The sequence below is a fragment of the Martes martes genome, assembly GCF_963455335.1.
Source record: "Martes martes genome assembly, chromosome: 3".
Classification (NCBI taxonomy): domain Eukaryota; kingdom Metazoa; phylum Chordata; class Mammalia; order Carnivora; family Mustelidae; genus Martes; species Martes martes.
The window spans coordinates 149053362-149341719 of record NC_137890.1 but is presented as its reverse complement, the minus strand read 5'-3'; the positions used below and the strand labels follow the sequence as shown (position 1 = coordinate 149341719).

The following is a 288358-nucleotide window of genomic DNA, read 5'->3' as shown; positions in this document are numbered from 1 at the left end:
TGCCGCTGCTGAAGACTGAGCCACACTCCCTATGTCTGAAGTATTTTGTGTCCAAGATCATTGCCAAGGACTGAGCCTTGTTCCCTGGTGTCCAAGGTCATTGCCATGTACTGAATCTCTCTCATGTTAAGGTCATTGCTGCAGACTGAACCTTGCTCCCAATGTCCAAGGTATTCTTGAGGCCTGAGCCTCACTTCCTGTGTCCAAGGTCATTGTTGAGGACTGAGCCATGTTCCCTGGTATGCAAGGTCGTTGCTGCAGACTGAGCCTCACTCTCTCGTGTTCAAGGTCATTGCTACACATGGAGCCTTGCTCCCTGGTGTTCAGGGTCATTCCTGAGGACCTGATCCTTACTCTCTTGGGTTCAAAGTCATCCCCGGTAACTGTGGAGGTACATGGGCTGGGGTAAGTTGCCAAGGGTTGAGTAGGGAAAACATGGTCAGGACCAGGAAGGAAGGTGGTGCAGGGATGCAGGTGGAGGTCAGAGGGCATCTCTTCAGGATGAGGAGAGAGAAGCTGGAGCCACGGTGAAGCAGGTGAGCTGTCTTAGCAGGAAGCATATCAGGCCCTGGAGACGTTGGGCAGGACCCTGTAGAAGATGAGCCAGGGAGGGCTGGTGGGGATCTGAGTCAGGGGTGAGAAGACACAGATCACTGTGGGCAAGCTTCTCATTGGGGAGAAATGTGCATCCAGGGCAGTTTTCCAAATGAAAGGCAGCCTCTGGGAACATAAGGGCAGCCTCCCCCTTGCCTACAGAGCCAAGGTGCCCTCCATGGCTGGCTTCTTCTTCTGCCCTTCACAGAGGAGTCTCTGCCTGTGTGCTTATCCCCTCTAGCTGGGGCCCAAATACCTTTGAGATGCATCCCGGCCAGCCTCATGGCTCCATTGCAGGTCACTGCATGATCTAATGACTGTGTGGACCCTATACCACCAATAGCAGCAGGGGTCCCATGGGCTTTAGAGCAACGAGCCCAAGAACTTCCTGGAGCCTGACTTCTATAGGATGTCAGTTGGCATTGTGCTGGTCCACAGCCAGGAGCATGTTCCCAGTCCAGTGTCCACCTCGGCAAGCCCAGGAGGCAGCAGGCATCCCCTGACCCACAGGCATTCAGCTGAGAGGATGATGGGGACACCTCCTGCTCCAGTCCAGCTGCTCCCTTGGTCCCCGCTCTGTGGGCAGACCCCACAGTGAGATGCAGGTGTTGCAACCCTTTATTTCAGGTGACCCTGCATTCCTTACAGAGGCCCGATAGAGGGTTGCAATGAGCACTTGGCCCTGGGTCAGCTCTGAGGTTGAGGCTGGAGGGCAGGCCACACGTAGAGACCCACCTGTCCAGTGGACATTCTTTCAGCAAAGCTCTCCTCTTTCAGCAAGGCGCCTCCCAGGGGTGATTTGGTTATGGTGTCCGTGGTATAGACACTGGGGCATTTGGGGACAGCTACTGTGAAGAACACCTGGAGACGCTTGGCACTGACTCATGCTTTGCGAAGGGTCTGGAACATCACTGCACAAAGGTGCCCACTTACTGCCCTCCTGAGCGCCCTTCACCTCCGCCTCTGGGAGACTTTGGTTCTGCGCCGGAGCCCTCTCAGACCTCTCCTTTGGAGGCAGCCCTAGCTCCGTGCAGCATAAAGTCAAGCCGTGGGACCTCCCCGTGGTCGCTGCCGGGGCAGTGACTTGGAGAGATGACTCTGGTGCACAGTGGGGCTGTATGTGGGTGAGACCTTCCAGCACCCCTGCCCGGGACGAGTGGTGGGGGAGTCCAGGAGTGCGGCCACCATGCAGACCACTGCTGGGCTCTCCTTTGGGCCCACCCGTCTGGAAAACTCAACCTGAAAACCGACTTATTCCCCACAACATTCTACCAATAACCACCCACAGCGTTTGACACCTGAGGTCAGAATAAGGAACACGCTCTGGTGTTTTGAACAAAAGCACTCACTTATCTCTCTCGCACACGAACGCACACTTCACATATTTACAGCTGTGCCCGGAAAACGTGCCTGACGTTGCCAGGAAAGGAAGCACTGCTCTGGCTCTCTGCCTACCAATGACCTTGAAGCCTCGCAGCAGACACACCCCTCTGCAGTTCCCAATGTCTGTGGCTGAGACCCAAAAGCATCAGTAGCAATTTTCCCCACAGTCCTGAAAGTTTTCCTGGTTTATTAACTTGCTTGTGGAAAGGAGCATGAAATTGTTCATGACTGCACAAACAGCACTTGCTTCCCAGGCAGGCAGATAGAAAGCCTTTTAAAACGACATTTAGTGAAGTCACAACTCTTGAGCCAGAGTAAGGGTCGTGTTAAATAAGACCCCATGGGGGTGACTGGGTAACTCAGTGGGTTAAGCCTCTGCCTTCAGCTCAGGTCATGGTCTCAGGGTCCTGGGATCAAGCCCCGCATCGGGCTCTCTGCTCGTCAGGGAGCCTGCTTCCCCCCGCATCCCCACCCCCGCCTGCCTCTCTGCCTACTTGTGATCTCTCTCTCTCTCAAATAAATAAATAAAATCTTTTAAAAAAATTAAAAAAAAATAAGACCCCATGGCCGGTTCTGCCAAAGGGGCCTGCGTGAGAGGAGGGGCAGCCTGGGGCTTGCATGCCAGCGTTTCTGGGTAAGAGTGGAATTTGATGTAAGGAAGGAAAGCTGATGACTCCACTGGCCATTGTGGTTTGCTCTGGTCCAGCCCCTGAGTGGGCAGGAGCAGGGAGGGACCACCCACCCCATCTGCCCTCTGTCTTGGGCACAGTGTGGCTGTGTGATGTTCATAGCTGCGATCCTCACGGAGGGCAAGAGATGCAGGAAAACCCTGTCCCTCTCAGGGGCCCCTGAGGGTGGTGACCATGAACATGCACTCTCAAAGGAACACCACTTTGATCTGTTTCCAGCTGTACTTTTTAACATGTTTCGAAATAACACATGAAAATAAGGGTGTGTCAGAAAGAAAGAGAGCTTAAACATGAGTAACACTGGATTTTGTGAATAACTTGTAAATTAACACACTTTTATTCATTATGTCTCCATTTTACATACAAATTTGGGGTTTTGGCTGTCTTATCCCACATGTTGCCCTAATTCTTCCGTGTGATATGCTTGCAAGGAGGCTGAGCTTACTACCTGGGATCCTTGTGATGAATAATGTTTTCAGATCATGGAGGATAGAAGTGACAGTGGAAAATAGCCCTGAAGGTGTCCAGTGCACGTTCCAAGTGTACCTTGGGCGCATGGACAGAAATTCACCCCTGGGCACAGGCACCACCCACATCCTACCCATACCCGCCCATGGCCTCGCGCAGAGCCTCCAGACCCACCCACAGGCCCGCCCCAGTACCACCATGGCTATGCCCACAGGCTCGCCCAAGTACCTAGCTGGGGGGCCCACATCCACCCACACCCACACCCCAGCCACACCACGCCCATGGCCCCGCCCACGACCAGCCCCGGCTCCGTTGAGAGCCCCGGCCCCGCCCACAGGCCCGCCCACCTCAGTCCCAGGAGTTTTTCAAGGTGCACCCCAGACTTGGGAGAACTGCCCCAAATGGTGTGTTCTTTCCTCCTTGCGAGAATCAGACCTTTGCGTGGGAGCGGTTAAAAAGTCTTCAAGACTCCACCTCCAAACTACTAGAACTCATACAGCAATTCAGTAATGTAGCAGGATACAAAGTCAATGTCCAGAAATCAGTGGCTTTCTTATACACTAACAATGAAAATACAGAAAGGCAAATTAGAGAATCGATTCCATTTACTATAGCACCAAAAACCATAAGATACCTCGGAATAAACCTAACCAAAAAGGTTAAAGATCTGTACTCGAGGAACTACAGAACACTCCTAAAAGAAATTGAAGAAGACACAAAAAGATGGAAGACCATTCCATGCTCTTGGATGGGAAGAATAAACATCGTTAAAATGTCTATACTGCCCAGAGCAATCTATACTTTTAATGCCATTCCAATCAAAATTCCACCAGTATTTTTCAAAGAGCTGGAGCAAATAATACTAAAATTTGTATGGAATCAGAAGAGACCCCGAATTGCTAAGGAAATGTTGAAAAACAAAAATAAAACTGGTGGCATCACGTTACCTGATTTCAAGCTTTACTGCAAAGCTGTGATCACCAAGACAGCATGGTACTGGCATAAAAACAGACACATGGACCAGTGGAACAGAGTAGAGAGCCCAGATATGGACCCTCAACTCTATGGTCAAATAATCTTTGACAAAACAGGAAAAAATATCCAGTGGAAAAAAGACAGTCTCTTCAATAAATGGTGCTGGGAAAACTGGACAGCTATATGTAGAAGAATGAAACTTGACCATTCTCTTACACCGTACACAAAGATAAACTCGAAATGGATAAAAGACCTCAACGTGAGACAGGAATCCATCAGAATCCTCGAGGAGAACATAGGGAGTAACCTCTTTGATATCAGCCACAGCAACTTCTTTCAAGATATGTCTCCAAAGGCGAAGGAAACAAAGGCAAAGATGAACTTCTGGGACTTCATCAAGATAAAAAGCTTCTGCACAGCAAAAGAAACAGTCATCAAAACAAAGAGGCAACCCACGGAATGGGAGAAGATATTTGCAAATGACAGTACAGATAAAAGGTTGATATCCAGGATCTATAAAGAACTCCTCAAACTCAACACACACAAAACAGATAATCATATTAAAAAATGGGCAGAAGATATGAACAGACACTTCTCCAATGAAGACATACAAATGGCTACCAGACACATGAAAAAATGTTCATCACCACTAGCCATCAGGGAGATTCAAATCAAAACCACATTGAGATACCACCTTACACCAGTTAGAATGGCCAAAATTAGCAAGACAGGAAACAACGTGTGTTGGAGAGGATGTGGAGAAAGGGGAACCCTCTTACACTGTTGGTGGGAATGCAAACTGGTGCAGCCACTTTGGAGAACAGTGTGGAGATTCCTCAGGAAATTAAAAATAGAGCTTCCCTATGACCCTGCAATTGCACTGCTGGGTATTTACCCCAAAGATACAGATGTAGTGAAAAGAAGGGCCATCTGTACCCCAATGTTTATAGCAGCAATGGCCACGGTCGCCAAACTGTGGAAAGAACCAAGATGCCCTTCAACGGATGAATGGATAAGGAAGATGTGGTCCATATACACTATGGAGTATTATGCCTCCATCAGAAAGGACGAATACCCAACTTTTGTAGCAACATGGACAGGACTGGAAGAGATTATGCTGAGTGAAATAAGTCAAACAGAGAAAGTCAAGTATCATATGGTTTCACTTATTGGTGGAGCATAACAAATAATATAGAGGACAAGGGTAGATGGAGAGGAGAAGGGAGTTGAGGGAAATTGGAAGGGGAGGTGAACCATGAGAGACTATGGACTCTGAAAAACAACCTGAGGGTTTTGAAGGGGCGGGGTGGGAGGGTGGGGGAACCAGGTGGTGGGTATTAGGGAGGGCACAGATTGCATGGAGCACTGGGTGTGGTGAAAAAACAATGAATACTGTTACGCTGAAAATAAATAAAAAATTAAAAAAAAAAAAAAAAGTCTTCGAGTTCCAGCTGGGAAAGGCTGGTCAAGTGCAGGGCAGCCTCTCTGTTTGGCTCGTGATTCATTTAGGAACAAGCCTATTTTGGCAACACAGTGAAACCGTGAGGCTGTGAAGGTCGCCGGGTGGTGGGAGACAGCGGTGGCATGAATGTGATATTGTTGGTCACCGATGGCATCTTTCCTGAAGACCAGCCTCTGCGTGCTGTGTCCTAACGCATTCATGGACCATCACCTGCTTGCTCTTCCCGCGATTACTTTCCCACCTGTCGGCATCTGCACCGACAGACTGCAGAATAGTTGAAGATCCGGAGTAATGTTTGTGCTTATCTCTAGTTCAAGGAGACTTCTTCTCTGGGGTCTGTAGTCTGTTGGGTAGATGGTTTCAGCCTGTCGGTTGCGAAAGGGCTCGCCATGCATGGGGACAGTCTCCACATGGCAGTGTGATCACTAGATAAATGACCTAAATATATTATCAGACTCTCCACTGAGAAGCCGAGGTCAGATGCACGGAGTTCACACCAGGGTTGACCGGAGTGCACCTGGGAACCCAGAGCTGGGAACCGGCTGCTCTCAAAGCCACGCTGACCAGCTCATCCGCTTTACTTAGGGGTCACTTCTGGGTGGCAGGAAGGAGTGCATGGGACGAGCCGTCTCCCCAGACCAGCCAAGGAGTGATGGAAACAATATGGAAAATACTCCATGGGCTTTCAGTTTTTATGGTCATCGGAGAGAATTAGGTCAGAAGAACAATTCTTGGGAGAAGCAGACAGCTGCAGCAAGACATTTCAGAACTGGACAGTATGTTTTGTTCTGTTTGCCTCTTTTTTCTCAAGTCCTCAGAACATGTAAGCACAAAATCTGAAAAATCTGTCAGTAGAATTTAGCAGTTTCCTGTTTCTTCACTGGTCCAGTCCTTTGGCCCAATTTATTTGCTTCTTTGGATGACAAACGTGTATGACCCACATTTGGCTGATGCACAGACACCACACAATCAGCAATAGTCAGTCAAAGGGCTCTTTGCAATGCGTCTTGCTGGGGCTGCCCAGAGTCTCAGTGAAAAGCCCCGCATCATGGCCTGAACTGGCTCAAGAGAAACACCATGGTGTTCTGAGAAAGCATGGGGAGGTCCCAGCACCCCCAGCTGAGGGGTCAGGGTGCATATTTGTGGGGACCACCCAGTGTGGGTCCTGGCCCGCACCTGTGCCTTTGTGCCACCTGGACAGTGGGGAGCCAGGCGGGCTCAGAGCCTGCATTTGGCCCTCAGGTCGAAAGCATGGCAAAGAGCCAAGGGAAGGCTTCCCACACGTTCAGGGATGCCACCCAGGACACCTTGCTATGTAGCATCGGGGAGACCTCAAAAGTCCCTGGGAGCCTGACCTCTAGGGCTGGCTATGACGAGGAGAGCTCAGGTGAATGATTATAGCCTGTGGGCTCACCTGGATGTGAGAGCAGCATGGATTCTGATAAAGATGCTGACCCAGCAGAGCCTGGCCCATCTCTCCTGAAGGAGCATGAACTAGGGGGTTCTGGGGAGTCCTGGGGACAGAAGGACATTTCCTGTGTGAAACATGATGAGCAGAGGGCCGCAGGCAGGAACAGGAGAGGGCCATGTTCCTGATCAGGGGTCAGGGAGGTGGCTTCCGGGGCTGGGGCAGCCAGGCATCGCGGTCGAGCTGTCAGATTAGGAAGGGTCTGCAGGGCGCTGTGATGGAGGCAGTGAGGTCCCGGCTCCAGCCAGGACGGTGCTGAGATGCCAAGAAGAGCACCGTGCAGCCAGGAGGTGGTGGTCTGTCCAGGAACGGGAAAGCTGGGCTTCCCAGGTCAGGGTGGAGGTTGTACCGATGGCCTCCAGTCCAGTCGCCCGAGAAGGCCATCCTGCGTCGGGAGGCCACCGTCAATAGCTGTGTAAGTTCTTCTGACATGCCTTCCCCGCACCCAATCTTCTTGCTCTTTTTGGATTTCTCTTGCTTTTTCATCCTCATTTTGTGTTTGCTTTGCTTTCACCTGTTTGATGTTGTGCTTGTTTCTGTGAGTAGTTTGAAATCCATGCTGAAATGGTTTTAAAGATGTGACATGTATTTTAATTTACAGAGTAAGAAGTGGAGAGTTTGTATTTTCTCCACTTGGGTGTGGTGAGAGAAACACGGGGACCCTGGAAATGCTGTGCATGTGCAGACAAGCTGGAGCGCTGGGCAGAGAGGTGGGCGTCCAGTCCTGGCCCTGGGCGTATACGTATGGTGGGGATTGAGGCGGCCCTGTTAATCTCCCAGAGATGCACCTGCAGGGCGGTGGGCGTCTTGAACCTGCCTGCAGCCCCACAGCAGGGGAAAGATGAGGCTTATGGTCAGGGAGGCTCTTTGCATAGTGGGAACCCAAACAGGGCTCTGGGCATTAAGACACTTTGTGCTTGGCCTATGCCCACCTGTGAAGTCCTCAGGGCCCCAATCTGCGCCATTGTTTACTTGCTCCCACTGGCGTGGGTTTGGGTGGAGATGCCCACAGGGAAAAGACTGGCCACCCACCTCGGACCTTAGGCCAGTGGCCATCCCAGCCCCTCCGAGGGGCCAGCAGCATGCAGAGCTCCCGCTCACAGTGCGGTCCCACAGCAAACACACTCCTCCCACCTGGAATGGGTGATGACCTCCAGGAAGGGTCATCGCGTCGTGAGGAATGGGCATCAATGCCCTGAGTGGCCCTTTCAGGCTGCAGAAGTGTGGCCTCACCTCTTCAAGTGAATAGGGGTAAGACTTGCAGACCTCGAGACCAGGGGGCGGGGTGGGGGGCATTGGTGGCAAGAGGAACAGCCCAGCAGGATCACTTCACCTCAGGCGGGGAAGCCGGCAGGAACTCAAAGAACCGGCTGGTCTGGAAGGACAACACATGGTGGGAAGTGAAAAACACCTGTGGTGCAAACCTCCTTTGCAAGGGTGGGACAAGGATCTGGTGTAAAGGGGGAGGACCAAAGGTGGAAGCACAGGGAGTGTTCAGGCTCAGCGAAGCAGAGGGACGACACCAACTGGGTGAAACAGGGAAAGCATAACTGCAGGACCCGAGGGGAAAATAGAAATTTTGGGATGGTGGACACCCTTAGAATTAGAACAGAAGTAAAGAGTAAAATAACTGAAACTGTGGATCTTTGATAATTGATTTTTCAATTAATATGCTTCAGTTACTTTTAGAACATTTAAAAAAATGAAGCCAAAAACCAGGCAGGCACCAATTGCATTAAGAACATCTGTGAATTTTTTCTCTGAGTGTCTTGGGGGCAGGAGTGGGGCCGGGCTGTGACGTGTGTGACGTTGGAGGAATCACTAGGCTTTGTGGTCTCAATGGCTTCATCTTCAAAGTTAGAATATTTATTGAGTTTCTTTTAATCTCTCACTGTAAACAGACTTCTGCTTTCAAGCCTAGAGATACAGCAGGTGGAGGGGAAAAAGTTTGCTGTCGATGGGGCCTCTTGGTTGGTAAGGAGAAGACCGCTAGTCTTCCTGCCTAGACCCAAATAGGTCTTCAGCAAGGTGGCACTGGTCATCAAAAATTCGGGACAGGATTGGGGGGAAGACAGAGTTCTCTGAGAGGCCGCTGTTGACCAGTTCCTACCAACTTGGCCTCCATCATGTTCATGGTGCAGAGAGGTGCGGTTTGGTATAGAGATCCTTCCAGCAGTCAGAGACGGCAGGTGGGTGAGAAGGCAGGGAGTCCTGGAAAATCACCAGTGCCTACGTCATGGTGCATGGGAATCACCTAAGTGATGCAGCCCAGTAAGGAATCAACTGAGGAAATCCAGCTTCCATCCCGGTATCCTGACAGATGGAGTCATGCTCCCTTTAACCAGTAAATATTATTGATCTCTGTCTTAATTTTCTTCCCCAAATTATGTCCTCTGGTAAAGATTATGATAGGCACAAATCCAAAACCATGACCCATCCATGATCAATAGAAAATGTAACTAATAAACATGTGCCCACACTTAACTCAGTTTTTGGAACTGCAAGAAGGACTTTAAAGTAGGAGCTATAAATTTGTAAATGATTGCCAGAATGTACATGAAGAAAAGAAACAAAATGAAAATAGAAATTCTGAAATTGAATATTATAATATTCAAAATGAAAAATTCACTTAATGTGTTTGACATAGATTGTATGCAGAGAAGAAAGGGCTACTGAACTTGAAGATAGGCCGATATAAATTACCCACACCAAATTACAAAGAGAAAAAAGGAAATGATTTAAAAAAAACCTGAATATCTTCTGCCCATTTTTTAATATGATTGTCTGTTTTGTGTGTGTTGAGTTTGAGGAGTTCTTTATAGATCCTGGATATCAACCTTTTGTCTGTACTGTCATTTGCAAATATCTTCTCCCATTCCGTGGGTTGCCTCTTTGTTTTGTTGACTGTTTCTTTTGCTGTGCAGAAGCTTTTGATCTTACACCAGTTAGAATGGCCAAAATTAGCAAGACAGGAAACAACGTGTCTTGGAGAGGATGTGGAGAAAGGGGAACCCTCTTACACTATTGGTGGGAATGCAAGTTGGTGCAGCCACTTTGGAGAACCGTGTGGAGATTCCTCAGGAAATTAAAAATAGAGCTTCCCTATGACCCTGCAATTGCACTACTGGGTATTTACCCCAAAGATACAGATGTAGTGAAAAGAAGGGCCATCTGTACCCCAATGTTTATAGCAGCAATGGCCACGGTCGCCAAACTGTGGAAAGAACCAAGATACCCTTCAACGGACGAATGGATAAAGAAGATGTGGTCCATATACACTATGGAGTATTATGCCTCCATCAGAAAGGACGAATACCCAACTTTTGTAGCAACATGGACAGGACTGGAAGAGATTATGCTGAGTGAAATAAGTCAAACAGAGAGAGTCAAGTATCATATGGTTTCACTTATTTGTGGAGCATAACAAATAATATAGAGGACAAGGGTAGATGGAGAGGAGAAGGGAGTTGAGGGAAATTGGAAGGGGAGGTGAACCATGAGAGACTATGGACTCTGAAAAACAACCTGAGGGTTTTGAAGGGGTGGGGGATGGGAGGTTGGGGGAACCAGGTGGTGGGTATTAGGGAGGGCACAGATTGCATGGAGCACTGGGTGTGGTGAAAAAACAATGAATACTGTTATGCTGAAAAAAAAAATAAAAAATAAAAATATTTATTAAAAAAAAAAACCCAAAAACCCTGAATAAAGTTTCAGGAAACTTTGGGATTATATAAAATATGTCACAGTGTAGTAAATGGTATAGCATCTTACCCTCCCTGGCATTTTTCAAAGAGAAGTTCAAGTAGCATGGAGACACCAGGACGCAGGGTGTGGGCATCTGAGTGTGGCTGGGGAGGTGGACAGCAGCAGGATGCAGGTTGTGGGTGTGCGTGTGGCTGGGCAGGTGCACGCCAGGATGATGGGTGTGTCTATGGCTGTGGATGCCTCTTCAGGTTACAACTGGTCCTCCAGATCCAGTTCTGAGGGAACATCTCAAACCTGTACATCTTCAGTGGATGACGGAGAGTACAGTGAACACAAGAGGGACACAGCCTGTCCACAGGCAAAGCCTGCATTTCATTTCCACCTGATGGCATGTCTTCATGATGCAGGCACTCCCAAGTCCTAAGGACACCTGTACCCAAGAGTCTGGGACAACAAGGAGCCTACACTCCTGCTGCTTCAGACTCCCCTAAAATTTATTGTCACTTGGCTATGTGTCAATATTCTGTTAATCTACCTCCTGTTACCTTACATGCTTGAATGCAGTGTGGTTTCATTTCTTTAGAGAAAGACAAGGTCTAGATTTTATTATTGTTAAACTAGGCCTTTTGACAGATAATTTGAATACATTACTGTAATTAGACTTTCAAATTAGTAATAACTGTTTCTGGGAAGTGTGAGTTTTCTACAGTGTAAAAAGTCCAGGTGTTAATGTGAGAAACAATCTTTAAGGCATTGGTTTCAAAACTGATTGAAATGGCTTCTATGACATTGAAAGTCTGGTAACCAGGGGTCTGGGTATTTTGTGTGGCTACACTTTCCATTTCTCGGAGTGTGTTATTTAGAGATGGTAAACATTTTTGCTGCTAGTCTCCCCAGAAATCCAATAAGAAAGTTATCATGATGAAGATTGTTGGTTCATCCCTCTGGGATGCCAGCGTGATATGGTGAGTTATATGTATGTGAGGACATACTTCCAATTTATAGCTGACAGCAAATTCATAGGAAGCCCAGAAACCAGCTATAGTAATTCAAACAGCAGGTAAACAAATATGAGTGAAAGACAAATAAGGAACATGAAGTAAAAATATGAGAAAGACTAAAACATATTTCATGTGAGTCTTCATCATGCACAGATGTCTCCCTTCAAATGTGACAAAAGGAAGGAGACCTTGACGTTGATGAACTTCGGTGAGCCTGCTGCTCATGGAGGGAATTACTTAATTATGCCAGAACTATAATATGTTTAAACTAGAAAATGAATACAATATCTGAAATTTGCCACAATTTGGTGAGGGACTGGCATCCTGAGAAGCCTCAGTGGGTAAGGAGTGAACTGTTAGAGGGCTCCTCACTAAATGATGGTATTGAAGTAAATTTTCTCCAGGGTGGGCTGATTCCATCCTGCAGCCCGCTGAGGGTCCCCACTATTGTTATTACCATCATTTTCCAGATGTTTAAAGTGAGGGGGCATGAATCCAAGTGTCTCACCTGGAATCACACAGCTGGCAGATCTAGGACTTGTGTGCGACCTCTACTCAGTGATTTATGTCTGTGAGAACCATCATATTTTGTATATCAAATTTCTGCCTTGACTGCAAGGAAGACCACAGTCTATGCCTCCAACTAGCAGTGGGCACACCATTTGCTTCTTTTCTGGTTACTTTTCTGGGAGGTCTGGGAGTATAAGTGTCCCTGATGAGTTGAGATGTGACAGTCTTAAGGGGCAGAGTATGGGCTGCACCAATAAGCCTGTCTTAAATAGAAAATGATTGAAAATTTCAAAAATGATAACATTTTAATTGGCTGAATGTGCTGAGGACATAGGCCACAGATGGACACAATAGAGCTGAGTAGATAGATTTGGTAAAATACCCCATCTTTGACCAGGAGCCATGGCTGTTGGCCATGCTTTCTTGCTATTAGTCTGTCTGGGCTGGCATCCCAATGAGAGATGGCTTTGGTTCTTTTTAAACCACAAAATCTCAGCACTTTTGAAAATCCCGTCTTGGTGATCCCATGTTCACTCTACAAAATGAAACTCTCTTGACCCCTTCAATCAAAACATTTGGTGTTTAACTTGTGTGCTAATGTTTTCGTAGAAAGTGTTTTCATCTTGAATGTGTATTGTAGCATGAATCTATGAATTAAAGGGAAGCTCTTAGACCAGGAATGAATTTGGGTTCAGAAACTCTTCTACTCCAACAGAGGTATAACCACATGAGAGCGAGGCTCAGGTTATCAGCAGTGGTGTACCTGCTTTGGGCACAGACATGAAACCTTATTTACATGTGGGTGATCTATAATCTCACATCAGCAGAACCAAAATTCATAAATGTGAACAAATTATAATTTTTTTAGCAAAAGCTAAAACTTTTCTATGAATATATAGCTATTCACACAACTTTGTTCCCACAAAAAAGAAGAATGATATTTTCAAAATTTGCTATTTGCTTCTCAAAGAAAGTTACATTGGGTATAAAAAATACAAATTTATGTTCTTCCTTGGGTTCTTAACATGTAACATTTTCATACCCAAATAGGTGTTTCAGCAAGATAAATTGGTAATTTTCTATGTAAGTTAGTACTTAAAAGTGTGATTGCCCTTTTCATGAATGCACTGCAAATTTGTTTGCAGATGCAATGCACATACAGTTTTTGAATTTAACCATGGTGTGTGCACTAAGTCAAACAGTGATGGCATTTGCGATGTTTTGAATGTGAATCTGAAACACATGCCTACATTATTCTACTGAGGATTCAGAGAGCAATCTGTGGAAGATGACAGACATCTAAAATCTCAACTGTGAAGCACATTTGCTGATGAATCTTTGTATGGAAGGAGTGTGATTTGCAAATACTAACTACTCTGGGTTCTAAGGAATACATGGATAGAGTTTTGTCTAGTTGAAGACATAGCACAGCAAGTCATCTAAGTGTTGTTATCTTCACATTAAATGCCTGCCTATGTGTGTGCAAGTGTCACTGTGTGAGCAGAATTACAGCTTCGTGTGAAGAATAGAAACCTATGGGATGAATACAGTGATTGGCCTAAATCAAGAAAACGAAATCAATAAAGATGGGAGAAAAACCAAACTTAGTGCTACTAGAAAAAGTGGATTCGACTGTGTTTCAAAGAAGTCATGGAAGCACACTGAAGGGAAAAAGGACAAATCCCAGCAACTCGAGGACTTAGTTTTTGACTGTATAGCCTCAGCCAGAAGATAAATGCCAGCAGACCTTGAAGGCTTGCTGGTCGGGCTGATTTTCATAGACACATGGATATACCACTCCTAAGATGATTGTGTGAGATGTGTATACTAAGCCAGAAAGGAACTGTATCAGCTGTGGGAGCCAGTGCCCCTCGTATGATGAGAGGGATGGCATGGAATTGAGGAAGACAAGGAGGAGCCTCCTGGAGCGGGATCATGAAGAGAGAAGTCAGTTCAAATTTGTGATTTCATTCCACCAATGTGACTAAAGCAGTGACATCCAGTAGCTGGACACACATAGAACACCAGCTCAGATCTCTGAATACCATTCTCCACCAAAAGAAATAAAAGTTCTTTGGAGAAATTACTGATTTCAGAGCTAGAGCAGGGAAAGTCAAGGTATGCCTCAACATCTCATGCCAGAAAACCAGGGAGTGCTCAAAGAAGGATAGGACAGTTAACTGGGCTTCACCAGCCAAATCAGGGGCAACCAGCACATCACACTGAACAATATTAACACTACTAACTATTGAATAAAATAACAATTCCTAAGTTGAAACTATAAATAAATAGGTGAGTAAATAAAGGATAAAGGGAAGCTTGTCCTTATAGTAGAATTATGATTTAAAAATATGAAATTATGGATACAGAATACTGTTACTTGCAGAGAAAGATGGATGCAAAATTTGGGGAAGAAAATTTTGATGAGGAGTGAGATAATTCCATGCTGTGAAAGTATCTCCCCATAAATCAATTACTAATGTGAAAAAGAAATTGGTTGCTACTATAGAGAAATCTGACTGACACCACCCCAATCAAGTCAACAAAGTTGACAACAATAGTGGCTCCATTCAGTGCCAGTACCTCTTGATATTCTGTCCTGAGAAGTTCATGATATTAACTCTGTTGTGTTCATCAAAAGTGCAGGTATTAGCTTTCTTTTGCTGTATAACAAAGTGCCACAAACTTTCTGATTTGTGGGGTCATTAGCTCATAGTTCTGTGGCTGAGAATTCAAGGCACACTGTGGCTGGGTCCTCTGTTCATCATCTAATGAGGCTGAAATTGAGAACTTTGCCAGGCTCTGGTCCTTTCTGGAGCATCCAGGAGGAATCTGCCTCAAGACTTACTCAAGTGGTTAGTGGGACCCCATTGTCTGTGGCTGCAGGGCTGAGGTGTCCATTTCTTGCTGGCTCTGGGCTAAGAGCCAGCTACTACCAACTCCTGGAACCCTTCCACACTTATCCGAGTCCCACGTGAAAAAAATAAAAATCTAAAACAAATGATCTAAATACCAAATTAAGATTTAGAAAAAGAACATTTAGCAGTATGTAGAAGAAATAAAGTAATAAGTATAAAATCAGAAATCAGTGTAAAAAAACCAAAACACAGTCAATGAAACCAAAAGATGTTTCCTCCAAGAAATCAATAATATTGATAAATGCCTAATCTGAACAATGAAAAATGAAGGGGAAAAGACACCGATTACTAACATCAGAAATGAATAATGGATATTGCTATGGAAACAACTGATATTAAAAAGACAAAAAGGAATGTTATCAAAAACCATATGAGATAAATTTGACAACCTAAATGAAATGGAAAAGTTGTTTGAAACACCTAAATTATCAGAACTGACTCAGGAAGAAGTAGAAAGCCTGAATAGACTCTTTCAGCCAACCAGGAACAGAAGGAACAGCCTCACCCTGATTTGGGCATCTATGGAACACGTGCACAACATCACTCTCCAATGAAAAGTTCAGTGTCCATCACTGGAGCTCAAGGGTAAGGTGAGGACACCAGTTCTTACCTCCTTTCCCTGATGTTTATCAGAGGTCCTTGCTGATGTATTAAGGCAGAAAAGAGAAGGAAACACATTAAGATTGGAGTAATTGGCGCTGTTCTAGAGTTTTATTTTCAGACTAAATGCCTATATGCAAAAAAATCTTAAGGAATTGAAAAAACTGCTACTAGAATCAAGAAGTGAATTTGGTGTGGCCGAAGGCTACAAGGCCAAAGTCCAAAAACCATTTCTATTTCTGCATACTTGCCAGAAACAATAGAAAATGAAACCAAAATGAAAGCCCTCCATTTAGAATACCATCAAAAATTTACAAAAGAAGACCTTAGGGTACCTGCACCCCCACATTCATGGCAGCGTTATTCACAACAGCCAAGATGTGGGAGTAGCCCAAGTAGCCCAAGGTCTCTCTCTCTATACAAGCACAGAAAGAAAAATGATCCAGCCATAAAAAGAAGGAAATCTTGCTTTTTTGACAATATGGCTGGACCTTGAGGGTATTACATTAGTGAAATAAGTCAGAGAGGGGCACCTGGGTGGCTCAGTGGGTTAAGCCTCTGCCTTCAGCTCAGGTCATGATCTCAGGGTCCTGGGATCAAGCCCTGCTTCGGGTTCTCTGCTCGGCAGAGAGCTTGCTTCCCCCCCTCTCTCTGTCTACTTGTGATCTCTGTCTGTTTAATAAATAAATAAAATCTTAAAAAAAAAAGAAATAAGTCAGAGAGAGTACTACTGTGTGATCTCTTGTATATGGAATCCAATAGAGCCACAATATGTCTGTATACATAAGTATACACATGCATATATATGCAAACCTCACTGACACAGAGAAGAGATGGGTGGTCCCCAGAGGTGGGGAGTAGGGCGTGAGCTCAATGGGTGAAGGGGGTTAAAAGGTACAGAAAAAGAGCTTAGAAATAAATTGAAAGAAAAGTATGTAAGATCTGTATGCTAAAAACTAATACACTGTAAGAAAATAATGAAAATGTTTTAAAAAATAAGGAGAGATAAGCCATGTTTCTACATCAGAATACTCCACTTCATTAAGATTTTAATTATTCTTGACATGATTATCTGTTTTATGTGTGTTGAGTTTAAGAAGTTCTTTATAGATCCTGGATATCAGCGTTTTGTCTGTACTGTCATTTGCAAATATCTTCTCCCATTCCGTGGGTTGCCTCTTTGTTTTGTTGACTGTTTCCTTTGCTGTCCAGAAGCTTTTGATCTTGATGAAGTCCCAAAAGTTCATTTTCCCTTTTGTTTCCTTTGCCTTTGGAGGCATATCTTGAAAGAAGTTGTTGTGGCTGATATTGAAGAGGTTATTGCCTATGTTCTCCTCTATGATTCTGATGGATTCCTGTCTCAGGTTGAGGTCTTTTATCCATTTCGAGTTTAGCTTTGTGTACGGTGTAAGAGAATGGTCAAGTTTAATTCTTCTACATATAACTGTCCAATTTTCCCAGCACTATTTATTGAAGAGACTGTCTTTTCCACTGTGTATTTTTTCCTGCTTTGTCAAAGATTATTTGACCATAGAGTTGAGGGTCCATATCTGGGCTCTCTACTCTGTTCCACTGGTCTATGTATCTGTTTTCATGCCAGTACTATGTTGTCTTGATGATCACAGCTTTGTAGTAAAGCTTGAAATCAGGCAATGTGATGCCACCAGTTTTGTTTTTCTTTTTCAACATTTCCTTAGCAATATGGGGGTCTCTTCTGATTCCATACTAATTTTAGGATTGTTTGCTCCAGCTCCTTGAAAAATACCAGTGGAATTTTGATCAGAATGGCATTAAAAGTATAGATTGCTCTAGGCAGTATAGACATTTTAACAATGTTTATTCTTCTGATCCATGAGCATGGAATGGTCTTCCATCTTTTTGTGTCTTCTTCGATTTCTTTCATGAGTGTTCTGTAGTTCCTCAAGTACAGATCCTTTACCTCTTTGGTTAGAAGACATGAACAGACACTTCTCCAATGAAGACATACACATGGCTATCAGACACATGAAAAAAATGTTCATCATCACTAGCCATCAGGGAGATTCAAATCAAAACCACAATGAGATACCACCTTACACCAGTTAGAATGGCCAAAATTAACAAGACAGGAAACAACGTGTCTTGGAGAGGATGTGGAGAAAGGGGACCCCTCTTAAACTGTTGGTGGGAATGCAAGTTGGTGCAGCACTTTGGAGAACAGTGTGGAGATTCCTTAAGAAATTAAAAATAGAACTTCTCTATGACCCTGCAATTGCACTACTGGGTATTTACCCCAAAGATACAGATGTAGTGAAAAGAAGGGCCATCTGTACCCCAATGTTCATAGCAGCAATGTCCACGGTCACCAAACTGTGGAAAGAACCAAGATGCCCTTCAATGGACGAATGGATAAGGAAAATGTGGTCCATATACACTACAGAGTATTATGCCTCCATCAGAAAGGATGCATACCCAACTTTTGTATCAACATGGACAGGACTGGAAGAGATTATACTGAGTGAAATAAGTCATGTGGAGAGAGTCAATTATCATATGGTTTCACTTATTTGTGGAGCATAACAAATAACACGGAGAACCTGGGGAGATGGAGAGGAGAAGGGAGTTGAGGGAAATTGGAGGGGGAGATGAACCATGAGAGACTACAGAGTCTGAAAAACAATCTGAGGGTTTTGAAGGGGCAGGGGGTGGGAAGTTGGGTGAGCCTGGTGGTGGGTATTACAGAGGGCATGTATTGCATGGAGCACTGGGTGTGGTGCATAAACAATGAATTCTGGTACAGTGAAAAGAAATTAAAAAATAAAATAATAAAAAAATCACACACACAAAAAGATTTTTTTTTATTTATTTGACAGAGAGAGATCAGAAGTAGGCAGAGCAGCAGGCAGAGAGAAGGGGTAACAGGCTCCCCGCTGAGCAGAGAGCCCGATGTAGGACTTGATCCCAGGACCCTGAGATCATGACCTGAGCCGAAGGCAGAGGCTTAACCCACTGAGCCACCCAGGTGCCCCAAAAAGATTTTAATTATTCTTAAAAATACCCATAGAGGGGGTCACCTGGGTGGTTCAGTTCAGCATCTGCCTTCAGCTCAGGTCATGATCTCAGGGTCCTGGGATCAAGCCCCACATCAAGCTCCCTATGCAGTGGGGAGCCTGCTTCTCCTTCTCGTTCTGCCTTCCTGCCTACTTGTGATCTCTTTCTCTGTGCCAAATAAACAAATAAAATCTTTAAAAAAATACCCATAGAGGGGTGCCTGGATGGCTCAGTCATTAGGCATCTACCTTCAGCTCAGGTCATGATCCTGGGGTCCTGGAATTGAGCCCCACTTGCTTGACAGGGAGGCTGCTTCTCCCTCTCCCTCTGCCTGCTTCTCCCTCTGCTTGTGCTCTCTCTCTCTGTGTCAAATAAATAAATAAAATATTTTAAAAAATACCCATAGATGGGTGCCTGGGGGGGCTCAGTCATTAGGTGTCTGCCTTTGGCTCAGGTCTTGATCCCGGGGTCCTGGGATGGAGTCCTGCATCAGGCTCTCTGTTCAGTGGGAGCCTGCTTCTCCCTCTGTCTTCTGTCCCACCTGCCTGTGTGCTTTTTTCTCTGTCAACTAAATAAATAAAATCTTAAAAAAATACCCATAGATTTGATGTAGATAGATGTATTTTCAGGTCTATAGATCAACAAAAATACTTGCATGGGTTTGAAGCTGTAGGTTCTGGTTTTGATCGACTGGAAAGGGGAATAGGGAAATTTCTGAGGTTGTGGACATAGTCTATATCTTAATTATGACTTAAGACATTGGTACATTTGTCAAAATGAATAAAGCTATGTGTCTGGGACCTGAACGTGTCACTCCTGTCATGTCTACCTTGTGATGGGCTGGTATGCATGTCCCCAGTGAATGCTGGTTTTCAAATTCATGCCCTTCTGTGGTTGTCCCACACTGAGTCTTGGCTGTCCTGTGTCTTGTTTTGACCTGAAAAATTTGTAGGCAGTAATGTTGTGTGAGCTCCTACCTGCAACGTTCTGACGCCTTGCGGCCATGGCCTTTGGTCTCCTCTGGGGCCCTGAGTCAGTAACGAGGACACTCAGCATATCCTGATGGAGAAGCCATGTGTGGAGAAAGGTGCTGGGAAGTGAGGACAGAAAGGAGAGGGACTCTGCTCAGTCACCCCAGTGCAGGGGACAACCTTGTGCATGAAGCCATCTGGGTGCTCAGATCCAAACTCCAGACACATGAGTCAGCAAGATGTAACCATGTGGAGCTGGGAAAAGCCACACCAGCTAAGCCCCACCCTCTAGTTCCACCAGATCTTGAGCAAATAAAAGGATTGGTGTTTTAAGCCACTAATATTGTGTTTATGTGTTATTCAGCGATCGATAACAGATACATATCTTAGAGAAATAGGCCAAAATTAATAACCTTTTTATAAAAAGAATTAGTAGTTAAATGAAGCAAAATAAGAAACAGTATTGGAATAACAACAACAACAACAACAACAACAACAACAAAATGTTTAGAAATAAATTTTACAAGAAATGTGCAAAATTTACTTGAGGGAAATTTGAGAACATTTCTGGATGTTAAACACCATTGGATCCCCTGGAGAGCCCAGGCACAGCTGTGGCTTATCCAACCACTGAAGTATGGAGTGTTTCTTTACTCCCTGAGTGTGGAGAGAGGCTTTGTTTCGTGTGCCTGAGCCGGGATGCAGGTGTGAAGATGAAAAATCAATGTCATGTCATTCTGTAATGCAAACCATGAAAACAAACAAAACTGATTATGTGGGAGAAGGTCTTTGCAAGATAGGTCAGATAGAAAGAAATTATTTATGAGTGCGTGAAAAATTATTCCAAACTAAGAGAGAGTTAATGGAAATAAGTATGCACAGATGCACTGACATGCGAGACATTTATCTCATGTACAATGATGCAAACTAGAGGTACTGGGCTACCACCCCTGTGTGGGAGCTGCACACCTGCCAGCTTGCCCGCACGCGTTGATGAGGGTTGCTCTGGGGCTTGGGGCCAGGATACCCGATGGAGGGGGATTGGCAACGTCCACCCAGACCACACAAACCCATGCCTAGGCATTTGACCCTGATGTTACTGTCTCCCAAAGTTGACCAAATGACATTATTTGTAACAGGGAAAGTGTAGAGATAGTTTCCCAAACACCTGCTGTTGGGATGGTGACCACGTAAGCTGGTGGCAGGAATCTGCAGGAACGATGAGGGATGTCTGTGGTTTCCATGGAAGTTATGGAGTGAGGTGCCGTAGAGTTCACTGTGTCAGCACCCGAGACGAGGGTGCTCACCAGACTCAGTGTGGAAGGAACGACCTCAACATGACAAAGGCCGTATTCGACTGTCCCACAGCTGGCATCCTTGGTGGTGGAGCACTGAACGCATTTCTGCCCAGATCAGGAACAAGGCAAGGATGTAGCTCTGATACTTCCATTCAACACAGAACCGGGGAGTCCCAGCTCAGGCGGGTAGGAAGGGATGGGAGGTGCTGAGGAAAGGGTATGAGGTACTAGGAGAGTAAATTGTAGACATGCGCTGTGCAACATGGAACCCGCAGTTCCTACAGGGCCATGCCCATAAGATCTGGTAGAGGGTAGGTCTCCTATCAATGTTCCTACTACACACACATGCATGCTCATGTGGACACACACAACATGCACGCACATATGTGCACACATGCACACAGCACATGCACACACATGTACACACAGGCATGCACACACGTGCATGGACCATACATGTACCTGCACGCACATGTGCACACACAATAAACAGCACACATTTACACACATTCCACGCACACATACATGCATGCACGTACATGCACACTACATGCACATGTGTGCATACTGGCATGCACACACGCACACAGACCATATATGTACCTGCACACACATGTACACACATGCACATTCCTCCTACATACACACATGGGCACACACACAGCAATGGGAGACAAGGACACTTTGGAGATTATGGATATTTTATTCTCTTGACAGTGGGGATGGTCTCACGTGTGCAGGTGTATGTCTAAACTCACCAGACTGTTGATTAGCTATGTGCGACTTTGCACACCAGCTACACTTCAATAACCCTGTAAAACAGAGTTCCTAATGTAGCTCTTATGTGTGGATATAAATACATTTTAAATATGAATATTACAATGAATAAACTGTCACTGCCCCAATAGAGATGGCAAAGAACAGGCAGGGGCAAAGTAAACAAGAACCAGGGGACGTGGCTGCCACCATGGGGCAGGAGGAGTCATGCCAGAGTATATCAGTCCTTCTGGGTGTCTGCCAGGCAGGTGCCAAGCCACAAGCTCAGGAAGCTTGTCAGGGAAGGTGCCTGTGGAGGGGGAGGCGGAGGGGGAGGGAACATATAGGGGATCCTGCATACTCAGCACACAGGGGAACAGCAGGGGAACAATGCTCACTCTGGAGATCACCTTTGAGGACATCTGAGGGGCCAACAAGGACAGCCACCTTGCTCCTTCTCTGCTGAGTGGCTGGTTCTGGTCCCACCATCCGTGCAGCCACTGGCTGGAGGCAGCTTTGTTGGAGCACTGCAGCAGACACAGCTGCATGTTGCTGTGGGATGTCTGCCACCACCTGCCACTGCCTGCCACCACCAGCCACCACCTTCCACTACCAGCCACCGTCTGCCACCACCAGCCACCATATGCCTCCACCTGCCACTGCCAGATACTGCCTGCCACCATCTGCCACCACAAGCCGCCATCTACCACCACCTGCCACCGCCAGACACTGCCTACCACCTCCTGCCACCACCAGTCACCATCTTTCACCATCTGCCACCACCTGCCACTATCTGCTGCCACCAGCCACCGTCTGCCACCTCCTGCCACCAGCAGCCACTGCCTGCCACCATCTACCACTGCCTGCCACCACCTTCCACCGCCAGTCACCGTCTGTCAGCACCTGCCCCTGCCTGCTCACAGGATACACGTGTGAGCTTTCCTTTGAGGAAGGTCTGCATGGCACACTCTGCACTCTGAGGCTTCACTCAGCAGAGTTGTTATTCCTGGTGGAGCTAGTGTAGAGTTGTGGAGCAATGTTTTCATTCCGGGGTCCAGAGCAAACAAGTCCATGTATGATATTTAGGGAGTGGGGGGATCTTGGTGCTGGAGAAGGAAGATGTGATGTAGAGGGAGATAGCCAGAGGAGCTGGTGTAGCAGACAGGCCACACCCAGAGATTTCAGAAGGAGCCCACGATTCCAGGCAGGAGACACACAGAGTACAAGGTGCACCCGGGACAGCCGGAGCTGGAAGGACAGGAAGGCAGACAGACCAGCCATGATAAACCAGTGTGGACATCCTGCTGGGCAGTGTGGGACAGTGGGTGCAGCAGTAGGCATGACAATAAGGTATTAAAACATTTAGAAGTCCATGAATTCATCCTGATCAAGGAGAGAAGAGCCCTAGCAGGATGGGAGAAATGCGGCAGCTATGGTGGACAGAAAAACACAAGCTAACAAAGCTAGACGGAATGACAGTTGTCACCACTTAGTGCCACTGCCTCAGTTTTACCTTGCTGAGGGACAGAATACCACAAACATGGCATCTCATCGTCATGAAGATCGGACCCCTGTGCGGGCTTGGCCAGCTTCTCTTGGGACATCTTGGGCTGAAATCGGGACTGGAGGCTCTGGGGGAACGGCTGCTTCCACAGCCCTCAATAAAATAATTAAGGGAAGCTTCATTAAGGGATGCTAAAACCTGTGCATGAATGCTTTTTTGGGAATGGTTTATTCATAGGGTCTTCCTATGTCATGTTAGGAAGGTTGCTTGGAAGGCCCACGCGGAAGGCGGAGAAGTCTAGCGGGACCTTGCCAAGCCAGGCAAGCAACCTGAACACCAGCAAACCCAAGGCAGTCTGACACCACGTTTCCTCTGATGGGTCAGCGAGAAGCTATCACTGTGAGGTTTCCACCAAAAATATCAAACCTGAGTCTAAAGGCGAGGAGACAGAGAGATTCAGACAATGAGGCATTCTGGAAACAAGTGACTGGGGCTCTGCTGGGGCCACCAGGACACACCAGGCAGAGATGCTGTGCCACAGGCAGTAAAGACACAGAAGAACCCTGGGAGTGAAATGTAATCCTATGAGGTCCCAGGTCAGGCAAACAAGGGTCTCTGAAGAACACCAGTGAGATGGCTTGGAAAGTCAGTATCAGCGACCATTGGCTGATGGTGTCCTATGGGCTAATTCCTTGAGCACAATGGTGGGAGTGAAGGGGTGTGTTCTCGCTCAGGAGACACACGCTGAAGTTTGGAGGATGATGTGTGGGACGTCTGCACATTACATCCAAATGCTTTCCCAAACATGACTGCGTGTGTGTGCATACACACACAGGCCAATGCGGCAAAATTTTTACCACTGGTGAGTACAGACTGGGTGTGGTACTATTCTTTCAAATTTTCTATATGATTGAAAAATTTCAAAATAAAAAGCTTGGAAGATGGACTGCATGGTTGGGCTGGAGCCCGTGTTTGAGTCTGAGACAGATGTGTCCCTGCGGAGGAGCAACCTACAATCTGAGCCCAGTAACACAGCCCAACACGTGTGTTCACAGAGATAAGGTAACCAACTAATCTCAGGGTTTCAACACCATCCACTGCTCCTGCCTGTAGACAGGGGTGCAGTCTCCTGGGGCTCCCGGAGTCCATCGTCGGGCCAACCATTGCTGGATAGGAGCCAGCTGGCTTTGTGGAGGTGGCCAGATGCCAAGTCCTGTGCATCCCCCAGCAGGATGACAGCCTAGCATCCTTATCTTCCCAGCAGGGCGCTCGTGGGTGTGAGGGTGATGTTAATAGGAAGTCTGGGGCACATATGTACCTTGGGCTTCTCCACACAAACCGGGACGTGGGGTTACCCTACTGAGTGGGGGCCCCAGATCACACAGAGGGTGAACGCAAGAGGTGAGCATGAACAATTCTATTTTCAAGGAATAAGTGACTTTTGGCAATTAGAGTAGAACACAATCAAAATGGGAAATTTAGGTTTAAGATAGAAATTATGAATCTGTGCCACTTTGATTTAGTAGAGATTTAAATTCACAGAGACCTCATGCTAAGAGTGCTTTTTACATATCAGAAGCAAACTTCAGACCTGCAGGGTTTCCTTCCTTTGAAACAAAAACAGACTCCAGCTGGGTTAATTATTTTATTTCAACCAGAATGTGAAAGCAATTCACTCAATAGTATTACTCTTTTCTGCAATGTTTCATTTTCCCCAAACAAGATCAGCTACACTGAGCTCTAGTTCCAAAAGGCAATTCACTTATAAATTTAATTCTGATTTGCAATAAAAACAGATTAATTATCTCAGTGTCTATTGCTGAAAGTAATAAGTAACCTATCCACTAATCTTGTTCAGATTTGCTATAGAAAATTAATTGAACTTCCCTCTAAAATTCCACATCAATTTTAATGTCTTCATTCCAATTTATAAGCATATTAATCATCCAAGCTTTGTTCCAAAAAGTTTTACACAGAGAGCAAGATGGATGGATGTATTCTGGAGCTTGAACAGGATCTAAAATAGCAGGTTGATGCCCCCTTAATTGATTACATTTTTCCATCATTGCTACCATCACCAGCACCAACACCACCACTAGCACCATCACCACCACCATCATAATCATCATCACCTCCATCACCACCACTGACACCACCACCACCACCACCGCCACCTCATCACCATCACCACCATCACCAGCATCATCACCATCACTACCATCACCACCACCACCATCATCACTATCATCACCATCATCACCATTACCACCACCATTGTCATCACCATCAACACCATGGTATTGTCTCCTCCACCCAGATGCATGGCTGTGAGTGGCTATGGGAGCCCTGTGTCCTTGAAAGAGGAGGTGAGGTGACCTGGGGAAGGGGGCCTGATTGAAGACCTGGAGAATGGGTTGATCATGTTGAGAGATCATTTGCAAGGAGTTTTGCTGCAAGAGGAAAGGAGAGACTGGTTGGTACCTGGGGGGCCTGAGACTGGAGAGTCACTCTTACTGAAGAGGAGGGGAGTAGAGGCATGACCCTGCCCACAGAAAGGGTCCTGTGTGGGGACAGCTGAGATGTGAGGTGTCCTAGTGGTGGTGGTGTCTCTGGCCAAGGCTGGTCTGGACTGAGCTGGGCAAGCAGATGGCCCGCCTGTGGCACAGGCAAGAAGCAGGTGCAGGGCCAGGGTGAGGGGCTGACATGCAGGGGGCACTGGACTTTGGGCATATGTGCTGCTAAGCTGGCCCTCCAGATCCCTGAGTAGAGCTAACACCTGCTCCTGGCACCCAGGCCCAACCCTTACATGGATGCCAGGCTCTGCCATGCTGTCTGCTGCCCACGGAGGCTCAGCCCCTCTCGGCTGACATTTGACATGGGACAGTCTGTCCTGGAGCCCTGGTTACCCCTGCTCCTCTTGTGCCTGGTGGGACTTCCAGAAAAGGACTCCAGTAACCTGGAGATGGCCAGTGGGCCCACACATGAGGACCTCCAGGGATGGTGTCACCATGTGCATTGATCCAGTGACAGCTGCTGGCACGAGTGGGGCATGCTGGTCCATGAGGGGTTTGTGCCATGTCCCTGTGGGATGGGGGCCATGTGTTACCAGGCGTAGGAGTCTGTTCTGGGGCTGTTGACTCACTGTTGGGAGCTCCCATGCCCACGTCCTTCCAACAACGTTTCTTCTGTGCTGCAAACATGAGAGGAGCTTCTGTTCTTTGATGGGGAGACAGGGCTTCAAGCATAATCTGCTCAGATCAGTACATGCATGTCACACCTCTGTTGGGTCCCAGGGCTGCTTGAATGAGACTGGCCCCTGTTTCATCTGAGGGCAAAGAGTTTGTGGGAATCAGAAGAGAGGACACATGTTGGGATACCCGCCTCGTGGCAGAAACAGGTCACACATGGTGACGTGTGTTCATCTGCACGTGCATGTGTAAGAGGAAGGGGCAGCGGTGTCCCTGGCCCTGTCATGGCACTCAGAGGCAATACTAACTCTGCAGGATGAGAGGGTGGGGAGAATACATGAGTGTGCACCGGGCAGAGGGGATGGTGCCTGTGAGCCGGCTGACAGGGAGATGGAGGCAGCGACATCTCAGTTCATCTGCTGCCGCTCAGAGGACCCCTGTCTGTGAGCTCCAGCTGATCCCCATGTGGCTGTGGTGATGCCATGGGAGCCAGGGACTGGAAGGGGTAGCTGTCTGCACTGCCTCCTGTTCTTATTTCATCCTCAAGGTCAGTTAGAAGGACATGACAGTTCCCTGCTAGTCCAGAATACACCGTGTGTAATGACTTTCTCTAAGATTTCATAAGTTACAGATGTGATCATAAGAGCATTGTTCTAAAGAGGAAAGAAATGTACATAATCATTACAGAGATATTGCAAAACCAAGCAAATGTCACGAATATATGCTGTCCATCAATTCTTTTTAATTTTTTTTTAATTTTTTAAAATTTTTTCTTTTTTAAAGATTTTATTTATTTATTTGACAAACAGATCACAAGTAGGCAGAGAGGCAGGCAGAGAGAGAAGGGAGGAAGCAGGCTTCCTGCTGAGCAGAGAGCCCGATGCGGGGCTCGATCCCAGGATGCTGGGATCATGACCTGAGCCGAAGGCAGCGGCCTTAACCCACTGAGCCACCCAGGTGACCCTCAATTTTTTTTTTTAAAGATTTTATTTATTTATTTGACAGACAGAGATCACAAGTAGGCAGAGAGGCAGGCAGAGAGAGAGGAGGAAGCAGGCTCCCCGCTGAGCAGAGAGCCCGATGCGGGGCTCGATCCCAGGACCTTGGGATCATGACCTGAGCCGAAGGCAGAGGCTTTAACCCACCGAGCCACCCAGGTGCCCCTGTCCATCAATTCTAAGTAATAAGGACAATTCTCAAATTTTTAGAGTCTAACTAAATATAAATAACACTGGTGGGAAATAATTGTAAGGCTGAAAAAAACCCTTGATTTGAATACCTGTTTCTACAATCTAATGAAGAGTAGAAGAAGACCTGGAACATGCCACGACCATATGATGACCTGGACACACCATGACCACATAATGACTCGGGCACACCATGACCACATGAAGACCCAGGCATGCCATGACCACGTGATGAGCTGGGCATGCCACGACCACATGATGACCCAGACATACCATGACCACATGAAGACTCAGGCATGCCATGACCACATGAAGACCCAGACATGCCAAGACCATGTGATGACCCAGGCACACCATGACCACGTGAAGACCCGGGCATACCATGACCACATGATGAGCCGGGCACGCCATGACCATATGATGACCCAAACACGCCATGACCACACGATGACCCGGACACACCAAAGTACATAATGATACCAGAACACCCCTCAGTTCACATGCTGACATCAGAACACAGCACGGAGTTGCCTCTTCATCACACTTGAGAGTGGACTTCCCACCAGCAGACCCATATCTCATGCCACCTAATTTCAAACACATGGGACCTTCCTTGTGGCTGAGCCCCTAGCATAGCAGTAAAGCTCATTCCAGTAACCCAGGATCTGTGTGGGGCTGTGTTGCGATCCTGAAACCCCTGTGGCACTCTAGCACTTGGGACACAGAGCTATGTCATGCCGTGGTTCTGGGTTTCAGGAAGAGTTTTATCTCACAAGATCTACTCCAAACTGGGCACCAGTTGTCTTGGAAGTGAGTGGTTTCAAGTACCGACAGTCTTGTTTTGTCAGGACCGTTCCTGCATCATGGTATGGCTCGTGTCTGCTAGAACACTTGTCAGATGTTACAAAGTGAAGCTTTGTAAATGTCCAGAAATACCAAATTAATACATAAATCTGTGTTTCACACAATATGTTGAAGTTATTAGAATAGACAGGGAGTATTGGCCAAAATAATTTCCTAAGATAGAGGAGAAAGTGACCTGTGGTGTAGGAGGATTTTCCTTGTGGAGAGAAGGAAGAGCTTGTGCATCACAGAGGGTGGGGCAGAGGTGGAGTGAGGGGTCCAGTCGCTGTGAGGCTTGCTTGGGGCGTAGCCATGGACAGGAGCTGTGCATTTTGGAGGCCGTGGCAGCCCCAGAATGTGGCTCCATCAGTGAGCTTTCCTAAGGCAGCCTGTTCCGGGTGTCAGTGATCCGCATGGAGAATGTGTTTGTGCTCACATATTTCCTGCCGACCCCACAGAAACGGTGCAGTTAGCTTCATGCTCACAAAGGCAGAGTCAGAGATTAAATTAATATCAAAATGTGGCCTCAGAACCTGCCGTCCCGAGAACGGCATTGTCCCAGTGTCCATCTTGCAGGGCGAGTGATGTGTGGGGACCCAGGGCCCCTCCTCCAGCTTGGAAGGGGCTCCTGTCCAGACCCACGGGTGGTTCAGCTCAGCTCTGAGACGGTTTTGCTGTGTGTGGACCACTCTTGCACTCACTCGGGTTTCCTACTGTGCCACCATGTTCCCTGGAAGCCACGCCTCAAAACGTGTGCAACTCCGTCATTGACCCACACAGATCAGAGAAAAGCAGACCGTCCTGCCACAAAGACCCTGTGACAGAGGGGGTGACCAAATGACCCGAACCTCATGACACAGTGACCTCCTCCACCTCGGCAGCAGCTGGCAAATCGCTCCTCAAAACAGGTGCTTCCGTCAAGTTCAGCAACAACAAGTGTGCAGGAATTCAGGCTGCTCAAGGGAGAGTATCCCTTCCCAGGAAAGGAAGACACATACACACACCACACATACTCACACACACGGACACATACTTGCACACATGTGCACACATGCCCACACATGGGAACACATACTTGCATATACATGCACACTGAAGCAGCACCCGTAAGGCCTGAGCTCCCTCCCACTCTGGGGTACACGGGTGTCTATAGCCCCAGTCAAGCTCACCAGCTTCCTCAAGCCCCCAGACATGACTGTGGCCTCTGAAGACTGGCGGGCCTCCTGGGACACTGTTCTATAGGGTGCCAGCTACTGAATGGCCTTTGGGAAATGCAGGAGAACAGAGGGGGCCGTGGGCCGCCATCCTGGCTCTGTGCATTTCATCTGTGGACAGGCAGGCGAGGCTTTGTTTCAGGGTGTTGGCGGACCTCAGGGTGCTTCGAGTTGAACTGTGTACCCTGAAAATATCCACTGAAATCCTGACTCCCAGCACCTGCAAATGTGACCTTTTCTACAGGGAGAATCTTCTCAGAGGTGAGCGAATGAGACCAGGTGATGAGTGGACCCTAATCCAGCGTGACATCAGGACATAGAAAGAGAGGGAGGGTGACATGCGGAGTCACAGGAGAAGATGGGGCAGAGCCTGGGGGCCATGGGCACAGCCTGGAGTCCCCTGTGGCCCCAGAAGCCAGAAGAGGCAGCAAGGACTGCCCTCGACAGGTTTTGGGGGGGAACATGAGCCTGTCCACACCTTGATTTCAGACTCCTGGCCCCCAGCAGTTTGAGGTGACACATTTCTGTTGTTGTAAGCCCTGGGTTTGTGGTTGTTGCTACGGCAGTGGCTGGAGGACTAGGCAGGGCGGGAGAAGCCCTGTGAGCCCGCTGTCCATTTATGTGGCTCCCAGCTCAGCACCTCCAAGGTCTCACAAATCGCATGAGTAAATGAAGGAACCAACATGATTCAGCGAATAAAAGGTTCCCACGACGGGTTGTGAAGGTTCCCCGGACATGACATGTCTCCGAGCGCCCCACGCTTACAGAGTGCAAGTGGCCTTGTGGTCAGGTCCTGTCCCAGGTGAGCAGGGACTCCGAGTCGTCCTGTTGGCACCACAAGGGGTGTTGCTGCTTTGAAAGGGCTGCGTCTGCTGGGGAATTCGTCCAGAGTAAAGTGACCTTGCTCACGGCACCTTGTCATTCTGACCTCCCAGCCAATGGGTGGATGGAAGGGTGGCTGGTGGGAGGGACAGCAGCCAGACAGCCACTTCCAGCAATCCAGCTGAGTTCTGGACTCTGGTGCCACTCAACAGCCAGACTCTCACCGTGGCTTGTGCATGTGTAGATGACACCTGCGTACCCCACTGCCCAAAGAGCTTCGGCCACGATGCCTCTTGGTGAAGTGGCAGGTGCTGCCCTGATTCGTGGCCCTCAGCACACTTTGATCCCCTCTTCACCTCCTGCCTCTTCTCCCCGGTCCCACGTCATTGTGTTGCTCGTCTCATGTGACCTTCATCCCATCTGTAACTCGGGCGTCACCCTGCTGTGGATCTCGGCCTCTGTGTGAAGTCACATGACAAACGTCCACGGAGCAGTCACAGGAACCACGCCAAGGGCCAGGCCGCCTGGGTTCTGCCTCACCCCAGGAAGTGGAGAGAGGAGGTGCTGCAATGCTCTGGTGTGGAGGCCTGGATGGGACCCGCCCGCTGGCCCTGGCAGAGTTGGGGGGGGGGCGCGAGGGAGATGGTGGTCCACCTTCAACTTTTCGTTGTGCTACTTCCCCTCAAACCCTTTAATAAGTCCTCATTAGAATAGAATTCTAAATTCCTTGTGTCTATCTTCACTGCTGCCTACCTCATGACCTTTTGGGTCACGTCTTCCACTGGCTCCTCCATACCCTTCATTCCAGCCAAGCCTTCCTGGTTTCCAAGAGTGGCTGTGCTACCTGTCATCTCCCAGCTCCTGGGCCACCCTGACAGTCCTGGGAAACTTCCCACAATGAGTGCACCTGTCCGAGCTTTAAAGCCAGAGTCCCCCTTCCCCTGGTAGAAGAAGCCACCTGGCCTCTCCAGTGTGGAAAATCCTTACCTGTGTCCTACTGTGTGGCCAGCATGCTCGCTTGCTTTTCTGGTCATTTACTGTGTTATGTTATAGAGCAGATCCCAGACTAGGGACCCATGCATGCTTTCTGAGTGTAGCCGAAATGAATGTGAAGTTGAGGATGGAGTCATGGGTCAGAAGGCCTCTTGTGTGGAGTACTAGTCAAGATTCTTATATCTATATCTATGGCTCTATTATCTGTCTATCCAACTATCTATCCATCCATCCATCCTCCCATCCATCCATCCATCCATCCATCCATCCATCCTCCCATCCACCCATCCATTAACCAATCCAGCCACCCATCCATCTATATTTATTTCAAGGAATCAGCTCACATGATTTGGGGGCTAGGAAGTCTGACATTTTCAGGGTAGTCTGGCTGGAGGTTGAGAGAAGAGGTGATGTTGCATCTTGAGACTAAAGGTCACATACAGAATTCCCTCTTCCCCGGGGAACATCTGTGTTTTGTTCTTCAGGTCTTACAGGTCTTCGACTTATTAGATGGGGCCCACGCACATTGTGGAGAATAATATGTTGAACTCAAAGTCGACTGAGTCAAATGTTAGCCTTATCTGAAAAAAATACCTTATGGCAACATTTAGACTTGTATTTGGCCAAATACCTGGGTACCTGACCTCGTCAAGCTGACACAGTTAATAGTCTTATGTGGGGATTGCTGAGTGGTTATACATATGGTCACATAGTTGACCAACTGACTGAGACAGGAGATACCAGAGGTTAGCCACAAGGCCCTTGTAGGATCCCGATCTGGGATGAACAGGCTGGAGACTCCACATCTCAGTTCACACAGTGGGGACAGTGGGTCTGCCTTCAGTGGGCTCCATGGGCCATAAATACTACACTCAGCCCAGCATCCTGGCACAGTGCCTGGAACGAAGCTCAGCATGTGCAGGAGCGAAGTTTAGGACACGCCGGAACCAAGCTCAGGGTGTGCCGGAGCTGAGCAGAAACTACACTCTTTGTTTGGAAGTTTGCGATAAATTTGCATTTGTGAGCAAAGACAGAATTGTTTCACATCTTCATGAAGCAGAAAACCAAATATCATATATGTCTAACATTGAACATGGTTCCTCTCTGTGATCCAGTTGAAGGATGATGGAAGAACAGTTTGACAGTAGCACCAAAAATCAAACAATTAAAATTCTAGTGCCTCAAAAGTGAATTTTTAAAAAGTTACTTAAATCCAGAGGGTCTCTGGCAGAACAATCAGGAAATTTAATGTAGTTTTGGATGCAGGGTATTCAGATGGGGCAACTGACAGGAGAAAACTAGGAAATCTAGCACAGCCCTGAGGGCTGCCAGCAGAGCTCTGCCCGCCGTCTGGTCTTTGCATTTCTGTTTGTGAACAAAATTATTCATGCCACTGTCCGCGGCTTTCCAGAATTTTAAGGTGCAAATTAGGAGGTTAGACTCCAAAGCAGATCAAACAAGTCTCTGTGGGCTCAGACTCACGTTCTGGTAATTGCCTGTGATTCACGGGTGCAGGCAGACTTGCTGTGAATGAGCCACTTTACAGCCAGTGCCTGGTGGGTGGGGAGATCGCGTCCAGAGCTGGTGCCCATGGAGACGTGTATGGCAGGGGTCTGCAGCGATCAGGTTTGGAGTGTCAGCTCCTGGGTCATTTCAAAAAGAGAGGAGAATTTTATTTTCCAAACTAGTGAGCATTTAAGGTGGAAATTAAAAACTAGATGTTAAATCTTGCATTCAAAGCACAGTTTGGTAACCACATGCACAGACGGATAGCTAGCGGTTAGGTGCATGGGCCTGGACCAGACTGTCGGGTCTGCGCCCCACCCTGGCACATGAGGGATGTTTTAACTTTTCCAGGTCTCAGTTTCTGGGCAGTGAAATGGCTTGCCGGCTCGTGCCTCATAGAGCTGTGGGCCTTATCATCATGACAACAGAGTTCTCCTTCTGGGTGACACTCCCTGGTCCCCGGGGCCTCCCTGCCAGTGTGCCAGCCTGTGCCCATGGTGGGACCAGCTGGGTCTGTACAGGGCTGAGCCCCAGGCACATGGATACCCTATGTGGGGCCCCTGAGACCTGGCTCCGAGCACCGGAAGGGAGTCAGGGATCAGCAGGCAGTGGGCCCAGGCCATCTGTGCTGAGGGATGGGCGGCCAACAGGTTGAGACGGTGATGGGGCAGGTGTTTACAATAATCACCGCAAGCACTTGGCAGGGCCCCACTCTTTCACGGTGCTTGTGTGTGAGTCCCTGGGACGCCCAGCGTGGTCACCAGGGCCGTGGGTGACCCGTCGGCTGCTGTGGACCAGGGTCTTCCCTCCAGCCATGGGGCGTGGGGCGGGTGGGGTGGGTGGGAATCACATCAGTGTTCATTTTTCCATAGATCCAGAAAGTCCAATAAATCTTTATGTTACTGAGGACCTCACCCAACATCTTCTGAATCGCTTTTTCTCCTTTTCCGGTGTGGCAGGGTTCCCGTCGGACTGTGAACCACAAAGCTGGCTCCAGGTGTTTGGAACAGAGGCTGCTATGGCTTCGGTTAAAGGAAAACTTGAGACAATTCAACAGAATCGCCTTGTCTCCACTCGCAATCCGGAGAACTCGCCCTCGAGCAAAGGCTGAAGCTGATGCATACGTGAGAGAGGACCCGAAGATGCAGTAACTCGTTCAAGGCCCTTTGCCAATATTTCCACGGTCGCATGCTGAAAAAAGCCTTTTGTGTAATTTATAGACACCCAATCTGGTGGAGTGTAATTATATCTAGATAAGCATAACATAAAACTGGTTTATAGTTCCATTAAATTGAGTCTCCAAATTGTGTCAAAGACTTGGTTTTTAATTCAATGGGACCTAATTTAATTAACTCGGAAGAATATTTAAAGCGACACACAGCAGGTCTCAAATGCCAAGTGGCTCAGCCTTCTAAAAACAGAGGGACTTGACTCTAGCCCTGCCCCCAGGACATGTTAGGGACCCTTCCACTGGCCACACGCAGTAGCCGTATCTGCAACAGCAACAGCCACATGGCCCCGGGGGGTCTTAGCTTGTGCTTCCATGGCGGAGCTAGGCCATGGGGTTCATGGAGGGGAAATAGAAGGGCTCTGCTGAGGCCTCCGGTGGGTCTCGGTGTCAGCACAGGTGAGGTCCAGGTCTATGCCCTGAGGAGGAGTTCCAGCCAGCGTCCCTGGGGCCTGTGCTCTGCCTGGAGGGTCCCCATGCAGCCTCTTGCTGGGGAGGTAGTTTCTGTTCCCAGATTGTGGCCATAAGGCCTAAGGTTCCCCCTGTCCTGCAGCTGGGGCTTCCGTGGCTAGCCGTGTAGCACATGGGGTCCCTGGGGTACCGAGGCCCCATTTCCTTGGTCCGAGGGAGCTGCTGAGGGTGGGCGCGTACAGGGAACCGCTAGGAGATCTCGGTGGGCTGCGTCCCTCTCGCTGGGCTGCGGTAATGGTGTTACCTGTGTCCTTGGCCACATAGCAGGGACAGTACACTGGCCAGAAGCTGGGCACAGGTGCTGGCAGAAAGATCCCGTCCTCCTCTTTCCTGCGCTCATCCCCATCAGCGCAGAATCTCCAGAGAAGAAAGGCACTCCTTTCATTAAAGTCTTAAATCGCTGCCCAAACATCCATGCCCTTAAGTGCCTCACATGCAGATGTGTATAGTTCAGTTTTCCTTTCCCAGGTCAAAGACTGTGCACTGAGGAAGCAGCAAGAAGGGGAGAGCTACTCGCCCAACAGTAGAATTCTGTATATATGCTCGGCTATTTGTATTTATGAATTGCACAGGCAGTCAAAATGCAGCGTTAATTAGTCTGCTCAAAGTAATGAAACATCCTCACTCATACCAAGCTTTCCCTGTCGTGTCGAATGACTATGGTGGTCAAGAAAGCGTGAGTACTGACTCTGAGCTCCCACCCAGATTTGTGAAGATCGTAGAACAGTAGCTTGCTGACCGTGGGAGGCCGTGGAATACCAGGTGAATTTACAAAAGGTCACCAATGTTTCTCTACACTAGCAATGAACAGCTGGAAAATCCAATTAAAAAAGAGTTTTAGCACCAAAAATATAAAATACTTCAGAATTTATACATCCTACAAAACATGTTGAGTCAGTGGCTTGTACTTGAAAGAGAGGTGTTCTCGGTTCACTTATGGGACAACTTAGCATTACTAGCACGTCTGTTCTTCCAAAATGGACCTACAGATTCAATACAATTCCAAGAAAAACTGTAGGGGGATTTTTTTTTTTTTTTTTTTTGGTAGAAACTAACAAGCGCTTCCCAAAAATATATATGGAAAAGCAAAGGAGTTGGAAAAACTAAAATGATATAGGAAAAAAAAAGAACAGAGAAGGAAGAGCTTGAGTCTTAGGCTTATTCTACAAGCCATAGCATCAGGATAGTGGGACATTGGAGAAAAAACAGACTTTCAGATTGGTGGTCAGAATGCAGAGTCCTGAAATCCACCCCCACGGGGAGAGTCAGTTTACTTCCAACAAGGGAGGGCAGACAATCCAGGGAAGGAAAGATGATCTCAACAGCTGGTACAGGAGAGTTGAAGGTCTGTAGGTAAAGAGATGAACGCTAATCCGTTCCTCACAAAAGCTTATGCACAAAAATTTAACTCAAAATAGACTATGGCCCTAAATGTAAAACCTGAAACTATAACTCTTCCGGAAGAAAATGCAAGAGAAGGGGCGCCTGGGTGGCTCAGTGGGTTAAAGCCTCTGCCTTCGGCTCAGGTCATGATCCCGGGGTCCTGGGATTGAGCCCCGCATCGGGCTCTCTGCTCCGCAGGCAGCCTGTTTCCTCCTCTCTCTCTGCCTGCCTCTCTGCCTACTTGTGGTCTCTGTCTGTTAAATAAATAAATAAAATCTTAAAAAAAAAAAAAGACTGTTAAAAAAAGAAAATGCAAGAGAAAATCTCTGGGGACACGGGTTAGGCAGTCTCCTTCCATACAAACACCAAGGCAATGATCCGTGGAAGAAAAATTGATGAATTGGAATTTTTCAAAGTTGAGAATTCCTGTTCCTCAGAAGACAGTATAAAGAGCATGAAAAGACAAGCCACAGATGCAGAGGAAGTACGTTCAGACCCTACACTTGGTAAAGGATTTGTGTCCAGAGATATGAATACCTCTAGTACGAGAGAACCCGAGTGCCCAGACTTCAGGGCTCAGCGGCCCGTCCTCAGTGCGCTACAGGGAAGGCAAGGAGGAGCCAAGAGAGCCAGGGGTGTTATTCCCTGGGGAGTGTGGGTTAGAGTCCCACTGTGTACACGGGAGTGGAGCACACTCGGCGACCACGGGTGTGTGAGGCTGCAGGGGACGGGCTCTCTTCCCGAGACCAGGGTCGGCCCTCACACACAGCGCCTTGGGCAGGTGCTTTTATTTCAAACCACCAAGGCCTGCAAACTACCAGAACGTTCCTCCTGGCCGTGGATATATACAGCACACTTCTCTTGGAAATAAAAGTATTGCCCTCCTGCCACACACATCATCAGGGACACTGTGTGCCCAACTGCCTGGAGAAAACCGAGTAGAACTAAGTTATCAGTGTCCTGGAATGGACTGGGCTGAATGGGGGTTCCCAGAGGTAGGCCTGGGCCTCACATGCTGACACCTGTGAGTGTGGCTTTATGTGGAAAGGGTCTTTGCCGGTGGTATTAGGTTGGGAAGCCCGAGATGAGAAGGTCCTGGGTTTAGGGTGATGCCAGGTGTCCTTAAAGGGATGCAGAGGGAGATTGAGACACACACATACACAGGGAGAGGTCATGTGGGAGTGAAGAGGTCCCTGGCCCGGGGACGCCTGCAGCCCCAGGAGCTGGAGGAGGCAGGAAGGAGACCCCAACCCAAGGCCTCTTGGTGGAGGGCAGTCCTGCCCCGCCTGGATCTCCGGCTTCTGGCCTCGAGGGCTCAGAGAGAACGGCTTGTGCTGACTAGGTTCTTTTCTACAGCGGCCCTTGGAAACAGAGGCACAGTATAGCCTACGGACGGGCTGAAGGCCCGCGGTCCCTGCAGGATGAGGCTTTGTGGACTTGGGCCCAATGCTCTGTCAGAGGAGAGGCTGGGACTGTGGTCCGCTGCTGGCCTGAGTGTGGGCTGTGGTGGTCCGGGGAGGGGGATGGGGATTTGAATGTCTGAGCCCTTAGTGTGGAAGCTCTGCCCACCTCCCCACCCTCTGCCATGTTGGCGACACCACGGTTGTTATCCGGAGGCTGTGGAGCCCTGTCCAGTGACACAAACACCACAGTCATCAGGAGCGTTCATGCGAACGGGCGTGACCCCAAGCAGCCTGCCCGGCAGACAATCAGTTTCTCTCTCCACGCTACGTTAGAAAATAAACAGCAGAATCAAAGGGAAGCCACTTCTCTTGTCCTCGATTCCTGAAAGCTGTTACAACTTACTACAAGATAGATGGAAGCCTTAAATAGCGCTTTGTAATGCTTTCTAGTCTGTGCTGCCGCCAGGACCTCAGGTCACAAAGGGGAGGGTGGTTTGCTGCACTGAGCGAAGAGGACAGGCCCCCCGGGGGCAGGATGCCCTGCCGATGCCCCATGAGGCTGAGGCCGTGAAGACCTGCTCTTGTCCCAGCGGTGGGGGCTTTAACCCTCCTCAGAGCTGTTCGGGGCCATCTGGTTATTGTTTTAATTGGAAATTTCTCACCGACGGATGACGATGGGGAGTTTTTCCTATTTCCAGGCCTTTCATGGCAAGGTTCTTGGGACAGGAGCAGCCTCTTGGGATGGACGTGCGGGGTCTGTAATGGGTAACGGGCTGTGGACAGCGGTGGGGGGGGGGCGTGGAGAACGAAGTCCATTCACACTTGGTGGCTTTGTTTTAAACTAGGACTCTTCCTTCCTCCTTCTCAGTCCCCGAGGCTGACATTTCTACTGTTTACCAAACAACAGCAGCAAACATTTCCCACACAATGCATGCTCGACCCCAGTACACGGGTGCTATTTCCTCAGGCCTTCTGTGTCTTAGGGTGCGTGGGCCCCCGACGCTTGCCCCCATGGTGGTCTGGGCCGTTGACTCCCATGCCCTCTGTGGCCCGCCAAACACAGTAAGAGAGGGGGTGTTGGGCCTCCACTGTCACTCTCCCCAAACTCCCATTCCCCTTGAAGTGCAAACACACTGTGGTGAGGAATTAAACTGACCTTCCCCCCAGGCTAATCCGAATACGCCCCCATCAAGAGAGAAACCATGGTGGTACCAGGACTGTGTCCACGGGCTGTCCTGAGGAGCTTTCTGGTGGGCGTGGCACATCCTTGCCCTGTTCCCCGACCGTGGGAGAGACAGGAGGTGACGCTCCTGGATGGGGAAGGAAACTCCTCCAATCTGAGTCAGGTTATCCGTATCTGGTGATTTAAAGTTGCTGGTGGGCATTTTCTGACACCAACGACCAATTCTCTGATTCTCTGGGCACCAGATAGTTGTTCACCATCTCGGTCCAGCTGGCACAGCAGCCACCAGGCATCGTGGGGACCCCACTGCTCAAGGGCCAAGCTCCCAAGACTGCCTCCCTCAGACACCAGCCCCGGGTCCCAGGACACCCGCTTCTGACTGGCTAGCCACAGATCAAGGATTCCTGGGAGCCTCCTCAGAGTCCGGAGTTTGCTGGAATGGGTCACAGAACCCAGAAAGCTGCCTTAAGTTGACCAGTTCGTTGTAAAGGGTAAACTGAGGAACCAAACGGAAGAGAAGCATAGGGCGAGGCCCGGGGTTGTGTTTGGCCTGCAAGCCCTTGCTGGGCACTCAGTCCTCCTGGCCCTTCCGTGTGCTTAGTGGCCAGGAGGCTCATACCAGCTCAGTGTTCGGCATTTTCGTGGAGTCTGATCTACAGCCGCCTGGCGTTTGTGGGTGGGGTCCTGAGCTCCCATCTCATGGGTTCTCTGGGTCTGGCCCAGTCCAGAGCCGCTCTAGGGGCCCTGCAGAGTCACCTCAGGGGCATGAACTCAGGTGCCATCTACGTGTCTTCCTGAGAGCGACAAAGGCCACTCGGTCATGGAGGGTTTAGTTTTGTCAGGAACCAGGAACAAGGACCTCTATGTTGTATTACAGCTGGCTTGTTGGCATGTGCCACCGGCCACAGAATGAACGGTCCTGTCTGTCACCACCGGTGGTTTTCACCAGGTCACACACGAGCACACACACATAGATGAGTAAAGCAGGTGCGAGGAGAGGGGGTCCTTGTGGGTTATTTCCTGTTCTAACACTGTGTCTGTCAGAGTCCAACGTGGGAAGTGGATCACAGGGGCTCATGGGACCAGGGACCCATCCAATGGTACTCATACAAGTGTGTGGCTAGACAAGTGCAGGGCCCAGGAGCCCTGGGCTGACCTGCTCTGTGGGGCAACCGCATGGGGTGCTGGGAGAACTTCCCGGGTGCTATTGCTTCGGGGGGCCCCAGGGAGACCCCACTGAGCCTCTGCCTGGTCTGCCGCCTTGAAGCATGAGGACTTGGCCGCTCTGGCTTCTCTCCCTACCGTGTCTGGAGCAAACTCCCCTTCAGGGCTGCTCCAGCCTGTGTCCTCACAGGCAGTCGACTCAGGGACGCAATCCTGTGGTGCAGGCTCTGGAGGGCGGCCCGGGGGTGGGCTCCACATGCCACTGAACTCAGGGCATGCCCCGTGCATTTAGCGTGCTGTCCACTCGAGCCCCGGGGAGGGATTCCGCAGGGTTTGTGCTTCCTTCCCTGCCTCTGATGACCTGAGGCAAGTGGTCCCTCCTGTGCTGACCCCAGTGTTGTTTATGGAAATTGAGATCAGAAGTCCTCCATGGAAAGGTCAGTGAGTGACAGAGGCCCAACTTGAGTTTTGCACCCAGGGAAGCTGTGTGTTGCTGTCCCGTGGCCAGCCCGGCTCTCCTGACCTTGTGTCAACCCTGCTGGTGCCCTGGGGTCTGCCTCCTGCTCCTCTGGGGTCCAGTCAGCCCGGTGGCCCTGCCTCTGTCCCACCTGCCACCCCTCCCATGGCCCTGCTCCACAGATGCTGAGTCCATGCTGCCCGTTCTCTCTCCGTCTCTGGGACACTAGTCTCGTATGGTCCCGGCTGGCGTGCTGGCTGGACCCAGATAACACCGGCTGCCCTCCTGCGGCTCTAGAGCTAAGACCTGAGGTCAGTGGACACACACTTGCTGCTGTTGGGTCCGTTATCAAAGGAACGAGACTGAGACAAAGTGAAAGTTATGCAAAGCCTTATTCTATGCCAAGCATTAGAAGTCAGACTGACCGGCCAGGCCGCCTCCAAAGAGAGCGACCACCCCTTGGTCTTACAGGCTAGTTTTATACGGCACAACTGCAGACATCTACATATGTGGCTTTGGCTGATTGGATGTCTCCTACCTGTGTGTTTTAGTAACGGTTACCCAGAACCGATACTAGTAACTGCTGAGGCGTTTATTAAAAACAAAATGGCCTTGTTTTAGGTATGTGTTTTAGTAACAGTTACCTGGAACTGATATCAGTAACTGCTGAGGCATTTATTTTTTTTTATTTTTTTTAAAAGATTTTATTTATTTATTTGACAGACAGAGATCACAAGTAGGCAGAGAGGCAGGCAGAGAGAGAAGGAAGGAAGCAGGCTCCCTGCCGAGCAGAGCCCGATGCGGGGCTCGATCCCAGGATGCTGGGATCATGACCCGAGCCAAAGGCAGCGGCTTTAACCCACTGAGCCACCCAGGCGCCCCTGCTGAGGCATTTATTAAACAACAAAATGGCTACCTAGGCAACATGGAGTCACTATGGCTAAGTAGGCCCAGGCAGGCTCTAGGGGTTTAACAGGTTTTAACGTGGAATTGGCCCCAAAATTCCCCCCTTTTCTTTGGAGATTAGTCAATTCTTTGACTCTTTCTGAACTGCAAGCAAACCAGGCTCCGGTGGGGGCCTTAAGGAAGTTAGTGAAGACAGTAGGGTCTATAATGGTCCATTGGGCTATTTTAGGCCGATGAGGTGTTTCCTGGCTGCTGCTGAGTAGGAACAGGGTTAAAAGTTATGAAACCCTTTTGAGTCTTAGCTTTAGTCCACCGTTGGTGGGGACCACCGGCAGCGGCTCCTATTTCTGGGGGGTGTTCTTGCTTTCTGCTCGTTTGGTGTGACACGTGTGAATCCGGGTCCTGAAGTCTTTCACTTTTACTGATGTGGGGGTGGTCAGGATGACAGTGAATGGTCCCTTTCAGCGAGGCTTCAAGTTTTTATTCGGTGGCAGTGTATCCAAACGACGTTTCCGGGTTGGTAAGGATGTGGTTCCATCTCTCTCTCCGTCTCAGTGTAGGCAGCTTGGATCCCCGTGTGGGCTTTTTTTAAGACAGACTCTAGTGCCTGCAGTGACTGGAGTACAGATTGATCAGTCATTTCTGCCAGGGCAACCTCTTGTAGCCATGGGCAGAGTGGAGGGGGTCTCCCCGAACCTTATTTTAAATGGGGTATTGGCCTGAGAATCACAGAATGTACTTGGAAAAGCGGAGTTGGGGGCGGTGAGTGTGTTCCCAAGGAGGAGGGAGGCCGTGTCCCCAACCAGCTGATGGCACAGGGCACATTTTCGTCCCCTAAGGCTGCCGTGACAAGTGACTGAAAGCAGGACCGAGCGTCTCCTCACATTCTGGACACCGGAGTCCTGGTGCGGGCAGGGCTGTCCCCTCCTGGAGGTCCTGGCGGCCTCCTCCTGCTTCCCCAGCCCCTTGCCTGCCTCCACCTGCACAGCCAACCCACTCGCCTTTCCCTCCGCCTCTCCCCTGCTCCTGGCCCCGTCCATGCCTCTTCCCCAATGCCACCCTCCTGCTATTTTGTGCAGACACTTTTGGGTCATCCCGGACCGTCTTATCTCACCATCCTCCTCCGTTTCTCTGCCCCGGGCACTGGCCTATGGCCCGGCCTCATCCAGGGTGGGTGCTGTTCTCTCTGCAGGAGTCTCCAACGGTTACTGCTGTCGACGACTGGCTTGAGGGACCAAGCAATGGCAGGCGGATCACGGTCAGGACCCCAAGAACAGCCGTCCCCTCAGCACACATCCCCCAGTTGGCTCTGGGAGGACGGGGCGGGTGGACACATTGTGACAGTAAATGACGTTCGACGGCAGCACTGGTCTTACTGAGAGGATCTCACTGCGGAGTGAGAACAGCCCTGAAGCTGAGGGAGGTGTTTGCAGTGAACGGAACCACAATAGCTGGTGCATCTTAACACGGGAAGAACTCAGTGGGAGAAAATGAATAGATGACATATGAGACAAGGGAATATGAAAGTCCGGGAAACAAAGGGATGGCTGCCACCCAGAGTCCATGAAGGACTAACAAGCCACAGAGATGTCTTTGAGGCCCATGTGGGCCCCAAAACTCACGCCACCAGGCAGACCTGCCGGAGGAAGACAGAGACCCCCATACGTGCCGGCCGCCAGCTCTGGACATAGGGAAACCCCTTGAGTGCCGACCCTGGGAGGCTGTGGGTGTGTGCCCATCCACGGGCCGGCCTCCTCACTGAAGGCATTCCCTGGCACATGCTGCAGGCAGCTCAGTGTCCACACGGGCCCCAGCCGGGCCTGGACTCTGCAATGTCCCCGAAGGAGGGCAGGAGGACAATGGACCGATGCGCAGGAACACTGTAGACGGTGGTGTGCTCATGCAGACCACGTCGAGACACGGTGTGGGGACTGCCTCTCCTGGACATTGGTTCTGTTCTCACTTAGGATCTTGTGGGGCCATCCCCCCAGAATGTGCGACCTCCTGACAACTAAGATTCTTTTAATAGCAAACTGGAGACCATAGAGGGTCAGGGAGCCAGAAGCCGACCCTAAGGATTGCCCAGACCTAAAGAAGGGCACACAGGTGAAAACATGACAGATAGAGTTTGTTGGACAATATCAAGCAGTATAACATATACATAACTGGAAATGCAGAAAGATAGGGACGCTGTGGCAGAAATAAATGGAAGAAATAGGATTCCAATTTCCCACAATTGGTGAAAAATATCTACAAAAGCAAGAAGCACAAAAAACCACAATATGAGAGTAAATAAAGAATTATACTCATGGGCACATTATAGACCAAGTGTTGAGAACAAAGATGGAAAAAAGCCCTTAAAAGCCGCCAAAGAAAAGACAAATTACATACGGACAGATGTTCTGGGGGCAGCTGAGACTCTCCAGACACAATGGGGAAGTTGGGAGAGTCTAAAAAGCAGCAAAAGCAGAAGAAAGTGTTAGCCCAGCATGGGACTCCAGGAGCAGATGCTGTCTGCACACGGAAGGAGCCACGAGAGCCTCCCAGCTGAGTGGTCTTGGGGAAAGCAGGACCGGCCCTGGGCTCAGGGGAACATGCAGAAGGTGCTTCCAGAAACAGGACAGGGACTTGTTACCTGTGCAGCAAGAGAAATGAAGCTTCTGCCTTTATGCAACTGGGGACACAGCAAGAGCATCTTACCTGAAGAATCTGTTATCTGAAGCCATGTTGTGTGTGTTCTCCACTGTATATGTACGGGCGAGCATGGCAGTCGCCAGGAAACCACTCACCCAGACAAGACTCTGAAAACATATTCTTTCTGAAAAGAAGGTGGAATAGAAGGAAAAATGGTAAAAATGGAGGGAAGAGTAGAAAGGGTTGGAAGATGTAAAGTCCTCTGCATCAGTGATGTCACCAAGCACGCCCAGCCTGGAGACCTTGTCATGGGCAGGGTGTCCACCTCCAGGACCTCCACACAGAGGGGCTGGAGTCCACACACACCAATCGGACGGAAGTCTGTTCTGTTGCTACAATATCAGGGAAGGCAGCCTCCAAGAGCGGGACTCTCACCCAAGTAGAGAGGCATTCTGTGTTAAATGGGTCAAATCTTCAGGGAGACCTACAATCCTGACCATGTGGGCACCTAGTGACAGCCCTAAACGGTAAGCGAAGGAAAATAGACGCAACAGAGAGAAACGACAGATGACTACTGAACCGCAGTTGGAGACGGTAACAACCTCTTTCCGTAACTGAAACTAGGAGAAAAACCAAGAAGCAAGTATATGCGGAAGATCCAAAAACCATTATCGACCTGCCTGATGGACCTGGAGTGAGACCATCCTAACCCACGCAGCAGAGCACACAGCTCTCCAGGTGCCATGGCCCGCCACATGTCCGCCATCTTCTGAAAGGCAGAGCAGGTCTCCATCAACTTCAAAAGCTTGATGACATACCGAGAATGTCCTGGTGTGATCGTGGAAATAAATTTGAAATAAGAGTAAGATACCTAGAAGATCTGGAAATATTTGGAAATTAGATATTACCCTTCTAAGTGGGTCTAGGGAGATGTCACAGAAATTAGAAAAGTTTGAACATGATGAGAACATAGCACAGCAAAATTGGTGAGTCAGAACCAAATTAGTGCTTGCAGAGGAATTTTTACGTTTCTTCTGTGCCTTTTTTTTTTTAAATATAAGAAAAGTTTAAAAATAAATTATCTAGGGGCGCCCGGGTGGCTCAGGGGATTAAAGCCTCTGCCTTTGGCTCGGGTCATGATTCCAGGGTCCTGGGATCGAGCCCTGCTTCGGGCTCTCTGCTCAGCAGGGAGCCTGCTTCCTCCTCTTTCTCTCTGCCTGCCCCTCTGCCTACTTGTGATCTGTCTGTCAAATTAATAAATAAAAAATCTTTTTAAAAAAGTTATCTAATTTCTCCCATAAGCACCTAGAAAAAGGAAGAATGTGTTAACTAGAAACAAGGAAATAATTAAAATAAGAGCAGAAACCAAAACAGCAGGAAAAGACAAAAAACAGAATTAATAAAGACAAAAGTTGCTCAGATAAAAAATACTAATAAAAGACTGTCTCCAACAGAAAACTGGTAAGAATGTGAGTAGAAAAAAACAAAAGATAGGATATCCTTGCAGATCTTGCTGGTATAACAAGGATAATAAGAAATATTAAAAATAACTCAATGTGAAGAAATCTCATTACTTACATGAAATAAATTTTTTGATAAACATCTTACCCAAACTGATAGAAATACAGAAAATCTGAATTAGTCCTCTTTTCATTAAATGTGTTGAGTTCATTATTAAAACTCTACTTCTGCATCTCTGTTTGTATCTCTACCATCTTCATCTCTTATGCACATTCCAGGCCTAGATGGAGTTTATAAATACCATGTTTTAAAAAGATCTATTTATTTATTTGAGAAAGAGAGAGAGAGTGCACATGGGAGAGGGGCAGAGGGAGAGAGAAGAATCCAGCAGAGCCCTGTGTGGGGCTCGATCTCACGGCCCTGAGATCATGACCTGACCTGAAATCAAGAGTTGGGCACGTAACTGACTGAGCCATCCAGGTCCCCCGGAACATTCTTTACAAAAATAATAGAGCTGGAGGACATACGCTACCAGATTTCAGATGTCATTATAAAGCTTCAGTATCTAGAAAGTATGGTAATGACACAGGACAGGCAAATAGATGGACAGGGCAGGCGGAGGGTCGAGAAATTTTCTGAACATACACGGTCTGTTGATTTTCTGCAGTGTCCGTCTCATAAAACTGCCCGGGATGTGATGCTGCTGGAAACAAGCAGGTGCACAGATGGAGTGTAAGCCTGATCCCTACCTCACACCTCACACAAAAAATGACTTGAGGTAAAGCATAGACTTAAAAATAAAAACTAATCCTGAAAATCTTCTGGAAGGAAACAGGAGAAAATATTCCTTCTTGGGTTTAGTCAATTTCTTACACAGGACAAAAAAGTTATACATTTGACTTCACCAGAATTGAAGATTTCTATTCTTCAGAGAATAGAATATTTTACCCCAAAATATAATTATGTAAGGCACGGGGGACCTTCTTGCTGTGCAAATGGGACTGGAAGCGTCACCACTGACTTCCCGTCTTGTCTCTGTTGAGGCTGGGCCTGAACAGGTAGCTGCCTTCTGCATTCCCTTCGTTCCCTTAAAATCCTCAAGGGCTGGGATTTTGCATTTCTTTGTAATTCTGAGCCTTTCTGGGATGTTCTGCCTGATGTCCCCAGGTCAGCAGAGCCCGTAAGACAGATCTGGAGAAAGAGCTGAGGCAGAAGGTGATTTCTCTTTCTCTTTCTGGGGACCCCCAACCCTTCCTGCTCACACCCCAACTGGGCCGTTGCCCAGCTCTGCATTTTAGGGCAGAGACAGCAGTGCGAGTGCTCTTGCCCGGAGAGGCACAGGAACACTTTCCAGAGTGAGGCCCGGGGGGGACTCTTCCAGAAGTTAGTTCCGCGCTGCTCCGTGGGTATTTTTTACTTTTCACAACATGTGCCCCTGAACTCACAGGTGAAGTGCAGACCGGGGGCTGTGTGGGCGGTTACAGGCGCCAGGGACGGTTTCAGGACCTGGGAAGGCAGAGGTCTGCAGGGATGATGAGCTTCCTCCAACCTCCTCCAGGCGGCGAGCCTGTCCATGCTCAGAGACCCCAGTTTTCCAGGGAGTAACTCGTCACTGTATGTGTAACTTAATGATGAGAAAAGTGAAGTTGGGGTCTGTGCATCTAATTTATGCCATTTTGAGTCAAAATTCTTTGAAATTTTTTGAAAATTTTTTGAGAAGTAGTCATTTTCAGACCCAGAGGATAAATCCTGGACATTTTTGAGAATGCTGTATAGTTACCTTCCCTACAACCAACTGCAGATCTTCTGTTTGATAAAACAGGGGGAAATGCCCAGTGGCCCATTTTAAATTCACAGAGAAAGGCCAGTTCCTCTCGCTGGATGAGGCCACACCCTCCGTGCCCCAGCCATGCTCCCCACTTTCCAGATCTTTTTGCCTCTTGGCTTTTGGCCTGAATTATTTCCTTCACCAGGAAATTTCTAATTTCCACTCTTGTGAAAGGGAAATCAGTCCCTGGTGCTTGCCAAGGACAGAGCCCCTGTTCAGGTGGGGTGTGAGGGCAGTGGAGGTGGGCAGGTGGGTGTCGGAGGGTGGGAAATCACTAAGGAAATGATGGGGGCCGATTCTGGCTGCATCCCCCTTACACACACACCTGCTGACAGGACTCTGATGACAGCAGCCCTGGAAATCAGAGGTCAACTGGGAATGGTGGGGATGAGGAGCCCCAGCAGGTGTGGGGTGTGAGCAGATAGAGGGAGTGCCTCTGGTCAAACGACTGAGCAGGGTTCTTGCTAAGTGCGATTTACAAGGAGGGGTACAGAGGGGCCCAAGACAAGCCTCAGGAGCTGGACTGAAGTTTGCAAGGAAAGAATCTTTGTCACTATTTCCTTCAAAGATTTCTCTCTCTCTCTTTTTTAAAGTTTTTAATTTAAATTCCAGATAGTTTACATAGTGTAATTTTAGTTTCAGTGTACAACTTAGTGAATCAGCATTTCTATACATCTCCCTGTGTTCATCACCAGTGCCCTCCTTCATCCCTGTCTGATAGTCACCCATCCCCCACCCCATCACCATCAGGTCGTTCTCTAGAGGTAACAGTCTTTTTCTTGATTTGTCTCTCTCTCTTTCTTTTTTTTTCCCCTTTGCTCATTTGTTTTGTTTCTTAAATTCCACATCTGAGTGAAATCATGTGGTATATGTCTTTCTCTGATTGACTTTTTTCACTTAGCGTAGAATCTTCCAGTTCCATCCATGTTGCAAAATTTCATCCTTTCTGATGGCTGAGTAATATTCCATTGTATATAAGGACCACATCTTCTTTATCCATTTGTCTGTTAAAGGACATCTTGTCTCCTTCCACAGTTTGGCTATTGTGGACATTGTTGCTATGAACATTGGGGTGCAGGTGGCCCTTCTTTTCACTACATCTGTATCTTTGGGGTAAATACCAAGTAGTGCAATTGCTGGGTCATAGGGTAGCTCTATTTTCAACTTTTTGAGGAACTTCCATGCTGTTTTCCAGAGTGGTTGCACCAGCTTGTATTCCCACCAATAGTGTAGGTTCCCCTTTCTCTGCATCCTTGCCAACACTTGTTGTTTCCTGACTTATTAATTTTAGCCATTCTGACTGGTGTGAGGTGGCGGTATCTCATTGTAGTTTTGATCTATATTTCCATGGTGATGATGATGTGGAGCATTTCTTCATGTGTCTGTTGGCCATTTGTACGTCTTCTTTGGAGAAGTGTGCTGCTCAAGTCTTCTACCCATGTCTTCTTTGGAGAAGTATTTGTTCATGTCTTCTGCCCATTTCTTGAGTGGATTATTTGTTTTTGGGTGTTGAGTTGTATCAGTTCTTTATGGATCTTGGATACCAGCCCTTTATCTGATATGTCATTTGTGAATATCTTCTCCCATTCCGCAGGCCGCCTCTTAGCTTTGTTGGCTGTTTCATTCACTGTGCAGAAGGTTTTATCTTGATCAGGTCCCAAGAGTTCATTTTTGCTGTTGCCCCCCGGCCTCAGGAGATGTGTCCAGGAGGAGGTTGTTCCAGCTGATGTCAGAGGACAGAAGTTCATTTAACGACTAACAGAGGATCCTGCCAGGATGGTGAGTCCCTATAATTTCCAAAATAATACTGCAGCAGCATTCCGACCGGGAGAAATCCTATGGCTGTTTTTCTCCAAGTGGAAGGAAGGGAGCCCAGACTGAAGACCAGGTCAGCTGGGAAAGGAGCAGAGGACAACATGATGTGCGAGGAGGACATGAATCACTCCTTCTAGAAGCATCGACGGCATGTGCAGATGGAGCCAATGTGGTCAGACACCCTCGGTAGATGAAGTATTTATCAGGTTAGATTCCAGAAACCCCAACAGGCTAGTGTTGGCTGCTGCAGGTGTCCGCCTGGGGCGATATGTGTTCCCGGGAAGGGGAGTCAGGAGAAGATATGCTGTGGCTCCGGGCAGCCTTGTGGCACGCAGTGATGTGGATGGAAGAGCCTGGAGCACTAAGCCTCCTGAGTAGGACGTGGACATGGGGTTAGAAGCCAAGCTCTGGCACTGGGAGGGCACCTCTGTGGCCGGACAGCATCTTCCTCTGGTCCTGGGTGGTAGTTCTGAGGGTGCTCATTTGGATGACATGCTGGGTGACACGGTGATAATCGGCAATCAAATTTGTCAGTGTCACACTCCAGCAAGAAGCAACAGGGTTTCTGGTCCGCCATGCACAGTGGTTAATGGAGAGCAAACAGAGCACGTGTGTCATGGCTGAGTGGCAGCGCTGTTCCACACCCCACACCCCGGGCCCACTGCGCTTTGCTGACGTAGCTGCTCTGGTTTCTGAACGTTGGGCCATCTGCGAGGTCCGTGTGGCCACCGCAGTCCTCTACGACTGGTTAGTCGACGTGGCCCCACATGTGTTTCCAAGAACAGCCTGTGGATCCAGCTCACAGGGAACTTCCCACTTTCCCGAGTCACTTCTTTTTGTTTCTGGAACCATCCTCAGGGCTGACCCAGAACACAGCTGTCCTTGCCCAATGCCCCCGGGTTTGCAGAGCCCCAGTGCATCTGACCAGTAAGGAAACAGGAGCAGAAGGGGAAGGAGAGAAGCCTTGAGAATGTCACCCTTCCCTGAGTCACACAGGACTGTCGTCCTCAACTGATCTGCCAATTCCAGTAGGAGTCAGGATACAAGTCACAAACATATTGGCGTTTTCGGCTTTGGATCCGAGGGCTTTCCGGGGCGTAGGTTCTTGTCGCGTACACCCTGGTCTTTCAGACAGCGCTCCCTCTAACGTGATGCCTCGTGACTCTGGATGCTGGGGACATGTGCCTGTGGATTGCGGGGGCTGGCGTGGTGGGGGTCTGGCGCCTTCCTGCCTGCAGAGGGTCTGGTTCACGACAGATGGTAGTTGTCTCCTCTGCAAACCAACAGCAGTGGGCAGGCACCGGCCGGGTTGGGGAGGTGACAGTGATGTTTGTCTCTGTAGGCAACACGCTTCTCACACATACGTGACACAGGACCACGCGCTTGGACCTTAAGTTTTGGATGCGTGTCTGATCCAGGGTCCAAATGAATGTTTGATATTAACAAATACTGTTCAGAACAGCAGGCACCGCCCAGGGACTTGGGGTTTGCCGGGTTGTGGACACACAATTGGCTCTTCCATCTCCTCCCAGCATAGGCGAGGTTTGCGGCAGGTGAGGTGTCCACACATGACCCCAGAAAGGTCCGTCAGACACATGACCACAGAACAACACCCTTCTGTCAGCCCCGGATTCCCACATCAAGAAGCAATATGCATAAATTACCCGCGTCATCTTTATCACCCATCCTTCAGATTTTAACAGAAACAGACTAAAAATCCCCCACAAACCCACGAAGTTTGACACGATGCTAATGTGTAATGTGAGCAAGCACGTGGCAGGAGCTTGCTCTCCCAGTGGGGCCGAGGACACGAGCATGCAACCTCGAGGCATACAGTGATGTTACGCGGCCACGCTTAGTTCTCTGGTGCTTGTATGATTCTGTGGGAATCACTGTGTTTCAGCTCGAAGGAGACCAGCGCACCCCCCAGGCCCGTTCCTTGCGGGAAACCCGCTGCAAGCTGATTCTGGAGGCTTCACAGGCCAGCTCAGCTCCTCCCTCAGGAGCACACTGAGCTCCACACGTGCCCACTGAACTCTTCGCGAACAAACCCCACACCAAGGGGAGCAAAGCCTGAACAGTCCCTTCTCCTGCTGTGTAGGTTTTAAAAGTATTTACTTAGAGGTTCCCTAACCGGTAACTATTGGACAATAGATACCACAGTGTGCAACATAAATTCGTGGCATCTGTTGACGTCCCTTCAGCTTCTCGGACTGCAGAGCCCACGGGAGTGACGTGACCACAACGTGACATTTCTGCCTCTGTTGGCCGAAACCTCTCATGTAGAGCGCAGGCATCTTTTCTGAATAAAATGTGTCCACAACACGTGAGTGACGTGAGCGGGGTCCGCGTCTTCCTGTAGGAGAGGATGTGGGAGTAGTGACGATAAGGACCCATTCTCGTTTGCCTGGGGGTGACCATGCACCCCACACAGCCCGTCCTCACCCGCCACTTGGGCCCCCAGCAGCTGCAGACCTGCATGGGACAGGCCTGGAGGGCCGCCCCGGGAAGCCCTGAGCCTCCGGCTCCAGGTGGCCCAGCAGCTGTGGCGTCAGGCCTCAGTTTACCTCCCCACACCTGCTGGCTCGTTAGTGCCGCCCAAGTTTCACGCCGTCAGCAACACAGATTTTGGCATCAGAGAAGAAAAGTACAAAATGGTTACAGAGGACCCAGCATTAACATATAATGACTACACCTTCCATCAATAAAACATGCATTTAGGCAAATAAATGTATGATTTTAGTCAAATTAATATTAAAGAGCAAATAACATTTTATGAGAAAAATTGAAGGTCACTTCAAATGTCAATAGAATAGAAACTTAATTTAAAATGCATTCCGTTTTTGGCATTGACAGCAGAGGGTCAGCCAACAAACCAGGGGCAGAGAATCCAAAGAATAAGAAAAGTTAAGGGAACTTGTAGCAGAAGTTAAAGGATGAAAAGTTCAAAAGGTGGTTTTTACTCCTTGGCGGCGATGACCACCGTTTCTGAGGCCGCACCGCGAGCCAGGCAGTTGGTGGAACATGAGTTGTCCACGAAGGCTGACTCATGGTTTGGAAAGGTGAGGGTGATGTCACGCACTTTGCAGAACTCAGGGAGCTCAACAGAGAAGAGGACTGGCTTCCAGAACATGACATGACCTCTGACTCCCATGTCGTCCCCGACTTCAATGGCCGCACGTGGACCCAGGTGTCGCTTGCTGCCCCTGCCCAACTGGCTATGGTGACGGGGGTGGTTTGGTGCTGCTTGCGCCATGGTTCTCCATGGAGTCTCCCCACTCAGCCCAGTGGCCACCACGGGGAATGAGCAAACACTGAGCACAGCTGGCTGTGTCCCTGCTGTCCCCTCATAGCCGACGGGGACGTGGGCCTGAGGGTCGGCCCAGCCGGGGCTCCACCTGCCTCTCACACAGAAAGTGTTCACGAGAGTGCAAGCATCTGAATTTGAAAAATGCAGTAGATGAATACCTTTTAAAGAAAATGTAAATGAGTATTAGGGAAAAACTGGGCTTATCACAGCCTCACAGTCCACCTCACTGCCATCAACATCAAAATCAAAATGGCACTGAGAACATATTTGTACAGAAACTTTCCAAAACCCGTTACTGAGCTTGTTACTCAGCCGGTTCTGGATGGCAGGACCCGTGTCACGGAGACGCTGCCCTGCACGGTGGTCATGGAGGCCCCACTGCTTACTGACTGCCCACTGCCATGTCCCACCACTGGTGCGTTCTCTGAACGGAGTGCAGTTGGTGTCAGTGGTCACTCGGTGGGTTTTGTATTGCTGGACATACGAGTACTCACTCATGTCAAGTCCTTGGGACATAGGACGGTGAGCTCTGCCTGCGACCAGTGCCCTGCAAGGGAAGCCTGTGGTGCAGCAGCCATGAGCCTCTCACTGCCTCTGACCCTGCTGTTCCGTCTGAGCTGCGTCTCCATCCTTGGCGGTGGTGCCGACCAGCGGTGCACATGTACACCACACACATGTGGTGCGCCCACAACCTGCCCTCCCCCCCAGGTCCCCGTGCCATCCCCAGATCACTCCCGCTCAGAACATGTGCAATGGGTGACAGATGCTTGTGCTTTCTGCAAAGGCTGGGGAAGGAGCCCGCAGACTTCTCTGCGTCACGAGTAGCCACGAGCAGCCACGAGCAGCCACGGGCAGCTCACCAGCTGTTTTGAGGTGAGAACTGAAGGCAGGTGTGGGAGGGAGGCAGCAGGCCGGCTCCATGTGGCCAGGCTGAGGGGACCCTGGACGTAGGGAGCCTGGGGCGGCAGACTGGGTGCTGTGCACACTCACGGGACCCTGCCCCGTGGGGACCCCACCGGGCTATGCACACACCTGCCTGCAGCGCCCCAGGCAGTAAGAGCCGGGCACACTTGAGTCCCCGAGCTCTGAACGCCCCAACCCAACACAGGCCCGGAATCTGGCCTTCAGCATGACCTCTGCCCCGCGTGGCCGCTGAACCTTTCAGGATCCCAGGCCACCTCCCCGAAGCCAGGAGGAAAATCACATGAAACCACGGGGCGTGACATCACCGGCAATATGTCAAGGGGCAGCCAGAGCCCGCCGTTGACGTCCCTCCGTTCAAACACTGAGAAGGCAAACAGCAAAATAGCTAAATACAAACAAGAAGTAATTGGAAATCAGCGGACATGAGAAATCTAAAAATCAGGGAGATGAAATCATCAACGTCTGTGTGTCTAATCCTGAGCCCCCAGTATGAGAAGCAAATAGGAAGCGTGGGGGAAAGGGTGGGAATCCTGGGGCCACATCCATTTCCACCATCAGGCTGTTTCTTTGCTGCCAATGGTTTTTAATTTCAGTTTTGTTCTGACCGTGAAGCCTTGTTTTCGAGAGTGTGGGAGGCTGTTTCCCAGGTCCTGGAGACATCTCACTTGCAAACCTGAGGGTCCCTTCCAAGGCACATTCTGGAGAAGAGAACATGCGGGCGTGGCAGGGACTTACGGAGGGAGGGGTGCAGGCAGGGACCCTAGGGGGTGCTGGGGCGGGCGGAGTGATCTTCCTGAGATCCGGATCAGGATCACCTCCCATGTCAGGAGCCCGTCTGCATCCAGCCGGGGCAGCAGAGGTCACAGGTGACAGGAAGAGGTAGAGGATGAGCAAGGGCATTTCTAAATTTCTACCTCAGTGTGGTGTGCGCCAGGCCCCGGGGACAGGGAAGCACAGCCTTGTCACAAGCCATGTACACGCTGTGGGACGATGACAGTGGGGACCCCATTTAACAGAGCGCAGAGTCTGCAGGGGGAGGCGGGGAAGAGATGGCTGGCCCCTCCCCTGCCCCTTCCCACAGAGCCCACCTTCCCTGGACCATCAAGTCACCAGCATCAGAGGCCAAGATAAGAAAACACGATTTGTTGTTGTTTTGTTTGTTTTGCTTCATCTTCTTTTTTCTCAGATGGACAATGTCATGGCTACAGTATGGTAGAAGCGAGAGGCTGTTCTATTCCCAGCTGTGTCTCATTCTAACAAGGGATGCCTGTGTCAGGACGACCTGGTCAGTACACGCTCCTCTGGCCACCTGGGGTCTGTGGGAACAAGCAGCAAACACACAGGTCCGACTGGGCACCGCACGGGGTCCCGTCGCACTGGCCACGTGTTCTCTCTCCAGTTCCCTTAATGCCAGGACACTGTGAATTCACGTCGCCATGGGTCTCAATGTGAAGTCAGTGCTTAAAAAATACCCTACTTGACATTTGACGTGCATTTAACATGAAACTTATGTCTTAAATTAACAGCAGAGTAGTTAACAAAATAAATACATAAAACCTGACCATTTTGTGGGTGAATTGAAGAGAGATCTTTCTTTTGAGGTCTTTAATTTTAGAGCATTGCCCTGAATTCACACAGTGTCTTTCAACCAGCCCAGCCCAATGGAAGGTTCTCTGCTCCGTGTTTCCAAGTCCTGAAAGGCCAGGACACCCAAACATCTGGGTGGAGGAGACAATGGGCTTTGATAGGAAACTAAAAATTTCACTAGAAAATGTAGCTTTGGAGAAATGCACAGAATTTGCCTGAGGAGACGTGATGTTCAAGCCCCAGGTGCCTAGCATTCCAGCAGCGCCAAACCCCGGCCATTGCCCCAGGGGTGTCTACACCGGGCGTCTGTCTACCGCCCACATTTGAGTCAAGTTCTACTCAAAGTGAGGAGTATGGGATGATCCACAGACCTGTTGAACAAGCCCACGTGGCCGCAGGCCTCGCCTGATTCTCCTTGCTGCTGGGTTCTCGCCCCCAAGACTGTTTCAGGTGCCTCCTAGTGAGCGTTCAGCCTGGGGGAAGAGGAGCATCTGGGACCAGTGCTATGAGCCCTGCGTTGGCGTGGTGTGGGCGCCGGCTCCATCCCGACAGTCTCTCTCATCTGTGAGGTCAGAACGTCTCCCCACTGACCTCTTCGCACCATCCACTGTTGCAGGGAAGGATGCTTTCAAAGGCCTTCCTGCTTCATTAGGGACACCCTAAAAAGAGAATTATTGAAGCCATGATTTAATTTAACCCTTTCTCTGATCTGTTGAACAAAGAGAGAATTCAAAGGCAAGCTCTTCAGCCACGTGTCCTGGGGTGGGGAGATGCAGGGGCTCATGTTCAGGGGGCCACCAGCAGCCCATGAGCTCCACCCGCCCGGCTGGCTTCACCCCTCGTCCTCCGGGCCGCGCGTGTTGCCACAACAGATGGGGGCCTCTCAGCCTTCCCAGAGCGCATCTCACCTGGGAACGTAACACTTAGATGTTGATAGGTGACTATGGGACAGATGTCATGTCTCCACCTCCTCCGCCGTGTGGCTTTGGGGACAATTCTCTTGTGGGTACAACTTTTGGGAGGTTTATATTTTCTGAATTTTTCTCATTATGTTGCATACAAGTAACTTTGTGCTCAGCTCAAAAAATCATTTCAACATTCACAAAGTATAAGAAAGTAAATACAAATGACCCACTTAATGTTATGGGAAATGAAGATATTGGTGCATTTTTGTAATTAAAAATTCACTTTAGTGGGCAAGGGAATTATATATAGCTTTGGACTACAAGGCTAAACGTTTTATGATATGCAAAAAGCAAAAGGAACTTGATATGATTTGAGGGGTAATATTTTATGTATAACTTAAAAGTTCAAAGAAATGGTTTATAGGATGAAATTAATTCAAAAATAGCTGTGTGAGCACTTGAAATTCTGGCTGAGATGGAGTAACAGGAACGGATTTCCTCTGCTGCCTAAAACAACACAATAGCAAAAACCGAAAGAACAGGTAAAATTTTTGTTAAAAAAAGGTTTTCATAGGGTAGCTCTATTTTCAACTTTTTGAGGAACCTCCGTACTGTTTTCAGGAGTGGCTGCACCTGCGACCCCAGCAATCGCACTCTTGGGTATTTACCCTAAAGATACAAATGTAGTGATCCGAAGGGGCACGTGCACCTGAAGGTTTATAGCAGCAATGTCCACAATAGCCAAACTATGGAAAGAGCCTGGATATCCATCAACAGATGAATGAATAAAGAAGATGTGGTATATATATATATATATATATATATATATATATACACACACACACACACACACACACACACACACACACAATGGAGTACTATACAGCCATCAAAAGAAATGAAATCTTGCCATTTGCAACGACATGGGTGGGACTAGAGGGTATTATGCTGAGCAAAATAAGTCAATCAGAGAAAGACAACTATCATATGATCTCCCTGATATGAGGAATTTGAGAGGCAGAGTGGGGGGTTTGTGGGGTCGGGAAGGAAAAAATGAAACAAGATGGGATTGGGAGGGAGATAAACCACAAGAGACTCTTAATCTCGGGAAACAAACTGAGGGTTGCTGGGGGTTGGGAGGGATGGGGTGGCGGGGGGGCTCCTCACGCTGGTCTCTGTGGTGGCCGCCCATATGCATCCTGAGAAGGAGGGTCTGCCCTCCTTCCTGCCCCGACACCCCTGCTTGGGCACCACGGAGCTGACAGCTCCTGGGTGTGGCAAGCTCTTGTGCTCCCATCTGTGACCTTTGGGACAGAATGTGTGACAGACAGCCATGTTCATGCAATGCTTCTTGCTTCATGTGGTGCGCTGTGGCAGTCTGGGAAGCTGAGGACCGCACCCGCCGCATGTTGTGTTCCCTGCGCTCACACTAATACTCAAAACGAGAGGAAATAGATTCTTTTAGATAAGAATGCCAGGTTATTGTCCTCAGTTCAAAACACAGGAAGCCTGAATTCCTGACGAGAAGGGGGCACCGTCAAGCGCACTTATCCTGAGCTCTCTGTGTGGGGCTGGTGTTGCGGGGAGACGTGAGACGAGTGCGAGGCGTTGTTGGTCAGCAGCCCTTGCCAGAGTGATAGTTTATGTTTCAAGGATGTAGTGATTCCATGCAAACATATACACACATACTATACATGTATAAAATTAGGTTTTCAAAGGGATTTTCTCTTTTTAATATATTAATAATTCATATATGTTTCTCCTCAGAATGTGCACAGCTGATGTTGCAAGATGGTAAGACCTAATGCCTGCGCGTGCAGACGAGGAAAGTCTTTCTGTTGAAGCAAGGTCATTGGCGAAGGTCATTTCTCCCAAGTCGCTGTTAGGACTCCACTAAATTCAGCGAGTCCCAGCACCTGGCTCACCGGTCCCCTGGGGGCTGCGGTGTAAGGGGACGGAACTACGTGGCTTGCCTGGCTGAGCGCAGGCCCACAGGACACGCACACCATTGGAATCTGAACGCCAGGGTGGAGACGACGTCAGCCAGGGCCTTCGTGAGGGTTAAACACCATGGACGAAACCCCTACACACTTATTTTTGTTTTTTGCAGGAAATGCACTAAAATGACCATAATTCAAGGGGAGCGTGGAAAGCAGAGAACCTGAGGGCCGGGAGGTGCCTTTGGTGCCTTTGGTCCCCAGGTGCGGGCAGCCCAGGTCCTGGAGGCTTGTAGGATGAGCGCGGGGGTGCCCGTTTGGATTGTCTGCGGAGCCTACCCTGGAGGGGTTTGCTCACCTGTGAACAGGATGACAGGGAGACTCCTCTGTTCGGGGTCAGGATGAGAACCAGTGCTGCCAGCTGCCTCCTGCCCTGAGAGCCGAGTTAATGCAGGATGTTTGTCAGTGTTACAAATACGTTACAAACAACGGGAGGACTGCAGGAAGTGTGTGCACTGGCTGCACAGCTCCCACAATGTGTGTGCCTGGCTGAGCTGGCCATGTAACTCTGGCCTGGTCAGAACAGCTGCTGACCACCAGCCCAGCTGTCCCTGGGGATGTGTGTGTGTGTGTGCACATGTGTGCATGTGTTGTATGCAGGCGTACAACTGCATCTGAACCCCCTCCCTGCGTCCTCCGCCCACTCTGTGGCTGCTCATGGTGACCATGGGCCAGACAGGCAAAAACCCGTGGCCGGGGCTGCCTTTCTTGACCATCCACTCCTGACCGTCCATGCCTGACCATTCATTCCTGACTGTCCATGCCTGACCATCCACGCCTGACCATCCACCCCTGACCTTCCACACCTAACCATCCACTCCTGACCGTCCACTCCTGACCGTGCACTCCTGACCATCCATGCCTGACTGTCCACGCCTGACCTTCTACTCCCGACCGTCCACTCCTGACCATCCACTGCTGACTGTCCACTCCTGACCTTCCACACCTGCATCTGTGCCACTGGAACCACAGAAACGCCCACCATCCTGGCAGTGAGCCAGCCCGAACATCTCTCGGTGGGAATCTCCTCCCACCACGTTTTCTACAACAGGAAAGACTGCCCGGCAGAGCAAGGCAACATTAAAGCCCCTGCCAACTCTGGACCTGTTTCTGCCTTCCTGTCTTCAGGTCATTTGCACAAAGGGCGATAGCAGAGTAGAATGGGGCCATTCCAAAAATTTGCAACTGAGAAAATGGGAATTGACCCAGTCTTGGCCCTGGGGACGGCAGGTCAGGGCTGCAGAGGGGAAGTGAGGTCGAGTCCAGTGGGGCCAACAGAGCCGCCCTGTTCCTGACCCTGGAGCTCTGGCAGTGGAGCAGGGCTGGTTGGCCAGGCTGCCCAGGAGAGCACAGCCTGAGCTTAATCACATCTAGCGTCTCCTTACAGGGGAATTAATGAGTTATGAGTCTATGAGATTCTGATGACAACATTAATGTGCACAGGAAATGCCATTATTTAAATCTTAAAAATCAGCCTCAAACTCCCAGATGTACTAAAACCAGAAATCGCAAATTGCCAACTAATTAAAAGTGCAAGATGGGGGCACATTCTATGGATCTGAAGAACGTGCTTAGTGATTAAATGTGAACCAGCATGGGCCCCCCAGCCGTGGGATACACAAAGCTTAAAGGCGTAATCAAGACGGACATTTTAAGTTGTGGAGAACACCAGTATTTCAGCTTGTTTTTGCTAAATCAGCAGGAAATTTCATGCTGAAATGTCAGTGACAGCACATGTAAGCCACATGCCCTCCGTTCCCTGCGTTGTTTTTCCGACGAGAAGGGAGGAGGCAGGTCCCATTATGTGGGGCACCTCCTGCCCCCATTTGGTCATTCCTCCGCACGGACGCGGCCAGCGCTCTCCACCGACATCCAGAGCCTGGGCAGGTGTCCCGTGTCACCCCTGCTCAGTCTGTAGGGGCAGCGATGCTCCAAACACACGGCCATGCGGCAACCCGTCCAGAGCAGCTTCCTCGTCCCCTCCCTGTGACCGAGTCCATGTCTGGGCCTCCGAGCAGCCTCTGCAGCGGCTTTTCTGTGGAACTGGTGGATTGGAGGGTGGTATAGACAAAGGTCTGAATTGGCTTTGGGTGGAGGCCTGCTTCACATGGTTGGTCTTGCGACCGGCCTCTGCCCTCGTGGGGGGTGCCTCCTTCAGAGACCCTGCTGCTCTGGGAGCAGGTGCCCCGGGTGTGGCGCCCCGCACAGTGGCTGTGACTCCTGCTGCCCAGGCCCCAGAATCCCCTCATCCTGCTTGCTCTCCCCCACATCCTGGGTTTCTAGGTGGTGACCGTCAGGGGCCCCCACATCCTTCCTCACAGTTTAATGAGCGAGAGTCAGTAAAATGCCTTTCCTGGTCCCAGCACAGGTGTCCAAGGAGGAGCCATGATGACGATTTCCCAAGTGTACACATTACGGGTGTTCCTGAAAGGACTCAGTGACCTGACACAGAGCCCACCGGCTGTGTGCAGCCTGTTGGCCTCTGGGGTGACCAGGGTCACATGGAGCGGGGGACATGGCTGGCTCCCCACGGCCTCTCCCACAGCAGGTACGTTTCAGCTGCATGGAGAAAGCCAATCTGTAAGCCGACCTCACTGTAAAATTATCATTTTGAACACGGCTGGGAGACATTTCCCCGCCGTCAGAGGAGCAGAGCCCAGCAGTCTGTGAGTTGTCCCTGCTCACCCTTGAGGGCGCCCTTCCTGGGCCCTGACCCCCGTACCAGCCGCAGAGACACTGCCGGCCCCGTGGCCCACGAACTGGACACCTTCCCACCGGCTACCGGCAGCTGAGAAACAAGGAAGTCCTCTTTTACCCTCAGTTACTGAAACATCGCTTCCCATGGCACAGATCGTGCCAGAAAGAAGGTGAAAGGGGACGACGGGGAGCCTGTTTGTGTGCTGCTGGAAGGGTCCGGGGAAGGGCCCCACCCCACAAGCGCCATTCCTGGTCGTGCTGAATACAAGAACACTTTCGTATTACAGATTTGCCCCAGGAACGCAGTAATCGCTGTGGTAAAGCACAGGCGGTCCAGCCGGCGTTCCCTGTGAGCCCTCGGAGCCGGGACGGCCTGGCTGCCAGTGGGCTCACTTGTGTCCCGTGCGAGCCCATCTAGCAGCTGCTCTCCGGCTCAGTTAGTCGCCACCTGATGTCCTGTTTCTGGAGGGGGCCTATTTTGCCCTTCAGGTTTCAGTTTTTTATTCTATGTAAAATGATCAAAACGTTCAAAGTAGATTTTATGAAACTATGTGAAAACCCCATGGCAAAGGATAGTGACACCAAGCGATCGTTGTACATCTTCTCCAGGGTTTTGCTCTTTGGCTTGTTTTGTTTAGGACATTTCTGAACAAATAAGCACAGCAATGTTTTGGATCGAGTTTTCAAAGTGGGACTAGCATGTGGACAGTGGAGAGAAGCATGAAAATTTAGGACTAGTCAGAAGGACGCAATTTTAAACATTTTGCTTTTTTTGTGGCTAATTTGGGATGAACGCTGACATTTACACTATTCAGGGCTCAGAGTTTGTTGTGAGAATCATGGTAACTGGGGGTTTTTATCCTTTGTGCACTGGGACCTCTTCGAGTTTGGCCCAGAAGCCCGGCTGTGGCGAGCCCCATGGGCTGGGGAGTGTGCTGGGGACAGAACGATCCCATCGTGCCCTCGGTGGCTGGCCGGGCTGATGGCCACCAGCCCCAGTGGCCCCTCCTGCATTTTCCAGGACTGTCCTTTCTTTGGAGATGATCAGGCTGTTTGGAGGGCTTCAGACCACCCTCTCTTAAACGATCTTTCTGGAAACAGGATTCCCAAACACACCATGAGGTTTCTGCTGTGCCCAGCGCTGGGGATGAGCTGCGGGAACCTGAAGATCCCATCTGATGCCAGTGCCTCCTTTCCGAGGGGGATGCGCTAGTCCATGAGCCGCGGCCGAGAGGGAGAAGCGAGCCTCATGGCATGGAGAGACGGGCAGCCGGCCCCCTGGAACTCTCTGGGGATGCATCAGTTGGAGCCGGGAGACTCAAGAGGAAGCGGAAACCAGCTGTACGGGGACCCGGCCACATCTGGGCAGCTCAGTTCTGGCCAAATGGAGGCATCTGGCCTGTGGATCAGCCCGTGGGCAGACACTGGGGCAGCACTGTGCTCAGCACACAGCTGGATGGGGAGAAGACAGGACAGCAGGAGCGACACAGGACATGCGCTGGCTGGTGCTGGACTTGAGAGCCGGTGTGGTGAACATACTGACCAGAGCACATGATGGACGGTGTCAGCAGGAGCAGAAACACAGCGAGAAGGGAATGAGGGCAAGGAGAACTGACAGGTATGGGCCGCTGACACCGTGGGGACCAGGGAACCCCAAGGAAGAGGCCCAAACAGACATAGCACAGCAGACGCGTGGGAGCGGGAGACCCGGACCACGGCTGGAACGCCTGCTGGTTAGGGGCTTGGAGGAGGGGCCGAGGGATACCCACAGCGAGAATGACCAGGGATTTCCCAAACCTGAGGAACGTCACCCACCTGCACATGGCAGATGCTTTTTGCAGGAGCCTTGAGCCTTGGGTTGCATCTTGGAGTCCCACCACCACCATGGAGAGTGTCTTTGTGCAGAACCGTTGGATTTAGGGATGGTCTTTTCACACCCAGGGTGCCGGGTGCAGGGGAGCCTAGATTTGGTCCAAAAGTAACCCTGGGACAGGCCATGGACTCTCTGTGCGGGGTCAGGTGGCAGGGTGGGGACGGGGTGGGGCCGTGGACTCTGTGTTCGGGGAGGGCCACTCCAGGATGTCCTGCAGGTTTTGTGCCGTGTTCTGTACTCAGTGTTGCATGGATTCTGAGGATGTGCAATGACGGGTTAGCTCCCCTCAAACATGCCCTCATGCATGCCCGTGGGGTCAGCACAGGACCGAGGGTTATTTATCAGAGGTTCTCGTGCTGCTTAAAGCAAAGGAGGTGACGTAAGCATGACCAGCCTGGACAATTTCATGGTTTAGAAACAGGAATTCTGGTTGTCGGCCAGCACTGCACTTGATGGCAATAATCAGAAACGGCGGATCTTGGGATCATTGCCAAATCCATATAGCGGACCCTCCTTCACACGCCTGAGATATACCGGTGTCCCCTCAAAATCCACGTCCTTCCCAGACCTCAGCATGTGACCGTCTTTGGGGATAGGGTCCTTGCCTGCACCATTCTCGGATTAGGATGAGGTAGCCCTGGAGGAAGGGGCTCCAGACCAGGACAGATGTCTCCGAAGGAAGACAGGAAAACACACACGTGCCCAGAGTGAGAGGGAGGTGGACGCGGGAGCAGGGTGTCTACACCGGGCACCATGGCTGCAAGGGCAGGATGGTCCTCGCTAGAGACTTAGGGGTGCATGGCCATGAAACCCTTTGGTTTCAGACTTCTGGCTTCCAGAACTAGGACAAGTTAAGTTTCTGTAGCTTTAAAGCCCCGGAGTGCGGTGTTGAGTGCCTGCAGCCCTGGGTCGGGAGGGTAGACTCAGCTCTGTGGGACTTATGGAGGCAGCGCCGTACCCCATGCCCCGAGCCTGGGGTCAGCCCTTCGTGCATTCAGGGGCCCATGGTCCTGACGGTTGCCACCCCTGTGGAGCAGAGGCCGGCAGGCGTCAGGGCACAGGGCTGAGAAGGAGGGGGAGATCCACCCCAGACATTCATGGCCATCATGAGTGTGCCGACCTGGGAGCCGGGATCCAGACCGAGGCACGTCCATCAGGAAGACATCCTCAGTGATGCCCCACCGTACCTTCCCTCAGCAGTCCACGTTATTTACTCAGAAATGGGAACCTGTAAGTACAAGCACTTACTTGAGAAACCCACGGGAAGTATCTGAGGCAGATACTGATGGCTGAGCTGGAAAGTGTATTCTAGATACGGTGGAGGGACCGAGCCGTCCAATTACTGGGTGAAACGTGCCCGGATTCAGCCCATCTCTGACTTCCCACTGTAGGTCACTGGCTTCCTGTCGGCAGTGAACTAAAGCCACTGACCGCCAAGTGTAGCCACAGCCTATGCTGGACCATGAGCTCACCTGGGCATCTGGGCTGACAGTCTTTGCCTTGGCCAGCTTTCTGCCACACTCCGTGACCTGGGGTGCTCTCCTCATTTCCATGGGTGTCTGTGTCACAGGCCACCCACCTCAACTGAAGCATGTATGTTCACGCACATTTGTGAGTATGCCTATGTGCCCCCCCCTCCACATACGGATGGCATGACAGCATGAACTGAAAGCATCCTGCCATATATTCTTGGGGAAAAATCCCAAGATCCACGTCAAGGAGTAACAGAAAGGTGGTTTCCGGAAGTCATCCACATTCTGCCCCCTCCCCTAAGTGCCCTCGCGGGGACATGCTGGACCTCCACAGTCTCCCTCCCATCTTAGGGCACTTGAGAGCCCCTCCCCAGGGTGGGACCAGGTGTGGAGGAGGGGTGTGGGCCTCTGAGGTTGGCCTGGTCTCTGACCTTCCAGGTGGCACATTACTGGTGTGGGTCAGGTGGGCATGCATGGTGTGCAGGGAGCACAGGTGGGTCAGGGCCATGGTCACATTGGGCTGCATCGGGGGGATGTCTCTGGACCTGGCTGCACTCCAAGCAGCCTGCGCTGGGAGGTGGGAAGGGGTGTTTGGTGGGAGCAAGGTGGTGCCGCCAGGACGCGTGGGTTACCGTCCCCTCCCCTAGGGCTGGGCGGTGGCAGCAGGACCAGAGGTCGGAACAACCTTGCTGCCCAGGGTCCCCATCACTGCACAGCATGCGTGAGGGGCGAACGTTCACTTGGAAGGGAATCTGGGGACCATCTCTCTGTCTGTGGACACTGACCATCCGCGCTGCCTGGCGAGTCATCCCCAGCACTGGGGTAAACCAGCGGTGCATCTGGCCTCTTGCTTGTATGGCCTCTTCATGCAGCATTTCAGACATGTTCTGAGAAAGTTTGTCCGTTTTCCAGGCTCTCGTGTGTCCCTGAACAAAATACACTCTAAGCTCGTTTCCGTGGACTCACATTTCAGTAAAGTGACATTCAAATACGTGTTGCAACTTTAATGTGTCACACGGCTTTATTTCTACATCTTCCAAGTAGAAAATCCTATGAAAACTTGAACACTTCAGTTAAGTTACAGGATGTGATGTTTGAACCCTCCTTTTCCCTTTTGTCTGTCACGCAATTGTTAGAGGCGTGCGGGGTACAGCTGCGTTTCCACAAACCAGTCAGAACATGACACGACTGACTAGACAGACAGAGACGGCGCACAGAATACCGCAGGAAGGCAATCCTGTCAGCCCCTGGGCATGGAGAAAGCTGGCGACTTTTCTCACTGAGCAAACTGGGAAACAAGAACTAAATTTTACCTGCTGATGATTCTGAAAGTTGGCAAAGCTGTGAGGAGAGCATCTGTGTGTGGCTGAGCAGGACCCGACAGTGCCCAGCACACGTGGGCCGAGCTTATCACAGTGGCTGAGTCCACGGCGTTCAAGGGTCAGGTTCTGTGGGGACAGCATGTGCACTGCTCATGGTCTGCAGGGGACGTAGGGTGTGGACCTTCCAGTTTGTGCGCATATGTATCTGTTATTTGGGATCTAGTAAACACCACATCACTGTGTCGTCCGTCCGCAGTATTTATCCACGCCTCTGGGTGTGACAGACAGAGATCAGAGCCATACATGAAGGGGATGGGCTGTGGCTCCATGACAAAGCACAAAATCTGTCAATTTTGAGCAGAGAAAGAATCCTGATGCCCTTACCCTGATACCTCACATTTTTAAAACGATTGCAAAACCAGGGCAAATCTGGCCAGGTCCCCTGAAGTAGTGTTTGGTATCAGCTTGTTCACAGGGAAGGCTCAGGTAAGAGACAGGTCAATTAATCAACGGAGTAGGTTTCAAAAGAAGAAAGTAAAAAAAAAAACCTGCGAGCATGAGGGGCAGTGGCCGCTGAGTGCGCTGGCTTGTGTGGGGGCCCCGTGACAACCCCTGCTGCTAATCTCTGTTTATGTGCAGGTGTCCAGGGGTCCTCCCTCCCCGAGGGGTCCTGGGACGTCAGCCGAGTGGGAACCTTTGGTCCCTCATGTCCCTGGCAGTCAGGTAAACCCTGGTCATCAAGGCAGTCACAGGCTCTGTCCATAGCAGGGAACAGAGCGTTCAAATGCACGAGCTGCAGAAGTCTGGCACAATCACACTGAGGAGCAGAGGAAACAGAAGTTGCTCCAAAGTTATTGGAAACTTTGCAAACATACCGGCTGAGTCATTGTCTTGCACCATTTCTGTGAGTCAATCACATCTCAATGAAACTGGAAAACAAAGAAGAAGGGAAAGATTAAACAGAATATGATCCACTTGAAGTGACGAGAATTGCTTCCACAGAAAGCAAGACAGTGGATTCACACATGACGTGTTTACCCCTGTGAGGCCCACCCCGGACCCCCTGCCCTGCATCCTCCACACTCCCCTGGACTCAGGAAGAGCTGCTGGTGGCCTGTCTGTCAGCGTTTCACTCAGGAGGCTGGACAGACAGCTCCGGAGCTGCCCCACACAGGACGGGAAACCGGCGGTCTCCAGATAGACCACAGACCACGGCACTGCAGCTTCTGTGAACACAGGCCAACCATGCGGAGCAGCTGTGCATACAGTCAGTGGGATCAGCAGAGTGTATACAGTTGGTGGCATCTCTGGTTTGTTGTTCCTTCCCTCAGGGTCTGGACGGAAAAGTCCGTGGCCCTGCACACCAGGCCTCTGCCTGTGGTCGCTGTTTCGGTCTGCTGGTGGATAGAGCCTGGCCCCTCAGGACGGACACCGGCCTCTCTGTTGGTTCCTGGGCGCCTTTGCTGCCCTGGTGAGTCCCGTGGTTGTAACATGCATGACGACGTGTCAGGAAGGTGTCAGTGTGTCTAAAGCTCCAGTATCATGGATTCGTACGTTCACTGCTGTACAAGAAGCCACTTCCTGTGTGATTACACCAGGTTCTCTGGCTCCAGGCCACGCGACCGACAACGCCAGCTTGTGGGACTGCATTTGAGGTGGGCAGTCTATTAGCACGGTGGTTTAGCCGCTTCTCCCCACCGTGCTCCCGCAGAAATGTCACCCAGTCAGCTGATGCTGACACGAGTGTCGTGGTCCTGCTGTCTGGAGAAGCAGGCGCCAGTGACAGGGTGCTCGAGCTCCTGAGGGACAGACACGGCCATGTGAGTGAGGCTGGGGTCTCGGACTTGCACCCTCCAGCCGCCCCTTGGGCTGTGACAGGGAAATCACATCTGACTATGTGCGAGTATCACCTGGTTTTCCATTTCTCGCAGAACACGCCAGAATCTGTTAACCCTGGAGAGAAAGTATCTGGAAAAGAAGGAAGTGATGGGAAGTATCTTTAAATTTAAATTTTTATTTATCTCCAGATTATTTACTGTTTTAGTCACTGGCATACATTAATTTATATTTTAAAATTAATTTTAAAAAACTGAATGAGAGGGCAAATTCCTTATTTTAAGATCATGTTTGGTTTTTTCTTTACGTTTTGCTGTAACCTTTTTCTGTTTTTAAAAACATACAATATGGTTCAGTAAAATGTAATCGTCGATGTCATATAGACAAATATAGTCAAACCTTTTAATTCTTCATAGTTCGACTTTGCGCAAACTTTTTTTTCAAAAATGTTATGTTATCACGTTGGTGAAGTGGTAGTAGAATGATATTTGGCTTTTAGCAATATATTTGCAGCTACAGTGTAAAATATTCATGTGTTATAGCTTAACTTCAATAATTTATTCAGGACTTCTTTGCAAAATTTAACTTGGAGCTATAATAAAAACTTAGACCAAATATTCACTTCACAGACTTCCAGGCCCTTGAGTATGGACTCCTGGGGGTGGGTGTAGACAAATGTTCTCGGAAGAGGGGAGACATTAAAACGTGTCATGCAAAATGTACACTGTTAGCTCAGAATCCGTATCAAAAAACGAAAGACATGTATGTCTGAACTGAGCGATCAGATGGTTCATGGTGTGTCTTTTCTGAGAGAATGATGTTGCCAATTTTCCCCATTTGTTGACAGTCACTGATTCCCGCTGTCAAAGCCTGAAGAGCAGGTTCACCTGGGGTCTGAGTACAGGCTGTGGGAGTTGACAGTCACACTGGCGTTTATGTTTTCTTAGGGACAAAATATCCAGTAAAGGTGAACGGTTCTTCAGCCTAATGTGCTGTTGTGAAATTAGCTATGAGCAGTGATTCAGAGAGCCGCGGTCTGGGCCAGTGACAGGAGCAATGGTCAACAGGTGCACAAACGATCATTGACTAGCGATAAGCGACCATTGACTAGCGTCTTGATGCCCTGTGCTCTGATGAGAGGTGGTGGGGTTTGGAGCCAATGGCTGGGAAAGAATTCTTGAGACATCTTTGGTGCAGAAAGGTGGTTTTATGAAAGCATGGGGACAGGACCCGTGGCAGAAAGAGCTGCAGCTCTGGGGTTTGTGAGGGCTGGTGGATCATGTACTATGGAGCTGGGGGAGGTGAGGACAGAGGAAGTTTCCAGAAGGACTTCCGTATGCTCAAGAAGAGTGCTGGGAACCTGGAGGCCAGGCTGTGTCAAGCTAAGGTGGTTTTCCCTTCAGCAAGGAGTTAACAGTAGGACCGCCTCAAGTGCCTGTCCACAGGCTGCAGGTTAGAAGGGAATGTAATTGCAACTACATTTCTTTTTTATTCATTTATTTTATTTATTTATTTGACAGACAGAGATCACAAGTAGGCAGAGAGGCAGGCAGAGAGAGAGAGGGAAGCAGGCCCCCAGCTGAGCAGAGAGCCCGACTCGGGGCCCTATCCCAGGACCCTGAGACCATGACCTGGCCAAAGGCAGAGGCCCCAACCCACCAAGCCACCCAGGCGCCCCACAACTACATTTCTTTTACTTTGTCCCCCACATCAACTTCATCAAGGAGGAAAATTCTTTTGAAAATCACAATAAAACAAAATCATGTGATAGGAAATCTCATAGACTCACCTTAATTCTGGTTGAATTTTAACTGTAGAGGTAGTCGTCTCCCATTGTCAACCTTTCTGATTGTTCTCTGTCCTCTTGGAGAACAGGTCTGCCACAGAGCCATGAACCACCTCCTAGATCCGGAAGTGTGGTCCTCCTTGAGTCTCATCCAGAGACGTGTTTGGACTTGGCTTTTGCTGTTTGCTGCAACTCTGGAGCCTCCTAGTTAGCAGGGAAACCACTGAGCAATTCTTAGTTTGGGGGAAAAACACCCCAGGACTCCCCAAACTGGGGCCAGTCTGCAGGAGGTGCAGAGGGAGGAGAAGCGAGCGACCGGAAGGCCATCTGGAATCACAGCCCTCGGACCCGGGACCTCACACCCAACAAAGCCTGACGGGAAAGCACTTGCACAACCCTCCCCCGACTCACCTGAGGCCTCTGATGGGCAGACAGCAGGCTCGGCAGTCCTGACGTTCCCTGGAACACTGTTTGCAGAAGCCGTGGTCTTTCTCTCTCTCAGGGCATTTTTCCAGTGTCTGTCCACAGGCTCAGCCTCCGTAACCATGGCGTACCAGCAGGCATCCACAGGACGTGCCCGCCGTGCTAGCCCGCATCTTCCACAAATGATCTCATCCGTCCTGTGAGGCAGGAGTGGCCACTACCCATTCCCGAGGGAGCGCAGGGGCGCGGGAAGCAGGTCGGTGCCCCTTGGAGATGCCACACTGTCAGCTCACCTCAGCAACACTAGAGCTGCTGTCCAGCTGGGGGCCGTCATGTGAACCCTTCGAAGATGGTATGGAAGAACCCCGGGATCACATAACCAGCTGTCTGTGAAAGACGGGCTTGCTGTCCTTTCTGAGGATGGGGTTCTGACTGATCCAGCAACATTCAAGCAAAACCTAAGGAAGATCGCTCATCTTCTTTGAGTGTGACTGGTAACTGGCCTTTGTCACAGGCGTGTGCCTGTGTGAACGTGGACTCTATGTGCATGTGCCTGTGTGTGAAAAAGGGAGTGTGTGTGCATATGTCTGTGTGGACGGTGAGCACACATGCGTGAACAGGGGAGCATGTGCCTGTGGCTGGGAAGGGAGTGAAGACATAGGAGCCGAGGTAGGCAGGAGGGTAAGTACTTGGTTACCAAGTGCTAATTACTCCTCCGAATACAGGGGAAAATATGGTGTGAGCTTCACTTGCCTTGTCTTTATCTTCTGCTCATCTTTCAGAACATACAATTTACCTGTCTTTGGTCAAAGGTAGCAGCTTCTGTAGCTGCAGTCCTCTCGTTGTTACCCCCACTCAGACTCTGCGCACGGACCCCGCCTGCACCTGCCCACATTGGGCAGGGTCAGAGAGAAGCAGCAGGCACTCGAGGCGAGTGTCTCCTATGTGGAGCAGAGTGCGGGAGGGACACCTGCTGTTTGCACCGAGCTCTCCGGTCCCAGACGCTGTGCCTTTCACCATCACACTTCCAACACAACCTGCGGAAATTTAAATGGGCCACATATGACACTAGTGAGTCACTTTTAAAAAATGTGAAACATGTTACCACAGGACTTCAGGTAACCTCATGCAAGTGCACATGTCTACAGTCTACGTTTCCTCATCCGAGAATGTATTTACAAAACCTTCTCGAAGTCAAGTGTAAACCAGATGCTGCCAAGAGGTCTGGTCAGCCGCAGCCTCTGCCCCAGGCCTACGAGGCCCCCTCTCCTCTCCGGCGGGTGGGAGGTGGCCTGGCCACGTTAAGTCCACAAGTACGGAAGGCTGACTTCCGTGGGAGCCGGTTGGAAGTCCTGCGCGGCTAGCATTAGATAGAAAGTGCACAACCACACTTGTGATTAAACACATAAAGGAGACCACCAAGAGAACAAAAATGTGACCTGTCGCTTTTAAATTCATTGAGTGAGGAAAAAATAGAATTATTAAAAATTCATCAGTCAAACAGATGGGAAGAAGAAGGAAGAACAAAAGAAAATATAGAAACACAAAAAAATGCATAACTAGAGATGCTATTTACCAAGGTAGCAAAAACTATACTGGAGATATAATGTTCTGTCCTCCGAAGAGAAAATTATCAAACATTGCTTGAATACATTAATGATAATAATTTTAGGAATATATCCATACGGGTCAATTGTAAAGCACAATGTGCATATTACAATATTTTATAAATAGGCACACACATATACATATCAATTTCCCCAAAATAATTCTGTAAATTCAACCAAATTTTAATAAAATCCCTAATCAGATTTTCACAGAACTTTATTAGTTCAGTCTAAGATTCAAACAGAGATCAGAACACCAAGATTGTGAAAGAAAGAAAACAGATGAGGAGAGCATGGAAAACACTCCACAGATGATCCTGATAGAGGAATCACGACCAGAACACCTAAAATCTCTAGAGTAAGCGACCACAGATGCACAAGAAAGCTCAGTATGATGAGACGTGCATTGGTCACGGAGCAAGGGAGGGCGCAGAGCCGGCCCCGCAGTCTAACTGTAGGCGAGGGTAAAATAAGAGGCCATGTCTCACTCACTCCAGAACAAAGGTCGATAGCCATGAAAACTGTAAAATGTTCAGAAAAAATATCCAGAAGAATGCCCAGGGAAGGGATTCCATGAATAAAGCACAAAAGTGCAAAGCTTAAAGGAAAATGTTTTCATTTGAACATATTAATTAAAAAAAATCTGGGACACAGACACCACAAAACTAAGGGAAACGCTGGCTTCCCAAAATGATAAAAGATAGGCAATCCACTCAGCTGAAAGAGGGTTAAGGACTCTCTCCTTCAGGAAGTCGCAAGGGCAGCGATCCTGGGAGAAGCCACTGGCGGCAGCCACAGATCCCTAGGGCAAAGCTGTGTGGCCGGGAGCCTGTGGGAAGACGGTGGGTGCACAGGTGCGAAGGAAGGGCAGTTCAAGGACAGCGAGCTCCTGGTCTGTCAGGAGCTCGTCGAGGAGATCCGGACACCACATGACAGCTAAGATCTTAACAAATGGGTTGCAGGGATTGCTGGTGTTGGGGAATGTCTACACCCTACAGGAACTCACATTCCCAGCCTCAGTGTGGGTTCTGGGACTCCCGTTCACCCGCTGTTTGTTAAGATTAACCTGAGCAACTGAACAGCTCCCTGACAGTTGTCACTGCAAACTGGGGGGATGGCAGCACCGTGGTGAAGTGGGGGAGGGGGCTCCTGCCCATGAGCTCGGGTCCAACACATAGTGATGGGTAGAAGGACACACTGCAGAGGATTCACACATCGTGGTCAATCCATGTTTACCACATAAGACCCAGAGACACAGATCATGGGAGAGCTGGAGACAGAGACAGGGGCGCTCTGGCAGCTCCCGGCACCTGCAGGGCGTCCCCAGCTCCAGCTCAGGGTGACCCAAGCGGGCAGGGGAAGGACAGGGTCTGAGCTGGCTGCCTCCTCAGATGCCTGCTTTACAGCTGAGACCTCAGACCGGAGACAGCATCAACTTGCGATAATTTGCGTGGTGGGCAAAGGGATGTTTAACAGGCAAAGATACACAATTTACTCTATATTTCAAGTTTTCTGTGATTTGAAAAATAAATTGCAAAGAAAGAAACATGGCAATTAAAAACATACCTTAATCTGCTTCAAATTTGTGGATGATATCACAAATATAAGCAGATAAACTCTAAGGTAAAAGCGATCAGGTTGATTTAAAAATCTACAACACATGAATCAGAAGGCACCACCAATAAAGGGACACCTGGGGGGCTCAGTCAGTTAAGCGTCTGCCTTTGGCTCAGGTCATGATCCCGGGGTCCTGGGATCGAGTCCTGCGGCTTCTCTTTCTGCTATTCCCCCTGCTCGTGCTCTCTCTCTCTCTCTGTCCAATAAATAAATAAAATCTTAAAAAAACCCACAAAAACCCAAAACCAAAAACAAAACACCACCAGTAAAATAGTAACATACAAAGTACATCCTTATTTTTTTTCTCCAGTACCAAACCAGTGTATTGGAACGAAATGCTTTTCTAGGACAGAAGCATCCAACATGCCACAGATTGGTTGTAGTCCGTTCCAGTGACTCTATTTACCAAAATGTCCAACCCCCCCCCCCCCGCAACCAGCCGCAAAGAGGCCAGGGTGTCGGCCCTCCAGTGTCTCCTAGAGAGAGCCCTTGTCAGAGACGTCCCACCTGCCAGTGCTAGGGACCCTCCCACTTCTCAAGGCCCTGGCAAGGACACTCAAAAAACTCAAGGACACTCAAAAACTCAAGTTTTTGAGACTTTTGGAGGGGAATAAAACTAAAAACGAGATCCCCCAATCCAGGAAACCTCCCCACAGAGGGAAAGGAGAAAGAAAACACTCATTACGGCCTCAGCTTTAAACCGGAAGCTGATTCAAGTCCCAGGCAGCCCAGCCAGAGTTACAGGGACAGAGAGAAAGCTCACCTTTCCCAAAGCTGAGGCTGCGACACCCACCGCACACAGGCTCCCAGGCCCCCAGCCGGCAACTAGTCAGCTGGGTTGGGGACCAGCACCCTGTGTCACTCCCGTGCACCCTAAATCCACTTGGTGTGTGGATGGCCACCTGTGCTACCCAACTGGCTTCATCCTGAGGAGAAACAAAGTCTCAGGTCTACATCAGGAAGTGGTTTGCAGCTGGAGAAAGGTGCCTGTGGTGAGTGCCAGACTCGGGCTCCTGCCCTCCCAGGAAACTGAGAAATGGGTGCTGCCTTCCTGGAGGCTCCCAGGTCCTGCAGAAAACATCCCTGGGACTTAGAGCAGGCAAGAGGCCATTTAGCTTTCAGAAAGAGTTAATATACATCTCAAAGAGACAGAGGAAGAACTTAAAATTGCAGCTTTAGGGCAAAAGTTCTGGGAAAGGGAGCAGGGGACAGGAGTCGGGGGGGGGGGGGGGGGGGGCTACGGGAGGGGGGATGTCTATTCTCTTGTCTTCAACTGGGAGAATTAATCTTCTTATTCTAATTTGTATTTACTCTCAGGCTTTTCAATTGCTTTTTAAAGAAATGAATTATCAAGTAAGCCAGTTTAATTAAGAAAAGCTTATTAATTAATAGCTAATGATGTGGGAAACAACTCACTACCTACAGCCCACTGACAAGTCCTTGAACCAGGCAGAGTGCCCTTCCTCTGGGAGCTCGGCTGCCTCGATGTGGACACCTTCCTAAGGGCACAGGCAATCTCAGCCTGACCCCCGATCCTGTGACTCTACTTTAACATATAAAAATTCCTTTGGAAACTTCCTTTATCACTTCCCCCAAGATACATGTTGGCCATCACCCCCAAGCATAAGACCCACCGATTACATCTGGAGGGTCTCATGACTGAGTTTTTACTAAACAGTAATAAATGACCTTTCCTAACAATAGCTAGCTCCCTCAGGATCCTGGAAACCTCATTGCCAAAATACCTGGGAGGCTTACGCTCTCCCTAATCCCCTCCTGACCTGAAAGTATATAATGGGCAGCTCCTCATGACCCCAGTGCAGCGCTTTGTACCCAGGGGTCCTGTCCCCAGCCTTTAATAAAACCCCTTTTTTGCACCAAAGATGGCTCAAGAATGCTTTTCTTGGCCTTTGGCTTCGAACCCTAATGTCTTTGCTACATCAGCTAACTTGTTGAAGTCCAGTCATGCTGGACTGCAGCTTTTCCTATAAACAGAGCCCTGCTCACTGCATCCAGTCAGCTCCCATTCGATGGACACGTATTTATTAAAAACAAGACAGCAGGTCCCAAAGCCCCTTATCACCATCCAGATAATTACAGGCTTCCCCGGAGATGGAATCTTAACCAGTCCACCAGGAGTGGCCTGACCAGCACCGTTCAGGTCGTCTGCCTGCCTGGTACCCGGTGTCCCCTAAATGAAGTGACCTTTGCCCAGCCAACCCGATTTTTGCTAGTATAATGTGTGCACTAACAATGCAGTCTGTGACTAATGTCAGCCACCATCTCAAGTGACCTCGAAGTGATTTGGAAAATCTGTGTTCTCAGGTGGCCCACCAAGCCAGCAGGGGAGTCCCAGTCCCTGCCTCAGGGCCCTTCCTGGTTCTTCTTCCTGCCCCATCCGGTGTGTGCGCCAAAAGTGCACCACGTATGCGGAAGTAGAAGTGTATAAATTACCCCCTTGCTTGTGCTCAAGGCTCAGATCTCTGGAGATCACGCTCCTCTGGGCCCAAGGGGGTCGAATACACCTCCTATCCTCCAAGATCTCTGAGTGCCGCTCGTTCTTCCGTCAGGATCCAGGCCAGGTTCCACAACAGAAGGAAACCCAAACCCAAAAGAATCAGAAAGCCAGGTGAGTGGAGACATGCAGGCCATATGTTTGAGCAATCAGGTGGGACAGAACGTAATGTGTTAAGGTGACCTACGGGTCTGTTTCCTGTCTAGGTGTAAATGGACAAGCCTTTGTTTTTATAACTGAACAAATTATATCGTGGGACACACAGTTTTACCTGGAGAACTGCTGGCCCTCTCGCGAACCCCTCCCCCTTCTGTGTAAAACCCCTCACCCTAGAGGAGCTTTTGCAGCTCTTCAGAGCTCTCTGCTCCTGTCCCCTGGCCTCTGGTCCTCAGTCACACAAGGAAGAAACTATCACTAACCTACTTTGAGGGTGACTTTCCTTCCTTGTCTCGGTTGACTTCTGCCTATTGTAGGAGCCCCCAGGGCAGGCTGCCTCAGGATGGGGCTGAAGATTATTTTGAGTTAAAGGCAATCCAATCCCAGCAGATTCTGGAAAAGCTCTTTACAGCCCCCGTAACTGTCTGCCCATACCAGGAAGAGAGCTATTAATACTCCTTTTCACCTAAGACACTTCTCTACGGGATAAGCAATCCCTGTTCCCAGACCTCTCCACCCTCCCCCCTGCTAATGGTCCTTCTCCCCTCTGTGCCCCAGCCCCAGCCCCTCTCCTGTGCTCATATAACCATCACGTTGCCTGACTGTGTTTGGAATTTCCTTATCTGTGGATTCCCTGTACGTGTACCGTTAAGTCGGATTTTCACCAGTTAATCTGTCTCACGTCAATCTGATTCTTTGTCCAGCGACAAGGACCTCCAAGGGTAAAGGAAAGTGCTGAATCTCTCAAAGTCCTTGTTGAAGAGATAAATTTCATGTTCTGTCACACCCACGGGTATATAGACACACTGGCAACAATGTTAAAACTACTGGAAACATCAGTGTGACAATAAGATACATTTCCCAACTCTCTCTCCAAGGACTGGAGGAAGCAAATTAGTTCTGAAGAAAGTAGGACCTAGAGAAGTGAGATCAGATTTGTTCCACAAAGCTGGAGAATACCACAGGGGAGAGCAGGTAGAGGAGCATAACCCTGGAGTGGAAGGGAAGGTGGACTTGTGTGTGTCACTTGGGAGAAGAGCCACAGAGTGCTGGCCACAGAAGTGCCTCCAGGGGCTCACACGTGGGAACTACCCCAAGAATGTCCTGTGAACGGCTGTGACAAGCATCAGTGTCCAAGAAGGGCACCCACCTGGAAGGACCCAGAAGCCCCTGACAGCTGGCACCTGGGCAGGTGCGGGACCCCACGGCTGAGGATCAACGGGCTCTTGGGGCCTGTGGCCTGGACAGCTGGAGATACTTGATGGCCCTGGAAGTTGTGAAAATGAACACGAGGGCAACCTCAGAAGTTAACAGATAGAAACACATATAAAAAAGAACCGTAATGTTACTGTTTTAACACGTGAAGTGTGACTGTCATGATGAGGGACGTTTGCACACTGTTGTAATTTGTAAGTTATAGCATTTAAGAAAATTTGACAAATTGGAAGCTTCGAAATTTTTAAGGCAATTTGACAAAGGTTTTAGCCTAATGGGTTAAAATTTTATTTATTAAATGAGCGACTCATTCTACAAACTGTGAAACTCGCTGACTCTCTAAGAAAATAGTGCTTGACAGAAAAATTCGTGACTGGGCACAAGCAAAGCACTAGTCTGGGGTGTCCTTCTACCAGATTTGGGGGGCCTGGGAAGTGAGCAACACACTTGTGGCCATGGGTGCCTCTCGGACAGTCAGGTGGGCTGTTGACAAGAAAGGAGCCCGGAGGAAAGGATGAGTCCATTTGCCGGAAACTCCCGGATGGGGGCTCGCAGAGCGGCCTCTGCCAACCGTGGCTCGTGGCAGTGGGAGCAACGATGCTTTTCTGTGATGTGGACGTGGTTTCCCATGTGAAAGGGTGAAGGGAAATTGGGTGCGGTCAGAAAGGCTTGATTTGGGAAATGGCCACAAATGTTTGGGCAGCAACTCAAGTGAGGTCCATGAGATTTCAAATTCCAGAAGAGGCCCGGTGTACTTGGCCCTGAGGTTGTAGGCATTTTATTGGACAAACTGAAGGCAGTGATGATGATCCAACATAACGCAGACCCGATCTGTGCCAGTGGCCTCACCCTCAGCAGCACATGACCTTGCCGTCTGTATACAGAGCAGCAAACAGCTGGAGCTGCGGCCCTCCCTTCCCTACCCCAAGATGCCAGTGAGGAGCTCCCTCCTGCCAGAGATGCAGATGCCGGGCGTCCCTTGTGGGTCCTTGTCCCACTGGTCCCCCACATCACTGAAGGGAACTTCAGGCCACCAGCTGCCATGTCTGATCACGGTCGCTGCAGTCCCATGGCCTCTGCTGGCAGGAGGACCAGTTTGATGAGCCCACAGACCAGAAGGTAGGGCTCCCTCCCTGAAAGCCATATCTGAAAGCCATCTAGACTTTGCCCAAGTTTATGATTTCCATCTAGAATAAACATGAGTTTGAGAGAATGTTTCCCTCAAAGGGGATAAGGCATCCGAGAAAAGTGCTTTTCCCTTGTTTGGCTTCCTGAAGCCCATAGGACCAGTTCTTCAATGTGCGTGTACTCCTGGTGTCCTAGTAGGAAAGCACAGACAACAGGCAGGAAAAGGACATTTAGAGATGAAAATAATACTTTCCAAAGTGAAATGTCCACATGTGGCTTGTGAGAAACACCTTAGATACATTCATAGAAAAACTGGCTGGTGACATTTTCAATATTTGCATAGTTTGTTTCTTTTTTTTTTAAAAAGATTTTATTTATTTATTTGACAGACAGAGATCACAAGTAGGCAGAGAGGCAGGGAGAGAGAGGGGGGGAAGCAGGCACCCTGCCGAGCAGAGAGACTGACGCGGGGCTCGATCTCAGAACCCTGGGATCATGACCTGAGCTGAAGGTAGAGGCTTAACCCACTGAGCCACCCAGGCTCCCCTGCATAGTTTGTTTCTTGAAATGTGTTCTGTATACTTTCAGAAAAAAGTAACTTCAGTTCTTCCCATTAAAAACAAGTGAAAAACCTGTGTTCACAGCTCCTTTTGTGCTTGGGATGTGAGCAATGCGAATGACCTCATTTATGTGTGGAGGAAAAGCCCACGACTGGAACACGACGCTCAGAGCTGGAGCTCTGGGGATGTGGGAGGCCTGCAGGACTGGAGGTGAGCAGGGATGCGGGCAGCTCTGGGGCCAAGGTGAGGCTTGGGGGAAAGTGGGTCCAGAGGAGCCCAAAGGGCTATTGGGTTGCTGATGCGGTCAGAGAGAGGGGTGGGCTGAAGGCTAGAAGGCTGCATTTGGCAAAAATGGTTTGTTGGTCCAGAGAATTCTTCCCAGCCGTGCACCCCCATGCCCACGTTGGCTGAGAAAGAACTGGGAAGACAGGAATGAGAAACAGAGGAGCTCAGAATGCTGTGCTTTCCTGAGGTTCCCTCATCAGGGACTCTACACATGAACCCAAAGGGGATGTCATACTATGACAGGTCATGGCCTAACTTAAGCTCATCAACACCTAAGGAGGGGGTGAGGGCAGGGTGGGGGCCGGGGATGATACCCCAGCACACAGCTGATCCTTCTTGAGGCCATGACGCCATTCCAGAGCTGCTGGGCAGGAGGAAAGCTGACTAGCATTAATCATTATTGCTTTCCTTAATATTCAATGCTTTCTATAGTCATAATAACCTATACAATAAAGAATACAGTACAAATTCATATGGCACCTGAAAAAGTGAGAAAATGGGACCCACAACCGAAGAAAAGAAACTAATAGCTACAAATACCCCAATGATCAAAACATTGGGACCACCAGGGGAGAACTTTTATAAAAATGACTAAACAGATTCAAGAATTTATAAGAAAAGATGAGTGTAATCAGTGATGAAGTGAAAAATCACAGTAGTCACGAGGTGAAGAAGTATTAATAGAAAAAAACTAATAAGGAGAACCAAACAGAAATTCTAGAACTAGACAATACTATATGTAGAATTAAAAACAATGTATGAGTGACCTTAGAAACAGAATGAATTCTGCAAAGGAAAAAAAAAAGAATCACAAAAGTTAAAGAAATATCAATAGAAATAATGCAAATAAGTAAAACAGTGACAGAGAGAAGACGGACAACAATCAGCTGAGCACCAGGACCTCAGGAGATATCGGACCTGACATCCGTAAAGTGGGCCACAGGGACAGAGGAGGAAAGAATGAAGAAGAACTACTTGAAGGAATAATGGCGAAAACTTTATCGGTTTAATAAAATATATCAAATTGCTAAAACATGAAGCTCAGTAAACATAAGCAAGAAAATACCAAAAACAAACGAACAAAGAAATCAAATACAGACACCCACATCTTTCTATGAAAGAGGCCATTACAAAGTGGAATGATATATTCAAAGGGAGGAAAGAAAAAAAAGTTCAACTTCTATTTCCACATCAAGTAAAAGTGTCCTTCAAAAATCAATCCTGAACAAAGAAAAAAATACAAAGTATTTGTTGCCAGCAGACCTGAACTTAGAGAAATGGAACATATATATATATATATATATATATATATATATATATATATATATAAATATGTGTGCATTTATCCAGAAGGGAGTTATCAGTCAGAAACTGAAATCTACAGGAAAGAGCAAAGAACTCAACAAATGGTAAATAAATAGACAAATATGAAAACGTGATTTTGACCATTTATTGCAAAAGCAACAACATTCTATTGTGTAAAGCCTATGACAACATAAGGTAAACAGAATTATTCTGTTTCAAACTTGGGGACGAGTAACACGCATTTGGCATAGACTGTGTTAAGGATGACAAGCCAAGCGAGGTGATAACATTTTGATGCGGTAGATGAGTTCCAACAAAGTCAGGAAAAGGGGACAAAAAGGCGAAGGGGCTGTGAAAACATTGTCCAGATCACATGAGGCCCGAGCATGTCTGCGGCACAACGGGCTGCAGGTTCCACTGGAAGGCAGACACGGTCACAACAGATGGAAACAACGGAAGGCTGGCCAGAAACTGTTAATGAGAAATGACTCTAAAATACAAAACATGGAGAGGATGAAGGCAAAACAGAAGAAGATGCATCACACACAAAGTAGACATAAAGGAGCTGGCATGTCTGTGGTAATAACTGAAAATTGGGCTTTAAGATGAGACGTATTACCAGAGATAAAAATGGATGTTTGTTAATTATAAAGGAGTTAATTCTTTCAAATGTAACAATGCTAAATATGTAAACACCTAATAATTGAGTCTCAAACCAAGTGGGCAAAACTGAACAGCACTTAAAGAGAAGGAGACAAATTCCCAGTCTGGTGGAAGGAAGTGTGCTCTGTGTGTGGAGGACACGGCGCTTCTCAAATGAGCTTTGTTAAGCCAGGCCACACGTGCATTTATTTCAAGCACAAATGGGCTGTTCACCAACATTGACCTCCTGTAGGGCCACAGAACACATCTCAGTACATCTTACATGATTGCATCCCTGCAGAGGATATTTTCCAATCATTACTGCATTAAATATGGGTCAATGACAAAAGGATGCCCAGAAAAATCTCCAGTGTTTGCAGATTAAGCAGCATCTCTCTAAAGCCCAGTTGTCCTAAGGAAGACAACATCAGTGAAATTAGAAAATATTTTGAACTGAATAAAAATGAGAAGTATAATTTATCAACATTTGTGCAATTCAGCTAAAGTAGTGCTAAGAAAGAAATTAATTGCTTTAAATCCTTTAAAAAAGGAAACAATATTATGTTTATTGGAAGCAGTTAAAAGGAAAATAAACAACAGAGAAGGAAACCAACAAAATCAAACTTTAGTTCCTTGATAAGATTAATTGAAGTTTCTTTAGAATAACCGGGCTCTAGGAGGCTCAGTCCGTTGAGCATCTGCTTTCGGCTCAGGTCTTGATCCCAGGGTCCTGGAATTGAGCCCGGTGTTGGGCTCCCTGCCCTTCGGGGAGTCTTCTTTTCCCTCTGCCTGGCACTCTTCCTGCTTGTGCTCTCTGTCTCTCTGTCTCTTTCTGTCAAATAAATAAAATCTTTAAAAGAAGAAAAAAAGAAGAATAACGAGGCTGGAGAGAGAGACAGAGAGGGAAGGCAAACACGGACAATGAAAGGCGAGGTATCAATACCATCTTACAAACTTTAGAAAAAAAAATTAAAAAGGCTCACAAAAAATTTCTGTCAACAGATTTCCAGATATGTGAATTCAAAACTAGACTCCATTCCCTGCAAAACGAAACAAAACTGGCCCGGAGGGCATTTCGAGCGGAGCCCACCTAACACTGAAGGAAACAGCACTAGCCCCATGTGGCGCCCTCTGGAGGAGAGAGGAGTCGATGCCGCCCACACACCGCAAGGCCAGAGCAGCCCTGAAACCGAGCCCAGGAAGGACATTATAGGGGAAGAGTCGATGGTCCCCCAGGAACGGGGGTGTGGAAATTCTCAGAACACTGTTCTCAAATCACAGCCAGTAGTATATACAAGAGGCTGTTTATCCCCGGAATTCAAGGTTGTGTTAATATTTGAAAATCAATCCACCATCCGATAGAATAAAATCATGTTATCCTCTCCGTAGTTCTAGACAAACATCCGACAAAATTCAAAATGTGTTTGTGGAAGAAAATCCTCACCAAGTAAGATAAGCAGAGGCCTCCTCCACCCGCCGCCGGCTTAGCCGGGCTCTCCCACCGACACTCGGGAGCTGCCTTGCTCCGGCCTCCACTTGAATTATGCTGTTGCATTTGGGTCATCAGGAGAGGCGGAGACTAGAACAAACCTTTAATTTTAATTTAAAATGCAACTGCAATTAAATCCAAAATGCAAATGCAATTAAAATCCAATTCCATGGGTGGCCTGCGTGGAAAGTCGGAGGCGTCTGCTGAAGAACCACTGAATCAAATACGTGGGTTCTGTGTGGCCATGCCATGTGGTCACCTGGACAGTCGTGTTTCCCTAGGACAGCTGTAGACATTTGGAAGATTCAGTGTAAAAATCAGCAATTAAAATAGCATCAACAACGTAGAAATGTAGAAATAAATGTGTGGTAGCCACGTGGCATTTCTGGGGGAGGTTACAGTGACCCCCACAAATAGAAGGATGCACTCTGCTTGTGGCCCCGAGGCCTCACTGGTGCGGATGGCACCATTCTCCCCTCACTGTGCCACGGGTGTGAGGCGGTTCCGCCAAAAATCTCAGCCATCCTCTTCATATAAACTAACAAGTTGCCACTAAGATATCCATGGAAATGCAAAGGACAGATAAGGACAAATAGAGACAATGATGGAGGATGTGAATTACTTTGTTTGAGGATATATGAAGCAGCAGGAATTCAGACGTCGTGACATTAGCATAGGGAGAGACACACCAATTAGTGGGACAGATCTCAGGATCCTGAGACAGACCTCCTGACTGCTGGGGTCAGCTGGTTTTTGACCCAGAAGCTCACACAATTCAAAGCGGACAGTGTTCTTCATAAGTGGTGTTTGAACAACTGAATATCCATGCGAAAGGAAAAGAAACTGCATCCCTAAGAGATGCATTCCTGGAAAGGGGGCCTAAGTGCAGATGCTAAGCCTTTGAAAGTCCCAGGAGAAAACAGAAGAGAGTATTTTTGCAAAATGTGGGTAGACACAGTCTCTTAGACTCCCTGGAAGAAGCACTTAGTGTAAAATGAAATGCCTGGTAAGCTTGGTTTCATGGAGACTAATGTCTCAAGCTCCTTATCAGGCACGTGAGGAAGGTAGGAAGGAAGGTGGACAAGGGGGAAACACTCACACATGTACGTCCCATGATGAACTCGTCTACAAAACTCAGAAAACCCCCTGCAGATTACAGAAACAATCAATGCAAAAGGGCACAGGACCAGGTGGACAGAGAGGTGGCAGGAGCAAAGACACAAAGAGCACAGTCACGAGTTCACGAAAGCCACAGGGAAACCATCACACACCACTTGGATGCACCCCAAACCCACAGGGCAGAGGGCACGGCCGCATTCCCACAGGCCGCTGGGGGCACAGGACATGGGGCCACGGATGGGGAAGACTGACCTTTTCGTAGTAAACACGCCAGCCCTGAGAGCCCGTTTCATGTTCAGGCCTTCCCAAGAAGTGAGAACACTGGTCTGCAGGAAGACGTAGGGTACACATTTACTCATCATGAAGAACTTGGAAAAGACTTAAATATCCATCAGTTAAAAGGATGTCCAGCCAAAGGAGCACCGTGGAGCTGTCAGAGGGAGGGGGCCCCAAGGCTTATCCGGGGTCACCCCATTATACGAATGCTGACGGAGCAGTGGTCAGAAGCTGGGATATGGGGTTGTGGCCGCCTTGGGCTGTGGACGTGGCACAGGCTGGGCCATGGTCCCTGGAGCTCTCCTGACTCGTCAGCACAAAGAGAAAGAAAGCCTGTCACGACCGTTCGTAATGTGATGGTTTGAAAGTTTAGACATATTCATAGGTACACTCGTTTCTTTTTCTTTTCCACAAAATAAAAACAGAACTGTGATTTCTGCTCCTATGAACCGTTTCATTCACGTCCAAGAGGGATGGGCCGTGGTCAAGCGTTGTCTCTGACTGCGTGGCACCTGACAGACCTGTGTGGAAACTAGCGTGGAGGAAGTCATTCAGTGTGTGGCAGGGCCATGAAACAAGGTGCGCGCTCCTGCTCCAATGAGCTTTCGAGGTGGGGCCGGCTCTCCCGCCGGGTCTGCCTGACATAAGGAGCAGCCACGTGGGACTGGGCCGGGGCCGGGGCAGAAATTTCCTGTTGTTGCTCGAGTCCGTTTCCACAGTGGGGTGAGCTCCCTCGGGGCTGGGGCGGGGCAGCAGGCTGGCGTCCAGGGGAGCCCTGCACGGGCCGTGGTCGCCTCCCCTCCTAGCCCAGGCACTCTGTTCTCTACGCTCTTGGAATCCCAGCACGAGGCCCTCTCCCTCGGGAGAAAACACGGCAGCTTCTGTTTAAGAGCCAGCTAATTTCGGGCCGTGTTCCTGTGCCGAAGGACCCCTGACTCCGACGGCCACTGCCTTGCCCGTTGTGCTGCAGCAGAATCATCCCGCTTCCCAGGATGTTGCCGCAGAGCCTCCCATCCTCTTGAACAGCAGTTGTGAAGGAAGGAGGACAGACAAGCTTCTAGTTTGGTTGTGCTGATCACGGATAGACCCGGCACTGGGTAACCGTGTCGTTTGTTTTGTAAGAACATGGAAAGGTGCTGAATGCCCCCAAAATTCTCCTGGAAAGGAGCTGGGTTTGGCGGAAACACAGCTGTGGTCCCGGCCTGGGTGTGGGGTGTCTGGATGCTCCTGGGCCCTCCCGGGGCTACATCTCCACCCTCGGAGGCCGGCAGGGGCAGAGGGCCAGGTTCCCCTGGGCCCCAATTGGTTGCATCCTCCCCCACAGGCAGCGGCTTGTGGACACGACACCTGACCCCACTGGGTGCTCCATGAGCGCTGGGAGTGAATGGTCGCCCTGGACAGTGGTGCAGCCTCAGTTTACAGAAGAGTCCTTCCCGAGACAGAGAGGGAGAGTCCCATCTGTGAAGCCCACACCCATCCACAAAACAACACAAAATTCACATGTTTAACCGGGGATTCTGCAAGTACCAAAGGAATCATCCAAACAGTGGCCCAAAGGCTAAAAAGTGTATGTAGCATAAATAAAATAAAATGTACTGACCAATAATAGAAATTGTACATGAATTTGCAAAACAGACTAATCTACTCACTTAAGCTTTTTGATAAAAAAATTTTTACCTCATGAGAAAAAAAAATAGAAATCAAATTCAAAACTTTTCTTTTTTTATTTTTTTTAAAGATTTTTTATTTTTATTTATTTGTCAGAGAGAGAGTACACACAAGCAGGCAGAGAGGCAGGCAGAGGCAGCGAGAGAAGCAGGCTCCCTGCTGAGCAAGGAGCCCGATGCGGGACTCGATCCCAGGACCCTGGGATCATGACCCAAGCCGAAGGCAGCAGCTTAACCAACTGAGCCACCCAGGCATCCCAAATTCAAAACTTTTCAATTGAAAACATTTTATGATCAAAGCCAGTTTTCTACCTGTCAGCATGAGTGTGTTTAGGTGAGGTCCAGTTGCAACATTGCAGACTCCCCAGGAGTGCAGGAAGGGCCCGGGAGCAGGTGCGGTAACGTTTCCATCTGTCACACGGTTCACAGGGTGAAGGGGACAGTTGCTGGCAATACTGAACTTGCCTGTGTGCTGTGTGACCACACTTCCCAAGGTAGTAACACCCCTACCCTGTGAGGGGGCCGTACAGGTGTGTGAGAGGGTGTGAAAGCTCATCCTGGGTGGTCAGATCTCAAAATGGGTTTTTCCTGTTGCATTTGGTGTCTCCCAGTCTCTGGCTGCACACTTAGTGGAGATCAGCCCATCGGGGCCCTGGGCCGTGGTCCCATGGTGAATGGCCCGGGCGGTGCGGGATTCTCTGGTCATCCTGAGTAATTTCTCAGAAAGGACCACTAAATACATTTACAAAAGTGCCCCCGAGAATGTTCATTTGTCTGAATTGCTTGTTGCTTTACTGGGAAATGCATTTATTTCCCCATCATTCAGCGATGGAGCCAACTGTTGCCGTGCAGCTTGTTGTCTGGAAAGAGAGGGGCCCTCCTGAGGGGCAGGGGTTTGCATGGGTGCAGGTGACGGGCTCGTGTCCTGCGATTCGGTTTCCCACTCATGCCACAGTAGGTGTGCACACCCATGCGTAAATGCTCCGTGATGCACCTTAACTGCGACTATATATACACGGATACGCAAGGATGTGTGATTTATTCTTAAAGAAACAGATTTTGTTGCTCACAATGCCTGTGGTGTAACAACGTGAAAATTTAGATGCACTACTCCCCATGCTTATAAATGACAACACAGATGATGAGTGTGTGTGTAGCACCTTATTGCCCCAAGAGAGCCACAGTTTCTATATTTTGCCCCAGTTTTTTTCACTCCTGGATTTGTGGTCAGTGGATGGAGAATCCCCCTGGCGAGTTTCCACGGTAATGCCCTTTATCCAATGAATACCTCGCTCCTGAGATTTCCCCCTTTTCCCAGAGAGAAACCGCACGTGACATCAAGCGCGCAGGCGCAGGAGGTGGGACCCGGCAGGCGGAGTTCCCTTCCCCCACCCGGCCCCAGGCACACGCAGGCCTTTCCTTGTAACCAGAGTTTCTTGTAGTTTCTTACAAAACTTTAACTCAGCTGGGCTCCTGCCCAACGCGACATGAACTTTGGTCGATATTGAGTGACCCTTCCATGTGGGATGATGAGTTCTGAGTGCGCGGAAGGTCCTGAAATCTCCTTCCTGCGGGCGCTCTTGCTGGTCCCACGGCTTAGAGCGCGTGGGGTCTGCGGCGGGAGCATGGCCAGTCCTCTCGCACCCGCCGGCCGGCTGATCTGTAAATACCTACGTGCGGTATCTTCAATACGATTTTTAAAAATTCCTTTCGCCTTTTTTTATAATAGTAATCAGGGAAAAGATAAAGAGGTATATTAATAATATTCAGTAACAGCTCATTACTTCTCTTAGATCTTACCTTGCTCTACTTTTTACCCCTTTCAACAGAAATGAGGTGAAAGCCCATCTATCTTTCAGAACTGTCCTGTGTCAACACAGAAGGGTCATTGCGTTTTCCCCATCGACTGCGGTGTTTGGATGGGCCACAATTTTGCGGCCACTTACTGACTGCTGGGCTTTTGGCTTTTCTCCTGGTCAGTGTAAAAAATGCTTCTGTAAATATCGTCACCTATTTATCTGAATACATTAATGTCTTGTTTCTTTTGAGTACATTTAACAAACCTGGAGTGAAATTAATGTTGGTGATGATTTCTGGATGACTTTTTTTCCAAAACACAAACTGTAATAATTCACATTCCCAGAAACTGTTAGGACTTGCTTCAGTGTTTTCCAAATGGACCCATTAAAATTGCTACCTTGTTGCTATTTCATTTTGCATTTCCTGAATACTAATGAGCTTCAGCACATTTCATAAATTTTTTCGACATCTGCATTGATTTTTCTGCAAGCAACTATTGCATATTCTTTGCCCAATTTTTAACTCTCTTAAAAAATATTTTCAGTATAGAGGCTTTTTGTTAGGGAGAGTGAAGGTTGTCTTGCATATGTGTCCTAAATATTTTTCTGGGCTTTCAATTTGATTTGATTTTGTTTCCAGGTAGGATAAATTTACAAACACTTTATGTACCTAAGTATGCCTTTCCTTTCTTTTGTGATTTTGGAGTTTTATAATTAAGTGTGCAATACATCTTTATAAACATTTATGTACCTAAATATTTTCTCCTTTTTCCTCCCTCAGAAATACCTCTTGAGATGCAACATGCCCTGCATGTTCCTCCAGAGATTATTTTTAGTTATGCTCTAGTGCCCCGATGCTATTTCTTTGCAGAAGGGTTTTCACTCATTCCAGATCTACTAAATGAGTAATTGTTTCTAAGTGAATTGGAAAGGTATATTGTCAGGTGTAAGCTTTGTATGTATGTATGGATGTGGTTCTAGATTTTATTCAGGTCTGAAAATCCTTTTTTTTTTCCCTTGGGTACTTTCCTGTGTTAATACCAAGCCATTTAAAGTACACAGCTTTACAAAAATATTTAAAGTCCTGTTCGTTTCAGCATCACCAGATATCATTTTATAACATTTTCTAGGATATGCTTCCACATGAGTTCTTTAATTTAAAATTCAAATCATTTTGTGAAGTTCCAAAACTTATTTACCATCATTCTGCTTAAAATGCATTCAATTTGTCTATTAGCTAGAAAAGTATTGAATTTTTATGACATAAAATTTTCTCATTCAGTAAAGGTCTAGATTTGTCCATTTTTTTTTCCAGGTTATTTGTATCCAGTGTTAATAGCTTTAGTAGTTTTCTTGGTATAATTTGTCCCTTTCTTGTGAAATCAGTTTCTAGGTATTATGGAGGGCTCCTGACGTCCCTGTGTGTGTGTGTGTCCCAGGGACCCCGCTCAGGGTGGACCGGGGCCTCCCTGGACCTTATCTGACCTCAGCTCTTACCAGCCCTCCACACACAGTCCTGTCTTGAGGCCCTGAGGGTTAGGGCTCCCAGATGGATTTTGGGGACAAAGTGCAGCCCGTGACAGTGTCTACAGGGTCATGGAAAGTACATGGAAATACAGTGGACTTCTGTGCTTGGGTCTTGCATTCTGCAGCCTTCCTGAACTCACATACTCGCTCTAGGCTTTTCTTGGTGGATCCTTGAGATTTTCCGTCTAGACCATGATGTCGTCTGCACAGAGTGACCATTTCATTTCTCCTGGCCGCATGCCTTCTGTTTTCTGCTCTTGCTGGAGGCTGAGACCAGGCACCGAGGGGGAACATCCTCGCCGTGTTTCCTGTAGGATAGGAAATGTTATTTCACTGTTAATGCGGTGCTGGTTGTAGGTTCTTCGTCATGCTTATCATGCCATGGAAAACTCTCCTCTACTCCTATTTTTGTAAGTTTTAATCGAGAACAGTCTCGAATTTTGTCATGTGGTTTTCTGCATCCCTCGACAGGACATGCGATCCTTGTCATACTCACTCTGTTAAAACACTGGGTTATGCTGTTTACTTTTGAAAACTGCTCCAGACTTGTGTTCCCAGAACGCAGTCCCGGCTGGTGGGGTGTGCAGCCACGTACTAGTCGCCAGCCCTTGGGTGCGGTCTTTGGAGTCTGTTCTTGGGGTATTTGCACCTGCCCTCTTGCTTTTTTGCCCTGTCTTTGGTTTTGCTCTCAGGGAAGAGCCTGCTCGGTTGAAACCCTTTCCTCTTCTGTTTTCGGGGAGAGATCGTGTAGACTTGGTGTTCAATCCTTTTCAAATGCTTGATGGGCTTTTCCAGTGAAACTGCCTGTGCTCAGATATCTCTTTTTCTTAGGAGTTTCTAAAATGGGAGTGTCCCCTGTGCAAAGGAGGGCTCGGGAGGGTGTGACTTGGGGGCTCCATTTTGCTGCGGCTCCACGTCCCCAGTCGAGGCGGTTTTAACACTCACACACTCATCTCCCACCTGCACTGCGGGCAGGGCCCCAGCTGGATGGGACCATGGCCTGGGGACGCCTGTCCACAAGTGATGTGACCAGAATCACCGCAATTCTTGGACCAAAGCTGGTGACACGATGACATCTGGGAGCATGCACCTGCGAGGAGGACAGGATCGGGACCCGCTGGGGTGGAATGGGCTCTGCGACATGGTGAGAGAGGAGGTCCAGCGATGGAGGCCACCCCCCCCCCCCCAGGCACAGAGTGGTCAGAGGTAACCAGAGGGTGGGAGGCTGGCGTTCCCCTCTGAGCAGAGCTGGCGGGACACTTGGCAGAGCAGCGGCTGGGAGCCAAGCAGGCGCACACAGGAGGGAGCCGAGGACAGCTCCCGAGTCCGGCCTTGCTTGTCTCTCAGCCCATCAGGGACAAGGCTGCAAAGGCCAAGGTCCTCCTGGGGTGGACAGACGTGCAGACCTGAGGCCCCCGTGCAGCACTGCATCCTCACCCCCACACTCAGGCTGTCCCCTCCTGCCTCACTGGGGTTCCTCAGGAGGAGACTGCGCACGCACTGAGAAGACTGGACCTGGGGGTGCACAGTGCAGACTCCACAGCCTGGGGTCCTGCAGCTTTGGACCCTCCAGTGCGGTAAGAGTGCCACACGTGCTGATGAAGGTGCCTGGTACCCAGGAAAGATTGCAGGCGCCGAAGCCACTGTGGACTCGCTCCCAGACCCTGACTACGTCCACCAGCATGTGGTATCTTTGTACCTGGTCACCTGCTTTGTCCCCTCACCCTCCATGTACTGTCCATTCACTCAAAATCAAGTGAACAAACGAGCCACACGCGACCAGCCTCCTCCCCACCTGGCTGCCTGCTGTCTCTGCGGGCAGCGATTTCTCTGCTCCTTCTGGTGTTTAATCCGCCTGCGGGAGACCCATCCCTGGGCGGACATGTCCCCAGGTCACCGTGGCCACGCCCCAGCCTGGGCTGCTCCCCTTCCCCAACCCCCCCCAGGTTCCTCCTTGTCCCCTGACTTTTGTCCGTTGACCCTTGAGCGGGTGGGGGTCCTCTGGACTATACCCCAGGGTTGTGAGTTGGAACTGACACTTTTCCTTCTTAGAGCCGCACCTTCTGCAGGTGAAGAGGGCCCATCGGGAAGCCGCGTGTGCCCAGGGCTCGACCACGTGGTTCTGGCCTGAACAGGAGGCCTTAGCCTCATGGAGGGCACCTGTTTCCTGAGGTACTATTAGCTCAGACCCCAAAATAAACAGACCTCGAGCTAGCGTCCTCCTTGAATGACGGAGGTCTATGCAGACCGTCCACATTGATGGGACTCATTTCATGGAACAGTGATTATTGACATACCTCTTAACCCCCCAATGCTGCAGGACAGGGCTGGGGTTCAGGGCCAACCCCAAAGGCGGCACATGCACAATAATGAAGGGGTATTTCTCCTCAGCGCTCCCCACCCCACACCCCAAGCAAATTTTGAGGACTGTGTTTCCCTTGAGGGGACTTCAGGATCCGGCCAGAAGAACGTGTTTACTGTCAGGATTTAAGAAGCCTTTCGACTGAGGAGTGAGTGAAACAGCTTCAACTCCTTGGTCCGGTGACAGTATGGGAGGCAGCGTCCATGCCTGGCCACCTCTGCTGCTCCCCACGTGGCCATGTCCAGCAGGTTCAGTCTCCTCCAGCCTATGATTTCTCCTGGGTACAGGCTCTGGGGGTCCCATGGAAAGCCTGGGTCAGGGGCCGGCCAGGGTGCTCCCTGAGGTGCCCTCAGCTGTCCCCGACCCACAGAGTGGCCGCACCTATCAGCCCCAGCTCCCAGGGCCACCTGCCCACACCTGATCCCAGTGTCTTCACCACCAGGCTGGCATCTGTCTGTCAAGTGGGCACTGCAGGACACCTCCCTGCTCTGTCCAGGTGTCCCCACAGGAGGCTGGTGCAGCCCATCTCTGCACACTCCACTGCTCTGAGTCATGTGGATACAGAAACCGTCTTTCAGATTTTCTCTTTGTCGCTAAGACTTGTAAATTTTACTATCAGGTGACGAGGTGTGGACCTATTTTATTGATTTTGAGGGGCGTTCTTAGCATCTCCTGGATTTTGATGTTTATTCCCTTTGCCATATTAGGGAAATTCTCTCCAATAATTGTCTCCAATATACCTTCTGCTCCCCTCTCTCTTTCTTCTTCTTCTGGAATCCCAATTATTCTAATGTTGTGTCATCTTATGGTGTCACTTATCTCTCGAATTCTCTCCTCATGGTCCAGTATTTGTTTGTCTCTCTTTTGCTCAGCTTCTTTATTCTCTGTCATTTGGTCTTCTATGTCACTAATTCTTTCTTCTGCCTCATTTATCCTAGCAGTGAGAGCTTCCATTTTTGATTGCACCTCATGAATAGCTTTTTTGATTTCAACTTGGTTAGATTTTAGTTCTTTTATTTCTCTAGAAAGGGCTTTTATCTCTCCGGAGAGGGTTTCTCTAATATCTTCTATGCCTTTTTTGAGCCCGGCTAGAACCTTGAGAATTGTCATTCTGAACTCTAGATCTGTCATGTTACCAATGTCCGTATTGATTAGGTCTCCAGCCTTCGGTACGGCCTCTTGTTCTTTTTTTTGAGGTGAGTTTTTCCGCCTTGTCATTTTGTCCAGGTAGGATTTGCTTTCTCCTGCTGTGGAATTCCGCTATTCTTGGTGACTGAAGTTGGTTTTGGATGGGTTTCTTGTTGATCTTCTAGGGGAGGGGCCTGTTGTAGTGATTCTCAAGTGTCTTTGCCGCAGGCGGAATTGCACCGCCCTTGCCAGGGGCCGGGCTAAGTAATCCGCTCGGGTTTGCTTTCAGGAGCTTTTGTTCCCTGAGTGCTTTCCGTAGAGTTCCGGAGGACGGGAATGAAGATGGCGGCCTCCCAATTTCTCGGCCCGGAGGAGACGAGAGCTTGGGGTTCCGCTCCTCAGTGCGCTCTCAGAGCAAAGCGCCCAACCGCCCCGCCTCTCTGGCCTGTGGTCGCACCTTGAGGAAAGCAGTCAATTGCTGGAGCTGGAGAAAAGCGCCGGGTCGCTTCCGTCTCCGCAGCCTCCAGCCGCGCTCCGAGCCCACCCAGCCTGCGACCAGCACAAGGTAACCCCGGGCTTAGAGCTCACTCCTCGGCTTTGTCGCTGTAGCCGGCTTCCCCGCTCTAATACCTGCGAGCTCTGTGGCACTCAGACACCCCCAGTCCTTCCGTGACCCCGCGGGACCTGGGGTTATGCTGACCCCGCCTGGGTTTCCCCCCGGTTTAGCCTCTGGAGCGATGCCTCCCAGTGGAGCCGACTTTTAAAAGTCCCGATTTTGTGCTCCGTTGCTCCGCCGCTTGCTAGGAGCTGGCCCCTCCCCCTGGGGTCTATCTTCCCGTCGCTTTGGATTCACTTCTCCGCAGGTCCTACCTTTCAGAAAGTGATTGATTTTCTGTTTCTAGAATTGTTGTTCTTCTTCTCTTCGATTTCCCGTTGGATTTGTAGGTGTTCACAATGGTTAGATAAGCTGTCTAGCTGATCTTCTGCTACCCGATGTCGTCTCAGCCTGCTACTTCTCCGCCATCTTGACCCCCAGTTTCCAGAAACCGTCTGAAATGAACCACTCCCTTCGAGCGCTGGAGGTGTGGCTGCCATGGATGGGACTAGAACAGGCCCTGCTGGGAAGGAAGAGCTGCCCTGATCTGGGTCTGGGGAGGCGCCTCGTGTCCACGGTTGGGAATCACGTCTCCCTATGCATTTCACACACATGTCCTGTGGATAAATAGACTGTCCTTTCTCATCCCCCCATACGACACATGCCACATGCCACATGCATGCACACTGTACATGTGCAAACATGCACATGCACATGGACCCACAACACATGCACACATGGACTCCCCCCACATATCATGTACACACACATGGGCCCACACAGACACACACACACACATGCAGACACATATATATACATGAACCCACACCACACGCACACACAGGTACACACCACACACACATACATAGACCCACACCACATGCACAGACACCACACACGCATGCAGGTGCACACACTCATGCACACACATTCTGAGATTCAAACACACGGAAGACAACACGAGGGCCTCTGGTTGCTTGGTTGAGTCCGTAAGTCTCTCATGGAGTGAATGTTCCCGTGTGTCTCAGTTTAACTAGCGCTGAGTGCCCACATGCAGGGGCAAGTAGCAGACACAGAGTTGCTAAGGGCTTCGTTTCTCCATTTCTTCACTGCATCTTCTGCTCACCCCACCAGCCAAAATAAAACCCTGAACTTTGCTATAGAACTTTGTGTGTTTTTCTTCCAAATAAAAATTTAATGATCCAAAGGCTGTTTTAGAATAGTCCAGTATTTATTGTAATGAGTGCAGTGAGCTCCAGCAGACAGGAGCGACCGGGTGCAGGCGTGCTTGTTGTAGGAAGGACCCCAGGTTCGGTGCCACTGGGCTGGGTGGACACGCTCAGTGCAACCATCACGTGGTTCCCAGGACAGACTTACTGCAAGTCAGTGTCCTCCTAGATCTGGGGAGACTTAAGCACAGGGAAACACACACTTTATTTGCAGGGAACTGTAATCATCCCGGGTGCCCCTGTCACACATGGAGGGCATGGCTGGGGTGTGTTTTTCTTACAGTGATGCTGTTGATGGCAGTGGCTCCTGCAGGGGTGAAGCAGGGCTGTTGCTCATGTGCAGGACAGTCTCGTGCTCCATATAGTATGATAGCCGTCTTCTGGGGTCTGAGGGACACCAGTCATGCCACCTGTACCTCGGGGTTCAAGAGACCCCAGGAACAGAGCAAACTCATTATGCCAGTTTCTCAATAACAGGATTGCGTGCATACATCAACACATGTCTGTACTGTGAGGCAGCTGCCTTCCACAGCTGTCCCCCCTGCAGCCCACCTAGGGCCCTTGGGGGGGGCAAAGGCGTGGACACCTGCCAGCGACTGTCAGCTTACTGCACCAGTGCTGTGTGTCCCGACCTTAGGGCAGCCCCGTTCAGGGATCACCACCCAACAATGGTGCCCAAGGGAGGAGCTGGCCAGGCATCACTGAGGGGGAGGTCTGTGCTGATTCATGAGGACAGGGGAGAGCACGGCTCTGGTGGGAGAGGACCCAGCTGTACAAAGCTGGCCAGGTGGTGGTGGGGGTTGATGCTGGATGCTGGGCCCCATGTGGGAGCAGTGGGCACAGGGCTGAAAAGGGTGGGTGCCCATCAGGTTTGGTGCTGTGAGGATGCACATGCCCCTGCCAGCGTGCCCTCACTACAGCATGGCCTTTGTCCCGGGGAACCCCCGGCAAGAAGTTTGAAGGAATAGGTTGTGAGCGAGCAGAAGGGCTGCTGGTCACTGTGACCACACCACCCAGTCCCACAGCAGAGCTGGGACAGGGCCTGCAGGGGGAGGAGCTGCAGGGGGAGGGGTTGTAGAGGCAGGGGCTGCAGGGACAGGGCTACAGGGAGAGAGGCTGCAGGGAGAGGGGCTACAGTGGGAGGGGCTGCAGAAGGAGGAGCTGTAAGGGGAGGGGTTCCATGGATTGGGGCAGGCAGGCTGGCTGTTTTCCATATGTTAGCTGTTTCTCTTGTGACCATATTCTGGTAACAAAGTGTCTGGATGCTTGCCTGTCCCATTTCTCCTGGGTCTCAGTGGCCTGGGATAGAAATCTTAGTGCCCGTGGAGTTTGCTTTGCGTCAGGATGGCCTGGGGCTCAGAGCCCATCCCTAGGGTGGGTCAGCAGTGGGCTTGAAGACCCTCTGGTTGCCTAGGACTTCCTGAGCCCAGATGCCCATCAGTGTCTTGCTGACGGTGGGTCCTGCAAGGATTTCCTGTGTTAGGTGCTCTTCCTTGCTCTCCGCATGGGCGTGCCACCTGCTCAAGCCCATGAGCTGTGCTACCCTCAAGGCTCCTCCAACCTTGACGTCCAGGTGCTCACCTCTCCGTCTAGCCCCGGCTCTGGGCTCACGGCACCCACAGGCAGTCCCCGATGTCCCCATGCATCTCCCGTTCCTCTTCGGAATGTTCCCATAACCTGTCAGAAGGGCTGCTCCATCAGAGTCCAGCATTTCTTCTGATTTATCCTCAGGAGCATGCAACCTGCTTCAACCCAGTAGTGACACAAGAAAAAGCAATTCTTAGTTCTAACAATGGTGAATATGCCAGCAAAAATAAAGAAGTAAAAATGTCCATTATGCATGAAATCAAAACACTGTTGGATGATCAACGGGGAAGGTGTTTGCTGGCCTGAGCCTTGCCGCTGGGCCAGGGGAGACGCAGGAAGCCAGGGCCCCCATCATTGGTAGAAATGTGAGCTGGAACAACCCAGCCAAAGGACAGTTTGGTTACATTTGGCAAAATTTAAATGCCCATATTTCAGATTGAGTCTAGAAGCTCCTGCTGGCACTCAAGGCGAATGGCTCTGCTCCTGATACCCAGCAGTGCGGAAGGGGGGGCATTGTGGTGCGTGAGTCTTACTCACGTGGGGCCCTTGGGCACAGTGTGGCCACAGGACTGCAGCATGAACACGACATGGACAGGTGTGCATCCTCACCGGGCTGGTCTTACCATCCTGTCCATAGGACACTTGCTCTTCTCTCTGCCCGGACCTGACATGGTGTGTCCCCAGGCTTAGCCCTCTGGCCTCTTCTTATCTCTGCACACTGCCTGCCAGAGCAGCGCTCCAGGCTCCAGCCAGGGACGCTTGACCTGCCTGAGCCCCACGCAGGGCTGCCCCTGCCACCTTCACCCTCCCGTGGCAAGTGATGGCCTCTCAGGCTGCAGGCGTGCAGCTCCTTCATCTCTCTCCTGCCCAAACCCGCTCCAGCGGGGCCCTTGACCCCGTTCACAGATGCACCCCGACTGGCCCATCCCAGTCCACAGCCAGCCTCGTCCCCGCACTCCTGGGCAGATGAAGCTCTGGGACACAGCGCCCACCATGGCCAGCTCCCTGCCAGGGCCCAGGGCCCTGAGCTCCGAACTCCTCCCTGGGGTGTGTGCAGTGGCCCCTCCGGGCCCGACCCCCGGGTGTGCAAGCACCCTGACCACCTCTCCCTTCCCAGGCCTCCTGCAGGTCCGGCAGGACTGGTGCTCTAGGCACAGCTGGATCGAGCTTCCCGCCTCAGTGGTGAACTTGGAGTCACAGAATCTCAGGCCACAGATGAGCTAAAGCTGACACTTCAGGAAACACAGCCTGCCTACCGGAGCCGCCGCCTCTGCTTAGGGAACTGGGAGGCTGGCTGAACCAGCATGGGGGGCTCTGGGTGGACCCCAGACACAGGGGCATCTCCAGAAGAACTTGGAAACAGTGACTTTGGCTGTGATTGTCACTAGGTTTGTGTGAACATAGATTTTTCTGCAAGCCTCTGGGCGCGGTGTGATCTGTTGGAGCTCCAGGGAAAAGTGATGTTTGGGGAGTGGAGTCGCGAAGTTCCCATCTGCCAGTATCCAGAGTTCAGACAACTCAGAGCGGGGGGTCCCCTCAGAGGTGGCCCATGGGGGCACCTAGAGCTTGGACCTCACACCATGTGGCCTGAAACAGGTGAGTCCCCTGAGGGGCACCCGCTTGGGCTGGGGGGGGGTCTCGCAAGACCGGAGCCCACCCCACCCACCTGCCAGGGAACACCCCCCACTGTGACCTAAAATCAAATCGTAGATGAAATCCACCCAGTCACATATATGACAAAATTAGCATAAATAGTCCAACGTGAAATAAACAGGAGAAATACAATGAAAGTCATTCCGAAAAATACTATGCATTCCAGTGTGTAAAGCCTCGGGCATGGCGACCCTGGGCCCACGCCAGAAGCTTCCACAGCCTCTCTGACAGTCTTCTCCCCTGTGCTCCATAAGCACAGATGTCCACTGAAATAATCTTACATGTTTTTTAAAAATAAAAATATAGGTTACAATGAGCAACAGAAATGTATTCCATTAGGTAAGATTTATATTGCATACTATAAATCTTTGTAATTACAAAATTATAATCTTTATTTAACTTTTAGAGTTAAAGGAATGCTTTTCTCCACGTTTCCATCCTTGTGATTTAAGAGCTCTGACTTTCCAGAAGCACATTCCATCTGACAACATCTTATAAAATATATTTGTAAACTTTGCCTTCATTATTTGAATTCACCTTCAGTGTTTGGCTCTGTACCTAAAAAAGGCTATGTTCTGTGTGGAAATGAAATAATTCTCAAGGTAGCCACCCCTTGAAGTTGAAGATGCTTCTACAAGAGGTTATTGTTGTGTTAATTGACTATTGTTGAGGTTGCTAGTAATTTTAGAAAAATTTTCAAGAAATATTTGAAATGTGTGTGGCAGTTTAAAATGCAGACAAGTCATGGAATGCACAGGAAATTTGAGGGACTCCGTGTAAACATTCTGAGGGGTTTCCCATAAATGAGATAAGTATTTCGGCCTTGTAAAAAAAATGTGCTAGAATAATTTATTTGTTGTTCTGCTCTCCTGAATTGGCTGGTGTTGCCGAGCTGGGCTCATCTGTTCCTACACTGACGGGCTGGACACATCGTTCTTGGGTAGACCTAGCTTTGATGAGCAATCGAGACATATTTCCAATTTGGTTTGATGCTTCTGAAACCGTGATATCTAGGGTTACTTGCTTTTTGTCACAGAGTCTCAGTCATTGTCATGTCTGTGTTTGCATTAATGGTACACTTTGTGGTCAGTTGGCAGCCAGACAGCTTGAACCAGTGCAGCTGTGGGGGTGCTAGCGTCAGCCCTGTCCCAACTGGCAGGGGGACAGACCACTCGGCTGTGTCTGGGCCATACCCGGTATTGACAAGGGACATCCGGGTCCTTCTGTGAGGTCTGGTCCAGCACCCCTAATGCCAACATTGGGTAGATGCCGCTCTTCCCAGGGGCCCAAAGCTGCCTGCCTTTGTTCTGCTGGAGCCCAGGCTGTGCCTCCCTGACCTCCATCCCTGAGGTCAGGCTGGCAGGGGCCACAGGCCCACCTCTTCATGCTCTGTCTGGCCTCTAGGTTCGCTGAGACGCCAGGAGAGGAGAGAGCTTGTCTCGATGCCCACAGCTCCGGCACTGTCCCTTAGGTCAGTCTCCAAACCCATCCCTCTGTCTCCCCCTCAACCTCAATCCTGTCCTGCTGTGCAGTGAGCCCCTCACCCCAATTCCAGAAATTCCACAAGAGCCAAGCACCTTGTTGAACAAGGACTCACCTCCTGTCCGAGGAAGGTGCTCTGGGCAGCCCCTTGCTCCCTGTCCCTCTGCCTGCATTCCATGCTGAGCCCTGTGCTCTCCCGGTGAGGAGCGGGCTTCTCCCAGAGGGAGGGGCTCCTGGGAGGCCACGCCCACACGTAGAGATATGACGAGGTTCTGTGGCTGGGATGTGGCAAATACCACTTTGTGCCCAAGGGAGAGAAAGGCTACGTGGGTTGGTCTTCTAGTCACTGTTAATACACCTTACGCTGAAGAGAAATGAGGCATTTGTTTTTCTATAATTGGCGTGCTGTCCACACCCAGAGACATTGTCGGGATGATCTCTGTTCAAAGACACAGTCATTACTGGGAAAACAGAGGGAGATCAAACAAAAGGAAAAGAAGTTGCAGCCCAGTTTGGGTAAATCTGCAGTGACCTGAGGACGCACTTCACCACCTAGAGTTCTCTGAAGCTCCTCGTGGGCTCTGCCTTTTGAAGTAAGGTTCCGGGTGCCCTGCTCTGCTGGGCAGGTGGGCGTTGCTGGCATCTGGTTAGACCTGAGGCTGTGTGAACTGGGCGAGCCTCCGCGGGAAAGCCATTCATCCCACAGACTTCGGAAACCAGGCTGGTCTTCCCCAGAGACCTTCCTTGTCAATCATCCTCCATCCAATGCACGATGCGCTTGGTCCCCCAGTCTGGAAATGCCACCGTGCACTCTAAGTTACTACACGCTGAAGAAGAAACAGACATGGATTTTTGTTTCCTTTGAATACCGTCCAATTATAATAAAATCTTGGGGTGGAAAAGTGCTGTTTGTTTTACAAACTTGTTTTTCAAAGCTCAGATGATGCAATGGCTTTAGCTCCCCAAACAGCAGCGGACACGGCACATACCTGGACCTTCCTTGTCCCAGCATGGATGGGTGGGAAGACCAGACACGGTCTCACGGCTCAAGGGACCGACTGTCCCCAGAGGTGGATGGTGCTTTTCCTTTCCTTGGACATAAAAGTCACAGAATACAGAACGAGGTGGTGGCTGCCGTCCCTTAGGATGAACGGGGATTTACTGTTAATGCTGTTGCTACTTGTCAACAAGGATTTAACAGGTCTCTGTGATTCTCATGTCTGAAAAACCTCTTGTTTTGGGAAAATCGGCATAGTCAAAATGGCTTCTATTTTGGACATTGTCAGCACTTCTCATAAAGTAAACAAAACTACTGTTTTCTAAGAGAGGCATTGACAGTAATGTCCTTTGGGGGCCCGGCAAAGAGATTGTGTAGTATGCACCGGGCTGAGCGGACATGCGTGCATCAGAGAATTCATCCTTCTCCCGTGGACGCATCCGGCTCACCACCAGGTGTTGCTGGAAACAGGGAGAGACCTCACGATGCAGTCTGAGCTCCTGGTTGTAAAAAGCCCGAGACCCGCTGTCTGCCCTCATCGCTCTCACGGGCGTGTGAAGTGCACAGACAGACCACTGTCGGAGCTGTGCTGCGCAAGCCACAGACGCGCACCGGGGTGCCACAGAGATGGCGGCGAAGGGTGGGAGAAGTAGTTCTACCTTCCTAGGACACGGTCACCATTCATGCAGTCCAGATGCGACATAAAGTCATGGCTGGGAGCGCCGCCCTCTCAAATATGCTGGAAGGCCATCTTGTCGCTGAGAACTATGGAGGAGAAAACCGTGGGTGGGACAAGGGTGATCAGGTGGAAACAACACCCCCAAACTGCTCCCTCAGGGAGAGGACAGGCTGCTTTTCAGCACAACTGGTAGGGGGCGGCCCTGGGGTCTCACGCCCCCTGGAAATTGCTGCCAGCCGTGTTCCACCCTCTGTGCGTGGGCGGGACAGTGTGACTGGCCTGACGTTCTGTCACGCCAGGAGTGTCCGTCCTTGCTCCAGCGGCTGCAGACGCAGCAGGACAGATGGACACCTGTCCAGGGAGGCGAGCATTCCGCCAGAAGACGTAAGGAATATGGGAATCATCAAATACATTCCAGGTGAGGGATGCTGTGAGTGCTGCCAGGATGGGGGGTGAAGGGGGGAGGAGTGGCTTGTGGGGAGGAGCAGCAGGAGAGGAAGGGCTCCCTGGGGAGGGGCTCTCAGGGACCAGGGCGGGGGGCCCACACTGCAGGACGGGTGGTGAAGGGAGAAGATGGTCACCAGGCAGCGGGGAGACAAGTGGGCACCCAGGTTCCCATCGGGGCAGGCGTAGGAACGCATGCATAAAGCTGCCGGGGAGGAGAGACCCGTGACTGTGGTGCCCACTGGATGTGTCCAGGCTCCGTCTCAGGTTAATGAAGCCAGAAAACAACCTGTGGTTGGTTTTCATCATGAATGGGAGATGAATTTTATAAAAGTTTTATTCTTCTATCAGGTTGTGCTCGTCCTTTCTCCCTGATAGCAGTGTTTCTGTCCGGAAACAGCTCCTTCTGCCTGGGGCAGCGGGGCATCCCATTTGGGTTTCTTTAGAGGTGAACTGTTGGTTAAGTGTGGCTGTTCTGATTCTTCATTCCATCTTCGTAGTTGGACATTGGTGAACGTTTTCTCTGGCTGTTTTCTTCAGCAAGTAGAGATGTCCTTATGCCGGATTCCAGACACTATCACTTCTTCAAGGGTTAGTCTTACTGCTGCCCCTCCTCCGAGAGCAATGTTTCATTTGAGCTGTTTGTTTCCTGATTAGTTGTACCATGAGGTCTGTGTATGTATGTGTGTGTTTGTGTGTATGTGTACACGTGTGTGGGCAAGTGTGCATGGATCTGCATGTCCATGTGAGTGTGCACACACATTCACCTGTCTGTACGCATGGGTACATGTGTGTGCCCATGTGCATGCATGGTCATACACCTGCGTTTGTGCGCGTGTTGCCATGTGCATGGTGCGTGTGTGCATGTGAGTGCAGGTGTGCATGTGTTGAAAATCCCGAGCTATTGTTGTCATTTGAATATTAAAATTATATCTGATTGTGAACGACGTGCACCATTGTTAATGTTTTATACTCAGTACTTATCTCAGACTGTGAAAGCTCAAAATGCCGCGTATTTCCACTTCTTAAACTTCTCATTTTACTTCTTTTTAATACTAAGTGACTAACCCCAATTTTAGTATCCTAAATTTCTTTTTAAGATTTTATTGTTTTAAGTACTCTCTAGACCCAATGCTCAAACTCACAACCCCCAAATCAGGAGTCACATGTGCCACCCACGGAGCCAGCTAGACCTCCTGAATATCCTAAATTTTGATAAAAACAGCATTTATCCTTTTATAGACTTCTTACAGCAAACCTGAGTCTTGGTATCTCAGGATGAACAGGACTTGACTGGCTGTCCTAGGAAAATGGTGGTCAGACCTGGTCAGCATCCTTAACGTTCTGAACTTTGAAAATCAACCGGGAAGCTATGAAATTCAATGTCCAGGCCCACCCATGACCTCATTTTAACTTTGTCACCTCTGCAGAGAGCCCATCTCCAAATACTTCCCTTCTGAGTTCCTTGGGACTAAGACTCTGGCCTGTGAGTCTGGGGGGACACAACTGAGCCCATAGCACCCTGCAAGCTGCCCAGTGTCTCAGCGTCCAGCCCACCTGCTTCCCCCCTGACCTTGAACACTGAACTCATGTCCCTGTGTACCCCCTGAACATCTCAGGGCTCTCCCAAGCACCCTGTCCCTCAGAGCCAGGCCAGCTTCAGCCTAAACAGGGAGCTTTATAGGGCCATGTGTCCCTGGCCAGCTCAGACCCCCTAACTCACAGCCTCAGTAAATGAGAGGATTGGTAAAAACATGATCGCTGTCTTTGCTGTAATCAATGCCCCCGTTGGTTCTGATGATCCTGTGGTTCAGGGACCACTTCCCTGAAATGTGTGTTCAGTATCTGCGTCCCCCATGCAGGGGCTCAGGAACTGAAATGGCAGAATGGGGCCTTGACTGTAGCGGGTGTGAAATCCCGTTACTGTCTCACAGCCGTGTTTGATGTGAAGGTCAGTGGGTGTCATGCCTGACCTCTTTGCTTTCTGTGAGACTTGGCCTGAGCCATTTACCAGGCTCTAGTGCACAGAGCAGTCTCTGGACAAAAAGTCAGAAGCAACACACATTTTGATGCGTATTTATGGCAATTTGTAAAATTTCTTTGGGAAGGGTTCTTGGAGCTGGAGCCTGGCCTTGTGATGACAATCAGACAAGAGCATGTGCTTTCTCGACCTCATGTTCTGAGGATTGTTTTCAGACCCCGGGGGTGAGAAGCCACATTTACAGTCACACAGCTGGTACTGGGCTCAAGTACCTCGTTTCTGGGAGAATGCAGCGCGTGTTTCTGCTCCAAGAACACCTGAACGGAAAGCCCATCTGCCAAGCAGACTAGAGACACGGTCCTCAAATCGACCAGAAAGGATATTAAATTTAAAGTCAGCTGCCCTGTTATTTTTGTCATAGTTTCACTATAAACAGGGTCATAGGGCCATCCTGGCGAGGCTGAGGGAGGCAGGTGTGCAGGTCCCCCCGATGGCTCCAGTCCACCCTCGGATCCATCTCTGTCAGCATCACCGGGACCAGGAACTTACCCAATTCCCTCTAGGAAAGAAATTGTCCAAACTGCCCTTGTGTAAAGAAATGAAGAGATTATAGCTAAGTTCGTCTCTGCAGGAGATGAGTGAAGGGCATTCTCTACATACAGCGGGGTCCAAACAGAAGTAGAATCAGCCACCAATGCCCTGGCTCAAGGGACTGAGCTCGAGCAGTGGCTTGCAGGGGCAAATGGCAGGCCAGGGCAGGCGGCCAGGGGTGGGATTCCCCACAGCAGGAACCCCAGGGACTGCTAGAAAGAAGTTTGTTGCCCCGAGGCGGGCAGGAGGAAGGTTCTGGAAGCCCCACACTTTCTTTCTGGGCTTGCAGAAGGTTAAGTTGACCCCACCCTTGATCATTTCCCTTCGGAGAACAGGAAGTGAACCCGTTAGGAACCCGGTTCAGCCTCAGCCAGGCCGGTGTCAGATCCAGCCGTGGAGAGGTGTGCGGTGGCCTCAGTCCCCCGCCCCCTACCCTCCGCCCTCTGCCATTCGGAGGCTCCTTTGGGCTGCCCCAAAAAGCCACCCTGTCCAGAGACCTTGGATGTGGCCGGTGGCCAGGTGAGCCAATAGGGCTGTCTTGGGAGTGCCCCGCAGCTGCCGCCTGCAGACAGAAAACCACAACCACTGTGTGCTAGAGCCGGTCCTGAGGCCCAGATTCATCAGCTCTGGACAGATGCCCCAGCTCAGTTTTCCCAGGAAACTGCCCTGTGCCCATTTCTGAAGGGTGGTGTCCCATGGCCAGCCCCTCCACCCACATCTGCTCTGGGGTCGGGCTCCATGCTTGTGAGTGGGCACCATGGGGACACTGGGGGAGTCCTGTCCCCTGTCATATTCTGGGACCCCCTCCCCCCCCGTGGCCATGGCCATGGCCCAGGGTTCTCTGAGCTGAGCTGGGGCCTGAGGGCTCCTCTTCTCTCCTCTGTGGGTCACGGACTGGGGGTAGGCTCAGGGCAGGGCTAGCCCAGCCCCCGACACTGTATGACAGACAGGGTGTTGGGGGTGTCAGGCGGGATATCACAGTCTGGAGTTCATGGCAGGCCCAGGGGGCAATTCTCGGCAGGACCTGGGACTCTGGTGCAAGGTCCCCTTGAAGAGCGGGCTCTTCCCGTGAAGCCCCCTGGGGAGAGACGGGCCCTGCGGAGGCCTCCACTCTGTCCCCCTGAGAGTGGCCCCACCAGATGCTGGCCCCGTGTCCTAGAGGCTCATGCACCATCAGGAGCTGCACTGATGGGTGGGCTCAGTGGGAGGGGTGGGGCCCCAGTGGGCACCCCCACCATCACCCACGCTGACCCAAGACAACTTCCCCTCCCAGTGGCTCTGAGTCCTATCCATAGCCCATCCTGGCCCCAAAAGTGAGTGGTGGGCCACCAGGGCTGAACTGTGAGCCACACTTCCCAGGTCAGCAGGAGGGACGTTAGCTCCCTGGGGAAGCCGACTCTGGCCAGCCAGTGTCTGCCCTACAGGAAGGTGGCAGGGAGGCCCTTGTCAGTGAACACACAGCAGCAGGGGCCCAGGAGGGTCCAGACCCTGTGATGAAGGTGATGCTCACTGTAGGGGTGAGTGGGTGACCACTGAGGGGGCGGGGAGAGCAGCCAGGAGCCTACAACCTGAACAGTGGAATTTGGAATTGGGTGGAGGGTGGAATCGGGTGGAAGATGGAATGGGGTGGAGGGTGGGGGGGTGGGGGGGAGGGTCAAGGGTGGAGGGTGGAGGGCGGAGGCTGGAATAAGTTGGGGGGGTGGAGGGCAGAAGTTTGGGGGTGGAATGGGGGGCTTCTGGCTCTCTGGAGAGGGGCTCTCGCATGTGCTGGCTGTCGTCCTGCACCAGTAGGCGTGGCCGCCACCACTCAGGAGTGAGGCCCCCTGACCTCTTCCACCACCTGCCTCCCGTCCCTCCCCAGGCACATGGGCTCTGGTGCGGCCGGGCTCTGCTCCCATGAATCCCTCCGTCCTGATGGCTGCTCTGAGTGCCCACTGCCTGCTGACCATGGGCACCATGGCCGGTCTGTGGCGGCTCTGTTTGTGGTACTTCTACTTAGAGCAGCCCATTTGCTCTCAGGCATCCTGGTTTATGTGACAGAATATTGTACCCACCCTCTGATTTCCCAGCTAACCAAGGGAGGGTACATCATGACAGATAATACCGGTTTTGCCTATGGGAATGTTCCAGAAGGGTGCGGACCCTGGTGTGTGGTGGTCCAGGCAAGATGAGTGGCCCTTGCTGGGGCTAGGTCCACACTGATGTGGTTGCTCCCAGGGAGCATGGATCATGGGTGGGCTCAGCAGCTGGGGCGGGGGGAGCAATAATAAAACAGGAGGTGCAGAGGCAGAAGGTGCTGTGGGGAGCAGGCTGGGCTGTGGGTCCCCATGAGTCCCTGGTGGTGGGGGCATGCCTGCCTGGCTGACCCTGAGAGGGCCTGGGGCCTGGAGCTGGGAGGGGGGGGGGATTCCACTTTGTCCTGTTGGCGTCTGTGGCCACTTGGCTGTCCCGTCCTGAGTTCAGAGCAGCTCCTGGCCTGGGGACAGGAAAGGGAGGAGGTGACCTGGTTGTGTGGTACCCCGGGGCTTTTTGGATGCCAGGACCTCACTGGAGCTCCTGGGTGCACAGGCCTGTCTGCCTGTCAGCTTGGGGCTCACACACGGGGTCCTGGTGTCTGAGGCCAGGACCGTTGCTTATCCTTGGGACACACGTGCCACCCTCCACATAGAGATGGACACCGCACATTGTGCTTTCCACTCCCCTCAGCACGGAGACCGACAGGGGCCCAAGGCTGCACATGGGGAAGCACAGCTTAAAAATCGGAAAGTGTCAGGCAGGGGTTTTTAGTTATACACGAAATGCTTTGATTTTAACATCCATTCATTCTTAGACCCACCAAACAGCCAGCAACCAGGTTAGAAAAATTCCGTCCAAGAAAATGGGAAGGAACAAGCGTGTGAGAGACAGGCTGGGGCCTGGGGAATTCTTCCAGCCAAGCGGGTAGAGGGGCCAACAGGCCATCCCATGGTGGAATGTTCCCGAATCCGAGCCCTGTGTCTCTGCAGGCCAGACGGACAGATGGCCATGGGCGGGGGAGGTGGAGCTGACAGTGCACCCACAGAAACCCTGTGCAGGGAGGAAGGGCTCCTTCAGGTTGGGGATGTTCAGGCCCCCCAGCTGGACACTGCCATACTCACAGGGGAGCCCGTGGCTCCTTCCCCAAGGTACCCAAATCCCCCAGAAAACACAGACCGCCACGCCCCCGGGAAGGACTGACTTCCCACCACACCCCACACTGAGGATGCCAGCTGGGAACCCATCGCTCGTGCGTGAGAAGGACAAGCCTCTGGTGCTGACACGCATCTCTGTGAGCCCGCCCGGCGCCAACGGAAGCTCCGCTTTCACAACCCGAAATCCCGCGTGCTCGTGGGTCCCGGAGACGCCACTTTCAAGGTCTGCACTTGCGCCCCTTACCCTTCATTGTTACTCACATGCATGTGCCCACACAGTATGTGCACCTGTACTCACATGCTCACACTCCTCATGCGTGTGCTCACCTTCTCACGCGCATGTGCGCACACATCACTCACGTGTGTCCATGTTCTCATACACGAGCTCACACATTGCTCACACACAGGCTCACATTCTTACACATGACTGCTCACACATTATGCACACGTGTGTTCATATGTTCTTCACACATGTTCTCACATCCTCACATACATGTGTTTACACGTTCTCACATACGTGTTCATATATTCCTCACATGCGTGCTCACACACTCCTCATGTGTGTGCTCACATTCTCATGTGCATGCGTGCACACATTGCTCACACACATGCGCTCACATTACTCACACGTGTGTGCTCATACATCACACACATGTCCGTGTGCTGATAGGACAGACCTTGCACAACCTTCTTGCTTATGCTCTCTGTCATCCAATGGGAAAGCAAGAAATCAGGATGTATTTGGAGCATCTGGGGACACGTGTTGAGCCGCGGCAGGCTGGCAGGACGTACAGCCCTGTTCAGACTCACGCTGGAAGCAGGAGCAGCTAATGGGGGCTCAGACCTCTCTAACGAGCTAAGTATTACACTTGGCTTAATTTGCGAAGAGAAGCAGGTAAGCATTCTTGCCTTTGAACTTCTGTGGGCGCCCTAACGTCTCCCAGACCAACAGTAGCCCCAGCAAGCTCTAAGGAGGAGACAGTGCTTGAAGAAGCAGCCGCCTCGCAGGCTTGATCGGTGGGAGCGGCGGCATCTGACTCCAGCATTGCGAGCGCAGGCTGCCCGCACCTGCGGCAACCAGCAAGCCCTACCCTCGTCCTCACAGTCCCAGTGTGAGCCATTCACAATGAGGCCATCGCATGGTGACACATTCACACGCAAACAGCAATGCTGGGCCCCTGCGCGAGCTGTGGGAGGCTCACTGCACAGAAGGCACAGACCTACACGGCTTCTGCTGTTCAGAAAGCTCTTCCTTCCTAATTGTAAAATGTCATATGAATTCCCTTAAAATAAAAATATACTCCTCGCTTTATTTCCCAAGCCCCACTGTATTCACAAACAAGAAGGTAGAGTTGACAAACCGAGGAAGGACAGTGAGGACACATGAGCTAGCCTCGCGCCTCTGTGGTAGGGGGCTGTGGCGGGCGGGCCCCTTCTGCACACCTGAGACACCAGGGGCCCAGGGAGTCGCCCTCGCTTTAAATGTGGCCAAGGGGCCACCTGTCTGGGCTCGGCTCTGCGTGATCCGGTTCCGCGTCTCTCTGGTCCTGCGTGTCCATCGCATGGGGGACATGTCTGCCTGTTCACCAACACTGCCCTTCCTCAGAACCTTGGATTCATAGAAAAAACACCAACAGGGTTGCATAGGAAAGGATGAGGATTTTCAGCAGAGGAAGTAAGGTCTGGTTACCGTGAAGAAGGAGCAGAAAGCAGATGTGAGATGAACGGAATGAAGGCAGGTGTCACTCCCTTTCTCTGGTATGGGCATGCTTAATGACCCCAGCCATGCTGAGTGGGGGCACAGGACCTGCCTGGAGGCTCCCGGCCACCGTTCCTCTATCAGGGCTCCGTAAGTAACTCCTGGCCGGTTTTCCTGGAATAGTCTGCCATCTGTTCTCTGCTGGGCTGCACCCTAAGACGTTCCTGTTGGTTCTGGGACTCTGAGAAATGGACGTCCACGTCCTGGAAATGAGGCTACAGCGGTGGATCTCAGGGTTATTGTGGGCGTCCAGGTCAGGGCATGGCTCCAGCCCACAGTCCAACGTGCCTAGGCCTTTGCGACCTGTAGGCACAGCTCGCAGGAATTTGTGCCTGACGCCTTAGGAAGGAAATCTGATACAGAGAGGGGTTTGCTTTCGAACACGTGGGGCAGAGTCTCCATGGTTGAGTCTCAGGACGGCGAGGAGAGTCAGTGAGACCATCAGAGGGATAAGCCAGACAAATGAGCATCAAACCGACAGCAGGATTTTATCACCACAAAGACAACTGACATGATCACCCACCCATTTAGGGAAATAGATGTACTATAACACACCATTTAGGTATTGCAGATGCAAATAAAGATACAATTCAACAGTAAGAATTTGTAGTTCTATCTGCTCTTCCATTTTAATTAAAAAGAACAAAACAAAACAAAACCCTCTAGAGATCATGTGAGTCTGGGCCCTGCTAGCAGCCAGCCTCTGGCGACACGGGCGCTTAGCTCGGGGTTCCCGCCGCAGCTGCAGATGGCAGCTGTCCACACTCGCTGTGCAGGTCCCAGCAGGAGAACGCAGGTGATGGTCTCACCAGGGAACGTGCTTTGTCGACTGGAGCAGCAAAGACGAAGGCAGAAAGGCTGTCTGGTCTTGGCCACGTGGCTCTGACACAGGGTGTTGTGAGAATTCAACAAGCAGTGCTGGAAGCACATTCACTTCTGTGAAGTCGCCCTGGTCACTGAGCATGGCCTCACCAGCAAGGCCCAGCCTCCCCACTGCCCAAGTGAGCTTCCCCTTCAAAACCCTGGGCGCTCAGCAGTTAACTCCAACCAGCCGCTGAACACGACAGCATCAGAACTGACAAGGGTCGAGACGATACTGGAATCGTGGGGACATAGTGCAGGCAGCCAGTGGGCGCTAAGGACTCGGTGGCACAAGGCCTCTGAGGACCCCAAGAGCTGGCCTGGTGCCCTGCGTGGTTCAAAGTGACTTCTGGCCATCGAGGTCTGCGGTGGGGACGTCAGATCGGGGGAAAGCATGCTCAGCCCGGCTCCTACTCAGAGGCCTGCCTGCTGGTCCCCACCCATGGCGTCCGGCCTCCCGAGCTCACATCTGGGCGCAGCCGCGTTGCTGCCCTGCTTCCTGGGTCCTTCCACCTCTGTGGTTGCGCACAGGCTCCTCTGTTGGTACAGGTGGACGGCCACGGCAGCCATGCAAAGCAGGACGAATATGGCCACAGCCACCACACCTGGTGAGGGAGTCGAGGAAAACAGTGATGGTGGAGTGTGCCCAGCGCACCCCAGCCCGGCGGCCCTACTCACAGCCCACACCCGACCGTTTCCCGTGCCAGCCTCTACTGTGACCTGGGGACTGTTAGCCACAGGGGTCTCGCAGGTCAGTAAGCAGAGAGGCTCCCACTACACTCCGAGTATAGAATACACCATGCCTTCACCAAGCACTTAATATTTTTGTTAAGGAAACGGAATTGTACGCCTTTGTAAAAAATTATTTTAAAATAGCTTGAACATGGCATGGTGATTTATAGCACATGTGAGATCTGTATGTGCACACGTGTGTGGATGGTCTCTGTCACTAAATTTTTCATAGGAGTATATTGAATATGGGAATTTATAGAATCCAAGGTGCTTGAGATCTCCACTTGAAAACGTTTGGATGATTAACACCAAACCCTGTGGTTCTCAACCTTTTACATATTAGACAAATTTAATTAAACCTTTCGGTGGGAGAAATCAATGATTGTAGAAAGCTTTTCCAGTGAAATACTTATGCCAATCCCAGAACACAGAGCTGCATCAAAGCCAAGTACTCATACACACCGTCTCACCCCAGAATGAGACATCAAACGAGAGTTGCTGGATATAAGAATAGGAGTAAGAGTGAGACTCTTCCCTCAGCTTGCAGGGAGGGGTATGGCCGCCACTGCGGCCCAGCGAAGCCAGTGTCCCAGTCGTGATGCCTGGGGACAGGAGAGGCCAGGCCTGGCAGAGGTACTGGGCAGACGTTGCAGGACAGGTGTCCAATGCTTGATAATGTTTGATTTTTACATCAGCTTTGAGTGTATGTTTTCATCACAATTTTATCTGAAAATGGTGGTTCTACCATCATTGTTGTGATCCAACATTAGTGTATTTGCCTCATGTTTTCTTCATAAAAACAACCTACAGTGATGTGTGCATTGGGGGCTACCTAACCCTCACCGTGAAACTTCTCCTCAAACACACAGCAGACCAAGGATGAGGCCGGTACTGTGTCTCCACAACCGGTGCAGAAGCCCACATGGATCCACGCCTGAAAACCCACTTGCTCAAACTTGCTGCACGCCCTCGGGGAACCGGGGGGCTGTTCACAAGGTCAGACTTTTTCCTTGTTAGATATGTTTACAGTAATTCCTTAAAGGGCACCTTGATGAAGTCATCAATTACATGTACCGAGGGTGTCTAGCCGGGCTGACTTCGGGGAAAATGACCTCAGAGAAGGTCATGCTCCCCAGGACTGAACTAGACAGCAGGTGCCTGGGAGGCAGGAGAGCCTAGACCCTCTCCTGGTGTAGACACTGCCCAGATCCCCGCGAGAGCCAGGAACACACCTCCGATCAGTGCGGAGCGTCCGCGGGTCGCGTCCGCCACAGGCTTCCCCTGCTCTGCCGCTCCAGGACGTTCTGCAGGGACAAAGGAACTGGAGTCTGAGAGAATTATCTTGTACAAGTGGAATGTGTGTGGTTTTAACTGTAGAATTGTCAGCTTACATTAAGGATGCATTAACCATAGGGGGTCTGGGGTGCCCATTGGTTAAGCGCAGGGCTCTTGACTCCCACTCAGGTCATGGTCTCGGGGTGGCGGCGGGATCAAGCCCCGAACGGGCTCTGCGCGCTCATGGGAGAGTCTGCTTGAGATTCCCTCTCCCTCTGACCCTACCCCGCTCACACAGGCTCCCATAAATAAATAAATAAATAAATAAATAAATAAAAGAGAAATAAATAAATAGATAAACAAATCAATAAAATCTTCGAAAAAGAAGAAGACGACTTTGGGTCGAGGGAGCTGCGGGTTGAGATTTCAGGGGCCCCTGCTGAATGGAGGCGTACCTCCCCGGGCAGCCTCCGCTGGGAGGGGCTGGGGCCCACCGCCCACAGGGAGCGCACCTGCTCGTGAGTGCTTGTGCTCCCGCACCGTGCCGACGCCTGGCCTGGCCCCACACTCCGACGAGGCCACGGGCCCCAGCACAGACGCGCGCCCAGGGCGCCCGGGACGCAGCGCGGCCTTCAGCGGGGCGGCGCGCTCGAACTGCAGGGCGGAGAGGCAACCAGAGAAGCCCCGAGCGCCGGCCCGCGCTGTATCCTCATCCACGTGGTCGCCGGGCTCTGCGGGAGACAGCGCGGTTAGTGGGTGCGGGTGGTGAGCGCATGTAGTTGGCGCTCTGTGGGTCAGGGACGCTCCTGGATCTTTATTTAGCCGCGTAGTTCACAACTCTGGGCAGTGCGTTCTCAAGGGGAGGATCACTGCTCCTGCTGCGGTCCCCCTCCTTATCTCTGCTCCCTTCAGTTTATGGACCACGCATCAGAGCCATCCTCTAGGGTCTTCCTCCTGGGCCTCAGGTGTGTCACCTGTCCTCTAGTTTGCAGGGCTGTGGTGGGTGTTCTGCCTTCTCCCTCTCCCTGTCCAAGCCTCTGGGGTGTGGGGTTGGATTTCTGGGGTGTGTCCCCGTGACAGTGTCGCTGGGAAGACGGTCAGCTGCCTCGGCTGTGGGATCCCTCCTGCTGGATCCCCAGAGACGAGCTCAGGCCCCTCAGGGTCCCCGGACCCAGAGCCAGGCCTTCTCCGAGCTATGCCAGGGGCTTCTCCATGCTGGTCCAGGTTCCCTGCAGCCCAGGAGGTGCCCACGGGAGCGCGCTTGTTGCCACCCTGCTTGCCAGCTCGCCAGGCTGACCTCACAGTTATGCCGCAAGAGGCCCAAACAGGCACCTTCCCTGTTGATGCCCAGAGTTGCACCATGAATGCTTTCTTTAGCTTTAACCTTCTTTCATCCTTAATGTGTCTTTTGAGTGTGCACATACCTGTCCTATATGCGTGTGTTCTTAGAGACACGTGTTCATGAGGCTCCATCAGCCATCCTCAGGGTTGTTTGCTCTCCTGAGAGACCAGGCTGATGGCAGGTGCGGTGGGGAGGGCCACAGGGAGGGAGAAGGGGGAGGGGTGGGCCCTGGTTGACTGCCAGAGTCCGTGAGAGCCAGGGCTGTGCGTGGGCGTGGCATTTCCTCTGCTCTATGGTTTTCGGGAGAACTGCCTGCATTATTTTAAATGTTGCCCTTACAGAATTTTCTCTTTCTTAAGAACTAACTATAAAGTCAACCCTTGAGACAAAATCAAATCTCTGAAACCTCAGGTTGTAAAACTTCCTGGGCATCTAGATGTTCCGGTGGTTTTGTCTAATTATCAGGTAGGAAATGTCGCCTGCTTCATGAAAGCCGAAGCATTTTCTCATGCTGCAGCCCTACCAGCGGGAAGACAGCTGTCCTCCCCGAGCGCAGTCTTTTGTTCGCACTGAGATTTTGCTCATTTGTTTCACGGCTGGTGTACTCAGCAAGGACAGTGTCCTGATGACAGACGTTCCTCAGCATCACCTACTTTAAGGGAGAGTGTTTTCTGTGCATCACACACATGTTCTTGACCATATTCAGAGCTACAAGATCTCAGCTCTCAAGAGTGGACTTTTAAAGGCTTCTTACTCTGAAAGGATCATATGGAATCTGAGAAGACATGACCAGCCCATCAGAGAGGTGACGCTTAGATGCGTACTTTCACCAGCAAGGACTCCCGATGGTTTTGTCTGGAGCGACCCAGTGCATACGCGGATGACCTGGGTTGCCCCATGGGGACACTGCCGCTAAAATCCAGTGCAGACGCTCATCCAGTGGTGGTTGGGGATGGGCGAAGCAGGAACCGCTGGGCTCTGGGAGAAGCGCTGGAGTCTCCCCTCCCTGTTCCACGTGTCTCTGGGCATCCGTGCCACGCAGCCAAGCCCGGGAGCCCTTGGAACGAGGCAGCTCGTGTGCCACCCAGAATACAGAGCCACAGTATTCCTGGGCTCGCAAGATGCTTTAGAAGTTTTGTTCGGCTTCTGGCAAGACAAATCTTCAAATAAAACTATCAAGACATGGGAAGTATCATTAACCCTTGGTCAGAATCCATGCCCTCGCGTGTATGGTAAATGAATTTTTAATTCAAATGTCATGAATCCCTGTTGCTTCGGCTTTAAACTCTCCTGCTTAGCCTGAGCATCAGCTCTGCTTGAGTCTGACTAGTAGGATGGAGTATCGTGCTCCGTTCCAGCCTGACGCTCCTTACCCACGTGACTCAACGGGACACACGACATACTTGCTTTCCTTCACTGTGCTCCGTGTGACCTGGGCCATTGCCCTGCTTGGTCAGACTACATTTTGCGTTGCAGGGCCTTTGTGTCACTAACTTCAATGTTGCTTTTGAACATAAAGTGTTTTTTTTTTTTTTTAAAGTAACTCTTGTCAGTTTTGTTTTGTTTTTTTTTTTTTTTTTGCTTGTCAATTTTTTTAAACAATGCTTAATGTGCAGTAACTTTGTTACCTTGTGTTTGAGCTCAGGGTCTGGGGTCTTCGAGGACAGGAATTCGTGTGTTTGGACCACAGCTGCCACAGCAACGGCTATAATTTATTGAACAGAGGCACTGGGTCCATACTGCTCTCCCAATGGGTGATTGCTCAGTTCCCCGGAAAAAGACCACTTCCTTCCCTCCAGGCGTGGAAAGCCACAGTTCAACAAAAATTCAGCCCGGGCTCAGGTCACAGAACCTGGACATCTCTGAGATTGTCATCTGCTCACTTCGTTCAGACAAAGCCAGTGACTGCCCACTGGGCCGGAGGAGAGCTCAGTGGGGCACATGATGGGGCGTGGGTCTGCCCTACCTCCAACACAGTGGGGTCCCCGGGGTCCAGATGGCCCCCTGCTGGGGCTATCGGTCAGGAGAGGCTGGGACAGTCCATGGGCTTTCACTGCTTAGGATGTCATAGCTTTTTTAAAAAATGGAATAAAGTACATGCTGCTATCAGGGAGGAAATGAAACTCCACATGTCACAGCCAATCTCCCCTCCGACCTCCACGGCGGAATGCAAAGTCAGACGTCACACACATCGGTGGCCGTGTGCCCCGCTCGACCTCGCCAGCCTTGACAGATGCCCCAGTCCCAGCAGGTGCAGAGCTGGACCTCATCTGTCCTGCCCCACCTCGGGAGGGGTGCTCCTGCCTCACCTCGTCTCCCCCCTCTGCTGCCAGCATGCATCATGGTCAGCATCTCCGACGGGGCCTGTCTCCCTTGCCCCAGCAGCAGGGTCAGACCACGGGCTCAGCAGCACCATGTTTCATGGGAGTAAAGTCAGTCCTTGGACTGTGGTGCTCACAGACCTTACAGGCTCTGCTCCCCCCACCCCTGTTCCTGGAGCCCACGGCTCTGCCACGTCACAAAGCTGTGGGTGAGTCTCCCCTTCTTCAAATGTTTGTCCACTTCTCATCCTCCACAGTACGTATGTTGCCTTCCATGCTTGTCCTCTACGCATGCCCTGAGTCCTGGGACCCTTGTGCTGGGGTGCAGCCACCCTGGGACAGGGGTCGTTGACACGTGCTGACCACCTGGGACGCTCTGAGGTCAGTCAGTGATTGTCAGACTGTGGATTTGGGATGAGAAACAACAACTCTGCTTTGCTGTTGCCATGTTCTGTGGGAGCCCCGGCCCTGTTCCTGATGTGTGGACTGCAGCAGACCTTGCCGTCAGGACTCCACAGGCAAATCTTATCCATTAGGATCATCAGCGTTTTAACCACATGTTCAGAATCACCATTTTAAATCAACTTTGTCATTGTACATGTATCTTGAAAGTAAGTTTTATATGTGTGTATAAAATATGTGTGCATTTATGTAAAATTTATGTAAAATTTGCCTTCTTCTATAATGCAACCTTAACTGCAAAATTATGTATCTATATATTATATTCAAGCCAGGCTCTATCTATCTATCTGGCTCAGTTTGGATTTTCAGTTAAACTTGTACTATATAAATAGGACTTTTCACACGTTACTTTTCTTCTCTTCAATGAAACGAGCGGTTAGGACATTACAATTTGGGGGGCACCTGGGTGGCTCAGTGGGTTAAAGCCTCTGCCTTTGGCTCAGGTCGTGATCCTGGGGTCCTGGGATTGAGCCCCACATTGGGCTCTCTGCTCAGCAGGGAGCCTGCTTCCCTTCTTCTCTCTCTGCCTGCCTCTTTGCCTGCTTGTGATCTCTGCCAAATAAATAAATAAAATCTTAAAAAAATTAGTTAAAAAAAAAAGAACATTACAGTTTGGGTGCCTGGATGGCTCAGTGGGTTAAAGCCTCTGCCTTCGGCTCAGGTCATGGTCCCAGGTTCCTGGGATTGAGCCCCGCATTGGGCTCTCTGCTCGGCAGGGGCCCTCCTTCCTCCTCTTTCTCTGCCTGCCTCTTGCCTACTTGTGGTCTTTGTCTGTCAAATAAATAAGTAAAATCTCAAAAAAAAAAGAACATTACAATTCATGACGTTTTCCATGTTGGCTGAAGAATGGGATGCATCCTTTTAATGCCTAACATAGTGTTGGAAAACATATCAACAGAGACTTAAAAACCTAGCTATCATTGTTTTCAGTGATTATTCTTCTATCGTCTACCCGTGTGTAGCTTGCATGCCCAGGACTTTGAGCCTACATATGAGGAAAATGTGAAAGACTTGGGAATATAGATACAACAAAGGAAGAGATGAAAAATCATCACCTCTGATAAAGTCTATCCTGTTAGTGCCAGACAAGATGAGGGATAGGAAACAAAATTGAGAGCATTCTCCCAAAGTAATATGTGAACATCCATAGTGTTTCCAGTTCATAACTTAAAAGCAAGTCCTCCTAAGTCTTATCTGCTTTCACTTGAATACCTGGGGACAAGGGAGGGAGGCTTAAAGAGTGCCCACCCAAACCCTAGACGCCACTGCTCTCACCAACGCTCCAGCTGTGGCCAAGGAGACCGGGCGGTATGAAAGGCTCCTCTGGGGGATGTGGTCGCCAGGCAGGGAGTATCTGTGCACCACCGCCGGGCGGCATCCTGACCACACACGTGTGCTCTCTGCAGACCCCCACCACACGTCACCCTGGGTAGGGTTCTGGACCTGTGAACTCTGTCTGTTTGGACCACTATCCCTCTCTGAAGTCAGGGAGTCACCATGGTCCTTGTGGTAATGGCAGAACGAGGAACAGGAGTGTGTAGCTGTTCTCAGTGCTGTTTACTTGCTCGTCTGTGGGAAGTGTGCTCTCAAGATTACGGGCAACCCATATCCAGTAGGGTTTCTGCCTTGATTGGCATGAATGATCTAATGAAAATAAAACAAGGAGCTTGCTTCTGTGTTAGTGTCATGACACTGTGACCCAGGGAGGGGGCACGGGGTGGGGAGTTCTGCATCTACTTGCCTAAGATCTTGCCCAGCACAAGGGATTTGATGGCGTTGAATTCCATGCCAGAGGACAGGCTCACTTGACTCCGGGCTTTCTGGTCCACCTGCCCCATGAGAAGGAAACACCAACACACTTGTCATTTGTCAGTAACATGGCAAGAAGCAAAGGGAAGCCATGGAATGGAAACGCAGGGCTACATCTGATGGGAAAACCCCATGTTAGAAGCTCGTCATCTGACATTGGAACGCCAGTTCATGAGCAAACCTCATGGCATCTCAGATCCCTGCTGCCCATCCCCCCCCATTTCTCCATGATCCTTATTGCTTCCTGACATGAGATGAATGATCCGTATTTGGTGGAACCCACAAAAAGATCCAAACATTCAAAGCTTTTACATATCTCAAAATATAACCTAAAGACTAAAAGCCAAAGTAGGTTATTCCATCTAGAAAGCAAATACACTAAGGTTTTTTTTCAAAAGTGCTGACGGTATGTAATTGCACTTACTCTACAATGACTCAAGTCTCTTTTGTTAGTTATGCACATTTTAATCATAACTGTATTTTATTAAAGTCATGTATTTGTCATAACATTTGTACTCTTATGGATTCCCACTGGAAGATCATTTACAAATGCCCCACCTGTTACTCACCGTGATAACATAGACAACATTTCATATTAAGTCAATTAAAATAAATGAGGGAAAGTTTAAGCAGTTAAAATTTAACTGTGTTTGGCAGGTTTCCATTACTAAACAAACAAAAATCCTGGACTATGATTTCTTGTCTGCAGCACATGAGAGATTAAAACAGAGAAGGAAATTTTGCATTGTGCCTCTTTATCAAAATTTTGCTGTAAGGGACACACCATGGGCGGGGAGGTAGGAGGTTCATTACTGTTGGGCTGATGATGCTCTTACCTCTACGAAGACCACTCCTTCTTCTCTGTTGATCTTCACATGGTGAAGGTGCCCATCCGCCATGTTCTTGAAGTTAAAGTTAAAGACGTCAGGATCCTGATGTAGACCCAGCTTGTACCTAATCTGCAAACTCCCTAGAATAGAAAAAATAACATATTTAAACAATAAAACCTTTTAAAACTGCCTTCCTATACTCCAGAGAAATGATTATTATTTCGTTGCTTCTAGGAACAACATTTGTGTTCTGAGTCTATTCACAGTTCACGTGACGCATGGCTGGTCTCCATTCTGATGACACTATTTTTAACTCAAGACAAAGGTGTTAATAAGAATGTTCTTTCCAGGGTGCCTGCGTGGCTCAGTCTTTAAGCGTCTGCCTTCGGCTCAGGTCATGATCCCAGAGTCCTGGAATTGAGCCCCGCATCGGGCTCCCTGCTCAGTGGGAAGCCTGCTTCTCCCTCTCCTACTCCCCCTGCTTGTGTTCCCTCTCTCACTGTCAAATAAATAAATAAGACTTTAAAAAAAAAGAGTGCTCTTTCCCACAATTCTCAATTCTCCGAAAGAAAGCACCCAACTCTAACAGAGGCTAATGTCTGAATTCTGCTCCAGCTTTGCTAAAAGAGTATTAAGGAATGCTGAAGTCTCGGTCTTCCTAGTCTGGCCTTCTTTGGTCTTATTTCCCAAATCTGAATTGTGAGTTACAAGAGAATGTGGCTGGTCCTGGGAGCTTCCGTGGGGCCAGGGGATATGGGAGGCCTGAGAGGCCTGAGGAAGCTCAAAAGATGCTGCAGATGGTGAGGAAAATGAACAACGGAAGGCACCCCTAGGCTTTATTCCCCTTGCTTTCTCACTGGCAGGGAGTCCGCTGTGCCCTTCCCAGGGCTCCTTCCCAAGGGATGATGAGATGCTGCTGCCTTTCAGGTGGTTTGTAGCTTAAGCCTGCAACCATTCCGACTTGGGGTCACATTTGAGATGATTGGCAGCATGTTATTTATTTTTGTTTTTATATAAACAAATATATTTGTTTATGCACACATGGAGGTTTTATTTCTAAAATCTGCTGGCATGACCAGGAGATGCAGAAGTGGAATACAGTAATAAGCTCTTTGTAGAACATGAGATTCTCCATGGTCCAGCGTGAGCTGCTCCACAAAAGTTCAGTGTCCTGCTTCTACCCATCAGGTGGGCTGTGCCCCAATCCTGCCTGCCAGAGAGTTTGGCAAGTTTTCCCAGATGCTGAATTAGTGCCCTGACTTTCTATTTGGAATGCCTAAGGCTGTGCTTTATTTCCCCACTGGAAGCAGAGTTGTTGGCTGAGTTTGTATTTTTAATTGTCAGTCAGGTGGATATGTAAAAATTTACTTCAGAACCATGGACAGAGTAAACCCAACGTTCACCGGGAGCTCAGGGAGTCATTTTTGCATGACCTTATTGTGTTGGCACCCACCTTAATTCTTCTCCCCTTTGCTTAGAAGAAGGAAATATTTTCCACATATAACCAGAGGCATTATACTTCCAATAAAGAGCTTCCAGTGATAGTAACATTTCTGTCTACCCGAGATATGCAAATTCACCAAAAATTTTCTAGAAGAATCTTAGTATAATTACTGAAAGGATACATTTGAAACAATATTTTTGTAGTTCTGGAAAACAAAGCAAAATAAAACAAACTGGTATTTGCAGAGTATGAAAGTTTTCCCTTGTTCACTGAACACTTCACGTGTACAGTGCAAACGACACAGTTTATGTTTCTAACACTCAAATGAAACTCACCGTTTTTGGCCAAGATAACAGAGAGGTATTTGTTGTAGAAAGAGTCCACGTAGAGCAGGAGGCTCGGGGTTTGCAGTGTCTGGAAGCTGAATGTGATCATCTCTCTAGCTAATGTCATGTCCCCATGGAATGAAGCAGCGTGGGGGCTGGAGTTTGTGTTTAACGGATAAAATTCATGAAAATTGTAAGTCACGGAGGACCCAGCTCCAAAGTGTGCAGAAACCTCTGAAACGATAGGCACATGTTTAAGTTAGAAAATATTAAGGGTTAATTTTAGGTATACTTATGGACCTTTGAAGTATTTTAATTTCCAGGACATTTTAATAGATGAAAAGGCAGAGAATGATGAAATAAACACTCACACATCTCAGAAGCCATAGCTTCCTTGGTTGTTGCAGTTTTAGGACCGCCCTCAGTAAGTCCGAGTGTTGAAACCGCCTCTACTCCTTCCTCAGTGGAAAGTGGACTAAACAGGCACAGATGTCTGCTCGAGCTTCTGTTTGCTTCCTGCATTTTCTTTGGCCTTAGTCTTTTACTTTGCAGGTAGCAGTCTCGCCCAGCAATGATGAAGGCTGGACATGGAAGGCCCTTTCCCTCCAAGACCACCACCAAGTGTCCACTCGTGTCAATATTTTGATGGAAAAGCAAAGCTGTGTTGGTGGCATCACTGTGAATTTGAGAGAGGGAAGAAACTGTCCAAGATCCTCCCTAATCCGTTTATGAGAGAGTGTCGTTGGCCTTCCACATAAGATGGGGCCCTATGTGTGTGTGCATGTGGTTGGGGCAGGGCCTGGGTAGTTTAGCCACTGGGAGTCCCTACATCTTCATGGTTACAGCAGGTGCCCCCCTCCTGGCATGGCCCTCGTATCACCTCCCTGCAAACCCGCACCCAGGCCACCTCAGAGTTCTTTCCTTCTCGCTCACGAGGGTGACTTCTAAGGTGATGTTTACCAGCAAGAAGACATTCACGTTACATTTTGTGAATATGGATAGGGAGCCATACAGAAGGGGAAATATCTTCTTAGTGGAGCTCAATGAGCTATAACTAGGGGCAATGAATACATCCACTTAAAATGTAAAATTTGGAGAGTGTTAGAAGACGAGCACACCCATGAAACAACATCCACAGTCAATACTCAGAACATTTCCAATTTTCTTCTGCCCTTTGTGCTTCTTGGCACAAAGAAGCACAGTTCAGTTTCTTCCTTAGGCCCCATGCTGAGGCAGCCACTGGTTTGCTTTCTGTTACTCTAAGTTAATTCTGGAATTTCATATAAATGGAATCATACATTGTGTTTTTGTTTTTTTATTTTTGTCTCAAGCTAATATTTATATATAGTGTGGGTTAAGTGTCAAGTTTTAAGTGTCAACCCCACTTATGGATTCTCTATTCTTTTCACCATAACTTATTCTTTTTAAAATGCTTTGGAAATCCAAGGCCTTATGCATTTCCATATAAAATTTAGAATTAATTTATAGTGCTGTTGAAATATCGGCGGGAGTGTTGAATCCACAGATCAGTTTGGTGATAAATGATATAGTGATAGTAATGAGTGATCCAGTTCATTGACATGGTATGTTCATCCATTTCTTTAGATGCTGATTTCCTTTAGTAATTTTCAGTGGAGAGGTCTTACACTTACTTGTTCCACATGCCTGTAAATATTTCATGTTTTTGAACTCTATTGCAAATACAACCTTAAAAAGTTTTCCCAGTTCATAACTAGTATATAAAAATTAACTTGAATTTTTGTATGTTGACTTTGTATTCTGTGACCCTACTAAACTCCCTCATTTATTCTGTAGGTTTTTGTGAACTGTCTATATTTTATATAGATAATTATATCCTCTATGACTAAAGAGAGTTTTATTTCTTCTTCCTAAAGTACAGTCTTTATATCCTTTTCCTGACTTATTGCAATGGCTAAGACCTCAAACATATTGGAAGAAGTGATGGGAATAGAAATCTTTGCTTTCTTCATTTGCAGAGGGAAAATATTCTGCACCACTACATATGTTAGTGATATGATGTTAGGTATCCTTTGTGGGTTGGGAAGTTACATTATATTCCCAGATTTCATGGTGAATTTCATCAAATGTATTTTCTGTATATACTTATCTGTTTTTCTCTTTTATTCTGTTGATATAAGGACTTCCTTGAGATTTTTAGATTGCATGGAGCACTGGGTGTGGTGAAAAAACAATGAATACTGTTATGCTGAAAATAAATAAAAAATTTAATTAAAAAACAAAACAAAACAAAACAACAACAACAACAACAAAAAAAAAACTAAAACAGCATTACACTTTTTGGATTAATCCCACTTATTCGTATATTTTTTCCTATAGTGTTTGATTTGGTTTGCTAATTTTTTATTAAGTGTTTTTGTGTCCACATTCATGAGTATATTTCTGTAGTTGTTTTGTTTTGTTTCTTGTAAAATATTTGCTTGATTTTTAGTATCAAACTATTAGAAGGCTCATGAATTGCATTGGATAATGCTCCTCCTCCTTTCTGTCCTCTAACAGCCTGCATCAGACTGGAATTATCTTTCCTGTAGAAATTGCTAGCAAATAGCTTCTGGTCCTGGAATTTTCATTGTGGTAGGACCTTTAATTAGAAATTCAATTTCTGGGGTGCCTGGGTGGCTCAATGGGTTAAAGCCTCTGCCTTCGGCTCAGGTCCTGATCCCAGGGTCCTGGGATCGAGCCCCACGTCGGGCTCTCTGCTTAGCGGGGAGCCTGCTTCCACCTCTCTCTCTCTCTGCCTGCCTCTCTGCCTGCTTGCCATCTCTGCCTGTCAAATAAATAAATAAAATCTTAAAAAAAAAAGAAATTCAATTTCTGTAGTAGTTGTAAGTTATTGAGATTTTATATCTATTATGGTTTGGTAATTTTTGTCTTTCAAGAAATGTGTCCATTTAATCTAAGTCTGGAAATTTATTGTCATAATGCTGTCAATATTGTCAATATTTCATTGTTACCCCTTTAATTTTTGTAGCATCTTCTTTGGTATTTTTTATTTTTGATATTCAGAATTTGTGTCCCTGTTCCTTTTTACTTGAGCATTGAGTTAGAAATTTATCAATTTTATTGGTCTCTTCTATGAATTAGCTTTTAATTGCATTGACATAGTTATACAATGCTAGTTATTTCGATCATGATTGCATTGATTTTTTTCCTTTGTCTATTTTTATTTCATTAGTTTTTGCTTCATTTTTATTATTTCTTCTACTTTCTCTGAATTTCATTTTGTTCTTTCTTTAAATTCCTTAATTGGAAACATATAATTGGTTTTATACCTGTATTGTTTTCTAATAAAATAATTTATACTCATAAATTTCCTATTAAGTAATACTTCAGTTGTATAACTCAAATTTTAATATGGTATATTTTTATTTTTCCCTAAAATATTTTTTAGTTTCATTTATGATTCCTTCTTTGACTCAAAGATAGTTTAGAATTAAAGTATTTAATTATTGATATTGTCAGAAGATTTTGAGACTCTTCAAAATTTTTTCATTTTTTTCTAATCTTCTAATGGAGTATTTTTATTGTCTTCTTGTAAGTTCACAGGTTCCTTCCCCTGTTGAGCTCATCTGGTTATAAATATTTTTTAAAATTTCAGTAATTGTATTTTTCTGCTCTGATATTCCTGCCAGTTTTTTATATGATTTTCTTTGGTCTGTTGAAGTTGTGTATCTGTTTGTTGATGGCTTATTTTTTTTGTTTCTCTGAATTTTATTCCATCGATGAATATGATATAATCATGACTCAATGTCTTTTCCTGTTGAAACCAAAAAAAAAAAAAAAAAGAAAAAAGAAAAAAATGGCCATACTCAGAGTCAATTCTTATTAACTACATTTTCCCCCTGAATATGCAACATAGTTTCTTGATTTTTTTTTCACATGTTCAGTACTTTTTGAAAACTAAACAATGTTGATAACTCACTGTAAATGTTCTTAATTTTGTTGGTTCTTGTTTCTGTTTTTCTGTGGTTGCTGCTGTTCATTCCAGTGGGTGAACGGCATGCCTGCACCCCCACTTCAACCCGGTCTCCCCAGGCATGCGTCCCTTGCATCTCTGCCATCGTGCCACGTCTGGAGGTCTTCCTGAGTCTGCCCACGTGGGTGTCTGCCAAAGGTTTGGGCGAAGACCACGTGCAAATCTCGGGGCTCATCCGCTCTGGTCTCCTTGCGTCTAGCGCTCGGCTTTCCTTCCCCGCAGCTGTCTGTGTGGCCGCTCGACTCTGTCACGGGACTACAAGTGGATTTTGCCTGTGAAGGTGAAATGTGACCTGGAATGGGAATATCCATTACCATCACACATTCATCTTCACATACCGCTTCTGTGTCTGTGCTCCCGCCATTTCTAGGCTGTTTATTCTTCTGAAAATCAAGAACTGATCCAGTTTGGTTCCCAAGTTTTGCTCTAAAATCCTGGGGCTTTTAAGGTCAAAAGGCAACATCTCAGAGATTCCTGAATGGAGGCGTTGAAATTTATTTTCGTGAGCATGGATTTTAGTTAGATTCTGTGAGTGTCTATGAAAGTATAAACCTCATAAGAACATTCCAAGAATTGTGTCCCTGCTACAGCCAGCTCTGTCATTTCAATGAATGACTTGTGAACTCTCAGAATGAGACTAAAAAGATTCTGTCATTTTCACTGTAATAAGAGATCATCCAGTAAACCTCGGAGCAAAATGTTTAAGTGGTTCTATTTCAGCCATCTTAGTATAAATGGGAAATGTATTTATTATGTCAATAAAAAATATTTTTGGGGGAAAATTCTCCTCGTACAACTTGAAGCCATTACTTTATGTAATAATATTGAAATAACCAGAGCCGCACAAGACAGACTTCCAACACGTGTTATCTCAGAGCATATGACCGAGGTAGGAGTAAGGAGGCTCAGACGGTGTTTCTGGAAAATCACAGAACTGATGTTAGATTTCACAGTCGTCGGCCCTGTCTTTTCGAGTAGTCATGCTTCTTTCCAATAAAATGAGATTAGTTGTAAAAGAGTGATTTGCAGAAGGAATTTGGGAACTGAATACATTCATGGAATGATGGAGGAGAAGAGGCCCAGGGTCCACACACCCCAGAAGCCCCCTCCTCCCGGCAGGCCCACACTCACCCTGTGTGCAGAAGGGCCCCGAGAAAGCAGAGAGCTCGCAGTCACAGGAGAACCCCCGGGGTCTCTCCTGGCAGTGCCCCCCGTTGTGACACAGATGCCCATAGGTGCTGCAGTGCCCCGGACAGCCAGGCTGCACCCCCGGGGTGACCTGTGCCCTCTCCTCCAGGTCCAGCACCTTCCCGTTCAGCTGCAAGGACCGGATGCACCCCAGGAAGCCTCTCTGTCTGGTGGCCGTGCCTCCTGAAACAGAGCACAGGATGTGGTCCAGACCCCGTGTAGCCAGGGCTCTATGGGAAGACGCAAAACTGGAGCCCTCAAACACCGTTATGAACAGATAGAATTTTCAAAATGTAAACTTTGACACAGTTGGGAGATATTCAAGGACACCGAAAAAACTTTTTTTAAACAGCTTGACTTTGCTTAATGTTTATTCTAAACAGATTTCTTGTTAGTTAACTGAAGAAATTTATTTTTAAGTTAGTTTTATTAGAATATATAGCAGGACTTAATAAAACATCAATATTATTGTAATGATGATAATGGAATATGGTGGACGTTGATATGATTAGCTAAAACATAAGAATCTTTTAAAGCATAAAACCCCAGATGTCCATTTATAGCAATAGTGGAATAATGGGACTGGATTTGCTCTCCCACCTTGAAAATAACTTAAAGAACCAGAACAATGTCAAACAACAGTTCTGAAGGCACTGGGCATGTGGATACAAATGGCGGTCAGCCCTGGGCATGAGAAAATAACACGTCAAGCTCTCCCATCACCCCAGCTTTCTGCCTGGGGAGTTTGGGGGCCAAGGTCACTCGTCTGCCCAGTGAACTCGGCAGGTCTACAGAGGGCCCCGCCAAAGCATTGACCTCAGTGTTGGCCAACACCATCTGTGAGGAAACATAGCTAAAGGGGATGATAGTCCACGTTCATGAACTGGGAGAGGAATTGGCAAAACGTCTTTAACCACCCAAAGCAATCTACAGATCAGATGCAGTCTCTACCAGAATCCCAGTGGCATTTTCAAAAAGACAAAAAAAAAATCCAAAAATTCATACATACCACAAAGGAATCCAATGCAATCTTTAGATTATGCCTTCTGATTTCAAATTATGTGACAAAGCCACAGGGATCATAAAAGGTTATCGGCATAAAGAGAAGTACAAAGACCAGTGCAGCAGAATAGAGAGCCCAGAATTAAACTCACACAAATCGTACACACTCAAATAATCTTCAACAAGGGCACCAAGAATACAAATGAGGAAAGGATAAGCTCTTTAATAAATGGTGTTGGGAAACTGGATCCATGTGCAACAACAACAACAAAAAAAAAACCCAAAAAACAAAAAACATGTAGTTGGACTCTTACCTTACACCATAAACAAAAATCAACTCAAAATGGATTGAAGACTAAAATGTAAGATCTGGAACTACAAAACATCTAGAAAAAAACATAGGTAAAAAAAAACCCTTGGCCTCTGTCTTGGCAATGATATTTTTGTAGGACACCAAAATACAAACATCAAAAGAAAAACGATCAAACTAAAAAGCTTCTGCCCAGCAAAGGAAACAACCAACAAAATGAAAAAGCAGCCTACAGACTGGGAGCAAATATTTATAACACATATATGGTGTAGGGTTAATATGCAAAATATAGAAGGAACTCCTACAACTCAATAGCATAAAACCAAAATCACCTGAGTACTTATGGGCAAAGGCTCTGAACAGACCTTTCTCCAAAGAAGGCATGCAGACAGCCGGCATGTACATGAGAAGGAACACCGCACCCACGAATCACCAGGGACATGCGGAGCAAAGCCGTAGTGGTTTATCACCTCACACCTGTTAGGGTAGGTTTTACTGAAAGGACAGAGCTAACAGATGTTGGGGAGGATGCGGAGAAAGGGGACACTGTTGGTAGGAAGGCAAACTGTTGCAGCCACCATAGAAGACAGTAGGGAGTTTCCTCGAAAGTTAAACATAGAATTACCACATGACCCAATTAATTACTCTTCTCTGCATATATCCAAACAAACTGAACTCAGTACCTTGAAGAGATATCTGCACGCCCATGTTTATTGCAGCAGCCAAAATAGGAAAACAACTGATAAGTCCATGAATACCTCACATTAGATATGAAAATGTGGTATATTATTCAACCTTAAAAAAGAAGGAAATCCTATCATTTGTAACAGCATGGGTGGGTGTGGAGGACCCATTATATTAAATGAGATACAAAAGGAGAAAAATGCTCTCTCATCTCATTCATATGTGGAATCCAGAATTGTCAGACTCATGGAAACGGGGTATAGTGTGGCGGCCTTCAGAGCCCTGGGGGAGGGGGGAGGAAATGGGGGGTTACTGGTTGAAGGCACCAAGTTTCAGTTATGAGAGATAAATAAGTTCTAGGGATCTAGAGCTAACAACACGTTTTGTACCCTTAACATTTTTAAGAGGTTAGAACTTCAAATGGGCAAATAAAGTCAAAAGTTGGAAAAGTTGGAATATGTCAGGAGGATATTGTTTGATAAATCATCAAACTAGAGATTAAATCCTTCTGCTCAATTGTTTCAGAAATCCTGAAATTTTATTTATACTGCAGCCCACCTTTTATTTTTCTGATCAAAGTAGGTAAGAAAATGAGTTCCTAAAATGAATATCAAATTTCTCTTATTTCACAATCGAGAAATAAGTTGCATTTTGAGAAAACATTTTCAAAAATGTGTGCATTGTGTTTATGTAATTAATCTCCCATAATCAATACCTACAATTATTTGCATTAAATAATCAAGCCTCAGACAGGAAGCTGCTTTGCACTAAGGGATTCCAAAGAGATGGAGGTCTCCAAAATGCATGTTCCCACGGCAGCTGCCCAGAGCAGCAGGAGGCAAAGCAGAGGGTGGGGCGAAATGTCTGGACACAGCACCGTGCTGTCTCCAGAGGCTCCCCTCCTGGGCTGGATCACCTGTGGGACGTCACGCTGAAGGAACTGACTCTGTGTGGAGAATAGCTTCTGTTTTCCCAGAAAAGTGCCCCAGCCACTGATGGTCGGGGCTGGCGTGTTTGCACAGTGTGAGGCTTACCCTCCTTGAAACAGTCCCAGCAAGATGGACAGGACACAGTGCAGGAAAGCCCGGGGCAGACTGTGCACAGAGGGCTGAAGACCATGTGCCTGCACTGTTCAATGTTCTCAGGCTATTTCCGATGTTTTAAATTCTTTGAAAGCAGCCTACTACTGCACGGCAACTTCAGGAGGGCAGACATCGGCACAGAACCGTGTCTGAGATCTCACCTTCGAACACTAATCAGTGCTTCAAGGATTTAGGATTAACTAACCCAGTGTAACAACTGGGACATAAAAGTGGGGTTCACAGAAGTTTCTATCACCAGAAACAAAACACAATAAGTGAAAATATCCCATGATATTTGAGGGATTTTATGTCTTATTTATATTTACTGAAAAAAACATCTTTACAAACGTTGTTCAGGTTTGGCCAAGTGACCACAGTTCAGGAGTCTAGTACAGTACCTTAGGCATAGAAATTTCAATAAATATATCTCCAATAACATAAAACGGTAGCGGCGCCTGGCTGGCTCTGTCTGTTAAGTGACCGACTGGCTCTCAGCTCAGGTCTTTTTTTTTTTTAAATTTTTATTTATTTTTTTAAATTTCTTTTCAGTGTTCCGGAATTCATTGTTTGTGCACCACACCCAGTGACCCATGCAATACGTGCCCTCCACAATACCCACCACCAGGCTCAGGCTCACCCAACCTCCCCCCTCCCCTCCAAAACCCTGTTAGTTCCTCAGAGTGCACAGTCTCTCATGGTTCGTCATCCCCTACAATTTCCCCCAACTCCCTTCTCAGCTCAGGTCTTGATCTCAAGGCTGGGTGTTCAAGCCCCACGTTGAAAAAAGGTAGAAAAGAGCAAAACAATTATACAGAAAATAGGAAAAACTGTGTTTGTGAAACATCAGGGTAAGCCTCCTCTTTCGGGTAGGAGCCTGTAAGACAATGAGGCGGTTTGTAGGGATCCTGGGAATCTGGTTCAAAGTGAGACTGGTTATTTCATTAATAGTTGGAGATTATTTTTCATTTGTTGGAGTTTGTAATAAATAAACAGCATCCTTATTCATTTGAAATGCATGGAGTGGTCACAGGAGGGCTAATCCCTCTGTCTTACTGATGCCCCAATCCCAGTGAAGCCGTTCGTGAACAACACAATGGAAACGGAAAACCAAGCGGCCAGCGCAGTGGCGACCCCACGGGGCTTGAGCGGAGTGATGCCAGCGGGGGCTGAAGGGGTCGGGGAGGAGGCCACGATGCCCACTGATGGGGTGGGGGTGTCAAGGTGTGTGGGGTGCTGGCTGCCCCTCCTGGCCCTCTCGCTGTTTCTGGGGGGCCCCCTGGGCGGGACCCAGCACTTAGAAGTGGGAGCCACTGATGTTCGCCTCACCGCTGGGCATGAAGTGGCCAGAGCAGCGCCCGCTGCTTGTCCCTCGGGAGCCAGACTCAGGGAAGTCAGTGCCTGACCCCCCGGGGCAGCGAGTTGGCTCCTGCGTCCACACTGGGGACAAAGGCACCTTGTTGCCATGCCAGGAGGTCAGCGTCCAGCATGAGCGGCCCGGCTGCTGGAGCCTGGAGCTGCCCGATGGGGCCGACGGAAGTGGGTGTCAGTGCGGAGTTACTGTCCCACCCCTGCCTCACCTGTCCCCTTTCCTTGAAGTCACCCACCCTGCTGCACGCACCCAGGGCTTGGGAAGGGCACTGGGTAGCACTCACCCACAAAGAGCTGGCTGTTGAGCTGCAGGCGCACGTGCCCGTCCTTGGGGGCCGTGTGTGTCCTGGGTGGGAGCAGGTCCACCTGCAGCCAGGCCTCCTTGATGTTCCTCTCGGCCCGGACCAGGTGCCACCGGTCGTCATTGAGGGGGCCGGGCACCCGCACTGTGACCTCACAGGGCCCGTTCCCGACATCGAAAGAAAAAGCCACTTCTCTTGGGGCTGGAAACACGACACACGGGAGGGTCGGAACCGTTTCCCAGAGGGGCCTCAGGGACACAGGGGAGCACCCCCCCCCCGACCATGGGCAGAAGAGTATCTTTCCAGGTAGACCAGAGGGCAAAGGGATCTTGTACTTGGGAAAATAATGATTTTTAAAAATATGGTTCAGAATGTGTTAATTCACTTCGAATGGTGCCAGATTGAAACCATAATTGCATATGTAGAGAAACTCTAAAACATCTGGATTTTGTGTAGACCTTGGTCCAGACCCTCACCCATTTTATAATGTGAGCAAGCTGGGAGTGCACGGGTGTCTGTGGCAGGCTGCTTGGAGGTCTGGTGAGCACCCTGTGGCGGAGTTAGCTGAACTCAAACCCTGTCTGCTCCCAGATGAATGTTTTTCAGACTGGACCCTGTGTGGACAGGTGCTTCCACTGGCTGTCATGTGCACCACTCTGCTCCCACTGGGCAGGAGGCACAGACCTGCAGGACTGGACCTGAGTCTCAGGCTGGAGCTGGTGGATGGAGGGATGAGGAGCATCCAGGCCTCCTTGACCAGTGACAAGGGTCCCACGGAGTTTTCTGGAAACTTACAGCGTAGCTCCAGGCTGATGAAGTCTGTGATCCCCAGGTTCTCTAAGAACACCCCAGATGAAGCTCTCGTCTTGAAAAAGAAGGACACGTCGGCACTGAGCTCTGCATGTAGAGTGGGGAAGTGAAGGTAGGAGGTTTCTGTGTGGAAGGAAGCCGAGTTCCAGAAGGATCCTAGGAGACAGAAGGGAAAGGTCACACTTTCAAAGCTGCGTTTGCTGTCCTGGCTGCCTTCTCCTGAGCGTGCCCACAGGATGCCTGAGCTGAGAGCTCAGTGGGAGTGGGGATCGTGAAGACCCTCTCCTCACGATGCAGGAGAAAGCGCCTTGCAAACTGTGTCCATCTCCACACCACCCACTAGGGATGTCTCCTCTGCATCCAGGCAAGTCACTCTGATGACATTCTCCACAGTTTATCATCAGACCTTATCTGCTCATCATTGGAATGTTAAGCATGTATATAGGTGATTTTGAAAAAATCCTGCAGAAATCCAAAGAGTTGCCCATCATAACCCCAGGGACTCAGCTGGTCCAAACTGTTCCAGCCTGACCAGGCTCGTTCCCCAGAGTGTGCACTCCCATCTTGACTGGAACGGAGAGGGGAAGGCACTCTACCAAGCCTGCTCTCCCAGACAAGCATTTTCCTCTGAGTCCTGATAAGATGGGTGAAAAGTAACCACCCACACTGGTTTCTGCCACAGTGATCTCCGATCGCTCAAAGTCAATGAAAAATAAAGAAACTAAAACCTCTCAAAGACCAAAATCTCCTTCCCAAGGATTAGCTCTTTGATGGAAATGAACTTTCAAAAACACGTGATCCTGTGATGCAGTGTGACTTGGAGCCACTCTCTGGTTGGGCTCCTCTGCACTTTCCTTCTGAGTTTGTATGTCCTGGCCTCCCTCTTGCTGGGGTTGCCTCCTGTTGAACCTGAGGTTGGGCATGGTGCACAGCCTGGGCCGGGGATGACCCTGCGTCCTGGCTCTGAGGCCCCATACCTGACAGCACTGACATCTGAATCGCTTTTCCTGGAGAATAAGCTCATGCACGGTCAGAAAACAGCCACCTCAAATACCTCTCCACTCCATGTCCAGAGGACAGATGCAGTCCTGGCTAGCCTCTGCACTGCGTGTCCCCTGCCAGCATCACCTCCTGCCAAGCTGGTCTGCTTTGCGGCTTTCTGGCTGGGGGTGGGGGGCAAATCAAGATGTCGGTTCTCAGGTCTTCCTGGGACTCGCGTGGAGCCAACAGCCCCTTTGCTGGCTTTCTGTGGAGATACATTTTGGGAATGTTTTATTTTTCTAGAGGATAATTAGGTGAGGTGAGGTTTCCTCTGCACAGTTCTTCCCAGGGGCAGGTCCTAGTCTGCTTCATGAAGGATATGGCAGGTGATTGCCGGTCACACGGGTCCTGCGACCACAGTCGGTGGGACCACACTGCTCTTCCAGCAGCGTGCTGACTTACGACAGCACCAAAGAGAAAAGAAGGACTCTTCCCAAACATGAGCTGACTGGTCATCAAGAATGTTTGGGCTTAAAATCCCAAATTAAAGAAAACAGTTTTAAAGGTTTATCTTTTGAATAAGTATTCAAGGGGGTACCTGCACCCCCATGTTTGTAGCAGCAGTATCAACAATAGTCAAATTATGGAAAGAGCCCACATATCCATCCACAGATGTATGGATAAAGAAGACGTGGTGTAAACATACAGTATTTATGCAGCCATCAGAAAGAATGGAATCTTGCTGTTTGCAATGACATGGATGGAACTGGAGGGTATTATGGGGAGTGAAGTAAGTCAATCAGGGAAAGACAAATATCACATGATTTCACACGTATGTGGAATTTAAGGAAAAAAACAGATGAACATAGGGGAATAAAAAAGAGGCAAACCATAAAACAGACTCTTAACAAGAGAGGACAGACTGAGGGCTGCTGGCTGGAGGTGGGCAGGGGATGGGCAATGGGGATTAAGGGGGACATTTGTCGTGAGGAGCACTTGGTGTTGTACGTAAGTGATGAATCACTGAATTCTATACCTGAAACAACTAAAAAAGCATATCTTTCATTTCTTTTCAGGTTTGTAAGTAGATTAGAGGGAAGCTCTGGGGACTGGTTTAATCTAGTAGGTTAGAATCTGTCTCCTGTGGGCTACACGTTTCCACAACGAGCGAGCCCCATGGAGAGCACCTCTCATCTTCTATGTGGCTAAGCCTTTGAACTAATATGGACACTATTTGGTCACCGAGCCCTTGTTGGTGGAACTGGACGAGGTGACCCAGTGCCTATCGCCTGCACCCTCAGGGGCCTGGGTCCTCTGTGCCTTGGGGTGGAGTCAGGGTCCAGGAACTCATGGGTGGGAGCCATGAGTACTGTAGGAGCAGACCTACACAGGCCCTGCTCTGGGGGGTCTGACAGGAAGGGCTGTGACCCACCCAGGAAAGAATCACATTATCATATGGACCCTAAAGGTAGGGATCTGATAACAGGCCTGCTTGAAGGCAACCTTTATCTCATGAGTATATAGGTGGGTGTGTGCGGGTGCACCGGTGTGATATAGAATGGTTACATAAGAAAGAGATGTAGCATTACATATGTTTTTAATGTAGATATATATACACAATGTACTATATATATTATATATGTAACATTACTATATATACAATGTAACATGTGGGCTGTGTATCTGTAGAGAGTGTGTGTGTGTCCTGTGCATGTATGTGTGAGAAATACGGCTGTATAGACAGACACCGCCCAGTCAGGGAAATCAACTCTGTTAGCCCGACTGGATTAAGGCTGATTTCATAAATATTTTCTTTTCTAAGCTTTTATTTGACCTATTAATAAATTATCCCAATAACTAATTATTATTTAAAAAGGAATAGAGACCATGTTAAAGGCACACTGTTTTATAAAACAAAGATGTTTACTTTAAAAATCAAAAGTATATGAAAATAAAAAAAATCTGCTTCCTAAAACTGGAAGTATAAATTATGAAATTGCTAAACTGACTGAGATTTTTCTAGCCAAATCCATCTTTCTGATCATTTAAGAGACTGTTAAACACAGCTTCTTAAGGAGAAAACACTAAGGGTTACTGCTTCAGCTTTGGGACATAAACACTCATGTGTCCATCCAGCACTTCAGTGGCTCCTCTTGAAATCTGTAATGTTTTTGAAAGTAACAATTGGGATCAAATATAAAGGAAAATGCACATGAAAACAGTGAAGTATGGGGCTGGCTATAAGGACAGTTCAGGTTCAAGGCCAGCTGGAAGGGAATGCAGCTCATCACACGGGTCTGTGCAGGAGACCCACTGCCCAGTGTGGGGGAGGCACCTGCAGACTATATTCTCGGAGCTCACAGGAAGTGAGAATTTCTCCTACAGCTATTCACACGGCAAGCAGACTAAGAAGCCACCTCAGGCTTCAGTGTCTGCGTTCCCTTCTGGGTCTGTGGGGAACTCCCCAATGTTGGCAGCTGCTATGAAGCTTACTGGTGTTCCTAAGATACAACTCTTTACTATCTACAACACAAAGACACGTTTACTCTAAGGGCAGCTGGACCCAGCAGGTCCAAAGCAGGTAGAAAGAAGTAACCTTGGACCCAGAGGTTCGCCAGCCCTCCCACCCTAGTTTAGGGGCAAGAGAAAATATAAGTAAATTGCTGTGATGCTCCCATAGTTTTCTGCGTGCACCCTGCTGTCCACCATGAATTCTTGCACACGTGGGACGGAAGCTGCTGTGGCTGCGTGGGGTTGGGGCGCAGGAGGTCTGACAGCCACTCCCACCTTCCTGTACTGTTGGCCTCTTCCCTGCACATTTCCCAGTCTCTGGGTTTCCTCCCTCGGGCAGTGTCTGCCCCGAATTGCCAGGCTGCCCTTCATCCCCTGACCTCTGCAGGACTCTGTCCTTGACCTCTGCCTTTCTCTCTGGACATGCACCATCCAGGAGACCTGTCCTCACACGAATTCCACGGATAGCAGGCAGCCTCTCCAGGGACAGCATGTGAGCAGGGCCAAAGCCCTCCGTCTTGCCTGTCTGTGTTCACCCCGCAGACGTCTGGACCGGCCTGTTCATGCCCCCAGTCCACAATAGCCCATGTCATCCATGGCAGCTCCAACCTTTGCTGTCTGGACCTAACCCTTGGCATTACCTTGAATTTGCTCACAGCTCACATCGATCTGCATCTACCTTTAAGCAAATTCCCAGTGTGGCTCTCTGACCCAGCCGGGACCCCAGGCCAGCAGCCGTCCACCCGCTCTGCTCAGGATGCTTTCCCTGCACTGGTGCATGTCCCCTGGTCCTGCGGGTCTTCATCAGTGGGTCCTTTCCAGTGAGGCCGCCTGAGCCCCCACTCTGTGTCCTGCCTTCTCTCCATTGTGTGCATGCGTCATCCTGCGTGTGTGCATGGACTCGTCCTCTCTCTGTTGCCCCGGGAGGACAGTGATGGCCTTCCGTCTTGCATCTGGTTGCACCACTGGCCACACTCCATCATTATTTGACTGAATGTCTGGAAAATATTTCCTCTCTTCTTTAGCCTGTGAGCAGGTTGGATACTCTTTTCATTTTGGTTTCATAATGTGTCTTCTCATAACTCTGCTCATGTAATTTGTGGAACAAATGGGAGTGGGGAAGGATGATGGAGGAGGGGGAGGGTGGGGAGTGGCGGCCAGGGAAATCAGAGAAGCGAATCTAAAGGAAAGCAAGGCAATCAGTAGCCATAAGCATTTAAAAATTGTCAACGTGCCTGGACCCTGGTTGGGACCTGCGCTCTGGAGGCCGGTAGAGGCTGTTGTCCAGGATCTCTGAAAATGGGATCAGTGCACCTGCACCTGGAATGGTTTTGATGGAGCAGCGCCAAACGGAGGAGAAATTAACAAAATTAGTCCTTGTCCTGTGAGCCTATCCTCTGCCATGGGTTGCTTATTGCTGTGCATGCCTTGAATATTAATGTGCCCTGTGCAGCTTCGAGCCCCAGACGGCTGCTCCAGCCACTGCTGACAAAACAAGGAGCCAATTTCAGGGGCTCAGTAATGCCTTGTCAGACCACAGGATGCTGAGAACAAGGCTTCCTAACTGCATGTCTTTGGCGGTAGCACCAAGGCAGATGTTCAGATCACATTTAAAATTTTAATGGAATAAATTATCTGAAAAATTAATTGAATGAAATGGGTTGCAGAATGCAGATGTCAAAGATTTTAAAATGGCTTTGCAGTTCAGGTCGTCAGAAAACAAAGACCACCTCTTTTCCTGTAGGTAAAATGCACACAGACTTTGAGTACAGATGGTGGGATGGAGTGGAGCACAGAACGAATTTCTCCCCAAACCTAATGAAACGAAGAACAATGAGCAACACACACAACAGCTCTCAAATTCTTTTCTGAAAGCCTGTGCCCCGACCTGACTTCCACCTAGCATCCAGCAGCAGTCCCCACGGCTGCAGGGCTCAAACATGACCACTGACTTCCTTGCCTGCACCCAGACTAAAACCCTAACCGAGAAATGGAATGAACAGAGGAAATTCACAGGAGTCTCACGATAATCCTGAGCCGCAAGTTCTCTGGAGCCTTCTCTGGGGGCCCTTGGTGGCTCTGAGTGGATGGGCTCTGAAGCTTCCTGGCCACAGGCCTGCCACCACGCTCCCTAGTGATGGTTTGTATCACTGAATAAGAGTGACACAGCACTGATGCTTTGCCCATCTGCAAAGGGACACAACTTCTTCATCGGCACCCCGACGGGAAGCAACAGCTCAGCACGCTGCAGCCTCCTTGCCGTCCTGCTGACCAGCCGCCCCCAGGAAAGAGGCCCCATGGACCTTACTTACGGTCCCCCTGGCACAGCAGAGGCCCCAGTCTGTAGGCTGCAGCAGAGCTTGGGCGGGCTGCATCGGCCACCACAATGCGTGTCACGGGCAGGTGCTCCTTGTAGGACAGCACACCTGTATCGTTGGTCCTGGGGGAGAAAACACCCACTGATGCCTCATGGGGCCAGTGCATGGGCTCAGCCACCAAATGCTTGACGCACGATCCTTACTGGGTTTGCAAGTATGGACAGTGCCCACACCACTGGCCTCAGAGGGGGCCGGTGACAGGTTCAAAAGTGGGGTCATCTGGGCACAGCTGAGGTCACATTCCAACCTGATGAAACAGCTAACTGTTCTTCTAAATATAGTGTGCCAGCACAGGACTTGCATGAAGTTTTTATGTCTTCCGTGGTATTAGGTGTCCCACGGGGAAGTCACTACGTTGTTGGGTGTATTACCTATTAGCAATACAAAATATTCTATACAACATGTAAATACAAATGGTTTTTTGCTCAGAACTTTATTTTCATTATTGTTGCTTTTTAAAAATGACCTTGTTTTTATTTTGTCCCTCCTTACTGATTTTATAATTTTTAAAACTTATTTGAAACCAATTTGGGGATAAAATTGGGTGCAATGTTGTCTTAACTGTGGTCCACGAGACCGCGTGTGGGAAGGTGCTTGGGAAACGTGCCCTCTGCTCACGCCCTGACGGGGCACAGGGGCAGGTGTAGTTCCTGCCCTCCATCCAGGAGACATGGCGAGGATGCCTGGCTGTCACTGTGCTCTGCAGAGTGAGCATGTGGTGGAGACACAGCAACGTCTCTGGGGACGGTGGGAGGCAGGCCATGGGCTGGCACCAGCCCCTCCTGGCCAGTCCCGTTTCTCCAGCATCAGAGGGCTGTGCTCAGTTTCTGTAATACCCTCCTGTTATCAGAAGGTACGTCAGCTCTTTTTTTTTTTTTAATTTTATTTATTTATTTGACAGAGAGAGAGAGATCACAAGTAGGCAGAGAGGGAGGCAGAGAGAGAGGTGTAAGCAAGCTCCCTACCCACCGAGCAGAGAGCCCGATGTGAGGCTCAATCCCAGGATCCTGAGACCACGACCTGAGCTGCTTAACCCACTGAGCCACCCAGGCACTCTGGGGCATCAGTTCTGTGTGGGTTTCTGATTTATAGACAGTGGAGGCTCTGATGAGCAGTTAGTGCCCCGAATCTGCAGGAGCAGGACCAGCCGTGTGGATCGTCCTTGGCACATCAGCCCATCCTGTCCCTGCAGACTGGGAAGGAAGAGCTGAGTCACCCCGTCAGTCAATCCTTTCCTTGTTTTAAACGGGGCAGATGGGAGGCTGGCATGGCTTACAGCCACGTGGTGAGTCTGCCAAGTCAAGCACATCTTCTGCTGTCAGTCTTGCAGACGCACAAGCGTGTCCTGCGGAGAAGGGTACTGGGGACGCAGCTGTGGCTACTCTCCATGGATCCATGACGTTTTAAGGAACTACTTCGCAGAAACCAGTCCTTTTCATCAAGGGTATAACAGTGATGTTTTTAGAGGACTAGGAACACGGAAGACTGATCTTAGTGCATCACAAGTGTGCTGGGGAAGGTAACGATAATGTCTCTGCTCCGTGTTGGTCAGAAAACCATGTTGTTGCTGATCTGATGAAAGAATCATCTTCACACTGTTGCGTAACTACGTAGGGCTTCCAAGTTCCCATTTTACCAGGTGATTATTGATTTGCCTGGTTAATAGTTGCACACGATTCTTCTGTGTTCTCTCTTTTTCTCCAAGGGCCTGCTGCAAGCAGACTTAGAAATAGTGCATTTGTTGTGTGTTCTCACCTGCCTGGAGAGTCCAAAACAAGGACTTTACACTTTATTTTTAGCAACTCTAATACTACGGAAATAATACTTACGACTTTCTAAGGAAGCCTACAGTTGTGCTGTGAGGACCTCTTGGTTCTAGTTTCCGTGGTTGGGAAGCTAGAGGGCGAGGAGCTGGCCAAGTGCAACATTTAGTAATGGGTTCAACTGACCACAAGATCATTCAGAACAACGTTTACAACCAAATTTGGAGACTCTTCCAAATAAATGGTGATTTTGACCTTCCTATAAGAATTTTTACTTATCTAAAAATATGTTATCACTAGTAACTTTCTTGTTAGTTAAATGTTTTACTGTATGTGTTGAAACAATCATAGAAAAAACACGGTGTACCCATCTAGGTTTGGTAACTGAAATATTACCAGTGGACACAAAAAACAAAATTGTAATAATTGTGGATGAAAGGACTATGTGCACAGAAAATCCAAAAGATTCCACAGACTACGCATTAAAGTACAAGATAGCAGTCTAGCTGGGCCACGGGTCGGGTCGCAAGGCCAATGATGTGGAAACTGACTGCATTTCTGCACACTGTAACTTGGAAATGAACATGGAATATAAGATGATACTATTCACATGAGCAGCAAAGATATAAAGTCTCTAGGAAATGAACTAATGAAAGGCTCTGCAGGCCTGGACTCTGAACATGAGGGACACATTCGTGAGAAGAGTTAGGGAGCTGGAACACTGGGCATTCCGGGGATGCTGGGTCCCCTGAGGTCACCCAAGGCACCAGCCCAGCCCTAGCCAGGGCAGTCAAGTGTCGTCTGCACCAGACACAGCCACAGCTGTGGGAATGTGGGACCCCGGCACATCCTCCCAAGACAGGCAGAAGATGAATGACAGACCTGTGGATAGCCTGCTGTCTGCAAAGCTGGAAGTAACTGGAGATCTGGGACAGAAGTGGCCACTGATGGCATTTTGCGTGATCCGTGCTGCACCGTTAGTGTGATTTCTGGCAGGATGGAAATGCCACAGAGGGAGGATGCAGGAAAGAGAGGGAAGGCTGAGTAGGTTTCCTGGTGATCCTATGGGCAATAGTTAAAAACCAAAGGGGATTAAAAACAACAACAACAACACCCTACAAACCAGAGAGTAATGGATTAACTAAGAAAACCATAGAACTGATTGTGCGCATAATTACAAGAACAAAAAAGCAAACATCCCTAGCTACTTTAGAAATAATTTTGTAGAAGATCAGAGAAATATGCAACTTGTAAAAAAGCAACACAGCAAATATAACAATCTGCATTAATAATTACAAGATAATATGATAGATTTGAACCCGAATATGTGAGTTTTATCAATGAATATGAGTGGGTTTAATTGAACTTTTAAAACACAGAAGACTTCAGATTTGGCCCCCAAACTAGATACAATGGCATACTGTAAACCAGAGACACACATGCACACAAAGTGACTCAGAAATACAGAGAAGGATGACAAGTAAGTCACAGCATGGATTAGACTCAGTGCTGGGAATGACAAAGGGGACATCACAGCACTGAAGCCCGAGGGTGCGAGGCAGACAGAGCCCTTCTAAATGATTCAACTCCGAGATATGCAAACAATCACCTCGTGAAGAAGCATCTACAGAAAACGCAAGAAGTCAGGCATAGAAACTCACTAATCATACAACAATGTAACACGAAAAGGAAACGGAAATGAGTGGGGATGTACAACACCTGAATAACATAATCAGTGGGGGTAAATTTTATGGGCAATATACCAAAAGCTACACCCAAATAAAAGAAATACAGCTTCTTCTCAAGCTCACAAGGGACAATCACAAACCCAGTCACTGAGTAGACCACAGAGGAAATGATAGGAAGTTACTTACAGTAGAAATATTATAAACACACTCTGATCAGATGCAGAATAAAACTGAAAATATTAACATTTTTAAAAGGCCCTTTCATCTGAAAATTTGATTCCTAAATCTGATAAAGACGAAGGTTGATGAAAGCCTTCTAGCTTTCATCAATAATCATATTATATTAGTAAATACAATATTAGTAAATAATACCACACCAAAAAATGATATAACTTGACCAAGTGGAATTTGTTCCAATTTAAATATTAGGAAGTTCATTAACATTATCTGCTAAATTAAGATATCTAAGGAGAAAAATAATTTGCTTATTTCCATAAATGCTGAAAAAGAAATTAGACAAATGTCAACACACATTTCTAAAAGACATTCAGGAAGATGAGAGTTGATAGGTACTCCTTAAAGTAGTTCCATAAATACAGACAAGGCATCTATTTCATCTCTATATATGTCTACATCTCTGCTCTCAGTGACTGTGTCACCTAAGTACCTTGGTCCTGAAACCAGCAGGTCACCTAATGGGCAGGCTTGGGGACAGACATTCCCACTCAGATCATGAGGCCACGGACTCCACTGCTATCCAACATATTCAGTAAAAACATGCCTTCACACATAAGCAACAGTGAGCTAGAGGACATAATGATAACTATGTTTCTGGTACCAAGGAAGAAGATAAAATGATCAAGGACTAAATTTAACAGAAAATGTACCGAATGAGTAGAAGAAAAATTTTCTGAGAGACGTAAAAGTGATTTGTGTGTTTCTTTCTCTTGGGTAAGAGAATAAATTACGGTATGTCCACACAATGGAGATCACTATGAAAAGGAACAAAGTGTATAAAAATACTGAGAATGTTATCTTTAGTGTAAAAAAGAAGGGGAAAATAATAAACTACCCAGGTATTTACTTATTTATGCAAACATAAACATAAGAAAGATAAACCAGGAAATAATGAGATTGGCAACCTGGAGTGAAGGGTAATGGAGGGGGAGGTGTGGAGGGGAAGAGATGTGGATCCAGGTATAGAGAGAGAGAAAGAAAGGAGATGGGGATGGATATGAAAAATGATGATGCAGATGGTGGAAGTGGAGCCTGATAAAGAGATAGAGGAGGTAAAGATTGAGAGATGAGTTTGGGAATGGGCAAGAAGGTGGGGATGGGGGTGGGGATGGAGATGAGGATGGGGATGGAGATAGAGACGGAGATGGGGATGGGGATGGAGAAGGAGGTGAGATGGAGAAGGGGATGGGGATGGAGAAGGAGGTGAGGATGGGGGGGTGGAGGTGGGGAAGGGGATGGGGATATACACAAAGATGAAAACTTTGTTCAGTTTACTTTTAGAACCGTCATATTTTCACATACTGAACTAGAACACTTGGAATAAAACAAATAATGCAATAGAGTTAACAAGGATGGGAATAACTTAAAATGAAATACAAACATAAATGAATGAAACAAATCATAAATAACCATTTATAGCATAACTACACTGAAGGAGGGACAAAGAACTAGTCTGTGACTATTTTTACACTATGTGTACTAAATGATCTACCTGAAGTCAAGAAAGAAAAGGAGGGAGGGAGGGAGTGATGGAGGAAGGAAGGAAGGAACAAAGGAAGGAAGGAACAAAGGAAGGAAGGAAGGAAGAGAAAACCCCAAACCTTTAAGGAAATGTTAGCTCTATCAGTAGGCTTCCTCTCTGTCTTTCTCCTCCACCCCCCACCTCACGTTATGGGTTAGTGATTCTGACACAACTTTTTGCAAATTCTGAGACTGAAAATAGAAGTACATGCTTTTTAGGAAATGAGGACCAGGCTCCTTGTTGTTGGAAAGGGAGTTACAATTATGGAAAGAGGATGGTTAGAATTTATCCCACGGCATTGCAATGGGATTGGTGAGGTCATGCATTCTGACATTCCAGTAGTACTGAGCACACCTAATTCCAAGTACTGATACCCAAGTACTATTTTTTCCTAAAAGGAACCAGATCTTCTTGTAGAAATGGCGATTCCAAAGCTGCAGCAGAGAAAGTACGAGTTTGGAATCTCGTATAGTGCCAAAAGTTAAGAAAATGCTCAAAGAATAGACACATACTAAAAGGGCATAGCTTGAAATGACTCCCACTGGTCAAATCTAGAAAAAATTAAGCATAAAATTAAATGACAGGAAAGAATTATAACACAGTGAATTAAGTAAAAATTCAAAAATCCACAATGATATTAATAAATAAATAAATTGTGTGTGTGAGAGAGAGAGAAAGAGAGGGAGCGAGCTAGAGAGAGAGAGATTAGGGCACACGTGAAAATGAAAATGTAGAATGTTACCCTTTGGAGATTTGGTTTTGGAAGATGCTCAGCTATGTTTTCTTCTAAAACCTACTTTTTCATCTTTGATATTTGATCTGAAATCTGACTGGAATTGGTTTTTGTGTAGTGTAAAATAAAGGTCAAGATTTAATTTATTCATATGGGTATCTAATTGACTCAGCTCTATTAAAAGGACCATCCTTTCTGTGCCTGGGTTGTCCCTTGTCCTGTCATGTGACTGTCCATCTGCCTTTGCCCCAATATCATGTTCTCTTTAGATCCAGTAGGAAAGGCCCTCTAGCTTTGTTCTTCTACAACATGGTCTTGACTCTTTTTGATGCTTTTTTTTTCCATTTAAATCAGAGAACTAGCTTGCCAATTCACGCACACATGAGTGCGCGTGCACACACATCTCTCTGAGTTCATTTACAGATTTTTAATCTTTCATTTTGCAAATTTCAGACTAACAGACACATTGCAGCCATAGTCTGAAGACTGCCCACTCACGCCTTGTCCCTCCGACGAATGGTGGGCATGCTGGTGCGTCAGCCCTCTGGAGCATCAGCCTGGCTTACTCAGGCCACGCACGTCCTTGCGGCCCATGACTGCCCCCAGGCAGAGGGAAGGGAGGTGTCTGGGACAGGCACAGAGCATCTGGGGGCCCTAGTGGTGTCTGCTACAGCCCACCCCTTGCACTGCATTGATCCCCTGTGACCACATCAGCTCCTTTCTGTCTTGTTGCTGACTCTTCAGGGCGGTGGCTGGTAGTGTCCGCAGTGGACCAAGCCCTCCGCTCTACTGTTGGCTCTAAGGTCTTAAATAGCAGGTACCAGCTCCCCTTGTACCACCCACCGTGGGCACCCCTCTGCCTTGGGGCACTGCTGCTGGGTGAGCTGTCCACCTTGAAGCATCTTGAATATGGCTTTCCTGAGGCTCTGATCTTGGTCTCTCCCCTGCCAAGCTGTGGTTGCTGTGACTGCCATGTCCTGGGCGAGTCAGTGCCAGAGAAGATGAGAGAATTCTCTGGGTGCAGGCTGTGCTCTCCACCCCACTTGCATAGAGGCAGCACAGTGCAGCATGTCAGACACAATCCTCTGTAGCCATGAACAAGGAACTCTCTCCTTTGCCCCCTGGTTCACTGGCGTGAGATACCCAGGTCGCCCATGGTCTGTGGTTCTGGGTTACTGTTGCTCTCAGGGGCTCTAACCCTGTCACTCCACATCATGCAGACAGGAAGCAGAGGTTCTACAAGTGGGTCTTGGGGTAATATCCAGAAGGATCAGTGATGCTGCATATCCAGAAACATCTTTCACAGTGGGAATGAGTCACAGGGCCCACAGGGCAGGCATCGGGGGTCAGAAGGCAGAAGGGGGCTCATGCCCTCTGGACAAGCCACCTGGTCTTGCAGCTTTCTGGGGTTTCTCCCTGGTGGACACCCTGTTCGTCACTGACGGGAGACCACAGATACACTGACCCCTCCATGTCTCACCCCCATGTCTTGTCCATAGATGGTCTCCAGTTTCCAGTCTTGCTCCTTCCCAGACCCTGACAGTCAGAGCCATTCACCCCTGCCCAAGAGGCCTCCAGTGCTCCTACATCACGTTAATGGCCGAGGGTCCTGCTCTGAGCCATGCGGCCAGAAACGTCTCCTTACTCCCCCACCCCACAGCATCCCGATTTTGTCTCAATTCCTGAGTGTAACAGATATTCTGCAGCCAAATGGATCCCATAGATCAAACTTTGTTCCTTTAGACGTGATTCTGTGTCCAGGACCTGTGCCCAGAGTAGCGTATGAATGTGGTACCTAAAGCGTTTGAGCTAAGGGGAATATTTTTAAATTGGGGATACATTTGAAACATGAATCCCAGAGATTTCAAAACCTTTCCACTTTACACAGAAATAAAAAAAAATCAATATGCCATGCAAGTTCTTTAGCCTCAAGTGTAAGTAACCAATTTTCTAATTTCAGATGTTCTATCAACATGAGACAGCTTTTCCATTTAATATGTGGAGGACCATTTTTACATCTGTGGCACTCCGCAGGCTAGTATTTCCAAAGTGTGGTCTCTGTGTGATATATATGATTTTAAACATAACCTGATTTGACCAGCGATGTGATCGCATAATCTTGGACTCCCTCTCCAAGCAGGATATTCAGGCCCAGCCCGCTTCTGCAGGCAGCACCCCTCACAGAGCACCATTCCCTGTACCTGTTTGACTAGGGACTGCTTCATGTCACTTGTCTCGGAGGGACATTTCAGAAACTATGTCCTGTCAAGAAAATACCTCTTAAGTGAACTTCCTGAGGCAGGATTCAAAACCGTTAGAAATGATAATGAGGCTGATGTGATATTGAACAAAAAATATTAGTGAGTCCCGTGGATTTATCAGGATAACAGAATATTGGGGGGTGAGATGGTGTGATGTGTGGGTTTCCTCAGCAGTAATCCGGGCAGGGGTGAGCGGGTGTGGCAGCCCACGACCTGAGGCCGATCGCGAGCTGGTGGCTAGTGGTGGGCACCTGGGACTTGTTATCGGTGATCTGCCCTTTGGGGGTTGGGGTCTGTCCCTGCCCCAGATGAAGACATTAGGAACAAGAAACAGGAAGTGAAGAAAAGAAAGCAAACCAGCAAATCATTGATCTTAATCATTCAGATGAACAGTATCATATTTTATCACCTTGGATGTTTTTTACCCTCTCAGGTGTGATTTCCTCCCCCTGACCCTTGGCCTGGCTTGTGTAGCATCTCCCCGAACATACACATTCTGAGCAACAGGAAAGCCCGTCTTGTGGACGGAAATCACATGCAATTCACCATTTGTCCTGGTCTGCGTCGCAGTTGCAGCGATGCTGGGAGTCAACACAGTTCCCTGCTAGTCCACAAGCACACGTCTGGGCCTCAGGCATGGAGCCCGCCCAGTAAGTGCGTGTCCCGTGGGTGCTTCCAACCCACCAACTCAGAGGCGTTCCATCTGAAAGACAGGTTTGAGAAAGTGACTGCTCTTTGGTCCCCGAGCCCTCCCTCCCTGAGACGACTCCCTTCCCTCCAAGACCATTACTAAGAAACCGGCAGCCAAGAACAAGTCTGCTCCAGAAAGGAACCTGTTCTTAGCGCTGTAACGGGATGGTGTTGCTGGGACAATTCTAACTCAGCTTGGGTTTGTCCGATGACATCAGACTGATTGCATTGAAAATAAACAGAAGCACCCAAGTCTCTCCATCACGGCATTAATAATTTTTAATGAGCCAAATTACATGATTTCTTTGAGAACTAGATTAAAAGGTGAGCTGTCCTGAGGGTTAAAACACTGGCAGCTACACTAGAAGTGACACCTGCTGCGGACCTGAATGCCTGTTGGATGGGAACAACCCGGCACAGACGGGTGGGTGTCCGGAAGTGGGCTCCTTCTCTCTCCTCTCCAAGGCTCAGGCTGCGGACTCCCCTCTGAGTCCGGGCTGTGGGTTCCCCTCTGAGTCCTGGGCTGCGGGCTCCTGTGGGCACTGCATGGGTCCGGTCCCTGCCGAGGCTTGTCTGGGGCATCTCTGTGCTGAACAGCCAGTCACACCTCCATGGGTGAACCCTCTTCCCTGGGCTGAACGCATCTCTGTTCTGAAAGCCTAAGCAGCAGCGCCCCCACGGGACCAGAGCCCACGGCCACCAGAAGAGACAGACCACATCTCCACGAGCCCCAGCATCCCCAATCCTCGGGAGGGAGTGATGAGCGAGGGCACCCTGGGAGGCACACCCACAGGGCTGGCAGGAGGCGGTGCTGTGTGGATGTTCCTCCGTGCCTGTGAGTGGCTGCATGGCCACCAAGAGACTCTGAGCATCCAGGGTGTAGCAGTGCCGTGGTCCGTCCCACTTCCTGAAAGATTTGGATCTCTCCACCCAGGACCGACAGCCACTCCCACTGCCACCTCCCTGTGCGGCCAGAACAGAGATGTGCAAGAAGGCATCTAAGATGAATTACTTCCAAATTAAGCTGATAGCTCACTGCTGGGAGGCTGATGGCATTTAAAATATGTAATAGATATTTTGATAACACTTTTAAAATTTTAATTATTTCACCATTGTGCTTTCAAACCAGGGAGAAATGACACCACCGGGCTGCGTCTTTTAAGTGTGTTTTCTATATCCCTCCTCTTTCCCACCAACAGTGACTCTCCAAAGGATGTCAGAACACCGAGGGCCTCTGGTTGCATTTGCAAATTGGTAAGTACTGTAGAGACTAGGGGAGGCAGGGGGGTCTGCCTGGGAGAGCCCGACCCTCCAGCGGGAGCCCTTGGCCATCCTTCCCTTCAACCTGCAACTGCTCCTTCTCAGGAGAACTAGCTTTAATCTGAGGCTACATACACTTTCCTGCCATTTTCCTCATGGGTGAAAAGAGGATTGATTTGCAAAATTCAAATATGAGCTTGTGTCATAAATGCTGTGTGGTCTCCACACCCTGCATCCACACTGGGAAGCTGGGAGCTGAGGAGCCAGTGTGGGGTTTGGTCCCGGGACCCTGAAGGGGGTGCGCAGAGGGCCTGAGAGCATCCCAAGTAGGAGCATGCATGGTGGAAGCCATGTCCAGAAAGACATGTGCCTTCATAAAGAATGAAGCAGTAGATGGTTTGAAAAATCAAGGCCGGAACAGGGGAAGAGCAGTGAGGGCCAGGAAGACACAAGAAACAGCGCCTCAGTGAAGTAATCAGAAGGAAGAAAGGCACAGCCCAAAGCAGCACTGAGAGGCAGTCTGGGTACAAGGGAGAAAGGGAAGCATCTGCCCCTGGATCAAGCCAGACCTGCCCTCCGTGCCGCCTCCACCTACTTCTTAGCAAGGGAGGTGGGGCTGGCAGGGGCTTGTAGGGGCTGGCAGAGGCCACTGACCTGTGCACATTGTGGGCACCTACCTTGTGGGTCCCGGAGCCGAGACCTCTTGCAGTGGAACTCCAGCATCTGCTGGCAGTGCCTGGCACGGGCGATGATGGCCCGCAGCTGCTCCAGGCTGGCCTCGTACTGGAACACTGCCCAGTGGGGGTTGTTCTGGTCTGCGCCCTTGACCCTGGTGAGGGCTGAGCTGTTGTGCTGCACGACGGTCCACGGGACGTCTCACGGGTGGAGCAGGAGAGAAAGGAGAGGAGCGTCATTGAGCGGGACACTCAGCACTGCCGGTGGCCTTCTAGTGGGCCGACGCAGAGGCAACGCAAATGGGACTCTGACCCTTAAATCATGGGAGAGAGTGGTCTTCCTGTGATGATGTGTGTCATTTATGTCTGAGCTGATCCTGTCGTGAAAGTGGGTATTTCTGGATTTTTAGCCAGACAACATTCGTGGGAGAGAAAAGATGTATAACTGCATTATTAAATTTCTCTAATAATAATCTAAAGTAATTCAAGGCAAGTAATTCAAAACAATGGCTTTTCTACTAGAACAATACTCTTTTCTTCACTGGAGAATGAGCCCAACATCGTCAGCAGCCCGTGCTCCTCTCATGTGCTCTGACCGGCGGGCTCTCTGCAGGTCACTGGGGCGTCACACGCCTGCTCCATTCAGACCTGAGAGGAACGCAGAAGTGGCCTTCCTGGACCCACACCTGAGCCTACTCTGTAGGATGAGATGCCCTGGCCTTGACAGTGCCATGAGCCCTGGCCACTTCTGTCTACCTGGGGCACCTCTGTCTTCCTGGGACACATCTGTCTACCTGGGGTGCCTCTGTCTTCCTGGGATACCTCTGTCTTCCTGGGGGTACTTCTGCCTACCTGGGGCACATCTGTCTACCTGGGACACCTCTGTCTACCAGGCACAGTGGCTGGAATAGGAATCTTGCATACTGAATGCTGGCACAAGGGGACATCGATTCTTCTAATCCCCATTGCTGGGACTCTCTCTGTGTGGTGCAGTCACTCAGCATCATCTGTGAGAAGGAATTGGTTAAATTGTCCCTTTTTTGTTGGCATATGTCCAATTAAGGGGCCTGGAAAGCAGCCATATGGACCTGGTTCTGTTGGTTTGCTACTTTGTGTGGCCCCTGTCGATCCTGTGTGTCTGGAATTCCTGCCCGAGCCACATCCACGGCCCATGGCTGTCGGTGTGCATCAGACGAGGACTTCAGGGCATGGAACAGCTTGACCAGGGAGTCCTACGTGAGCCGCCTGCTGTGTGGCCCGTGGGGGCACATCCCAGAGCTGGAGCGGCTCATTTCTTCAGGACTTCTGCTGCTCTGAAGCCGCAGGAGCCCAGGAGTGAGTGGGCTGGGGGTGTGGGTCACCTGCCATGGGCCTCCCCGTTCTCGTGGGGACGGACCTGGGGTCGCTGGGGATGGCTCACACTGGAGTCCACATGTGACAGTGGATCCTGAAGCCCGTGTGACGTGGAATTGTGGGCTGACCTGTGGACACAGCTGGGGAACAGGGGGGCACATCAGGTTGGTTCCATGCAGGGCTGGATTCATCTGGACTGAAACCCAACACTCACTCTACCATGAGAGGCTCCAGTTTCTGACTCGCATGCTTTCTCTGACCTGACGACACATCAGAGCACAGATGGCAGAGTTCACACAGCAGGTGAATCCAAACCAAACCAGACTGGAGCACAGCACAGCTGCTGGGCAGGGCCTGCATCCCCAGGAATAAACTGAGAAACATAGACGTTTTCAACATGGAAATCAGCCTCGGAGACCCGAGGGCGTCACGTGGTCCTCATAGGTACTGAGAAGACATCCTGACTGCACTGAATGTCCTCACTGATGGGAGGCAGCAGCCCGTGCCTCCTTCGTGGTGACGAGCCAGCGGTGCCCAGGAGATGAGGAGTCCACGGTCCGTGGCCCCCACCTGTGTTCTGTCCTGGGTGGGTCACACAGGCCTCCTTCACTCACAAGGTGTGTTGGAGACATGTTCCTCTGCTGACACTGCTGGGCACACATGCTGGGGAAACGAGGGGCTTCTGCTCCCACCCCGGATGCCCTCCAGCTGCTGCCCATGAGAAGCCCCAGGGATGCAGCTTCCCTCTGCTGTCTTCCTGGTCCTCCCTCCCAAATAGTCCGATTCCCATTATGATTTTGGCAGATGTTGTGAGCATCACAAACACGTCAGTTTTCTTTCACCTGAATGAAACATGAGCCTTTGGCCCCTGACCCTGTTCTCAGGGATGAGGGACACGTAACATTGCTGCCCCTGGGAAGGCAGAGACCCAGAGCCCAGGAGAGGGGGTCCCCGTGCAGCATCTCCGGAGACCACTCCCAGGGCTCTCAAGGCTCCACCCACCCCAAGGACGACCCTAGACGTCCTCAGAGCCATGACGACTCTCAGTCCAAACATGGACTTCGGGTCCCCGTCTCCTGCTGCACTGTTCCCAGCACAGAGGGGACACATGACTCCCGGGGCCAAGGAGGCAGGGGTAGGTCTGGGCCCTGTCTCAGTGGCCGCTCTGAGTCTCAAGCACACACACATACACGCCTGCACGCATACATGACATGCACACACACACACACTCACACATGCCTGCATACATGCATAAGGATGCATCCCCACTCTCCTGGGGTTGAAGCCCGGTCAGGCCTCCCCCTGAGGCAGCATGTTGTCACCACCCAGAGCGGCTCCCGGCACAGGGCACGTGGTCTGCACAGAACGCTAGGGGCAGCAGGGACCGTGTGGTCATGCACTCAGCTGTTTGCCCCAGGCACTAGGGGTCCCCAGACACCGGCCTCAGACTTGCCCTCAGTGTTCGCCGGGCTGAGCGGTCTGTCAGGCACGGACCTGTGTCGGCACTGGCCCTGACGGTCTGGGCAGCTGTGGGAGGGCTTTTGTTCCGCCCGCACACTGTGCTGCATCCCAGCCGCTCCACGCCCTCTGGAGGGAGACCCGCCTGGCTCATATTTGAGCAAGTATTTGCTTAAAGACAGCAACAGCCAGATTTTGTCTTGAGAATTGAGAAGGCAGAAAATCAAAAATTTCATGGGAATGGTTTTAAACTATTCAAATATCATGAAAAAAAAATCTATCCAGAAATTGTTCTCTTCTCAGGGAATTTGCAACAGGGTGTGCTGTCTTCACCCGCTGTCGAAACCAAGCATGAAGCCTGGAGGCTTCCAGCACCCGGGGCGATTCTCTGACACCCGGAGCCCAGAGCCCAAGGGAGGGGGTGGGGGACCATGTCCTCCTGCAGAGCTCCCGGTGTCGCGGGAATGTGGGCTGGCCTCGGCTGCTCACACGGCCCCTCCCCTCCTGAGTCCATGTTTCCCTCATCCAGACACCAGCTTTTGCGCTGGGACTGCGGCTCACTGGTCCACATCTGCGGAAACCTCATTTCCAAACCCAGTCCCATTCGCAGGTTCTGAGGGGATGTGAAACCTGGGGGGACAGTGTCCAGCCTTGTGCACAGAATCTGGATGATCTGAAACTTAACAAGGTAGAACATTTAAAGAGGAGGCAGTCCCGTCTAGAGATGGGAGTTAACGTCCACCGGAAGGCAGAGACGGCAGTGTGGAAGGTGTCCCTTCCGGGGGGTGAGGGCCTCAGGGTGGTATGGGCCGAGGGGTGGAGGCGTGGACTCCAGTGTGGACAAGACATGGGGCTGTAGCCACAGTCAGAGCCGCAGTCAGACGCGGCCATTAGAGAGCTAGGCTGGCCTTGTCTGAGAGGAAACCAAGAACTCAAAAGCACACACTGCCTGTCCACATGGACTCAGAGGCTGTCACCTGTCCCGTGGAAACCCTCACAACTTTTATTGCAGAATAGTGAAAAGGTGGAGTCAGGAGGCTCAGTTCAGCACCCCACACTTGATTCTGGGTCAGTTCATGATCTCAGGGTCGTGGGACTGCACCTTGCAGCGGGCTGTGTTCTTGGTGGGGTGGGGGGGCGGGTCCTGCTTCAGAGTCTCTCCTCCCCCACACTTGTGCTCTCTGTCTCTCTAAAAAAATCTTTAAAAAAAAATCTTGAAGAAAAAACAAGTGAAATGACTTGCACGTCCATTAGTTCAATCAGATAAGTCTTGAAAAATCTTTTGTTTCAGGATTTAATAGGCAAAATTGTATTATTAAATGTTCCACAGAGTACATGCCTGATGATAATGACATAATTATGAATTTTTACTTCTGAGCCTTTTAAAAAAGATTTATAGTAAATACTTTTGTTGAATAACTACTCTTACAAGGGCACCCTAATAAAGCTGCTAACCAGGTACAGATCTATTTACCGGGCTGTGCTTTCGTGTTTAATAGGAGTCGAAATTGCTGACTCACCTGTCATGTTGCAGAACACGGGGAAGGGCTGCAGGGGTCCACTGCCGTCCGGGTCGACGTAGTATCTCCCCAAGGACTCGCCCCTGTGCTTGTAGGCCTCGCAGGACTGCTCGTAGAGGGCTGGGGAGAACCACCAGTCAGTCACCAGAAACGGGGTGGAGGGAGAGTCCTACATTTCCAAGGAGGAGGTGAGGGAAACCCCACGTTCTGCACCATAGCAAACAGTCACCCCCTGGGACGAAACGTGACCAAATCTGAAAATGCGGAACGATTGCTGAAAGGCATGTGTGTGATAGATAATGAAGGAGGGAGAAGAAAAGTGTGCAGCAATCAGACCTGCACTGCTGGTGAGCCCCTATAGGCAAATACGATTTCCTGGCCCAGAGCAGAATTTGGTGCACTGTCCCGTCACCAGGAACTAGACCACGAGTGTCTGCCTGGATTTCACCCGTTGGCAGACGTTATTGGAACACCTGAACCTTTGTTCTTCATGAATGTGTCCCCACACCTCTCCCCTCCCACCTGATTAAGTGCAGGGGGTGACTGAGCTAATCAGATCCCCTCTGGCCATGTCTCAGAGCGACTTCACCAGCGGGTGACTGGGAACCTGCCAGCGTCCCCTCTGCTGGGGAGGACAATGGTGACACCCACTCAGGTGGGTCTGGCGGCTCACTTATCACCTGAGGACGGACAGTTACTCGTAAGAGTCGAACTAGAAACATCAGTCCATTGAAGCACAGCCACCAGGCATCTGCTCTGTCAGGATTCAGGCATGACGGGGGATGGATGAGAGGAGATAGGGCCGTGGGGGCTCCTCCTCCCGTTGTGCACTGGACTCTGGTTCCAGAACCTTCTCTACCCTCCCCCATGGGCAACTCAGAGCCAGCATGTGAAGGTGGGGTACCTGGAGCCCTTCTTGATCTTTGTTTCCCCCCTCCCCATGTCTTTGTGAGACTGGGTCCTGGCCCCACCTACTCCCCCGAGGATGAGACCCTGGACTTTCAGTGGGTCACATTCCTAAAACCCAGGCCCCATTGTGAGAGGAGGGGTGGGGGCGGGGAGAGTACTCACGCTGGTGGCACGTGGCGCCCGTGTAGCCCGTGCCGGAGCAGTTGCAGTGGAAGGCTGTCCAGGTCTGGGAGCATCTGCCGCCATGCTCACAGCGGTTGGGCAAACACCTGGGAGGAGAGGAGGGCTCCGTGGGACTCCTGGTCTTCGGGAGACATGGTCCTGCTAGTCGACATGCGGGAACATAGAGGAGTGGACAGCGGCCGCCCCCAGCCCATGATGACCAAGCCACCAGACCCAGGCTGATGAACCCTGACTCATTGGACTGACACATGTGCTCCCCTGTCTACTGGAGAAGCCCGCTTCCTGCCACGGTAGCAACACGTGGGTGCTGCATGTGGCTGGGGACCGAAGTCGCTTGCAGAAGCCAACGGTGACACTGTGTCGTGATGGACTGTGGCCACATGGAGCATTTTGAGAGAAAAAATGGAAAACAGGGAGAGACTAAGGAGGGGCCAGCAGCTCACAGGGCATCTGTCCCAGCTCACCTACTTCTCCGATTCCTTGTCTGCTTGGTACTTGGAACAAAGGATCAAAGCCTACGTGCATTATATTACCCCAAGAAAAACAAGTAAATCAGAAAATACTCAAGAAAACTCAGCACCATTTGCGCACGATGGGTATTTTGCAATCTGCCCAATTAAAATCAGGATGGGACACTTGAAGTTTACTCGCAGGACTTCTGTGAATTTTAACTGATCAGAGGAGAACTGATTTTCCTGAATATAAACTGCAAATATCCATTAGCAAATATTCAAACAATCTGGAGAGTTTGTAAAGGGAAGCAGAACTCGTGTGAAACCGTGGGACTCAAACTAACCCCCAGGGTCACGTGTGTGCTTGTATGTGTACTTAAGCCTATGGCCTGTGATCACACACAATACAGACTTTACAGCAAACTTCTTAAAATGACTCATTAATCTGTCATGAGAACTCCGTGTTGACTAATTTATGCTTGTACTGGCACTTGTGATCGCTCAGGGAAACCCAGGAACACCGTGACTGTACTTCATTCAGAATGTTGTATGTGTGTCTTTCTTTGGTCAATGCTTGTAGGACGAAGGGGATTCACCAACAGCTGAAGTCAGCAGCACCAGCAGCAAAACCAGCAGCGAACCAGACGGATGACAGGTAGGACGGCCCTTGCTGTTTCCACCCTAAAGGAAATGCTTCCAGTTTCTGCAAACCCGAGACTAAATTTCCCATCCACGGTAAATACACCATTTTCTAATTGACCTGCATTTCACAACCTCTTGGCTGAATCCATTTTTCCTATTTTCAGATTGGGAGATTTGGAGAAAATTTTGGGATTTTTACTCTTATGAAAGAAAGGGAGAGGCTCAGCTTGTTCATTCCATCAGGACAATCCCGATGTTGCAAGAATTCACTAAGATCCTGAGAGGCAAATGCCAATGGCAACCTCAGACTGATGAAAATGGCCCAAGATTACAACTGTTATTTAAATTCTTTTAAAAGGAAACCGACTGTTTAAGCAGAAATAAAACAAGGCCCAGGGAAGGGTTTATAGTGAGAGTCGATAAAATGTTTGGCAGCAAAATCAGGAAAGCTGATGTATAGATTCAAGAAAGTTCTAATCAAATTCCTAGCAGGATTTTTTTTTTTTTAAAGATTGTATTTATTTGATGGACAGAGATCACAAGTAGGCAGAGAGGCAGGCAGAGAGAGAGGGGGAAGCAGGTTTTTAACAAGCAATCAATGGGGACCAGTTTGTGTAAACTGGCAAATGTGACAAAGGATCTTTACATGTCAGATGACATGTTTCTATGTTTGTGTTAAAAACCTGCTTTTACTGTAAGCGTTTTATGCACAAACTGGTCCCCATTGATTGCTCGTTAAAAGCTGCATGTTAGAAAAATTTCCCAAGAGCCGAGGTAGCAGTGGACGGGGACGCCAGAACCATGCTCAGCTGTCCCAGGCATCCTTCCTGCTGGCAGCCGTCTCCCCTAGGGACCCCTCTGCCAAGTGTGGGTTTGGGGGTGTGTGAGCCCCACAGGCCAGGTGTCCTGGCCTCCTGTGCCTACATGGGATGTGGCATTTCCCTGAAGGCCTGGTAACCCAGCAATGGGGCTGCAGGTATACTGGCCACAGTCCCCCTTTGCCAGAGAAGGGTCGCTCCTCCCACCATGAGTGGAATGGGCACGTGGGGAAAAGCACGTCTGAGAGAGTGAGTCACTCACTGGTGGGGACGTGTGTTGCTGTTATTATTTTAAGATTTATCTATTTATTTGAGAAAGAGGGGTTGGGGACAGAGGGAGAGAGAAATCTCCAGCAGGCTCCCCGCTGACTGAGGAGCCTGACGTGGGGCTCGATCCGTCGATCCTGAGGTCATGACCTGAGCTGAAACCAAGAGTTGGACGCTCAGCTGACTGAGCTGTCCAGGCACCCATGTGTCCTGCAGGTGACAATGAATTTTGTGAAGGTCACACTGAACTGGAACGGGACTAAGCTGAGAAGAGACAGAACAGGTGCATGTGATTTGGGACTGAGTTGCTCATGCGAAGGAAGAAGAGGTTTCTCAGACTGTAGCGTTTATCCAAAAATATATTAGCATCTTCAGGAGGAAAGCGCCGGCCAGCCTGTCTCCCCAAATCACCCCTGTGTTAGAGCCTGGCTTTCCCACCTCAGTGACATTGACCCTCTTCCTCCCTTGCCCACTTCTCGCATTTCCTTATTTCTCCTCCCCAGGGACACCTCTGAGGTCACCCCTGGTCCTCAGGGAGCTGCTCATCCCTTCCTGGGTTCTAACAACCTGGCCCTGGGGCAGGCCCGTCCTCACAGCCCCTGCAGACCTGGGGCAGTTTGGTGTTTCCCCCCGGACACCCCACCCTGACCACACAGGCTTCTGGTCTCCTGCACCTGATGATCGCGATCCATGCTGTCCAGGAACATGCTATGGACCCTCTCTCTCCGTGGACATCACCGCAATGTCCGCACGGCGTGTTCTGGATGAAGGAGCTTGTGAACACCGGAGAATAGCAGCCAAGAGAAAGCTCCTTCCACCCAAATCCCGTCGTGCCGAGGAAGGGGTTGTACATAGTTACAGACACAGTCTTCTCACTTAGCCGGACTCCCCGTGAATAGCGGGGGAAGGGGGCACGAGGGGGATACCAGGACCCAGAGGGAGAGGACGCGCACCCAGCTGTGGGCGCCTGTGATCGGCCATCACAGGCCCAAGCACAGGGCGTGCAAGCAGCTCACCTGTCGCGGATGCCGCAGGAGTCTATGTCCAGGCTGCTGAAGTTCCCCAGGACTCCCTGCTGCACGGAGATCAGGTCCACCTCCTGGGCGTTGATGGAAATGAGCCTCAGACAGCCCTGGAATCCAGCCAGCGAGGCCTCACACTCGGACCCGGAGTCAGAAGGAAGGCACCCTGATGGCTCAGAGGTGGGAATCCAGAGAGGGACGGGGTCAGCACCGGGCTGCGGCGTCCGGGGGGAGGGCGGCTCGTCCCTGTCTTGGACTTCCAGCATGTGGACCCCCTTGTATTTGTACTCACTCAGGAGCAGAGACCTCTAGCTTGGGAAGGGTGGGTGACACTGAAGTGGGATTTGGGTGAAAAACAGTTATCGTCTACAATTCAGGCTGAACTTGCAGCTGGGTCTTTCTCACAGCACGCTAGACAGCATTAGCTCCTCCTAATGTTACACATCGTAAACAAAACAATTTAAATGTACGTGGGTTTAAAATTAGAAATGAAGGAACAGATTGTATTATTATAAGGACAAATTATTGAAATCGCAGTGTTGGAAAGACGGTATTTGGCCTGAAGGTGACGGGGCACCTGCCAGTCGTCTGGAAGCAGTGTGTGGCCCCAGGTGTGGGGAGGGCGGCCCACGGGCCTGTTCCAGCTGGCTTGTCCTGAACGCCAGCCTCCGCAGAGTAAGGGACATGGATTGGTTTTCTATGGCAATCGGATTTGTACAGGGCAATTTGGTCAAACATATAATCAAAGATTAATCTTCTATAAGAACATCTTAGTATCATGAACGTCCGAGTCTGTGTGACAGCAAACACATCATCCAAACAACGGCCTTGAAGTCTATGCCAGGTGGGAGGAAATAGGCCTCTGGTTCTTTCCACGGGTGGGCCAACCCCAACCGTGCACCTGCTGGGGGCACGCCTGGGGACTCTGCCCTCAGAGTGCCCAGGAGAGCCATCTGTGTCCCCTGCCCGAGTCCCGCCGTGGGCGCTGTTCCCCAGCGACGGGTGCCCTGAGCCAGTGAGCCCCCCCAGAGGAGAGCGTGGGCATGGGCTCCCACCCGGTCCCCCAGTGCTGTGTGCCATCAGCTGAATGGAACCACACAGGACTCCAGTAGGCAGAGGGGACTGGGCATCCAGAATCGTCTAGCGGGCATAATGGGACAATGTGGAGTTCTATGCCAGTGGCCACCCCACAAGGAAGGTTTGGTCTGAGGGAGGAGTGGATGGCAAACCCACCGTAGAATTCTAATGTGGCAAATGGTGCCCTGTCCCCACAGTGGCTGGCTGGGAGCTGCCCGCCTAGGGCCAGAAGGACCAGCCTCGCTGATGCTCACCCTTGGGGGCCACCCTAAGCCACTGGGCCTTTCAGAGAAACCTCGCCAGGGATTCTTGTGACCCAAGAGCACCTGGGACCAGAGGGACAGCAGGGAAAGGGAACTGGGGAGTTTCTCTGGAAGGGGGTGATTGAGACTAAGACTCTCACACATACAGCTGGAAAAGGACATCCTAATGACGAGGGTCCTAATAACTCTCACATATTAACATAAATTATGCCTCAGCACAGCTGCTGAGGAAACAGTACAGTCCATCACACCTGCCAAGCTCTCGGGGAATCTGCCACATGTGACATAGTAGAAAAAAGTCACATCAGATACAGGACAGGGGCAAGGGAGGTGGAAATCGGGTGGGTGCCAGCCAGTGGGGTCGCAGCCCTGTCACTCACCTCCAAAGTGATAGGGACCATCTGTGTGCGTCTCTAGAGGCAACACTGTGTGAACTGCTGAAACCCCAACCTGGTCCACCGCCACACTCAGCTGGTTCCTCCGGGCTGTGAGGGAGACCGAATGCCACTGCCCGTCATTCAGTCCCGCACCTGGGGAACGGAGATCAGCTAGAGACCTCCGTGGACCACTGCCCATCATTTAATAAACACCTAAGGAATGGAGATCAGCTAGAGAGCCCTGTGAATCACTGCCTATCATTCAGTCCACCACTTGGGGAATGGAGATCAGCTAAAGACCCCCGTGAACCACTGTCCATCATTCAGTCGAACACCTAGGGAACGGAGATCAGTGAGAGACCCCCATGAACCACTGCTCGTCATTTAGTCCAGCACCTGGGAATAGAGTTCAGCTAGGGATCCCCGTGAACCACTGCCCATCATTCAGTCCAGCACCTGGGGAACTGAGATCAGCTAGAAACCCCTGTGAGCCACTGCCCATCATTCAGTCCAGCACCTGGGGAACGGAGATCAGCTAGAAACTCCCGTGAACCACTGTCCATCATTCAGTCCAGCACCTGGGGAACGGAGATCAGCTAGAGACCCCCATGAACCACTGCCTATCATTCAGCCCAGCACATGGGAATAGAGATCAACTAGAGAACCCCATGAACCACTGCCCATCATTCAGTCTAGCACATGGGAACGGAGATCAGCGAGAGATCCCCCTGAACCACTGTCTGTCATTTAGTACAGCACCTGGGAATAGAGATCAGCTAGAGACTCCTGTGAGCCACTGCCCATCATTCAGTTCCACACCTGGGGAATGGAGGTCAGCTAGAGACCCCTGTGAACCACAGATCTCATGGTGCTTCAGAGAGTGACATAAACCTCTGAGTCCCACACGAACAGGGACCCGGGGTGGGGGTGGAGGAGCCCAGTCCCTCCAGGGCCCCTGCAACCCCTGGAGTGGACACCTTCCTGCCCCCTCCATGTGATTTACCTTCTGGGGGAAAAAATGGAAGAGTAGCTGTTCTCCAAATTCTGGAACAGATGCAAGGAAGTCTGATGTTGTTTTCCTGCTACTCATACCCTTTACGTAAGGGTCAAAGTCTCTGCAGGGACACATCATAATGGCCAACCCCCACCCCCACCATGGCCAAGCCGTGGGAGGGGATGTCTCTAGTTCCTGCCTGCTCACTATGAGGTCCGTCTGCAAATACCTCTGATACGGGGCCAGAAGCTCCCTGGGTTACAGACCTGTCTGTCTCCAGGCTGCTCATGTTAAATGGAGTGACGCATGGGCGGCTGTGACCCCGACCACCCCACCCGGCAAGATCAGGGGGCTTCTGTGGAAGGGATGCTGGGTGGAGGAGGGGCTGAGGGGCTTGTCCTAGGTGGTGGCGGGTCTGGTCCCAGGGTCACATGGGGTGTTTCCAACATCATGGGCCTGCCTCTGCTGAGGCTCTGGGTAGGATGGTTTGGGTCGTGACCCTGATTCTCCCCATCAGCCAGGAGCCCCTCGTCCCTAGGCCTGGCTGAGTTGGCAGCTGGGCCCCATTCAGGGGCATTGGTCTCTTGGGGTTACCAGATTTCCAGTTTCTTATTGGAAGTCAGGCTTCTGGATTTTGCTTTTAAATCCGTGTGTGTGTTTTCTTTTTCCACTGATTTTTTTAAATGGAAAAGGAAAGTCCATTTGGGTTGTCCAGGGTTCAGCCCAGAGAGTAAACACAGCACGAGCCAGAAAAGGCACCTAGCTAAACATTTCAGCAGCCAGTGAAGCTGAGATTTCCCAGGGGCTGTCGTGTGGTCCCACACGTTTGACATTCAAAGGGGACAGAGTGAGAGAACGTTTTGTGGCCTACAGAAGTCTTTCTGACCTCTAGCTGTTGGAACTAGTATTTGTAAACAACTCAAGATGAAAATTTACACAGTTGGAAAACATGTTGAAAATGTGACCCAATTGTGTTATATTCAAACACATTTTCAAATTGTGACCTAATTCAGCTTCACGTCCAGCACAAGTTCACCATGACTCCAGGTGAGACCTTAACGCACATTGAACAACCCAAAAGTCTGGTAACCAAGGGGAAAAGCCACCCTTCCTTAACAGAAAAGTGTGACTTACTACAACTCCTAAATAATTACGTCCTTCTCATTAAAGACTACTGTCCCGGACCCTCCCAGCAGGGATCAGAACAGTGCCTGATCGTCAGTTGCTGCTTGTGGGGGCCACACACAGGCCTGGGGTTAGTGCGAGAATGGGCCGGGGATGGCTATGGCATGAAGGGGGTGGGGGGACTTCATCCCACCCTGGCTGTCTGCTCTGGGCTCACATTCACAGTCTGTCTCCCATAGTCATGAATGTAACCATATCCAGTGCTTTGGTGTGCGCTGGTTATTCATCAGGAGATAACACGTGGCCCCCCGTTTGGCAGTTTCCTTGCAGGGGTCTGGACGTGGCTGGTGCCTCTGGCTGTGGTTTGGTTTCCCCGTGGTCTGGCAAGTGCTGGCTCAGGCTGGGGTATGCTCCGAGGGTTCAACGGGGTGGGACCAGAGCCCCACTCTCTGGGGTTGTCTCAGGGTCGTCCCCATGGGCTATTGGCTGAGGGCCTCTGCCCCTTGGGGGATGTGGGATGCCTGCCCCATGCTGTTGCTGGCACTGTGGGCCTGCCCTCTGCGGGCATCAGGGGACCTTCAGGGGCCGAAGTTGTGTCCTGGTCACTTAAGCAAAGCTCCTGGCTGTCCCACATTCTGATCCCTGGGAGCCAAGCCCACAACGGCCAGGGGGCTGCACCTACAGGGACACAGAGCCCCAGGAGGCAGGGGCCAGCTTCGGGTCACCCTCAGGGGTTGGATGGAAACAATATTGTAAGAGCTGAATGCCAATTATCACAGGCAATCTTCCAGCAATTTGTCAAATCCACCAACTGACTGGTTAAACATGACCCGGCTCTTCGTGGGACTTGACCTGAAGCAATTTCTTTGAAAGCCTGAAACTGGGCCAGGACAGAAGTTTCCTCAGGGAACATGGGATCCATCACAATGGACTATGGAGTCCTGGTGGCTTACAAAAATTAACCTTTTTTCTATGCCAGCGAGTCTCTGAGGCAGCTCACGGCTGAGATACTGAACATGAATGATTTCTTTCTCGTGAGCTCACTTTTGCAAGCTTGTCCCACTATTAGCATTCAGTAAGCTGTAGGTGCCATCTGTCTCCAGATGATTGGGGGAATGCCCGTTGTGGAGCCCCGACCTTCTCAGGGATGCGGGCCTAAGGCTGTGTGTTGAAGTGTGTGCCCTGGCTTCATATTTACCTTCTTTACCTTCCCAGGGTCTCTCTGCTGGTTTTCATGTTGCATGGCTCTTGAGGAAGGTTCTAGGATGGACGGAGTGGGCTCAATCTGCTTTCCATCCGTCAGCAGAGGGTCGGTGGTTAGGAGAAGGCCGACGGGTCCTGGTCCTCCCAGGAGTGTGCTTGTGGACACGGATGTGGCCCTCCAGGGCGGCGCCCATGGGACCTTCTGTGCCAGCCCATTGTGGCCTCACTTCTGACCATGCCGATGGTCCAGTGGCCCTCCAGGTCCACGCTCAGTGCCCGGTGGCCAGTGCCCTAAGTCCTGAGGAAATGTGGTTCATCACATCACAGATCCAGCAGGATCTTCCTGAGAAGGTGTGCAGACCCCCCATTGGTCCCAGCCCAGGCTGGGGGTCTGTCCTCATCCCGTCCCCGCCTCTGCCTGAAGCCTTCAGATCCGATGCCAACCCACAGACCCAGAAGTAGCTGACTTCCTGGTGGGCAGCATCGAGCAGACAGGCCCCACCTCTCTCCTGTCCTCGGTCCAGGAGCGATCTGCCGTCACGCATCATGAAGAATATTGTTTTAGGACACTAGCATTTATCTTGAAAGCCTCCTCAAAGTATGTGTCCAACCAGAATGGCTCCTTGCCTGGGGGCAGAAGCAGGTCAGCAGAGAGGGCAGGTGTGTCCCCAGGACGTAGTATTTCCTCTGACCGCGCTATCCTCTGGGGGCCCACCACATTTCCGGATGCACAACTGGGGGTGGCAAGGTCGGCAGGCACTGTCAGGTTTGATAGGCAGGCAGCTGCCTCCCCACCGACACCGAAAGTCAAGAACGGGCTCCCTGTGGCCATATTTCCTCAGAGAGCAGAAGCACAGGGAGAGGCATCTGGGCGTAAGCCTGGGGTCTGGTCAGCTTGATGGGTAGAACACAGGGTAGAGTTCCCGGGAATGGAGTGGGGGGGATCTCAGGCACTCCCTCTTCCCCAGGTGGCTAGGTTGGGCTGTGACGGCCACTTTGGGGTCTGCCTATGGTGCCATGTGGTGTGAATGGCAGGGAGCCTGTGTCCAAAGACAATGCGGCACAGGGACCTGGGTGTGGGGACCCTGAGTGTGTTACAGACTGCAGGAGTCACTTTTGAATCAGAGTGTGAAATGCCCGTGGGCCCTGGGGTGACATAGCCATTCGAGCTACAGCCTGGGGACACAGATTACCTGCCATGACGTCACTCCTCACGTGTCCTGGAGACGGGGACAGGCCCAGTCTGAGAGCTCCGTCCCTGAGCGTGAGGACAAAGCCCGTGGAGCCGCGAGGGGGCCAGCGGGACAGCAGGAGCCCCGCCTGGTTCCACGTCCGGAACTGGAAGCTGATGGAGACCCCGTCCTGTGCCGGGGTGCCCGGCAGCACCAAGCGGCTCCCAGCGCTCGGAAACGTGACCAGCACGGACTGCGGCTGAGAGCAGGAGAAGGAGGCGTTGCCCTGAGGACAGGAAGCAGATCTGAGGAGGCCCTGGAGGAGAGGGGCTGCTCCTCACTCCAGTCCCCCACCGTGGCCCCCAGACCCGTGGCCCCCCAGCTGAAATCGCAGGGCGTGATGCTGCCCGCCTAATGCCCCAGGCCCAAAAGACACAGACCAACTGCTCAGCCCAGTGCAGGCGGCCTTGGCCACATGTTGTGCACCTCTGGGCGAAGCCAGGACAAAGCCCAGAGCCCGTGAAGCCCGTTGCAACAAGATTCACCTCTCGAGAGTGCATGCAGCTGACAGAGCCCACAGACGGGTGTTTTGACCGAAGGCAGGAGGCGAGAAGCCAGAGCCTAAACCCTTGTTCCCGTGACCCAGCTACCGGTAGGCCGGTCGGGGCTCAGCCTCGGATGCCAAGACCCCACACGGATCCTCCTTGTCATGTCCCAAGGGCCACAGAAAACATGCCAGCTTATCGATCCATGTGTGTATCCAAGCTCCCGTGGCCAATGCTGTGTTCACACTTGAGGTGCAGGCGGGACGGGTTCCCTGTGGGGTGGCTGGCGCTCCCATCACTCACAGAGGAAACCCTGTTGCCAAGGGAACTGGTCCCTGCAGGCAGCTACCTTTGCTCTCTGGAAAACTGAGATGGGATCTCCAGCTGACATTTTAATGGGAGACGTGGGTCTTCGTCTCAGATTTAAACAATAACTCTAAGTTCTGTGAGCTTTGGTCTGTGTTTCTTGCTCAGGTGATGAGGCTGTGACATGAGTCACATCCCCCTAACCTGACGTCACTCAGGGGTGCACAAGGGCCCTCATTCCCCCAAGGCCCCCACCCTCTGTTCCCAGGCAGACTCTTACCCTGATGAGAATCTGGGGTCTGTGCTTCTTGGCCAAATCAATGATATCCTCTCCATTAAAATTAATATTTTCTAAACATCCGTCGAAGTGTTTTCTTTGAAATGTTACAGATTTTCCAGGTGCTAAAATCCCTCCGAAGCTGATCTTAGAAAGAAAAATGACATCAATAATATTCTCTAGTCATTTCCCATTAACTTGCTTAAGACATTCATCACTCAGAGGCATAGCAGGAAGAGGCCCAGGTACGCAATTCTGCATGATCGGGTGTTGTGTTCACTATCTTAAAGGAATTTCTAAGCAGAAACTCTGAAATGGTTTACTTGCTGTTAGTGTCTGGCAGGCTGGAGCTCCCTCATCTGTGATCAGGGGTAAGTGTGGTTCAGCATCTCACTGGAACCCTCGGGAGGAAAGGGCTTACCGATATTTATGATGGGACAGCAGGTATAGGGTGGCCTGGACGCGGGCCCTGGAGCAGAGCCCCAGGCCCTCTGCTCACCACCAGCTCTGCACCTTCGAGTGCTGGGGAAGTCTTGTCCCCTCAAATGGTCTTCTCTAATGCTGGCAGGTGCAGGTGGGCCCTCCAGGGTCCCCACAGGAGCCCCTCCCTGTCCTGTTGCTACCCTCCCTTACAACTCTTCCCCAGGGCACCTCCCAGTGTCCTGGGGAGCCGACCAAGACAGCCATCCCATTTGTAAAGTATGAGCTGAACTTGTCTCCTTGGGGTGCTCATCAAACCGGCTGTCAGGTGAGGGGAGCATCCCACCTGTGTGTCCATGGCAAGGGACATCTGACCCGTGTAACCCAAACCCGTGCAAAAGGAAGTCTGTGCAGAAAATGAAAATGATTTTCCAGCTTATACATCTTTGGATGGAATTTACATTCATCTGTGTATAGAATATAATGTTATTTTGGCCAATTCGTAGTTTAGGCAATAAAATCATGAATGATGTAAAATAGGACAGGAACTGCCAATTGTCTGTTTCTGCCAAACACATTTTTATTTTAGCGTTTAGTGTTTTAGTGTTTAGCTTCTTTTAATAGGGCGTGAGCCTGACAACATCTTACAAAAATGGCATAAATTGTTATACCTTCGTATAATTTAGGTACACGTGTGCAAAAGGCTGTGAATACATTAGGTGTGTTTGGAAGCTGAAGGATGAGACCGAGAGACAGGACTTTGGACCCAGCTGATAGCTTGGGATCTAGGTGGGATGCCAGGGGGATTGCTCAGGTCAGCTCAGTGGGACTGGACGTGCGCCGTGGGCCATGCTGAGCACAGTGGGCTGCGCTCCAAGTCAGGCTCAGAGGGTGCCCAGGACAGCGGCTCCCTTGGACACGGTTAAACCCTGACCACATGTGCTAAGAAAGGGCATTTCTCTGCAAGTTTCCCCCTTCTGTCTGCTGCACTCAAACCCCATGCCCTGCCATGACTGACAGAGACTCCGCACCTCAGGATCCAGGTCTGCGTGACTCAGCTGTCCCCGTGCCTGGAACTGCCTGGAGTGCCGGTCCACGGAGAGGGTCACGTGCTGGCGGGCATGCTCGAGGAGCACTGAGTGCCAGTGCTGGTCGTCCAACAGACTGCCTAGCACCACGCCCCCAGGGCCAGATGGCAAGGGTGAAGCAGTACCTGGCCAGGGAAATGGGCACCGTTAGGTCCTGCCAGACCAAGCTTCCTTGACCCCGTGAAGCTGCTGCGTCTGACTCTGGGACACCCCGTCCATCAGGGCTGTTCTCAGCCACTTCCCTTCATTATAGGTGTGTGTCCCTTGGAAGTACCGTCTTTGCTGGGAGTTCTGCAATGGCCACCAAGCAGTGGCTCTCCCCAGGGAAGCTTCTTTCCCCAGGGGGACATGGGCCAGGATGTGGGTGTGAGCTGTGCTACAGTCCTCTGGTGGATAGAGGGCGGGGATGCTGGTAAACACCCTCCACTGCACAGGGCAGCCTCCGCAGAGGCTACTTATCTGGTCCGAAACGTCACTGGTGCAAAATGAGGCTGGGAAGCCCTGGGTCCCATGACGTAGATGTATTTATCACATATGAAGAGCTCCAGTGACCACCTCCCGGCACAGCTACTAAATTTTAATATGTTTTTAAGCAAAAGAGAGTCAGAATCTGTAAGTCTAGGCCCTTATCTATAATACCTGTTAAAAGATTAGGTATAAAAATACTGGGGTACAAATTATGTCTAAGAATTCAGATGATCGAGTTCCTTGGCTCATCACTTTACCTGAGTTGATGATCAGAAGGAGCCTCCCTTTCACTAATTCCAGGGTGAAGGAGTCTCCATTTCTGCCCTGTCTGTGCAGCAGAAGCCCATCACTCTGCCTTGTTTTAAATTTCAAAGAAACGATGTCTTTCACTGGATTCCTGGTACTTTGAACAAATCTGTAAAGCAGAGAACTTTTCCCATCAAAGTCCATCACGTCTGATCCTGCAGGAAAGATGATAAAAGTTGTTCTAAGTATTAGCTTGCTCCTCATTGAAGTATGTAAATGTGTGGGGCCTTGCACACACACACACAGAGGCACACACAGGGGCACACATAGAGGCACACACACACAGGTGCACACACAGAAGCATACACAGGTACACACACAGAGAGGCATACACAGATGCACACAGGCACACACACACACAGGTGCACACACACAGGTGCACAAACACAGAGGCACACACAGGTGCACACACAGGCGCATTCACACACAGGTACACACACAGTTGCACACACATAGAGGCACACATACAGGCATGCACACAGGCACACACAGGTACACACACACAAGCACACACAAAAGTACACAGACACAGTATCGGAGGCCGCAGCGGCTTCCATGTCCCATCCACTGGTGGGAACCGGAGCTTCCCAGGGCAGTGGGTCTGCTCTCTGACTCCTGCTCCTCTTGCAGAACTGTCCCCGCCAGAGGTGACTGTGCCAGGGAGGCCCCATCTCACCACGGGGTCCCTGAGGGCAGTGAGGCAGACGGTAAGGGGCCATAGAGAATAAGATGCTCCTTCTTTCCTGAGCCAGATGCCTGTGGCTCTTCTCGGTGGCTGTTGGGCCCAAATGGCACATGTGCTCGTGTGCCCTGTAGAAAGTGAGTCCGTGTTCCACATTCCATGTACACAGAGGAACAGTGGCCGGGTCACCCAAGGGCTGGGTCATGCTCAGGGAGCCCATTCACAGAGGGAGAGCAGTTATCCCAGAAAAACCCTCTCAGCAAAGACTCGAGCCCTTGGAATGGGGGCTGTGCAGAGGGTGTGCTCACAGGACGACAGAGGAGACAAGAGGGGTCTGTCTGGAGCAGCGGTAGCCATTGGGGGACCCCAAGGATTATGGCTTGACCTTGCCCCCACCCTCAGGCCGCAGCCCTCACATGTCCAGACCAAGGGGTCCCCGCTGCTCCATGCACATCGGCGGTTGGTGGGCACATTGAATGGAAGGCCAGTCTCCTCCAGGACAACATGAGAGACTTACTCCTTCATAGACCTTTTTTTTTTTTTTAATTTGACAGACAGAGATCACAAGTAGGCAGAGAGGCAGGCAGAGAGAGAGAGGGGGAAGCAGGCTCCCCACTGAGCAGAGAGCCAGATGCGGGGCTCGATCCCAGGACCCTGGGATCATGACCCTAGCTGAAGGCAGAGGCTTTAACCCAGTGAGCCACCCAGGTGCCCCCTTCATAGACCTTATTTCTGGCAAAATCAAGAATACAGCAGACTCTTGAAGAATCTGGGGGCTGGGGCGCTGATGTCCATGGAGCCGGAAGTCTGGATATAACCTTTAACCAGCCCCCAAACTTAACCACTGATAGCTGTCTACTAGATCTAACTAGCAACACATTTTTAATGTTATCTGTGTTGCTCACTGAATTGCTACAATGCAGTGAGCTCCAGAAAAGAAGGTGGCATCAAGAAAATCATAAGGAAGAGATCTTACCCCTACAGTATGCTACCGTATTTACTGGAAAATATCTGCGTGCAGCAAACCCCCACAGCTCAAAGCCTGTTGTCTGGCGTCGCTTCGTGGGGATGTGTGTGTCATTCAAAGGGTACATCATATGCAAAATAAGCCATTAGAATGACTCTTGCCCATTTTATGAGGGTATCTTTTTAAAATTCATGTTTTATTTTCTTACATCTTGTTAGTGTACCTAGAAATAATTCATTTACCAGGTGCACAATGAGTTAATATTTCATTCTGTTTAAAAGTGGGTTATCTCCCCAGTTACTTCTTCTGAATGAGAAGCATGGACAAAAAGCCAGGTACTGGGCCGGCAGTGCACGGCCCTGCCTGTCTCAGGGGCTGCCTGCTCACGCCTTCATTCCAACACTACTTTGTGTGTCTTCCCCATCCTTGGGTGAGGGCACAGACTTCGCTGCCAGCCTTGTACAGGAGCCCACAGACTTCCACGCATGACCCAGGGCCTGTGGACCCCTGCCTGTGACCCAACACCCATGAACCAGTGCCCATGGATCCCACCCATGGACCCCCACCTGTGACCCAGTCCCACAGACCCCTTCCTGCCTCCATTGTCTTGGATGCCGCTGGCTGGGGTGGCTGCTTGCAGCAGGCATGACCAGTCCCACTGCCCACCCTCTGGGTCCTCTCGGCCACTCTGCAGTGGACCAGGGACTTTCTGGCACAGAAGCCTTGGTGTAACAGAAAATCAAAGGAGGAAACATGTGAGCACATGTGGGCAAAACCACAGGAACATGTGAACACACGTGTACAAACACAGGTATACATGAGTGCACATACATGGGAACATGTGAGCACACATGTGCACAAACACAGGCACACACAAGGAAAATGTATGCACACAAACACAGAAACACTTGAGCATGTACACGCACACATAGGGGCATGTGAGCACACGTGCACAAACACAGGCACACACGAGGAACATGTGAGGACACATGTACACAAACACAGGGACATGTGAGCACACATGTGAACAAACACAGGTACAGACAAGAAGATGTGAGCACACATGTGTACGCAAACAGAGGCACACACATGAGCATACACACACAAGAACATGTGAACACACAGGTACACAAACACAGGAACACATGAGCATGTAATACACACAGGGACACGTGAGCACACAGTATGCAAACAGAGGGACATGTGAGCACAGATGTGCACAAACACAGGTACACAAAGAACATGTAAGCACACGTTTACACAAACACAGGCACATGCATGACTGTGCGCACACTTAGGCAAGCACACCAGGGAACTGATACAGGGCTTAGACATAATTATTTTTGTGGAGGGTCCTGATGCCAGAAAGCCCTCTCCAGGGTGCTGTGGGGTAGCATGGTTGAGAACTGCTCCAAGTCTCCTGGCAGAGTGCCCACCGGCAGCTCGGGGCAGCCAGAGCACTAATCCTGTCCTCTGTAATGATCACGATGCCAGTGGTCGCAGGAAAGGGCCCACACATCCACTTCCAGATGGGCCGCATGGAGTTGGCATGCTCCCACTGTTCCTGGTGGTGGCACTCACGCCCGGGGTGGACGACGGGCTGCTGTCAGGAAGCACAGTGTGTATGCAGTGGCCTCACAGCCTGGCTTCCTCAGACAGTCTGCACCCACGTCTGACGCAGAAGCCTTCCTGTGACGTAAGACGTTATCAGCTTTCCTGAGCTCTTGTCAAGGTGGGTCTGTCTCCCTCCCACACTGTTCAGTTTCCTCTTACTGTAGCCTCGGGGCAGCCGGCTCATAGCCGACAGGTGTAGGCCAGTAGGTCTATTGGTGGCTCATCACGAAGTACCCTCATTTTCAGAGGCTGCAGCAGCTGTGATTAGTTACTGACTGGGGGGCACGGCATGGGCTAGCCCACCTGCCCCCTCAAGCAGTATGTGCTAAACCAGACAACCCTAACCCTGGAGGCCTTGGCCCTTGCTCTATGCTGGTCCAGACGCTGTGTGTGAGGAGCAGACCCTTTCCTGGTGGCCTCGTGGCCTGCCCGCTGCATGCCTGACAGTGCATTTGCTTTTCATCCGTGTATCCTACCGACAGACTAATGAAGAGTCACCACAAGGCTCCAGGATGGTGTGATTGCCATGGGGACAGCGCGGGTTGCCATGGGAGCGTGTCAGCATGACCCCAGCCTGGTCAGGGTGTGCAGGAAAGTTGTGGAGGTGGAGACATGGCGGCTGATCCAGACTCCAGGGCATGGCCGTGGAGGGTGGGTGAAGGAAGCCAGGCACCAGGAGCATACCTGGGAGTGTTCTGTGCAGAAAGCTACAAATAGGGCATGCTGGCCCACAGAGTAGTGTGGCACTGGGGTGAGGGGTGAGTGCCGGGAAGGAAGGGGCCTGAGGGGCTCTTGTAAAACTTAGAATTGTGCACTTAGGTTTTTAATATTTTCCCTCGTGTATGTTATACCTTGAAAAGTATGTGTTCTCAAAGAAAGGGTGAAGATTGAGGGTTGTAGGCATAGGGTCTGTCTGTGCAAAGGTCCTGTGCTGACTGCAGACATCCTGGTGCTTTCAGAAAACCAAAATAGAGGGATGGCGGCTGCCTAGGGAGTACCCAGCTCCTCTCAGCTGCCTGGGGTGGGCGGGTCTCACGCAGAGAGGCAGGTCAGAGGAAGGGTGGGAAGAATTAGGACTCTACCTGGTCGGGCCCGGTGCACGGGGTGGGGGTGGGAGAGTGTTGGTGAGTTTGCTGGGTTTGACACGGGCAGGCTTCTTCCTCCGCATCCAAGTCTGCATCGCGCCCATCAAGAGGCCCTCAGGACCGCTGCGGCCAACTTGGTGGAGCGCGGAAGTGGGACCCAAACCAGGGTCAGAGCTGAGGATGACGAGGATTCAGCGTGCCCTGGGAAGGAAGGGTCGTGGGGCTGGCAGTGACTGGGGGGGAGGCGGCCCTGGGTCACCCAGAGTGGGTGCCTAGGCTTCCACTGAGAAAGAGAACTCAGGCTCACGTGCAGCCCCTGGAGATGGTTGGAGGGATGGCTCCAGTTCCAGCCAGATGAGGGGTCCCGGATCCTGGCCCGGAAGGCAGCGAGAAGGTGCCGGTGGATGTTGGTGAGTCTTGGAAGAGGCCCTGAAGTGGCCGAGCCGTGGCCTGGAAGCCCATGGGAAAGACCCTCCTGACCAGTGCGCAGCCCGCAAGGCTGTCCTCAGCCTGCCCTCGGCCGCCCGGTGTGGCTGCAGCAGGAGTCTGCTGAGCGCATGGAGAGAGCCCAGGTGTGCCAGAGAGACCACGGACAGTCCAGGAGTGTGGCATGGGGTGGCCGCGGAGGGATGCGTGGGGGGAGGGGTGAGATTCCTCTGGGACCTGCACGCGGAGCCACTGCATGTGAACACGAGGGCGCGCGGGCATCTCCAAGCAGCTTGCCGAGGAGGCCTGCACCTTCCCACAGCAGAGCAGCATGCCTGTGTCGCTCGAGGGTGCTGACACAGAGGCGGCGTGTCCTGCGTGTCAGGGGGCACTGGTGGCTTCTCACGGGGCAGAGACAGGTTACCTGCTGGGATTCACGCAGACCCTCCCAGCCGGGCTGCATGGACTTCAGGGCTGCTGCTGGTCCCACGGGAAGGGCCGTGGGCACGCGTCTGGGAGGGAGGGTCCCGGCACAGCCTCATCAGAGTGCATTCCCCAAGGGGAAGAGGCACGAGGCCCAAGACGGCCAGTGTCAGGGTCCTTGCCCAAGGGAGCCCTTGTGGTCTGGAAATCCACAGAATGAAGCCATGGACAGAACAGGAGGAACGCTGCGGATGAAGTGTTGGCTCAGGGGTCCCTCGGTCCCCCGTGCGGGGCTGGCAGTGCTGGTCCACACAGCTCATTGGCTGGACCCTCACTCTGGTGACCCTGGGGCTCCCCAAACACTGCATGGCTGCCACCCCATCCTTGAGCCAATCAGCTGGCTCCCTCCCATCCCCCCACCAGTCCCATTTGTGCCATCCTGAGCTCTCCTCCTGACGCAGACAGCAGACCCCACCTCCCACAGCAAACCCTCCCACAGAACAAGTCCTGGCAAGTGTCACACGGTCAGTGAGTGGGGGTGTGCCCTCTTCAGGGTCACTGACAGCCAGGCCCACTCCCTGCCCGTGGGCCTTGGGCTGGTGACATGACTGTGTGTCCAGAGACAGACAGAGGGACAGAGGGACAGACAGACAAAGACAGAGAGACAGAGGCAGAGGGACAGAGACAGCGGAACAGAGACAGAGATAGAGGGTCAGAGGGACAGATAAACAGAGACAGACACACAGTGGGACTGAGACAGAGAGACACAGAGAGATAGAGAGATGAGAGACAGACATAGAGGGACAGAGAGACAGATAGAAACTGTGACAGAGGGACAGAGAGAGAGAGACAGAGACAGAAAGACAGAGGGACAGAAGGATAGAGACAGAGGGATGAGGGGCAGAGACAGAGAGGCAGAGACAGGGAAGGGAGAGAGGGGCAGACACTCAATAAGAAGATCCTATAAGAACAACCTGACAGGTGCCTGGGTGCTTCAGTCGGTTGAGCGTCTGCCTTCGGCTCAGGTCATGATCTCAGGGTCCCAGGATCGAGTCCCACATGGGGCTCCCTGCTCATTGGGGAGTCTGCTTCTCCCTCTGCCCCCCACTGCCACCACTTGAGCGGGCACACTCTCTGCCTCTCGCAATAAAAAATAAAAAAAAATCTTTAAAAACAAAAAACCACCTGACAGTTTCATCTCTGAGTTACATAACAATATCAAAGAGAATCCATTGTCCTTGTTAAGGAATTTGAGAAAAGCCTGGAGGCTTTTCTCTTGGAAGAGTCTCTGAATTTGTGCCAAGGACCCCATGTCCCCAGACGGGAGCCTAGTTATGCGTCCGCACTTACGGAACCGGCATCCGTAGACCTCCACGCGCATCCCGATGCGGCCGTCGGGGTTCCAGGCGGAGGGCAGGAAGCGCAGGTGCCTGGCCTCCACGGGCGGCCGCAGCTGGTGGCGCACCACGCTGTCCGCGTTGGCGTTCCCTGGGAAGCCCTGCAAGAGAGCACGGGCTCAGCGCACATGTGGGGTCCCTTGATCCTGCAGTAACTACCCTTTTTTCCACCCCCAGACAGACTGACACCGCAGCAGGAGGCTGGGGATCTGGAACCTTCTGCCGGCTGTCCAACAGGGGTGGGGGCTTGAGGTCTGGGAGGAGGACACACCTGCCCTGGCCTAGGCGACACTCGCCCTGTGCACACAGCACTGGACTCGGCTGGGGGGGCGGCTGTGAACACAGGCCGAGGGCAGACCCATGAAGTGCAGACTCTACAGCTGACCTCAGCACGTGTGTGCGCACACATATGTGTGTTGCACGTGTGAGCCTTGTGCACACACGTGTGTGTCCAGGGTGGGTGCTCATGGTCAAGACACTGTTCAGTGACTCATCACTATGGGTGTGTGTGAACCAAGGCAAATTGTCACAACTGACTTTCCATTTTACAAGTAGCCATATCAATTACAGTCTGAATAATTCACTTTTAGCTAAATAAGAAAAATCGCTTAGTGAAGAAACTGAAGATTTAAATTCTGCTCATGGTCATCAAACGGCAGGAAAATACGTTTTATGGGACCTCCTCAACTGGTATTATCAGTTTTATGGTTTTTACCAACCACTAGAATCATTCTAAGGGGGGTCGTCAACTTTCTGCTTAGGTTTTGTTTACTAAGGCAAAATGTAATTCAATTATATAATTATCATATAAAAGATCCATTGAAATAACATTAATTTAACATTAAAATTTCAAATAAGAGTGTTACTCTTGTGGTCACTGCGCCCATGTAACGAGAGTTCAGCCTTGTGGTCACCACGGTCATCTAATGAGAGTCCAGACATGGTCACTGTGGTCATCCTAATGAGAATCCACACCATAGTCACCACGGTCATCCTAATGAGAGTCCAGACTTGAATGGGGCCATTCGGCAGAATCAGTCTCCTGCACGTTTGGACCCTGCACACAGACCTCCAACTCAGCCATCTAAGAATGCTCCCCATCCCACTATTTCAAAACAGTCAAATGTTGGGTGCTTGGGTGGCTCAGTGGGTTAAAGTCTCTGCCTTCAGCTCAGGTCATGATCCCAGGGTCCTGGGATCGAGTCCTGCGTCGGGCTCTCTGCTCGGCAGGGAGCCTGCTTCCTCCTCTCTCTCTCTCTGCCTGCCTCTCTGCCTACTTGTGATCTCTGTCTGTCAAATAGTAAATAAAATCTTTTAAAAAATAAATAAAAAATAAAAACAGTCAAATGTCTAGTTTTTCTTTTCTCGGTGGAAATTTAAACTTTCATTTTAGAAAGAGAACCACAATTGCCAAGCCTCCGATGCACTTGCTGGAGCCTTTATCCTGGGAACAGCATCTGTGCCTTGGGTGGAGAGTCCCTGCAGTCCCCCGGCCTCCCCAGGGTCAGAGGCTCCTGCGCTGGACCCAAAGGCTCCAGCCTGAGTGTCCCCCCATGGCCCGCATCTCCCGGCAAGCCTCACATGCCCTGCGCTGGCAGCGGGGAAGGCTGAGTGGCCCACCTCCCTCCTCCTGGAGCCTGAGCCAGAGGCTCCTCCGGAAGGTCCGGACCCCATCCTACAGCAATCCCACAACTACTCTCTCTTTCCCACATGTGCACACATGCGCACACTCACATGTGTGTGCACATGGGGGTGCCTGCATGCACGAACATGCCTGCAGGCATTCACACATGTAACTGTTGTCAAACCATTTGAAAAGCAGTCATAAGCATCCTAACTCTTAATGCTAAATTCAGTGTCTCCTAGAACACAAACCTGCCCAAAACAACCAGAAAACCACTGCTGACACGAATTCCACAGTTCTATCTGGGTTTGCCCGTTTTTATATTTCCTCCACTGACACAGGACAGCTTCAGTTCTTGGCTTCCCCATCGTTGAAGAGCACGGTCGAGGGACTTGCAGAGTGCGGCCCGGGCTGGGTTGTCCAGCTGCCACCTGGGATGAGCATCAGCCCACACGTTCTGGGTGAGAATATGAAATAGAGATGCTGCCTCCTTGTACTGTAACCCTCCAGGGACAAGGTCTCAGTTGTCTACCCCCAATGACATTAATTTTGATCACTTGGTGAGAAGAGTGACTTTTCTTTGTGCGCTCTGTTCATAAGCTGGTCTCATTCTTGGGACTCATGTGGCTAATTCTTGGGGCTCATGGGAATGTCCTTTTCAGACAACAGTCTCATATGATGCTCTAAGCCCATCTGTGATCTTTGCCTGAATCGATCATCATACTGGGTTTAGAAATGTTCTGTTTAGAAGAGTGTCTTTTTTTGCCCCCTCTTTCTCTTCTTTTAAGAGGAGGATGGATTAACAGCTCCTATGTAACCCATTAAAATTATCGCCCTTTGCTTGAACTGTGCAAATTTGCACAAGAGAGACAACCTTCACCAACCCCGGGAGAAGCTGGCCCTCCTCTCTGCTCAGCATGAGCTGCCGGCTGAGGAGCCAGGGTCCTTTGGGGACCCAGGTCCTGGATGCCGCCTCACCTGCTTTAATATTTCATGAGAAGCGGCCGTCGAGCAGGCTATTTTATAAATCTCCTGATATGTCATAAGAAAATAAGTATTAAGTGTACTTGCATGCTTTTTAAAATATATTCAGATACTTTGTGATAATGAAAGCGCTGCTTATTTGAGTTTTAAGGAATCACACTTTGTAAGTTATATGGAACTATAGCTGTTTCCTGAACGGTCAGGAAGAACAGTGGCTCTTACCAATAAAGAAAGTGAATGGAATGGGTTTGGAGAAAGCAGGTGATACAGTGTTCAGGACTCATTAGTATGAAGGTTTTAGCTCTTGGGCTAAATTAATGCTTCATAAAAGCAATATGTAGTCTATCTAGTCTACCATATATCCAAACTAGGCTTTGAATCTTCCCAAACGGACCTAACCCTCATGAATATAACAACTATGAATGCAAGGAGAGAGAGAGACCTGTTCTTGCTTTATTCCCTCAAACTGGAAAGTCAGGTTACAGTAATTACAGGAATGCGTTTCTTCTTTGAAAACACATTGCCTTCAGCAAGCCTTCAGAAATCAGACCCCCATTCAGTGATGCAAATCATGGGCGAGGCAGAACTGCTGGGTACAGCGTTCAGCACTGGGATGTGGAACCACACATCGTGTAGGCAGATGGAGAATTTCCAGCGCTCGGCTCCTAGCAGACATGTGGCCGTGGGAGTTGCTCTGAGTTATGGAACTAGGGGTATTATGCCGAGCGAAATAAATCAGTCAGAGAAAGACAGTTATCATATGATCTTTTTTTTTAAATTTCTTTTCAGCGTAACAGTATTCATTGTTTTTGCACCACACCCAGTTCTCCATGCAATACGTGCCCTCCTTAATACCCACCACCTGGCTCCCCCAACCTCCCACCTCCTGCCCCTTCAAACCTTCAGGTTGTTTTTCAGAGTCCATAGTCTCTCATGGTTCACCTCCCCTTCCAATTTCCCTCAACTCCCTTCTCCTCTCCATCTCCCCATGTCCTCCATGTTATTTGTTATGCTCCACAAATAAGTGAAACCATATGATACTTGACTCTCTCTGCTTGACTTATTTCACTCAGCATAATCTCTTCCAGTTCCATCCATGTTGCTACAAAAGCTGGGTATTCATCCTTTCTGATGGAGGCATAATACTCCATAGTGTATATGGACCACATCCTCCTTATCCATTCATCCGTTGAAGGGCATCTTGGTTCTTTCCACAGTTTGGTGACCGTGGCCATTGCTGCTGGTTATCATATGATCTTACTCATATGTGGAATTTACGAAACAAAACAGGATCATAGAGGAAGGGAGGGAAAAATAAAACAAAACAAAACCAGAGAAGGAGACAAACCAGAAGAGACTCTTAATCCTAGGAAACAAACTGAGGGTTGTTGGAGGGGTGGGGCTGGGGGGACGGGGTACCTGGGGGATGCATTTAGGAGGGCACGGGATGGAATGAGCACTGAGTGTTGTCTGCAATGGACGAATCTCTGAATTCTACCTCTGAAACCAATAACACATTATATGTTCATAATTAAATTAAAAAAATAAAAGCTTCACGACCATTTTTAAACTCAACATTGAGAAGTGACTTGTTTAATAAATGATCACATTCTGTGATGATGTAGGGGAGTGATCAACAGGATGCTAGAGCCACCTTCCTTCAGGGCCTCACCCTGCCGCCTGCCCAGTCAGAGGCGTGCGTGTCTGGGCTGTTCCCAGCTTCCACCCGGGAAACACGCTGGGCAGTGACCCTGGCACAAGGCCAGATCACGGACTGAAGCCTGAAACTCTCAGTCTCAGGGAACGAGCCAGATGTGGTCGCTTTTGCCTTAAAACAGTCACAGTTCTCTGAGATTCATCAATGTGTGATTGGGGCCCTGAATGCATCCCAACAACCTCCCTGAAAGGCTCACCGGGGACACATTCACCCTCACTTCTATCTGAGCCTGAAACTAGGGTCCAGATGGGGGGAGCGCTCTGATTAGCTACTCACATGAATAGGGTTAGGGGTGTATCCCCTGTTATCAATTTTTTGGACATCAAACGACTTGAGGTTCTGTGCCACTTTCATCACTAATAAATTTGATCTTTGGCAATTAACTGAAAAGTGGCCCCAAACTTCCAACCCACCTGACATTATATGAAGAACGTGAGCACTCTGAGCTGAATAATGATGAGGTCTTTTCCAGCATTATTCATACACAGATACAGATACAGAGATGATTTGTGGAATGCTATGCAAACTACTTTGCATGCAAGTTTAATTAATAGTGCTGTAGAAAAAATTTAATTTGATTAAAAAATACACGTTTGTAAACCACAATCTGGTACTTGGTTCCAGTCAGCTTGGGTCCACCATATAAAGTATTCAACCATGGCAATGTCACATTGTCTAATTTTAAATAGTGTTTAAACTCAGCAGCAACAGAATAAATGACTGAGCATTTGTTTAAGGCCTATTGAGTAGCAATCTGAATGGGAAGAAAAAGTAGTAGAGTCACAAGAGTGACACTCAGCCATACAAGGGAGATAACCTCCCTTCTGTCTTCCATACAAGGGGGATAACCTCACCTTGCTGTGGACTGAATGTTGGTTTCCCCAAATTCTTGTGTTGAAACCCTAACCCCACTGTGATGGTGTCTCCTACAGGAGACCCAGAGGCTGATCTGACTTCCCCATGTGGGGAAGAACCAGGCGGGGGCCCTCATCAGACCCAAACCTGCCAGCACCTGCTCTTAGACTTGTGCTTCCAGAACTGTAGGTAGCCCAGGGGGTGTTGGTTACAGCAGTTGGTAGGTGGAAGCAGCCTTTTCCCCCATAGAGTGAGTTAGCCTCAGGGCAGAGTCTTAGAGGGCTCACACCAGGTGTGCCCTCAGAATATGCATCCTGAATATTGCTCTTCTTTCCTTTTCTGCTGTTCTTGTTATTTAGAAAGTAGAAACAAGATTAAAACACCACTTTTTTCCCAGTAGGGCATAGCGAGGGGCTTGGCAGGACCACCGCTAACATGGAGAATCAGACTAGACAGAATAGTCATGAACAGCCACCCAAATGCTCTGGAAACCACCAAAAGCCAGACAAGAAATTGAGAAGAATTTACTTATAAGAAACTACGGCACAGCAGAATTGAAATGTGAGAATAATGGAATTCTATGGTGTCCCTGCATGGGTTGGTCCTACTCCCATCCCAGCTCATCCATGGTGCCACGAGGGGTGGGGGTGGGGGTGGGGCAGTCAACCCTGAAGACTAGCAGCTCTGCAGCCAAGGGGGCTCCCTTGGCTTGGAGTGCAAGGTCCCAGGCTTTGCTGTGGCCGTGTAAGCAGCAAATGGCAAGGCCAGCAGGCAGCATGCCTGAGGATGTGGTCTGGTTGAAGTAACTGACCAGCAACAGACTGTCCAGCATTAACAGAAAGTGTGGGAAAGGGGACAACACCCATCCTTGATGAGCTCCTGTGTCTCCCGTCCATTGGAAAGGCCGTGCTCAAGCACAGGAAGACTGAAGGGGGCTGGCTGGGAAGCTATGCTGTGCATGGAGACCACCTGAGCCAGTAGAAACCCAAGTCCTGGCAGATGTGAAGACCACCCCAACTGCACGCACACACCTCAGTCAGCAAAGCTGGGAGCCCTCACAGCTGGGGATGCATGAGTAGAACTCTGCCAGGCACCGGCTGACCACTAGTTCTGGTTTACAAATAGAAACAAAAAATTAAGAAACAAAAAACATACATAACACAAATTATACAGCAACATCAGTGCTTCTTCTTCTTCTTTTTTTTTTTTTTAAAGATTTTATTTATTTATTTATTTGACAGAGGTCACAAGTAGGCAGAGAGGCAGGCAGAGAGAGAGAAGGAAGCGGGCTCCCTGCTGAGCAGAGAGCCGGATATAGGGTTCAATCCCAGGACCCTGGGATCATGACCTGAGCCGAAGGCAGAGGCTTTAACCCACTGAGCCACCCAGGCGCCCCAACATCAGTGCTTCTTATCATAGGAAACAAATTTCAGGCTTGGTACAGGTGGATAACTACAAGAATCCCAAGTTGCTGCAATACGTTATCTGAGAAAGTTAAAGACATGCAAGAATGAGAAAGTGCGGCTCATAAGCAGGAGAAGCTGCTTAAAGAAATCTGTGTCCATGTGGATCCAAGAGCAGGATTTTGTGGACAAAGACTTCAACGCAACTATTATAACTAGGTTATATATAAGGTAAAGCATGTTTAAAGAATTTATGGCTTGTCAAGCAATGGCTCAACAAATAGAGAAAGTTGTTAGAGAAAGAGAAACTTGAGAAACTCAGAGTCTGATGCAGTTTACCTCCAATGCTGGAATGATGACTGATGCTCCCTGGCTGGGTGAGCTCAGGAGACACCCCCAGTTTTAGACCTGCCTCATAGAAAATGTTAAAAGAAGTTCCTAAAGAGATACTATAGGTCATGAAGAAAGGAAGAGCATCAGAGAAGGAATAAGTGAATGTAAAATAAAAACTTTAACTTTTTCTTAATCTAGCAGATAAGTTTGTTCAAATTAATATCAACAATATATTCAATTATGTATATGTATATATTATATATACACACACATACATATGCTTATGTATAAGGGCAATGAATGACAGCAATAATAAAGACAGGAGGGAAGAATTAGGGATATTTTGTTATCAGAAAATATTCACATTAGAAAAAATTCACAAGACAGCTGGTGTATTCTGGATTTTTCAGTTTTTTTGAGGGAGGCTTGGATGGCTATGTATTTCCCCCTTAGAACCGCCTTTGCTGTATCCCATAAGTTTTGGACTGAACTGTCTTCATTCTCATTGGTTTCCATGAACTGCTTAAGTTCTTCTTTGATCTCCTGGTTGATCCAAGCATTCTTAAGCAGGTGGTCTTTAGCTTCCAGGTGTTTGAGTTCTTTCTTAACTTTTCCCTGTGATTGAGCTCTAATTTCAAAGCATTGTGACCTGAGAATATGCAGGGAATAATCTCAGTCTTTTGGTATCAGTTGAGCCCGGATTTGTGACCCAGTATGTGGTCTATTCTGGAGAAGGTTCCATGTGCATTTGAGAAGAATGAGTATTCTGTCGTTTTAGGGTGGAATGTTCTGTATATATCTATGAGGTCCATCTGGTCCAATGTGTCATTCAATGCTCTTGTTTCTTTATTGATTTTCTGCTTCGATGATCTGTCTATTTCTGAGAGAGACGTGTTAAGATCTCCTACTATTAATGTATTCATATCAATATGACTCTTTATCTTGATTAATAGTTTTCTTATGTAATTGGCTGCTCCCATATTGGGGGCGTAGATATTTACAATTGTTAGATCATCTTGGTGGATAGTCCCTTTAAGAATTATGTAGTGTCCTTCTGTATCTCTGACTACCGTCTTTAGTTTAAAATCTAATTTATCTGATATGAGAATCGCTACCCTGGCCTTCTTTTGAGGCCCATTGGCATGAAAGATGCTTCTCCATCCCTTCACTTTTAGTCTGGGTGTATCTTTAGGTTCAAAATGGGTCTCTTGTAGACAACATATGGATGGGTCCTGTCGTTTTATCCAATCTGCAACCCTGTGTCGTTTTATGGGCACATTTAGGCCATTCACATTGAGAGTGATTATTGAAGGATACGTTTTTATTGACATTGTGTTATCTTTGAAGTCTTTCTGTCGATTGTCTCTATACTTCTGTTCAATGCTATTCTTAGGATTTTTCCTCTTTTATAGAACCCCCCTTAATATTTCCTGCAGTGTCGGCTTGGTGGTTGCATAGTCTTTTAAGCCTTGCCGGCTAGGGACAGAGGGAACATTCCTGAACTCCACCAAATCTATCTACGAAAGACCCACAGCAAATATCATCCTCAATGGGAAAAAGCTTGCAGCCTTCCCATTGAGATCAGGAACACGACAAGGATGGCCACTCTCACCACTCTTGTTCAACATAGTATTAGAAGTCCTAGCAACAGCAATCAGACAACAAAGAGAAATAAAAGGTATCCAAATTGGCAATGAAGAAGTCAAACTCTCTCTCTTCATAGATGACATGATTCTTTATATGGAAAACCCAAAAGACTCCACCCCCAAACTTCTAGAACTCATACAGCAATTCAGTAACGTGGCAGGATACAAAGTCAATGTACAGAAATCAGTGGCTTTCTTATACACTAACAATGAAAGTACAGAAAGGCAAATTAGAGAATCGATTCCATTTACTATAGCACCAAGAACCATAAGATACTTGGGAATAAACCTAACCAAAGCAGTTAAGGATCTGTACTCGAGGAACTACAGAACACTCATAAAAGAAATTGAAGAAGACACAAAAATATGGAAGACCATTCCATGCTCTTGGATTGGAAGAATAAACATTGTCAAAATGTCTACTGCCTAGAGCAATCTATACTTTTAATGCCATTCCGGTCAAAATTCCACCGGTATTTTTCAAAGAGCTGGAGCAAATAATCCTAAAATTTGTATGGAATCAGAAGAGACCCTGAATTGCTAAGGAAATGTTGAAAAACAAAAATAAAACTGGCAGCATCACGTTACCTGATTTCAAGCTTTACTACAAAGCTGTGATCACCAAGACAGCATGGTACTGGCATAAAAACAGACACATAGACCAGTGGAACAGAGTAGAGAGCCCAGATATGGACCCTCAACTCTATGGTCAAATAATCTTCGACAAAACAGGAAAAAATATCCAGTGGAAAAAAGACAGTCTCTTCAATAAATGGTGCTGGGAAAACTGGACAGCTATATGTAGAAGAACGAAACTTGACCATTCTCTTACACCGTACACAAAGATCAACTCAAAATGAATAAAAGACCTCAATGTGAGACAGGAATCCATCAGAATCCTAGAGGAGAACATAGGCAGTAACCTCTTTGATATCAGCCACAGCAACTTTTTTCAAGATATGTCTCCAAAGGCAAAGGAAACAAAAGCAAAAATGAACTTTTGGGACTTCATCAAGATCAAAAGCTTCTGCACTGCAAAGGAAACAGTCAACGAAACAAAGAGGCAACCCACAGAATGGGAGAAGATATTTGCAAATGACAGTACAGACAAAAGGTTGATATCCAGGATCTATAAAGAACTCCTCAAACTCAACACACACAAAACAGACAATTGTATTAAAAAATGGGCAGAAGATACGAACAGACACTTCTCCAATGAAGACATACAAATGGCTATGAGACACATGAAAAAATGTTCATCATCACTAGCCATCAGGGAGATTCAAATTAAAACCACATTGAGATACCACCTTACACCAGTTAGAATGGCCAAAATTAGTAAGACAGGAAACAACGTGTGTTGGAGAGGATGTGGAGAAAGGGGAACCCTCTTACACTGTTGGTGGGAATGTAAGTTGGTGCAGCCACTTTGGAGAACAGTGTGGAGATTCCTCAAGAATTTAAAAATAGAGCTTCCCTATGACCCTGCAATTGCACTACTGGGTATTTACCCCAAAGATACAGATGTAGTGAAAAGAAGGGCCATCTGTACCCCAATGTTTATAGCAGCAATGGCCACGGTCGCCAAACTGTGGAAAGAACCAAGATGCCCTTCAATGGATGAATGGATAAGGAAGATGTAGTCCATATACACTATGGAGTATTATGCCTCCATCAGAAAGGACAAATACCCAACTTTTGTAGCAACATGGATGGGACTGGAAGAGATTATGCTGAGTGAAATAAGTCAAGCAGAGAGAGTCAAGTATCATATGGTTTCACTTATTTGTGGAGCATAACAAATAACATGGAGGACAAGGGTAGATGGAGAGGAGAAGGGAGTTGAGGGAAATTGGAGGGGGAGATGAACCATGAGAAACTATGGACTCTGAAAAACAACCTGAGGGTTTTGAAAGGGCAGGGGTGGGAGATTGGGGGAACCAGGTGGTGGGTGTTAAGGAGGGCACAGATTGCATGGAGCACTGGGTGTGGTGCAAAAACAATGAATATTGTTACGCTGAAAAGAAATTTAAAAAAAAAAGAAAAAAAGAAAATATTCATGAAGTGGTGTAGTGTTATTTGAAAGTGAACTTGGATTAGTTGTAAAATTATATTGTAAATTCTATGTCAACCACTAAAAATATTAAAAAACAACAGGAAATCAGTAGAGGAAATCAATGGAATCAGAAGCTGGTTCAGTGAAAAGATCAATAAAAGTGACACATTTCTAGTTAGGATAATGAAAAAAGAAAGGACACAAATTGCTAAAATCAGAATGAAAGAGGAGGTATTATCACAGATTCCATGGACATTAAAAATATAATAAAGGAATAATATGAACAACACTATGTCCACAGATTTCAGAACCTATATGAATTGGACCAATTCTTTGAAAGATACAGTGTTCATGTTATATGCAACTAATGTATCATTGAACATTATATAAGAAACTAATGATGTACTGTATGTTGGCCAACTGAATTTAAATAAAAAAAAAAGATATAGTCTTTGAAAGCTCATACCACAAGAAGTAGAAAATCTGAACAGACTTACATCTATTAAATAACTTGAGTCAATAGTTAGTAACTTTCCTAAACAGAAAACACCAAGCCTAGATGGGATCACTGGTAAAATTTTCAAAACATTTAAGAGAGAAATTCTCTCCTTTCTAGCAGATAGAAGCAGAGGAAATTCTTCCTAACTGACTCTAGGAGGCCAGCATTACCATAATGCCAAAAACAAGCAAAGATTGTGAGAAATGAAAACTGAGGACTAGTACTTCTCATGAACACAGATGCAAAAATCTCCAACAAAACATTAGCAAATCAATCCAATCATATATAAAAATAATTATACATTATAACCAAGTGCATTTATCCCAGGTATGCCAGGTAGGTAAAGCACTCCCAAGATCAACTAATGTAACCCATCATATTAACAGTGTAAAGAAGAAAAATCACATGATCATATTACTAAATGCAGACAAAAGCATTTGACAAAACTCTACATGCATTTAGGATGAAAACTCTCAGCAAGCTAGCTAAAGAAGGAAGTATCCTCAGCTTGATAAAAGATATCTTCAAAAGAACTATACCTAATATCATACTTAATGGTGAGAAACTTGATATTTTCCTGCTAAGAACAGGAACAAGACATGATATCTCTCTCAACCCTGCATTCCATATTGTGTTAACTAATGCAATGAGACAAGAAAAAGAAACAGAAGTTGTATGCATTGGGAAATAAGAAGCAAAACTCTATGTTCACTAATGACGTTAACATCAGTGTAGAAATCTGAAGGAATTGACAAAAAATTCCTGGAAATAATGAGGAATTTTAGCAAGATTAAAAGACACAAGGTTAGTATGCAAATGTCAATAAATTTCCTACAGACCAGCCATGAACAAGTGGAATTTGAAACTAAAATCCTATTACTATTTACATTGGTCCCCTAAAAATGAAATGCTTAAATATAAACTTAGCAAATTATGTATAAGACCTATATGAGGGAAAAACTATAAAACTCTAATGAAAGTAATCCATAAAGATATACTAACTACACAATCATTTTGATAGATGGATAAAAAGCATTTTACAAAATCCAACAATTCATAATAAAAATTCTCAACAAAATAGGAATAGAAAAGACCGTCCTCAGCCCCTGAAGTTGCACCCATCTAACATGATAGTTGAAGGTGAAGGACTGAACTGTTTTCCCCTAAACTAGGCACAAGGCATGATGTCTCCTTGTGTCTGCTTTTCAACCTAGTCCTGGACATTATAGCCAGTCAGTAAGGAAAGAAAATGAATACAACATCCAACTGGGAAAGGAAAACAAACCTATTAAACTGTTTTTACTCCCACATGCCTTAATTCTGTTTGTAGGCTATTCCAAGAACACGTATAAAAATGAGCCAAAAAGACCTTCAAAAACCAATATGTCAAATTCTCAGGTAGTAATATTAATATATAAAACTGTTTTATTTCTATGTACTAGAAATAAATATCTAAAATTGAAATACAAAAGTAATTCCATTCAGGTGTGAGGAGCAAGATGGTGGAGGAATAGGAGACCTAAATTTCATCGGGTCCCAGGAATCTAGCTGGATAGTTATCAAACCATTCTGAACCCCTACAAACCCAACAGGAAATCGAAGAGAAGAGCAGCAATTCTAGGAACAGAAAAGTGGCCACTTTCTGGAAGGTAGGACAGGCAGAGAAGTGAAGCTGAGGCGACTTACGGGAAGATAGACCACGGGGGGAGGGGCCAGCTCCTGGCAAGTGGTGGAGCAGCGGAGCACAAAATCGGAACTTTCAGAAGTCTGCTCCACTGAGGGATGTTGCTCCAGAGCCTAGGCAGGGGATGGAGCCCTCGCGGGGACAGTGTGGTCTCAGGACCCACAGGGTCACAGAAATACCGAGGGTGTCTGAATGCAGCAGAGCTCCCAGGTATCAGAGCGGGAAAGCCAGTGGCAGAGATGGAGGCAAGAGGTGGACTTTCAGCTCAGTGTTACCTTAAACCATGGTCCGGGGCACAGTTGGGTCTCTGCTCTTTGAGCAGGGACCCCACAAGTGGCAGATCCAGAGATCCTTCCTCCAGATCCAGATCCTCCTTCCTCCTCCAGGAGTTGTGGTGTGGGAGCGCAGCAGGAGTCTGCTGGGTTTGGAGGCTCCAAAAGGGACTGCGTACCAGAGACAGAAATGCTCGGTCACAGGCCGGGTGAGCTCGAAGCGTGGCCAGAGGCGAGAGAGATGGGAAGGATTGACTGCTTTCCTCTGAGGGTGCACTAAGGAGCGGGGCCCCGGGCTCTCGGCTTCTCTGGCCAGAGATTGGGAGGCTGCCATCTTCATTCCCGTCATCCAGAGCATTATGGAAAGCACTCAGGGAACAAAAGCTCCTGAGACCAAAACAGCGCAGATTACTTAGCCCGGCCTCTGGCAAAGGGGGTGCAATTCCGTCTCAGACAAAGACATTTGAGAACCACTGCAAGAGGCCCCTCCCCCAGAAAATCAGCAAGAACATCCAGCCATGACCACGTTCACCATTCAGTGAGAACTGTGGAACTCAAGAACTACAGGAATGTGGCACGTAGAATTCATGTTTTTTTCCCCCATGATTCTTTAGTCTTTAAAAGTTAACTTTTTAAAATTTTACTTTTTTTCTTATTTTTAAGAAAATTTTACTTTTTTCTTATTTTTAAAAAATTTTCCTCTTTCTTATTTTAGCCTTTTTAACTATTTTATCAATACCTTTTTAAAAATCATTTTAAATTTTCATTGTTATAGTCATATTCTATTCCTTCATTGTATTTAACCTTACTTTATGTATACATATATGTTTTTCTTTCTTTAAAATTTTCAGATACAGTTTCTTCTAATGGATACAAATATACCCTAAATCTAGTGTATGGCTTTATTTTAGTCTCCAGCCTGAGCACATTCTCTCCTTTTTTTTTCTTTTCTCTTTTTCAACCAACTTCTTATCTTATCAATTCCCTTTTTAGAATCTTTTTTAATTTTCATCTTTACAGTCATATTCCATCCCTTCATCATGTTTACCACATTTTTATTTATATATAAGTTTTTCTTTCTTTAAAATTTTGGAAGACAGTTTCTTCTAATGACCAAAATATACCCAAAGTCAAGTGTGTGGCTCTGTTCCAATCATATATAAATATATGACTTCTTTTTTTCCTTTTCCTATTTTCTACCCCTGGTTTCAAGTCTCTTCTGATTTGGTGCTGCCCTCCCCAAGCCGCTGAACGCTTTCCTCGGGAAAGTGATCTGGAGGTAACACTCGCCTCCGTTTCTAGCTTGGGTGGGCACGTGGCTCCACACCAGCTCAGAGAGGGGAGAACATTCCGTGTCCTTCCCGACTAGGTGGCCCATCCCCCCTTTCCTCCAGAACTTTCTGCAGCCCATCCCATCAGTTCCAGAGTGGAGTCCCCAGGCACTCCAGCTGCTCCCTGTGTGACGTTTGTCTTTCAGCTCTGTGGAGGGCGGTGTTTGCTCTGACAACACAGTCCCGTGGAGGCCCCTTTGGACTCAGAATGCCACGTGACCTCTGGGTACTCAGATCAGTCCGGATCCAACCCAGACGATGAACAGAGCACGGGAATCTCCTGGAGAAGCTGCCCTCCTCCTCAAACCCAGGCCTGCTGGCACCACTAACCGCTATTCTGTCTCACCAACACACGGCCATGCGATCTTCCAACGTTACTGACTCGTGGCAGCTCTTGTAAAAGTACATCCTGCATGTCCTCAGCATCAGCCACTGAAGTTGGCAAAGATTCAAGCGAACACACGAAAGACAAACAGGACTGTAGTTCAACACCCACCATCTTTGAGAAATGAAGGAAATATTGTGGGTGCAGCCCAGACCTGCCGTCCGCCCGTGGTGCCAGCACCATGCCAGGGATGCTTGCCTTCCTGGGAGGCCATGCCATGTCTGTCTCTGGACGCAAGAGCTTGCGCCCTTCCCATGACGATCGCCTCCTTGCATTTTATCTTCCTGCTTATATTTGGAAGGTCTCCAAGAAATTTAAAGTTGCAAATGACTCACTAATTCTGGTGAATTCCGAGTATCTACTGGCACGTATCCTTGAGAAAGTCATCCATTAATTGGGTACTGGTTATTGTGCTAAAACTTAAATTTACTTTAATTAATTTCCTTTTCCCTCAAGTATGCTGTCAGCGTGTGTCAGACGGGTGAGCCCATCCCCTGAAGGACATGCACAACAGGGATGACCTCCCTAAGGGTTATGGTCACTGAATCCTGAACACCTCATGCCTCAGGTTCGGAAACAGCTAGAGTTCTGGTGGTCTCTCGTGGGAGAAAATGTGGCTCCGATGGTTCCTGCAGAGAGTAAAGGGGTTCTCACGGGCACGGCCCCTGGGAGGTTGGCAGCCCATGGGGAGCCTGGCTCTCCAGGGGGACAGCTGGACAGGTGAGTGGAGCAGTGGGGCTGACAGGCCTTCTTTCTAAGACTGGAGGCTGACCTGGTGGTGAACTCTCAAGAGGATTCACGAAGGACGTGGGTGGCACCCTGCGTGCAGACACTGAAGTCCATTGCCTGGTGGGAACCTGTGTTCTGTGGGGCTGTGGGACGAGGACAGGTGGGCAGTGGGCAGGGGCAGCTGCGGGGATGGGTGTGGGGCCGGCCTGTGTGGGGGAGCTGAGCTCACGGGTCCCTGGACTGAGGCTCACGGTCTGAGCGCAGCGCCAACAGACACACTCGGGTGAACACAACCCACAGGACTGAATGAGGAACTCTCGTCTGCACGGCAGGGACACCAGCGTAAAACAATGTAAATATCAGAGATCTATAGATGTGATGCTGGAGGTAATCGCAAGCATGTTGTTTTCACTGACAAGAACGTTCATATTTTAGGTAATAAGACTGAACATGTTAATTAGTACCGACTTCACAATTCCTGTCTACAGCAAGTGCTCATGAGAAGGGCAGACACTAATGAAATTGATTTATCATAAAGGCAGATAGCTAACTGTGAATGCCAGTGTTGGAAACACCAGGATCAGTGGCTCTATTTTAAGAGAATGTAACAGGCTGATCCCAGTAATTATTGACTGTTGGGATTCATGTCTGTGAATATAACGAGTGTTCAGGTTAAAAGAAAGCTAAATAGGGAACACACCCAGATTAGATTATACCTTTATTGACATTTTTAAAGATAGATTACTTTGGCATAACCTGTGATGTCCCGTTTAGATATGAATTAAGGCAATAAAAATAGCAAATGAGATTATATTTAAACTAAAAGCTTCTGTTCATCAAAGGACAGGATCCACAGAGCGAGAAGACGACCCGTGGGGTAGGGGAGGGGCTTACAAGTCAGGGGTCTCATGAGGGGCTGATATCAGAATGCATGACGAGCTCCTACTCTCACTACACCAAAATCAACCTGATTAAAAAAACTGACCAGAGATCCGAGCAGGCATTTCTCCCAAGATGCGCCAACCAGCACAGAAAAGATGTTCGCTGTCAGAAATGCTCATCAGAGCCACTGAAATGCCTTGTCACACCCAGTGGGATGGCTGTTCCCAAAACCCAATGGAACCAAAGAACCAGTGCGGTGAGGGATGGAGAAGCTGGAAGCCTTGGGACCATCGGGGGATTGTGACTCGGCGCAGCTCCAGCACATGGAAAACAGTCTGGGCGTCCTCAAAAATGACACACAGGACTGCCACATGACCCAGCAAGTCCAAGTCTGGGTACACACCCAAAGGAAGTGGAAATAAGGTCTTCTTTATTTGCACCCCAGGGTTCAGAGCAGCGTTATCCCCAAGAGCTGAAGTGTTCATTGATAGACGGACAGATGAGCAAGATGTCATCCACGCAAACAATGGAATGTGACTCAGTTTTAAAGAGAAAGCAGATCCCGACACCTGCTTGAGCACAGCTGAACCCTAAGGACATCACACTCTGCGATTCAGTCTGTCACCAGAAGACAAACAGCGTAGGATTCCACTTACCCGGGACACGTAGAGTCATCAGATTCATGGGGGCAGAAGGCAGAGGGTGGATGCCAGGGCCTGGGGTGGGGCGGGGAGTCCGTGTCTCATGGGAACAGAGTTTCAGTTTGGGAGGATGAGAGCCTTCTGGAGATGATGGGGGCGTGGCGCTTAGGGCCTCGGAAGCTGTGCACTTGAAAACTGTTCAGATGGTCAGTTTTAGGTGACATGTAATAAATAACTAAAGCACCTTTTATGATGAAGGGACCCAAACAGTGTTGGCAGAGAAAAGGTAATGGTATTGGTAAATCATGCCCTCCCAGAATTCATACTGTGTGCAAGGTCACAGAGTGCAGTCCTGCCCCCACAGGCCCCATGAGAGGAGGGAGGGGTCTCGACCCCACCTGCGCAGACCGTGTCTGCCGGTGGGGAGGGCTCCCACCTCCACGGAGAGACCAGTGTCTGTGGTGCTCCTACCCTGAGCCCAAGCCCCTCTGCCCATCCCAGTGTCACTGTGTGGTCTCGGTCGGGACCCCTGCTCCCCGAGACAAGTAGCAAGGGGGTGCTTCCTGGTCACCGGGGCCTGAGACACAGGACCTCATGGCATCTCCCTCCTTCTTCTGAATGGCATTGACAGCATGAAGCCTGCCCTGTGGGATGAGGGCTGACCTGCATTATGCTAATGGAACCAGGGTGCTGTGGCCCCGAGTGCCCAGTGGGCACGTTGCCACCGCAGCTCTGGTGGTGTACCCAGAACCGTCTTATTCCAGACAGGCTGCATAGATGCCGCCGAACCCTGGAGTAGAAGCAGATGTGGCCTTGACTGGAGAAAGAGGGTGTGGATGTCACAGGAGGGGCTGCAGGACACTTGGACCTGCGTGACCCCAAAGCAACCTTCTCTGCTGTTTACATGAGAAATGGCATCTTCCCACCTGAGTGTCGCTGAGCGGCTCCTTCAGTACTTGGTTTCCGTGGTCTGTGGCTTTCCCGCTGCTGCTGTTTCGTGGGACCCGGGTCCTGGACAGTCTCTACTGCCCACGCGCCCACCTCCTCCCACCCTGGTCAGAACCCATGCGGTTGCACACACTCTGCCTCGCTAACTACACAAGCAGAGGGACGCGGTCTGCGGCAAACGTCCCGAAAGTCATGGAAGCTGAGCAAACAGTCTGCTCCTGCCCGCGGCCGTGGGATGCAATCAGAAAGCTGACTTTCTGCGAACGCCAGCTGACAAGGCCACTCGGCTTGTGTTCTTCAGGAGCCCTGGGTCAGGGAGGAGGGGCAGGGCCACGTCTGAGCTCCCGAGGAAGGCTCGGGACCCCTGGCCTCCGCGAGGTCATGCAGAGCACAGGTGGGTTTTCCCATTCGTGACCAGAACAAAAGGGTTTTGTCCAACTGTTCCTAGGCTATGAAATCATTTCCTTTCTTGACGCTCACGGATTTTCATGTGTCCTGCCTCTGGGAATGGTTTGCTTCTCTGGAGGCTCTGAAACCCTGGCCCGGGGGTTGGGGGAGGCGGTCTCGGGGCCCCTGGAGGTCGCGTCCCACAGAAGGCCTACCGCAATGCTCTCCTCGCGCCGGTACAGCTTCCAGTTCCTGCCGCTGTCGCTGAACATCAGGAGGTAGCTGGTGACCCAGGCGGAGCTCCCGTACCCGCCCTGCGTGGCCACCGCAGTGACCACCACCCTGTCCCCAAGGTCGATCTGCAGCCACTGGCTTCTGTTTGACACACGGGGTGTCCAGCCGCCGGCTCCTTGTGGAGGGAAAGGAGATGCAAAACCACAGTAAGAGCAGGAAACATTAAAATGCATCTTCAAGGGGCAAAACTGGCACAGGACATGTGCCCCTGTGGCTTCCAGGAACACTGGGTCCCTGATGCCCGGGAACCTTGACCTCCTGACTGCAAACACAGTTACAGATAGTGAGCAACTGCTTGTCTGTGCCCTCCTGCTCCTGGGGCGTGTGACAGCCTGGGCTCCAGGTGCTTGGCATTGGGGGGACATCCTCATGTAGCCCGTCACCCTCCGAACCAGTGTCCTACAGGCCCAGTGCTGGGCTGGTCACCATCGGCCTATGCACCTTTCCAGTGTCCGCAGGGTGTCTAGTTCCTGGCAGAGCTGGACGTCCATTTGGATGCCCCAACTCTGGGATCCATTGTCCCACTCTGATGATGCAGAGTCCTTGGGACATGGCCTGCCATGGGGAGCCCAGATTCAGGGACACGGGGGTCTAAAGCAATGTTAGGAGCTCAGAGGTGGCAGAAGGTGTCGGTGGATAGTGAGGCCATGTGAGGTGGGATGACAAAGGCAAACCCCACCCCCAAGGGGAGGAGGGGTTCGTGCAGCGAAGTGCACCCCCCCACACTCTCAGAAAACAGAGGACAAATGAGACTAGTGGAGAAATGGCAACCACCCAGCATGGGGCCAGTGCCCCCTGTGGCCCTAGTCCTGAACAGAGAATGAGAGGGACAGCACAGGGACCTCCTAGGGGCACTGCAGAGGCCAGGAGAGGGGACAGGAGTGCGACCAGAAGGTGGAGTCCTCCTTGAGCCCCCACCATGAAGGGACAGACCCAGGCTCGGAGAGTGTGCAGTCCCCGAGGACACCCAGTCCTCCTCCCCTGTGCATGGCAAACACCCACAGTGACACCAAGTGCTGGTCACGCAGGGATTGTGGAGGTGGGGGCTGGGTGCCTGTAAGCTGGAGGAATCTCGTGTCACCAGACCAGTGAGAGAAGAGTAAAACCCAGGCAGAATTACTGAGAAAATCAGGAAAGAAATACCAAAAGTAATTGGAGAATATCCCTACCTCTTAAAAACAACTATGAAGCAAAAGGAAACCATGGGAAATAAACTCCTCAAACAAGCCTTTGAGGGTCCGAGATACCACCTTGAATCACAAGGTCAGGGCTAAGGATAACAGTGGACCAAACACAGAGCTATGACAAAGCATTGATTGAACACAGGAAGCAAATGGGATAAAAAGACAAAATTATCTGTAAAATAAAGAAGAAATACCATGACATCCTATTAGAATGACCCAATCCAGAGCCCTGCCAGCACCCAGTGCTGGGGAGGACCAGGGGCAGTACTAACTGCCAGGGGGATGCAGGAGGGAGACAGTCTGGCGGCTTCTCCCCAACAATATACATTCACCACAGGATCCAGAGATTGCGATCCTTGGTATCACACAAATATCGCACACTTGGTCTGTAATTGACAAACTTTGGAAGCAAACAGGATGGTCCTCAGCGAGTGGATGCATGAATCAGCCGTGGTCCATCCACACAATGGACTGTTGTTCTGTGAGAAAAAGAAATGAGCTATCCAGCCATGAAAAGACATGAAGGAAACTAAGTGAAAGAAGTCAATCTGGGGTCTGGGGAGGGTGAGCAACAGGGTCTGAGGGTCTGGCGGAGGGTGAGCACAGAGGATATTTAGGTCAGTGAAACCCTTCGATGATATTGTTATGATGGATACAAATGTATTTAGTGAAACCCACGCTGCACAACAACAAGGGAGAGACTCTGGGCTCCAGGTAACAGAAGTGCATTAGTATCGGCTCATTGGGTGCAGTGCACGTGCCGCACGACTGTGCTACTTGGTGTTCATGGTCAGGACCCCATGTGGGGGGCCATAGGAGGGTGCAGCATGTAGGGTCTCTCAGTCCTTCCCACTCTGTGTTACTGCAAACCCAAAACTGTTCTACCATCAGTGTGTTAGTTAAAGAGAGTAAATTGCCCAGAGTCCAGAGAATAGTCTGAGATGGAACTGTAGTGAAGGACATAAAAGAAGGTGGCGAGCATCCAAGAGCATGAAAACAATCACGTGAATAAAGGATCAGAGAAGCAGTGGTCAAGGGAAGCAGGCAGAGTGGGAAGAGTATACAGAGAGCCGAGTCCCGGGGAGAGACACAAACCAGTGCAGGAGGGTTGGTGTGGGAAATGCCACCTAAGGTAACGTTTCCAGAGAGAAAGGACCACGAGAGCCCAGCAGGGAAGGCATTGTGGACCCTGAGCAAAGATCCAGAAATAGACCCAGACACATGGGAGAACTGGCAGGGTCTCCAGGGTTTGGAGTGAGGACAGATACCTTCCCAAGTGGCCCTGGGACGGCGGGGCAGCCGGGGGAGGTGGTAGAGTTAGACCCGTAGTTTACATGCACACAGCGCCAGCGCCTAGTGGGTCAGGGTTTTGGTGTGAACGTCCAAACACACAGGCGTGGGGGTGGGGGGAGTTAGACTCCTCTTCACCATGGTGCCAAGAAAGCTTCTTTCACTGAGACTCAAAACCCAGAGGCCACACAGGAAGGACTGTTCCTCTGACCACCACGGTCTTCCTAGATGCACGACGAAAGCAGAAGCCAACCCCAGAGCAAGTCGAAACACAGCCAATGAGCGGAGAACGTGCCCCGTGAGGCACCAGCTGTAGTGGGCGCCCAGGAGAGCGGTGAGTGACATGTGCTGTGTCACAGGACGTGCCTGTGGGGGATCTCCAGGACCTACAGAGACCCTGGGGCATCTCCTCCATGGGGAAGAAGAACAGGGTGTACCCATCTGTCCTTCCTGCAGACTAATAGGGAGGGTGTGCCCGCCACTGTGGAGACAGGGCCCAGAGGGAGAGCCCGAGAGGGGGCTGGGCAGGTTGGGGAGCACTCTGCTCTTTGCGGCAGACTGTGGGAACTGAGGGGATGGTCCACATCTCCCCACCTTCCCCAGAAATAAGCGACAGGAGCCAACCAGCACAGGGAGGAGCCTGTATGTAATTCAAGGCCAGCGTGAGCCTGGCTGCCTCCCAGACGGGACTGCACCCCCTGGTGGTCGGGGAGCATGGCGCACCCAGGGTCTGGAACGGGAGAACCTAGATGGGCCTAAACCCCAAGGTCCATCCAGGTGTGCAGGTCTGCAATCCTGGAACCACCTTGCATGTGTACTAGAAGTGAACCAAGTCAAGATATTGCAGACAATGGGGGCCAAGTTTTTCTGCTCTGGGAGGGGAGAAGGCCAGGAAGAACCCTGGTTTGGGCTAGAATTAGAAGGATTGATAGACATTGGTGGTTTGATGCACCTGTAAAGGGATACAGAACTACAGACACGTGTGGGCCCACATGACTTCGCATCTCAGCATGCAGGTCCTGGGTCTGACAGCTGGGAGGGCTGCCGGTGATGGTACCAGTGACCATGAGCACAACTCACACCCAGCCCTCAGCTTTGGCACCCCGTTCTCCTGCACAGTCACCCGGGGTCCTTGGAGAACTGGTTGATTCCCACACAAAATACAAGAGGAGCTTAGAACATCTTGTGCACCAGAATGTAGGAAATGCTCAGAAAAAGGGAGCCTTGCTGAAAGAATGGAAGAACCGACCTGAAGATTGGCCAACTCTAGGACAACTGAGCAGTAAAATGAAAAAAATGGATTTTACGCCTTAGACTGTGAGTATCCACAAGTTTCTACTGGTGAAAATAAACGAGCTGGATGCTTGGGTGGCTCAGTCAGCTAAGCGTCTGCCTTCAGCTCAGGTCATGATCTTGGGGTCCCGGGACAAAGCCCCACATCGAGCTTCCTGCTCACCAGTGAGTATGCTTCTCCCTTTGCCCCTCACCCCACTTGTGCATGCTCTCTCTCGAATAAATAAGACCTTTAACAAAAAAAGAAAAGAGCAATCAAGCACATACATGCTCAGGAGGAAGGAGCAGCTCTTCCTTACAGGGGAATTCCCAGGGTGACCCTGCAACGAGAGAACCCTCCAGGGCAGACACCACAGTGCAGGGCAGTGGGTGGATCAGCGGGTGGATGCTGACACTGCTGGGGGGATGTTCAGAGAGAGACGACACTGAGGTCTCAAAGAGTCCCTCAAGTCACTTATCACCACTAAGGGGTCCACATCACTGTCCTCAGACTCCTCAAGAGCCCACAACGCACAGAAGACACATGGCATTTCTGGAGCACTCTTGTCAGAAATTCATAACCTCACTCTAGTCAGGGGAAAACTGTGTCAACCCAGGGATCGCTCTCCAAAAGACCACAGAAGACTGAGTTCTTGCCCAGCAAAGGAGGGGACAAAGGACCCAGGATCCAGGTGCCTGTGGGGACAAAGAAAGGACAGACACAGAGACAAGCAGCTTGCCCTGCATTCTGGGCTGTGAGGAGCTTCCCCACCTTGCCATCTGTGTAACGTTAGCAGGCAGGTGGGAACACCCAGTTGACTCTTCACATCTTCTGTGACTCTTCTGTGCCATTAGCCCAAAATAAGAAGTTAAATAAGTGTGGACAAGAAGGGAGAGGGCCCGGGAACCCTAGGCCATTGGGAGGCCATTATCAAAGATTGTGAGCAGACTTGGATAACAGCCCAGGCAGGGCAAAGACAAAGAATCAGAGGCCACCCAAAGACAGGCTCTCTGCCAGCCTCCCCACTGCCCACGGAGCCGCTGCCAAGCCAACTGGAACATTGTGCTTAACGATGGGGAAGCCGGGGTCTTCTCCCAGCTTGTAATACACTGTAACTCTCATGTTGTGACGGATCTCTGATGCTCTCTAACTTCCGGGCTGGGGCTCTGTAGGGTCTGAGCGGTGAAGCTGGCTGGCGTTTAGAGATCCTGCTATTCGGCCCCTGAATCCCAGAGAGCCCGGGGATTCCACGCAGACACCTCCCAGGTGGAGGTCCCTCGGCGTGCGGCTCACCGCTGCAATGTGTGAGGTCCTGAGTGGTCATGATACCATCGTGCTTGACCAGAAGGACTTTAATACCAAACATACCATGCAGGGATGGAAATGATCTCTCTCTCCCCTTCCGAGTTCTTGGCTGATATGAGACAAAGGAGCAAGAAAAAGACAACCAGGAGTTTACCAACGTGTGTAGCTCGTGATGCAAGGAGACAGCAGGGGAAACGGGGAACCCCGAAGTGGCCTAAACCTGGGGCTCAATACCGTCTTCAGCTGAAGAGAGAGAGAGAGCTGTTGGGAAGGCCTGGGGGGACAGGAAAAGTGGGCCAGTGCGACTCAAGTCCCCTGTGGGGATCTCCTGGGGTTCAGTACCATCCTCTTCCTGGACGCAAAGGAGGCTCCCTGCACCAGCAGACACCCTGACAATAGGGTAGCGTCTGCTTTGTTCTCAGAACTTTTCCTGCAGGTGCTAATTCTCAAGACAGCCAGCTCAAAATGATCCTTAGGCCAAAGAGGCACACTTTAGGCCCATGTGTTCTGGTGCTGCCAGGAGGTTAGAGAAGACAGCATGTGAACGATCACACCCCCAGGACCTGAGGTATAACCGTTGTCCTTGCAAATGACAAAAGACTGACGAGTGACTTCTGGCACAGTCATAGACCCACAGGGTGTGTTTTCGGTTTTGCAATTTTTAAAAAGGTTATTTATTTTAGAGAAGGCGAGGGGAGGAGTAGAGAGAGATGATCTCAATCAGGCTCCCCACTGAGCACAGAGCTGATACAGGGCTGGGTCCCAGGACCCTGAGATCATGATCTGAGTCCAAAGCAAGAGTCAGATGCTCAACCAACTGGGCCACGCAGGGGCCCCTATATTGCATTTTTTTAAATCCACAAATGAGCACATTGTAGCCCTTTTCTCTGTTACTGTTGATTTTCAGTCTGCAAGGGTCTAAAGAAATTGTGTTACCTATTTCTCTATTAGTTACAGAACGGGACCCCTTTATGTGCTAAGGACACCGCTAGCTGTCTCCTTTTATGCGATCTTATGTCTTAAAGGCAGCTGGGCGACTCCTGAAAACCTCAAAAACCTCAAAACCTCAAAACCTCAAAATAGAATTACCCCATGACCCGATTCCATGCCTAGGTGTATGGCAAACAATTAAAAAGTCAGCACATATCAGCAGGAATATTCACATGTGACATCAGTCACACTAAAAAGCAGAAAAACCCCCAATGCCTATCAGCGATTGGCTAAACCCAGGTGTTTCTGAGCCCTGACGTCATGGTCCCAGCACAGGGGATGTCTCTCAGCCTCCGAGGGAGGTCAGCCGACCCACGGATACTCCCTCTGTGGACCTGGCAGGAAGCAGGTGGAGGGGCTGGGAGAGGGGAGGGTTTCTGAGGGCTGAAGGTTGTGGAACCAGATAAAGGAGGAGCCCCACAGCGTTGTGAGTGTCCAGAGTACCGCTGAACAGTTCACTTTAAATGGTTAACGTGTGATTTTTAACACAGCAGAGAAGCATCTGGGGGAATGTGTTTGAAGTTTCCCCTTTACAGAAGAGAAGAATAAATTTGGCCGTTGTTGTGGTTGTGTCACAAAATAGCTTTGAAGTTTATTCTAGCACGTTGTTTGAAATGTCAGCTTTTTCCCTTTTGCTTCTTACCCACTTTGAAATTATATTCTGTCGGTGAATTTCATACCAAGATCAGTTACTCACACTTTATGGTAAGGGTAAGGAGGCCAAAACGTCTGTCATGTGTGTTCCGACTTGTGTGTGGCTCCAAGGGGCCGGGAGTGTGCAGAACCCCAGACCCACCCTGGGCAGGGGCCACGTCCAGCTGTGAGGACTTCAGTGGGGCTCGGGGCTGGGTGTGGGATTACCTCAGATGCCCTCCCACCACATAAACCTCTTGATGGGGATGGCCAACAGCAGCAGGGTGTCTGTGCCCAGTGACACGAGTGACGTCTCAGGACATGGGCTCCACCCGCGGCAGTCACGGACCACAAGGCACAGAGTGTCTGTTCTGGCCTTTCCCATAGCTCAACAAGCAGATAGAATGCTTGCAACCTGAGAAGCCAGGGGCCCACGGACGTCTGCATGGGGGCATGTGTGGGCTGAGCATGGGAAGCCTCTGTGCGGTGAGCAGGCCTGGAGGTGAGCGCACAGACGTGCTGTCTTTGCTCAGTGCATGGGAGGCTGGCGCTCCGCTGCTTGCCTTTGGTGACCACACCCTGTCCGGCTGTGCTCTTTGCAAGGTGGTTTTCCTGATCTCGTGTCCTCGGCTCTGCACAGAGAGCCAGCTTTCCTGCAGACTGGGAAGTGCCAGTCTCGAACGACACCTTCAAAGTTGTAATTTCTTCTTCACCAAGTTCATGCCTCAAAATGTTGTCTTTTGCTTCTTTCAGGAAAAGCTGAAGTGCTTCACCAGGATTCTGCTTGCTGATGTCAGGCAGCCTGGTGGCACTGTGTGGCCTGTGGCAGAAGACAGACGTCTGGCCGGGGCCAGGGTCCAGCTGGAGATGCTCCTCCCGTGTCCTTCCGTTCAGCCACTCTGCCCTTTGGCTCTGTGCCACAGATCAATAAAACATGTGAACCTGCTACATTTTCACAATCCAGGGATTTGATGGGATGCAGCACACTAGAAATCTGGGAGCACAAATCGCCACACCAGGAGCCCAAAGCTGCATTCACCCAGACCCCTCTGCTCTGTTATCCAGACCCCGACTGAGCTGAGGGTTTATTCCCTGTTTTACTGGTGAGCCCTTCGCCATGGCCCATGGGGGCCGCATTTGAGAACCACTGTCCCGAAGAGCAGAGGTCCGTCTGGGGCTTCTCCTCAGTGTCCGTTTGAATGAGGAGAGCAGCCGAAGAGAAAGGTGCATCAGCAGCCTGTAAGATAATCTAGGTAAGAAAGAATTAAGGGTAAACATGAAAACAGTGCCCACAGAGGAGAAGGGGGGACCAAGGAGGGGTCCCCAGGATGGGCAGGGACCTTCACTTGCAGGCTGGCTGGCCTTTCCTCATGGGCGCTTGGCCAGCGGCACTACCGGGGTGGTGGGAATGTGGGAAGGACGCCTGCCAGTGTTCACTGTGTTCTCCCAACCCCTGAGAGGTGTGGATGGTGGGTCCGGGGGCTCTCGGGGAGGACTGCCAGATCTCTGATTTCCCAGTAACTGGAACGGATGCTGGTCAGTTACAAGATGGTGAGTCTGGCCTTGCTGTAATGCATTTGACTGTCCGGGAAGGGTCAGGAAGCAGCTCCCCAGATGTCACGGGACTCTCCTGTGCCTCAGTTTCCCCTGTGACTTTACAGCTGGCCCAGGTTTGCTTAGATTACTGGAACGCTTCCTGCACTCTAAAACTCATCAGATGAACACCAGGTGTTGGTGCTGACACGGCTGGATCCCTGTCCAAGTGGGTGGAACTCCTGCAGCTTTTGCAAATTCCTCCTGCTCCCCTTGGGGAAAGTGTGTGTACTGCATTTCCCAGCCTCCCTGACCCCTGCTCCCCTGGGGTGTTTTACCCTGCTGTGAATCCACTTTGCAATCCAGAGACAGGAGAGTGGCAAAAGCTGCGAAGTACAGGGCTGCCTGACCCTGTGGGGGATGGAGTCTGCCCCACCCCTGGAGACCCCTGTGTCCCTGCAGCATCTTGAATGTCCTGGGACCTGCTGGGAGGCCAGAAGATGCTCCCCCAGACACACGTACATGTGGAGACACAGTCCCTTCTGCAGTTGTGTGTGGTCACGGCTCACCTTCCTGTAGATGAGATAGCCCCAGAATCTCAGGGAGCACTCACCCTGCCTGGGCTCTGTTCCCCGTACACCCCTGCCACAAGACCCCCTGTTCTCCATCTGGACGCCTACCGTGGCAGGAAAAGGGCAGATCTTCTGATGCATTTGCTGTGTGGTGACGATCTACTGCCCAGCTTTCTGATCACAGCCTCTGAGCCCCCTGTCCCCGTACTTCCTCTGTCCCAAGAACCGGGGGACAGGGATGGCCTTGCTCTTCCCCATGAACCAGAATCCAGTGACACCATCTCTGTGTTTGCAGAGGCAGAGACATTAGGATCCCAGCCTTGTCCCCGGGACATCTCAGCACCCAGAGGGCCCTCAGGGAGCCCTGACATGCTGGGCTATGGCCTCAGCTCTGGCTCCTGGACCCTGCTCCACACTGGATCTTCCTATCAGCTGGGTCTTCTCCTGGACCCAGCCTTTCTGCTGTCGTGTGCCTCAGACAGAAGGGTCTGAGCCTCTGCCTGCTTCTGTCCCTCTGTGGTGAGCCCATGGCCCCTCCTGGGGCAAAGACCCCTCCCCTGAAAGGACACAATTAGACAGTGTCTCTTCCTCTGTCCTGGAGACTAAGATGCACAGTCAGAAGTCCCCCTGCTGACGGCTGTCCCCTGGCTGTCTCCAGGGTGTGAGGTCTCCACTGCTCAGAACGTGGAGGCACTGACAGTTTCCACGCCCTCAGAGGCAAGCTGGACAAGCTGGACACCCACTGAGATGGTCAGTGGATGGGAGGTCAGCATTCCAGACAAGCCGACAAAGCAGGGTGTAGGGAGCTGTGGCATCCAGTGGGAAACCTACCCTTTCTGCTCTGTGGCTGCAGGCATCTTTGTCTAAGGACAGTGGACAGAGTCAGCCGAGGCCCCACTTGTCTGTAAAGGCACATGGGCCCCAGTAACTCCCTCTGTCCCTCTGATCTCTGATGGCCCTGGGGAAGGCTTCCTGCCAACGTCAGCCTCAGCTTCATGTGCACACACACCTGCTGTTTCAGACCTCCTGACGAGCTGGTAGGCACCAAAGAGAATAGTGCCTTGCGTGTGTGTCCCTGCACACGGTCTTCCACATCTTTCAAATGGCAAAGCCCACGTGGACATGCAGTCAGTGGGTGCAGATGGGAAGGCGGCAGGTGCTCTCGAGCAGGGGCTTGCAAGGAGGTGGCTGCAAGGAGGCAGCAGGAAGGTAGAATCAGAGAAGCAGCAGAAGTGCACAGACGGGGGCCTCCGGTTCCTCAGCAGCCCAGCTGAACCAGCTGGAGCTCATGGTGTTTTCTTCCTAAATGAGTTGTAAGCAGGGGTCTGTCTTGGGCGGAGGCTGGGGCCCAGCTTCACACACAGCAGAATGGCTGGGCTATTGTCAGCTCTCTGTTGGTCAGTCTCTGCACAGGGATGGGACTGGATAAGCAGACGAAGAGATTGGGAGTTTGTGGGCGAGTCAACAATGCTGTTGGGTAACTTGGTCCAGTTTTCATTTCCAAAACATCCCATCCAGCAAAGCAGAACACAGTTCCTTCCAACTGCACACAGAACATTTACAAGGTGGACTATACTGTGTCCATAAAACACATCTCAATTATCTTAAAGGGACTCAAATCATGCAAAATATGTTCTCTATCCAAAATGAAGTTACCGGGGCACCTGGGTGGCTCCAACGTTTAAATATCTGACTCTTGATTTAGGTTCAGATCATGATCTTAGGGTTGTGAGATTGAGCCCTATGGTGGGTGTGGATCCTGCTTAAGATTCTCTCTCTCCCTCTCCCTTTGTCCCCCCTTAAAAAAAATGAAATAAATAAATAAATAACAGAATGATGCTATAAATCTGTAACACAAGGATATCTGCAAAATACTGAAATATTTGGGAACTAAATAACATACTTTTAAATAACCCAAGTCAAAAGGGAGATCAAATGGAAAATTAGAAAGCTTTTGACTGAATGAAAGTGAAAACACAAATTATCAAAGCTTGTGGCTGCCACTCTTATGAACTGGGACAGGGGATTGGGAATACGAGAGGGTACTCAAATCAGTGAGCTTAGCTTCTAGACCTAAAGAAGCTAGAGAAAGAAGGAAATATAAACCCACCAACTCAGACCGAGGTAAGATCATAATAGAGATGAAATGGAAGTAATGAAATAGAAAACAGAAAATCAATAGAGAAAAATAAATAAAACCAAAAGTTATTCCTTAATTCTATAAAACTGATAAACTACTTGGAGTAATCAGCAGCAAATAGAGGATCCATTAATTACTAATATCAGGAGCGAGAGGGACATCACTACTGGCATCAAAGGTTAATAAGGAAACATTATGAAAAACTTTATTCCACTCAGTTTATTTTTAAACTGATGACATGGACAATTTCCCTGAAAGACAGAAACTAGTAAAATTTCATTCAAGAAGAAATAGGTAACTCAAACCACCCTAATATTGATTAAAGAAACTGAATTTGTATTTTAAACTTTCCCACAAAGAAAATTCCAGGTCCAAGGATTTTACAAAAAAGATAGATCAAAAATTCTTGCAAGAACAAACATCAGTTCTACACAAACTCTCTAGGAAGTGGAGGAAATACTTCCCAATGAACTCCATGAGCTAGCAAGATCCTGATAAGAAAACAATGCAAATAATTGAACAGAGAAGAGATACAGACCTATCTACCTTAAGAACATAGATGCAAACATTGTAACAAAATGTTAGCGTATAAAATCCAACAATCTCAGAACCAGGTGTGACTTATTCCATGACTGCGGAGTTGGTTTAACATCAGAAATTCAACTGATGTGATTCAGCATGAGAACATACTGAAAATGTTCATATGCTGAACTATACAGTCATCAGATAAATGCAAAAAAGTTTTTGAAAATAGCCAACAGTCATTTCTGATTGAAAAAAAAAAAGTCTTGACAGCCAAAGAACAGGGCATTTATTAACAAAACAAAACAAAACAAAACAAAACAAAACAAAACAAAACCCTGTAAGTACCATCCTGTAAGGGTGGGAGACGGCTGCTTTCCCTCTGAGATCCAGGACAAGGCAAGGCTGTCTGTTCTTGCTGCATGCACTCAACACCACTAAAGGCATCTAGCCAAGGCAATAGGGCAAGAAAGCGAAATGGAAGGAATTGGATCAGGAAGGAAGAAGCAAATGGTTTTATCCACCAATAGCATGGTCATCCATGTAGACACACCTGTAGAATCGAAAATATGGTGGAAGAACAAATATGTGGCTTTAGCAAGTTTTCAGATTATGCAGTCAAATCAATACACAAATGCATTGTATTTCTTTGGCATGACTTGTATTACCGACCTGATTGTTTATTACAAAATTAAAGTTCTTAGAACAGCATTGAGTAAAGGAAATTAAACAGACCAGTGGAACAGAAGAAGTCCAGAAGTTGACACAGTCATTTGTGGTCAACTACTTTTTTTACGAAGGTACAGAAAATTGAGTGGGAAAGGACCAGCTCTTCCAAAAACTGGGCTAGAATGATTGGATTTTTTTTTTTTTTAAAGGTGAGGGGACTTTGTTCCATAGCACAGTTTCTTTGACAAAATGATAAATTGGTCTTCCTCAAGATAAAAACCTTTACTCTACAAGAAAATGCTGTTTAAAGAACAGAAAGTCAACAAACACACTGAGAAAACACATTTGCAATTCCAACCCACATACCTAAGTATAGATATAACTCTCAGTACTCGGTAACTACAAACTGAACAAGTCAATGCAATACTAAAAAACTGGCAAAAGTTTTGAACTTTTCCCAAGAAGATAATCACAATGAGCCATGAGAAATGTCATTATCCTCTGGGGGGTTAAAATTAAAAACCCTCACATCTGTTAGAACTTTTACCGCTCAGACAGCTTCTCATCCTGGGGTTTGGGGAGGGTGTGGAGCACCTAGAACTCTCCAGCATGGCCGGTGGAGATGCAAAAGGGCAAAACCACAGTAGAAAACTCTCTGTCAGTGTCTTAAAATACTGGATATTCACCCACAGCTTAGCCAGCAATAAATACCACTCGGGTTTCTACGCAAGAGGAACAGAAATGTGTCCACACAAGACCGGTCCAATAAGGCTCAGACAGCTTTATTCTGTGTCCCCAAACCAGAGACGACCCAAGTTTCCTTCAACTGGAGAGAGGACACACGATTTTTGTTGTATTCATATATAGAGTAGGACTCAGAAATTAAAAGGATAAAGTAACTGAAACACCCCAAAAGTGGATTATCTCATGTTAGGCAGAAGGACCCAGATTTACTTGTGTTCTACAACATGACAAATTACCTCAAGATGACAAAAATCGGGAGGGTGGCTGCCTTGGGGTGGGGTATGGGGACAGGGCTGGAGGACACTTTTTAGGATGAGGGTATATTTAATTGCTTTGTTGGTGAGGCAATTAGAAGAGTGCACCCATATCATATTAAAGATATGAATTAAAACAATATGATTGGGGAAAAATATGTGAAAATCTCAATTTTAGAAACATTGAAATTTATACCTGCTGAGTGCTGCATCCTTTTTGTTTAAAGAAAAGAGTCTTCTAAAGTCATTCCTAATCTGTAATCTATAGGAGCTAATGAAAAGAAAGCCAAAAGAAAACTAGTGAAGTGCATTTTCTTTGCAGCTGTGAGAAGATGAGAATTCAGAATGAGCAGACAAAGCTGCCGGGACAGAGCCAGACAGCAGGAACATGAAGGACGTTAATGCTGGATGTGGAATCTTGGATAGCTTTTCTTCCACATAAATGCATCTCAGATTTTCAGAAAGAACACTTTTAGTAAGAACAGAAATGTTAAATGTCGGGCGGTGTCATCTCCGCTCTTCGTGTGGCCTCTCTCTACTTTGAGGATATCTGCAGCATCTTAGCTTTCGGGATAACAGTGGGTCTGCACGGCTGGAGGAGAAGAGAAATCTCCAGGAAACCTGTGTTTTTGGGCCTGGTGTTCAAAATTTGGTCATATTTTCAATAACCTGGTTCTCTTGAAATAAAGTCAATGTGGGACTCAAAGAAATAAAAATCATCATGGGAACTGCTCTTTCCTAATATTACAAAAGAACAGAGGAATGAAATAAGAACTGAGCGGAACCTGCCAGTAACTGAGGTCCAAGGGTGAATGGGGGCTTGGGCACACATGTCCTGTGTCTCTGGGATGAGCAGAACCGCCCAGGAGGCACTGATCTTCTTTCTCACCTTACTTGACAACTAAGCGTTCAAATGATGTAGGGATAGACTCATCAGCTGAAGCTGTGGCACAGAAAAAATACGCCTCACGCACACCCTGTACCTAAGTCAGCGATGGCTGTGTCTACTCAATAAAATTCCATCCATGTGTTTCCACCGTTCCAAAATCAATGGTATTACATCAAGGGAAATGCCTTAGAGAAAGACAAATGGCGTGGGATTCATGTGGGTTCTAAACCACAAAACGAACAAACAGAACAGAAACAGACTCTCAAATACAGAGAAGAATCTGGAGGTTGCCAGAGGGGAGGGATGAGGGCTGTGCAAATAGGAGCGGCGAGTGGGGGGTACAAACTTCCAGCTAGAACGTGAGTCCGACGGCGGGGTGGGGGATGCAGCGCCCAGCACGGGGAGCACGGCTAATAACGTCACAGCTCTGTGTGCCCACAGGTGGGGGCCATTTATCCTGGTGATCATTTCACAATGAATACGAATGTGGAATCAGTACGTTGTACACCTGAAACTAATATAATATTGTGTATCAACTACACTTCAGTAAAACAACAACAAATAAATAAGTAATTGCTGGGAGTGTTGACTGCCCAAGGAGATGATCCAAAAGCTGTACATGATTTTGTATGAAAAATAAAGACAGATTTATGAAAATAGTTCTTACACCCTGTTAAGGAAATTTCAAGTAACTTAGGTGCTAAGCTCTACATGAAATAAACTATTAATTTTAACAACTTTATGGTTGGTGTTAATTAAAAATTATTTTGATATGATGGACTGCAAAAAAGTCTTACCCTCATTTATTCACCCTAAATACTAGGTTTTGATGACCTTGAATGTCAGTATTAATTACATAAAGCATTTTCTAAAATTCTGCATAAGCTGTCATTTTTTCTACTTAAATCTTCCATGTGGTTTTTCACTTTGTTTGAACATTTATTAAGATGCATTATTCCACTGGACCTAGTTAAATCTGAAATCATGGCGTGTGAAGAAGATACATATGCGAATTATACTTCAGAATCTCAAACAACTAGAAGAGTGCCACACGGCATGAAAAATGACATGTTTGAGGGGCATCTGGTGGCTCAGTGGGTTAGGCCACTGCTTTCGGCTGGGGTCATGATCTCAGGGTCCTGGGATCGAGCCCCGCATCGGGCTCTCTGCTTAGCAGGGAGCCTGCTTCCCCCTGCCTCTCTGCCTACTTGTGATCTCTCTCTCTCTGTCAAATAAATAAATAAAATCTTTAAAAAAAAATGACATGTTTGAGATTCAGTTCTTAGAAATATGTACATGAAAACATGCTCCTGGGTCGCCCTGTCCAGGGTCTGTCTTCTCTTGCAACAATGCCTATAATTTACTTCTTATAATATATCAAACTATATCATTTTCAAAGTTATATTGTCCAAGTTGTAGATATGTTGTGTTTTTATGTTATACTATTTTTCTACCAAGTTTTCACTTTAACACGTCTATGCAATGAATCAACTTCAGATTTGACCTATAGATTTTTTTCTTTTATCTTTTTATTCCTTTTCAGTGTTCCAGAATTCATTGTTTATGCACCATACCCGGTGCTCCATCGATTTTTAAGTGTATAATTTAGTGTTCCTTAGTATGTTCAGTGACTGTGCAACCACCAGCACTCCCCAGCAGCTCTGCACCTGCTAAGAGCTGGTCTCTAGTCTTTCCTCACCCAGCCCCTGGTGGCTGGAAATGTCCTGTGTCCATGGATTTCCCTGTTCTGGATGCGTCCCATGATTGGGATCTCATTGTATTAATACCATATGATTTGTATTCTCTGTATGCTATGATGTTGTGGTGTTTTTTAAAACCCTTCCTGCAGGGGTGAGTCTGCCCCTCTAGCGGCCTAACCAAAAACTAGTGACTGCAGGTGCTGGCAGAACATGTCCGCGATATGCAAATTAACCACTCACAGCTGCACTCCTCTAGCTGGCCTGGGTTCTGGAGGCAATATTTGTCTGCCTGAATCCCCCAGGGCAGGTGTCAGCCCAGCCACGATGCTCGCCAGGCTGAAGCTGTTCACGGTGCTGTCTGGCCTTTCTGTGGAAACCCTGGGAAAGACCGTGGCCTGAGCTCTCCTAGCCCTTCCTTCTGCTTCCTTCCAGACGCTGGTGCCCCAGGGCCCCGGCAGGTGAGCTGTGCCTCTTGTTTCCAGGGAAACTCTGAGAAGCTTTAATGTTTTTTCAATGGCCTTAACCTCTGTGTCCTCGCTCCGTCACCTTTGTAATGAAGACCCAGCACAAAACACTTACAAGGATGTGATTTTTTTTCCTTAGGAATAACTGATTTGTCATTTATTCACGTCTGAGGGCGATGCAGTGTTGGGCTAGCCTCAGGTGTCCAGCATGGTGGTCCGGCAATCTTGCAGAGGCCTCAGGGCTCCTCCTGGTGGGTGTGGTCTCATCCCAAGCCCCATGGCCCCTTGTACTACCACCAGTTTTTTCTATTTAAGAGTCTTTTTTGGGGGGGGGGGTCTTTCTTCATTTGTTTTGTTTTCTAAATTCCTCTAGCTCCATCCACATTGTTGCAAATAGGACAGGACCTTGTGTGATGGGATCCTTCCACTGGGTGTCGTGTGTGTGAGGTCTGTCCAGGTTGTGCCATGACCACAGATCATTGTTGGATAATATTCCACTGTATGAAGTGACCATAGCTTGCTTATGTATTCACCAGCTGGTGGATGCTGGGCTGCTTCCACGTTGCTGTGACCATGAGTAATGGCGCTGTGAGCCTCTGTATGCGAGTTCTGCACCGACAGCGTCCTCACTTGGGTCTACACTGGGGGTGGCTGCAAATCATGCAGTGATGCCACGGTAGCTTCCCAAGGAGCCGCCCAAGGGTCTCAGCAGCACTGCATGCCCTTCAGCCGTGGGTAGGCTGCGTGGTCTCTCCAGCCCTGTTACTTTGCTTTCTTTGACGACAGCCATCTTCACCACAGCACGCGGATTTTCAGGTGGCTAAAGGCTAATGATGTCGAGCATCTTGTTGTGGGCTTATTGGCCATTTGTGTGTCTTCTTTGGAGAAATGGCGTTTCAAATAATTTTCCTATTTTTAAGTTAGGTTTCTTTTTTTATGCTTTAGTTGTCAGAGTTCACTATAGACTCTGGATCGACAAGTACTTTATCAGATCTGTAATTTACAAACATTTTCCCTATCCTGTGGGTTTTCTTGTCCCTTTCTTAATGATGTATTTGAAAGTAAAGCATTTTTAATTTTGAAGAAATCCAATTTGTCTGTTTTTTTTTTCTTTTGTCACTTGCGCATTTAGTTTCATATCTATAAAAACATTTTTGAATCCAAGGCTGTGAAAATTTACTAGTATGTTTTTCTCTAAGTCTTTCATAGTTTTCTCGCTTACATGAAGTCTGTGGCTCATTCTGAGTTAATTTCGATTCATGATATGAACCCAGTTTTATGTTTTCAGCACATTTGTTGGAAAGACTCTTCTTCTTCTTCTTCTTTTTTTTTTTTAAAGATTTTATTTATTTGACAGAGATCACAAGTAGGCAGAGAGGCAGACAGAGAGAGAGAGGAAGGAAAGAAGGCTCCCTGCTGAGCAGAGAGCCGGATGCGGGGCTCGATCCCAGGACCCTGAGATTATGACCTGAGCCAAAGGCAGAGGCTTAACCCACTGAGCCACCCAGGTGCCCCGGAAAGACTCTTCTTATCCCTAGATTTTCTTAGGGCTCCTCCAGAAAACCAAGTTACCATAAATGTGACAGTTTATTTCTGGACAATAAATTGGATCCTATTGGTCTGCACATCTATCCTTATGACAGTGCTGAGTGTCTTAACTACAGTAACTTTGGAGTGGAGTCAGTTTTGAAACCAACAGGTGTAAGTCTTTCAAATTCATTCTTTTTCAATATTGTTATGGATTTTCTAGATCACTTCCCTTTCTTTTTTGTTTGTTTGCTTTTAAAGATTTTATTTATTTATTACAGAGAGAGATTGAGATTACAAGTAGCCAGAGAGGCAAGCAGGGAGAGAGGGGGAAGCAGGCTCCCTGTTGAGCAGAGAGCCAGATGTGGGGCTCGATCCCAGGACCTGAGATCATGAACTGAGCCTAAGGCAGAGGCTTAACCCCCTGAGTCATCCAGGCGCCCCATAGATTACTTCCATTTCTAAATGAATTTTAGGATTAACTTTTCCACTTGTGAGGAAGACGTGCCCGGGATTTTGGAAGGGACTGAACCAAAAGGAGGCTCATTTGAAGAAGGAGCACCATTTAAAACAAAATATTACACCTTTTGATACATGGACAGGAGCTGTCTTTCCACTTATTTAGGTCTTCTTTAATTTCTTTTAAGTATGCTTTGTATTTTTTACATAAATATAAATCACATACTCTTTTGATAAATTTATTGCAAGGGTTTTAATACTTCCTGATGCTGTCATAAATTGAACTGATTTCTGGATTCCATTTTTGTATATTAATTTCTAAAGTATAGAAATGCAATTGGTTTTTGGATATTGATTTTTAGATATTGGTCTTGTGTTTTATGAACATGCTGAACCCAGTTTATAATATTTGTGTGTATGTGTGTGTGTGTGTATTCTGAAAGATTTTCTGATTACAAGATCATGCCACCTACAAATAGAGATAATTCCACTTCTTATTGATACACTTTTATTCTCTTCTTGTCTACTTTTCCTAGCTAGAACTTCCCGTTCAATGTTAAATACAATTAGCAAAAGCAAACACCTTGTTTTGTGGCCAGTCTCACGGGGAAGCATTTCGTCTTTTACCGTCAAGTATGACGAAGTATGATGTGAACTGTTGGCTTTTGTAGATGCCTTTTCAAGGCTCGTGAAGTTTCCTTATATTTCTAGTTCATTCACTGTTTTTATCATTTAAAAAGGTGGGATTTTGTTAAATGCTTTTTTTGTATCTATTGTGATTATCGTGTATCTGTTCCTTTATGCTATTTATATGGTATCACATTGATTGATTTTTGGATATCAAACCAACCTTGAATTTCTGGGATAAATCCTACTTGATCACAGTGTATACTTCTTTCTACATGTTGCTGGATTTATTTGCTAGTTAATTTTTAAGTTATTTTGAGAATTTTTTGTCCAGTTTCTTAAAAGATGTTAGATTGTAGTTTTCTTTTTCAAAGGGACATTGAACTCAGAATGATTTAAGTTTCCCCTTTTCTATTTTGTGGGAGAGTTTGTGGCAGCTGGGTGTTAATTTGCCCTTAAATGTGTGGTAGGATTTACACATGAACAACTGGGTTCTAAGCTTTGCTTTGTGGGAAGTTTATAATTATGATTCCAATCTCTTTACTTGTATTAGGTATATTCAGATTTTCCATTTTTTCTTGAGTCACATATAGGCCTGTCAATTTAATTAAAATTTTCAACGATTCAACTTTTGACTGTGTTGCTCTTCCCTATTGTTTCCATTTGAATTTCCAGTTATTTGCTGAAATTATCCATCTTTTAATATCTTGAATATATTAATTATACTTGTTTTATAGACTATAGTCTTATAACTTTATTATTTTACTGGAGCTCCATTTTTATTTCTTTGGTGTTCAGTCAATTCTTATTATGTACCTTTTTTTTCCCATTTCTAAACGAGATAGTTTTATTTTTAAAAATACTGTGAGGTTCTGGATGATTTATTTTCTTCTGGAGTTAATTCACTCTTGCTTCTCAAGCTGTGACAGCTCAGTCCAATGAGGAGTTGGGATTTTTTCACAATGAAAAAGTTTTCTGGTTAGGCCCAAAGACTGTGGTGTGTTCAAGGGTCCATCCCCCTTGTTGGCCTCTGAGTCCCACTTTGGGCTGTAGCCCGACAAGGCCGGGAGGTCCTCCTCAGCCCTTCAGCCTGTCTCTGGGGCTCTCACATTGGAAAAAGCCATCAGCACAGGGCCCCAGAGAGAGGCTCGGCTCCCTGGTTTTCCCTCTCCTGATCCCAGCCCTTTGGCCTGGAAACTCTCCAGTGTCTTCAAACACTTCAAAAAGCATTCTGTCCAGGCTTTCTGGTAATGTTTGGTGCAGAAATGTCTGAAGTGACCTTGGCAGTGTTGGTGGAAGCTGACAGTTTGGGCCAGAAATGGAAAGTGTTTCACAGACACTGGCCACTGTTCTGTGGCTTGCTGGGATCTGCTCGTGTAGCGTCCCTCAGGCTGGCCCTCCGCATGGCAGCAGCATCATTAGCAATATTGTCAACCTCAGCTTCCGTGGCACCACACGTAACCAGGGCACAAAGCCAGATGCCTCTCTGTGGAAGCAGCTGAGTGAACTGGGGACCATGGTCAAGTGGAGAATGTACCCCATATGGGATTTCCCCCAGCCCTGACCACATGACACCCGAGGGCCACGGGGCTACCCCGTTCCAGATTTGTCTCACATATGGTGACATCTGGGGACTTGAAAACTGTCGGCATGTCTGTGCTGTCCTGTCTGTGGTCAGCACTCCTGGCTGTGGTACCCACCTGGGTGTCAGGTCCAGCCTCTGATGGGCACAGACCTGTTGCAACTTTCTCAGGGACTTGCTTCTGTGGCAATGTCAATCTCAACTGAACGGAAGCATCTCCTTGCTCCTTTAACGAGCATTTTCCCAGACCATTAAAAAAAAAAAATTCCTCTTTAAATTTAGTTCACACTTATTTGAAATTGCTGTTCTGTTTGCATATATTGTCAAGGGAGCATCGAATCAGACTTGATGAGGATGGACTGCAGAGGGGCTGCGATGAGTGGTCCAAGACGTCTTGCACACATACTGGGATGTTCTCGCGAGGCTCGGGCTCAGGGCTGGGATGGGAGACCACTGCCCCACAGCCTGTCGGCACAGCCAAGGCTAGCTGCCTCTGGCACAGCCATAGCAGACCTCCTGTTGCTGGCCCCCAGGTGAGGTCTCCAGGCCAGAGCTGGCTGAGGACTTGCCCTGGGATCACCCTCGCTGCTGCCTGTGTCCTGGGCAGAGGGGCATTTTTCTCCACATCCGTCTCCCCCGGAGAGCCTTTAGCTGGTTCCCTCAGCTGGTTGGGACCTGGACAGATGTCCCATTCAGTAGCTAAGAGATTTGGAGGAAGCCTCTTGCTTGTGCCGGAAGGTGCCGTGCAAATCCCTTCTGAAAAGAGAGGTTTCTGTCATTGCCTTTTTCATTCATGTACCCGAGGGCCTGGCTGGATCGTTGTGTGAGAAAGCCCTTGTGGATGCCACGTGGATGTCTCCCCTCCAGCCTGAGATTACCTCACATCTCCATAGCACTGATGGTAAAGGACCAAGAGACTTCGCTTTCAGAAGCATCACAGTTCATGCTACACCGCAGGGAAAAGGTGAATGAAGGAGGAGATACTTGGAGTAGTTGGCACAATGCAGGTAGCTCCTGGGAGCTCTGTTACATCCAACCAATGTCTGCTGGAGATTTCTGGATTATTCCTTCTGAGGCATGGTGAACCGAATTCCCTAGACCAAGGGAAAGACAGCAGAGTGACCTGCGCAGGGAGACGTGGCTTGTCCCACACGTCTGCCCCAGGGAAACTGGGGTCCTCCCCCAGGAGAAGGGGTGCCACTGTCCCAGGGCCTTGGCCTCAATGCCCTCATGCAGGATGTCCCACATCGCCTCCCCAACCACCTCCCTGGACACAGAACAAAAAGCAGTGAGTGGTCTGGTCAGAAACGCCTGTTTTGTGCCTGCTCCCAGAGCCACAGTGGGAAGACCTCGTGTTTTATGGGCTTCTGACTCTTGGAAATTTATTTGTTGGCATATCCCTTCCTGCTCATTTATTCCTGTTCTGATTGCCTGCATAGCCAACCTTCACAGCCTGATCCAAATCAAATGAGAAATGTTGAAACAATAGAAGCACCACGGAGCCATCAATAACTCACTCAGTTTGCAATTTCCTCTGTGAATGCTGCAGGCCATCCATGGGGAGAAAAAAATAAAACCCAATCAAAAACAATGAATAGCAAGTAAAAGATAATTAAGGTGGGCTGTTTTGAACTTAATTAACATGCAAATAAAATTCATTAAAGTTGATATCTTGCTTCATTATGAGCTGTAGGAAAATAACGGATTAAAATGATTTTCACTCATGGAAAATCCCGAGGCTCACGTGCCTGGGTGGGAAATGGGATTTTAACCAACAAATGGAGAGTCTGCTCACTTGTCATTTACTAAACACAGGCACAGACTGAAGATAGATTCCGTGATTTATGTATGGTGTCTCTACTCTGTGAAAACTTTGAAAGAAACTGATTAAAATATAGACTTCTCTGTTTTATTTTCAAAAGAAAAACTTCCTGCTTCTCTTAAACTGGGAACGATGACTAGGATTCAAATGAGAATGAGCAGCGGATTTTCCTAAAACATCTCTTCTTTTATTGCATTTTATTGGCATGAAGATGCCTCCCCTCCTTTTTTACTGTGACAGTTTTGGGTGAGTCTAGCTCGTCCCAGAGAAGAGCCAGGGAGGAATCTAATCCTTTGTTTTCGAGATAATGATAATCTGCGGGCAGAGACGTTTGACATTCGGACGTAATGGAGCTCAAATACCTGGAGAAAAGAAAAGGCTGCCTGATTAAGCAGGAATGGACCACTCATTCGAGGCCCATCAGGAGGAAGGATGCTGATTCTGGGGGGCGGCCGTGACCCTGTGTGGGAGGCTGAGGGCTCGGGCACAGGGGGGCACCACACACCCTGGGCTCTCAGGGCCCCATGGGAGGCGATGTTAGAGGGCCCGGGAAGGAAGGCCAGTCCTGGGGTCCACGCATGTCAAACACAAGGGCAGACGGGCCCTGGGAGGGGTCACCAAAGGATGGCTGAGGGGAGCTGGGTTTCCTGGCCTGTGGTCAACAGAGGCTGTTTGTGTCTGGGGAACAGGCCCACTGTGTTCCACTACCGGCCACACTCACTGGTACGATCAGTAACCGGCTCTGGACACCGTCACTACAGAGAAGGTAGGGCTGTCATTGGTAAAACCCAAAAGTGAACCCAGTAAATCTGAAGATTCATGAACCGGTAGCACCCTGTCTAGCAAGCAGAGGGGAGCCCCAAGGAGCTGCACAAAACAGACGTTTTATAGGAAAGAGGGGAGGCAGGGAGATTACCAGCAAAAGGAAAGGATCGTTCCTTTGGGCTTGCCTCCCTTTGAGGGAGGGACAAGGGGTCTGAGCGTTAGGAGAGCATCTGGGGGAGGCTGAACCCGCGGTCATGAGGGTACTCAGCCCTGGTTTGGTGGCTTGACGTAAGCCACACCTTTTTGGGCCCGAGGTTTTCTTTCGAACGCATCTGAACTTACTTTCCAGAAAGAGGCTGGAGAGGCCTGCCTTTTGGAAGCCCAAACCACCCCCTCACCTAATTCTGCCCCTTCAATAGCGAACAAAATGGAATGTAAAAATCATCTGTGTCGACACGTCTACACATCTATTTTGTAATAAGCACTTTAGTGGAAGTATCTGTCCATCTGTCTCTAAGGAAAATCTCAAATACCTATGAAACCCTATGTGAATTACCACTCTTTTTTATGTTGTGAGTGTTCACTGTAATAAATGTGGTCGGATGTGGAGCCTCTGTGCTCAGGACAAGGAGAAGTTGAAGAGAAGAACAGAGGGAGTGATTTAGAAGGCGGGGTGAGGGTCAGGCTCTCCTTTCTGCAGGGGTTTTCGGGGTGACTGCAGCCGGACCTACTTCCTCGGCATTTGCACACGGGCCTCCCGCCTTCCCGCTTAGCGGCAAGGATCACGGTGATGCCCTCTGTGACCGTAAGCTTTTCCGGAGCAGCTGAAGACAGCTTGGTTCCCTGCTAACACCGTGCCCAGCAACACCCCAGCACCAAAGGTGTAAACAGTGACCCTGACCAGCTGCAAAGATAGCGTTGCATTCCCATTCCTCCTTGAGAAACATGGAGGGGAGAGATGGAATGATTACCTTTATTTCTACTTGGCAAGTATCTGAGCCTACCTTTTTAGCCTTGGATGTAAGGAGGATGACAGTCTACTTTTCAGACCCTGGAACCGGTGGCCTCCCATGGCAGGAGGGAGCTAAGGTTGCTGATCGGCTGAATTGAGAGGTCAGTGCGATCACAGGGAGTTGGGTGGGAAGAGGGAGGCAGTGGGGTCGGAACCAGGGAGACCCCACGGTGCTGGAGATGGGAGAGCTAGTTCCAGATGCCATCGCCTGGGAAAGGCTCCCAGCTCAAGGCTCCCGGTGCCCCAGGAAGGAACCAGCTTCACGAGCACTTTGATTTCAGCCCCTGAGACCCATCCCAGACCTTTGACCTTCAAAACCTTAAGAGAATACACATGTGGTTTTACACCCCTAAATCTTGATGGAATCTGTCACAGAGGCAATAGGAAGTTAATACGCCCCCCGAAGTCTCTGTCCCACTTGAAGATGAGTAATTAAACGCTAAGGGTTAATAGACTCCAGGAAGTGAATATTTGTGATAGAAAAAATATTTTCCTAGCTAAACAGTCGGTATATTTAAAGGTATGTACGTATTCTTGTGACTGGAATGTTGGCCTGATCGTGCGCGACACTCACGCAGCTCACCGCCGTTTTGGGCACTCCATGGCCCCGATGTGCACGTGGAGAGAGGCCTGACTTTCATTCTTTATGTGCACGATCTCACATGGGAACATGCCCACACGCCTACCACTTGCTTGCAATTTTCTTTCTGTGCCACAGATAATCCACTTACAGCATTTTATTAAAAAAATAGGCAGGAATTGCTGAAAGTCCGTGAGTCGCCATGGATCAATGGGAGGCAGCCCTCTGACTTACCATCTCTGCGGTTCAGTCTCGCAAACCCGGGGCCATGGCTGCTGGACAGCTCAGAGGAACCACTGAAGGAGGAGGCAGGCAGCGCGGATGCCAGTGGCTGGTCGCAGCCATCTGTTGGGGAAAACACGCAGGTCAGCAAACTCTGCAAACCCGAGAGCAAACAGGAGTCCAAACAGAAGGTGAGCGGCTCCCATGGGGTGCACTTGATGGGAAGACCTGGGGAGCACAGGGCGTCAGAGGCCAAACTAACCACACGGGCAAGTCTCTAGAAGCAGCAAGACCACAAGAGGGCTGGGCATAGGAGCCGCATGCTGGTAGTAGTCACAGTTCTACGCACCAAAATGGTGAAGCTACTTGAAAATCATCATTTACAGTGACAACAAAACTATAAGAGAATCTTTCTCAAAAGATAGTCAAGGTTTAGTTGAGGAAAACGGTCTGATTTTGTTGATGGATCTTGCACAAGGTGACATGGGAGGGAAGAGAGGCTGTATCCACACATAGCATTATCAGCCTCTGGAGGCATCCAGTTGGCCAGCAGCTGGGCTGACCGTGGTCCTGTGGGTCTGCCTGACCCAGCAGGCCATGGAGCTGGGTGTGCACTGCCACGCTCCATCATCATGGGTAAGTCGTGCCCAGGAGCTGGACTCACGCAGCCCTGAAGTGACCTGTGAGTCCCACAGAGGAGCAGCAAGTGCCCGAGTCCCCGCGCCCACCCTACCCCTTCTCTCCCAGCCTGTGGCTTCGAAGAGCTCCTGTGATCTGCTGACAGAGAAGAGGAAATCTGGGGTGCAGGGTGCGGATGGCTCCCAGGGCACCCAGGCCACATCTGGAAGTGGGCCCCCCTGGCACCCAGCTCCTCTCTGGGCCGTCCCTGTGGGATGGTGGGGATAGAAGTTCCCCCAGTGGGCAGGACTTGGAGAAGCACATGGCTGAGTTCCCCATCCACCAGCAGAGACCAACACTGAGGCTCTGTGTGGCCCCATTCTCTGGGCCATTAGACCAGTGTCTGACCATTGAAAACTGTCCTTGCAATAGATCCCCTCACAGACATTTTTGCACAGTTTCTGCTTGTTTTATTGAGGCCCACCTGCTACTCAGAGGTGGGTTCTGCATTTTGAAAGATGCCTGTTCTCACTCTGTTGGTTCACAAAAGCAGACATCACTAATCCCCACATCAGAGGGGTGGTGATGGCCGCTTGTTAAAGGGACGGGTGAGGTTCGGTTCCTGAATCTTCCAGAGTAATGAGACAAACAAGCAGCTTTCAGAATGTGAAATGGAGTTGGAAGTACACCCTTTGTCCTGTCACCAAAGTGTCAGCTCCTTAGGTGCAGGGACTGTGATCACTTCGATTCTGTACCTGCTGCAGAGACCAGTCGGTGGCCAACAGACAGTGCACAGAGGTAGACGCACTGACAACGTAAGTGTGGTCAGGAGAGACTGGACGCTCTGTCATCCCAGACTAGAAACAGCCCCGCTGTGGACCTGCCTGCCTGGGTGGTTTAAAGGGCCTTTTGAAGTGTTCTGACAGGAAAAGTGAGATGGAGAAAGCACCTGAGGTCCCTGCTCTTTCCCACACTCAGCTCCGCTGTCATCTGTGAAGGGTGACGGTTGTAGGCTGATGATGAAGTCCTCTCATGCAGATCACAGGCAGAGCCTCCTCTTTCTTGGACACTAGCTTCCATTCAGAATCAGTCGTGCTTCAGGTAAGCATGTACTATCTGTAAGGGCCTGGTTAGCCAGAGGAAGCCATTTCGTTGTAAACTTGGATTGACCCTGCCCCTCCCAGAGGAACTTACTTGCAAACGCTGAATATAGGGGTGGGCCAGGCCGGATGGAGACATCCAATCAGTGGGGTGCGCATATATTTGCTATGGTGAATTGGAATTCAATTGGCCAACCGTATTGCCCACCGAGCATGACTGTGCAGTTTTCCCTGTGTGTTGCAATCTCATTGGCCATCTGTGTGTGGGCCAGGCTCAACCACCTCTATAAAGGTTAGTCTGTGAAGGGGTGGGGGGGGGATAGCTGTCGGGGTAGTTGTCGGGAGAGGCGCCACCGGGGTCATAGTCATTGGCAGCATTGTGTCAGGAGCATTGTGGTCATTGGGAGTGTCGTGGTTGTCGTAGTCGTGGTCGTCATAGTGGTCAGGGAGCGGCCTCGCCGGGAGCGGCGTCATCGGGGTTGTCATCGGAGCAGCATCGTGGGGAGCAGCGTCGTCAGGGTCATCGTCCTCCTCATCGTTGCCTCTTTGTAAGAGACGGCCCCGACCGGTCGGTTTGATTTTTGATGCTTGGCGTGAAATAAAGCTTTGCTTGACCTTCGTTTTGCCTCAGTCTCATTCCTTTGATCACGGACCCTAACATTGTCCTGTGATTTTCGTGGAGCTGCAAGGTGATTTTTGAAATGGACTTAGAAACCAGCCAGGGTTCAAGTCTTATATGCACACAGCCTACTATGAAGAGAGACCCATCTCTGACAGGAAGATAGTCAAATCCTGCAAAGAATACAGTGTGAGGTCTGCACAAGCTTTGCCCAAAGCTCTTGCCCCTGAGCTTCCCTGCCTGCGGGGTCCAGCCCTTGTGCTGCCAGAGCTGGCCTCTGCTCCTGACCTTCCCCACCAAGGCTGGAGTTCCTGATGGCCTCCCCTAGCCATGGCCCCCGCCGGGGGAGGCTGTGACCCCCTGTCACGCTCAGTATCCCAGTCACAGAGAATCTGGTGGATGAGTGGGGTGGAACCCTTGAGTTCCTGGGCAGGTGAGAGGCAGGGACCGTCCTTTGGGGTCAATGTCCTCCTTGTGTCGGGTCAGCAGAATGGGTTCTGGGCACCTTCAAAATGAGCCGAGGTCGGTTTCCACACATGGTGCATGTAATCGTGCATGAGTGTGTGTGCGTGTGAGAGAGGGGCTCACAAAGACAGGACCCTGTACCAACCACCGCTCCCTCGAGGGAGGAAGAGGCAGGGGAATCAGTCAGATACAGAAGAGCTTTAGCAATTATCTCAAATAAAGAACTCTGGGCTGTAAGATCAAGAAAATCAAAGACTCTGGTTTCTGAGTCCGAATGAGATGTTGGGTCTAACCCAACCTCGTGTGGTCGGTCGTCCTTCACGGTATGTAGAGTCAGACCGTGTGCTGCCCACCAGGAGCTCACACCACAGAGAAGATCACTCAGATCTCAGCCTGGGAAAGGGACAGCAAGTTCAGGATGTCTACTTGAGGTTCTTAAAATATTACTTGGGCTTTGTTGTAAAAAATAGAAGATTGTATCTTTTCAAAATTAGATATATTTTTCTCTGAGTCCATAAAGATAAAATTTAACTTAGAAAAGAACACCGCATGAAAGTAAAAAGTGGATGTTTCCTGAATTTCTCAATGAAATTAAATCAAAGACAGTGTTTCCAAAGACAGTCAAACATTCGTGTGGAGATGGAAGGTTAGCATGTGGGGTCTGTGCGGCTAGTATGCTCCGCCCCTGGTGTGTGTGGAGCAGGAGCCAAGGCATGAAAACCACACATATGAGGATGCACTTCTAGACTGACAAAAACCAGGAGCATTTTCCTGTGAGACGGACCTTTCCTCCTTGTGCTTGTGCATTGAGAGCTCACCACCACGCCGTCTGTGGGATAAAACGTGCTAGATTTGCTTGACTCAGAAAGAGCCATAAACAAGTGAAGCAGGTAAAAAACCCCAAGACACTTCCTGACCCAAATCCAAAGGGAAGAGGACTGGGGGGACATGACCTGGAGCGGCCACTCTGGAACCAGCCTGGTTGTGCCCCTGGAGCCACTTTCCTGCTGCCTGAGAGCAGAAGTGACCTCGGCCCCCCCCCCCCCAAGGCCACAAGAGTGTCCACGATGACGTTACTCATAGTACACCAAAATGGAAACAGCTCTGCTTGCCCAGTGGCCTTAGAGCACAAAGATCAACAGTGGAAATCACATGGAAATTTTTAAAAATTCCTCCATACAAATGGCGTAGACGAATCTGAGGCATGATGTTGAGCAAAATCAGCCAGTGGCGTTGGTGGGCTCCGTGGCTGGCTGCAGCATGTTGTGTGGGAAGGCTGTGACTTAATGGGCTCTGTGGCTGGCCATGGCAAAGAGTGCATGTTGCGTGGGGAACAGCAAGAAACAAAGAGGGACCACATGTGACTTGCACGGACTCTTGTGAGGGAGACAGTTACTCCAAAGGGCTCCCAGCACCTACTGTTAATAACCAGACGTCTGGGGCAGATGTGTGAAGACATCTTAAATAGATATTTTAGAGAAAAACGATGATGGGATTGAAAACGTGCACCAGAACATAGCCAGGCAGAGCACACACATTTGCTGAATAAATGGAGAACGGGTTGCTTTTCTTACAGCAAATCAGTGAGGAGGGTTGCTTATGTCTGGCTCACATCAGCATGCTAGATGGTGGACCTGAGCCTGGTTACATCTGGGAAACACAGCCTCGGCCCCAAGACGGCCGCTGCCAACCCCATGTGAGCAGTAAGGGTGGGACGGCCAACCTGCCGGCTCCTGCGAGCATGACCATGGTGCCTTAGTCACAGCGACGAAATCCATAAACTCCCACAAATCTACCTGGGTCCTTCTGAGCATAACATGCAAGCACGTATTCAGACTGGAAGTGACAGAGTGAGTGTCGAGGGCTGAGGTCACTCGTCAGTGAGCACGGCCTCCCGGTGACGGGTCCAGGATTTGTGCTGTCAGAAGCTCTGTGACACAGTGTTTCCTCTGGTCTCTGGCAGCCACTATACGGGCTCACTTATGAGAAGGAAGTCAGTTTATTCACAGCCTTGCTGAGGAAGCAGAGAGGTCCTGACCTTGCCCCTTGTTCTTCACAACCACACATGTCTGGGGGCACCTTCTGGAGCTTGCTGCTGTGTTCGGCCTCTCACCTGGAGGAAGCAGGTGCCCACACCTGCATGGAACAGTGTGGGAAGGGTGTCAGGGGGATGCTGGCCCCGCTTTTCAATCGCTTATTTCTGCGTGCTAAGGAGGGGCCTCCGTGATGTCCAGGGACAGAGTCACAGGCCCCAGGACGTCTGAGGGCTATGCACACCTCGGCGCTCAGGGAGAAGAATGTGTGCAGGCAGCCTCTCTGTGTGCAGGTCCCACCAAGACCAGCCTCCTGAGCCTTGAGGCAAGAGCCCTGGCTTGATTCCCACCCTGCTTAGGGCTAGGGGGACATGTGTGCAGCTGTGGCATGTACAGCTTCCTCTTTGCAGTCCCCTAGTGTACATACACCCAGGACACTCTGTATCCCGGGCTTCCCTCCGGCAGAACCCCCGCAGCTCTGGGAAAGCAGCTCTTTGCCCCAGTGGGACCTCCTCTCCTGCAAGCCATCAGGGGCAGCAGGTCGGGGGGCACCCCACCTGTACAGTTTTTGGAGACTCTCTGTTTTCTGCTTATAGGAAGGAAGGCAGTACATGTTCACAGCTCCAGAAAGTATTCCAGAAGTGGCATTTTATGGGAGAAATTCACACATCTAGTGCAGTCATAATTTTCCAAATTTGCACAACTTCATGAAGTAAAAACATTAGAAATAGAAACAGCTAGACCAGCAGTTTCTGAACAGAAAGGGGGTTTGAATTCTTCTCAAAGTGAGGCTGGGTCTGGAGGCATGCTAGGCATGGGGCCAGACCCCTGAGGACTCAGGGCTCCATGCAGACCAGGCCGGCCACCCAGCCTCAGTCAACACGTGTCACTGCTAAGAGGGTGGTTGTGGCCCCAGCAGGTGTGAGGTGGAATGATGGCTGCAGGGCTGGCTGGACACAGACCATGAGTCAGAGGAGGAGCCGCCACAGGCAGCTGAGACTGTGAGAGGAGGGAGGAATGCAGAGGAGGGAGAGCCTCAGGTGGGGCAGGACCGCTTCAGCTGACTCAGAGAACAGGGTCCTGCCAGCAGATACCCATGCTGCCCATGTGCTAACCTCACAAATACACACACATGCACCTGTGTGCTCATATTCACACCTACTCACACCACAAATACACTACACACACACTGACTGTCACACCTGCTCATACCATCAAAACACACATGTGTGCTCACAGTCATACCTGCTCACACCACAAATCACACACTACACACTCAGTGTCACACCTGCTCACACCATCAATACACACACACGTGCCTGTGTGCTCACAGTCACACCTGCTCACAACACAAACACACACACATGCACCTGTGTGCTCAGTCACACCTGCTCACACCACAAATACACACCACACACACACTTGCTGTCACACCTGCTCGCACCATCAATACACACACACACCTGTGTGCTCACGTCACACCTGCTCACACCACAAATACACACACTACCTACACACTCACTGTGACACCTGCTCACATAATTAAACATGCAAATATTAGGCAAACACCAAAGTAACTTCTTTTTTTTTTTTAAGATTTTTTTTATTTATTTGACAGAGAGAGAGATCACAAGTAGGCAGAGAGTCAGGCAGAGAGAAAGGGGGAAGCAGGCTCCCCGCTGAGCAGAGAGCCTGATGTGGGGCTGGATCCCAGGACCCTGAGATCATGACCTGAGCTGAAGGCAGAGGCTTAACCCACTGAGCCACCCAGGTGCCCCACCAAAGTAACTTCTACAACATAATCATTTCACTTAATTATTAAATTTATTCAAAACTATGCACCATTCCCATTGTAAATACAGAAAATTAAATCATTTAAAAGGGGTGTGTGTTTGGAGAGCCCAGCGATATTAGATCAGTTTGAATAAACAGTGTATCTTCTTGTTAAATGAACACGTTACACTAAACAAACTACTTACATGTTTCATGTTGTTTTCATGAGAGAATGGATACAGGTGAGAATTTCCCCCAAAAGGCCGCTGACGGCAGTTTTCTACTGGACCTCCCATGGCAGTGAGACGCTGACCGTTTTACTCAGAAACCAACAGGCCTCAGGGTGTGTAGATCCCTACAGCACTTCCCTGTACGAATCTGAACTTACATGCATAGATTTTAGGAATTATTTGGGCCACCAAGATTAAATTCTTTTACAGAAACATTCAGATCTCTCTCAGAAGATACAGCTACTGTATGCTTCTGGAACTTACACTAAAAAAATAAGAAAAACAAATTCATAATGTCTGATAAAATTTAATGTTTTATTCCATTTAAAGGACGATGCAAAATACCTCACAATTTGAGACCGTCACACAATTTTAATGATAAGAATTATTGCTAATACCATGTAATGCTACTAGCAACCTCTGGAAATCACTTTTGTTTGGGAGATGAGTCCGTTGTGCTCTGAAGTATTGGAGGATGTGGAAATGGCTGCAGGGCTGTGAGCCGCGGCGGGCAGTGCTGCGAGTGCAAAAGAGAAAGCACGTGTCCTCACCCTCTCTCCTCACCAGCTCCTCACACATGCATGTTTTTTCTTAGCTAGAATCACTTTTGTACCAAGAAATAATGTATTCAGTTGATAGGATGGGCTCTTTTGTTGCTGAACATGAAGGCATCTTCACTAAGACATGGTGACAATAATCTCAAGGGCACAGTGGTCCCTCCACAGTGTAGACATTCCAGGAACCAGCCTGGGAGTATCCTGCAGCACAGACCCCAGCAACAAATACACACTTCGAGCTCTGGGGAGAAAAGCCCCAAGTGTTGATATTCAGTGATCTCACCCAGAAACTCACAACATATAAAAACAGTGTTTTAACATCAGTACTTTAAATAACAATGGAGAAAAGCTATTTGATTTGTATCATGATCAGTAAAAACATCATACAATGAAATGGATTTTCTTTCCAAAGAGAAATAATCCATCTCTGATTTCAACTGCAACATTAAAACACCCCAAGTTGTACATTCTACTATGAGCATACTGCAAGACAATGTCCGTACCTCAATTTAAAAATGCTTTCTTGTTGGAACTGCTAGCCATCATCTGAGCTTTGTGCGAGCAGTTATCTTTTTGCTAGTGCTGGTTCTTGTCCTGAAGCTGGAGGCGGCTAAAGTTTCCTAAAACAGGACGACAACCGAGTTTTCCACATCGACTGATGGACAATTTCCCGGCAGTAGGCTGGGCAGTTTGATGGCCTTTCACCCACAGGAGAACCTCTTTCAAAATTGGATTCCATCTTCTTGGACGTGGTGCTGCTGGGTCAACTATGTTTATGTGATGCTCTAAATCCTTGTCCCCACAACAACCTCCACAGCGTCTTCACTGGGAATAGCTTCCATTGCAAGAAACCACTTTTTTTGCTTGCCCACATGCCCACATGAAGCAACCCTTCTCTGTTCCAGTCTGGAGTGCGCGCCATATGTACAATCACCAGATTGCGGTTCAGTCCCTTCTTCAGGCTCCACTTCCGGTTCTAGGTTCTTCTGTTTCTACCATACCTGCAGGTGTTTCTCCACCTTCCTGAAGACTTAACCTTCCACTTGTAAAAAACATACATATACACAACGTGCAACGACATGAGGTATGCCTGTCCCTGCCGGTGATTTCCTTGGCATCTGACGTCCTTGGCCCCATTTTTCAAGCCACACATTGTCTGCCTCTTAGGGTCCTGGTGCCCTCTGGTGTTTTAGCTGAGGTGGCAGACAATGCTGAGCTTTTCTCCAGCCCATGGCCATGACCCTGGAAAGCAGAAGCCCCCAACCACTGTGCTCTGAGAACTGCTGGCACTAAGATAAGATCCATGCTGCCCTCTTTCTATCTAGGGCACAGACCCTCCAAAGTCCTTCTTGGTGACTGACAGCTGAATGCTTGTCCCCACCGATCAGTCACAGCCACCCATGTGTCAGCCACACTTTGGTACTGCTCCTCTCCTGCTCCCAGATCCCTGCACCAGCTGGAGCAACAGGGACCTCCCCAAGGGCAGGCACCCTCAGGAATGTTCTCCAGTGGTGCCCCTGTGGGCCAGCCTTGCTCTTCCGTGTCTCCCGTCCAGGCCTGTAAGCTGTGCTCACTTCTCCCATCACAGAAATTCCTCTGTGCCTCTTCTTGGAGGAAAGCCACATATACTAATCTTTTTGAAGAAAGTCTGTCCAGTCTTAGTCAAGATTTATTTTTTTATTGGGCATTACAAAAAGTTACTTTAAATATTAGATATGGATCTAAACATAAGATCTCATTTTCCTATGTATTTTTTCTGCAAAATTGCCTCTTATTTCTCAATTTCCCTTTTTCTTTTCTTTCCTAAGAGTGAATGCTAGTTTTTTTGTTTGTTTTTCTGTTTTTGTTAAAAGAGCACCTAAGGATGATTATAATTCTACATTCTTGAATCTCAGCTTGCTTATGTTGTGATCTCATATTTGTTGATAGTTTTGTTGTATAAATAATTCCCATTCCAAAGTTATTATTCCTCAAAATTTTAAAGCACACTGTTGTCTTTTTGGCCCATCTTCTGATAAGATGTCTGACTTTTCCTCTCCAGGTTATTTTTACAGGTTATAATTGTGACTTATTTAGGCAGAAAATTTTGAAAATTTCTCTTTAACTTAGAACTTAGATGGTCATATTTTTAAATATTATTTTGTTTTTATTGTTTGTTTTTGTTTTTGTTTTTCATTTCTTGGCATTAGTTAAGAATAATCAACCTAAACCGTCATGTTCTTTAGTTTCTGGTAAATTTTCTCATGAGTTTCTCAGATCTGAGGACTGAGATCACAGCATGTGGCAGGGGTACTGGGATGTTGACTAGCAGATGTGAGATATAGCTTCCCCTCACAGACCAGCAGGGTCTGACTTCAAACCCCCCTGCCCCCAGGGAACCATGCAGGAGGAGGGTGTCTCATCCTACCTGCCCTGGAACAAACCCAAGTTTTACCCACTCCCCACATGCACACGGCTGGTTAGGACAGTCCCTGGGCATTGGGAGGCTGCAGGGACCCTGATAAATATGCTCACTTTTGCCTTTGGATGCACACTTACCCCTTGCTGCCAGCTTCTGACTTTCCCATCAACTCTACTATACATTTAAACTGATTATCAAATGTTCTGTCCAGGCATTCCGCACTCCACAGAATCCCAACACACTGCTCCCCTGATACCACCTCCTTCCACTCAGATGCCTGTCACACCAACAGTGCCTGTGCTTAGCTCCATGGATGAGTATTTGGTGTTGAGTGTGCAAGGAAGTCTGTGTGTGCAGGGTGGCTGTATGCACTGGTAGCAGGATGGCAACCTCTGCTCCTTCTTGTCTCATACTCCCAAGTAAAAGGCATGGACCACAGATGAGATTTTCTGTGTTCCTTAGTAGATCCTCCCACTTCCCTTCATCACACTCACAACACTGAAACACATCACAGCCACCATCACCACCAGCATCATCATCACCATCATCATGATCACCACCATCATCATCTGTCATCATCAGCACCACCATCACCACCACACCACCATCATCACCATCATTACCATCACGACCACCACCATCACCATCATCATCACCATCACCATTGTCATCACCACCATCATCAGTCATCCTCAACACCATCACCACCATCATCACCATCATCATCACCATCACCACCATCATCATTATCACCATCATCACCACTATCATCTTCACCACGATCACAATCACCACCATCATCATCAGTCATCATCACCACCACCATAATCAACACCATCATCATGATCCTCACCAACATCACCATCATCACCATCACCATTATCATCATCATCATCATCACCACTATCATCATCACCATCATCACAATCACCACCATCATCATCACCACCACCATAATCAACACCATCATCACAATCCTCACCAACATCACCATCATCACCATCACCACCATTATCATCATCATCATCACCACTATCATCATCGCCATCATCATGATCACCACCATCATCATCTGTCATCATCATCATCACCACCATCACCACCACACCACCATCACCACCACCATCATCATCACCATCATCATCACCATCACCATCACCACCATCACCATCATCATCACCATCACCATTATCATAGTCATCACCACTATAATTGCCATCATCATCATCACCACCATCACCACCACACCACCATCATCACCATCACCATCATCATCATCATTATCATCACCACCATCATCATCAACATGGTCATCACCATCATCAGTCATCATTATCCCCACTCTCATCACCATCACCACCATCATCACTATCATCACCATTACCATCATCATCACCATCACCACCATCATCATTACCACCATTATCTTCACCATCATCATGATCACTACCATCATCATCAGTCATCATCACCATCACCAGCATTATCATCACCATCATCACCGTCACCACATCATCATTATCATCATCATCACCATCATCATTTTCATCACGATCACCACCATCATCACTACTTCTCTTTGAAACACCATATTTACGTTAGCTTCTCTTTTTTAAGATTCTGCTTATTCATTTGAGAGAGAGTCAGAGACAGAAAGAGCATAAGCGGGGGGAGAGGCAGAGAGAGAGAGAGAAGGAGACTCGCTGCTGAGATGGGAGCCTGACATGGGGCTTGATCCCTGGAGATCATGACCTGAGCTGAAAGCAGATGCTTAACCATCTGAACCACCGAGGTGCCCCTTACCTTAGCTTCTTCTGCTTGCTTTGTACGTTGAAAATTAACTAATTTAAGTGGATTACTATTTTTGAATGCTTCAGGTACATCTGACTAAGATCTGAGAGGTGATACATAGTATTTTGACCAAATAGCTATAGTATTAGCTCAAAGAATAATTAAACTGCCTCTTCAGCAATTCTGGAAGTATCTGTTTTGGGGTGAAACATAGGACAACATGGCGAAGCCAACATGAAGATCTCCAAACACATGAGCAGCTTATAAGTGATCTGTTCAAGGTCCAGCCATTGTGATGATGGCCAAACCTAAGGTTCACACAGATTCCAGTAATTATTTGTCAATCTCTTTAACAGTTCCCAAAAAAGAAAATGCACACTATAAAACCTTTCTCAATGGATAAAATCAGAGGATAAATCAAGTAAGGAAACTGACAGTTAAAGATTTCCCAAAACTACTTAATAGATGTAATTTTTGAAGGGAGATGTATATAAATAATTAGCGTGTTTTAATCTAGTAAAACTTCCCTTTAAAACCACATTTGCAAATCCTGTAATTTCGAGAAATAAAACCTCTGGGAATTGGAAGCTATTACTTCTTATTCTAATGGCAATCAAGTAATTGTATATGTTCACACACTCATACATGCATATGTGTGGATATTTTTTTCTTTTATTTTAGGATTTAAAATTGTGGAGATAGTTTTCAACTAATGACCTGTTCTATTAAATAGGTGTGGAATTTAACCATTCCACAACCACTAATGTAAAACTACTGAAAACGACAAGTGTCTCCTGCTTCCATCATTCTCAGATCATTTTGCCAAAAGTGCTCCCCAATGGGAGCATGGAGGAGGCCACCTCCTGCCATGTCCCTTCCTGGTTTCACTGCTTACAGTTTGGTTTTCTCACACACAATGATAAGAAACTATTATGAAAAACTACAACCAACTGAACATGCTGTGGCTCAGAAACTGGATTTACTGCAGACCTCCAAGGGCTATAGAAATAGATTGTAAAACCTGCATACAGATCTCTTGTTATTGCTAAATACTGGAATTTCATTTACCAGATAAAAGAAATTGAAACCGACATTTAAGCAAGAAATGACATGTTGGATATATGAAACTAGAACAAAACATACCCTTACTTATGCAATATCATATCATGTTAGACCAGGTCTTATCCCTGAGTGATGTATGTACACATGTGTACGCACATGCATGTGTCTGTGTGCATGTGTGTGAATATATCCACCCACACACATATGCTCATGTTGCAGTTATTTTAAATGTTATTCAACCGAAACGACCAGAGCTATCAAACTTCCTTTTTCTCCCCCAAAAACATCTTCATCTGGGAAGCAGTCAGTCAAATGACAATGCCCTCAAGTGGCTCTGAAGTGCTGAGTACAGATGTCACAGCCATCAAGCAACCCCTCTAAGAAGTGGGAGAACAGGCCAAAAGTCAGCCATATTTTTGTTCTTCTAAAATGCACTCAGACTGGAAGGAAAATTACTTAGCTCTTATTTCCTGAGTGAGGAAATGCCTTTTCAATCATTTCACATTCAACATGCATTTTTGATCTGAGGGAAAATGAGTCAATTCGAACTCATTTGATTACTTGACTTTGTACAATATAAACAAATAGTCTCTATTCCTCTGAATTTGTTCTGCTTTAAATGAGCAACAAAATCTAAATTTAGCATTTCCTATTAAATACAATTCAAAGACTACGTAAACTACTATTCATGTCTTTTTATTAGTTAGAAAATCACTCTCTTACAGAGTAATTCTAAAACTTTATCACAGAAATACTTGCTTAACCAGTGGTCTTTATATTTTATTAGAGTATTTTCCCAAGCTCTAGTTAATTCCCTAAATATCTATTCTATAAACATGCACTTTATGATAGATTCACTAATCATATTTTCAAAAAGAAACAAAAGTGAGTCTGATCTACCAAGCATAGAAAGCTAATAAGAAAAAAGTCAATAACAATATGAATATATTTATAATAAAGTCATTAATTGGATAAATTAAACCATTGAAAACTGAGATACCACCTTACACCACTTAGAATGGCCAAAATTAACAAGATAGTAAACAACAAGTGTTGGAGAGGATTTGGAGAAAGGGGAACCCTCTTACCCTGTTGTGGGAATGCACATTGGTGCAGCCACTTTGGAAAACAGTGTGGAGATTCCTTAAGAAATTAAAAATAGAGCTACCCTATGACACTGTAATTGCATTGCTGGGTATTTACCCCAAAGATACAGATGTAGTGAAAAGAAGGGCCATCTGTACTCCAATGTTCATAGCAACAATGGCTACAGTTGCCAAACTGTGGAAAGAGCCAAGCTGCCCTTCAACAGACGAATGGATAAAGAAGATATGGTCCATAAATACAACGGAGTATTATGCCTTCATCAGAAAGAATGAGTACCCAACTTTTGTATCAACACAGTTGGGACTGGAGGAGATTATGCTGAGTGAAATAAGTCAAGCAGAGAGAGTCAATTATCATGTGGTTTCACTTACTTGTGGAGCGTAAGGAACAACACAGAGGACACTGGGAGGAGGAGAGAAGTGAGTTGGGGGAAATAGAAGGGGGAGATGAACCATGAGAGACTGTGGACTCTGAGAAACAAACTGAGGGCTTTGGACAGGAGAGTAGTTGCGGGGGGGGGGGGGGTTGGGAGGGCCTGGTGGTGGGTATTCAGGAGGGCACATATTGCATGGAGCACTGGGTGTGGTGCATGAACAATGAATCTTGGAACACTGAAAAAATAAAATTAAATTAAAAGAAAATACTAATCCACCAGTTCCAATATGGGCAAAATGTGGAGATTGTTTCTGGAAGCTGCAGACTTTATAATTACTTCTTGAACATTTTCAGAAACTGGGGGCTCAGTGCCTATTCTTCTACTGGGGGAAGATTCATGGGTCTTCATGGGATCTTGAAACTGCTCTGTAAGGTCCATGTTCACAGGTGTCTATACTTCCAAAAGAGCAGCAGAAAATAAATTCCAGGATAATAGTGGGTGCCTGAACTCAATTCCATTGCACAAACACATACACACACAAACTAGAAGATGACCAAGAATTACAGGCATAGCCACATTTCACTCATGCCACGTGTATAGACAACATGTGACACATGTGCCACGTGTTTCAAGTTAAGCTAATAGAGAAGTGAACGGGAAGAGATTCAGTGGTATTCTTACTGTGTGTGGGGGCAGAGTAGGGAGGAGGGACCTAAGATTCTCCAGAGAAAGTGGAGAAGAAAATGGAGAACAGATCCAACAACACAAAGAAAACCACCAGCTGCAAGAGAAGTGCAATGCAAATTGCTAAAACCTTTACACAAGGTGGAGATTTGGACATTTAGAGCACCAGGGAAACAGCTTGGGGTGAGCAGGGCTGAGGACTAGGGATGACAATTCAGGGGAGAAGGAGGTGACTGGAAGAAGAAGCTGCTTCTTGGCACCAGAATCGTGAGAAAACAGAAGAGGAGAAATCATGCACAGTATTTTGCAGAAAATGGGACAAGGCACACCATGGTGACCCTTTCTCCTCTCATCTTATCACCACCAACAATGACATCCATTACAAATTTAAACTTAATCTTACTGCCTGAAAAGGGCATTTATGGACTAAGATCTTGTCCACAAGATGCCCAGGCATAAGAAAAATCAGATCAAATCCATGCCAACAACTGAGAAGAAAATGTTAAATGAGGATGAAAACATTTCAGCAAATGAATACCTCTACCCACCAGAATAAAAGCCAACGATGGAGCCCAGAAAAGTTATGATGCGATACCCCAAACTAAATTAAAGATTCTAAATCCTCAAACAGAAATCTGTACATAGAAAGAGTCTAATTCAAAAAAAAAAAAAAAAAGAAAGAAAGAAAAAGAAAAAGAAAAAAAAGCAAAGAGTCTAATTCAGAAATTTTAAAAGACTAAAGATGGGCAATATAAAAGAAATCCAATGAATACTGATTGAATTCAGAAAAAAATATATAGAAGGAAAAACACAAGACTGTTTTGTCAATGTAGACACATCTACAAGATGTTTTAAAAAAGAATATTATTCAAGTAATATTTTAATAAAGAACATTGAAGAACTACAGAAATACAATCAAATGAATGAAAATAAGATTTTAAAAAGTAAAACTATCCAGAGAAAAAGTGACTAAAATATAAGGTAGAAAAAGAAAATTAGAATCTATTTATTATCTATCTATCATCTATCTATCTATCATTTCTGAAAAATAAAAATGTAAAACAATGGAAAAGAAAAAATATTTTAACATGTTAACCCATTTTAAATTTCTGGAAATAAGGGGAAAAAACCCACCTAAATCTTCATTTTGAAAGGACCTTCCATGTAAGGACCCAGGTTAGATTCAAGACATGTTCTCCATAAATCATTAGAATGAAATGCAACATAGAAAGGCAGGGCCTCTAGATAAAATTGAGCACTTAGAAAAGTAGGAAAATTAGATTGATGTCAAATTCTTATGAGCTGTGGAACAGCATGTTCAAGAAGCACATGGAAAGGAAACTCAAGCTGAGGATTTTGTACTCAGCCCAGTTATCCTCCAAGTACAAGGTTGTAGAAAATCTGTTCAATGCTCATGTTCCTGTGATACAGGGCACAAAGCCCTTCCCCTGGAATCTACTATGAAAGCAGTTCTCTGAGAATGATCTTGGAGACCCTCAGGTGTCCTTGATGCCAAAGCATTTATATAAAAATATTAAGATGCCTTCTGTTTATTTATTCTAATTTTCTCAGAGTGTACCAGTTTTCCAGAGGATTGATGAAACATCCAAAAGTATCTTAAAAAGCAATCAAAATACCCCTCCTCTTCCCACTGACATATTTGCTGGAGGCTAGCTTTTCTTCATAAACATCCACTGGAACAACAACAACAACAAAAATCTCAAGCTAAATGCAAGAGATAAGAGAACCTAGCTGTTTTCCATTAAGCCCTATATTAAAATCTGCGAAAGTATAAAACTAAGTTACTTTACTATTTTTATGTTTTGAAATGTGATTATTGTCTATCAAATATTTACTGTTAACATGTTATTTGCTTCTTTTTGTTATTTTTAAATGTATTAATTACATATCTTAACTATTAATAGCACTAACCTACATAAACAAAAGTTCATTGGGACCCACATAATATGAGCATAAAGGCATCCTGAGCCGAAAATATGAGAGCAACTCTACTAGGTTTATCCAATCTACAAATGATTGGGAACACTTTAGGAAAAAGACTAAGTAGAAGATATTTAATGTATTTAGCTCTAGATAAGAAATTGAAACCAACATGGAAATCTGGATGAAAGGATAGCATACAAATATGGTATGTTCTAAGAAAATAGGAAGAATGCAAGAAAAATATGGGAATATAAGAGAGAAGAAGTAGGAGAAGATCATTGATTATAGTACTGGTAATAGATACCACTGAAAACTTATCTACCAGACTGTGAAATTTGTAAGACATCACAAAAGATGTCATTACAAAGGAAACTAGTAGAGCAAAAGACAGAACCTCCTAAGTACCTATAGAAATAATAATAATAATAATAAAGCAAACAAAACAAATCTCAGGGAGTAAAATCATATTAAATATACATAAAAAACATAATAATTATATAACATAAAAATGACACAAAACATATTAGCCATACCAATGTGTATGGGCTTAACATGATTATTATAAAGAAAAAAGAATAAGATTTTGAATTCGGTTACTAAAGCAAATCTCAATCCAATACGAGCACAGTAAACACATCTAAAACAACATAATTTAGAAGGACTAGGAATGGATGGTGGGCAGACGTGTGTTGACAAAAACATGAAGAGTGTCCAAGTGGCCCTGATAATGGACAGGGTTGAATTCAAGGCCAAAGCATTCCATAAAACAAAGATCATTCTATAACAACAACCTCAAAATTCACAACAAAATTCACAACAGCTATAAATGGCCAGGACCAAGTGACAACCAAACACATAAAATGGAGATCATGGGTAGTGTAAGAGGAAACAGAAACATGAATAATAGATTTTAAAACATCACTCTGAGAACAAGATAAAAAAATAAGTAAAATACAAAGAAAATATAGTATAATCTTCAAATAAATAAAAAACTATCCAGATAGAAAAGATTATTCTCTTAGCCACATAAGGAACATCCACAAAAACCGGTCCTATAATTGGTCACAAAATTATCAGTAAATATCATAAAACAGGGATATTACGGATGTCATTCTCTGATCATGATGCAACAAAATACTACTTCCAGTTGGAGAACCTAAAACCTTCCATTAAGCAATTTTTATATAAATGAGAAAATACAAACATAATATGAGAATTTGTGAAAAATCATAATAATGGAAACACTATATTGGATAGATTCTGTGCAGAATGGCACAAATAGGTCAGAGGAAATTCCATAGCCTTAAACATTGGTCTATACATAAAAGAATGAAAATGAATAAAATCCTGTACTCAAGCATTTAGCCAAGAAACCATCATTCAAGCCAAACAAAACATAAGGAGATAAAGAACAGAGATAAAAACTATTAGACAACAGGAAAGGAGTGACTTAAATTAATAAATTAAAACCCCAGGTCTTTGAAAAAATAAGCATAATAAACCACCAGACAAATAATGGAGGAAAGATGAAAAATAGTACAAAATACAAAATTAGAATGACATTGAAAAAGATCCATAAGGGGAGGAGAAAGATGGGGGAGGAGTAGGAGACCTAAATGTCATCCGGTCTCAGGAGTTCAGCTAGATAGTTATCAAACCATTCTGAACACCTACAAACCCAACAGGAGATGGAGAATAAAGAAGGAGATGATGGAGAATAAAGAAGCTGAGTAAAAGAGAGACAACTACTGGACCACAAGGGGAGAATTTGAGAGATAAGTCATACCATAAGATGAAACAATATTAGAATAATTGGGTTTCCAGAAGAAGAAGAAAGAGAGAGAGGGGCAGAAGGTATATTGGAACAAATTATAGCAGAGAATTTCCATAATTTGGGGAAGGGAACAAGCATCAAAATCCAGGAGGCACAGAGAATCCCTCTCAAAATCAATAAAAATAGGTCCACACTCCACCATCTAATAGTAATGTTTACGAGTCTCAGTGACAAAGAGAAAATCCTGAAAGCAGCTCGGGACAAGAGGTCTGTAACATACAGTGGTAGAAATATTAGATTGGCAGCAAACTATTCCACAGAGACCTGGCAGGCCAGAAGGGACTGGCATGATGTATTCAGAGCACTAAATGAGAAAAATATGCAGCTAAGAATATTATATCCTGCTAGGCTGTCATTGAAAAATAGAAGGAGAGATAAAAAGCTTCCAGAACAAACAAAAACTGAAAGAATTTGCAAACACCAAAGCAGCCTTATAGGAAGTATTGAAAGGGATCCTCTAAGCAAACAGAGAGCCTAAAAATAACAGACCTGAAAGGAACAGAGACAATATACTGTAACAGTGACCTTACAGGCAATGCAATGGCACTGGATTCATAACTTTCAATAGATACCCTGAATGTAAATGGGCTAAATGCCCCCATCAAAACACACAGGGTATCAGAATGGATTAAAAAATAAGACCCATTGATATGCTGTCTACAAGAAACTCATTTTAGACCCAAAGACACCTCCATATTTAAAATGAGGGAGTGGAAAGCAATTTACTATGTTAATGGACATCAAAAGAAAGCTGGGGTGGCAATCCTTATATCAGATATACTAGATTTTAAGCCAAATACTATAATAAGAGATGAGGAAGGATATTATATCATACTTAAAGGGTATGTCCAATATGAAGGTCTAATAATTTTAAATATCTATGCCACTAACATGGGATCAGCTAATTATATAAACTAATTAATAACAAAATCAAAGAAACAAATCAACAATGATACAATAATAGTAGGAGACTTTAACACCTACCTCACTGAAATGGACAGATCATCTAAATGAAATATCAGTGAAGAATTAAAGGCTAATATGACACACCGGACCAGATGGACATCACAGATATATTCAGAACATTCCATCCCAAAGCAACAGAATACACATTCTTTTCTAGTGCACATGGAACATTCTCCAGAATAGACCACATCCTGGGTCACAAATCAGGTCTCAACTGGTACCAAAAGACTGGGATCATTCCCAGCATATTTTCAGACCACAATGCTCTGAAACTAGAACTCAACTACAAGTGGAAAATTGAAAAGAATTCACATACACGCAGGCTAAAAAGCATCCTACTAAACAATGAAAGGGTCAACCAGGAAAAAATTTTAAAAATTTTAAAAATTCATGGAAACAAATGAAAATGAAAACACAACTGTTCAAAATCTTTGGGATACAGCAAAGGGGTTCCTGAGAGGAAAGTATGTAGCAATACAAGACTTTCTCAAGAAACAAGAAAGGTCTCAATTACACAACCTAACCCTACACCTAAAGGAGCTGGAGAAAGAAGAGCAAAGAAAGCCTAAATCCAGCGGGAGAAGAGAAATGATAAAGATCAGAGTGAAATCAATGCAATAGAAACCAAAAGAACAGTAGAACAGATCAACAAAACTAGGAGCTTGTTCTTTGAAAGAATTAATAAGATTGATAAAGACTTATCAAAAAGAAAAGAGAAAGGACCCAAATTAATAAAATCATGAATGAAAGAGGAAAGATCACAACCAACACCAAAGAAAAACTAACAATTATAAGAACATATTATGAGCAACCATACACGAGCAAATTTGGCTATCTGGAAGAAAGGGATGCATTCCTAGAGACATATAAACTACTAAAACTGAACCAGGAAGAAATAGAAAACCTGAACAGACCCACAACCAGTAAAAAAAATTGAAACAGTCATCAAACATCTCCCAACAAACAACAGCCCAGGCCAGGTGGCTTCCCAGGGGAATTCTACCAAATATTTAAAGAAGAATTAATACCAATTCTCCTGTAACTGTTCCAAAAAATAGAAATGGAAGGAAAACTTCCAAACTCATTTTATGAGGCCAGAATTCCCTTGATTCCAAAACCGAAGACCTCATCAAAAAAGAGAATTTCAGACCAATACCTTTGATGAACACAGATGCAAAAATTCTCACCAAAATACTAACCAATAGGATTCAACAGTACATTTAAAGAATGATTCACCATGACCAATTGGGATGTATTCCTGGGCTGCAAGGTTAGTTTAACATCCACAAATCAATCAATGTGATACAATACATTAATAAAAGAAAGAATGAGAACCATATTTTACTCTCAATAGATGCTAAAAAAGCATTTGACAAAGTATAGCATCCTTTTTTGATCAAAACTCTTCAAAGTGTAGGGATAAAGGGTACATATCTCAATATCATCAAAGCCATCTATGAAAAACCCACAGTGAATATTATTCTCAATGGGGGAAAGACTGAGAGCTTTTCCCGTAAGGTCAGGAACACAGCAGTGTTGTCCACTATCACCACTGCTGTGCAACATAGTACTAGAAGTCCTAGCCTCAGCAATCAGACAACAAAAAGAAATAAAAGGCATCCAAATTGACAAAGAAGAAGTCAAACTCTCACCCTTTGCAGATAATATGATACTTTATGTGGAAAACCCAAAAGACTTTTCTCCAAAATTGCTAGAACTCATCCAGGAATTCAGTAAAGTGTCAGGATATAAAATCAATGCACAGAAATCAGTTGCATTTATATATACCAACAACAAGACAGAAGAAAGAGAAATTAAGGAGTTGATCTCATTTACAGTTGCACCCAAACCATAAAATACCTAGGAATAAACCTAACCAATGAGGCAAAGAATCTGTACTCAGAAAACTATGGAATACTCATGAAAGAAATCGAGGAAGACACAAAGAAATGGTAAAAAATTCCATGCTCATGGATTAGAAGAACAAATATTGTGAAGATGTCTATGCTACTTTGAGCAATCTACACATTTAATGCAATTTCTATCAAAATCCCATCAACTTTTTTCAAAGAAATGGAACAAATAATCCTAAAATTTTTATGGAACCAGAAAAGACCCCCAAAAGCCAGAGGATTGTTAAAGAAGAAAACCAAAGCTGGTGGCATCACAACTGCAGAATCCAAGCTCTATTACAAAGCTGTCATCATCAAGACAGTATGGTACTGGCACAAAAACAGACACATAGATCAATAGAACAGAATAGAGAACCCAGAAATGGACCCTCAACTCTATGGTCAACTAATCTTTGACAAAGCAGGAAAGAATGTCCAATGGAAAAAAGACAGTCTCTTCAACAAATGGTGCTGAGAACACAGGACAGCCACATGCAGAAGAATGAGCTGGACCATTTCCTTACACCACCCACAAAAATAGACTCAAAATGGATGAAAGACCTCAATGTGAGACAGAAATCCATCAAAATCCTTGAGGAGAACACAGGTAGCAACCTCTTCAACCTCAGTTGCAGCAACTTCTTCCTAGAAACATTGCCGAAGGCAAGGGAAGCAAGGGCAAAAATGAACTATTGGGGCTTCATCAAGATCAAAAGCTTTTGCACAGCAAAGGAAACAGTCAACAAAACCAAAGACAACTGACAGAATGGGAGAAGATATTTGCAAATGACATATCAGATAAAGGGCTAGTATCCAAAACCTATAAAGAACTTATCAAACTCAACACCCAAAGAACAAATAATCCTATCAAGAAATGGGCAGAAAATATGAACAGACCTTTCTGCAAAGAAGACATCCAGATGGCCAACAGACACATGAAAAAGTGCTCAACATCACTCAACACCAGGGAAATAGAAATCAAACCCACAGTGAGATACCACCTCACACCAGTCAGAATGACTAAAATTAACCCATCAGGAAATAACAGGTGTTAGTGAGCATGTGGAGAAAAGGGAACCCTTCTACATTTTTGGTGAGAATGCAAGCTGGTGCAGTCACTCTGGAAAATAGCATAGAGGTTCCTCAAAAATTTGAAAATAGAGCTATCCTATGACCTAGCAATTGCACTACTGGGTATTTACCCTAAAGATAGAAATGTAGTGATCCAACAGGGCACATGCACCCACATGTTTAGAGCAGCAATGTCCACAATAGCCAAACTATGGAAAGAACCTAAATGTCCATCAATGGAAGAATGGCTAAAGAAGATGTGAGATTATATATATATATAATATGGAATATGGAATACTCATGAAAGAAATCAAGGAAGACACAAAGAAATGGTAAAAAATTCCATGCTCATGGATTGGAAGAACAAATATTGTGAAGATGTCTATGCTACTTTGAGCAATCTACATATTATGCAATTCCTATCAAAAACCCATCAACTTTTTTCAAAGAAATGGAACAAATAATATATATATGTGTATATATATACATATATGTGTATATGTGTGTGTGTATGTGTATGTGTGTGTATATATATATATATATATATATATATATATATATAATGGAATACTAAGCAGCCATCAAAAATAAACTGAAATCCTGCCATTTACGATGGTATGGATGGAACTAGAGGGTATTAGCTAAGTGAAATAAGTCAACCAGAGAAAGATATTTATCGTATGATCTCTCTGATATGAGGAATTTGAGAGGTAGTGTGGGAAGTCATGGTGGGTAGGGAGGGAAAAAATGAAACAAGATGAAACCAGAGAGACTCTTAATCTCACAAAACAAACTGAGGGTTGCTGGGTGTAGGGGGGAGGGGGAGGGTGGCTGGGTTATGGACATTGGGGAGGGTATGTGCTATGGTGAGTGCTGTGAATTGTGTAAGACTGATGATTCACAGACCTGTAACCCTGGGGCAAATAACACATTATATGTTAATAAAAAAAAAGAAAAAGATCCCTAAAAACATGAAACTTATTTGCACACCTCTATGCAAGCAAATTTCTCTATGCAAGCTTAATTTCTAAGTAAAATACAGTTTAGCCAAATTAGAGATAGAATTCTTAACCAAACTGATTTTTGTGAAAGAAAGGGAAAGTTATCAAAGAACAAATTCAGAAAGAGAAAAAAAGGGGAGAAAGCACCAGGCCCAGATGGTTTCACAGGTGATTCTGCTAAACTGAGAGCAAGGACAGAGCTAGTGGAGATAAATTATTCCAGAGCATAGAAAACAGGAGAGAACTCCCATTCTTCATAAACGCAAGTATAACATTAATAGGTGCATCATAAAAAGAAAGACATTACAAGACAAAATCACCTATGAATATGAGTTAAAAATACTAAATAGAGGGACACCTAGGTGACTCAGTGGGTTAAGCCTCTGCCTTCAGCTCAGTTCATGATCTCAGGGTCCTGCGATCAAGCCCTGCATCAGGCTCTCTGCTTGGTGGGAGCCTTCTTCCCCCTCTCTCTCTGCCTACCTTTCTGCCTACTTGCAATCTCTCTCTCTGTCAAACAAATAAATAAAATCATTTAAAAATACTAAATATAATATTATTGGCTAGATGACAAACTCCATTAAGAAAATGGTGTCCCAGGACCCTATGAGACTTAGGTGAAGATACTCTTCACTATTAAAAATCTATTGACAGGGGCGCCTGAATGGGTCCGTGGGTTAAGCCTCGGTCTTCGGCTCTGGTTATGATCTCTGGGTCCTGGGATCGAGTCCCAGATTGGGCTCTCTGCTCAGCGGGGAGCCTGCTTCCCCCTCTCTCTCTGCCTTCCTCTTTGCCTACTTGTGATCTCTGTCTGTCAAATAAATAAATAAAATATTTTTAAAAATCTTTTGACAAAATGGTCATATTGACAGTCTAATCACATGGCTATTCTCCAGACACTAAAATGCTTTTCACAACATTTAATGGACTGCTCAGTAACGATGCCAGAAAACAGGGTGGAGGGACACTTCGCTGACAAGATAACATACATTCCCAAGCCTGACTCAGCCTATTCCTTACTGGGGCATTCAGGGGACCCCTAAGATCAGGAACAAGATGGAAGTCAGCTCTCTACTAATCCACACTGTGTTGGAAGAGTTATCCAATGTAACCAGCAAGAGAAAACCACAGAGGCAGCATAAAAACAAAAATAGAATAAGAAGTCAGCTGTGTCTATTTTCAGATGAAAATCACATTCTAGAAACAAGGAGGCATTGCAAATGAACACATACAAAATGGTAAAATGCCAGGGAGGGAATTGGCAATTGTCACTTTAGGAACTGACCCTGAATACATACATCCAACTATTTAAAAACACAGTTGTTCAAAGTTATTCATTACAACATTATTTTAGTTGCAAAATATTGGAATCCATATTAATGTGTATACACAGAAGACTGATATCAGAGAGAGAGAGAGAGAAGATAGAGAATATGTGTGTGTGTGTGTGTGTGTGTGTGTGTGTGTATGTGTGTGTGCATATATCTGATGTGAAGTGCGGGTGTTTAAAGGCATGAGGGAGATTTCAATGAACTGATACAGAGTCGTTTCTGGGATACATTGTTCATAGAACAAAGGAACATGTGTAACACGGTGTATAGGAAGGGAGAAAAAAAAACCATGAAGTTGCTAAAGTTTGCAAAAAGAAACACAGAAAGTATAGACTAGAAACTGGTGAAAGTGGGTGAAAACTCAAACCGCCCAGAGTTGAACAGGGTCCCCTGCATATTTTAACAGATGCCATAACCACCCCATTGGGTGAGCCCAGTGGCACTTAGCCACAGTGTCCCAGCAACACAAGCTCAGTTAGTAGGAAGCCGAGAACTGCAGACACGTCTGACATTCCTGTTGCAAGTCTGTTTCTGCAGTGAACAACTGCATTTGGACACTAGTCTTTAGACATTGTAGGTATAAAAGAGTGAGTGCACTGATGTTGTTGGGAGCCTGGCATTCTGCAAAAGAGAGGAGATGCAGGATGGAGATAAAATATGGGATCTCGGCAGGCAGAATAGAAGCCCGGGCAGGGATGGAACCAGCAGTGGGAGAACCAACACTTTCTTTGGTCTCAAGTACACTCTGTGTTTACGACATCCCCACTCGCCCACGGGAGTCCAAAATGAGCAGTGCCAGAGGGGTCAGGAAAGAGCTCGCCTCACATCGGGTCTCTGTCTGCTAGTCCCTGGTAGGAGTGCACAGGGAACCCTAGCCACAGTCCAGGCACATGTGAGGGACACCCTCCTCTACTCTGCCCCTGGGAGTACAGTTGGCTGGGAGACTCCCCCACATCCCTGAAATGTCTGTGTTTTCCCCAACATGGGACACTCTGACCGGCAGTCCACCTTTGCAGGGAGAACTGTGGGCTCAAGTTCGAGGCCCAAGGTCTGGACAGCCTCACGCCTGTCCCCATGCTTGCAGGTGAACCAGAACCAGAACCAGAACCGGGGCACCACACCCCACCCACACCGGGGGTACATGGTGCCTAAAGGCAGGTTCCCGCGCCCTGTGGGGAGACTCCAGGTCTCCTGCTCATTGTTGTTCTCCAGGATTGCTTAATTTATTTTGGGTCAAAGTCTTATCTGGAGGAATTATATGAATAGTTCAAGCTATTTCTCCAAAAGGGAGGAAAATGTGCCCCCTGAAAGCTTTTGCACAAATCTTATTCCTCTGGTAATGTTCATCTTTGCCGGCAAACGGAATTCTTATCTCCAGTGATTTCTCGACTCTCTAGTGACTTGAGCTGTTCATGCTGATCAAACATAATGCAGTCTCTCTGTCAGCCCTTCTTCCACTGAAAACAGTGCTCTCAGATTAGCAAGAAAGCTCCTAGTTTCTAAAAGATAAACTTTGGTCCTATAGAGTCAAGGGGTTTCATTTTAACTCATGAAGAACTGTAACTTCTACCATCCTTTTGGAGATAAAGACTAACTTTTGCATCTGAAATGTTCTTAATAATTTAGTATCATAGTTGTTTTGAAATTTGATTCTTTAGTAAAGAGACCACGCGCTTTGTGAATACAAGACAGATAAACATGGGGAGCGGTCCCTTGGGTGTAAGTCCCGAGACGTAAGCAGGAGTCCACGTTGACACAGTCCACTGTGAAAAGAACCACGGAACACTGACACCTTCCATGGGATTTCAGGAGAACAAAAGCAAAAGCGTGGGAATTAGATTAACTAATGAACTGTGGAACACTACATCAAAGACTAAGTATGGACTATACGGTGGCTAATTGAACACAATAAAAAACAAAAATAAATAAAAAAATCACAGTGCTTACAAAAAAAATAAAGACATGGTATGTGCTGCCTGGGCACAGCCTCCCGCCGAGGACTGAGAGCGGCCTCTAGTGCCCGCTCCGGTGGCTACACTTGGGCCACTGTCTTCGCCCAGTTACCTTCCAGTCCTCTCTAAAGGTGATTTTTCCAGGCTCTGTTTTTAAGAATAGTGCCTGTGCTGCTGCCCGGCTTGCACCTTTCTGCAGTGTGTGCTGCCATCCCGTGTGAGCACGTCATGTGGTTCCCAGAAAACACTGACCCAGTGAAGTCCCGACACTGGTGCGGCACCTGCACACAGGAACTGAACAGCCCGGGGGGGCGTTGACTGACCCAGCGGTTCCAGGGGGCCCAGCAGCCTGGGTATCCCAGCCCCGAGGGGAGGACAGGGGCCCCTCTGCTGCAGCAGCTCCGGTGCCAGGGACGGTTGTAGCCTCTTCTCCCACCCCGTGCACACACCGCTGGGTGCCTCCACCCTCCCGGCCAGACCCCAGAACCTGAAGGAGGCAGGGGTCACAGGAGCAGGGAAGGAGAAAGCCCCCATCCAGGCAGAGGGGCTCGGCGCTCTGTCTTCACAGAGCTCAGCACTTGTCAGGAAGGGACAAGTTCCCTTGACAGAGATTTTCAGCCAAGTACAACTCCAAAACTTTTGGATGTAGCATGAGTAGGAAAATCGGGTTCTCCTGAGTTATTCCGGACAATGCCTTTGGGTTAGACCCACAGAACTAGTCTAGGAACAAGGACTCGGGTGTCTGAACCTATAGAACAGGATCCTCAATGAGGTAGAATGAAACAGTGTCATCACCCAACACTTAAATAGTGACTCTCATTTTATGGGGAGCAGAGGAGGGTTATTTATTTCTTCCTGTAAATGAAAGAAGTCTTTCGGTGAGAACGGTGGGCTTTCCAGGGCAGCTGCATGAGGCTCTCTCGAAGGTGGGCACCCCAGGTTGGCCCCAGCACAGGAGGCATCGGAGCTGCCCCAGGGGCCCCCTCCCTCTAGCGCAGCTGCTCCCACAGACCTGTGAGCTGCCACACCCAGGGAAGCTGCACAGCCTGGAACCCGTCTGTCACCTCGAGTCAGACCTAATCTCCAAAGTGCCAGGTGCCATCCTGGAGAAAGGAGCTCACAGAGACACAAACTGCGGTGGATCCCCAAGATGTCCCTCTCACACTGAACTTGAGCCTTCTTGATGTATTCAAAGACAGGGAAACCACAGTACTGCTTTTGGACAAATTCACAAAAACTCTCCCTGAACAACATGGACTATATCAGAGGAAAAGAAGCGAGAAGAAACGTGTCCTATCTAGGGCTGTTCTTTAGCAGGTTCGGGTGTGATTTCTTCAAGATGGTTCGTTTCCAGAAACACGCGCTGCCATCCCAGCTCTAAATACTAACAATCAAATAAAAACAACAGTGTTTAAAGTTTTGGGAGAGCCCCATGCAAGTTGTAAGTCATCTGCTGTGCTTACCTGTGTCTCCCGCTGTGGCCGCACCCCAGCTCTGCACAGACAGAAGGACGAATACCCTGAGGATGGCTCCAGGGACCGACCCCATGTTCCTGGTCCTGCTCCTGGGGGACCCCAAAGCCCGGAGCTCCAGCCTGCCGGAGTCTGCTCAGTGCGAGCAAGCTGGCACCTGTCTCCCGGTTTCCGGAGCTCCTCCTCCTGCCTCCCCTGCCTCCTCTCCCTCTCTCTCACTCCCTCCTCCCTTCTCTTCCTCCCCTCACCCTCTTCTCTCCCTCCCTCTCTCGCTCCTCTCCCTCTCTCCTTCCTACTCTCCCTTCTCTCTCTCCTTCCCTCCCTCCTCTCTCTACCCCCCTCTCTCTCCCTCCTTCCTCCTCTCTCTCCCCTTCCCTCCTCTCTCTCTCTCCCTGCCTCAGTCTTGCCTCTCTCTGGCCTGCGTCTACATTTCCTGACCCCCTCCTGAGCCTGGACCCCCCAGGAACTGTCGCCTCCACATGCAGGGACCCCTCATAGTGACAGGTGAGAGTCAGGTGCTGCAGACTGGCACCTGCTGGTTTGCTTATACACCCAGGCTCCCTCCCTGCAGCTTCCCTCACCAACAAACCCCGACCCCTCCCCTGCAGAGGAGGGAGGCTGCCCTCTCCTGGGTCCAGGACCCATATCCAGTGAACCTGTGTAAGTGTCAGCTCAGAAGAGGCAGAACGGGGAGAAACACAGGCGTCCTTTGTCAACCTCGGCTGCCTGTGTCTGGGAGAAGAGCGTCGTTGTCTGATTATATAAAAAGTATTGTTTTGGGCTGGAGCATTTTCACCACCTAAATTCCAGTGACGGCATCAGAGGCTTGGGAGCGGAAGGCATGACAACCAGCACAATGGGGGAGGGGGTAACCATTTTTATTTCTATGGTGGGGGGTGGGTAAGATCATGCCAGTTATGTGAATCAGATGGGTTTACTGACTAAATTCCAAGTTTTAAAATGAGCTCTATCTCCTGGGAGTGTGCTCCCACCCAGACCTGCAGTGAGAACCACCCAGGTGGGAGAAAAGGGTGAGAGCCGGGAGAGAGCCTCAGGGGTCCATGTCTGAGAAAAGTTGTGAGTCAGTGGCCTCCTCCAGGGACAGGAGTACTTCTTGACCAGAACGTTAAGCATGGTTAAGGACACCCAGTGTTATAGGTATCTTATGGAGCAGAGAGCAGTCCTGGGACACACAAACAGACTTACCTTCGGCAGGTGAGGAGGCGGGACCTTGGGTCGGAGCATCTGGAGGCTCAGCCGCATCAGGGGTCAGGGAAGATGCCTGTCCACAACACACCTGCCAACCTCTGCCAGTGAAAGGACCAAGAGTTCTCATCCCACAAAAACCCTGTATCAGGTTTCTCATGTGAAGATAATTCAGAAAACAGGATTAAAAGGGATCAGATCATGTATACCTTAAAGTGAAAATTGACTAGGCATTTGGTCTCTGGTACATTTAGGGACAAGGTGGGATTTTGCACAAGAGACAAGTGGTCACACAAGGGGGTGAACGACTCTAGCATGAAGCACACCCCTGCTCTGGAGACAAAGCATCTCTGTCCGGAGCACCAGCAGCCACCTGCAGAGCTAGGACAAGAGGGGCCTGGTGTGGAGCCGTGGTCTACACCCGCAGCAGTCCCAGACAGGTGTCAGTCAGGGTCTATGCCCACAGCGGTCCTGGGGCAGGCATGGGGCCACGCTGTATACCTGCAGCGGTCCCAGGGCACTGCCAGAAGGTCAGGAGGATCCCACCTGCCCCAGGATGCACTGTAGCTTTGGACAGCCCCACCCATCACCAGTCCCTGCCCAGGACCCATCTGAAGGCTGTCCCAGGGTCCCAGGCACCCATGGCAGAGAGTGCCAAGCACACCAGAGGTTCCCCCTCGGTGCCCAGAAGTGAGAGGGCAGCCACTCAGAGCATCCAGAGATACGATGGTGGGCAAGGAGCACCGTCTTCAGTGGGGTGACAGACCTTCGGAGGCCCGAGGGTAGGCACATTCCTGTTCTGCTCTTTAGACACCAGGAGTCACCACTCCTCATGAGAGCAGGTGTATTTCTAGTTGCTGCGATGCCCGCTGGGGACATCAGCTGGGCACTCTTCCCATGACATGGCAGGAAATCCACAGATAGCCAGCTCGCGGGCAGGCAGGGATGAATGGCTGCAGACACCTTGTCCCTAAATGTACCAGAGACCAAAGCGGGACTTTGAGGCGCCAGGCTGCCACTGGCACAGGCTGGGGAAGTGGGGGGAGGGTGCACAGGTGTGTGTGCCCAGGGATGCGGGGAGAGCCTGCAGCTGGAGACACCTACCTGCATCCCCACAAATGTACCTGTTCTAGCTTCTCACTCAGCAGCACACCCCTCTCAATTTTTAGCATTTTCTGTTTAAAATTTGGAATGCACTGAATTCTTGCTTTCAAATGGTAAATGGCTTTGTCATTCCATTCCATCCTCTGATGACTGACGTTACTGTTAGTGGAACACAGTGGTCTGTGCAGATAGAGAATAATTTGAGTCCTTCCCTAAGCTCCAGGAAATGAGCAGCAACACATACACAAGCATACACGTGCATGCATGCAGATGTTCACACGTGGGCACACACTTTCACATGCATGCACGGTCACCCACATTCCTGTGCGCGCACACACACGTTCAGTTGGGTACATGTGCACACACTCACTCATTCACTCGTGCTGACTTTCTGTCTTTCAGAGACTCTCAGATATCGAGACCTGAGATGGATTTTGGAGCCATCCCATCCAATGTCTTGACAAAACACCCCGAGGAAGGTCACCTCGCAAGCTTCTGCCAATTTCTGGCTTCAGGAACCTGCTGACATTTATTAAGTGCCTACAGTGTGCCATGGGAGAGGGGAGGAGAAGCCTATTTCCTTACATTCCCAGAGCAAACCAGAGATTGACAACTTCATTTGAATCAACTACGTGAGTTCCAGAAAAGATGTTTTCCTAATATTATGAAGGACATCTCAAAGAAAAAATTACCTCATCTCTTTGGGGAAGAGAAGACAGGTTTGTATTCCCTTATTTTTCCTTTAACAATATAATAATAATAAGAATTATTATTATGCCAATAGTAATAATTCCTTTAACAATATAATAATAATTATTATTATTATGCCAATAATAACAAGTGGCATAAGATCCAATCCCTTATGAAGGACCTGGTGCCCAGACCTGAAACCTCACCCCACGACTCTGAGCCCAAGCAGCCCTCACACTCCGCACCTCAGGAAGAAGCAATGGGGCCCCGCCTGAGCCTCTGGCCCCAGGATGGGGTGTGACACAGGTGATTGCTGTTTTTCTTTAAAGTTTAGATTATTGTTACAAGAAAATCTACGATCATGTTAACTGTAGTCAGGTATTAAAGGTTTTTTTTATTTTTTTTTAATGTATGCAAGGAAAGTGAATGAGAAGGTTGGTAATCTTTTTTTTTTTTTGAGATTTTATTTATTTATTTGATAGAGATCACAAGTAGGCAGAGAGGCATGCAGAGAGAGAGAGAGGAGGAAGCAGGCTCTCTGCAGAGCAGAGAGCCCGATGCGGGACTCGATCCCAGGACCCCGAGATCATGACCTGAGCTGAAGGCAGAGGCTTAACCCACTGAGCCACCCAGGTGCCCTAAAGGCATTTTTTAAAATTAGAATATTCACCATTGAAATTCTGAGGCTTCATGACACTCAGCTAAGAAAAACGCCAGGAGCAGATATTCGCAGTGTTTAAATATCGGCCTCATCAAACAATTATTTTTTATTTATTTGTTTATTTATTTTTGTTTTTTTTTTAATTAAATTTTTTATTTATTTTCAGCGTAACAGTATTCATTGTTTTTTCACCACACCCAGTGCTCCATGCAATCTGTGCCCTCCCTAATACCCACCACCTGGTTCCCCCACCCTCCCACCCCTGCCCCTTCAAAACCCTCAGGTTGTTTTTCAGAGTCCATAGTCTCTCATGGTTCACCTCCCCTTCCAATTTCCCTCAACCCCCTTCTCCTCTCCATCTACCCTTGTCCTCTATATTATTTGTTATGCTCCACCAATAAGTGAAACCATATGATACTTGACTTTCTCTGTTTGACTTATTTCACTCAGCATAATCTCTTCCAGTCCTGTCCATGTTGCTACAAAAGTTGGGTATTCGTCCTTTCTGATGGAAGCATAATACTCCATAGTGTATATGGACCACATCTTCCTTATCCATTCATCCATTGAAGGGCATCTTGGTTCTTTCTACAGTTTGGCGACCGTGGCCATTGCTGCTATAAACATTGGGGTACAGATGGCCCTTCTTTTCACTACATCTGTATCTTTGGGGTAAATACCCAGCAGTGCAATCGCAGGGTCATAGGGAAGATCTATTTTTAATTTCCTGAGGAATCTCCACACTGTTCTCCAAAGTGGCTGCACCAGTTTGCATTCCCACCAACAGTGCAAGAGGGTTCCCCTTTCTCCACATCTTCTCCAACACACGTTGTTTCCTGTCTTGCTAATTTTGGCCATTCTAACTGGTGTAAGGTGGTATCTCAATGTGGTTTGGATTTGAATCTCCCTGATGGCTAGTGATGATGAACATTTTTTCATGTGTCTGGTAGCCATTTGTATGTCTCATCAAACAATTAAAGAAAGAGGTCATTCAGAGAAAAGTTTCCTATCATAGGAAAACCAAATTGACAATAAATACAATAAATTCTATGCAACCTATACAACGCGCACATTTCCGAATTCAGGCGTCTGAGGAGCTCACACAGGCTGGGTGTGACATCTGTGCAGGAGGGGCCAGCGGTCCGCACGGGGTTCCACCGCCCGCCCCTGTCTTCTCTCCTTGTGGCTGCAGCCGTCTGGCTTTGGGAGCTGAAGTTTGGGCAATGTTCCCTGTCACCTTCTGGCCCAGGGACTCAGAGTCCTTCAGAACAACTGAATGCCTAAAGTAAACTTGGTTTTGTTATAATTGCTCCTTCCAAGTTATAACATGTAAACCAAAATTAGCCAAGTTAGTTGCTTTGCTAAAACCATGCTCTGGATTGGTCAGAATTTTGGAATTTAAAGCTCTAGAGATGCACGTTGTTAATATTTTTTCAACCCAAACTGCTGTAAAATATTGATTTAACTCACAAGAGAAAGTGAAGCCTACAGGCAGCATCTGAGTCTATAGCACAGGCGGGTGAAAAGCAGCAAACACAGCAGATAAAAATAGTTGCATGTCATATTGTTTCCTAATTGAAAAGCAGCCAAAAATACTGAAAGTTCTTGCTTCTCTAGTTAACAGAAATAAGTAGTATTTTGATTTTATTGTGGCTGCTTGTTATGTAATTCAAATAGAGTTACAAAGGAATAGGGTTGTAAGACCAAATATTTTTATTTTAGTTTGTCATTTAAAATTTTTTTTTTATTTTTAAAGATTTTATTGATTCAACAGAGAGAGAGAGAGAGAGAGAGAGAGAGAGAGAGAGCACAAGGAGGGGGAGCAGCAGAGGGAGAAGCAGGCTTCCCACTGAGCAGGGAGCCAGATGCAGGGCTCGATCCCAGGACCCTGAGATCATGATGACCTGATCCAAAGGCAGACGTTTCGCTGACTGAGCCATCCAGGTGTCCCTAGTTTATTATTTTTATTTAAATGCGGATGAGCTATGTCTTGAGTGGATGAGTTATTTATATAATGATCAAAAGCAATTTTTAGTGTTTGAGGGGAAATGTTTCTTAAAAATGTGTTTCTAGATTGACTGAGTTGCAAATGCCTGTTGCAAAACATGCGGTGTTACTGGAGAGAGTGTCCGTAAGACCGACTGGTGCCCATCCCCGGTTCTGCAGGAAGGCAAAGGCCTGGCTCTGCGGGGAGGAGGCCGCTCCTGAGCTCCCTAAGATGAGAAGGTGAATGAAGTTGGCCCTTCTGAGTGGCTCGGGGCCTCTTCCTTCTCTGAACACTGACCTCTCCCTGAGGAACTGATGAAAACCCCTCGGTGGCTTCTGTGCAGCTTTGCCATCGGTTCTTTAACATCAGGAAGGTTCTTGACGCTGCCTTCCACCTTGGAACTCGGGCTTCAGCAGCCCCTCCCAGGGTTTCCAGGATCGGCTGGGACACGAAGGCCCAATCCAGGGTCCGAGGCCTGCCTGCAGGGGCTGTGTCCACAGCACCCAGAACACCCTGCAGCCCGGTGCTTAGTTCATTGTTCAGAGCTTTGTTTGGGATCACTTAAATTTTAAAAATGGGCTAGTCCTTAGTAAAACAATAATGCATAATTAATGTGCCCACTGCGCACTCTAACATACATTTGGTTTATTGTTTTTCTAAAGCAAAGAACATTCTGGGGACGGCCAGAAAGAGACACAAACGCAACGCCCTCAGGTGCCACCATGGTGAGCAAAGTTCTCCGAAAAGGGACGATGGGGTCATTGGTATCGTTAGCGTATTCTCAGTGTGACCATAGGTTATCTGAAAATGAAGCATTGGCCGTTGGAGCAAGCACACAGTGACTGTTGAGAAGCAGTGTGTGACACTGGTCATGCGTTTTCACTCTGAGGCAGAGTGTTGGGCATCCCCTCAGAAGTCGCCCTGGGCTCTCATGATGGTACACAGGCCGCCAAAAGCATAGAGCAGGGGACATGGGCCGTGAGACAGCACAGTCAGCCTGGAGCGTGTGCGGCTGGAAGGTAGACACGAGACCAATGTAGATGTGTGCAGGACAGGGGTGTGGTGGGGAGCGATTGTGCTGAGGGACCCCTGGAGGAGTCTAGGGGAGTCAGTGTGTTGAGAGGCACATGTGAGGAGGAGCTGGGAGTCCCACTGGTACACGGGGAGGAGGTGAGTCTGAGCAGGGCCATAAAGAATCCTAAGTCTTCTCCAGCTCCTTCGTTCCACATTCAGACACGCAGGAGTCCCCACGCTGGTCCATTTGCCTCCTACAATCCACTCAGTACTAATCTTGAACTTACATCCCACCGAAGGGAGTGGAATCAGCCACACTCACCCTCCCGGAGCATCTGCTGGTGGTCCATGATGGGACCGTGGGCCGAGTCCCTCCATGGATGCAGCCCCCGGGCCCCTTGGCTGCCGTCCCTCTACACCGTCATCACCCCCAGGCTCTCATCCCCACCTCAACATTGGCCTTGCGTGCTGGGACTGCATGCCTGAAAGGCCCCCACTGTCAAGTCTTCTGAAGCTTCTCCTTCCATGTGACCCTTGGGTTGCACAGTTTGTCTCTTGAAGGGGCTGGATTTCCCCCATGCTCTCCTTTAGGCTGTCCATGCACTGGTCACCTAGGAATCCCCTGGTGGAAAACTCCAACTTGAGGGGGTAGACACACATTCTCCAGCTCAGTAAAATGTTCTGATGTTGACTCTGTTCTGAATGTTGTAAACGACCCAAACACGAATATGAGTAGGAATTCAATGTTTCGGGGGCCTCCATCTCCTCCATCTGATGCCACCGGCACCGTCAGAGCTGAAGTCCGAGCCCAGGAGCTCACTCCTTTCCTGGGCTCTCCCCCAGCCACTGCCGCCAGTGAAGTCATTCAGGAGCCGAAAATATACGTGTTTGTAAATTGTAATGTTAGGCCTTTGAGCTCAAAATATTCTTTAGCCACAGAGCATCTTCCTTGAGGAAAGAGCTGAGACAGAAGAGACAAGGACTCTTCTCACGGCTCCGGCACCTCCGTCTGCAAGAACGGAGCTGCCCCGTCCCTGCTCCTGTCCTCTCGGATGGTGTCGGCGGTTCTAACCTTTCTCACTATCCGTTAAACATACCCAACATTCAAAATGGCACTAAAAGATGAAGACAATGAAAAGATGAACCACTGAGTAAGAGAAAACCTGCAAAACAGAATCTGATGTAGGACAGGTAACAAAATACCCCAGAACTCTTTAGTTTGAAGAACTCTTCAAACTAAAACGTGAGTGTTTATAATTCAACAAGAAAACAACCCAATTAAGAAATGGGCAAACTGTCTAAACAGACACCTCACTAAGGATGTACAGATGGCAAATAGATGAGTGAGAAGATACCCAGCACCACCCGCCCTCAGGGAAACGCGCAGAGACGACAAGGAGATTGTGGACTGGCCAGAACCCGGAACGCCGCCAGCACCACCTGCTGGCGAGATTGGGAACGGCAGGACCGTCCCTCGTGCGGCTGGAGTGGGGGACTGACAGCTGTGATGGAGAACAGTTTGGAGGTTTCTTACAGAATGAAACATAATCTTACCTGTGATCCAGGAATCTCGGTCCGTGGCATTTAACAAAATGAGTTGAATAATGACGTCCAGTCAAAGACTTTACTCATAATTTTAAGACTTGGAAGCAACAAAGGTGTCCCTCAGGAGGTGAATGGATACACTGTGGCCCATCCAGACGATGGAATATTACTCAATGTTAAAAAGAAATGAGGTCTCGGGGGCGTCCGGGTGGCTCAGTGGGTTAAGCCTCTGCCTTCAGCTCAGATCATGATCTCAGGGTGCTGGGATGGAGCCCCGTCCAGGGAGCCTGCTTTCTCACCCCGCCCCCCATTCTGCCTCTCTGCTTACTTGCGATCTCTCTCTCTCTGTCAAATAAATAAATAAAATCTTAAAAAAGAAAAGGAAAGGAAAGAAAAGAAATGAGCTCTCAAGCCATGAAAAGACCTGAGGAGCCTTCAATGCATATTACTAAGTGGAGGAAGCCAGTCTGAAGTCTGCATACTGCGTGATCCCAAGTCTATGATGTTCTGGAAGAGGCAAATTTACGAAGACCGTTACAAGATGGGTCATGGGGAGGTGGGCTGAACAGAGCACAGAAGATTTTTAGGGCTGTGAGGCTAGTCTGTGTGATGCTGCAAGGTGGGTACAGACCCTTTCACATCTCTCAGGGATGGGGTTTGGAGTATAGGGAAGGCTTAGTGGGGTGAGATCTGGAGCCGACGACCAAGAAAGAAGTCTTGTGCTGTCTGGTGCAAAATGGTGGTTTATTAAAGCCGGGGGACAGGGTCCCTAAGCAGAAAGAGCTGCCGCCGGGGTTGTGAGGGTTCGCTGATCGCATACTAGCCAGTTGGGGGAGGTAAGGAAAAAGGGAGGTTTTCAAAAGGATTTTCATATGTTAAAGAAGACTCCCAGGATACAGGCCTTGCCGTTATCAAGTTAAGGTTGTTTTTCCCTCTAGCAAGGCATTAACATTAGGATCTTTGGGGGCTTCTTGGAGGAACTTTACATTCTGCCTGCTTCAAGTATCTGTCAATGGCTGCAGGTTTTACGGACATTTAATTGTATCTGCATTCCCTTCTGGAAGTTAGGCCACTGATAGAAATGCTTTGTTCTTGTAGATTGCTAAAACATTTGTAAACTGACATAGACTCCTGTCTTGCAGGATCCTGATCTCCTTATGCTAATGGTTTGTTTTTCCTTCCCTTAGCTTTAGGGCAGCCAGGAGCACCTGGGGAATGTCCCATACACCCCATGGGGGTGGGGGTCGTGGGGTGTCAGCTTCTGCTTCCTCCTCAGCTTGCCTTCTGTGTCTTCGGCAGCAGTACTGACTGCATGCAGATCCAGAGGGCAGCCTCATGCCAACTCAGGACTCTAGCTACTGATAATATGTCCATGTTGGCTCGTAACTTGTGATAAATGTATCACAGTAGTGTTACTGTTACAGCTCGTCATGGGGAAACTGGGGAGGGGCAGTGGGTGTATAGGACTTCTCCATACTTTTTTTACTCATTTTTTCCTATAAATCTAAAACTTTTTTTTTTTTTTTTCAATAAGCTAAACTCCCCAAGTCTGTCCTGTCAAGGGATCGTGAGGCTGAGGTCTCTGCGGCCAGGCAGGGGAGACCCTGGAAAATTGGGGCATGATGGGATGCCAGCTTTTGCTGATGCAGTGCCACCTTTGAAAATAAATCTGAATCCTGATGACAACAGGATGGCAGTGGCTCCAGGAGGCACCCCAGTGGGGCAGGGGGCAAAGCCAGGGCTGACCGCCTCCCTGTAATCTGTAACTGTGGAAACATCACACAATTCAAGAAGACCTCTCCCAGAATACGACGTCTGTCATACGAACTCTAAAATTTTGGCGATTTTGCTCTATAAAATGTTATAATGTCCAAAGGAAGCAATTGGGGAAACTATTAAACATATAAGTCACTACTTTACAAATTTTACATATTGTGTGCTATCAGCTTACATTTTAAAATCACTCACTGTAAGTTGGAGGAAAATATTTTTTAAATGGTAAATAAAACTCCATGTGGGAAAAGGAAAAAACCTCCGTGTGGAAATAGAAAATAAGATTATCATTTTATTTTTATTTTTTTTTTTAATTTTTTTTTATTTTAATAAACATATAATGTATTTTTATCCCCAGGGGTACAGGTCTGTGAATCGTCTGGTTTACACATTTCACAGCACTCATCATAGCACATACCCTCCCCAATGTCCATTTCCCCACCACCCTCTCCCATCCCCCTTCCCCCCCGCAACCCTCAGTCTGTTTCTTGAGATTGAGTCTTTTATGGTTTGTCTCCCTCCCAATCCCATCTTTTCATTTTTTCTTTTCCTACCTCCCCCCAAACCCCCCCACCTTGCATCTCCACTTCCTCATATCAAAGAGATCATATGATAGTTATATTTCTCCGATTGACTTATTTCGCTAAGCATGATACCCTCTAGTTCCATCCACGTCGTCGCAAATGGCAAGATTTCATGTCTTTTGATGGCTGCATAGTATTCCATTGTGTATATATACCACATCTTCTTTATCCATTCATCTGTTGATGGACATCTAGGCGCTTTCCACAGTTTGGCTATGGTGGACATTGCTGCTATAAACATTCGGGTGCACGTGCCCCTTCGGAGCACCACGTTTGTATCTTTAGGATATATACCCAGGAGTGCAATTGCTGGGTCATAGGGTAGCTCTATTTTCAGTTTTTTGAGGAACCTCCACACTGTTTTCCAGAGTGGTTGCACCAGCTTGCATTCCCACCAACAGTGTAGGAGGGTTCCCCTCTCTCCGCATCCTCGCCAGCATCTGTCATTTCTTGACTTGTTAATTTTAGCCATTCTGACTGGTGTGAGGTGGTATCTCATTGTGGTTTTGATTTGTATTTCCCTGATGCCGAGTGATGTGGAGCATTTTTTCATGTGTCCGTTGGCCATCTGGATGTCTTCCTTGCAGAAATGTCTGTTCATGTCCTCTGCCCATTTCTTGACTGGATTATTTGTTCTTTGGGTATTGAGTTTGATAAGCTCTTTATAGATTTTGGATACGAGCCCTTTATCTGATATGTCGTTTGCAAATATCTTCTCCCATTCTGTCAGTTGTCTTTTGGTTTTGTTAACTGTTTCCTTTGCTGTGCAAAAGCTTTTGATCTTGATGAAATCCCAGTAGTTCATTTTTGCCCTTGCTTCTGTTGCCTTTGGCGATGTTCCTAGGAAGAAGTTGCTGCGGTGGAGGTCAAAGAGGTTGCTGCCTGCATTGTCCTCAAGGATTTTGATAGATTCCTTTCGCACATTGAGGTCTTTCATCCACTTTGAGTCTATTTTCGTGTGTGGTGTAAGGAAATAGTCCAATTTCATTTTTCTGCATGTGGCTGTCCAATTTTCCCAGCACCATTTGTTGAAGAGGCTGTCTTTTTTCCATTGGATATTCTTTCCTGCTTTGTCGAAGATTAGTTGACCATAGAGTTGAGGGTCTATTTCTGGGCTCTCTATTCTGTTCCATTGGTCTATATGTCTGTTTTTGTGCCAGTACCATACTGTCTTGATGATGACAGCTTTGTAATAGAGCTTGAAGTCTGGAATTGTGATGCCACCGACTTTGGCTTTCTTTTTCAATATTCCTTTGGCTATTCGAGGTCTTTTCTGGTTCCATATAAATTTTAGGATTATTTGTTCTATTTCTTTAAAAAAAATGGATGGGATTTTGATAGGGATTGCATTAAATGTGTAGATTGCTTTAGGTAAAATAGACATTTTCACAATATTTGTTCTTCCAATCCATGAGCATGGAATATTTTTCCATTTCTTTGTGTCTTCCTCAATTTCTTTCATGAGTACTTTATAGTTTTCTGAGTATAGATTCTTTACCTCTTTGGTTAGATTTATTCCTAGGTATCTTATGGTTTTGGGTACGATTGTAAATGGGACTGACTCCTCAATTTCTCTTTCTTCTGTCTTGTTGTTAGTGTAAAGAAATGCGACTGATTTCTGTGCATTGACTTTATATCCTGACACTTTACTGAATTCCTGTATAAGTTCTAGCAGTTTTGGAGTGGAGCCTTTTGGGTTTTCCACATATAGTATCATATCATCTGCAAAGAGTGATAGTTTGACTTCTTCTTTGCCGATTTGGATGCCTTTAATTTCTTTTTGTTGTCTGATTGCTGAGGCTAGGACTTCTAGTACTATATTGAACAGCAGTGGTGATAATGGACATCCCTGCCGTGTTCCTGACCTTAGCGGAAAAGCTTTCAGTTTTTCTCCATTGAGAATGATATTTGCGGTGGGTTTTTCATAGATGGCTTTGATAATGTTGAGGTATGTGCCTTCTATCCCTACACTTTGAAGAGTTTTAATCAGGAAGGGATGCTGCACTTTGTCAAACACTTTTTCAGCATCTATTGAGAGTATCATATGGTTCTTACTCTTTCTTTTATTAATGTATTGTATCACATTGATGGATTTGCGGATGTTGAACCAACCTTGCAGCCCTGGAATAAATCCCACTTGGTCGTGGTGAATAATCCTTTTAATGTACTGTTGGATCCTATTGGCCAGTATTTTGGTGAGAATTTTCGCATCTGTGTTCATCAAGGATATTGGTCTGTAATTCTCTTTTTTGGTGGGATCCTTGTCTGGTTTTGGGATCAAGGTGATGCTGGCCTCATAGAATGAGTTTGGAAGTTTTCCTTCCATTTCTATTTTTTGGAACAGTTTCAGGAGAATAGGAATTAATTCTTCTTTAAATGTTTGGTAGAATTCCCCTGGGAAGCCGTCTGGTCCTGGACTTTTGTTTGTTTGGAGATTTTTGATGACTGTTTCAATCTCCTTACTGGTTATGGGTCTGTTCAGGTTATCTATTTCTTCCTGGTTCAGTTGTGGTAGTTTATACATCTCTAGAAATGTATCCATTTCTTCCAGGTTGTCAAATTTGTTGCCATAGAGTTGCTCGTAGTATGTTCTTATAATTGTTTGTATTTCTTTGGTGTTGGTTGTGATCTCTCCTCTTTCATTCATGATTTTATTTATTTGCGTCCTTTCTCTTTTCTTTTTTTTTTTTTTTTTTTTTATTTATTTATTTGACAGAGAGAGAAATCACAAGTAGGCAGAGAGGCAGGCAGATAGAGAGGGAGAAGCAGGCTCCCCGCCGAGCAGAGAGCCCGACATGGGGCTCGATCCCAGGACCCCGGGACCATGACCCGAGCCGAAGGCAGAGGCTTAACCCACTGAGCCACCCAGGCGCCCCCTTTCTCTTTTCTTTTTGATAAGTCTGGCCAGGGGCTTATCAATCTTATTAATTCTTTCAAAGAACCAGCTCCTAGTTTTGTTGATTTGTTCTATTGTTTTTTTAGTTTCTATTTCATTGATTTCTGCTCTGATCTTTATGATTTCTCTTCTCCTGCTGGGTTTAGGCTTTCTTTGTTGTTCTCTCTCCAGCTCCTTTAGGTGTAGGGTTAGGTTGTGTATTTGAGACCTTTCTTGTTTCTTGAGAAAGGCTTGCACTGCTATATATTTTCCTCTCAGGACTGCCTTTGTTGTGTCCCACAGATTTTGAACTGTTGTGTTTTCATTATCATTTGTTTCCATGAATTTTTTCAATTCTTCTTTAATTTCCTGGTTGACCCATTCATTTTTTAGAAGGATGCTGTTTAGTCTCCATGTATTTGCGTTCTTTCCAAATTTCCTCTTGTGATTGAGTTCGAGCTTCAGAGCATTGTGGTCTGAAAATATGCAGGGAATGATCTCGATCTTTTGGTACCGATTGAGACCTGATTTATGACCCAGGATGTGGTCTATTCTGGAGAATGTTCCATGTGCACTAGAGAAGAATGTGTATTCTGTTGCTTTGGGATGGAATGTTCTGAATATATCTGTGATGTCCATCTGGTCCAGTGTGTCATTTAAGGCCTTTATTTCCTTGTTGATCTTTTGCTTAGATGATCTGTCCATTTCAGTGAGGGGAGTGTTAAAGTCCCCTGCTATTATTGTATTACTGTCGATGTATTTCTTTGATTTTGTTATTAATTGGTTTATATAGTTGGCTGCTCCCATGTTAGGGGCATAGATATTTAAGATTGTTAGATCTTCTTGTTGGACAGACCCTTTGAGTATGATATAGTGTCCTTCCTCATCTCTTATTATAGTCTTTGGCTTAAAATCTAATTGATCTGATATAAGGATTGCCACCCCAGCTTTCTTCTGATGTCCATTAGCATGGTACATTGTTTTCCACCCCCTCACTTTAAATCTGGAGGTGTCTTCGGGTCTAAAATGAGTTTCTTGTAGGCAGCATATGGATGGGTTTTGTTTTTTTATCCATTCTGATACCCTGTGTCTTTTGATTGGGGCATTTAGCCCATTAACATTCAGGGTAACTATTGAGAGATATGAATTTAGTGCCATTGTATTGCCTGTAAGATGATTGTTACTGTATATTGTTTCTGTTTCTTTCTGATCTACTACTTTTAGGGTCTCTCTTTGCTTAGAGGACCCCTTTCAATATTTCCTGTAGAGCTGGTTTGGTGTTTGCAAATTCTTTCAGCTTTTGTTTGTCCTGGAAGCTCTTTATCTCTCCTTCTATTTTCAATGATAGCCTAGCCGGATATAGTATTCTTGGCTGCATGTTTTTCTCGTTTAGTGCTCTGAATATATCATGCCAGTTCTTTCTGGCCTGCCAGGTCTCTGTGGATAGGTCCGCTGCCAATCTAATGTTTTTACCCTTGTATGTTACAGACTTCTTTTCCCGGGCTGCTTTCAGGATTTTCTCTTTGTCGCTAAGACTTGTAAATTTTACTATCAGGTGACGAGGTGTGGACCTATTTTTATTGATTTTGAGGGGCGTTCTTAGCATCTCCTGGATTTTGATGTTTGTTCCCTTTGCCATATTAGGGAAATTCTCTCCAATAATTGTCTCCAATATACCTTCTGCTCCCCTCTCTCTTTCTTCTTCTTCTGGAATCCCAATTATTCTAATGTTGTGTCGTCTTATGGTGTCACTTATCTCTCGAATCCTCTCCTCGTGTTCCAGTAGTTGTTTGTCTCTCTTTTGCTCAGCTTCTTTATTCTCTGTCATTTGGTCTTCTATGTCACTAATTCTTTCTTCTGCCTCATTTATCCTGGCAGTGAGAGCTTCCATTTTTGATTGCACCTCATGAATAGCTTTTTTGATTTCAACTTGGTTAGATTTTAGTTCTTTTATTTCTCCAGAAAGGGCTTTTATCTCTCCGGAGAGGGTTTCTCTAATATCTTCTATGCCTTTTTCGAGCCCGGCTAGAACCTTGAGAATTGTCATTCTGAACTCTAGATCTGTCATGCTACCTATGTCTGTATTGATTAGGTCTCCAGCCTTGGGTACGGCCTCTTGTTCTTTTTTTTGAGGTGAGTTTTTCCGCCTTGTCATTTTGTCCAGGTAGGATTTGCTTTCTCCTGCTGTGGAATTCCGCTGTTCTTGGTGACTGAAGTTGGTTTTGGATGGTTTCTTGTTGATCTTCTGGGGGAGGGGCCTGTTGTAGTGATTCTCAAGTGTCTTTGCCGCAGGCGGAATTGCACCGCCCTTGCCAGGGGCCGGGCTAAGTAATCCGCTCGGGTTCGCTTTCGGGAGCTTTTGTTCCCTGAGCGCTTTCCGTAGAGTTCCGGAGGACGGGAATGAAGATGGCGGCCTCCCAATCTCTCGGCCCAGAGGAGCCGAGAGCTTGGGGTTCCGCTCCTCAGTGCGCTCTCAGAGCAAAGCGCCCAATAGCCCCGCCTCCCTGGCTTGCGGTCGCGCCTCGAGGAAAGCAGTCAATTGTTGGAGCTGGAGAAAAGCGCCGGGTCGCTTTTGTCTCCGTGGCCTCCGGCCGCGCTCCGAGCCCACCCAGCCTGCGACCGGCACAAGGTAACCCCGGGCTTAGAGCTCACTCCTCGGCTTTGTTGCTATAGCCGGCTTCCCCGCTCTAATACCTGCGAGCTCTGCGGCACTCAGACACCCCCAGTCCTTCTGTGACCCCGCGGGTCCTGGGGTTATGCTGACCCCGCCTGGGTTTCCCCCCAGTTTAGCCTCTGGAGCGATGTCTCCCAGTGGAGCCGACTTTTAAAAGTCCCGGTTTTGTGCTCCGTCGCTCCGCCGCTTGCCGGGTGCCGGCCCCTCCCCCCGGGGTCTATCTTCCCGTCGCTTTGGATTCACTTCTCCGCAGGTCCTACCTTTCAGAAAGTGATCGATTTTCTGTTTCTGGGATTGTTGCTCTTCTTCTCTTCGATTTCCCGTTGGATTTATAGGTGTTCACAATGGTTAGATAAGCTATCTAGCTGATCTCCTGCTACCCGATGTCGTCTCAGCCTGCTACTTCTCCGCCATCTTGACTCCTCCCCTTCCTATCATTTTATTTTTTATAGAAATGTAACCCCATCAGACTACACCTGACAATAAAATTCCACACCCTGAGAAACACACACATGACACACATGCATGAAAACACACATGACACACACATGACATACACAGATGAAAACACCTCCATGTAGAACCAGCTCCTGCGCCGCTTCTACTGAGAGTACTTTTCTCACCTCAGAAACGATGCCTTCATGACCCCCACTCATATCTTCATTTAAACTCAATAACAAAAATGTCCCTCTTTCTCCGATGTACAACCTCCAGGGGAAATCTTCAAGCATGAGTTTTACACAGTCACCCTAGGAAGTGGAGGAGTGGAGCCCGTGTTCCAGAGGAGGGCAGGCAGGGGCAGGCAGGGCAGGCAGGGGTGCTGCAGGGCCCGAGTCCCAAATCTCCACCAGCTGTGGGTTCTGGGCTCACACCAGATAGGCTGAACTTTTTAAAGATGTATGTATTGATATGGGAAACAGCATAAGAAAAATTATTAAATTTCCTCACTGCCTACAGCTCACAGACAAGTCCTCAAAACAGGCAGAGCGACCTTCCTCTAGGGACTCAACTGCCTCAATGTGAATGATGAAGTTCTAGAATATAGGTGAGGTTCGGTGGGGTGAGGTCCGGAGCCGATGACCAAGAAAGAATTCTTGAGACATCTTTGGTGCAAAATGGTGGTTTATTAAAGCATGGGGACAGGACCCGTGGGCAGAATAGCTGCTGCCCTGGGTTGTGAGAGGTGGCAGGTTATGTACCATGGGGGTGGGGGAAGGAAAAGGGAGGTTTCAATAGGAGCAAGATTCCTAAAGAATGTCACATATGTCCCACCCAGGAGAGGGGGTGGGGGAAAGGTGGAGGGTGTCAGCTTTTGCTTTGTCTTCAGCCGGTCTTTTGTTGCCTCATCACCATTACAGCTCTTCTCGCCCACAGGGGTCCTGTCCTCATGCTTTAATAAAACCGCCTTTTTGCACTGAAGAAGTCTCAAGAATTCTTTCTTGGCTGTCGGCTTTGAACCCTAACATCCTTTCTACATCATGTATTTTCCTGGTTTCCTTTGAAGCAATGAACAAGACACACTTTCTTGAAGGTACTAGCACTGGCTTTTCTGCTGGTGGGGAGGAGAGGGTGGAACAAGTTAATCCATTTGGCATTGCTCTGTGTTTTACCAGATCTTACTTTATTTTAAAATCAGTTTGCGTATGTTGGAACGTTTGGTGTTTAGTTAGAAAGGGCTGTCAGACAAATGGGGTGCTAAGTGCAAACATGCTCAGCCCTCCACTGGTGAAGCCATTTAAGGAGAATGGATGGGCCCCGAGCTAGGATGGGGAGCCCTTGCATGAACAAAAGCTCTCCTAGATCCAACTCTATTAAGTCTTCAGAGAGAAAACCTTTCAACTTTATAACTTAGTGGTATTTGTTGCAGACTTAAAATTTTTACCTTCAGGAAAGGATAAAAGACGCAAACTGCTCTGCTAGATTGATGTTTATATATTTTGTTTGCTAAAATAATATACTTAAGTAAATTAAAAAGTCAAATACACTAAAACTCTCAAGAAGATGACACCCCAACTAGCCCCCATTCACTAGTCCCGTGCTCTGTGGTTGTTCACCTGTAGGATGGCGGGTTCCTGTGCGAACACAGCCCCTGCACCCACGTCCCTGCTGATGGTGGGCACACCCACCTGTCCCACACCCACCAATTTCAGCTTCTGTAGCTGCAAGCACATAGCAGTCTTTCTGTTCTGGATGCTTCATCATAACCAGAATCACACAGTGTGGGCTCTGTGTCTGCTTCCTTCAGGGAGTAGAGTTTGGCTGATGCTCATCTGTGTGGAAGTGTGGAACTGCATGTCAGGCCTCATTCCTTTCGTGGTTGAATAACATTCCGTGTATCGGGTGTTGGATGGATGGACCACATGGTGTTTATGCACTTGTCCTCTGATGGACATTTGGGTTGTGTTTGCTCTTTGGTGGTCATGGGTAATGCCACCGTGCACACTCCTGGACAAACCCTTGTGCAGAGTGTCGCTTTCATTTCTTTGGGTGCATGCCCAGCAGGGGAACTCCTGGGTCATGTGGTGACTATGTGTAACCTTTGGAGGGGCTGCCAGGCTGGTTTGCAAAGTAGCTGCTGCTGCTGGGTCCACAGGCGCCATCAGCAAGGCCATCTGCTTCTGCCAGGCTGGGGCAGTCCAGACACCTCTGACACTCCCCCACTCCACAGGTCCTGTCCTCTCAGTTTAGCTATGTTGCTTTTTAAATTAAATCAGGGGTCATTGAATACTTAACCTTCTACCATCAAAATGAGCGCTCTTGGAGGCTGTCTCCTGCAGAAAGGCTCAGCACCCTGCGGCTGCCTCCCCTTGGAGCTGAGCCATTGAGATTAATGGGCATGTGGGGGTGTTGTGCCCTCCCAGTTCCGCTGTCCAAATGGGCGAGAACTCGGGAATTCTCCAGCAAGTCCTCAGCCTACACATTCCCAGAGTCTCACTGCAACAGTCACAGCTCTTCAGGATAAAAGAATTACTTCTCAACAATTCTTCACATAAAAAATATAACAACATTTTTTTTACCTTTTAAAATTAAAGAATGTTAAAAGATACTGTATTCATTTTACAGATACAATATTACAAGTTTGAAGCACTTTATGAAACCCAATTACTTGCCACCTGTTTAAAAACAGATTTAATTTCATTGGGTGCCTTCAGGATCATTTAAATTTTATCCACAGCCTGTTTGAGTAAGTAGCATTTAATTAAATAGGAACAATTATACAAATGGTATTCTAATCTAAAAAGTGTTAAACCACCATATGAAACACGGGTACCTGTCTTTGCACACATCATGGTCGTCTATCCTTGAATGCATGAAGTCCTAGTTTCAGGTGACTTTTCTGTTAAAAAAAATTGTCTTTTCCTACAAAACTTAAAAAATACCTGTCACTTGATATTTGAAGATGAACATTTCTTGTAAATTGATCTAATAGCAGCACTTAGCATTTACAAAACCTCTATGACAATGGCGTGTTGTTTATTTTAAAATCCAAGGCCAGCATCTCCAGCTCCATGGTGGACACTGGTTGTCAGGTGTGGACATGGAAGGCAGCTGATCAAGTTGCGGGCTCCGGGCTCCCACCTGCCGCTTCTGCGCCTGCTGTTGGTGGGCAGTGGTAAACCGTGCCCCAGCCGCTGGTCCTAGGAATGAGCACTTGGTTCACAGAGAGACCTGCATAGAACAGACCACCTGGAAATTTTGGTTAAATTTTTACCATCAGTTAGCTGGTAATCTTAGATCCATAGCATCTGCAACATTTGTTTTTATTGTTTTGTTCCTGGAATATAAATCCTGAAGTGTGTTTTTCTACACAAGCCCAATAATTTAAGAAATGATACACAAGTTCTGAAATGTGTCTGTTTCTTGTCCTTCAGCAGCTTTGGGTGTTGGAGGAAGGGGCTGCGGTCAGCAGCCCCTAGGGTAGCCTCCCGGAGCCACCACGCTCACAGGTGCTCTGGGGACCAGTGGGTGCAGAGCCCGCTCAGCTCAGGGACATCTCTCTCTACCACGTCTTCTATTTCTTCCTTAAACTTACTTCCTTTGTAAACTAAGCCCCAAACTGGCAAACACAGAAAAGGAAAGCATGTCTTGTACCTGAGTCCCAATTATATGTCTCCACAGGCAAAGGGTCTGTCATACCTTTTCAGTAAAAATCATACATAATTTAGACCTGGAGCCCCAGCCGTCTGGACGTTCTGGAGCTGCACCTGCCAAACCACCCTTGTCTTCATCTGCGTCCACCCAGTGTGCGGGTGTGGTCCTGCTGCCCTCCCCATGTGCAGGGTTCCGTGGCCTGCACACAAGCCCCCGGGGGGTGTGCGTCACCTGGAATAGCCTTGTCCAGGCCTGCATTTCCTCCTGTGGGCACTGCAGGACCAATGATGGCATCGTGTGCGGACATCCTGGGGGTCCTGTCTTACCACGAGCCCCCTTGAACGGTGTTGGACGCAGAGTGTTTTAGCTGTTGCTGCCTTTTCCTCCCTGTTCTAACCCAAGAGTTACTGTTACTGAGGCATGAGATGTTCTCGTTCCTCGTGTTCTGTCTCTTGGGGGGTTCATGTTTGGTTTGATAAGTCGTTATGGACGTGTTCTTTTCTTTTCTTTTTCTTTCTTTCTTTCTTTCTTTCTTTCTTTAATCTCTGGGACTGTAAAGTGGGCCTCTCCTGGGTTGCTCCCTGTGGCAGCTGGGAGGGGTGGGGAAATGGCCCACCCCTGGGTCCCAAACTCCTGCCGCAAAGTGTTTTGATTAACGGTGGGTAGAAAGGATGCTTTCGCTGTGGGGTCGTGCTATGGGTGGGTTTCTGGGAACAACCAGTTCATTTTGCAGCCATGAGGGAAGTTAGCTGGAAGGTAAAGCTGGGGCAGGGAGAAGACAGTGGGAAGATTATCTCTAAAGATGGGCCTGAGTCCAGGTGGAGCTGTGCCTAATCTGAGAATATTCTGGAACTCTCCAGTGAAGCCAAGTCATTATGTTGCTGTGTGTGTGACCCATTAAGCTAGACTTAAGGGTTCCCCCTGGTGTTCTTCACAAGCGTCTATTGCCTTTTGTGCATCTCTGCAGTCGGCTTAGACGAAAAATCACAACACATTTCCCACTAAACATGACCAACCTTCTATGGGTGGCTAATACCTTTGGTGGTTAATTGTTGGTCTTCTTCTAAGAGGTCAAGAGGCTATTATTATACATTGTTATATATATATATATATATATATATATATATATATATTAGAATACATATATTATTATTGTTAGGAAAACTTAAAGGATGGAATACTGATGAATGTTACTTATATGGCTCAGATGATTTAAATATTTTAATTTTTAGAGTGAAATGTTGAAGAGCAGATGGAAACCAGCAGAGCCTTCACTTTGGAACCAATGCCACCAGAAGGCTAAGACATTTCCCTAAATGCATGATGGTGGTTACAGGTACGTGAACCAGTGGAAGCAGCTTGAGGGGGGAGGGTGGACTCAGACCGATTGGAAACTTAAAGAAGAAATTCTGGGAGCAAGAGAACTTAACACAAGCTCAGACTCAAAATCTGCCTGTATTCTGTCCAAATCTTGGCTGATCATGGGACTATGTGTGTGCTGGTCAGACCCAGGGACTCTAATGAGAAATGACCAGGCTCCAGAGGAGGCCACCATTGAGGTAGGACAACAACAGGGACATCTGTGAATTTGCTGCCTTTGGCTCACGTGTACTTCCCAGCCTGGGAGCAACTCCAGCTACAGAAATGGAAGCCTTTTGTGCCAGAGGTGTCCACAGAAGAGCCTACAGGACAGCTGAGAACTGAAGGCAAATCCTCAGAACCAGGTGAGCTACAAGCTGTGAGCCCCAAATGCTTCACTAACTGTGCCTAGCAGGAGTGGGAGATGCCCCGGGGAGCCAGGTCAGCAGCTAGAAGGCTGTCAGAGCCCCACAAGGTGATGGGGGGCTGAAAACCTGACTTCACATGGAGTGCAAAAAGCTAACTATCGTTTGGAGCAAGAAACAGTGACCCTCAGGGGAGCACAATACAAACCAGAGCTGCCATGACATCTTATTCGCTAAGTTCATTTCAATAAAAAGATAGAGGATATAACATGACCCAAACTCAAGAGAATACTCATTAATGAGAACTGACTCCAAGTAGCCCTAGATGTTGGACTTAACAGACTCTGGTCTGAAAGCAGCTTTTATAAATATCTTTAAAGAATTAAAGATATGATCATCTTAATGATGAAAGGAATACAGAAGCTCAAGAGATGAGTAAAAACTATAAAATCATGGAAATGTCAAGTATGGGAGGTGAGATAACTGATATAAAAACTTCACTACAGGGGCACCTGGGTGGCTCAGTGGGTTAAGCCTCTGCCTTCGGCTCAGGTCATGATCTCCGAGTCTTGGAATCGAGCCCCGCACCAGGCTCTCTGCTCAGCAGAGAGCCTGTCTCCCCCCCACCCTGCCTGCCTCTCTGAGTACTTGCGATCTCTGTCTATCAAATAAATAAATAAAATCTTAAAAAAAAAAAAAAAACAACTTCACTACATAGAAAAATAGCAGGTTGGAAGTAGAATAGTTAGACTCGGACCATGATAGGTCAGGAGAAATTACAGAATCTGAAACAAGAGAGAAAAAAGTGATGAAGGAAAATGGACAGAGCATGCGGGACACTGTCAGCAGCATCAATGTATCTGCTCTATCTTACAGATTCAAGAAGCTCAATGACTTTCATAAGGGCCAACACAAAGAAAACCTCAACTCTGCACTGAGTCAAGATGCTCAAAGCCAAGTTCTCAAAAGACACCACAGAAAAGCCCGTTCTGCCCTGGGGAAGAGTCATGGTGAAAGCTGACTGACCCTCTCTGGAGGCAGTGGAGGAACTGAAAAACCTATGCTTGTGCCTTATTTCAATCGTGGAAGATAGCCTGTGGGATGTTCCTGCCTGTGGGGCCAGTGATTTCCCTGTTAGAGTGAGTTTGTCATGAAGTAAGAGTTTCTCATGAGGGTACTAACTGGAGTGCCCTTTCAGCAGAAGATGTGAATGGTCCACAAAAGTTCAAAGCAAGCTCTGTCCCAGTAAGGGGCAGCCTTTCACTCCTGACTGAGCAATTCCCACAAAGTCTTGGTAGCAGAAACCTTCCTGCCGCCCTGTGGCTACAATGCCCACAGCACCCAGCTCACCTCGTCCCATTCTCAGGGGAGTCATACTTACCTCTGAATCCAAACAGGCAAATGTGCAGCTGTGTCCATGCCCATGTGCAACTGTGGATCTCCACATGCACCAACACCTGAACCTATACCTACCCCATGCCTATGCCTGTGCCTGTGCCCATATCTACACCTGTACCTGGACCCACAGCTTCACCTGGACCCACACCCATACCTGCATTTACACCTGCTCCTATATCTGTACCTACAACCAAATCTACAGCTATCTCCATCCATCTAAGCCTATATCCATGTCTACCTCCCTGGCAGGTCTATACCCTGATTCATGAGAATCTGTCCCAGGGACATATCTTCTGGCAGGTATATACCCTGATTCATGAGAATCTGTCCCAGGGATGTCTCTTAAATGAATTTGCAGGTATGGACCTGAGTCTAACTTAGGGCCCTGTTACTTGGGTCATATAATCAGTTGAGCTGTGATTTAATAAGAAAGTCCTACAAACATCAAAACATTCCTATAAAGCTGCCTTTCCTGGAAACCTTCATGATGCTGGTCTGTACCTGGAAGTTCCTCTTTCTACAGGATGATTAGGAAACAGTAACTTTCCCATGCTAGACTCAGGAGAAGCAGGAAGAGGGTAGGACTCCAGAAAAATAGGCCAATTCTGTTGTTGGAATAAAACAACCATGAACCCTTGAAAATGTTTTTGACAAAATCACCATTGTGAGGCAAAATAAATAAAATAAAAATGAGACTTCTGCTGATACTGGTTGGGTCCGTGGCTCCGGGAATGCAGGAGGAACAATAAAAATGGCCGCCGGGCCGTCATCTTCCCTCTTCCTTTACCCATGACTCTCCCGCCGGAAGGACGTCAGGAAACAGGAACATCAGGCCTCCCCCAACCCTCCAATCACCGAATACCTTACCTTATATGGCTGTGGACCTATGCCCTGTCTTAACCCAAATAAAAGACCCACTCGACCCCCTCCTGGGCGCGACTTCCCCAACTCCCCTCTCCGGAGTTGCAGAACCTCGCCCGAGGGCGCCTTTAAAAAACGTTGCCTTACGCCTATCTCGCCTGGTGTCGAGTGTATCTCGCCTGTAAAACCTTACATTTGGTGCCCAGACCCGGGAGGAGATCGAGCCTGTAAAACCTTACAATACTAAGCTTTGAGGAATTGGACAGAGACAGATGCATCTCTTAGGACCCAGGGAAAAACAAGCTCAGAATCAGATGTGGGGAAGGACATGGCCTATGGGAATTCACTGATTCCCTCTCTGGAAAAGTTGGCGAGCCTGACGGGGGACGTTCCGCTGGTGAACATGCACACGCGTTTGCAGGCTGTCCACTCCTGCCACAGCGGGGTGGACAGCTGTTCCTTTTATAGGCTGCTGCTTTGCTGTTGTCACTGTCACCTGTCACAGCTGGCCCAGAAGGACACACTGATCTGTGTTGGTTCGGGCTCTGTGGGGGTCCAGCCCCCTGCTAGTCCCTACCGCTCACCTGCACTGGCCCACGCGCCACCCGTGCACGGCTGAACAGCGGTGATGGAGACGCGCTGGCGCTGTTCCATACATCATGTGTCCTGAGGCTCAGCAGGAATTTCCAGGATTCCTGACTGCCCACAGGCTGCATTTTTGAAAGCACAAGTTTGGACCACTGTTGGCACAATGAGGTGCCAAAATTAACATGCAAATTTGACACCTGAAACCTGAATCTAAATGAGTCTAAACAGGGCCCCTCTCCCCCAATCATTACTGTACTTGTTACTTTTCACTTTTTGTTAAAATTCTGGGAGTGATTATAAGCTTAGAGGAAGTTTGTAAGACAGTAGCAAGAATACCCACATATGCCTTACTCAAATTCTTTTGTAGTTATTGTTCCTTGTTTAAATTATAAGGAAATAAGTTGAGGAGGAAAGAATGTTTGGTGTTTACCTGCTTTAAAGTAAGGGGCATGCACATAGCCCTTCACCCTATATACCTCAGTGTGTGTTCCCTAAGGGAAGGTGGTGTTTTCCAGGGACCACAGCACAGTATCTGCCTCAGCCAACTGGACACCTGGACGCTGCTTTTGTAAACTCCAGCGCTGATGCTGGGGCCCCTCACAGCTTGTGTTTCTGCTGTTGAGGATGAGTTGCAAGGAGTGTCCTTCTTGCTTTGGTCTTTGAACTGGTATAGCTCCCCAGCCTGTCTGTGTTTTTCATGACATTTACATTTTTGTAGAATAAAAATGCCCTTCCAGTTTGTCAATCTTCCTCATTTCTGCCTGTTTTTCCTTATAATTAGATTCAGGTTATACTTGCCTTAAAGAAGATTGTGTCCTTCTTGGAGCATCACGACTAGCACTTTCCTTCTGCCCCTCTCCATCCCTGGTCTTCTCCCCTGAGCAGGCAGGGTTTCTTTGGTGCCAATAACCCTCTGCGGGTGCAGAGGGGGCTGGCCCAGGGTCTACCTCCAGGCTAATGTCCGCATTAGGAAGCCACAGGGCTGGGCGAGTTGCAATCCAAGTGCAGATGACTCTTGAGGCTACTATTTTGGCTATTTTCAGGCTGTGTGGGTGTGCGACCTCTTCGAAAATTGAACAAAAGGAACCAGTTGCCAGGGCGTCAGGCAAATACCATCTTCTCTCCTGGACCACAGAGGTTATTGTCTGGGGATCAGCTGGCATCAGGCACCCTGGCGAGATGCATGTATTTACTTTAAGCTGCAACATTGTAAGTGAGTCAACCCCACACCTGGAGCAATGTCTGACAAATTCTGCAAAATTGCTGTGAATCACTTTCTTTCTCAATTGCAATTGTTCAATTACAATATTTGTTAATTAAAAATAATTCTTGCTTTTAGTTAATAATATAAAAAAGGAATCGTCAACACTACTATTTCATGTTCACTTTATAAATAATTTTAGATGAATTAGTAACTTTTAAGACACCAGGTAGTTTACATAATTGAACAGAACTTTTATTTTACTTCTGTCCTTAGAATCTGTGATCTAATAGCAGCAAATACCCAGTCAACCCTCCTGAAATGTTAGGAATTTTGGTAGAAATTAGGAGAATTTTTTTTTTTTTAGTGACAAACAATGACTGATGTGTGTGTGTTGATAAAGGCTGACGTGCTTCTGCCCTGACAGTAACTCAGGAATGATAAGCTGAACTGATAAGCACTTAGTATGTTATTCTCTCTTTTTATTTATTTATTTTTAAAAAGATTTTTCTTTATTTGACAGAGAGAGATCACAAGTAGGCAGAGAGGCAGGCAGAGAGGGAGGGGAAAGCAGGCTACCTGCTGAGCAGAGAGCCCAATGCAGGGCTCCATCCCAGGACCCTCGGATCATGACCTGAGCTGAAGGCAGAGGCTTTAACCCACTGAGCGACCCAGGCACCCCCGTTCTTTCTTTTTAAAAACTGCGTGCACAAGAAACAAATACTAGTTTTCCCAGGTGCCTCTGGATGTTCGGATGACATCAGGGACCAAGGGTCTTGGGCTGTCAGAGCTCATGCCACCATTTCCCCTGTAGGTGTTCTTCCTTCTGCTCCGTTTACCCTCTGTGTGTGTGTCCTTCCTCATACGAGGGAGGGTCCCAGCCACACCCCTGACTTCCCACTGGACACTGTCTCTCCATAGGGTTTTGCACCTGTTTCTGTGTTTGGGGCTCTAACTCACAATCGTCACGAATCAGTTACTCCTGACACATGTGAGTCTGGTGTAGACTTTCAAACCAGTTCTTTGGCCTGTATGTCTATCCCCTTGCCAATAACATACCATATTGATTCCTACACTTTATGATGACCTCTGAAATCATTTACAGTGAGTCCTACTTTGTTCCCTTTTTAACATTATTTTGATGATTCCAGGTTCTTTCTTCATCATATAAATTTAGATCAACTTGTCAATTTCTACAAGAAAATCCTAGAATGTTTATGGTGATTGTGTTGAGTCTATATATCAACTTGGGGAGAAGGGACATCTTACAAATATTGAGATGACTAATCTATGAATGAGCATAGTTCCCCACTTATTTGGGTTTTCTTTGACATTCTGTATCTGTGTCTCTCAGTTTTTAGCATACAGATTTGCATATATTGTTTATTAATATTTATATCTAAGCATGTTGAGGTATTTTTGGTATTTTCAAAATTGTATTTTTAAATCTTGAATTCGTTTAGTTCACTGATAACATACAGACTTACAGTACATCCATCTCCATCTTGTATCCTGAAACTTGTCCAACACCCTTGTTGGAACTGTTCTAGAATTATTTCAGTATCCTACCTAGACAATCATGCTGCTGGCAAATACAGGTAATTTTAATTTCCTCTTTCCAATCTGCATGCCTGCTCTTCCTCTTACCATGTGGTCCCAGTGAGAACCTGCAGTACGATGCTTGGTAGGAAGACTGAGAACAGATATCCCAGTGTTCTTGTTCTCTGGACGCTCTCCGTCTACACTGCAACATGGGAGGTTAGCTCTGGGCTTTCACAGATGTCCTTCCTCAGGTTAAGGAAGTGTCTTTCAGGATACCTGGGTGGCTCAGCTGGTTAAGCGACTGCCTTCAGCTCAAGTCAGGATCCTGGAGTCCCGGGATCGAGCCCTGCTTTGGGCTGCCTGCTCAGCGGGGAGTCTGCTTCTTCTTGTCTGCTGCGCCCCCTGCTTGTGCTCTCTTTCTCTCAAATAGATAAATAAAATCTTAAAAAAAGAGAAAGAAAGTGTCCTTCACTTTCTTGGTTTGCACGTTTTCTCATAAAACGATGTTGAATTTTGTCAAGTGCTTTTTCTTTATTTTTTGAAATAATCATATTATTTTTCTCTTTAGTCTTTTGATATGATGAATTAAAATCTAACCTCACATTCTCAGGATAAATCTCACTCTGTCAAGTTTTTTCATATATACTACCAGGTTTTATTTGCTAATATTTTATTAAGTATTTTGTAATTTTATTTATGAAGGATATATGCCTGCAATATTTTTTCTTCTAATGTATTTGTCTTTTTTGCTTTTTAATCAGGGTAACACTGAGCCCATAAACTGTTGGTAACTATCTCCTCTTCTTCTGTTTTCTGGAAGAATTTCTCAGGTATTATTTTTTCTTCTATGATTAGTCAGTAGAGTGTTCCAGTGAAACCACATTGACCACAAATATCTTTGTTGGAAGGTTTTTAAGTACAAATTTAATTATTCTAATAAATAGGAGACATATCTACTTTTATGAATTTTTTGGGAAGTTTTTGTCTTTTAGGGAATTTGTACATTTTGTTTAAGCTATTAAATGTTTTGGCATAAAATTTTCATGATATTAATACACTGTTCTTTAAATGTCTGTGGTGTATAGGGTTCCAGTTTTAGTGTGACAATGACGACGATGACAGTGATGATAAGACGATAGCCTAATTCAATTTGAACTTCAGATTAAAAAAAACACAAGCACTTTTCTAGTATAAGTATGTCCCATATGTGTTGTTTATCTGGAATTTAAATTTACCTGGTAAATTTACCTGGTATGTCCTATGTTATCAGGCCACCCAGGGCGTAACTCCTGTTTCATTCCTGTTAATTTGTTTCTCGAATCTTTTGTTTTCATCATCAGTCTAGCTAGATGTTTATCAATTTTACCGATCTTTTAAAAAATTAATTTAATTTCACTGATTTTTCTCTAGTGCTTTTCTATTTTAATTGATTTCTCTTCTTTCTGGTGCTTTGGGTTTAATATCTGCTTTTTTATTAGTTTTTTTAAGGTTTTTTTTTAAGCTTAAACAATTGATTTTACTTGTCTTTACCTTCAAATAAAAGTATTTGATGCTAAAAATACATCTGTAAGCAGTGCTGTGGCTGTGCCCACAAGCTCTGTGCAGCATGCCCTCCATCGTGCACTGTGCTCACCCTCGTGCATGCTCCATGCACTGTGTCTATGTTCATGCATTCCCTACATTGTGCTTGTTGAGGAACCTGGACTGGATCCTGGCAGAAGAACCAAGTGGCCCTCAGAGGCTTTGGAGGATTGGAGGTTTATTTAACACTGGTGGGCTCAGGCAATGTTGTTCTCCAAAGGTCTGAGCCCAGAGCACAAGCAGGGAGGGGTATTTATACCCTTCTACTTCCGCATACTGGGTACTTTTGGCATGTGCAGGAAATGGGGTAGGAAAAAGAACCCGGAAGGGATCCCCTTGCTGGTTTGGTCAGCCATCTTAGAGTAGTTTTTCCCTATCCTGCTCACTCTCATATATGCTCTGTGCACTGTGCTCATGCTCGTGCCTGCTCTGTGCACCGTGCTCACACTCATGCATGCTCCATGCACTGTGCTCATGCACGTACCCGCTCTGTGCACCATGCCTGAGTTTCTGCATGTTCTCTGAACTGTGCTCACCCTTGTGCATTCTTTGTGGACTGTTTTCACGCTCATGCTGATGGCTTCTATTCCCCTCTGACTTCCTTATTGACTTCATGGGTTATTTACAAGTGTGTTACGCAATTTCCAAAGATTTGGAGGTTTTCCAAATGTCTTTCTGTTACCAGTTTCTACGTTAATCCCATTACGAATAGAGAGCATACTTTGTATGATTTCAGTTGGGTAGAACTGTTCAAATTTGTTTATGACATCGAAGATGTAGTGTCCTTGGATTTATTCCATGTGCACTTAAAAGAAAGTGTGTTCTGCTGTGTCCAGTCGGCTGTTCTATGAATGTCCTGGAGCCTAAGGTAGTTGATGATGCTGCTGGCTCTTCTCCAGCCTCACTAATTTTTCTGTCTGGTTGTGTTGGTCACTGAAGGAGTGCTGGGGTTTCCAGAGGTGCTGTGGTCTGCCTCTCTCTCACTCTTTTTTGGCTCACGCACTCAGGGGAACACAAATGAAATCTTCCTCCCAGAGAAACAGCTTTCCTTCCTCCTGCAGGTGGGGTCAGGTGGGTGGGGTCCTGGGGTCTGTCTTGATGCCCAGCGCTGCCTCTCTCAGATTATGTCTGGCCACTTGCGTTCCTTGGAACCAACCTTGGGTCTCAGGTGAATTTGGGTGTCTTCTGTGGTTTACCTGGTGTTCACCGTTGTCTGATGCCAGGAGTCTCCGGGCTGTCTGAATGGAGGACGAGGAACTTCCCCACCTGCTTCTATTCACCCAAATGAACAAGACTCACCCTGGCATTTCAACAGCTCCCAGCCATAAAGCGTGAAAATATGCAGAGATATTTTGGAATCTATTATTTTTCTTGGTGGTTAAATGCTGTCCTTGCTTGTAGTGATTGTAATCATATTCCTGAGAGAGGAATGGCAATGTAAAGAGTTACATTAAAATTCAAACATGTTTGTATTTGGTTTCTATTTGGCAGTGGGAATGGATTCTTCTTTTATATGAACCACCTGTCTCCACTGAGGTATCATCAGAATGATTCGCTTCCATACAATTTAATAACTGGAACGAGTAGGAAGAAATCAGGTTGGATAGCATGCTTTAGATACACATGGGAAGAACACTTAGAGAGATAAATTCAGGACAATCGTAGTAAAAGTGAAAAGTACTGATCTTTGAAATGATAGGTTTCTGTCGTGTCTGGTGAGAAGACATGCTGGGAAGTCAGCATTCCCATCTGCGGGTCTTTGGCTCAGGGCCAAGTGCCTGGCCCCTCTCCTGCTGGAGGAAACATGGCTTATTCATGTGGGAAACATGGCTTATTCACGTAGTCCTGCTGGAACCCCCCCCCCCCACTGCCACTCACTGCCACAGAGTGGAAAACCATTGCTGAAGAAGATATTCATAGTTGATATCATTATGCAATATATAGTGAATATATATTTGTTATTGATTACTAATTCTAGAGTCAGTATGTACTTTAAAAAAGAGATATACTTGTTTTAGAGACAGAGGGTGTGTGGGGAGAGGGGCAGAGGGAAGGGAGAGGGAGAATCCCAAGCAGTCTCCCCCTGAGCACAGAGCCCAAGGTGGGGCTCGATCTCACCATCCTGAGATCAAGAAGAGGTTTAACAACTGCACCACCCAGGGCCCCTCAGTTTGTACTTTTAAGTGGGTAAAACTGGGGGACACCCCTTTAGCCAACACGAGCATGACTGCTGTGGGAGAATTGATGTCCTGCTGCTCGGCACCCCGAGAAGAACGCTGACCAAGGATTCCTGCTGTCCCTCCCCTGTTTCTTATTTCCCGTCGCAGCAGGAAGAAGCAGAATGAGAGCTTCTACCCCTGCCAATCTTGCCAGTAGGCACTGCTCCCCACCAGGGTCGGGAATGGGACCTACTTCTGTCCACTCAGGGATGGCACCCCTGAGATATCTTGGTCTTAAACATCAACAGAACAAGTCTCAAGAGGTGTTCTTTACGGGAGTGTGTGTATGCGTCTCCCTACACGTCCCTTGCCAACTTCCAGACAGGCTGAAGGAGGGACCCGGTGTAAGTGCGCTGCCCTCTCTGCTCTGCCCCGCAGGTGTGGGCAGATCTGTCCGAACGTGTTGGGAGCAGCCGGATTCTCCTGTTTGTTAGAGGATGTGTCCTGTTTTGCTTCCTGGGCTTTTCCTTAACATCTGTAATTACCTCACATTTAAGGAACATGCCACTGGAATGACTTAATTTTTTCCAAAGTGACCATTTCTTCTGACTTGTCAGTATCTGTTCTTGTCCCTTCTTGTTACACAATTGATTAAAAATAGGCTTCACAGTCGAGAGTCTGAAAGCGACCCTCACAGCAAACCCTCAGACCCCCGTGTCTATCTCTTGCTCTCTCCCTGCGATGTGCTGTACAGGTGACATAAATTAGTCATTTCCCTCCTTGCCCCCAGAACTTCCTTCATCTTGTTCTAGAAGGGACACCTTCCTGTTCAGAACCACTGGACATTTGATGACATGAACTGTGTAGAATCTGAAGATGAATATTTTTGGTGTCGGCCTTCCTTTTTCCATGAAAACATTTGCTTCCTGAACAAAACTGATGAACGTTAATATGGTGTTAAATGGAACGCTATCAATGGAATATAAGGCAGACATAAAAACCAGAATACTGCCAAGGTAGGGTCTTTTTTTTTTTTAAGATTTTATTTATTTATTTGACAGAGGGAGAGAGATTACAAGTAGGTAGAGTAGCAGGCAGAGAGAGAGAGGGAGAAGCAGACTCCCCACTGAGCAGAGAGCCCAATGTGGGGCTTGATCCCCCGACCCTGAGATCATGACCTGAGCCGAAGGCAGAGGCTTAACCCACTGAGCCACCCAGGTGCCCTGAGTCTTTTTTTTTTTCCCCCCAAAGAGAGAAGGGGAGGGGCAGAGGGAGACAGAGAATCCCAAGCCCTGATGTAGGGCTCTGAGCTGAAATCAAAAGTCCGATGCTCAACCGACTGAGCCACCCGGGCACCGCAGCAAGGTAGAGTCTTAAAAGAGGCAGTCCAAAGTGCACCTCTAGGCTAAGGTCTTGTGAAAAATCCAAGGGGAGAATCAAGGAGTACTTTTGTTTTTAAGCTGGGAAAGGAGTTGGCCAGGATGGTGATGACAAGTGGGGAGGGGGAGTGGTAGGACCCTTGCTACCTCTACCCCTGGGCAGTTTTTAGCATTTCCTCCTTGTTCCTGTTCTGGATCCATGCACATACTAGTTCTAGGTGAAGAATGTGGGGATTCAAGGCTGGATATTTGCATACATGGCTCTGATGTAATGACATTTGCTTTGTGTATGGGAGGGTTGACTCTTGTTTTTGAGGGCCTAGAAGCCAAAGCAGACTGTCTTCTTCCAGTAACCCTAACTAAGGTGTAACAAGCTTCCAGGCGGTAGCACTTTGTTAGGCACGCACACTTTCATTTAATGCCAGCGACCCCAGAGGAGACCATTGTTTTAACCCATGCTTCCTAGACGAGGAATTAAGGGAAAGCATGGTTACGTGATGCTCAGTTCCCGCTGAACAGTAAACCCAGGCAGATGTTAGCAATTTAAAGCTCTTGGTTCTGTGGTTAGATACCGGGACCTGGGATCAGCTAGGTTTCTTCCCACATCTATGGAGAGAGACAGACAGACAGAGGGAGAGAGACAGAGGGACAGAGCAGGAGACACAGAGGACAGAGGGACCTGGGATCAGCTGGGCTTCTTCCCAGTCTATGGAGAGAAACAGATGGACATGTACCCAGATGCACACACATATACACATGTACACACATACCTGAAATCAACACTACAGTAGAAACACTAATTCTCACCAAACTTGACAACAAAATAAGAGTGTGGATTATTGCTGTGGTATGCAACAGCTTCTGGAAGATCTAGCCAATGATAGTAGAAGAAATATGAAGAATGATAATAAACATTGGAAAGGAAGAAACAAAATTATACCTATTAGCAGAAGACATAACTGGTTTCCCAGAAATCCCATGAGAATGATGGAGGTGCAGAAGGCATTATCTCTGCCACAAGTCACCTAAACCAAGGGCACGCCCACAAACACAGCACTGTGGGTGAGCGCCATGGGTCGGGCTGCGTCCCCCCATCCACACGGCAAGTTCTAGGCCCCAGCTCCTCAGAATGCAACCTCCTCTGGACGCAGGTTGTTGCAGGTTTAATTGTTAAGACGAGGCCACCACAGTAGGTGTCCATCCATAGGACAGGCGTCCTTCCATAGGACAGGTGTCTGTCCATACGGAGAGGTGAGCTTGTTCACAGATGTGCCGACACCCGGCTGGCCTTGGGCGCACTGCTGATGCTCGCCCAAACCAGGAACCTGCCAACTGTATGTGTCCTGTTTCCCTGAGGAAGTGACACTGATCCTGGGACAAGCTTCCCGATGGCCTGCCCAGAGGGACTCTGAAGGGGACCGGTGTCTGCCCGGGGTGTTCAGTGTGGACTTGCCACCTGTGTTCAGGGGCTCAGGGCCTCACCTGCGTGCAGCTCTGGATGCTCCCGGCTGGTCCAGGACCTGTAGGTGAGCCTCCGAGCTGCCAAGGGGCTCCCAGACACGGCCTCCTCCCCACGGCCCTTGGGGGCCAGCTTCCTCCTCAACCGGCCTCCGCCCCAGATGGGAAGCCGCCACTTAGTTCCTCCTATGTGTTTAAGTAGCTGGGGGTCCCATGGGATCGACACCCTTCAGGGAAGTCTGTGACTTTAAATCCTTGTTTCCAGCAATTTCCGGCTCCTTAGAACCACTGAAATGGGGTTTCCCTTCCCACCACTGATCCTGCAACCTACCAGCAGGCTCACTCCCATAGTCAACATAGAGTTGTCTGCTTCTCAGTTTTCCTTTGTATAGATGCACTTTTTATTAGAACTGAGCTCTGCTTCTGTAAGAGTTTGTACCATTCAAACTCAGAAGGGGAGGGAAGTGAGGACATGCACCATGTCCTGTCCAAACAAGGACTTCGTCATGGGCTAGTCCTGCGCGTCCCTGTGAGTCTGGTTCTGGAGCTGGGGTTGGAGCATGGGGGAGGGGACTGGGTGCGAAGGGCTCCTGCTCCCTCATGAGGGGGCAGCTCATGCAGGTGTCTGACTTAGGTTCTGTCTGGGGGCTTGAGGACTGCCCCCCAACCCCGGGTGGTGGTACTGACTCAGCCTGGGGTTAACCAGAGGGGTGACAGTCGCTGGCATGTTCCGTGATCTCTGGGAAATCTCTCTCACCAAAGGCTGACAGAATGTATTTGGGAGAGCTGCTATAATTATGGGATTTTAATGCAACTCAGGTAGGGTCCTGGGTTATTTTGCATGCACCCCTGGAGCCCAGCCCCTTCCACGGCCATAAATCTTCTCAGAGACTCCTTCCTACATGGGAGACTCTCCAGATGTCCCTTTAAGGATTCATAAGACATTAAATTATACTCCAGATCTGGATTTATGGCAAACTGGCTTCCCCTGTGTGGGGTGCTGTCGTGTCGGCTCACAGACAGGCTGCAGATTTATTGGGTGCCTGTGGCCGAGTGGCTGGGGCACCTGCTGGGAACTTTCTGCTCCCTCCTGCCAGGCAGCTGTCACGAGCCTCTAAGGGACCTCCCTAATTTTCCCAGTTAGGTCTGAGCCTCAGTTAGAAAAAAGGGACACCTGTGTCCACCTCGTCCTAGAACATACCGGAAGAACCTTGTTGTTGTTGCCATGGCAATTCGTCGTGGTGTGGAAACCAGCGGTGAGTGTCACGGTCTGCATGGACCTATCATTTGTCATTTTAGATTTGCTGAGCCTGGCTGGGCGTGACCTCCCCCAGAGTCTCCTGGAACCCCGTGGGTAAGGGCCTTTGTTTCCACCAAGAGGGAGAAGATGGTCGGGGTCACAAAAGGAAGCTGCAGTCTTCAGCCCCAGGTATATGGTCCTTCCCAGTCTCGGCTCCAGGACATGAATGGCCCATGCTCTCATCCTGTGACTTACACAGAAGCCCTGAGAGACTGTGGTCCTCCTGCCGGAGGATGGGCTGGTCCCAGCTGGGGAGGAAATAGTGCTGAGAAAGGACGGTCAGGAAACCATATCCAACACATGGTCTGTGAGTGTCCTACGCGCCAGCCCAGTGGGTTGACTGTCCCAAGAACGTGGTCTGACAGGTGCATTCTGCATGCGCCCGGCTCCGGGGCCTCACCCTGTGCCCTTCAGGGCCCCTCGAGCAGGTCTACCTGACAGCCGATGAGGCCCCGTTTGCAGAAGAAGAGACTTTACACAGTGGCCTGCAGAGATCAGCCGGGTTCTAAGGGCACAGAAGATGCAGCCCCTCACCAGGGACAGTGCTTTCCCCTGGCACATGCTCTGGTAGCCCCTTCTCCACATTCACACGGAGGCTACACTAACATGCTGTCAGCCTGCAAGCAGGTCTGGCTTACGAGTGAGTCACCCACGGTGAAGACTTGGCAGAATCGGGGAGGCCTCCATGGGAAGGGTCCCCCTGAGCGCCCAGAGTGCTCCCTGCCATGGGCCCCGGCATACGGGTGTGGTCAGATGCTCCACTATCTCAGGGGAGGTCCTAGCCGTCCACACCACCTGCTCAGAGCGTCACGGTGAGCCGAGACATCTCCAGCCTCATTGGAAAAACCAGCAGCATCCCTTCCTGGGTTTCTGAGGCTAGTCCAACCCCAGCCAGCATGCGTGAATAAATGCATAAAGCATACTCGTGCATAATTCAGAGTAAAGGAAATACAAATATCCAGCTCACATGTGTGGAGAGGTTCAACCTCACTACTATTCATAAACGCATGATCAAAGAGACATAATCTTTCATTTCATATTAAAACTTGACAAACGTATGGGAAAGGGCTGAGCTCACACTTTGCTGATGGGATTGTGAGTTGTTTTACCACGCGTAGGACTGGTCAGCAAGGTCCATCAGAGTCTACAAACATTCACACAAACCTGTTAACTCCTACCGGTGGGTCCACACCCTTAAAGCCCAATCCTATCTCAGGAAGGTATGGGGACAGTTAACTCCCAGTGGCCTTTAGCTGCGTCTGCACATGCAGTTTAAGAAACGATCATTAGTAAATTCGACTTAGCATGCTGCCAGAGGTGTGCCTCATCTAGCAGGGGAGCAGGGAAGGCTGACCTTGGGACCAGGGACCCTGAGGGCCTGGCGTGCTGGAGCCAGGAGACAGTCGAGGGCGCCCCGAGGCACCGTCCTGCTCCTTCCCTGCTCATTACATGGCGTGCCCATGATCCATCCGCGGCTCTGTGGGGAAATGGAGCTGAAGAGCTGCTCCAGAGTTCTCCAAACCTCCGCCCCTTGCTCTGCTCCCCTTCCTCAGCCTCCAGATAGATGACCGGGCACCTGGAATGCAGGCTCCTAACTCCCCAGGTCCCAGCTCTGCCTGTGATTCTGTGGCCCCTCAGTCCAACTGCCAGTAAATCTCTGGGCTCTGCCTCATGGGCTTGAGATGAGGGGATGTACTAATCTCCAACATGTCCCACTGCTGTCACACTCCATGTTCCACTCTAAGGTGACTGGGGAGAATCAGCCAGATGTGGGAAAGGTGGTGGCACAATACAGAGCCCACCTCCCCACAGAGCCCACCCACCCACAGGACCCCCCTATCCACAGGGCCCACTACCCACAGGGCCCACCTAACTACAAAGCCCACCTGCCTGGCTCCACTTTTCCCATTCAGCATCTCTGCTCCTTTCCCCATGTCCTCTGGCAACACCTCTCACTTCAAGGTTCATCTGGGAACTAACTAGGAGAGAAGGTGCCCTGGGAACAATGGTTAGGAAGGGGAATGATGAAATGGGAAGGGGGCCAGAAAGGAAATGTTATCAGCTCATGCCTGGGGGTGCATGGAGTACACAAAAGTCCAAATCCAACAGGGGATTCTAGAAGGAGCAAGACTCCTCACACTGGCTGCACCACCCAAGGGCACTACTCTGGGTGTTGATCACTGGCACCATTGGTCACTGCTGGGAGAGTCCCGGGGACTTCTGCCCAGCCCAATGCCAACCCCCAGGCAAGGGGTACCCAGATATTTGTCCCTGAGGTAGACCAGTGTGCCTGAAGATGGGAAGTACCAAGGGAACATCTGGAGGTGCTCTAAGAACTCCTGCTCTGTCTGTCCCTCCAGGTCACCCCGGGGTCATCCACTTGTCACTGATTGTGAAGAAAGTGATCTTCAAATCCTAGGAGGACAGAGTGGTAGACCCACCATATCAGGTCTCAGAAATGCACTTCCTATTTGAATTTCCCAGCAACCTCCCAGATGCTATATTCCATTAAGAGAAGGAGGTGTGGGGTGCAGGAGTGGAGGGATCAAGCTGGAGAGAGGAGAAGGGAGACTCTTAGCAATAGTGTGGTCCAGATGACCCCTGTGGGCATGTCCAGATAGCTGCTGGGAAAAGTACTGCCCTTGGTATGGCCTCCGCTGAGTTGACCCAGAACTTTCCCTAATGAGCTTGAGGACCATGCTAGCGGAGGCCCTCCATGTACTGGGTGCCACATCTGTCTGTTTAGGCCACTTAAACTGGGCAGCTGCAAATAAGCCTGTGACCCCAGGCTACATGCAGGTGCACCAAGGGGGTCATGGGCGGGCCCCCAATGGGGGTACTGGGGGCAGCTCCTTCAGGTGTCATGGGGGCCCATGGGGCAGCAGAGGCCTGGACAGGCAGCCTTGGAGAACTCCAGTCGGCCATCAATCTGACAGCAGCCATAGAGCAGGTGGCTCCTGGAGTTTGAGTCTCTGTACCAATACCGGGGTGGGAAACCGAGTCAGTGTGTGACCCCCATGCAGAGGAGGCAAGGAGGAGTGGCTCCCCAGAGGGCCCAGGAAGCATTTTGGAGGACTCTCTGGGCTTCCGAGGCCTCGCTGTCTCCCACCTGGAGTGTGGAGCTGACTGCTTCACGTGGTCATTCCTTTGGAAGATTCTAGAAGCCTCTGGAAGAGTTTAGAGGACCCCCATACCAGACCCCTGTACTCCCATAGAGGAAAGGACAGCTTTCCCCAGAGATGCCTTGATCCTGGGTTTACTCTCATTTCTGCTTCAGTCTCAAGTCCTTCAGAGTAATCACACCCTAACCATCAGAACTAACTGTAAACTATTTTTAAAGTTGTGTATTTTGGGGGCACCTGGGTGGCTCAGTGGGTTAAGCCTCTGCCTTCAGCTCAGGTCATGATCCCAGGGTTCTGGAATGGAGCCCCACATCCGGGTCTCTGTTCAGCAGGGAACCTGCTTCCCCTCTCTCTCTGCCTACCTCTCCGCCTACTTGTGATCTCTCTCTCTGTCAAATAAATAAATAAAATCTTAAAAAAAAGTTGTGTATTTTTAAGTAATATAATATATACTTATATAAATACATACACAGGTGTATCTACATAAATATTGACAGAGTAGAGCAAACCACTACAACACTTTGGGGGTTTGAAATACACATAAAATTGAGACAGACAAAAGGCCGGCGGAACACAGAGGGCCTCCATGTGTGTGCACCATCCCGGAACAGGTTCAGGGGACGCAGTCAGACCCTCTTACACCAGATGGGGAGTGGGGGACGGCGGGGGGCCAAGCTGGAATCGCCAACGTCGACCCTGACAGGACACCAGCTAAGGAGCTAGTCAGGAGGGTGAAGAATAGGATTATCATAGGCTCAGCCGAGAAGAAAGCACAAAGGGGAAAAGTACTGAGCAGCAGAGCAAGAATTAAGCAAACATCAGGGTCTCAGTGATTTCACGCCATCGAAGTGGGATGAATACTCCAGTTACAGGCAGACATTTCTTTCTCTGAATGAAAATAAAACAAATGAGTCCACTTAGAGGCTGATCTTACAAGATTCCTTAAAGTGGAGGTGATTTAATGAACATCTTGCATAAAAAATATTAAAAACTGGAACAATACACTAATTTGAGACAATGTGGGCCGTTTGAAAGATTGCCTGATACAAACAGGGTATGGCAGGATGGAAAATGGGCAGGACAGAATGATCCCAAACGTGTGTGCCCATGGGACGAGAAAGACTTTTGCAGGTGGCTGGGGAGAGCTGCTTGTAGGCGCACTGTCAGTGAAGATGGCGCTGTGCGTGCCGACTATAATCGAGGACATAACGGTAAAATTGCCATTCCTTCAAATCAGGTCCTCTCAGCCAGCAGAGCATTAATGGGAATTGAGTAGAAGGGACCTTGTGTTTCCGGTGATGCTTGGAATATAACTTCCTGGGCAGGGGTGGGGGGGATTAGAGGGAGTCTGGTTTCTCTTTCACAAACTTTGTTTCAGTTTAAGAATAATTAGGGACACGAATTTCTAGTATTTCTATAGAAAATCAAGTTTTTGTAAATGTTAATTGAATTTTCAGTTTCTGTGTTTACAGAAACTGGACAATTTTCTGTGGATGTTTTCTTGGATGTGATAGCATTTCTTGTCTAATTACGTGTGTTGAGTACGCTATTCCACTTGTGACATTTTAAGTTGTGGAGAGTTTTAGGTTGCACAGATGTTTGTTAAAGGAAACAAGTCAGATTCTAAGAGCCGGCCACGACCTGAATGTCAGCAGCGCTTTCGTAGTAAATTCATTCAGATTAGCATCAACTTGAAAATTTATTTGTTTATTGTCTTAATCCACAGTCAGTCATTCAAAATTGGGTCTTTTGATACAAATAAATAAATTGCTTTGCCAATGTGTTCATCATACTTCTAAAATCACAAAAATTATTTTAGTGAAAAACGTAGACAAAGACACTGCCAGATAGTTTCCTGCCCAGAGGGGTGTGCTGAGAACCCTTTCTTCGGGATCTGCACTGACTGGGCCTGGGCTCCACAGATAGCTCAGCTTCCGTTCTACATGTGACTCACTGGAGGGGGGTTTGGCCCACACCTGCCCGCAATGCCTGTTAAGTTAAATAAAATGTTACCCAACTTTTAATTGTTTATCAAATCTATTAGATAGGAACTAGATTTGCAAAAATGTTTACATGAAGGGAGATTCCATTTCTTATGTTTGCGTGAAAAATGTAACTGGCTTTCGTCATTTCTTGGGGAAAGCCCTGGAGTTAGGGCCTGGGATGCCACAAGGGTGAGGATGTGGCAGTAGGTACACAACAGATTAGTCCTGTTGCCCTTGAATCAGGATCAAGAATGACCTGATGAAACCATGACTTGGACGCATTGGATTTCTTCTGTTTGAGGGTGTCTGACCAGCACCTGCCTCGGACGGCACCCAGCAAAGCCAGCTGGCCGCCAGCTCTGAGCCCACTGAGGAGGCGAGCCCATGTGGGGACAGCCTGAATGTATCCCGCTGGCACTGTTGCTATAGGGACACATCTCTTAGTACCTTCCCAGCAGTGCCTCTTAATTAAATCAGTGTTCTCAGATTTTGTAACCCCAACTTGTAGCCAGCAGAAGATTTAAGAAAGATGCTAAGGCCTTAAATTTACCAAATGCAAATTAAGAAAAATAAATTTTGCTCACTTTTTACTTATAAAAAAAAGCAGAGCATATTGTGAACTGACTTGTTCTTTCCTTCCCTGTCGACACTGAGAATATCCACACGGATTCCCGCCGTTTTGATCAATCCTGTTAACCAGGACTTGGTGTGTGGTGGATATTAATGACCCATTCTCTTACTTTGAAAAGAATTACTTGCAAAATTGGCAAATTTGAATTCTCTGATTAAAACATGTCTGATAACCTCTTGGATGTTTGAAAACGGCAGGGCTGTTGACCTCCGTGTTTCCAGAGCTGACGAATCTGGGCTTCGTTGGCAAGCTGCTGCGTCTTATCCCTTGAGAGCTGACTGGCTCTGTCCAGAAAAAGGAGAGTCTGTTTAGGATCTCACAACAAGACTGTTGTAGGTTAATTTTTATTTCCTTCAAGGCAGACGGACTTTATGGGCTTTTGTTTAATTATCATCTGTTGGTCCAAATCAGTATCTTTAAAATGACTCCTCATATAAAATCTCTCCTAGGCTGGGAGCATTCCAACTCACGGCAGAGATGGTCAGTTCTACGTGAAGTGAGAGTGGCTGTGGCAGTGGTGATTCTGTGAGCTTACAGCAATGTAGAGCATACCCATCCTTTCTATGAAGTAGGAAACATACAGAAAGAGTGGAATAACAGTCCAAACTTAAGACACAATCAGTCTTTCGAGTGCTAATCATTCTTCCCAGGAAAACGGGCAAACCCGTTGCTCAGATGCTTCCTCCTGCGGGCGTGCCTGCCTGCAGTAAAGCAAAGAGTTCGATTTAAGACACTGATCAATTTTGTGCTAGACTATCTAAAATCTCATTGTGAATCCCCATTCGTCTTCCAATATTTACGTCTGTGTATCACATGCTATTATCACATTATCACAATTACATAAAATTAACTGAAAATAGATCAAATATTTTAAAAACATTTGATTCCTTTGTGAAATTACATCAGCTGACTCTCCAATTTAAGAAAAATTTCCATTTGCAGTGAACTCCTCAACAAGCCAGTATTATTTGCAAATAGATATTTAACATTTGGGTCCCTTGGTGGATGTAACTCGAAACAATGCTAACTTCTTTTACTCCTAACATTTTCCTCAGTGGAGTTTATTTGCTGAATCCGTGCTCACAGCCCTGTTGCAAAGAGAAGGGGAACAAGAGGCTTTTGGATAAATGTCACGTTAGATTTCTGGCAGGACATCGCAGAAAGCTCAGGAGGCCGAGCCTGGGGAGTGTGCCGCCGCGGGAGACCTAGGGCTGCTGCCTTTTACTTTAGAAACTTGGTGAAGGGGACGCTTTTTCCTTGTTGTACCCACACCGTTCCTTTGAGCATGGAGAGTCCTTTTATTTATTTACTGCTTTCTTAAATAATGTTTTTGAGAGCACAGATGTTAATGATACCACAGTATCATTAAAAGATCATTAAAAGATAAAAAAATTTCAAACAATAAATTAATGGATATTTTCACAAGAAAAATAAGACCAATGTATGCAGCCTGCAAAAGTCTGCTTTTAAGATATTGACTCATGTAGGATAGAAACCAAGGGATAGAATGAGAACCACCACACTGATAGTAGCCTCTACCACTGGAACACCACCGCCATGCCGGGCCTGGTCCCTGATGGCCGTGTCGTCACCCTTTGGGCCTCTGAGCACCTGTGGTGTGAGCTGTTGTGGGCAAGCCGAGGCCAGGGGCAGGTGGATCCTGGGGTCCACAGCCCTGTGTTTGCAGGTGGCACGACCAGCCAGGACGGGCATCCACACAGAGGACAGTGTCAGAGGCTGTGCGCTCAGGGAGCGTTGGTCAACTAGCAGCTACGGGAGTCAGTTAGTGCATGTTGAACAAGAATGAGTTTGATTAGGAGAAAGAGTGATCCTGGAGGAGTGGGAGGAACCTGGAAAGGAAAGGCGAGGGTGGGATGACTGGCCTGGCTCCAGGCCCCGAAGACGGTGGGGCGCATGCCAGCAAGTATTTGGAAAAGCAAGTTGCTGAGCACAGAGTGGGCTCTAGGGAGCTGGTCTGAGCGGCTGCTGGGCACCCACATGGGAGGCCTAGCAGAGAGGCCGCCTGGGGACCTCAGGCACCCAGGGTGGACACAGAGATGTCCTCGGCTTCACTTGCTCTAGAGCCTTGAGGGGTCCACAGGTGTGTAGGTATTGTCAGCAGGTGACAGGACAAGCGTGGATGGATGGAGGCACAGACCTGAAGCTACTTCCCATGTTTCGCTCCTTCTCTGTGTCTGTGAGTATGTATGGGCAGAAGGAACCATGCACACATCCCCAAAGTCCGGATACTCACAGCCACCGTGAGCTCTGTGTGTCTCCTAGGTCCCCTGCTTCAGCCACAAGGTCCCCATACCTCCTCAGAACATGCCACAGGGTCCGTGCCAACCAACCAGCCTTCCCTTCACTGACCCACAGCAACCTTCTTGCGTCTGCCTTGAACCCAACTGCTGATGGGTCTTTGATAGTTTGCATTTCTGGAGACACTTCACAGACACTGGAATTTCCCTAATGCATGAAAATCTGATGACCCTAATCCACTTCAATCAGCCAAAGCCTCTGACCATGCTGCCATTCTCCACAGCGTCTGCCTCTTCGTTCACAGCTAGACTGGAACAGTGACGAGATCATTTCCCAGCTCTCCTGTCCTTTCTCAGCCACAGGGCCACACACTGGACCCTCCACCAGGGAAATTACGAAGGCCCCAGCGTGGGTAAAGCACATTCCACACCCTTTGCTCTGGCGCGGCCACTTTGGGCAATGGGATAGTCACAGGGGGCAGGTCCGGCCCGTGCCCTCTTGGGCTTCTGCCCCTCCCTAGGAAAGAGCCCCCTCCAAGAGTTTCCACCCCCAGCTGGGCCCAGGCTGGTGGGTGGAGCAGAGCTGAACCCAAACCTCCAGGGGCGAAAAGTGACCGCTGAAACAGAGCTCCATGTGACCACGGAGCAGGGCATGTTGGACACAGGCACTGGAGTCTATGTGCTTCCTGTACAACAAAAGCCAAGGGACAGAGAAAATGGCCCCAGGAGGGGGATGCTGGTGTACAGACCCCCAAAACATGCAGCGATGCTGTGAGAACCGCTGGTCAGCGGAGGGCCTTTTGGGGCAAAGCCGACATCACAGGAGACAAAACAGTGCATCTCTCCAGGCTGTGGACGCCCGTGAGGCCGTGGACGCCAGTGAGGCTGTGGATGTCCATGAAGCTGTGGACACCTGAGAAGCTGTGGATGCCCGCGAGGTCCACAGGCAGAATGTCAAAGTGTGAGAGACGCTGGGCACAGACCTGAATGATCCTCAGGTGAAGACGGCGTCTCAGGAGAGGAGGTCTGAGGCCTTGTCAGAGGAGTTGTGTCCTGGCCACGTTCAGCTGGACACTGTGCCCCACCTGCAAAGGTGAGACCATCACAGTCTGAGTTCTGCACCTGCCGGGGACCACCCTCACCTGGCTCCCACCCCTTCCTCTTCTAGTCGGTCTTCCCGGAGCTGAGCCCTGCTGTTGTTCTTCCTGTCGTTTCTTCTGTTACTGACACACGAGTGACATCACAGTGTGTAGGAATCAGGGGTCCGACTGTTGACCTGCGGAGCCCTATGCGGTGATCGCCATGGTCGCATCAGCTCGCCGATCTAGCGCCTCCTGCTGTGGTGAGAATAGTTGAGGTCTCCGGGCCTAGCTGCTGTCAGGTGTTAGTCCCTGGGCACGGGAGACGCCTGGAGCTTGTTGATCTTAGGGCGGGAAGTCTGTGCTCTCTGAACAGCACTGTCCCAGCCCCGGGCCCACCTCCACCACGGGTGCTGAGCTCTTTTTCATAGCGCCCACACACAAATCAGGTCGGGGTCATCGTCTTTCTCTGTTGCACTTCACATGATGCCCTCGTTTCCCAAGTTGTCACAGACAGATCACAAACAGCATCCCTCCTGTGGCCACTGGCATCCCCCTGCACCGTCACACACCTCTGTCCGTGCACCATCTATGGACACACAGGATCTTCCCAGGTCTCGGCTGCTGGGAACTGTGCTGCCCAGACTACGGGAGTGCAACGTGTCTCCTCACAACCTGATTCCGTGTCCTGGGACCAAAACGCATGGGCAGGACCTTTGCTGTTGGTGCTCACGGTAGTAGGAGAGATGAGGATGCAGCCCGGCTT

At 48.3% G+C, this 288358-nt stretch overlaps 1 protein-coding gene across 1 annotated transcript; it reads right to left on the bottom strand.

Moving 5' to 3' along the window:
* Positions 1 to 108433: 108433 nt before the first annotated feature.
* LOC308340279 (contactin-associated protein-like 4) lies at positions 108434 to 243197 on the bottom strand (the record flags this gene model as incomplete). Its single annotated transcript, XM_080799412.1, has 25 exons — positions 108434 to 108543; positions 109043 to 109180; positions 110540 to 110611; positions 111095 to 111313; positions 116449 to 116536; positions 117353 to 117486; positions 119126 to 119350; positions 124263 to 124502; positions 129050 to 129268; positions 129863 to 130033; positions 135682 to 135809; positions 144498 to 144654; positions 146579 to 146776; positions 150907 to 151026; positions 151978 to 152084; positions 155194 to 155365; positions 156920 to 157069; positions 161432 to 161696; positions 162542 to 162685; positions 163990 to 164171; positions 164772 to 164975; positions 171368 to 171515; positions 190006 to 190199; positions 214855 to 214965; positions 243113 to 243197. The coding sequence occupies 25 exons, from the start codon at positions 243195 to 243197 to the stop codon at positions 108434 to 108436; spliced, it is 3981 nt and encodes a 1326-aa protein (XP_080655538.1).
* Between the last annotated feature and the right edge of the window lie 45161 nt (positions 243198 to 288358).